Source organism: Staurois parvus, unplaced genomic scaffold (genome assembly GCF_062004578.1).
Source record: "Staurois parvus isolate SC_StPar_1 unplaced genomic scaffold, SC_StPar_1.0 ptg001137l, whole genome shotgun sequence".
Classification (NCBI taxonomy): domain Eukaryota; kingdom Metazoa; phylum Chordata; class Amphibia; order Anura; family Ranidae; genus Staurois; species Staurois parvus.
Genome location: NW_028318933.1, coordinates 938,887 through 1,187,523, shown reverse-complemented (window position 1 = coordinate 1,187,523; position 248,637 = coordinate 938,887). Strand labels below are relative to the sequence as shown.

At 43.1% G+C, this 248,637-nt stretch overlaps 1 protein-coding gene across 1 annotated transcript; it reads right to left on the bottom strand.

Annotated features, from left to right (window-relative positions):
• Positions 1-7,523: 7,523 nt before the first annotated feature.
• On the bottom strand, positions 7,524-236,702 carry LOC149439268 (teneurin-4-like; the record flags this gene model as incomplete). The annotated part of the gene is made up of 12 exons (XM_089659238.1): positions 236,458-236,702; positions 209,296-209,531; positions 165,033-165,167; positions 154,221-154,447; positions 153,355-153,565; positions 115,911-116,012; positions 112,427-112,621; positions 106,874-107,074; positions 83,515-83,700; positions 56,139-56,285; positions 36,551-36,767; positions 7,524-7,643 (listed from the first exon to the last, which is right to left on the bottom strand). Coding segments are annotated over exons 3-12 (1,739 nt in total), but the record flags the coding sequence as incomplete, so codon positions are not given.
• Positions 236,703-248,637: the final 11,935 nt, after the last annotated feature.

Below are 248,637 nucleotides of genomic sequence, written 5' to 3'. Positions count from 1 at the left end.
AGGATAAAAGAGCACCAAAAGCCTATAAAAGCATCATTTTCATGCCCGGTGTGCATGAGGCCTAAGGGAGGATTTCCCTGGCGCTGAGCTTTAAAGGATAACTTCACTAAGGTTGACCTTTAAGGAGTATGTAATGTCTTAAATGTCGATGTTAAAAAAAAAAAAAACCACCTTTATAACATTACAAAAACGAAAATCCTTCATGAGATCAGAAACCTACTTTCCATGGTATCCACCAGCTAATGGCTGTGGTTGTCGTGCATCCTTCTTCTCAGCTACTCGAATCTGACAGGTACCCGCTCCCGCGGAGTTGTCCTCCCTCCCCGTAGTCTTCCGGGACACGAGACAGGTCCCACAAGACTACGGGGCCATTCACAAAGTGCAGTGCTTCTCGCGCATGCACAGTGGGCACCCGGCTGTGAAGCCGCAAGTTGTCACAGCCGGGTGCCCACAATGAAGATGCCGGCGCCAGGGAGAGAAGACGGCCGGTGGAAGCAGGACATCGCTGGATCGAGGAACAGGTAGGACGGAGGAGTGGACCGGCCACTCCATATGACGCAGACATTTTCCCGGGGGAAAAAAGTGCATCTTATGGAGCAAAAAATACGGCATATATATATATATATATATATATATATATATATATATATATATATATATACATACACACATACACATATATATATATATACACACATACACATATATATATACACACATACACATATATATATATATATATATACATACTCATATACACACTCATATACACACACACACATATCTATATACACACAGATATAAATATACACACACACATATATATATACATATATATATATATATATATACATATATATATATATATATATATACACACACATATACACATACACACACCAACCACTTTATTAGGTACACCTTTGCTAGTACCGGGTTGGACGGCCTTTTGCCTCCAGAACTGCCTTAATTCTTCATAGCATAAATTCATCAAGGTTTTGGATACATTCCTCTGAGATTTTGGTCCATATGGACATGAGTTACTGTTGCCTTTTTTTATTGACATTGAACCAGTCTGCCCATTCTCCTCTGAACTCAACAAGGCATTTTTGTCCACACAACTGCCGCTCACTGGATATTTTCTCTTTTTCGGACCATTCTCTGTAAACTCTAGAGAAGATCAGCAGTTTTTTTTAAATACTCAGACCAGCCCGTCTGGCAGCAACTACCATGCCACGTTCAAAATCACTGAAATCCCCTTTCTTTCCCATTCTGATGCTCAGTTTGAACTTCAGCAAGTCGTCTTCACCACGCCTAGATGCCTAAATGCATTGAGTTGCTGTCATGTTAGAAATCTGTCTTACCAAGCAATTGAACATGTGTCCCTAATAAAGTGGCCGGTAATTGTATATATACAGCATATCTCCAGGTTGTACATAGAAACCAATCAGCTTCCAGGTTTTATTACTAACCTGAAGTTAGTCCACTGTTTCTCAACCTTTTTTCAGTCAAGGCACCCCATAAAATTATGGACAGTCCCCAGGCACCCTTTAAAATCATGGACATTCTTCAGGCACCCATTCTAAAATGGGGTGCCTCTAGACTGTCCATAATTTTAAAAGGCACCCAATTTTTAAAATTAGGGACAGTCTTGAGGCAACCCATTCTAAAATAGGTGCCTCAAGACTGTCCATAATTTCAAAGAGGCACCCCATTATAAAAAGTGAAAAACTATTCTAATACGTTTATATAACGCTGCAACATCCACACATGTAGAACACCCAACATTAGAGGTGATGTATTTTTCCAAAGCAAATATACTTTTGGACACTGGTACTGAGTAGTATTCCAGTGTTTCTCCTCTCCCTCAGTTTTTCTCCATCATTGAGCTAATGTGACCCACCCCTGATGGAGAGGGTCAAACTAGGATGCTGTGCAGGCAGCTGATATACAAGTTTTGGGAAATTTTTAGAAATTTTGCCAAGGTACCCCTAAAGAAACCTCAAGGCACCCCAGGGTGCCTGGGCACCCTTGTTGAGAAAGGAGTTAGAAGACAATTGGCTAGCATGCACAGCTGCACCAGATTCTGAGCACATGGACCATACGCATGAACAATTCTCGAGCAATCCAACTAGCTTTCAATCGCAAGATCATGTCGATGAAGGCTCCCCTCCAAAATCTCCATCACAAATAACTAACCTTTTGTTGGTAGGTTGCTTTGGCCCACCTGGAAGTGACCAGAATTGCTAAAAAGTGACTTTTGTATGGCCAACATAACGTGCAATGATAGGATTACCTGCATTAATCCGATTGTATTCACACATATATCTAAAAAATGACCATAAATTCCCTCTAAGACTATTATTTTATTAGGATTACCTGTATCACCGACCTCTCAGGCTACACAGTGAGCAACTGCTTGTTTTATAAATATTTAACAGCAGCTCATCTCCTGTGTGCAGGCTGCAGCCGGGAACATGTCAGATCCCAGAGGGGCTTCCTGTCAATATGAAATACTCCACCGGGGTATCAGAAGCACACGCTAGGGACTCTGCACCAGACCCGTGTTATTGGAAGGATAGGGAGGGGGAGGTTGTAGTATGATTCTCCCTCCAGACAGCTTGCCCATTGCAGGCAGACCCCCTCACCCACCAAATCTTCCACCCCCCCCCCCCCCCCCCGCCTCCTGGGTGCTGCGGAATTATCATGTTGTGCTGCTGTTAAAATTCAGGAAGGCTGTCTCAGCGATTCGCTTGTTTCCTGCTAACTGCCATTAATGATCGGCGGCTCAGCAATGCTGCATTACATTACTGCTCTAGGAACGGTGGCCTGTGCCGGAGGTCAGGAAAGCACCAAGGCTTTCCCTCTCCCCCCGAGACTTCCCTCTACTCCATCCCCATCATTTCTCGTTACCTCGGGCCTTGTGTATAGCAACTGTCTGACAGGTAAATAAGTGTTACTCACAGCACCCAGATAACTGGGGCCATTGTCTCCGTGAAAAAACAGGGAGGGAAATGAGGATTCTGGGCACTGTTGACTACATATATTTTTGTCTCTCAGCATTTTAAATAAACAAGACTCATTTATCATACATACATTAAGTATTGAAAATACCAATTGTGTTGGCAAAATAGCAAGCATGCGGATTCAAACTTGCAGAAGAAAATGTCACAATGGTAATTGTTGCAACTTTTTGTGAATGTTTTGCGATGGGCAGAAGTCCGTGTAGTTGTTAAAGGTGTTGAATTTACAGACCCATCATTTCTGAATACCTTCATGATATGTACTATTGATATGTCTGGTGACATGACCCATAGAAGCTTCTCTCCTTCTAAACGCGCCGTATCCTTACGTCTGGTGACATGACCCATAGAAGCTTCTCTCCTTCTACAAGCGCCTTATCCTTCTGTCTGGTGACATGATCCATAGAAGCTTCTCTCCTTCTAAACGCGCCGTATCCTTACGTCTGGTGACATGACCCATAGAAGCTTCTCTCCTTCTAAACGCGCCATATCCTTACATCTGGTGATATGACCCAGAGAAGATTCTCTCCGTCTACACGCGCCTTATCCTTCTGTCTGGTGACATGACCCATAGAAGCTTCTCTCCTTCTACACGCGCCTTATCCTTATGTCTGGTGACATGACCCATAGACGTTTCTCTCCTTCTACACGCGCCTTATCCTTCTGTCTGGTGACATGACCCATAGAAGCTTCTCTCCTTCTACATGCTCCTTATCCTTATGTCTGGTGACATGAATGTTTTGCGATGGGCAGAAGTCCGTGTAGTTGTTAAAGGTGTTGAATTTACAGACCCATCATTTCTGAATACCTTCATGATATGTACTATTGATATGTCTGGTGACATGATCCATAGAAGCTTCTCTCCTTCTAAACGCGCCGTATCCTTACGTCTGGTGACATGACCCATAGAAGCTTCTTTCCTTCTAAACGCGCCGTATCCTTACATCTGGTGATATGACCCAGAGAAGATTCTCTCCTTCTACACGCGCCTTATCCTTACATCTGGTGACATGACCCATAGACGTTTCTCTCCTTCTACACGCGCCTTATCCTTCTGTCTGGTGACATGACCCATAGAAGCTTCTCTCCTTCTACATGCTCTTTATCCTTATGTCTGGTGACATGACCCATAGAAGCTTCTCTCCTTCTACATGCTCCTTATCCTTATGTCTGATGACATGACCCATAGAAGCTTCTCTCCTTCTACATGCTCCTTATCCTTATGTCTGATGACATGACCCATAGAAGCTTCTCTCCTTCTACATGCTCCTTATCCTTATGTCTGATGACATGACCCATAGAAGCTTCTCTCCTTCTACATGCTCCTTATCCTTATGTCTGATGACATGACCCATAGAAGCTTCTCTCCTTCTACATGCTCCTTATCCTTATGTCTGGTGACATGAATGTTTTGCGATGGGCAGAAGTCCGTGTAGTTGTTAAAGGTGTTGAATTTACAGACCCATCATTTCTGAATACCTTCATGATATGTACTATTGATATGTCTGGTGACATGATCCATAGAAGCTTCTCTCCTTCTAAACGCGCCGTATCCTTACGTCTGGTGACATGACCCATAGAAGCTTCTTTCCTTCTAAACGCGCCGTATCCTTACATCTGGTGATATGACCCAGAGAAGATTCTCTCCTTCTACACGCGCCTTATCCTTACATCTGGTGACATGACCCATAGACGTTTCTCTCCTTCTACACGCGCCTTATCCTTCTGTCTGGTGACATGACCCATAGAAGCTTCTCTCCTTCTACATGCGCCTTATCCTTATGTCTGGTGACATGACCCATAGAAGCTTCTCTCCTTCTACATGCGCCTTATCCTTCTGTCTGGTGACATGACCCATAGAAGCTTCTCTCCTTCTACATGCGCCTTATCCTTATGTCTGGTGACATGACCCATAGAAGCTTCTCTCCTTCTACACGCGCCTTATCCTTCTGTCTGGTGACATGACCCATAGAAGCTTCTCTCCTTCTACATGCGCCTTATCCTTCTGTCTGGTGACATGACCCATAGAAGCTTCTCTCCTTCTACACGCGCCTTATCCTTCTGTCTGGTGACATGACCCATAGAAGCTTCTCTCCTTCTACATGCGCCTTATCCTTATGTCTGGTAACATGACCCTTAGAAGCTTCTCTCCTTCTACACGCGCCTTATCCTTCTGTCTGGTGACATGACCCATAGAAGCTTCTCTCCTTCTACATGCGCCTTATCCTTATGTCTGGTGACATGACCCATAGAAGCTTCTCTTCTTCTACATGCGCCTTATCCTTATGTCTGGTGACATGACCCTTAGAAGCTTCTCTCCTTCTACACGCGCCTTATCCTTATGTCTGGTGACATGACCCATAGAAGCTTCTCTCCTTCTACATGCGCCTTATCCTTATGTCTGGTGACATGACCCATAGAAGCTTCTCTCCTTCTACACGCATCTTATCCTTCTGTCTGGTGACATGACCCATAGAAGCTTCTCTCCTTCTACATGCGCCTTATCCTTCTGTCTGGTGACATGACCCATAGAAGCTTCTCTCCTTCTACACGCACCTTATCCTTATGACTGCTATGTAACTCTGCCCGCCTGTGACACGGGATTGTGGTTTTTTGACTGACTCTTACTACTAGCAAATCTTAGTAAAAACATTCGAACAGAAAATGGCACAAAGGAGGAAGAATTTGATTGGTAATACAAAGGGTCTCGAGTTGGAAGTTTGACCTCGTTTGCTTGGCAAAATTCTAATCCACCCATCTTCAACCAGGGTTCCTCCAGAGGTTGCTTGGGGTTCCTTGAGCTGTGACTGATTGACGTTCCATATGATGGTACCTACATATTTCTGGATTCAGGCAGAACGAGTGACATGATACCAATGATCTTTTAAGGTGAGCAGTCTTCCCTGACCACCAATGTAAGGGACATTCTTTCCACTGACCACCAATGTAAGACATTTTTCCCCACAGACCACCAATGCAAGCGAGGCATTCTACCCACTTATCACTAATGTAAGGAGCATTGTTCTCACTGACTATCAATGTAAACAGGGCATTCTTCCCACTCATTACCAGTGTAAAAGGGGCATTTTTCCCACTCACTTCCAATGTAAGGGAGGCATTTTTCCCCACTGACCACCAATATAAGGAAGGTGTTCTTCCCACTGACAACCAATGTAAGGAGTAATATTCTTACTGACCACCAATGTAAAGGGGATATTCATCCCACTCACTACCAATGGAAGGAAGACATTCTTTCCACTGACTACCATTGTAAAGGGGGCATTCTTCTCATCGGTCATCATTGTAACAAAGGCATTTGTTCCACTAACCACCAATGTAAGGAAGGCATTTTTCCCACTGATAACCAATTAAGGAGCATTCTTTCCACTGACCACCAATGTAAGGAGCATTCTTCCCACTGACCACAAATGGAAGGAGCATTCTTCTCAGTGACCACCAATGAAAAGGAGGTATTCTTCTCACTAACCCCCAAAGTAAGGGGTGTTCTTCTCGATGACCATCAATGTTAGGGAGGCATACTTCTTACTGACCACTAATGTCAAGGTCATTACTTTCCCAGCCCCCTGAAAATGTAAATTTATTAGGGGTTTCCAGAGACCTGAAAACTATTTCAAGGGTTTCTATAATTTAAAAAGGTTGAGAAAAGTTTCTCTCAACTGTCCTCCAAACTTGAGTCTCCCTTAACGCTTAAGCCTTCTCTCCAGTTAATTTACTTTTTTATTTCCTGCTAGCTTTTTTTTAGGTCTGCCTGGCAACATGGAGAGTTCTCAATTGGGCCCATCAGCAGGGTCCTGAAGACTCCAGTCGCAGCATGGCAATGAGGGATGGGGGAATAATGATTTTTCCTGGATTTAATTTAAATAAATTAGCACCTCTTACCCCATCTCCAGGCCCACCTCATCTCAAAAGCGATAGATCCTGCGCCTACTAGTCCTACACTCCTGAATCTATGCATGTGATGTATAACACATACATAGATAGAGATCCAGTCTGAACTATTGATTCTTCCAGCAATACCTGGCTAGAATGGATGGGGATCTCCTTAAATACAGTGTCACCAGTAGACCAGCCTTTCTCAACCTTTTTAACACAGAGGGAACCTTCAAATAACTTCCTGGTCTCAGGGAACGCCTTCTAAATCTTACTATATCTACAACTCATGATACATTAGTGTGATGGTCAGTGGGAAGAATGCGCCTTACACTTGTGGTCATTGGGAAGGATTCCCCCTTACAGATAGCTAAAAGGATCAATGGTGTGAGTGGGAACTTATCTAAGAGGCAGAAATTGCCCATTGCTAATGGAATCCCTAGCAACCTCTGGAGGAACCCTAGGATTCCATAGAACCCTGGTTGAGAAACCCTGCTGTAGACTTTTACAACTCTAAGGGGTATTGTATTTGGTATTAATCAACTTTAACGATCTAGGATAAAAAGCAAGGGTTGAACAATTCACAATATACGGTGTGTACTGCATTACCTGCCGTCCTGTCTGCTGATGGTATATCCCAGCACAGGAGTGTTGACAAAACTGATATTCACACCCACAAGTGGAGTTCCGTCTGCTGTCATCACTTGACCGCGGATGACACATGCGTGTCTGCAAAGAAATGATAAAAAGAAAAACACAAATGTAAAAAAAAATGTAGTCAGAGGTAATCTGTAAAATAAACATCACATCCTTATAATAACAACAGCCCTCCACTACCTGCCTATGGCTGGGAGCAATAGAAGGGAGTCTTCTGTGTTAAACCAGCCACAGGCGGTGCACTTTTCTTTCCTGCAACCATGGGGGGTTGGGGTGGGGTTCCGCCGAGAGAACACATATAGCTGCTATAATAGCTGCTAGCAATAATCGCATGAAAAACCTGACATGCTGATTGTGCCCAAGTTGATCGATCAACTTGGGGACATTCTGCCTGCCCACACATGGTTCGAATCTCAGCCAGTCCCTGCTGAACTGGCCAAGATTCGAACCGTCTTTGGTCAGGTTTAAGAATACATACTTATAGAGATTTTTTTTTTTTTTTTATAAACCAGAGGTTAGTATCACAACTTGGGTACATTCAGCCTTGGGTACACATGGTTCAAATCTTGGCCGGTCCCCGCTGAACCGGGCAAGATTCGAACAGTCTATGGCTGGCTTTAACCCCCGGTCACATATAAGCGGCCGTGCGGGCCGCGTTCTGCACGTGCACGAGAGCCCATTCATTTGAATGGATTTCCATGCCCCTGACACGCAGGGAAGAAGTCCCTGCACTTCTTTAGAAAACGCAGCCCGCACGGGAACCTCACTTCCCATTACGGTTGCGTTTTCCAGTGCGCGCGGCGTGCCATTAGAACAAATGGCACCCGCCTGCAGGTCTGCATTTCTCTGTGCGGGTGGTGCGGCTGCACGGATTTTCGTGTGGATCCGCAGCGGCACCACCCGCACAGATGTGAACTCAGGATACGAATACATACTTATACAGTATTTTTTTTATAAACCAGAGGTTAGTATCACAACTTGGGTACATTCAGCCTGTCCACACATGGTTCAAATCTTGCTGAACCGGGCAAGATTCGAACAGTCTATGGCTGGCTTTAAGAATACATACTTATATAGATTTTTACATTTTTTTTTATAAACCAGAGTTTGGGATCAGAACTCCTAAGCCAAGCGCCAATGGCAAAATAAGTTCTTGATCTGTCAACTCACCCCACCATGAGCTGGGAGCAGAAACCACCACTGCCACCATCTCAATCAAAATTACCAAAATTGCTTTTTTTCTTTCCTTTGGTGGAGCTACACTTTGCAAAGAATACCCAATCACATGCAAGGAAAATTAAAAAGAAAAAAAAATACATTTTTTGATTGCACATGACTGGATGATGGAAGTCATCAGAGCTTCACCACATCTACTAAGTTCTGGAGCAACTGCACTTGCAGAATGCACTATTTGCCTTTAGTAAACCCACCCTATCTCAATGGGATGTATTATATCATAGAATTTACTTGGATTGGCATGGTGCCAGCGGTGTTTGCTGCTCCCAGCTCATGGAGGGTTGAGTTGACAGGTCAAGAGTTTAGTTTGCCATTAGTGCTTGGCTTAGGAGTTGAGATACTAAACTCAGGTTTATAAATTTATACCTTAGATTGTACACCCCTTGAGGGTTAGGGACTGATGTGAATGTACAATATAGATGTAAAACGCTGCGTAAATTGACAGCGCTATATACGTACCACTAATACATAAATAAAAAAAAAATCTATATAAGTATGTATTTTTAAAGTCACCACATTTACTAAGCTCTGGAGCAACTGCATTCGCAAAGTGCACAGTCTATTTGCTTTTAGTAAACCCACACCAAAGTGTCTATTGAACTTTCCAGCAATTTTGTCCTTCTAAGCAGCACGTTATGCATCACCTTGCACAGTGGCTTAGTGGGCAACACAGAGGCTAGGTGGTTAGCAGCCTGTATTTTTCTTGTGGTTACCTATGGGTTTTCCTTTGTATCCCAAACAATTCTTCTGGCAGTTATGGCTGCAATCTTTCTTGGTCTACCTGACCTTGGCTTGATATCAAGGGATCCCCAAACGTTCCACTTCTTAATAGGTGATTTAACAGTACTGATTGGCATATTCAAGGCTTTGGACATATTTTTATGTCATTTCCATCTTTATAACGTTCCATTACCTTTTTACGCAGGACTTTTGACAGTTCTTTTCTGCTCCCCATGGCTCAGTATCTAGCCTAGTCAGTGCTTCCACATAAGAGCTAACAAACTCATTGACTATTTATACACTGACACTAATTGCAATTTAAAAAGCCACAGATGTGTAACATTAACCTCTAATTGGTATTGTAACCCGTGTGTGTCACCTTGTGTGTCTGTACCAAGGCCAAACATTCCAGGGATGGAAACTTTTGATCCGGGCCATTTGGGTGATTTCTGTTATCATTATGATTTAAAAAGGAGCCAAACCACTATGTGATAATAAATGGCTTCATATGATCATCATCCTTCAATAAAAGAACATGTTTTTGGCATGATCAGTCATATTTTCAATATCAATGCCAAAATTTCACAATGTCTGCCAGGGGATGCAAACTTTTGAGCACAATGATATGCCTAGCAGCACTGGGGTTGTTGGTTCGAATCCCAACCACGGCACTACCTATACGAAGTCTGCATTTTTGAATCCCATCCACGGCACTACCTACACAAAGTCTGCATGTTCGAATCCCAACCATGGCACTACCTGCACGAAGTCTGCATGTTCGAATCCCAACCATGGCACTACCTGCACGAAGTCTGCATTTTCAAATCCCAACCACGGCACTACCTGCACAAAGTCTGCATTTTCAAATCCCAACCACGGCACTACCTGCACAAAGTCTGCATTTTCAAATCCCAACCACGGCACTACCTGCATGAAGTCTGCATGTTCGAATCCCAACCATGGCACTACCTGCACGAAGTCTGCATTTTCAAATCCCAACCACGGCACTACCTGCACGAAGTCTGCATGTTCGAATCCCAACCATGGCACTACCTGCACGAAGTCTGCATTTTCAAATCCCAACCACGGCACTACCTACACAAAGTCTGCATGTTCGAATCCCAACCATGGCACTACCTGCACGAAGTCTGCATTTTCAAATCCCAACCACGGCACTACCTGCACGAAGTCTGCATTTTCAAATCCCAACCACGGCACTACCTGCACAAAGTCTGCATTTTCAAATCCCAACCACGGCACTACCTGCACAAAGTCTGCATTTTCAAATCCCAACCACGGCACTACCTGCACGAAGTCTGCATGTTCGAATCCCAACCATGGCACTACCTGCACGAAGTCTGCATTTTCAAATCCCAACCACGGCACTACCTGCACGAAGTCTGCATGTTCGAATCCCAACCATGGCACTACCTGCACGAAGTCTGCATTTTCAAATCCCAACCACGGCACTACCTGCACGAAGTTTGCATTTTCAAATCCCAACCACGGCACTACCTGCACAAAGTCTGCATTTTCAAATCCCAACCACGGCACTACCTACACGAAGTCTGCGTGTTCGAATCCCAACCACGGCACTACCTACACGAAGTCTGCATGTTTGAATCCCAAACACGGCACTACCTACACGAAGTCTGTGTGTCTTCGAATCCCAACCACGGCACTACCTGCACGAAGTCTTCATGTTCGAATCCCAACCACGGCACTACCTGCACGAAGTCTGCATTTTCGAATCCCAACCACGGCACTACCTGCACAAAGTCTGCATGTTCAAATCCCAACCACGGCACTACCTACACAAAGTCTACATGTTCGAATCCCAACCACGGCACTACCTGCACGAAGTCTGCATGTTCGAATCCCAACCACGGCACTACCTACACAAAGTCTGCGTGTTCGAATCCCAACCACGGCACTACCTGCACGAAGTCTGCATGTTAGAACCCCACCCACGGCACTACCTGCACGAAGTCTGCATGTTAGAACCCCAACCACGGCACTACCTGCACGAAGTCTGCATGTTAGAACCCCAACCACGGCACTACCTGCACGAAGTCTGCATTTTCGAATCCCAACCACGGCACTACCTGCACGAAGTCTGCATTTTGGAATCCCAACCACGGCACTACCTGCACGAAGTCTGCATTTTGGAATCCCAACCATGGCACTACCTGCACGAAGTCTGCATGTTAGAACCCCAACCACGGCACTACCTGCACGAAGTCTGCATTTTCGAATCCCAACCACGGCACTACCTGCACGAAGTCTGCATATTCGAATCCCAACCACGGCACTACCTGCACGAAGTCTGCATATTCGAATCCCAACCACGGCACTACCTGCACGAAGTCTGCATATTCAAATCCCAACCACGGCACTACCTGCACGAAGTCTGCATTTTCGAATCCCAACCACGGCACTACCTGCACGAAGTCTGCATATTCGAATCCCAACCACGGCACTACCTGCACGAAGTCTGCATTTTCGAATCCCAACCACGGCACTACCTGCACGAAGTCTGCGTGTTCGAATCCCAACCACGGCACTACCTGCACGAAGTGCGCATGTTCGAATCCCAACCACGGCACTACCTGCACAAAGTCTGCATGTTCAAATCCCAACAACGGCACTACCTACACAAAGTCTACATGTTCGAATCCCAACCACGGCACTACCTGCACGAAGTCTGCATGTTCGAATCCCAACCACGGCACTACCTACACAAAGTCTGCATTTTCGAATCCCAACCACGGCACTACCTGCACGAAGTCTGCATGTTAGAACCCCACCCACGGCACTACCTGCACGAAGTCTGCATGTTAGAACCCCAACCACGGCACTACCTGCACGAAGTCTGCATGTTAGAACCCCAACCACGGCACTACCTGCACGAAGTCTGCATTTTCGAATCCCAACCACGGCACTACCTGCATGAAGTCTGCATTTTGGAATCCCAACCACGGCACTACCTGCACGAAGTCTGCATTTTGGAATCCCAACCACGGCACTACCTGCACGAAGTCTGCATGTTAGAACCCCAACCACGGCACTACCTGCACGAAGTCTGCATATTCGAATCCCAACCACGGCACTACCTGCACGAAGTCTGCATATTCGAATCCCAACCACGGCACTACCTGCACGAAGTCTGCATATTCAAATCCCAACCACGGCACTACCTGCACGAAGTCTGCATTTTCGAATCCCAACCACGGCACTACCTGCACGAAGTCTGCATTTTCGAATCCCAACCACGGCACTACCTGCACGAAGTCTGCATGTTCGAATCCCAACCACGGCACTACCTGCACGAAGAGCGCATGTTCGAATCCCGACCACGGCACTACCTGCACGAAGTGTGCATGTTCTCCCTGTGCCTGCGTGGGTTTCCTCCAGGTACTCCGGTTTCCTCCCACCTCTCCAAAGACACGCTGGTTGGTTAATTGTCTCCTGTCTAAATTGGCCCTAGTATGTATGTATGGATGTCAGTTAGGGACCTTAGGTTGTACGCCCCTTGAGGGCAGGGACGGATTTGAATGTACAATAAATATGTAAAGTGCTGCATAAATTGACAGTGCTATAAAAATACCTGAAATATAATAGAACATATATAATATAATAATATAGTATAACATATAACTATATCTACAAGTAATAACCCCATGCGAGGGTGACCAGGAATACGGTTTATGACAAATATAATTGTTTTGCAAGCTGCAGACCTCCCTGTTTTCGTCTCTTCGCTATCTCCCTCACCTTATCCCGATCGGTGACAGGCTTTTATTTATTAACACGGCGAGGAATAATTCAGAATGTCATCTGGGACAGCTGAGAGAAGAAGTCTACCTGCCTGTCCCACAGGAGGGCCGAGCCTTGCATTATTTACAGCGCCTGTAAAGGAAGCTGCGGAGCGCCATTCTGAGATCACTCCGATAAGAGGAGCCTCAGATGAGAACACTTGAATACAAAACTCCACAACGGCGCAGATAACCGACTTCCAAATCGACGCATCGTTCGCAGCTGCAGTGGTGTCACCGTGGAAGGGAGAGTCATTTTGTTGTCAGAGCCAATATTCAGCCCCAGGAAAAAAGGTGACATCTCTGCGGCACGAGGCGCGTCTTTAAATCACGGGGTCGACGTGCCTTTAATAAGCAATTCCCGTTCATACGCTTGCTACTTACAGAATGAGCGATGGCTTGCGGGACCTCCGAGAGGGCAAGCTTCTGTTCCTGGACCCCTAGACAATAAAATGACCTTTCTAGAGGAAAGATGACCCTGACAGCATGCGAACGGGGATTGTAAAAATGTAGTCACCCGTATCCTTCAAGAATTCTTGGCAATGAAAAAAAAAAAAAAAGATTAATCTAAAAGGAAGCTTTTGATCACCTAGACCTCCCAGTGTTCCAGCATCAAAGTAGCACAGCGGGGAGCACAGTGGCTAAATGGTTAGCACTTCCACCTGGCAGTACTAGGGTCGTTGGTTCAAATCCCAACCACGGCACCACCTGCCTGGAGTTTGCATGTTCTCCCTGTGCCTGCGTTTGTTTCTTCCGGGTACTCAGTTTTTTTCCCGCACTCAAAGTACATACTGGTAGGCTAATTGGCTCCTGCCTAAATGGGCCCTAGTATGTGTATGTACGAATGTGGGTTAGGGACCTTACAGGAAGGTGTTTTTGCATTGAAGTCAATGGGAGGCTGTTTTGCGTTGAAGTCAATGGGAGGCTATTTTGCGTTGAAGTCAATTGGGGGCTATTTTGCAATGAAGCCAATGGGGGGCTATTTTGCATTGAAGCCAATGGGGGGCTATTTTGCATTGAAGCCAATGGGGGGCTATTTTGCATTGAAGCCAATGGGAGGCTATTTTGCGTTGAAGTCAATTGGGGGCTATTTTGCAATGAAGCCAATGGGGGGCTATTTTGCATTGAAGCCAATGGGGGGCTATTTTGCTTTGAAGCCAATGGGGGGCTATTTTGCTTTGAAGCCAATGGGAGGCTATTTTGCTTTGAAGCCAATGGGAGGCTATTTTGCTTTGAAGCCAATGGGAGGCTATTTTGCTTTGAAGCCAATGGGAGGCTATTTTGCTTTGAAGCCAATGGGAGGCTATTTTGCATTGAAGCCAATGGGAGGCTATTTTGCTTTGAAGCCAATGGGAGGCTATTTTGCTTTGAAGCCAATGGGAGGCTATTTTGCATTGAAGCCAATGGGAGGCTATTTTGCATTGAAGCCAATGGGAGGCTATTTTGCTTTGAAGCCAATGGGAGGCTATTTTGCTTTGAAGCCAATGGGAGGCTATTTTGCTTTCAAGCCAATGGGAGGCTATTTTGCTTTCAAGCCAATGGGAGGCTATTTTGCTTTGAAGCCAATGGGAGGCTATTTTGCTTTGAAGCCAATGGGAGGCTATTTTGCTTTGAAGCCAATGGGAGGCTATTTTGCATTGAAGTCAATGAGAGGCAATTTTGTTTCTCGGGTAACTGCACTTTGCAAAGTGCACAGCCTATTTGCCTTTAGTAAATCAACCCCTTATTATGCTAAAGCACTGCATATCATAAATAATAAATTTTGTAAATAAAATACTTGTTTTCATCCTTTGTTGGATGTCGGCGCTGCTGATCTCCTACAGCCTCTATGCAGCCACTTCCTTCCTACATGCACTCTAGTGATGGCTACCTGAAAGCTAATATGTGTCCGGTTTTGCCATTCAGGTCAGGAGTTATATGTCTGCAAATGTTAAGGGTCCATTCGCATGGGGCGCTTGACTATGCGTCTCGTGCAGGTCTATGTTTTCATAGCACAGGGATGCACAGCTGCTACATGCATCCCCATGCCAGCAGTCCACAGAAATCTACTGGGACACATGGCTGCGTAGAAAAAGCCGGTGTGTCCCAATACGACACGTGGGTGTGGGTCCCTGAACTCGCACTGTGGGCTTGATTTCCTAAAGGCAAATAGACTGTGCACTTTGCAAAGTGAAGTTGCACTCTGTTAGGCCAGTTGCTCCGGAGCTCAGTAAATGCGGTAAAGCTTCACTTTTCTAAGAATACCCAATCACATGCAAGGAAAATAGGAAAATATAAAAAAAAACAGCATTTTTTTCTTTCACGATTGGATGATGGAAGTCAGCAGCGCTTCCCCTCATTTACTAACCTCTGGAGCAACTACTCTTGCAGAGTGCACAGTCTATTTGCCTTTAGAAAAGCAACACCAAAGAGAAAAGATCTGCAAAAAATACCCAAAAGATACAATTTAAATAGCAATTCCACCTTTTCAGCCATATTTTGAGACCCCTGCCCTCCACTATATGTTTGTTATGCGTTCCCATTCACATAGCATACCTAAAAAAAAAAAAAAAATATCTTGCTTTGCAAAGTGCACAGTCTATTTGCCTTTAGTAAATCAACCCGTGTGCAGTCAGGGACCCGCACCCACAAATATCCACATGCCATATGGGAACACACAACTCTATGCAGCTGCGTGTCCCAATAGACTTCTATGGACTGTCGACATAGGGATGTGCACTCCCGTGCCAGGAAGACACATATTTGCAAAGTGCACAGTCTATTTGCCTTTAGTAAATCAACCCGTGTGCAGTCAGGGACCCGCACCCACAAATATCCACATGCCATATGGGAACACACAACTCTATGCAGCTGCGTGTCCCAATAGACTTCTATGGACTGTCGACATAGGGATGTGCACTCCCGTGCCAGGAAGACACGGACCAGCACGGGGCACTGTGAATGGATCCTAAAGTTTAATCTGACTATATTTTTTGGTTTATTCTTTCCCCTCTTCAACATGCTAATACAAAAAATAGAAATAAAATAAATTTTCATTACATGCTTTAGTTTAGATCCAATGATATCATCACTGGGTCTCTGTGCATCGCTATGCAATTATTATTATTATTTATTTCAGGTACTTATATAGCACTGTCAATTTACGCAGCACTTTACATATATATTGTACATTCACATCAGTCCCTAACCCTCAAGGGGTGTACAATCTAAGGTTCCTAACTCACATCCATATAGAAGGGCCAATTTAGACAGGAGCCAATTAACCTAACAGCATGTCTTTGGAGTGTGGGAGGAAACCGGAGTACCTGGAGGAAACCCACGCAAGCACATGGAGAACATGCAAACTCCAGGCAGGTGGAGTGGTGGTTGGGATTCGAACCAGCGACCCTAGTACTGCCAGGCGGAAGTTCCAACCATTTAGCCACTGTGCTGCCCATGCAATGGAGGTAGTTATTGGCTGGTGGGAGGGGCTGGCAGGAAGCTTTATATAGCTTCCCTAAAACATCACAGCTCCCTGCCTCGGTACTCCAGCCAGCCAGGAAAAAGGGCAGGCTCTGTCTGTCTCTCTTTAGTTTCTAATGCACACTGTGAGAAGCTCACAGTGTGCAGTGAAAGTCATTTTAAAACAGGGGAGGATGCTGTACAACGGTGAAACCTGGAAGGAAGGCCAGGGTCCACTTTTCACAAAATTCTCCCGCTGGATTTATTTAGGGAGCTTAAAAATGTGTTTTGCACTCAGTAGACATTCCTCTTGGTTCAGTTGATATACGGTTAGATATAACACTGCTTAAGTACATAAAGGTCTCTCGTCATATACTATATCCGCAAACCAAGGAGCATAAACTAGATTCATTCTGTCCAATGTGCAGACTTTCCAGGCTGGGAAAAAAAAAAATTAAACAGCCTACAACATAAAACTGCCTTCCGACTTCATATTCGGAATGGCGAGGACATGAAAAACGCAGTTTTATTGCTGCACTTGTTATGCTCTCATTTTATTTATAAAAAGAAAAGTACATTTCGCCCTCAGGTTAAAATAGAATATATTATTGTAGCGGAGCCATTTACCTCCTGCCACTGTTTTCTGCCGCTCGCTTCGTGCGGTGGATTTAGCAAAACAAAGCATGAAAAAAAAAAGCTGCACCCCCTCGACAAATAGCGATATTTTTATACATGCACAAAAACCAATATGTTTTATTTATTTTTTAGCTGCTCCCTGACCAGCGGATAATCCCAATTATTCCATTTTCACATCAGGGGCTGATTCCGATTAAATGGAATACGCTGGAAATCTCGCTGAGCGGGAGGCGGTCATAAGTAGGACATCGGTTGTAAAATAAAAAAAAATAATAAAAAAAAAGTCTTTTCTTTTCTTACTTTGTTTAACGGCTTAGGGGAACTTGTTTGTTCACTTAGAAGAAAAATAACCACCAAGGGCATACATTTCCTTAGCTCAAAGGTGTGTGTGCTACATTAAAGGGCTTCTCTTGTTCATTTGTAGATGTATCCAGCTTCGTTTGATAACTGCAGAGTACCCTGAACCATTCACGTCAAATCCAGATCCTGAAGAAATGTATAATCTAAGGCCCGTGCTGCACTCACAATGCTCAACTCTCATCTGCTCTTACAGTGACGGCCACTTTCTGGCTGGATAAGGAAGGTGTCGCTGGCCGAACTACAAAGGTGTCAATGGCTGGACAAAGGAGCCACTGGCCGGTCAAAGAAGGTGCTACCCGCTAACCAAAGAAGGTGCTACCCGCTAACCAAAGAAGGTGCTACCCGCTGATCAAAGAAGGTGCTACCCGCTGATCAAAGAAGGTGCTACCCGCTGGAAAAAGAAGGTGCCACCGGCTGGACAAAGAAGGTGCCAGCGGCTGGACAAAGAAGGTGCCAGCGGCTGGACAAAGAAGGTGCCACCGGCTGGACAAAGAAGGTGCCACCAGCTGGACAAAGAAGGTGCCACCGGCTGGACAAAGAAGGTGCCAGCGGCTGGAAAAAGAAGGTGCCAGCGGCTGGACAAAGAAGGTGCCAGCGGCTGGACAAAGAAGGTGCCAGCGGCTGGACAAAGAAGGTGCCAGCGGCTGGACAAAGAAGGTGCCAGCGGCTGGACAAAGAAGGTGCCACCGGCTGGACAAAGAAGGTGCCAGCGGCTGGACAAAGAAGGTGCCAGCAGCTGGACAAAGAAGGTGCCAGTGGCTGGACAAAGAAAGTGCCAGCGGCTGGACAAAGAAGGTGCCAGCGGCTGGACAAAGAAGGTGCCAGCGGCTGGACAAAGAAGGTGCCAGCGGCTGGACAAAGAAGGTGCCAGCGGCTGGACAAAGAAGGTGCCACCGGCTGGACAAAGAAGGTGCCACCGGCTGGACAAAGAAGGTGCCACCGGCTGGACAAAGAAGGTGCCACCGGCTGGACAAAGAAGGTGCCACTGGCTGTGGGGGTTGCTGTCAGGTGTCGCTGTCAGGCTGTGCATGTTGCACCTGATGCGTTTTCTAGGATGAAATCTGAAATACATTTCCTATGATTCCATGGGAATGCCATCTCTTGGAGGGCATGCATGTGGGCTGTGCTCAGAAGGGTACAAGGGACAGTGCTGTGCAAAAGAGAGCAGTTATTGGCATAGCTAACAATCAATGGTTGTTGATGGGGCACAACTGATTACTGTGGAAATAGCACCCGCCTACAAAGTCATCTTTGCTCTCCTTCTGCAAAATGTAACCGGGAGCCAATACAACACAGCCATTAACATGGTCAATGCATTAATAAAGAGGCATGGGGGCATTTTTGGGGGAGAAGTGCAAAAATGGACTCTAAAACTCAATGGACAGCTTTAGGGTAGTGCAAGGTTTGTATCTGGAGTAGCTGCGACCACATAAAGGAAATACGGGAGGGTGTCAAGGCAAAGTGTCCACCCAACACCAATCCCAGAGCCGAGTCCTGCCTGCACAGAGGACACAAGGCAGGCATTGACCTGTAATAGTGGATTCACAGTTTTCCATCAAGTTTTATTCTCCTAAACAAGGCTTACGCAAGCAAGAAGGATAAAAGTTACTTAGGAACTCTCAAACTTTTTTTCCTCAGTGGCGCAGCTCTGTGTAAAAAAGCCAATCAAAAAGTAATTGTTGTTTTCTTAGAAATGTTTCAAGGTTAAGGAAAAAAAATATTCTAAAACAAGAAAGGCGAGGGAGAGATTATATATAAAGACACTTAACACAGGGGCCACTGGCCGGACAAAGAAGGAGCCGCTGGCCGGACAAAAAAGGAGCCGCTGGCCGGACAAAAAAGGAGCCGCTGGCCGGACAAAAAAGGAGCCGCTGGCCGGACAAAGAAGGAGCCGCTGGCCACACAAAAAAGGAGCCGCTGGCCGGACAAAAAAGGAGCCGCTGGCCGGACAAAAAAGGAGCCGCTGGCCGGACAAAGAAGGAGCCGCTGGCCACACAAAAAAGGAGCCGCTGGCCGGACAAAAAAGGAGCCGCTGGCCACACAAAAAAGGAGCCGCTGGCCGGACAAAAAAGGAGCCGCTGGCCGGACAAAGAAGGAGCCGCTGGCCGGACAAAAAAGGAGCCGCTGGCCGGACAAAAAAGGAGCCGCTGGCCGGACAAAAAAGGAGCCGCTGGCCACACAAAAAAGGAGCCGCTGGCCGGACAAAAAAGGAGCCGCTGGCCGGACAAAAAAGGAGCCGCTGGCCGGACAAAAAAGGAGCCGCTGGCCGGACAAAAAAGGAGCCGCTGGCCGGACAAAAAAGGAGCCGCTGGCCGGACAAAAAAGGAGCCGCTGGCCGGACAAAAAAGGAGCCGCTGGCCGGACAAAAAAGGAGCCGCTGGCCGGACAAAAAAGGAGCCGCTGGCCGGACAAAAAAGGAGCCGCTGGCCGGACAAAAAAGGAGCCGCTGGCCGGACAAAAAAGGAGCCGATGGCCGGACAAAAAAGGAGCCGATGGCCGGACAAAGAGGGTGCCCCTGGCCAGACAAAGAGGGTGTCACTGGCCTGACGAAGAAGGAGCCGCTGGGCAGACAAAAAAGGAGCCGCTGGGCAGACAAAAAAAAGGAGCCGCTCGGTGGACAAAAAAGGAGCCGCTGGCGGGACAAAAAAGGAGCCGATGGCCGGACAAAGAGGGTGCCCCTGGCCAGACAAAGAGGGTGTCACTGGCCTGACGAAGAAGGAGCCGCTGGGCAGACAAAAAAGGAGCCGCTGGCCGGACAAAAAAGGAGCCGCTGGCCGGACAAAGAGGGTGCCCCTGGCCAGACAAAGAGGGTGCCCCTGGCCAGACAAAGAGGGTGTCACTGGCCTGACGAAGAAGGAGCCGCTGGGCAGACAAAAAAGGAGCCGCTGGCCGGACAAAAAAGGAGCCGCTGGCCGGACAAAAAAGGAGCCGCTGGCCGGACAAAAAAGGAGCAAAAAAGGAGCCGCTGGCCGGACAAAAAAGAAGCCGCTGGCCGGACAAAAAAGGAGCCGCTGGCCGGACAAAAAAGGAGCCGATGGCCGGACAAAAAAGGAGCCGATGGCCGGACAAAAAAGGAGCCGATGGCCGGACAAAAAAGGAGCCGATGGCCGGACAAAAAAGGAGCCGATGGCCGGACAAAAAAGGAGCCGATGGCCGGACAAAAAAGGAGCCGATGGCCGGACAAAAAAGGAGCCGATGGCCGGACAAAAAAGGAGCCGATGGCCGGACAAAGAGGGTGCCCCTGGCCAGACAAAGAGGGTGTCACTGGCCTGACGAAGAAGGAGCCGCTGGGCAGACAAAAAAGGAGCCGCTGGGCAGACAAAAAAAAGGAGCCGCTCGGTGGACAAAAAAGGAGCCGCTGGCGGGACAAAAAAGGAGCCGATGGCCGGACAAAGAGGGTGCCCCTGGCCAGACAAAGAGGGTGTCACTGGCCTGACGAAGAAGGAGCCGCTGGGCAGACAAAAAAAAGGAGCCGCTCGGTGGACAAAAAAGGAGCCGCTGGCGGGACAAAAAAGGAGCCGCTGGCGGGACAAAAAAGGAGCCGCTGGCCGGACAAAAAAGGAGCCGCTGGCCGGACAAAAAAGGAGCCGCTGGCCGGACAAAAAAGGAGCCGCTGGCCGGACAAAAAAGGAGCCGCTGGCCGGACAAAAAAGGAGCCGCTGGCCGGACAAAAAAGGAGCCGCTGGCCGGACAAAAAAGGAGCCGCTGGCCGGACAAAAAAGGAGCCGCTGGCCGGACAAGGAAGGAGCAAAAAAGGAGCCGCTGGCCGGACAAAAAAGGAGCCGCTGGCCGGACAAGGAAGGAGCCGCTGGCCGGACAAGGAAGGAGCCGCTGGCCGGACAAGGAAGGAGCCGCTGGCTGGACAAGGAAGGAGCCGCTTGCTGGACAAAGAAAGAGCCGCTTGCTGGACAAAGAAAGAGCCGCTTGCTGGACAAAGAAAGAGCCGCTGGCCTGACAAGGAAGGAGCCGCTGGCTGGACAAGGAAGGAGCCGCTTGCTGGACAAAGAAAGAGCCGTTGGCCTGACAAAGAAAGATAAAGGAAACACGGGAGGGTGTCAAGGCAAGGTGTCCACCCAACACCAACCCCGAGCCGAGTCCTGCCTGCACAGAGGCAGGCATTGACCTGTAATAGTGGATTCACAGTTTTTCATCAGGTTTTATTCACCTAAACAAGGTTACAGCAAGCAAGAAGGATAAAAGTTACTTAGGAACTCTCAAACTTCCACTATTTTTCCTCAGTGGCGCAGCTCTGTGCTAAAAAGCCAATTGAAAAGTAATTGTTGTTTTCTTAGAAATGTTTCAAGGATAAGGAAAAAAAAAATATTCTAAAACAAGAAAGGCGAGGGAGAGATTATACCTAAACACACTTAACGCAGCGCCATGGTAAAAATTGTGCAATAATGGGGCTGGCATGGAGAGAGAAATGGCACATTCTCCACGTCGCTTGGCCTCGTTTGGGATACGAACGCTGAAGGCTTGCAGGGCCAGATCCATTTACTCGGTTTGAAAACAGATTTAATTCAAGCTGTTCTTTCACTGAATGCATTTGCACAGGTTTTCAAAAGCAATCGCCGCCGGAGAGACATGGCTGCCTAATACCAGTTCGCATCAGCATCGAGTATGACTACCAAGTCTTCAACTCAATTCCCAGATGGAAAGTTTGACAAGGGGGATAATTAAGTCAAATTACTACACAGGGGTTTTTTTTTTCTTTTTTTTTTTAGCAAACTAACTTTCAGCGAGTTGTTTCAAGTGAACTCCATTTTGGTTTTGAAAAGCTATCCTTTTGTAGATACTGCAAGGATCTGTCAGACATTGGGGCCTATTTATATTGAAGGGGGGATATCACTGTATCCATAATACTCTGCAAGGTTACTCCATACCACAGGCCTGCAATTTACAGCCCATTCATAAAATGCAGCCAGCTGCATCCTCGGAAATCTTCATGCACAAGGGCGATTTACGCAGGATCTTGCTGGCAGCATGTCAAATGCAAAGCCTACATGACTATCTAGAAGTATTTGGCCACATTCATCTGGATTTGTTCTGTAAGAAGTTTCGTAGCTTATACAATCTACATCCACACATTCTATTGTGACTGGATTAAGGTGCCTGTGCTACCTGTATTGATAGAAATGCTGGGGTATGTTATTATTGCAGTCACTGACACCAATGCTGGAGGTTATTACTGCAGTTACTGACACCAATGCTGGGGGTTATTATTGCAGTTAATGACAACAATGCTGGGGGTTATTATTGCAGTTAATGACACCAATGCTGGGAGTTATTATTGCAGTTACTGACACCAAGGCTAGGGGTTATTATCGCAGTTACTGACACCAATGCTGGGGGTTACTATTGCAGTTACTGACACCAAGGCTAGGGGTTATTATCGCAGTTACTGACACCAATGCTGGGGGTTACTATTGCAGTTACTGACACCAATGCTGGAGGTTATAATTGCAGTCACTGACACCAATGCTGGAGGTTATAATTGCAGTCACTGACACCAAAGCTAGGGGTTATGATTGCGGTCAGTGACACAAATACTGGGGACTATTATTGTAGCCACTGACATCAATGCAGAGGGTGATTGCAGTCAATGACACCAATGCTGGAGGTTATTACAGCCACTAACACCAATGCTGGAGGTTATAATTGCAGTCACTGACACCAAAGCTAGGGGTTATAATTGCGGTCATTGACAAACGCTGGGGACTATTGTTGTAGCCACTGACACCAATGCAGAGGGTTATGATTGCAGTCAATGACACCAATGCTGGGGGTCATTATTGTAGTCACTGACACCAATGATGGGGGGTCATTATTGTGTTCACTGACATCATTGCTGGGGGTTATTACTGCAGTCAATGACATCAATGTTGGGGATTATTGAAGTCACTGACATCAATGCGGAGAAATAGGATTGTGGTCAATGACACCAATGCTGGAGGTTATTAACGCAGTCACTTACAACGCAGAGGGTTATTACTGTAGTCACTGGCACCAATGCTGGGGGTTAAAACAGGGTGACTGACACCTATGCTGGGGGTATTCTTGCAATCACTGACACCAAAGCTGAGGTTTGTTATTGCATTCACTGACACCAAGTGCTGGGGGTTATGATTGCAGTCAATGATGTCAATTCTGGGGGTTATTGGATTAATTGACACCAATGCTGGGGGATATTATTGCATTCACTGATACCAATTGCTGGGGGTTATGATTGTGGTCAATGACACCAATGCTGGAGGTTATTAACGCAGTCACTGACAACGCAGAGGGTTATTACTGTAGTCACTGGCACCAATGCTGGGGGTTAAAACAGGGTGACCGACACCTATGCTGGGGGTATTCTTGCAATCACTGACACCAAAGCTGAGGTTTGTTATTGCATTCACTGACACCAAGTGCTGGGGGTTATGATTGCAGTCAATGATGTCAATTCTGGGGGTTATTGGATTAATTGACACCAATGCTGGGGGATATTATTGCATTCACTGATACCAATTGCTGGGGGTTATGATTGTGGTCAATGACACCAATGCTGGAGGTTATTAACGCAGTCACTGACAACGCAGAGGGTTATTACTGTAGTCACTGGCACCAATGCTGGGGGTTAAAACAGGGTGACCGACACCTATGCTGGGGGTATTCTTGCAATCACTGACACCAAAGCTGAGGTTTGTTATTGCATTCACTGACACCAAGTGCTGGGGGTTATGATTGCAGTCAATGATGTCAATTCTGGGGGTTATTGGATTAATTGACACCAATGCTGGGGGATATTATTGCATTCACTGATACCAATTGCTGGGGGTTATGATTGCGGTCAATGATGCCAATGCTGGGGGTTATTATTGAAGTCACTGACACAATTGCTGGGGGTTTTGATTGCGGTCAAAGACACCAATGCTGCAGGTTATTAATGCAGTCACTGACAATGCAAAGGGTAACTACTATAGTCACTGACACCAATGCTGGGGGTCATTTCAGTAACTGACACCTGCAGTCATTAACGCTAATACTGGGCGTTATCATATTATCCACTGACAACATTGATGACTCCAACTTTCTCTTCAGCATATATTGTGGTGCACTGCAAAAAAACGAAGCAGGACAGACATTTTTGGGCATTGAGGTGCGTTACTGACCATTCATCTTGAATGCACCTCAGTGCATGTAAATATGCTGTTTTTGTGCAGCCCACTTCACAGGCTCACACTTCAGGCCCTCCATTATTTTAATGACCATCACTGAATTAGAGTAAGGTAACCCAAGTGAATATTTCTGATTTAGGCGCAGCTGCAGCATTTGCTGGATAGGATTAGTACCACAACGACTGCTTGTGCTTGCTCCTGAAGGGTCAGCTACGTCACTTGTCAATGCCATGACCGTTCCCAAGCATGTCTGGGTGGGGGCCAGACCTGACCAGCATCAGCTATGAGTGACACCTTCACCCCATCTACATACACCATCTCTGCCTGCTACTGCACTCTGCTGACTTGAAAACCCGGAACGAGGAGGCGGAACTCATTTGAATCAATTAATGTTTGGCAACTGCCTGAAATAGTTCATAAATATTCAGCCGGCCTAATTACAAAACAATAACACGCCGAAGCGGACTTCACGCTGCAAACGGCGAGCTGGGTAAACACGGATGCAATCCCATTACAATCCTCGGTGTTTGCGAATAAATATTAGCTGCGATGATGAAGCACCAATAAGCGCGGCGGTTACGAGGCCCATGCGGCCAACTTCCCACCAAAGCAATTTACTTTATTCCATACTAGACTTTAAACACCCAGAACATGTGTATGGGGAGGCAGGGCTGTCTTAATAGCATCAAGGGCCCAGGGGTCAGGTAATGCACTGGGGCCCCTGCCTGCCTGCCCCAGTTTACACACCTACTCTCAAGAAAATAAAGTATAAATAGTTGATAGACCTAAACATATATTTATTTGTACTTTCAATAAAATTGGTTTTAAACAATGAGAAACCATGCCATAAATCAAAGACTAATCAACACAAAGGGCACAGTGTAGGGGGAGGAAGAAGGGCACTGTACAAGGGGAGTCAGGAGGATACAGTACAGGTTCTGGGATGCTGTCCATGCTATCCCGGGACAGCTTAGTAAAAAGCGTGACTATCCTGGCACATCCAGGACAGTTGGCAAGCATGATGTAATACAAGATTATCATGGGGTCCCTATGCATCTGGGGCCCTTGGGCAGTGCCCATGCATTAAGACAGCCTTGCGGGGAGGGAAAGAGCAGAACACGCCACCTATCAGAATTAAAGAGAACCTGTCAGTACCTTGGAGAGGACATAATGCTGCAATGAAGAGGGGGGCTTTATTTGTTAACAGGTAACTCTAGCCAAGGGGATAAATACAGAAGAGAAATGTTTATTCTAAAAAGATTGATCAAGCATTGCACATGTTTGTGGCCTACCCAACCTTTTTCTGCAGTGACACCTGGCTGCATAGAAAAAGAAGAATTAAATAGTTCATAGTGTCACTGCCCCGCCTCCTCCCTGTTCTTTGGACCAGTAGTGCCCGCCACTACATTGCTGAGGCCCTCTCTCTACCAAGCTACCCTACGTACCTCCCCTTCTCGCTAGCGATGCACCAATACATCGGCGGCCAAAATGTATCAGCCAAAAATAGTGTTATCGTCATTTTGCCAATAGGAAAAAAGGTGGTGATCAGGGGTGGACTGACAACTCATGGGGCCCCTGGGCAATAGGGGATCAAGGGGCCCCTGTGTCCTTGCTCAAACTCAAAAAAGCCTATGAAAAAAAGTACCAGGGGCCTCTCATGGGGCCCCCTACTGACCCCGGGCCCTCGTGCAGTGCCGCGTTTCCAAATGGTCAGTCCGCCCCTGATGGTGATAACGGCCGATGAAAACACGCGATTTTACCACGTTTATGGTCAAGTGACTCAAAAAACGCAACAAAACCGTAACATTTTTTTTAATGCATTTTTTATGGGTTTTCAGTGCATTTCAGGCCTGGTTCATACTAATGCAGTTTGCGTTTTGTCCGTTTTGCATTTTTACATGCGTTTTTAATACGTTCTGCATTTTTTGGGGCCAACTTGTATTAAAAACACAAAAACGCATAAAAAATGCACTACATGCATTTTGCATTCCCTGAGCCTTTCTAAAAACACAGCAGTAGTGATGGGCTGAACACCCCCCTGGTTGGTTCGTGGTCGAACATTCGAACCTACCGAATGTTCGACCGCAATCTTCGAACGCGAACAATTTACTGAGCGGTATCTTACCGTATCGGAGTATGTGTTAAGATACTGCTCAGTTACCAAAATAGTTCTATTAAGTCATGCGGTATTTTAGTAGTGATATATTCATTCATGTTTTAGTGGTCATTGGGGTTCCCCGCCGGCAGCTGAATTTAAAAAGAATTGTTGCCATTGTCCGACAATTAAAATTATTTTTTAAAATGGCGTGGGGGCCCCCCCCAAAATTAATACCAGACCCTTATCCGAGCATGCAGCCCAGCAGGTCAGGAAAAGGAGGGGACGAGCGAGCACCCCCTCCCCCCTTCCTGAACCATACCAGGTCACATGCCCTCGACATGTAGGGCTCGCTCCCCCCGCCCCAAAGCACCTTGTCCCCATGTTAATGGGGACAGGGGCCTCTTCCCCATAACCCTGGCCAGTGGTTGTGGGGGTCTGCGGGCGGGAATCGGAACCTGGAAGCCCCCTTTAACAGAGGGGCACCCAGACCCGGCCCCCCACCTATGTGAATGAGTGTGCGGTACCCATTCACGAAAAAAGAAAAAAAGTGTAGTGTAAAAAAGACAGAGGACAGTCTTTGACAAGTCCTTTATTAAAAATAAAAAAAAAGTCCCCTGAAGTAGATCCAAAGTCAATCACGATGCTCGCCACCGCCGCTACCCGGAAAAAAAACCCTGCTCCGCTCGCGAATCTGGCTTCCACCATCTGACAGCTGCACCATGATGACAGTGCATAAATACTGTCACGATGTCACAAGGGGACAGGGTAAACAGTGCCCCCTTGTGACGTCACCCTGCGCTGTGATTGGCTTTGACCAATCACAATGCACTGTCAGGGTGCAGTGTATTGTGGGGCGTGGCGGGCAAATAGCCCTCCGAACATCCACATTGTTCGTGTCAAACTCATGTTTGACTCGCATATTCGGCCCAACACCACACAGCAGCTCAAAAAAGCATAAATTTAAAGGTGTCTTATAGGAAACCGTTTAAAATGGACTGCGTTTCTACAAAAAGCACAAAAAAAAAAAATGCATTGGTGTGAACCAGGCCTCAACAGGATCAATGGATCGACTTGGGTACAACCAGCCTACCCAACCAGTCTGCCCAGAGATGATCGAATCTCGATCCATCTATGGCCATCATGACAATGCAGGGGGACATAGCAATGGTACATTTTGTCTCATTCCTTGCAGCTGGGCTTTATCCTACAACGTATCACCCAAGCCTTGAGATCTTTATCCTTTGTTAGGACAGACAACTGATAATGAGATCTGCCAGCACAGTACAGAGAAGGTTAAACTTAATGCCCCAGCTCCCTCCTAACATTTCATAGAAGAATAGGAATATTTTTCAGCATGTAAAAAAGGCAAGCATTTTTACATTTTTTTTTTTTTAAGGTTTTCTATGTGAATGGGAACATGTGACATACATAAAGTAGGTGTTTTCCCTATATGGCTGCAAAAGTAGAAAGAATTCACATGCCACCTGGAACAATATTTGTACCTTTACCATAAATCATTTTAGGACAAGGATGTGAATTATATAAAGCGGCCCCTTAAAAAAAGAAAAAAAAAAAAGTCGCAGAATGAAAACAGGTCAGAGTGGTAGGTAAGCGGACATCATAAGGACATCTGGGAGATAAGAGCTGGAGATGTATCTGTGTGCAGCTTGCGGTGGGTTTAATATTTCAGTCTCAGGCTGTCTGAGATCACGGATGGCTGATAAAACCGTCAGGATTTATTTCATAGCCGCATATAAATCTCCTGACCCGATACAGAAAGCGGGAAACCCGAACCCTAGGGAGTGATTAACAGCGAATAAATGCTGCCTTTCCCCACTCGTCCAGCGGCGACGGGGTTAAACGTGCTTTAAATGTCAGCATTGTGTAATGTATAGGAGATTGACAGCCGATGCCTGCACAGCAGTCATGACAGCAGGGTGACTATACATGCCAGCTCCAATAATATACATTAATGGCCTGTTTACATCTCAGCTCTCCTCAGAATGCAAGCAAGATAAAAAAAAAAAAAGAAGATCTTAAAGTAGAAACATGGGTAAAAAAAAAAAAAAAAAAAAGAGAGAAAACAGTTTTATTACCCACTGATTCTGTAAATAGATCAGATATTTTTCCACTTCCTGTATCGGGGTGACAACACTGTTTGCTGTATTGTGAAAGCACTGCAGCACTGTCACCCTTGGGTGGATGTGTAGTTTTAAACCTAATGGATAAAAGCTTATTGTTGTTAACCCCCCTGCAGTGCATGCAATTTTACCAAACCCCTCTAACTGCCATTTTTTCATGGCCAGCTTGGCCTGCACGTGGAGAGAATATAAATAAAAGGCGAGTGAATTAGGTCACACAGCCTGGTCACTTCCCTTATCCCAAGCATGTGACTGGACAGCAAAGAAACAAACTGATAAGCTTCTTTCCCAACACTCTCCTCCTTTCAGCATGTTCCTCGTCAGCCCATGTGCATGCAGGGCACTTGTCTGGACAAAGGATATAAAAAGGCCATGTACACAATTTGTCACATCCACAGGAAAGCTAGGAACTGCATAAACCCAGCCACCAGAGGGGAAAATCTGACTCAAGATATACACTGTGCCATGTCTAAGACTTGTCATGTCTAAAGGAGTTGAAGGCAAGCTTAGAAGTGCAAAAAACCAGCCAACAAGGGGCTCCACCTGACTTAAGATTCTTACTGTGCCATGTATGGGATTTGACATATTCACAGAAGCAAGAGGCAAGCTAAGAACTGCATAACCTGGCCACCAGAGAGCACCATGTTTTTTTGTGTTCAAACAATTTTATTTTTTAACATGAAACAGTATAAAATAATAAGCAAAAGTATGGGTCATTGAAGGTGTACATTAATTGCACAGTAAGAAACCCAATAATACAAAGTCAGGCATCACTAATAAAGAGGACTATCAAATGGCAGTTAAGGCCTAACAAAATGGGGGGGGGGGGGGGGAAAGGATGGGAAGGGGCATACGGCTGCACAGTAGGGGGAGAAGGGGGAAACCCGCAGTATGGTTAAGGAATGGTACCATCAAACAAAAGATGCAGATTACGGATTGAGAAGGGAGTCATCAAAATTGGATGGGAGGAAATGCTCTACCCAGGGATTCCAAATCTTCTTGAACTTAGGGATGGAATCTAGGATAGTGGCTTCTATTTTTGCGTGAATCATTGCCTGAGTGACCCTATTCGAAACTGCAGTCATACTCAACGAGGGAGATTTCCATGATTTAGCGATAACCTGCTTGGCTGCGGTGGTGACTTGTAGAATAAGTTTGAAATGCGCCTTAGCGATGCCAGGTGGTCGCAGGTTAAGAAGCGCGATTAATGGATCGGGATAGAGGGTTACGGCACTGAGTGTAGATAATATTTTAAAAACCTCCACCCAAAATGTACGGACGATGGAGCAATCCCACCAAATATGGAAAAAAGTACCCAGGTCTGCGCAGCCCCTGAAACAAACTGAGGGGTAATCAGGGATATATTTCGCAATTCTAGCCGGGACTAGGCACCAGCGGGTCAAAACTTTGTAATTGGTCTCCAGGGCCACAATATTCTGTGATGACTCCTTGGTATTGGACCAAATAAGGTCCCAATCTGAGGGGTCAATTTGCCGTCCTAAATCCACTTCCCATTTATTTGTATACGAGGGGAACGCTGAGGTAGTTGAAGTTGTGAAGAGGGAATATAAATAGGAGATGAGGCCCCGTCTATGGGGGTCCCTGAGGCAAGCTCGCTCAAAAGGTGACAAAGTAGGTGTTGGGTTATGTGCCGTTGTGTACGGAGCAAAGAAATGCTTCAGCTGCAGATACCTGAATATCTCAGAGGCAGGGAGGTTATGGGATTCACATAGTGAGGCGAAGGATTTGAATTTATTCCTGCATACGAAGTGTCGGGTCTGGGTGAGACCAGCTGTAGACCAGTGAGCAAAGACGTGTGGTGCGGACCAGGCTGGGGGGAAGGCTGGATTGCGAAGGTAGGAAAGGAGGGGATTATGTGGTGATTGTAGGAGGTAACGGGACTTCAGTTTATCCCAGAGGGACAAAAAATGCGAGGTAATGGGATTCGCAATCGTGCGGCGATCAACACGTCTCAGCCAAAGAAGGTTTCCTGTACTAAAGGGGTCGCACTCAATGGATTCCAGAATAACCCACTGCGGGGTTTCATTGGTAGCATGATACTTTGGCAATTGTGCTACATGTGCCGCTTGGTAATACTTGCTAATTTCAGGGAGGCCCAGACCACCATGAATTTTTGGTCGGTATAGAGTAGAGCAAGGAACACGGGGGCGGACTTTACCCCAAACAAAGGAGGAAATACGGCGCTGCAATACGCGAAGGTAGTGAGAAGGTACTGGGATAGGGAGAACTCTGAAAAGGTAAAGGATTTTGGGGAGGATCGACATCTTCACAACAGCTATCCTGCCCAGCCAAGCCAACGGAAGGGAGGACCATTTGGTCATTAGTGCCGTTAGACGAGCTAGCATAGGAATGTAGTTAGCTGTATAGAGACCTGAAATATGCGGGGTGAATTTTATACCCAAAAAGGGAACAGAGTCTTGCGACCACGAGAATGGCAGGATCAATTTTAGATGGTTAAGTTCATTGGGTGGGAGCAAAATATTAAGTGCAAGTGACTTCTGGGGATTTATTTGTTGGCCCGAGAGCATCCCAAACCTATCAAGTAGCTGAAGAAGAGTAGGTGTGGATGTTAAGGGGGAGGTGAGAAAAAGTAAGACATCATCTGCAAATAAGCACAGTTTATGTGTGGTGCCTCCTATCTCAAGTCCGCGGATATCCGGGTCAGTCCTAATCAATAGGGCCAGCGGTTCTATAGCTAATGCGAAAAGCAGAGGGGATAGGGGACAACCTTGTCTGGTGCCACGCATAATTGGGAAATGAGCAGATCGATGCCCTAAGTATTTGATCCTGGCCGAAGGGCCCTGGTAGAGAGAAAAGATCCAGGTTAAGAAATGCGGGCCAAAACCCCATCGGCGCAATATATAGTGTAGGTATGGCCACGAGACAGTGTCGAACGCTTTCCATATGTCCAAGGACAAGAAGCAAGCAGGAATATTGCGAGTTTTGGCTAAGTGTGCTAAAAGGGATGCACGTCTGACGTTGTCCCCCGCTTGTCGGGTTGGTATGAAGCCGACCTGATCATTGTGGATTAGGGATCCAATACATGTATTGAGGCGAGTAGATAGAATTTTAGCTAGGAGTTTAACATCTACGTTAAGAAGGGAGATTGGTCTATAATTGGACCATTGCGTGTCATCTGAGTTCGGCTTGGGTATCATAGAAATGTTGGCTTGCACTGTATCTGAGTTAAAGGTATGGCCTGAAAGTATGGCATTAAACGCATTAGTTATAACAGGCGTGAGAATGGGGGCAAACTTTTTATAATACGTGGCAGAAAAGCCGTCGGGTCCTGGGCGTTTCCGGGGCTTTAGGGAATTGATAGCATTTAAGGTTTCAATTACTGAGATAGGTCGCTCCAGTGCTCCTAAGTGAGTCTCAGCCAATTTCGGGAAAGGAAGGGAAGCAAAAAGGGCTTCAGCATGGGAAGAGTCAAAGGGCGTGGAGGCAGAGTAAAGGCGCGAGAGATGCTTGTGGAAGGTGTGCAGAATCCGTTCGGGGTTGCTAGAGAGATTCTCAGTTGAGGTCCGTAACCGTATGGGTCTAACAGTTTGGTCTAGTTTACGGAGAGAGAGAGCAAGGAAAGTGCCAGGTTTATTGGCTTTAGTGTAGAATTTGTGTCGAGATCTGCGGATGGAGAGCTCGGCTTGGTCAGTGAGGAAAAGATCCAGGCTAGGCGGGAGTGCTCGAGAGCTTCTTTGTTAGCAGGGGTGGGGGAAGTTTGGAAGGCGGCATGGGATTGTTCATAAGCTTGTTCAAGGAGGAGGCGTTTCTGCCTCCTCACTCTACTCAGGAAGGAGGCTTTGCTGTTACAGAGTCCGCGAAGTACCGGTTTGTGTGCTTCCCATAGTAGAAGGGGGGAGAGATCAGGGGTTTGATTTAAGGAGAGATAGTCCTTAAGCGCAGCTGCTATCTCTGAGCAATAAACTGGGTCAGCCAGCAGGTTTTCGTTAATGATCCAGGAGGGATCGGGGGGAGCTGGGGCCAAAGAAGCAATGGTAGTGACCACCGCACAGTGATCCGACCAAGGGATCGGTAGGATATCAGAAGCTAAGATGCGGGGGGAAGAACTGGCGGTCAAAAAAATATGATCTATTCTCGAAAAAACCTTATGTGGGTGGGAGTAAAAAGTATACTGGCGTTTAGTGGGATTGAGTTCCCTCCAGGAATCGACCAATGAGTAATGTTGCAGTATGGATTGGAAGGAGTGGTTGGGGGTGCGCGGAGAAGGTGATTGTGGGGATTTATCTAAGAAGGGGTATATTATATGGTTAGAGTCTCCACAGAGTATGAGCGTGCCTCGCTTATGATGATCTATAACCGAGAAGAGGTGGGAAAGGAACGGCAGAGGACCCTGGTTCAGAGCGTAATACGTGGCTATGGTGACCTCAAAGTCCACCAACTGCCCAACCAGTATGATATAACGACCCTCAGGATCCTTAATCTCAGTTTGTAACTTAAAAGGAGTTGTACGGTGGAGGGCGACTAAAACCCCTCTACACTTAGTGGCAGCAGAGGCCGCGTAGACCTGTGGGTAACGAGGGCCAAAGAATTTGGGAATAGAGGTAGGAGTGAAGTGTGTTTCCTGAAGACAGGCTATATGCGCATTATGCGACGCAAATGAGCGGAATGCTTTGTTGCGCTTCTGCGGGACGTTAAGACCCTGAACATTCAGGGTGAGAATATTCAAGGAACCCATGGGTATAGCAAACAATGGGTAAGCGGACAGTGAGGTACCATCACGAGGAATGTTATGTCAATTTGGCGCCGGGAGGGTATGCGGTTACTCGAGCTAAGCTTTAACGTGCAGTCGTATGCGAGAGCAAGGGTGGGGATGGGGGGAGGGGAGGGTATTCTATGATAGAGACTGAAGGACATAAGAACCCCCCCAAGAAAGAGGGAAGAAAAAAAAACAAAAAAGAAAAAAACAACAAAAAAACAACGGTCCCCGGGAGCACCCAAAACCTGGTGGCCCGGGGAACAGATGTAGCCCAGGTGGTGTAAAAAAATGGAACACCAAGGGGGCTAGTGGTGAGTGCGCAGAAACACAGGCGGCTAGGAAGACAGCATGTAGACAAAGGCATATTTAAGTGATCCTGGTAGGAAGAAAGCATCAAAACCAACAAGCAAAAAGCCCGCAGAGCCCCGGCGCCGGTGGCCCCGGTCAACCTGGTCCGGCCCCAGAGAGGTCGGAGCCAAACCAACCGAAACGCCGGAACCGAGGGTCCGCCAGGCGAGGTAAAGATGCAACAGCAGTCCAAACATGGCGAACATCAAACCAAACAATAGACCAATATGATTCCCAACCCGAGCAGCATGTATCCGGTGCTGATCAGGCTTAGGTAAAAAAAACACAAAACACAAAAAACAACTGAAGCACAACAGACCAGTATAAGGATACAAAGTTGCAACGACGGCAGTCAGGTAGACAGTCAATTGACTAAACCCTGTGGGTGGCGACTGTGTGGGTGGTAACGGACCACCACATAAGGAGCAGGATTAAGGATCAAAGGTGGTCAACGGGATGCAGTCCATTGAATCTTGTGGTGAGGGAGCAGGAGAGGAAAAGCGTCCCCGCTTGTGTGCGTTTAGGTTAGGAATTCGTGACGGCTGGGATTTCTGCGGTGAGCATGATGCCGAACGCCTTCTGGAGGTCTCAATCTGTGCAGCGGGAGGGTGCAGCTGGAGGTTTCGTAGCGCGTCCTGAAGCTCGTCAGTAGTCTTGCATACGTGGTCACGGGCTTGATGGCGGAAGCGTACCGCAAAGGGAAAGCACCATTTATATGGTATACTATGCTGTTGTAGCACTAGCAAGTGCGGTTTCATAGCTCTGCGTTTGGTAATGGTAGTAGGGCAAAGGTCCTGAAACAGCTGGTAATGGTGACCTTGAAACAGGAGGGACTCCGAATTGCGGGCGGCTTGTAGTAGTTGCTCCTTTGTGCGGAAAAAATGAAGTTTAGCTATGATGTCTCGCGGCGGGCCGTCAGTGCGCTTTGGAGCTAGTGCCCTGTGAACCCTATCCACCTCGAGGCGTTCTATTGGGATAGCGGGGGCGAGCTCTTGGAATAGCGCAGTAGCTGCAGATTGGACATCAATAATTGACTCGGGGAGGCCACGAATACGCACGTTGGAGCGTCTGGCCCGGTTCTCAAAGTCCTCTAAGCGCGCCTGAAGTATAGCATTTTCGTCACGCAGCAGGTCTAGCTCATCCCCTTGCGTTTGGAGAGATGCATCAAAGTCGTCCACCCTCTGTTCTAGGTCCGCAGTGCGTTGCCCCAACTCACGGATTTCCCTGGACAGCTGGTTAGTTATGCGGTCTGAGGTCTGTTTCAGGGCCTTATGTAGCATTATTTCAAAGCGAGCTAGAATGTCAGGGGTAGTAAGGTCAGGCGTCAAGGCATGTTTGGGGGTCGCAGTGTCATCATCTGACTCACCCTCTGAAGAGCTTGGGCGGCTTGGCTGCTCCGTTTGCAGGACTGCAGGGTAGGATAAGGCTGGCTGGCTCTTGTGGTGCTCCGATGCGGCGGCCATCTTGGAGGAGGCACGAGCAAGGGCCTCCTTTATCGGCTTATGCGGCGGCGCCGCTTGATGTTTATTTGCCCCCCTGACCATATTGACAGATGGCCGGGGGGTTGCGCTGCCGATCGGTGCCGCTCGTGGAGCGGTGCGGGGCTGGATCATGCAGCGGTGAGGCTGTCTTCCCTGCGGCGTGGAGGAGCCTCAGGGAGACATGTCCTGTGCCGTCAGCCGCGCATGCGCACTCCCCGAGCACCATGTTTTTTAAGGTGCTCATTGTGCCATGTTCAAGATTTACCATGCCCATAGGAGCAGAAGGCAAGCTGAGAACTGTAAAAACCCAGCTACCATAGGGAGGAGTCTGACTCAAGATTCTCATTGTGCCATGTACAAGACTTGCAATGCCCATAGCAGCAGGTGAGAACTACATAACCTGGCCACCAAAAGGGAACCATCTGACTCTAGATTCTCATTGTGCCATGTTCAAAACTTTCCTTGACCACAGGAGCCGAAGGCAAGCTGAGAACTGTAAAAATCCAGCCACAATAGGGCCTCATCTGACTCAAGATTCTCATTGTGCCATGTACAAGACTTGCCATGTCCACTGGATCAGAAGGCAAGCGGAGAACTGTAAAAATCCAGCCGCTATAGGGCCTCATCTGACTCAAGTTACTCATTGTGCCATGTACAGGACTTGCCACGTCCACAGGAGCAGAAGCCAAGATGAGAACTCTATAAATCCAGCCAACCCTGAGGCACCATCTGACTCAATATTCACTTGCAGAATTGTCTCAGACCACATACACATTTATTATAGGCAGTCAGGCATTAAACTCACCCTCCTTCAAAAGGATTCTCCCCGGGAACGAAGTGAGTGCTGTCTTTGCCAACCAAGAACTTTATTCGGTGATAGAAGGACTGCAGGTTTTGCTGGGAGACAGGAGCTTGTGTCTCTTGGATGATGTCCAGGGGGTCTGGAGAACCCAGGCAGAGGGCGTTGGAGTGACAGAACTGTTGCAAGCAGCAGTCTGGATCCATGCAGTCTACTAAGCCATCTGCAATACAAAAATATAAAGACCAGATCATTTATAGAACATTAGTAATCAGCATCAATATAACAGGAGGAAAGGAGGGAAATGTATAGAATGATCCTTAAATGCAGCTATGGCCCCCACCACTGGGGTCACCAGTAGGATTTGAGCAGTGGTACCATCCAACTGAGGAAATGGATACAACAGCTGCCTTAGAGATAAGAGAACATATTCACCAGCAGTGGAACAAACATCCATCTAGCGGACCAGAAGACTGACCTATGGTGGGGCCTGAGTTTGAAACTGCACTACTACCAGTACTCCACCAATAATGGTTGCTTGCAGTGAATGCAACAGATGGTGCTGTGCCAAAGCCAGATAAGGAAAGACATCGCCAGCACTCCAATCAACTACGTATCACTGTGACATCACCATGCTGCCTCGAATAGGGGGCTCTGCAAGGCCCTGATATTTTGGTATTCCTGGACCTATGTAATGCTGTCTTCACGTTAAAATATGTGATATGCATTTAATTAGAGTGATGGTGACTTCTTCTCCACTGACCTATGGTGGAAGTGGTTAAAAAGGTGATCTGACCTACATTTGCTGGAGCAGGACATATATCCCGGATATTTCCACTCCATGTAAATCTTTCTACATTAAATAAATTTCTTTGTGGTAGATGGACACGCCAAGAGGTGATCACATGTACCAAGTGATGGATATATACATTAAGATTTCCAAGAAAATGGATACAACCGCTGCCTTAGAAATAAGAGAACATATTCACTAGCAGTGGAACAAACATCCATCTATCAGACCAGAAGATTGACGTATGGTGGGGCCTGAGTTTGGAACTGCAATAATAACAGTACTTTGCGGGTGCTTGCAGTAAGCGCAACAGATGGTGCTGTATAAAAAACAGAAAAGGATAAACCAGACACCTGATGAAAGGGGGACTCATATGGGGACATGATGTAAGGGGGGGGGGACTCAGATGGGGACACCTGATATAAAGAGGTCTCTGATGGGGACACCTGCTGTCAGGTGGGACCCCGACGGTGACCTTGATGTAAGGTAGGACTCTGAAGGGGACCTAGTTTGCTAAGGGGAGCTAGTTAATTATTTTTCTAGTCAGAAGGCTGAAAGCAGCCAGGAGAAATAGCCAGAGGGGTCAAGTTTGGATCAGGGCTGAGAGGCTCTACAGATGAGTTCCCTGATACCTCCCCCTGCTCTAGAGATTTGATAAAGTCTCTAGAACTCAGTGGGTGGGGGTGAGGAGGAGCTGGTCTGCACTCTTAAGGGAACCTGGCCAATCTCCAAGCAGGAGGCTTGGCATGGGGTCAGGGCAGCCATTAAGAGTGACTGAGCCTTCTCAGTAGCAGGAGAGAGTTCAGGTGGAAGATGTACTGAGCAGGATGGTGTGTGTGGAGCCTGGGAGGGGGTCCAGGAGAAGGGCCTACCCAGGGGCGGACTGACCATTTGGAAACTCTGGCACTGCCTGAGGGCCTTGGGTCAACAGGGGGCCCCATGAGATGCCCATGGTACCTTTTTCATAGGCTTTTTTGAGTTCGGGCAAGGACACAGGGGCCCCATGATCCCCTATTGCCAGGGGGCCCCATGAGTTGTCAGGCCACCCCTGGGCCTACCTACACGCAGAAGATCTTGAAGGCTGAGAAAGGACAACCTGGGAAGCAGGTAAGGAGCCAGCCCAGCATAAGACCTGAAGGCATCCACCAACTCATATGCTTGCAGGACAGAACTGAGTGAGTAATCCTGCACCCCCCATGGCCAGATAAGGGGAGAGGGCATTCTGGTGGGAAACCTGACAACTCCCCGTCTGGGACTGCTGATCTTAAGGTGGCAGCTTCTGGGTCACTTTGCCTAGGGATTCCCACAGGCAGCTGGATGAAGAGGAGATTTCATCTGGGGTCTGAGGTGGTACACCAGGAATGGCTGGATAGCTTTCCAGGAAGAGAAGATCTGTCTAAGCTTTTGTACATAGCTCCAGGAAGTTGTTCTCAGTTTAACAGTTCCTTGGGCATCCCATGTATCCCTCATCCCCATCCAAGTTCAAATCCCCTAAGAAAATTAAAAAAAAAAAACCAAGCTCAAGGACTGTTTTTGGTCTTTGTAGTGCAAGGCTGGAAGGAAATGTATCTTGCCTGGCTGTGCAGAACTAGGTGGATTAAATCTTCAGCAACTCCTAAGTGGGTAGTGCTACACAAGGAAGGATGACTCTGATGTAAGGGCCACATTGATGGGGACCCTAGTATAAGGAGAGGAACCTGATGGGGATGACTTTTTTGGCCGTCACATATTTATAAAAATGTATGGTGTGACCCTCGTACAGAAAAGTTTGCAGACTCCTGCTCCAGGACATAAAGCATGTTACTGGCAGGATCATTAAAAAAAAGGTAAATAAAAGACAACAAATGTGGTCAGCACATCTAAGGACTGGTATTCTGCAATATATTACATTTTCCGTTACATTTAATTTGGTTATAAACATTGGGGCTGACTTGGTGTCAACAGTAAACTCAGAGATGGTCTGAAGATGCAGTCATCTGTAACCGCATATAAAAACCCCAACCACATGGTTTCCTTCCACTGTGGGGTCTGGCAGATGGAATGTGTGTCTATGGGAGGGGGGGGATCATCACAGCGTATTACACAGAGGCTGAGAGCTCTGGAACCATTCAGTTACATTGGCCTATGAGGCTACAGGCTGGATGAAATTGCTTTCAAGGACGTCTGGGAGAAGGATAAAAGAAAAAGTCTTATCCTCCGATAATATAAACCGGATAAACTTCCATTCAAGAAGGCCGACTGGCTGCTGGATGCAAATACGGCTAACCAATCAAAAATATCTGATGCAGGCAAACACTTGGCTAGGCACTATTTGAAGACTTTCGAATTGAAAGACTACAGAACAGAAGATTCATAATTGTAGGAAATCTAAAATCCATTCTGTGCTTATGGTGTTCTGTGTCTCTTGATGGGTATATGGGTGGAAATGTAAAAACGGACATTTAATCTCTGTTTTACCCTCTCTAGTATCGCCTTCCTTCCCCCCCAAACATCATGCTAGTGACATTTTTTTTTTAAATAAAACCTTTCCAATTCATTATATACCTTATTTTTGGATCAGTGACATCAGCACTGGGTCTCAGTGTTTCTCTATGCAATGCAGGCAGATAAGGGCTGGTGATAGGGGCCAGCAGGGTGCTGTATATAGCTTCTTGAAAACATCACAACACCCTGCCTCACTATTCCTGATTCCAAAAGCCCTGATGTAAGCAGCGGGCTGGCTCATGGGAAGAGTTAACCCAATTCATGGGTAGGTGACAGTCTGGAGGAGTGGGCGCTCTTAGGCAGACTGTATTTACATGCAGACCACCCCCATGTGATACTGAGCCTCCACGATTAAGAACTAAAGTCCAGTGAATGAAAGGGACAGTCAGGTTGAGGAGGAAAGAGCTAGATGGTGCTGGATGTCCTTCAGCCTGGAGATGAGGAGGGCTCTATCAGGCTTGCTGCAGCTTCTAATGCACATTGTGAGAAGTTCAGTGTTCAGTGGAATCAGAGTAAGGAATTTCAGTCCAGGAGAAGAGCCGGTACAACTGTTCCAAACTGAAGGGAAGGCTGATGGTCAGTTAAAATTTTGCTCCAGTTTGAGGCTTGGGTAGGTAATACAGCGGTAGGTGTCTTCATGAGAACAGAACTCATTTGCCATCTTAAACATGAGGAGATGAAAGAATCTCATATGTGAGTAGAGGAACTAATCTCAAATGTGAGTAGAGGAACGAATCTCAAATGTGAGAAGAGGAACGAATCTCAAATGTGAGAAGAGGAACGAATCTCAAATGTGAGAAGAGGAACGAATCTCAAATGTGAGAAGAGGAAAGAATCTCAAATGTGAGAAGAGGAAAGAATCTCAAATGTGAGAAGAGGAAAGAATCTCAAATGCGAGAAGAGGAAAGAATCTCAAATGCGAGAAGAGGAAAGAATCTCAAATGCGAGAAGAGGAAAGAATCTCAAATGCGAGAAGAGGAACAAATCTCAAATGTGAGAAGAGGAACGAATCTCAAATGTGAGAAGAGGAAAGAATCTCAAATGTGAGAAGAGGAAAGAATCTCAAATGTGAGAAGAGGAAAGAATCTCAAATGTGAGAAGAGGAAAGAATCTCAAATGTGAGAAGAGGAAAGAATCTCAAATGCGAGAAGAGGAAAGAATCTCAAATGTGGGAAGAGGAACAAATCTCAAATGCGAGAAGAGGAAAGAATCTCATATGTGAGTAGAGGAAAGAATCTCATATGTGAGTAGAAGGAAGACTCTCATATGTGAGTAAAAGACTCTCATACGTGAATAGAGGAAAGACTCTCAAATGGGAGAAGAGGAAAGAATTTCATACCCGAGTAAAGAATCTCAGATGCGAGAAGAGGGAAGAGTCTCATATGCAAGAAGAAAATCTCAAATGTGAGAAGAGTAAAGAATCTCATGTGTGAGAAGAGTAAATAATCTCATGTGTGAGAAGAGGAAAGAATCTCATGTGTGAGTAGACAAAAGAGTTTCATATGAAAGAAGAGGAAGGAACTTCATGTGTGAGAAGAGGAAAGAATCTCAAAATGTGAGAAGAGGAAAGAACTTCATGTCAGTAGAGTAAAGCACCTCATATGTGAGTAAAGGAAAGGATCTCATACGTGAGTAGAGGAATGAACTTCATACGTGAGTAGAGGAAAGAACTTCATACGTGAGTAGAGGAAAGAACTTCATACGTGAGTAGAGAAATGAACTTCATACGTGAGTAGAGGAATGAACTTCATACGTGAGTAGAGGAATGAACTTCATACGTGAGTAGAGGAATGAACTTCATACGTGAGTAGAGGAATGAACTTCATACGTGAGTAGAGGAATGAACTTCATACGTGAGTAGAGGAATGAACTTCATACGTGAGTAGAGGAATGAACTTCATACGTGAGTAGAGGAATGAACTTCATACGTGAGTAGAGGAATGAACTTCATACGTGAGTAGAGGAATGAACTTCATACGTGAGTAGAGGAATGAACTTCATACGTGAGTAGAGGAATGAACTTCATACGTGAGTAGAGGAATGAACTTCATACGTGAGTAGAGGAAAGAACTTCATACGTGAGTAGAGGAAAGAACTTCATACGTGAGTAGAGGAAAGAACTTCATACGTGAGTAGAGGAAAGAACTTCATACGTGAGTAGAGGAAAGAACTTCATACGTGAGTAGAGGAAAGAACTTCATACGTGAGTAGAGGAAAGAACTTCATACGTGAGTAGAGGAAAGAACTTCATACGTGACTAGAGGAAAGAACTTCATACGTGACTAGAGGAAAGAATCTCATGTGAGAAGAAGAAAGAACTTCATACGTGAGTCGAGGAAAGAACTTCATACGTGAGTAGAGGAAAGAACTTCATACGTGAGTAGAGGAAAGAACTTCATACGTGAGTAGAGGAAAGAACTTCATACGTGAGTAGAGGAAAGAACTTCATACGTGAGTAGAGGAAAGAACTTCATACGTGAGTAGAGGAAAGAACTTCATACGTGAGTAGAGGAAAGAACTTCATACGTGAGTAGAGGAAAGAACTTCATACGTGAGTAGAGGAAAGAATCTCATGTGAGAAGAAGAAAGAACTTCATACGTGAGTAGAGGAAAGAATCTCATGTGAGAAGAGGAAAGAACTTCATATGTGAGAAGAAGAAAGAATCTCATATGCGAGAAGAAAGAATCTCATATGTGAGTAGAGGAACGGATCTCATATGTGAGTAGAGGAACGAATCTCATATGTGAGTAGAGGAACGAATCTCATATGTGAGTAGAGGAACGAATCTCATATGTGAGTAGAGGAACGAATCTCATATGTGAGTAGAGGAACGAATCTCATATGCAAGAAGAAGAAAGAATCTCATATGTGAGTAGAGGAACGAATCTCATATGTGAGTAGAGGAACGAATCTCATATGTGAGTAGAGGAACGGATCTCATATGTGAGTAGAGGAACGAATCTCATATGTGAGTAGAGGAACGAATCTCATATGTGAGTAGAGGAACGAATCTCATATGTGAGTAGAGGAACGAATCTCATATGTGAGTAGAGGAACGAATCTCATATGCAAGAAGAAGAAAGAATCTCATATGTGAGTAGAGGAACGAATCTCATATGTGAGTAGAGGAACGAATCTCATATGTGAGTAGAGGAACGAATCTCATATGCAAGAAGAAGAAAGAATCTCATATGTGAGTAGAGGAACGAATCTCACATGTGACAAGAGAGGAAGGAATCAGCACGGCTCTTCCTGGAATTTTTCCAAGGAAACTTTATGCAAATAAAAAGTAGATATTCCATTGTCAAGAGCTCTCAATTTCACCTGATACGGTATGTGTGCCTGTCATGACTGCTGTCTCGGTGGTCTGTCCTGTAATTTCAGCAGGTGGTCATTAAGGGCTTTAACTGACCTTAAATGATCAAGATCAATTAAAAAATTGAAGGCGTTGAGCGTTACCTTATTGGCCAATCAGCGATTGTATCCTATCAGATGCAGTCAGTATTCGGGTATTCAGGCAACTGCTGATGCCGTGGCTATCTGAAAACAACAGCCGTCAGGGAAGCTCACAGTGTGAATTGGTAAATTGATTGACTTTCTCTTGTTCTCAGTCCATGGTGAAAACAGGGCCACCCACAACTCGAATTTCAAAATCTGATACATCTATGGGGACCCTACTTATGACCAGTCAATGTGACTATAAACACAGTTCTCAGCAATGTCATTTTCTAGATAAGGGTATGATCTCCGGGAGACCCTTAAAACTGATGAGCATTGGTGCAGATCCTGAAATTTTAAATAAATAAATGGTCTGATAAAACTTTTTTTTTCTGCAGCTGTCAGTAAGAAACCATTATTGGGGTTAGCAACCCTGCTGACACACAGATCCCACTGTGTGTACACCAGGGAGCATCTTAAGCTGCTGGTATGTAAGGACTTAATTGAAATGCAAGTTACTTAGCAGAACATAGTTTGCTGACCTTTAGAACCATTCCCGCCTGATTTTCTCGGTTGATCCTCGTGAATAAATTAATTAGTTATATCATTCTACGGCTATACATTGGCTCAAACTGATCACCAGTTCAGAAGCTACTGTTTGCACAGATACATCTATGTGAATGTCATGAACACACCAAGGGGGCCTCAAATTAAACAGGACAAGTTGGACTTAGGGCTCGTGGTCAGTAAAAACACACAGATGAGCCATGTTTTAGACTCCTCCATTTCTCCCCTTTAAACTGAAGCAAGAATTAGAATCCCCACTGCATCCAGTGGGCACCAAAGCCCACCAAACATGAGCCATTCAAGTGCATCGCAACACACTGCAACTGTCGTGCATTTCAGTAATGCGACATTTAGAGAGTTAAAAAGCAATCAGGAAGGGGGGAGGAGGGGCAAACGCCCTTAAAAAGCAATTTGAACGTAGATTGCTTCTCAGTGGCACGTCAGCATTTGCCACAAACGTAAATTAACCTTTAACTTATATTGGGCTATACAGTATACTAAGGTAGCAAAAAGCACCTTGTTTGTTTAATCTTGGACTGCATTCACATTTGAGCCGATTGTCTTTAGGTCATTTTGCAGCCTTTTTTTTGTAAACGTTTGTACAGGCGTTTTTGCAGGCATCCAAGGCATAAGCTTTTTTTCATGAATTCACTTTAGCCAACTGAAAGGTTCATACAGAAAACAATGTTCAATATGTGTATGTTTGTGCATTTTTTTTTAGGCACACCCATTGAAATGTTTTTTTTTTTTTTTATCGGGGCCAAAGCCACTTTAAATTTCTGCAGAAAAGAAGCTCTTTTTTGAGCTACAAATTTAAAGGTTCAAGGGACAATACGCTCAGGTGTGAACAGGCACAATTGGAAACCAAAGGATTTTGGATGTTGAGCATTTTGGAGCTTTTAGCCTCGAAACCTTGGGGAACCCTTGCTTAAAGCAGAGTTCCAATCAAAAAGAGGAAGTTAAAGAGCAGTCCCCTGCACCCCATTAAGGATTGGCACCTTTGGGGAGCGGTTTGGGGATATACGGCTACCCGAATTTGACAGGTACCCGCTCCCACTTCTGCTGCGATTGCCTAGGAGATCGGAACCGGAAGCTGTCCTCCTACCCTCCCTCCCCGAAGTCTTGTGGAACATATGACAGGTCCCAGAAGCCGACGGGGCCATTCAGGAAGCGCAGCACTACTTGCGCATGCGCAGTGGGCATCCGGCTGTGAAGCCGCAAGCTGTCACAGCCGGGTGCCCACACTGAAGATGCCGGCCTCCTGGAATACAGGACGGCCGGTGAAAGGGCTGTGGCGGGTGCAACGTGGGACCGAGGGACAGGTAAGTGGCTGTTTTTTAAAAATCAGCAGCTACAGTTTTTGTAGCTGCTGACTTTTATTGGAACTCCACGTTACGTTATATCGACAACTCCCAGTACATTGGTGTGATTGGCGTGAGGGATGCACTTATGTTTTTGGTCATTGACTGAACCCTCACCCCTTCCCCTTCCTATATTGACCTCCAGTAGGAGAAGTGCCCCCTTTCATTGATCGCCAGATGTAGAATGCTGCCTTACAGACAGTAAAAAAAAAAAAAAATCAATGATGTCAGTGGTTACCTGAGAGCCAAGAATGGGCATCACTGGTCCCATATTGCTGGCACTGCAGACTGACATCATCTCTGGAATTACAGCCACAGCTAAAGGAATCTCTAGTAATCTCTGAAGGAATCCTAGGGTTCCACAGAACCTTGTTCGAGAAATGCTGCCTTACTGTATATTGTTGATACATAGAAAAGTGACCCTTTACATCGATGGTCAAGGAGAACTGACCCCTTGCATTGGTGGTCAGTGGGATGACTCCCCCCATTACAGATATCTGAAAAAGATAACTGGTGTCAGTGCTTACCTGAGAGCCAAGAACAGGCTTCATTGGTCCCACATTGCTGGCTCTACAGAGTGACAGGCACAGCTCAAGGAACCCTTAGTAACCTCTAAAGGGACCCTAAGGCTTCAAAGAAGCATGGTTGAGAAAGGCTGTCTTATATTGTTGATAGATAGAAAAGTGAAAATTACATCAATGGTCAAAGAGAATTAACCCCTTGCATTGGAGGTCAGTGGGGTGACTTCTCCATTACAGATACCTGAAAAGATCACTGGTGTCAATGGTTACCTGAGAGTCAAGAACAGGCTCCACTGCTCCCACACTGATTGCTTTACAGAATGACATCAACTCAGGAACTACAGCCACAGCTCAAGAAACCTCTGGTGACCTATGAAGGAACCCTAGGGCTCAACAGAATTATGGCTGAGAAATGCTGTCTTATATTGTTGATAGATCTAAAATTGATCCTTTACATTGATGGTCAAAGAGAAGTGAACGCTTACACTGGAGATCATTGGGATGAATCCCCCCAATTACAGATACCTGAAAAGATCACTAGTGTCAGTGGTTATCTGAGAGTCCAGAACAGAATCCACCAGTCCCACATTGCTTGCCATGCAGAGTGACATCAGCTCTAGAACTTCAGCCACAGCTTAAAGAACATCTAGTAACTTCTGAAGGAACCCTATGGCTCCACAGAACCATGGTTTGGAGAGACTGTCTTACATTGTTACATTGCTGGTCAAAGAAAAGTTACCCCTTAAACCAGAACCCGGCAGATGTTGGGATTGTATACTAGAATATTACAAGGAAAAAGTCAAAGCTGGCCATACACATGTAGATTTCTTTCATTCTGTGGGCTGAACAATAGAAATGTAATAAACAGCGCAGATGGACAAAGTGCCCCCTGCTAGGCTACTGTATTCTGACAGCCACAGCTGCCAAAACTTGCCCACATATGATTGGATTCAGAAGCTGTTCAGCCAACAATTTTGCATTAGGCTCCTTTAATGGAATAGTTGACTTTTGTTGAACAGAGTCGTGCCAGCAGGGCCATACACTGCTTCAATTTCAACCGGGCCAGTAGGTATCCACCAAAATTCAAGCAGTGTATGGCTAGATTAAGAATTATTTATTACAGAAGACACATAGGGGGATAATTACTAAACTGGAGCACACAGAATCTGGTGCAGTTGTGCATAGCAACCAATCAGCTTCTAGGTTTTATTGTCAAAGCTTAAGGGAACAAGCTGAAGTTAGAAGCTGATTGGCTACCATGCACGCTGCACCAGATTCCGGATGCACCACTTCTTTTAGTAAATCTTTCCCATAGTATGTCTCTTCTGCAAAAAAAAAAAAAGACCTTGCTTCTTCTACATTTTTAAATTTACCCTAAATTCCACGTTAGAGCCACTTTGCAAATCTTTATTGAACATCTCTGTAGTCAACAGTCACAGGTGCCACCACAAGATGAAGGGCTGCTGCACCTAACACCGGAGAAAGGCGTCCTCCCGGTCATAGGGAGAAAAGTGTATGCCTATCTTCATGGCACAGAGACTGTTCAGTGAGAAAACCAACTTTATAATTCCAATTAAGAAAGTCTCTGGCTTTATGATAGCTCCACTTACACTAATCCTGCTTTGTGAGCCAAGTAATTTCAGTGTCAGACACAGGCGGATTACTGAAGAAGTCACTTGGCATACATGATGAATGAAGGGGAGTCATGTATGATTGGTCTTCGCCACGTTACGCGGGAATGACTGCGGCGCTGCATAATAACGGGGCGGTGTGGCATTTGGGGAAGATGTCACAGGGTCAGGAGACAATTCATTTAGCTGAACGTCTTATTTCATGCAGGAATCAAATACCATACAGTCATAACGCAGGTCATTTCCAATACTGAAGGAAGAAAGTGTGACAGCCTTACTTCATCGGGAACTCGCCATTATAATAACATGGGGGAATCCTACTTCCTTTACTGTCCAGGGAAGCAAAATACCACCAGCATCCAGTTATCGGACTACAAAAAAATGTGCTTAAATTAATAAAGGAGTTGAGAATTTTCACTCAAACGGTAGCAGTGTTGATTTTAATGGCATGCAGATGGATTTTCTTATCATGAGTGGATCAATGAAGTGGTCCTTTACTCAACCCCACCTTAGTTTCCCTCTATTTCTTTTCCAGTGACAACTGGAACATTATTTCTACTCCAGTGACTATAGTCATCAGTACAAATAGCAAGAGAGAGAATCTCCCCGGTGATGATAGGAAAATAATAAAAAGCTATTCTGAACCTTTTTTTTTTTTTTTTTTTTTTAAACAAGGAACTCCTGAAACCCTTGCTTATAACTACCTTTACCTACAGCTTAAGGTACATTGGCTTGGTGGTCATTAAGCCTGTGGGAGAGTGAAATGTGTCAGATGGGTGTGGCTTGGAAGGAGAACGTACATTGGCTTGGTGGTCATTAAGCCTGTGGGAGAGTGAAATATGTCAGATGGGTGTGGCTTGGAAGGAGAACGTACATTGGCTTGGTGGTCATTAAGCCTGTGGGAGAGTGAAATATGTCAGATGGGTGTGGCTTGGAAGGAGAACGTACATTGGCTTGGTGGTCATTAAGCCTGTGGGAGAGTGAAATATGTCAGATGGGTGTGGCTTGGAAGGAGAACGTACATTGGCTTGGTGGTCATTAAGCCTGTGGGAGAGTGAAATATGTCAGATGGGTGTGGCTTGGAAGGAGATGCGCTGAAGTCGATTTCTCATACATGGCCATTAAGCTGATAACCTATGTGCGGCTCCTTACCTTCGTTGACAGTCAGTTTCAGTAGGCTAAGAAGCCCTATTGGAAGCCGGCGCCCGACAGTACTGCAAGTCACCGGGCTCTTTGGTACAAATCATTAGTAAGACCTCATCTGGAATATGCAGTTCAGTTTTGGGCATCAATTCAGAAAAAGAAAATTGGGGAACTGCAGAAAGTACAGAGAAGGGCAACCAAACTGATAAGAGGCATGGAGGAGCTCAGCTATGAGGAAAGATTAGAGGAACTGAATTTATTCTCTCTTGAGAAGAGGAGATTAAGGGGGGATATGATCTCCGTGTATAATACATAAGGGGGGATATGATCTCCATGTATAATACATAAAGGGGGATATGATCTCCATGTATAATACATAAGGGGGGGGATATGATCTCCATATATAATACATAAGGGGGATATGATCACCATGTATAATACATAAGGGGGGATATGATCAACATGCATAATACATAAGGGGGATATGATCACCATGTATAATACATAAGGGGGGATATGATCTCCATGTATAATACATAAGGGGGGATATGATCTCCATGTATAATACATAAGGGGGGATATGATCACCATGTATAATACATAAGGGGGATATGATCTCCATGTATAATACATAAGGGGGATATGATCACCATGTATAATACATAAGGGGGATATGATCTCCATGTATAATACATAAGGGGGGATATGATCACCATGTATAATACATAAGGGGGGATATGATCACCATGTATAATACATAAGGGGGGATATGATCTCCATGTATAATACATAAGGGGGGATATGATCTCCATGTATAATACATAAGGGGGGATATGATCTCCATGTATAATACATAAGGGGGATATGATCACCATGTATAATACATAAGGGGGGGATATGCTCACCATGTATAATACATAAGGGGGGATATGCTCACCATGTATAATACATAAGGGGGGATATGATCTCCATGTATAATGCATAAGGGGGGATATGATCACCATGTATAATACATAAGGGGGATATGATCTCCATGTATAATACATAAGGGGGGATATGATCTCCATGTATAATGCATAAGGGGGGATATGATCTCCATGTATAATACATAAGGGGGGATATGATCACCATGTATAATACATAAGGGGGATATGATCTCCATGTATAATACATAAGGGGGGATATGATCTCCATGTATAATACATAAGGGGGGATATGATCTCCATGTATAAATACATCAGTGGTTCATATAGTGAACTCGGTGTATAGTTATTCACCCTGAGGTCACCACAGAGGACAAGGGGGCACTCTTTACGTCTGGAGGAAAATACATTTCATCTCCAAAACACGGAAAGGTTTCTTCACAGTGAGAGCTGTGAGAATGTGGAATAGACTCCCTGAAGAGTTGGTTCTGGCCAGCTCAGTGGATTGCTTTAAAAAAGTCCTGGATTCTTTCTTAGATACACAGAATATAACTGGATATAACATTTATAGGTAAAGTTGATCCAGGGAATATCCGATTGCCTCTCGGGGGATCAGGAAGTAATTTTTTCCCAGCAGGAGCAAATTGGATCATGCTTTGCTGGTTTTTTTTGCCTTCCTCTGGATCAACTGTGGGTATAGGATTATTTAAAAAATTTTTTTCTATGGTTGAACTGGATGGACTTTTGTCTTTTTTCAGCCAGACTAACTATGTAACTATGTACTGTGCTTTGAGTGACAGTCTTTACTTTTTCAGGCTATTATATATTGTGGTCATGTAATATTTCCCAGCTTACTTTGCACCTCACTGTGCGATCAATGGGTGCAGCTAAGAGGAAGCTTTTGACATAACCTGCAGATGTCTTTTTGGTAAATTCCCTTCCTTTTCTTTGGAATTGAAACTGAAGTGCCACACCACTGCCAAGAGGTCCAGATACAACTTTTTTCCGTTAGAGGTCAGGGGTAGAATCCAAAAAAGCAGCCAACGTGTTTCGGAGGTCCAAACACCAAACAAGCTGCTGCTAAGGCCTGTGCTTGTAATTAACACTGGAAAAAATACAATTGTAGGTCCAGGTCACATGTGGTTTTTTCACATTGTTGCCAGTCAAGCCCTGATGAAGGCCCCCTTGGATCCCCTGAAATGCATCGGCTGCCTTTTTGGATCGTACCCCTGATTTTTAATGGAATAAAGTTGTATCTGGACCTCTTAGTAGTGGTGGGGTGCTTTAATTTCGATCCTCGTTATATTACACTACACACCAAGGAGACTGTGGAGATCCTCTGGTTTGTAGAAGCCACCAACCCAGGAATCAGATCATTAACCAATATCCATACAAAAACTGTAGCTGCTGACTTTTAAAAAACAGCCACTCACCCGTCCCACGATCCCGCGTTGCCCCTGCCGCAGCCCGTTTCACTGGCCGTCCTGTATTCCAGGCGCCGGCATCTCCAGTGTGGGCACCTGGCTGTGACAGCTTGCGGCTTCACAGCCGGATGCCCACTGCGCACGAGCGAGCAGCGCTGTGCTCCATGAATGGTCCAGTTGTCTTCTGGGACCTCTCATGTGACCCACAAGACTTCGGGAAGGGAGGGTAGGAGGACAACCTCCACTTCCGACCGCCTAGGCGATTGCAGCGGAAGTGGGAGCGGGCACCTGTCAAATTCGGGTACCCGCCCCCCCCCCCCCCGCTCCCCAAAGCTGCCCCTGGAAGTGCACTTTAAGTTAACAATAACAGTAAGATAAACCTATGGGCAGGGCTTTTTTTTCTCAGAGAATAGGTGCAGGAACTCCTCCTTTATGAGTCCCCCTGGTCTACACCCACACCCTCCTCTGAGCACCATCACTTGGTTCCACCCCTACCCACCACCCAGTCCTGCCACTTTTAGAGAATACAGAACCGAGTATCATTTTGTGATGTAAAATAATTTCTATGGAATTTGTTAATGATGACAAGAAAAAAAGTAAAATAGATCCCACCCTAGCAACAATAGACCTCCACCCCAGCAACAATGGACACCACCCTAGCAACAATAGATCTCCCACACAATAGACTCCCACAGCAACAATAAACCCAACTCCAGCCACAATAGATCCCCTGAAGCAATAGTAGATACCCGCATCAGCAGCAATAGATCCCCCACACCAACTACAATGGACCACCCACAACAAAACTTCACCCCCAGCAACAAAAGATCTACCCCAGCATCATTAGACACCCCAGCAGCAATAAAAAATCTCCCAGCAGCCAGCAACCTCTCCCTCAACAGTAGATGCCTACAAGCAAAATAAGACCCCCCCCTCAACAATAGACCCCACAGAAAAACAGATCCCCACCAATGACAATTTATCCCACAGCAGCCAGCATCAATAGATCCTCCAGCACACCCCACACACCTTGCCATTACATACATTCAGCTCTGGAAGTGCTGGAGCTGCGTTCCTGCACGTTCCCGATGACAAAAAGCTCTGCCTATGGGTCCAGTGATTTCTTTCCACTTTCCTCGACCCTCCTTTTCTTGGAGCTGCACAGAGTTGATTGGTGCTTTTGTCATATAATGAATAAAGCCCATTGAAGCGGCTTAGTTTCAGCTTTGCTCTGGCAGTGAGCTTCTCTGGAGGAGCCCCTGTCAATCACATTGCCAGAGCTGCCCCAAAACCCAATGAAGAGTGTTGAGCGACTAGCTGGGACAGAAAGTGGAAGTGCATGGCTTGCTTCCCGGGGAAGACTGGAGCATGCTCAGAGATAGTGGCAACGAAGAAATTTAGGGTCACATTGCAACCACGCTGCAACTGTGTGCAATACATGGAGAGTGCAAGGAGGTGAGTCGGAATTTTGAGAGTTAAAACAGATGACAAGGAGGCAATATACTGGTCTATCAAACTCCATCTGAAAAGTGGTCTGCCAAATTAATAGCTGCATGTGTGAACAAGCTCTTATAGTTCGCTATATGCTATAAACAAGAGGCAGGTTGAGCATAAAACTGGTCTGCAGGTAAGTATGCAATCTGCACTGAAAAAAAAAAAAAAGATCTGTTTTTAGATAATCTTTTATTATTTTTATTAGATTGTAAGCTCCAAGGAGCAGGGCCCTCCTAACCCTCTTGTATTGAACTGTGTTGTCTCCCATTATATTGTAAAGTGCTCAGCAAACTGTTGACGCTATATAAATTCTGTATAATAATAATATTATTTTGCAATTCATTTATCAAAAAGTGATGATGGAAACGGAGGTGTGGGGTGGGGGGGTGGGGGGCGGTAATATAAAAATCTCATCTGTGTCAGGAAATGTAGTTCTAATTATATGATGTGATTTTTACACTCCATCCTGTGCAGAACACCTTCGCACCTTAGCACCAAAAAAAAAAAAAAGTGCTTTTGAAATATATGGCATAAAATTGAAAATAATTGGATTATGAAGACTGGAGAATGGATCCTGTTTCCAGAGGGGAAAAAAAACAGTAGAATTCTTTCAGCTTGTCAGAGCTTGACTCTCGCTATGGCAAGTGACCAGTAAATTGATTTTGTCACTGTGGGTAGTATGACATGGACTGTCCCCCAATTAACAGAAGGAGAAAAAAAAAAAAAAAAAAGCTCTTTATGTCCTTTGCAGCATAGAGGTAGCATTGCTGTGCAATATGGAAGCGTGTATAAATCATGCATTTTAAGGCTTCAATCAAACTTATGCGGCTCCATAGTTGTGTGATTTCCATTGCAACTTTGGGTGGGTGAGACTTGAATGTGACTTTGGTTGTTGACTTTGGCTTTGACTGTTGCACAACTGTTGCATTGATTAATTTAACATGCGACTTTTGAGAGTTTACGCTGCAGTCTATGGCACTCACGTTGCATGAAATTCACATCAAAGTAGTGCAGGAACCTTTTTAAATTCGCTGAGACTTTGACTTTGAAGTGACACTAAAACTTTATTTTTTTCCCCCAAAATAACAAACATATCTATACTCACCTGCTCTGTGCAATGGTTTTGCACAGAGCAGCCCCGATCCTCTTGTCAGAACTCCGACGGCGCTCCTGGCTCCTCCGTGTCAAGCAGTGCCCCCAATGAAAGCTTCTTGCCCTGGGGGCTCCGCTACCAGCTTGTCCAAGAGCCACTTCTCTTTCCATCCATAAGACACATAAAGCCGCGACTCGGCCCCGCACCCCGCTCTCTCCTTATTGGCTCACTGGCGGTGACTGACAACGGGCTCCCGTTGCTGTCTGAGCCAATGAGCAGGAAGAGTACCCAAACAGCAGACGCTGTCAAGAACGTCGCTGGATTAGAGAGGGCTCAGTTAAGGATTAAAGGGGGCTGGGGGGGGGGAATGCTGTAAAAAGTAAAAGAAAAAAAAAAAGCCCAATTCGTGAGGAGGATGGGAGAGGAGATAGAGAGGGGCGAAGTTCATATAGAGGGTGAAGGTCCGCTTTAAGTGTAGGAAGACTGCGGAGTCTTGACCTGTAGAAGCTGCCCTCCTATGTTGGGTCATTCATTTTCTCTTTTGAAAGGTTGCTTTATTTCTCTAATATAAAGGTTTTGGTTCCTGACTACACTGCACATTCTTATGTTTGGTGTTGGGACTTTTGGACATACAGACTTCTGTCTCCGTGTACTGCTGGGCTTGCATGACACAGGGATGTGATTTTTGATATGTGGAAGACAGACACACTTAGTTGGGGATTTTCAGTTTGATGTTGACGGCTGCTTACATGCCTCTTGCAAACCAATTGATATGAAACCAATTAAAATGTGTACCTCACTCCCCTTGAAATATTGCCTTTTTCTTTGGGTGTAGGAAGACTGATGAGTCTTGACCTGTAGAATTTACTGTCCTTCGTTGGATTGCTTTTTTTTTTTGAAAGGTTTCGTTATCTCTTCAATGTATAGCTCTGGGTTCCTTATTACACTGTACTGCATGCACTGCAAGTTATTTGCTTGTGTTAATGGTGTTGGGTCTTTTGGACATACAAACGTCTGTCTCAGTGTATTGCTGGGCTTGCAGGACACAGGGATGCTATATATGATAGGTGGAAGACAGATGGGGGTCAAAGACCTCCACCCTTAGTCAGGGGAGACTTAGTGTATTGCTGGGCTTGCAGGTAACATGGATGAGATGTTTGATAAAGATCCTTTTGAGTTCTTTCAACACTCCAACTATGCAAGGAAGTGATTTACAAGGTGGAGGCTTCCCAGACTGGGCCCTTTCTTCCAGTTAGAAGTGGGAGGCACTCTTTGTATGAGCTGCCAGCTAAAACACATACAACACTATATAAGTGGTGGTGATTAATTAGTAATAAATTAGGGCTACATCAACTGCACCAAATGTTTGTAGTAGAGCAGGTGGTGAAGCTACAGAGGAGATCGTGTACTACATCTCCTAAATAGTCAAACCCCCCCCAAATAAACAAAATCACACCTACCTTGGCCTTGGCCTCCCACATTCGATGACCTCAGAGCAGAGTTGGGAGCACTAAATCCCACAAGAATGTACTCCAGCCTATAACAAGAGTGCATTCTAGTGGGATTTAGTGTTCCCAGCTTTGATGGGAGATATGGTGGCATCACTGGTGCCTCTTGAAAGCTTGGGGTTGAGGTATTTGCATAGTCTATATCAGTGGTTTCCAAACTGTGGCCCTTTGCTCACTTTTATCTGACCCTTGGGGTACTATTTTCATCCACTGATACCACAATGGGGTGCAATTCTTCCCAGTGACAAAATATGGGGCACAGTTCCTCCCAATGATACCAACAATGGGGCCCAATGACACCAATGATGGGGCGCAATTCTTCCCATTTATACCAAAAAAATATACCAATGATGGGGCGTTATTACTCTCATTGACACCAAAGGTGGGGCACTGTTTATTCCCCCTGGTTTTGAGACCTTTTCTACTCCTAATGGCCACAGTCCTGCCCCCCTTCAGTCTGAAGGACAGTAAACTGGGCCTTTGTTTAGAAAGTCTGCAGACTCCCTGGTCTATATTAAAAAATGGTATGGCCTTTCAAATTGTTTTTTTTCTGCGTGTATACATCACTTCTGATAAAAAAAAAAAAAAAAAATTAAAAAGTTGTAATGCTTACGATCGATACAAGTCTAATTTGCTCCATTTTAGTGAATACTTTTATTCGCATTTGAAATTCTTAGTGGATTAAAAATGAGTGAAATGACCCTAAAATTGCCACATGTATGGCCAACACAAGAGATTTAAGCAGCCAGCGTTTGATCCACCCACCAGATACCTCATATAACCCAAAATAGCACTTGTGGGTGGACTGGCTCTTTAACATTTTTGAATATCCAACTCATTTCAATGTTTTTTTCTATTTGAGGAGCATGTATATCTGCGCACATCAGATTTTTTTTTTCTATAAACAAAAACCTCAGATTCTGGCAGCTTCTGTGCCATCACCAGCTTATTTTCCCTCGCTTGATAAAACACTGAGATGACCCTGGGATTGGAGCGAAAAGACTTTGACGATAATTACAGGGGAAGCAAATGACAAACATTACCTGTACGTATCGCTCATTTACAGATATTTACGAAATAATAGCCGCGCTGTCCCAATGCATCCTGCAATTACCCCATCATGGGAAATGCGTGAGTGACAAGCACTTCATATAATTATGGTGATGGCAATGATTCCGCCGTAACGAGGAGGGAAAAAAAAAAAAGCACTACTTACCGGCGTCGTTGTCCTTCCCATCACCGCAGGACGTCTCCATGGACGTGTCGCACCCTGCTCCTCTCCATCCTAGCCGGCAGACGCAGTTCCAGCCGTTAAGGTCCAGCGTGCATGCTCCATTGCCATTGCACAGACCCGGGCATCCCTCTGGAAAATCAGATAGGTACACTGGTTAAAAAGTTATATAGGCAATATAAAAAAGATATTCTTAAGATGCTATCTAAGCATAGCTAAACCCAAAAACTAAAATACATTTTAGTTCACAGATTTCTTTATTATCCCTGCTGATCCTGCCAGTAACACACTTCCCCAACATAGGGGGAGCACCCTAGGCTGCACTCCCAATTTGGACTACAAAAACCATCACATGCCCTCATCTTCATCACATAAGGACGAGATGTTTTATAGTTCACATGAGACAGCTGGTAAAGCTGATAACATTATTGCAGATATCATTTCAGTGCACAGACACTGGAATTCTGGCAGGATCAAAATTCTGTACTTTCATAAAAAGGACTTTGCTTGAAAAAAGGCAAACATATTTATAGTCCAGCCTGGGTGGTAACAATGGCTCCCTTCACAGGTACAGTGGAGATGTGGGAGCAGCCACCCAGGGACAGGAAGAGTCCCCATGTCTAAGAACTGGAAAGCTACAGTACATTACATTTTATCTTAGGTTTAGACACGTTATGGCAAGAACAGTCCTTCACATTTGTGAACCTCCGGTTTTGCATCTTACTCTAAGGGTACATAATTATACAATTAAAGGGTCAGCCCACCCAAAACTGATGTGTAACCAGCTGAACATTTCAATTCTTAAAATGAACTCCCAAACTATGCAACTTAAAGTATGTACAGAAGAAGCAATGAATATTTTAAAACCTCATTTGCCTCTGTAGCTACAGTCAGTGTGGAGAAATTCATGTTCAAAGTTCCCAATAGGCACTGAAATCACGGCTATTACTTTTTATCGCCTCAGAATCTTGTCATTCTGTCAACCCTCTAATGTAAACAAACAGTATGTGCGGTAAGTTGTTAGGACCCTTTCACATGGTCGGTTCCATCAGATCCACCTATCAGTTTTTTAGCTCCATGTTAGTCTATGGGCAGATCTATTTATTTATTTCAGGTACTTATATAGTGCCATCAATTTATGCAGCGCTTTACATATATATTGTACATTCACATCAGTCCCTAACCCTCAAGGGGTGTACAATCTAAGGGATGGATGTAAATGGACATGCATTTGCTTACATCCAAATAACTCTAAATCCATCCAGGTCCAAAAAATTAAAACATTTAATATATCTGCACCCCTCTGATTTTCCAGACATAAATATGACGGATTGAAGGTAAATAAATGTAATGCATGTTCAGCTACATACACCTGACCACAGACCTAGCATGGGTCAGTTATGCCCTGGGAAGGCAAAACTGAATAGACACGGATGTCACAAAAGATAAATCTGTACTGTTCTGCTGTGCTTCAGCAGGGGATCTGTTCCCCGATACCCTACTAATCAGAACAGACACGACCCATGTAAATAGGTCCTTAGACTTCAGATTCTCATTTGTGATGTTTGAAGATGAATTACCCCACAGCATCTGCAGCTACAGACATCAGTGAGAACTTTTTAAAGCTCTGCTAGTTAACAATTTATAATGAGGAATGCATGTCACAATCCCCAACATACATATGACCATTAGAAGCAGCATTTACAGATCTGTATATGGAATCCATACATTTATTATGGAACAGCAAGCATTAAAATGGTGATGGTAACAGCAAATAGTAATAGTATATTTCAGATACATCATACAATATAAAAATCAAAATGTGTACTTACTGAGAACACTTTATTAGTTTCCCATACTGGACATAAATTTGCCATCGCTTGGGCAATTTCAACCACTCCCAACCAAAGACTACTGACACAGATAAAGGAAACCAACCATCCACATTTCCTACCATGGAATAATAAAAATTCTTCGTGGTAGGTCACCTTAATCCCTTTGACCATTTTTCATAATTGGTTTTAATGGGTTGCAAATACTATAGATATTGTCAAGTGTAGGCAACATAACAGACAATCTGTGCCACAAGGACAGTAATGGTGTGACCACAACTAAAAAAACAAAGAAGCAAATAGTCCATCACTGAGATTGGCCAAAAGTAAATCATGGGAGGTAAGACGGGGCAGACCAGGGCCACCATTTTCTCATCAAAATGTTTAAAGTGCACCATGTGTCTATTTAATGAGACCCTGTCACCACAGCGCTTATTTAAAAAAATCTTTCCATAAGATTATATGTGTATATTACATATTTTAGTAATGTTTTTTAACTGTAGGAGCATCCCTTCTGCAGACATCCAAAAGCCCTGAGGCTGCTGTTGGATGCCGCCCAACTGAACTAAACTAATAAGACATAAGGCAAATAGCCTTGTCTATGCATTGGGACTGCTTTGGGCAAGACTACTCAGCGCATCCCATTGCATATGGTGTAAATGAGCCCCAAGTGTGACAGTAATGTTCAATGGTAAAGACAACAGCATAGTACTGGAGTTAAAGCCACGGCAATCGGGCCCCAGCTCAAGGAATCACCTAGGATGGCTACCAGACCTTGTTAACTTTCCGATAAAAGTGTTACTTCAGAACCTACACAAGCACAGGGAGAATAGATAATCTTCATGCAGTCAATGTCCTGGCTAGGACTTGCACTGAGGACCTCAGTACTGCAAGGCAGATGTGCTAGCCACTAAGCCAGCAGTGGTTTTGCACTTCTATGAAAGCTCATTACCAAATCCACTCTCTGCAAAAAAAAAAAAAAAAAAGAAAAACTTATGGGTGGCTTTCAGAAGCCGAGGTATGAAATTTTATCAAAATTAGGTGGATACCTAAAAAGAACAGAAAGGTAGACACATGAGGTCTTATGGATCAGCATGTTGTTACTGAAAACTGGAGCTATTCCCACTACCCTCCAATGAGATTCAAACCATCAGGGCAGATGTGATGCTGATTAGTGGCTGAAAAGATGTAACTCCGGTCCTTAGTAAAAGCACATTGATACATGAGATCCATGGTTAAAAAGCAAGCAAAAAAAACACTTGTATTTGCCATATGCTTTGATGCAGTAGTAGAGTACTGTACCTCATTAGCCCTCAATTATTGCCGAAAGTTTAGAGTTTAAGTGATACCCTTTATTATCTAACTTAAGTTAAAAAAAGATGCAAGAGTTTGGGGTGCCTTAAAGCTCTTCTTCAGGCTCTAAACATCAAATGTATAAAGCTTGAATTATGGATCTCGTGTATCCCAAAAGCTTGCATCTTTAATTAGTCAATAAAGCGTATCACTTAAACTTCAAGCTTACTCCATGGGTTTAGATTTGTTTAAAAGCTATGTTAACCACACACAAACAAAAAAAAAAAAGAAAATCCCCCCCGAGTTTGTGGCTTAGCCAGGTACATCATGGAGCATCATTAGTGCAACACAAGACACAATTATTTTTAGCAGGCTTCTTGGGGCTTGGTCTTGCCACCTGGGCTTTTGACATACATGGCTCCTGACGCTGCATTGACATGAACATAACCCTACTAAGGCAGTTAAGTAGCAACATTTCAGATTTATGACAGTTTTTTGGTGCTGTCAGGCTCTCCCATAGTGGTGCAGAGAGAAGAGAATGTGGCTTACTGTTACATGTGTGAAAGAAAAAAACTGCAATTTAATGAGCTCCCTTTTCAACTAAGGGAAGAATGCAATTTCCCATACTATATGGCCAAAGGATTGTGGACACCTGACCACCATACCTTTACAAGCTCCTTGGATATCCAATTTTAAACCATGGACATTAATATAACTGTGCACAGGGTTAAATAGGAATCTTTTATTTAAATTCGTCCTCCCACCCCCTTTGCAGCTCTATTGACCTTTACTCTGCTGGGAAGGCTTTCCACAAGATTCTGGAGGGTATCTTTGGGAATTTGTACCCATTCAGCTAGAATTTGTGATGTCATGTACTGCTGTTGGATGAGAACACCTGACTCATAATCCGTGTTCCACATTTTTGCTGGGGGTTCTATTAGGGTTTAAATCGGGCTGTTTGCATGCCACTCAAGTTTCTCCACACCAAACTCAATAAACATGTCTTTATAGAGCTGATCTAAACAGAGGCAGGAAAAGAAAAGGACCGTCTCCAAACTGTTGAAAGAGCATGTCTAAAATGTACCCTTCACTGGAAATACCTAAACTTAATAATTTGTAGGGGTGTTCACATACTTTTGCCCATAGAATGTAAGTTTGATGGTCAGGGGTCAACAAAGTTTTGGCCCTAATGGTTCTTTAATAGTACATTGTTCCTAACTCTGCATGGGCATAACCGTGGCCTAATATGGCAGTGTCATAACAACATTTTATATATATGCTGCCTATGTGGTTCTGTCAAGCTCTGCATGGTTCAGTTATAGGTGCAGTCTTGTGGGGCAGCATGGTGGAGTCAGCCACTGGCTCCTTAAATCTTTTGGGGACTCCCGAAAGAATGACATATCCCTGGCATAGTTCATGGCTCTGTTTTCCACCACCTGAGAGTATTGGGTTTTCCACTCCATTGCATGGCTGTCATGGTGGTAACATGATCAGGAATCATGCTGATTGATTCCCGATTGTTAGTCTGAGAATTGTGGCCGTCAGTGACAACAGTCACAGAACTAAGAGCTCACACAATTGCATGATCTTTGTTCACAGCCGCAACATAGATCAATATTTTAATAGCACAAGGAACTGTACCCGAGAATATTATTCTATTGAATTCAGATGTAGAAAAAGGATCTCTACTCCAAAGGCCAGGTGGTTACTAATAGTGACCATATGGGCCCACTGTACCAGGATCACGTGTATGGAAATCTTACAGCCCTGTGTAAGCATTCCAGCACTGGTATCTTGGCAATGGAGGTGAAAGGAATAATTTTCTACTCTGAAGCCATATTAACAGTAGCAGGAAACATACGAGTTCAGACAGCCCTAAGCAGAAATTGTACAGTGCCATCAGAGGATCCTGATTTAAAGTTCTTGGTGGGCTGACCCTTTAACTGGTTGTCGAATTTAATTTTTTCCCAGTAAATGACAAATATGGATACCAGTTAAGCTCATCAAATGTCTGCCTGGTGTCTCTAGCCTTAAACATATTGGATATTGCTTCAAGATTCCCTGCCTTTCACCAATTTCCAGAGAACTGTTAGGCTGAATATTGGCACAGGACACAAAGTGGCTACCTGAAGAGTTAACATTATGATTTAAACTGTCCAAAAAAAAAAGTTCTCATTGCCCCAAGAAACCTGTCAGCATTTTCTTTTATTCTCCCATGCTGGACGGGAAACAACAAGGAAACATACAGACTAGCTGCCGTAGGCAACAAGGACACTTTTATCCTGATCCATTTGTGAAAATGAGCTGGAAGTTCATTGCAAATTGCCATCAATGCCTTTGTAAGTTCTGCTCATATGGAAGAAGACATCAGATAATGGCTAGAACATTTTTGTGGTAACACACAGACAGTATGAAAAGTAAAAAAAGGAAGACTGATACAATACCTTTCACTACCTTATCCAGATAGTGGGCTTGGGAAATAAAAGACAGGACATTTAAGGTAGGGTTGAATAAGTGTTGGGTGCCAGTCAGCTGTGCAGGGGATACAGAAGCACAAAGGGAAACAGAAGGAGCCATGTTACAGCGATATGTTGTGGTACAGACAGAGAAGGGATGAAGGAACACAAGTGCAGGCTTGGAAAGCAACATTCATTCCAGACATGTAAATAATATGTGACAGGTCCCCTAAGCAAAATCATTACCCCTTCTCCCATGTTGTCCAACCTCCTTCTTAAAACAAACTTAGCAGGGCCAAATTATGTGAACTGCCACTGTTGAGGAAATCAGATTGTCCTCTGAGAGCACAATATGCACTCAATATCAATTTCAGGTGACCTCCGAACCCCTTCATCTAAAATATCAGCCTCAGTCAAAAGGTGAATAAAGCTAAGTAAGGAGGAAATACAGAACCTATATATCTGTAATGTAGTCAAGATTGCTGAAAGCCCAAAAAGCAATCTTTTCAGGTACATCAATGTGCCCAAAACAACAATGCTACCACCATGAAGTGCCTATAAGTACCTTTGACAATGCATTAATCACTTTCTTAGGTACACCATATGGAGATGACCTTGACTTTTGGTTGAACTAAAGCTAAACTTAGCCCCTTTGTACAGGTAAAGCTCTCCAGAGCCATTTATCAAACTAAAACTACTGGATATGGCTCCGGCATTGGATTGTTAAAAGCTCTTTGCGCTAAGCTAAGTAGAGTGCACTAAGGGGGTGCAGTTACAACAATCAGAAAATTATCAAAGGTCCTTGTAAAGCCCATGGTTTGTCAGCACTGTTAGTTTGAAAATACTGATGTAATCTTCAAGGAGGTAGCTGTTCTGTAGATCCCTAAACCTGTGGTGGTAGACCACAGAAGGTGAAAACACTAGATGGGTTGGTTCCTGCTTCCTATCACACCAGGCTAACCTCACCCCTCAAACTCTCCTTTAAGCTGCAGTTCGGAGATTAAGTGAAGAACTCATAGACATTAGATAAAGGCAAAACAATGGATCAAATGCTGGGCATGTGAATGGAGTGTAAAGAGTATGTCTTAAGTGTCAGTCTAAGCCTGTTTAAAAGTATTAGATGTGTAATTCAGCTTCATACCATAAAAAACTGTCTTTCGAAAAACAGCACATGCACTGAAAACAGAATTTAAAAAATTATACTGATAGGAGTGGATGATGTAACAGTGGAAATGATCAGTTTATAAAATAAAGTCTTTGTGCAAACAGTCATTCCCCCTCCTAACCCTCTTTCTAACGTCTTCCCTACCCTATATATGTATATGTTATGAAGTCCCTAACACTTAGCCCTTGTCCAACTAAAACTGGCACTTACCGTAATTCCTAAAAAATAACCCCAAATAAAGCCATAATATTTTAGTTTTTCGGGGGTTCTTTTGAGGTCTGTCCCATTAGGGCGATTTACCTTTGTTTTCTGTTCTCTTTATTCCTGGGACACAAATCTCCACTTAGACATCCATGACCAGAAAAGAGGTCCTTGTTGGAAAACTTCCCCACACCTTAAATTTTACAAACATAACATTTTGGATATGCTATAATTTTCTTTCCCAGCAACTTGGGTGAATCTCCCCAGCAGGAACAAAGCCTTTGGTTGAATCCTGGCAACCACAGAATATACCTGTTGATCTTGTCAGAATTGCAGTGTCCTTGGCACTTCCTGTGAGATAACCTTGAAGCAAAAACAATCTTAAAGTGGAAGAAAAGCCTAACTCTAACTATTCTTAAAGAAGAACTTCTCGTTTTGTCCTGGGGTTTAGGGAAGAGCTATACTCACCCTGTCCTCCAATCCTCTGGAAAACCACGCTCCCCCACATCAAGCAGTGGACTGTTCCTGCCATCCTCACGCCCAGGGTCGGTCTATTGACCACTAGACAAAAGCGAGCAGTTAGCCCATGCAGTGCGGGCACAGCCCCCACAACATGGTTCAAAAACATTTTTGCCCAGATTTCTGCTTTAAAAACATTCAGTTCCCCCTCCTCCTACCTATCGTGCATAAAAAAAAAATCTGTGTACTTAGCTACTTTTATTCCAGTCTGGTCACGTGATCCAGCAGCTCCTGATCCCCTGTGTCTGTGAACAGCTGGTGGTGGTAAGAAGATGGATCGCCAACAATGGCTGGGCCATGGGAGCCTATGGATGATGTTGAGGCTCCACGAATTCACAGTCGTTGTCAAACACTCCCTTACACAGGGAAGCGGGTGCTAGTGAATCACATGACTGGACTGGATTAAAAAGAGGAAATATGCAGATTTTTTTTGTTATTCAGGGTATACAGGATAAGTAGGAGAAGGGGGCAGGAAACATTTTGAAGAATAATTAGAGTTAGGCTTTACTACCCTTCAACTTTCATATGTAAACTACTAATCAGCCCAAGCATAATGGAGATGAACAAAAGGCAGGTGTGTTTGAAAGCCAGCCTGGGTTGCAACCATGGCTTGCACTTCATCTAAGGACTAGTAAGCTGCAATAAATTAAATATTTGTTTTTTGGGTTTGGATACACTTTATAAATAATCACTGACCCATAACCTAAATGCTATTTTTTTCACCCTTTCACCCAACCCTCTAAATCCCAAACCTAACCTCCTAAACTGCATTTAATGCTATAGAAGCAAACTTACTTGAGGACTAGGTGCAAAAAGCTACCAGTCACACAGTTGCCAGTGCTGAGACGACCTGGGCTTGAGGTGCAGGTCAGCAGAAAACAGGGATGACCTCATCAGTGTCTTACTGCTTCTCAACTGATCAATCCCAGAATGGAGCAGGTCCTAGACAAGGATCTATTGTATAACTGCAGTGTAAAGTGCAGGTTGGCTGTATTATCCTTCAGGGGTACCTGGATCACAAGATTGGTTTATATATCATCAATATAGCATAATCCCAAGTTAGCAGAAACCAATTGTTCCCTTTTTTAAACCAGCAATACTGGCACTGGTAGCAACATGCCATCAAGATAATCTCTAAAAGACTACTCACCAGCTCCTATGCCTTGCAGCCCAAAAGCAGCAGAATCTCATTTGTCAGCATGGGAGCAGCAACAAAGAGACACCTCAATGATTTAGCCAGCAAGAGAACAGATTCCATCTGACCAGGTTCATGTTCTTGCTGCTCTCTTAGTGATTCTGTTGCTGGCAAATTGCCACGTGTCATCGGCCTCAGTGTACGCAGCATCTCCAATAGGTATTGGATAGATGGATTTAGTTTATGTAGGAATCACCCAAGTATAAAGATCACAGGGTTCAAATTTTGTTTAAGTTTGGTAGATGGTTGACTGTACCAAATGCAAGGTATCTGTCCACATTCCATTTAGGTGTGATTATACTTCAGAAATTCTTCAGTTGTCAATAAGAAGGGGGTATATCTCTGAAATGAGACCTCTCCACAATGGGCTGTTGTACAACGGTCAAAATATTACTGGTTTGGAGAAATTTGTGGTTTTGCTGTTTTTTTTTTTTGTTTTTTTTTTTTTGAAGGACTAAAAGGAAACTCTAGGAGGGAGTAAAAATGTATCACAAATTTCAGTAAGCGATATTTTCCTTTCTTTAATATCCACAAGATCACCGATCCGAAAAAGCCTTGCTTAAGTCCAAGGACAATTCATACTTGATGACATGCTATCTAGGAGTAATGGTGTAAGCAAGAAAGCCATCATTACTATGTCTGGTATGGTAACATTACGTTTGTCCTTACAGACATAGGATATCAAAAGGGAAGGATTTTTAAAGTAGAACTAAAGGCAAAACTTTAGGGGTTTTTTTTCTGCCATCTGTGTGCCATCTGAGAGATTTACCTTCATTTCCTGTCTTATAACCACAAAATTAGAAGAAATCACTCAAAAGTGAGGGAATCACTGGTTGTCACCGGGATCACTAGAACCTATTAAAAAAGTTCCCCTCAATTGCTGTTCTGGGGACAACCCAAAATTTTAGATTTTCCTTCACCTTCGGTGACAATGGTCATAAAGACAAATAGGGTGAATCTCCCTAATGGAGCGCAAAGACAACAATACCTGACAGGTGTTTTAATTCCTCTCTCTAGATGTCCAAAACCAGGATATATATATAGAGATATATATATATATATATATATATATATATATATATACACACACACACACACACATATATATACATATATGTACATATATACCTTTAGGTATACTTTAAGACAAAATCTGCACAAAGATCCTCCTTTTGATCAATTTTGTGAGCACTCAATCAATTTGGACTCTGCCAAAGACTTTTCGGCTGCGGCAGAATTGTTTTGCCTGCTTTTGCTAGATCAAACAACTACATGTACTTCGGGAAATTGTAATTCAGATTGATTAATGGTCATCTCTAACAGAATGTTTACATTTACAACTGATAGATCATGTTTTCTCCATTATCGATTGTAAAATGTGAAACAATACTGTGCTTGTTGCACTGTTTAATGCAGCCTCTCTCAAGCTTTTAAACAGAGGAACTTTTGAGTGATGTTCAGTGGGAAGAATGATCCTTACACTGGTCTATATTGGGAAGAATTACTGCCTTACAGACAGCTAAAAAGATCAATCGTGTTAGTGGGAACTTATCGGAAGGGCAGAAATTTCTCAAGGAATCCTAGCGCCTCTGGAGGAACCCTAGATGAGAAACCCTGGTTTAATATTTTAAATTGTTGATCTATTGACAACATAACAATCTGGTTGTTAATAGCATGGATTTTTTCCCCACAATACCCTACAAAAATTAAAAAGGAACCTTGTGGGGTAAAGAAGAAATGTTTTCCTTCCTGACTGCACCGGGGCAAGATTAGCAACAGTCACTCAAGGTAGATGTACTTTATTTTGTGTTTCTTCACAACCAAATTGAGATAGTTGCAAAATGTAGAACTTGATAGGTAGGAGTTTTTTTTTTTTTACTCAATATAGAAATTTTTATTTCAAATAAGTATCCCATTCATGTAAATTTTCAAAAGATATTGCAATTTAGAGAGAACAGACCTGTTGTTTATGGCAACTGCTCCTGTAAGGCACTGTGATTGGTGGGAGAACATTACATGGATTCCTAGAAATTTGAGGATTTCTTTTCAGTTACATTTAGAGATATGTTAATTGGGTGAGCTTCAGCCTTTTATTTATTTTAAAATGAATGATCGCCAAATTTTCTAGCAATGTGTGTGGGTTTGAGAAGAATGTACCAGAGACAAAATTAGCAGAATATGACTGTGAGTAGTGGATAGTTTAAAGGTTTCCAACCAAGTTTGATACCTTGAATATTAAAGAATGCTGTGAAGCTAAAGACTCAATTCAGAAAATAAAGAATAGCCAGGAGAAAGGGCACCCCTAGCGGGTGTTGGTGAGGATGGCAAAGGGTGATGAAGTGGCGTGAGAGAGTTTTATGGACGCAGCAGGAGATGTGTATAGTATTTGTATGGCCTGCAGAAACAGACTCTCAAATCCTATGTATCACAAGGCAGAGAACATAAAGGCTAACTTAATCTATCAAAAGCCCTTTCGACATCAAGGCTCAATAACAGGGCTGATCCTTTTTTTTTTTTTTTTGTGAATCTCCTAAAATTGGCTGTACATCTCGTGTTCCCTGCTTGGCAGTACAGCACAAAACGTACCCGATCTTTACAGAAAAGGAAGGGTAGAACCATTCAGCTGATGAGTATTTTTGTAAGTATTTTGAGATTTGGATTAAATGGAATTTATGGATAGAGCAGTCTAAACATATTGTTTATCATGTTACAAAAAGAGTTTTTACATGAGGGAATAAAACAGGAAGATATGTCTCATAGCCCAGTTGTCAGGGCCTTGGGAAAAAAACTCAAACTGGGTTTTACGTTAAATGTATGAGTAGCACACACAGAATTTAAATTAGTACCATACAGCTGCCTATATAAGCAAACATTTTGGTGCAAAATGCCATGCTTGAGACGGGGGAGTTCCTGCAAAACATCTTTTGCATCCAACCTAACCGGCGGTAGGCAGTGTTCAGTGGTTACAGTAGACCACGTTACTATTTAGGACACCAGGTTTTTCCATCTGCTCAGTCAAGAAGTTTTTTCTTAGAGCCATAGCATTGCTTGGGATACAGGCAGTGTCAAGAACTTTGGGAGCCATACCACTTGCCATCTTGTCGGACAGTGCCACTGTCTTACTCACTTACCATGGCCAATGTTATGTCTCACGCTTACTTGGGCACGTGCAATACATGTCCATTTTTATTTTATATTAAATTGCTAACTTGGTGTGTTTGTTTCTGCTTTAACTTAATCTTGAATTTCTCTCTATAAATATATAATTTTAAGCTAAACAGAGTATCTGAGGATATTGCAGTTAAATGGAATGTTAGAATCTCTTAGATTGTAAGCTCTAATGATCCCTCCTGTATTAATTTGTATTGTAATTGTACGGTCTGTTGTAAAGTGCTGTGTAAACTGTTGGAGCTATATAAATGCTGTATAATTATAAAAAATTGTGTTGAATATGTGTTGAGGTAATTTTAGGCCCCTCTTTAACATTTTCATTATGCAGTAGTAGCCAATAAAAATATGGGTCAAATGCCAAATGACGTCCCCTGGGATAACAATGTTACCTACATGTTTAAGGCAGGCCATAGATGATGTGACTTCCTTTCCTGCAACCACAATGATTTTTGCTAGCGGCTAGAGAAATCCGACATGCTGAATGCTGATTGTGCTAGTTGATCGATGGATCGACTTGGGTACAATCAGTCTGCACATAGATGGATCGAATCTTAGCTGGTCCCTGCTGAACCGGCCAAGATTTGAACCATTAATGGCCGGCTTAACATTTCTTTTCTTGCCATTGTATATCTTAGTCTGTTTCATTGTATTCACTAATAACTAGTCTATTTTTGGAAGTTTTAATAAAAGTATATAACTTTAAGGTACAGTCAACTATTTAATATGGCTTGGTCAGAAGTGCTCTGTTCTTCCACATTCCTAAGAAGGGTTTAACAATAGTTTCTGTTTCTACAAGCTGGTGTGCCTTAAAAGTATATACTTTATTACAACTGGCTATAGATGGATCAAAATGTGGTTGGTTCAGCAAAAAAATTGGCTGAATGTGGATCCACGTGTGGTTGCTCCCACTTGACAGAAGCCAGTGTAATGATTGACTTCTATCAAATGGACTTGTTTGACATTTTTGCAGCTCCTGATCAGTGTATTCTGACAGCGGAACGTCCCTGCTGTTAGAATGCAGTGGGGTTGATTTACTAAAGACAAATAGACTATGTACTCTGCAAGATGCCCCAGAGCTTAGTAAATGAGGTGAAGCTTCAATTTGTAAAAAAAAATACCCAGTCACATGCAAGGAAAAGAAAAAACAAAACACATTTTTGCTTGAACATTGGATTGGATGGTGAAAGTCATCAGAGCTTCCCCTCATTTACTAAGCTCTGAAGCACCTGCACTTGTAAAGTACACAGTTTATTTGCCTTTAGTAAATCAACCCCACTGTCCCAGTGGGGAGGATTTCTCCATCCACTAAGATTGTGTGGATGGAGGAGTCCACTCATTTTTTTTTTTTTAAAATTTAGTCTCCTGGCTGAACGAGAAAATAAAAAAAAAAAACAAAACATGACCCATCTATAGCCAGCCTTCTACCACCTCCATATTGTTGTTTTTACAGTTGTGTTCAATGTTGACATAGGGAGGTCTTTTAGTTGTCCACTTTTTGTGCTACATTTTTTAGCATGGCATTAGGTGAAGTAGAAGTCAACTGGATGTCAAGAGTTGCCAGTCCAGTGACGTTAGCTTGCAGGAAGGAAGTATGGAGGCAGGCAATCCTGATTTCTCCTTCTATAAGTATTAGCTTCCTGGGTGTCATACTTATCCAAAGGCTAAAGTACTATCAAAGTCATATTAAGGATGTCTTATGTGACTAAATCAGAAGAAACTGAATCCAGAGTCAGGCAAAAATAATTTTTCAGGAAGTCAGAAAGGCCATTCTTCATATTCTTACAATTCACAAAATCAAAAGTGAGTGTAATATTGAGCCTCCAAATAAGATCTTCCAAAAAGGTGGTGCTCTGAGACATTTATGTACGCATGTTGTGTTTTTCAATGTGTAAGGGAACACAAAATCTGTCAAAAAAAACAAAAAACTGATGGTTGCCATTGCTGATCACCTAAATAAAATGCTAGTGTCTGGCTGACAAGCTGATCTAGCAGCTTCTATATGTTCTGACTTCCCAGGCTGCTTTCTTGTCCCAGGTCAATGTCTTATACTATTGAAGCCAGCCAGCTAGCATTATCAGAACACAGTCAGCAAGGACATCCTACATTTTACATGTTCTCTCAGTAAAGGTTTCCTATAAAGTCTTAAACAGCATTTGTTATTTGGAATATACATGTTGTAATTATATGAATAAAGGGTTGCTGTATCCTTTGTGGCCAACAGATATTTATCTAATGTCTATGGTTACCGACTTTTAGAATTGATCCAAAAACACAAAACTCTAAGCACTAGCTAGTGCATAAGAAATGTCTACTGTCTATAATCAGAAAATCCAACCACAGGAAAAAAAAAAAAGAGGCAAAGTAAAATGGCAACATGGCCAACAACATAACTAACTGTGCACATTTTGTGTTCCAGGCCTTTGTCTGTCATGGGATTCCAGTGACAAGCATCTGAGACCATTAAAAAAAAAAAATTATATATACAGATTTGGGCAGTAAAAACTATAACTCACTTGATTAGCGCAAACGTGTGCAATTATTTTGTCAGTATGGCCTCAGAGGCTTGTCTCAGAAAAAGGATCCACCTTCAGATTACCTTAACATACTGGCTTGTGTTTATAGCTCTGATACCTTTATCTAAAGTTGAGGTCTCCAAACTTTCTAGGCAAAGGGCTGGTTTGCTGTCCTTCAGGCTTTAGGGGGGCCAGACTGTGACCAGTGGAAGTAAACCATGCATAATCGTTGGTTTTATTGGAAGGAAATGTGCCCCATTTTTGGCATCAGTGGGAGGAATTGTGCCCCAAAATTGGTATCAGCTGAAGGAATAGTGTCCCGTTGTTGGTATCAGTGGGAAGAAAAGTGCCCCATCTATGGTGTTTGTGAGGAGAATGATGGCCCATCATTGGTGTCAGTTGGAGGAATAGTGCCCCAAGGGCCGGATACAGGCAAGCAAAAAGGTTCACATCTGGGCTGCAACTTGGAGACCACTGATCTAAAGCATATAGCATTTATAACAAAGTATCTGAAATGAGATACTTCTGTATAGCCAACAGAACTCCAACTCAAACCTCAGTTCCATCTTTTTTGTTTCTTAACTTAAAAAATGACACACTGGTAGGTGTCGGTTCACTATTTCCGAGTCTCAACCACAGCACGGGGTGGGATCTGTTTGAACTAAGGCAGCCAATCACTGGCTTTTTTCTTCACACATATGCCAAAAATTTGCCAGTATGCAAAAGTGACTGAATCAGGCAAAAGGTATGTATTCCCTTGTTCTTAATATTTGCTTGGGCTCGGGATTTGTAAGGTGGGGTGGATAGCAAACAAATATTCTAGAGCAGTGGTCTCCAAACTGTGGTCCTGGGGCCAGATGCGGCCCTTTACCTAGCCCTTAGGACAGTATTTTCATCCACCAATACCAACAATGGGGCATCATTTTCCCCCACTGACACCAATGAAGGGACAGAATTCCTCCCAATGACACCAATGATGGGGCGCAATTCCTCCCAATGACTTCAAAGATGGGGCACAGTTCCTCCCAATGATACTAACAGTGAGGCCTAATGACACCAATGATGGGGCACAATTCCTCCCAACTATAATCAACGATGGGGCTCTTTTTCTCCCAATGACACCAAAGATGGGGCATGGTTTATTCTAGGGTTGCATGATACTGATACTAAGCATTTGCATGAGTACTTGTACTCATGCAAATGCTCCGATACCTAAAACCGATACCTTTGCAGTGCGATTTGAGCCCATACAAAATGAATGAGTGATTTGAACAGGAATGCAGTGTCAGTATGACAAGTCTGGATTCATATAGGAACAGTGAGGGAAACAGCATGCAATTTGGACAGGAATCATATCACATTCCTGTTCAAATCACATGCAATTCTTTGCAATACGATTTGAGTCCATTGGCGATCACTTGAGCACAAGTATCGGTACTCGTACCTGCTCTTCAAAAACAGGTATCAGTGCATCCCTAGTTTATTCCCGACGGGACCTTTCTACTCCCAGTGACCATAGTCCAGCTCCACTAAAGTCTAAAAGACAGTAAACTGGCCCTTTGTTTAGAAAGTTTGGAGACCCCTGTTCCAGAAACTATGTTAGTCGGGATTCTGGGATCTGCTGATGGTCCACCCATGTGGTACCTCTAATTATTTAAAGCAGATTCAAATTCAAACTCTAAGACTAAATAATTACTTAACATTCTTTCCTTCTTTTATTTGGGATCTTCCCTTTAAATATTTGAATACATTTATGAGCCTTCTTTTCATTTTTCTAGCTATAAAAAGCTCAGGCAGAGCCATTTAGATCTAATGTAAATTCTGGGTTTATATTTAGCAGCTTGGAATTCCAACCATAAATAACAAAAAAAAAAAAAAAACCTCCTTTATTCAAAAATATAAAACAAGGGCAGAAAGGAAAGAAAAAGAAAAAGAAAAAAAAAGACAGCTTTGTATCTAGAAAAGGTTGCAGGGAAGCCTGTACAAGCCAATAGATTGAAGTCCTCTGAAGATGGAAAGCCCCTTTAAATCCCATTATTTATGGATGCTTTCTAGTCCTATAAAGACATTACAAATGCATTAAAGATGAGCAGCAATGGATCATAAGCCTTTTTTTTTCCAGCAGTAAAGCAGACTAAGGCAGAGACACATAGATGCACATAAAGACTGACACACACACATACACATACGGAGGGAATGCCATGCAAGCAGAAATTACACAAGGACAAGGAAAGCGCTTACCGGCACGTTTAACATCATTCTGAGTCAATGTCCTTTCATCTGTGCCAATATTACTGATTCTTATGACTTTCCGCTCTTCTCACTGCTCCCTGCTATTCTCAGTGACGTTTATGACTTTGCCAAATTGTCTTAGATTCAATAAATTTATCGAGCCAATTCTCTAACTAATAAAATTTACAAGGTCAACGAACGTACTTTTTTTTTTGAGACTCAATGAATATGACTGTTGGAAGTCTCTATTCCCAAAAAAACAATCTGAGGAGTTAAAGGGTAACTAAAGTTTGTTTTCAAGGAGGAAATATTGTGAGACACTGTTGTATGGACTTTTTTTTTCCCCTTCCTCTAGCAACTGTCTGTATGTCAGACGAGTCAATTACTAATGACTAGATGCTGAGTCGAGAAATCACTTTCATCCAGGAGGAGAAAGGAACAATAAAAGCATAATCCTTGTGCGGCTCTACTAAGGAAGCACAATGACAAAAAATGGCGCCCTCCCACACGTACATATGAAACGTTACACAAAACAAGATTTTTAAACCACTAATGCACATTAATAAAAATATTTACATTCACAGTTTACAAGTCTTAAAAAAAAAAGAAAAAAGAAAAACGAAAAAACAATTACAGATTCCCTTTAAAGCAACCTACGTGTTCTGCCGGAACATGAATACGGCACATAATTAGAGTACTCTTGCAAGTCCATGATACTGTCATTTGCACCTAAAGTTACATTTTCAGGACAGGGTAAACCTTTGTGTGTCCTTTGCAATGCTTGGACTGAGAAGAAGGGTGAAGACCACGAACGCTTTTCCTGAAAATTTAAAGTGGTTGTAAACCCTTACATACACTCACCGACAGGGTGGATAAAAATCAATGATTTAAAAATAAATAAATAAAAAAAATCAGATTTTATTTAAATCGGATTTTTTTAATTTAAATTGGATTTTTTTTAATTTAAATTGGATTTTTTTTATTTAAATCAGATTTTTTTAAATAAAATGCTTTTTGAGGAAAATATATTACCATCCAAAGGTTATTCCGACATGAAATAAAGATTCATTTTTTAATTATGTAGAATAAGGCTGTATATGTTTAATTTTTTTGGTAAATAAATTCCATGAATCCATTCACAATGTCATGCTCTTCCAGAGGTTTTTGTAAGATTATTGGGCAGTTTCTCTGCCTACAAGATATTATCACAGATGCTTCGTTTACTTTTGCAGTTCTCAAAACTGAATTTGACTCAGCGGAGATCACATGCCTCTTCTTCACAGCAAAAATGTTATAACATGAACAGAGTTAAGAAAAAGACCTTCATCCTAACTTCTACAAACCTATGAATACAGAATCAACCCCTTCAGTGCGAAGTTTCAAGAAGTTCAGTGAATAGAATAGAAACAATATTTTTCTGATTGTTTGGAGTGGAATAGATCTGCACAAGAAGAAAGTGACACTAAGTGTGAGGAGGAAGGGGCTGACAGTCTAAGTTTCTTAAAATATATATATTTTGTTTAGCCAAATTAGTTACCAAACATGGATGTTTAAGCAAATCACATATGCTGGAATGTTATTGTTTCAGTTGAATAAATCTATTTAAATTGTTATTATTAAGGTAATGATTATTTTTCTCCTTCCTAAGTACAACAGAAAAGTTGTCCAAATATGAATGATTAACCTATTAAACTGGGGATAAAAAAACTAATATGAAAAGTTGTTATTCTAAAAATCTTCATCTACTTGTATATTAAAGTTATACCAGCAAGAATTAGTCTTTATGTACAAAACTAGGATTTAAATCAAGCCTTACTGACTAGTGATTTAAATCGTGATTTAAATCAGTTTGATTTAAATCAAATCCACCCTGATCACCGGCCTCTTTATTAGGTACACCTGTTCAATTGCTTGGTAACACAAATTGCGAATCAGCCAATCACATGGTAGCACATCAATGCATTTAGGCATCTAGATGTGGTGAAGACGACTTGCTAAAGTTCAAGCCGAGCATCAGAATGGGGAAGAAAGGGGATTTAAGTGGCTCTGAACGTGGCATGGTTGTTAGTGCCAGACAGGCTGGTCTCAGTATTTCAAAAACTGCTGATCTCCTGGGATTTTCATGCACAACCATCTCTAGGGTTTACAGAGAATGGTCAAAAAAAGAAAAAATACCCAGTCTCGTTCGAGATGATAGAAAGGCAATAGTAACTCAAATAACCACTCATTACAATCAAGGTATGCAGAATACCATCTCTGAACGCACAACACGTCAAACCTTGAAGCAGATGGGCTACAGCAGCAGAAGACTACACCGGGTAGCAAGTTGTACTTAATAAAGTGGTCGGTGAGTGAATACCCAGTAACGTGACTGGCCTCAGGTGATACACAGAATAAAAAAAATCCTTCTACATAAGTTGTACCCGTTTATTTAGTCTTCTCTACAGCCATTGAAAGCCCAAAACTTATAAAGCTTGTCTGAGCAGTCAGAAAACAGAGGGTGGAGAGCTGAAATTACAAACTGCAGCATAGCTCAGTGAGGAGAGCTCTGAGAGGGGATTGCAGGGAAGAACGCCCCCCCCCCCAATCACAAAGAACCAGAGCTGAGACTGTCAATCACAGGGTGTGTTGGAGTTCTGACCTCTGTCACCTTTTTACCTCTTGGTATCAGGAAAACTTGTCAAAAGTGATTCATGCTGATAGAGGAACAAAACAGCAGACAGAAATGACACTTAGTGCTCTTAATTGAGACAAGCGCACACTATAGAAGGATATGCTTTGTTCATATTTCATGTCTGAGGTTTACAACCACTTTAATGCAACCTATGTGTTCTGCAGGACATATGGAACATGAATACGGCAAATTAAAAGAGTGCACCTGCAACAACACAGTTCAGTGCTGTCCATGATATATATATATATATATATATATATATATATATATATATATTAATTTGAACCAAGAGTTACATTTTCAGGACAAGCTAAACCTTTGAGTGTGCTTGGTCTGAGAATAACCTGCAAAAGCTTGTCCTGAAAATGTAGAATTTAGTGCAGATTTTTAAAAAATGTCATGGATAGTACTCAACGGAGTTGTAACAGATCTAATAAAATGTGCAAAAATGTCTAAATATATATATATATTTTTTTACAAAAACAATTCATAGGAGAAACATAGAACCTGCCATTTCTGATCTCTGCTTCTGAAGAGGCTAGTTGTCTGTCATTCTGATTCTCTTGCTTAAAGCGGTATTATACTCTAAACCAAAAACATAATCTATTGCTGCTTACCAGTCATTACATGTGGTGGCTGCATTCGTTTTCTTTTTTTAGGCATACTTTCAATGTTTTCCACCTAGAAATAATGCAAATAACACACTTCTTGTCCCCAGGTGGCTACGCACACCCCTCCACTATATCTTTACATGGAGGATGGATGGAATGAGTAGTAGTCTTCTCCTCTTTTCACCTGTTGATGTGGCCAGTAACACACCTCCTGTATTAGAGAGCCCCCACTCTGGATGAAGGAGGACAGGGGGCACCTTTAAACAGCAGCATTGTCGGTCTGGGGGGGGGGGTACGGGGGTCCCCAGGTGGCTACGGACACCCCTAAACTATATCATTACATGGAGGATGGATGGAATGAGTAGCAGTCTTCCCCTCTTTTCACCTGTTGATGTGGCCAGTAACACACCGCTTGTATTAGAGAGCCCCCACTCTGGATGAAGGAGGACGGGGGCACTTTTGGACAGCAGCATTGTCGGTCGGGGGGGGGGGGGGTACGGGGGTCCCCAGGTGGCTACGGACACCCCTCCACTATATTATTACATGGAGGATGGATGGAATGAGTAGTGGTTTTCTCCTGTTTTTGCTTGTAGATCTGGCCAGTAACACCTCCTGTATTAGAGAGCCCCCACTGTGGATGGAGGATGGGGGGGGGCACCTTTGGACAGCAGCATTGTTGGTCGGGGGGGGTTACGGGGGTCCCCAGGTGGCTACTCACACCCTCCACTATATCAATACATGGAGGATGGATGGAATGAGTAGTAGTTTTCTCCTGTTTTTGCTTGTAGATCTGGCCAGTAACACACCTCCTGTATTAGAGAGCCCCCACTCTGGATGAAGGAGTACGGGGGGGGGCACCTTTGGACAGCAGCATCGTTGGTCTGGAGGGGGGGTCCCCAGGTGGCTACGCACACCCCTCCACTATATCATTACATGGAGGATGGATAGAATGAATAGTAGTTTTCTCCTGTTTTTGCTTGTGGATCTGGCCAGTAACACACCTCCTGTATTAGAGAACCCCCACTCTGGATGAAGGAGTACAGGGGGGGGGCACCTTTGGACGGCAGCATTGTCAGTCTGGGGGGGGGGGGGTTACGAGGATTGTTAGATGTACTGTATCAGAATATTTAGATACACTAACAAATTAAAGCTGAACTCCAGCCCACTCTTTAAATGCAGTTACAGCAAAACTGTATCCTTTTATAATAAAGTTTTTACGGGAAAGCTGATCATTGTAAGCACCCCAATCAGTGGTAAATGGCTTGTCGCAAGCCTGTAAACTGGTAAATCTGGAAGGGAGCTTGTTCTTTTGAAAAACAACTTACTGCCCAGATCACTAGGTGAAAAGTAAGGCCTAAAAAGAAAACAAATTGCAGCCAACACATCTAAGAATTGGTAAGCTGTCATATAATAAATCTGTACTTTTGGGTTTAATATGGCTATAAAGAGACCCTGATAAATTTAATTTTTCAACAAAAGTTTTCCAGAAAATTGAATGAGCATTTAGGGCCCGTTTAGATCTTTGCTTAAGTGTTTAGGTTCTTTTTGTTTTTAGCATTGGGCAGGTGTGCCGTTATGCACCAACATGCATTTCCTTTGTGTGTAGACATGCATTTTAACCCGTGTTGACAATGGTTTTTTTGAATGTAGTAAATTGATGGCACTACATAAGTGCCTGTAATAAATAAATGTTACCGACGCATCAAAACACATTTTGATGATTGCCATTTACTTCTAGGGGCCTCATAATGCACTAAAATGCAAAAAAAAGTAAAATGTATATTTCAAAAGCACTGCACTGCAGCCCTGGGTTTGAAACGGGCACTATTTTTAAAGGAAACTCAACAGTATAAATGGGCCCGTAACATATTTGATGAATGCTATTAAACTGTAAAAGCCTTCATGTAGATATTTAAAAAAGCCCTGAGACTGTTGTTGGGGGCCGCCATCTTGAATGTGCTATCAGCAATCCCAGCACACTCAAGCTGTCAATTTGTGTTTACCTTTATTCTTTTTAAGTTGGTGACAGGGTCTCTTTAAATACTTTGGGGCTGATTTATTAAAACTGGAGAGTGCAAAATATGGCGTAGCTGTGCATGGTAGCCAATCAGCTTCTAACTTCAGGTTTTTCAATTTGAGTCTTTAACCAAGAACAGAAGGGCCCTGACTTTTCTCCGCCTTTCTAATCAGCATATTTATTTCAGGTCAGTTACTCAGATAGCACCGAACAAAACCAAAAAAAATAAAAAATTTGGCATCTGGGATCAAATTATTACTAGCCCAGGAAAAGGCAGTACACTAAACAATACAACATTTTACCAGCAATCCAATCAGATAAACAGCACAACAATAGCTAATTCACAAAATTTAGGTTAAAACAGAGATTTTTGTTGTATACATTTGAAAATACATGGGATGCCTCTCTGTCCCAATCAAAGCATGTCTGAAAAGTGTGGTCCATAACTCTAAATGACCGGAGCTCCCAAATTTGGGACATATATATACATATATAGCAATGAATAAATTGAAAGCAGGCTTACACTGAAGTTACCACTTGTCCTCCTTAATTACCAACTCTGGATTAATTTTTTTTTTTTAAATATCCCCCAAATTAAAAAAAAAAAAAAAAATCTAGCCCTGGTTGCAATACTCACCTTGCATCCAGAGCTAACCCCTGCAGTAACTTTTTTCACCTAAAGCATGTCCTCAGTCTTCTGGATTGAATGGTGCTCAGCATATTGACCTGGAAGACTGAGGAAAGACTGTGAATGTAGAACTTCCAGTGCCTGTCCCTTGAGCGGGGTACCCTTCATTTGCAGTGTATTGATGGATATGGGTGGTAATCACATCAGTAACTCTCTTTGAGCCATCTGCTGGGAGAAGAGGACCCAGTATGTGACCATTCAGAATCAATCAGGAAAAGATAAGAAGTGTAAAAGAACAAGCAGAACATATGGCTAGAGAGAGCTTCAAGAAGGTGTGTGTGATTGTGGGGGGGTTCATCCCAGAGCTCCGAGTTGGGCTTTAAAGGTTTTGCAACACAGTAGGAGCACAGGCTAAGTTTTCTGTTGGCTGACGTCGTCTAAACTAGTTTTCCACACTGACCCTTACAAAGGAGTGATAGAGATTGATGATCATCAAATCTTCCAGGTCTTGTTCTCAATGGCTTTCAAATGCTATGCTATGTGGTTTCAGGAGGAGCTGCCTGGACACTACAGGTAATATTATTTACAACAACCTTTTTCAACCAAGGTTCCAAGGCACCCTTGGGTGTCTTCTGGGTTCTTCAAGGATGCCTTAACACAATACCTAGGAATCACCTCAAATTGCCCAAAAATGATCAACAAGCCGGCAGGTGGACCAAGCCTACCTGTTATGTTACGCAAAGCCACGTTTTAATTGCACAGCATGACAACCTTGGGTACTATGCAGGCCAGCTACCGGCATTCTAACAACCAATTTTGTCATAAGTTGATGAGGACATTGGGCGCCAGTGGACATCCTTTTCTTTTCTTCATCAGCATTGGGGTCACATTCGCAAAGTGAGGAAGAGAGAACGAGGAAGAAGAGAAATGCTGGAATACTAGTCAGTACCAGTGTAAAAAGGTGTGTTTGCTTTGTAAAAAATAAATCACCTCTAATGTTGCCTATCCTACGGGCATGGCTCTACTGCAATATGTAAAACTTCTAGTTTAGTTTTTTACATTTTAGAATGGGGTGCCTTGGAACTTTCTTAGCTTTGAGAATGTTCATAATTATAAAGGGTGACTCGACTGAAAAAAGATTGAGAAACACTGCTTTAGAACAGGGGTCTCCAAACTTTCCAAAGGGCCAGTTTACTGTCCTTCAGACTTTGAAGAGGCTGGACTGTGGCCACTGTCAGTAGAAAATGTACTAGGAGTAAACAATGCCCCATTCATTGGTAGCCGTGAGAGGAATACCATTGTTGGTATCAAGGTAAGGAATAGTACCCCATCATTGGGAGGAATGGTGCCCCAATTGCTGGTGTCAGTGGAGGGGAAGAGTGCCGTTGCATTGCAGGGAAAAAGGCTTCAAGGGCCAGATAAAGGCAAGCAAAGGGCCACATCCAGCCCGCAGGCCACAATTTGGAGATCACTGCTTAAGAATATAGTGTAAGGCAGGGGTAGGCAACCTTAAAGAGGTAAAGATCTACCTGAACAACATGAGAGAAGTCAAAGATCACCAACAACAGTGTCGGCCAGTGTCACCTCCTCACACCTGATTTAAACCTTTAATTGCTTTACTATCGTGCCACAATCCCATGCATTGCACAGCAATCATGGGTTTAAATCAGGTGCTGATGAGGCATGCATATATCGCCTCCTCACCACCTATGAAACACACAAAAAAAGTGTGTGTGTGGTGTTTAAAACCCTGTGGTTTAGTCACGGTGTTACCATCCCCAATCCCTACCCCCTTAGCTGCTGAAGCAGCAGTCAAAGGTGTACACATGCCGCAGCAGATATTGTACCCCGTTACTTTTGGTGGGTGCTACCACCTGTCAATCGAGACCCATTCAAAAAAATAGGGCCACTCAGCAGGGTCCCCGAAACTACATGCTTCTGCATGGTCCAAAGTGTGAGGGAGGGGGGCAGGTGGTGAGAAAGCAACATACCGATGGCTGTTTAACCCCTTGTTTGCTGTACTGCACAAGGTTGCAGGGCTGCCTCATTCACTTGAATGGGTCATGCTTGGAAGGTGCTACACCCTCCAACCATGACAGGGCGTAGGAGCCAGCGCTACAGAGGAGACAACTTATGTGGTGGCTCTTGCTCCTTACTACAGCTCCAATTTTACAAGTAGTCTCTCTGCATTGCACTCTAATTTATGTTGTTGGATGGTGGGTCAGCAAGCCCAGATCATGATTTACCAGTCACCTGCCCAAGATCTACAAGATGCGCCTGGTGAAAGGGATACTGGAGATAGGCAATGTAGTTGTCTTTCAGAGGCAGTCAAGTTGCATCAGTTGAGGCTTGTTCACACCAGGTGTGTTGAATTGGGTTGATGCAAGTTGATCAATGCAGGCTCAAAGCAAAGAAACAGCAAAAACAACTGCTGTCTGTACCTGGTTCATACCATATATATTAGCGTGCTCTCGCTGGAGTAAGGGGGTCTTTAGAGATACTTTTGAGATGATTCATATTTAGCTAACAGGTGCAGTTAACCTGCAGTTGACCTCCTTCTGACCTGCTTTAAACTTCTTTTGCATTCCCATAGACTTGTTTGGGGAGAAAAGCTATTCTGACACGAACAAAAGCCCATCAACACCAACCTTAATGAAAGCACTCACAAGCATTCCGATTCCATAATCCTTGCAAGGCATTTGTTAGGTAACAAGAAAGAACTCCATGCACCCTCTTTTGATGCCTTCACATACAAGGTCTTCTATAAATAAAGCCTTCTGTAGCAGTTACACCGTAAATGTACAGCAGCAATATAAGCCCTTCACCAGAGCAATGGCATATAAATGTATAATATAAATTGTGTATTTATTGCACTGTCTGGCCTTGTGTCTGCACCGTAATCAGATGCAGATTGCTGGTGCATGGAATGCTCCGTCAATACATAGCAATATACTATAAAATAAAGCTTTGGGCCACAAACAGGCCTGTTATTACAGTGGGACTCATAAATCAGGTTAACCCATGGACGTTAGGTCTTTATCAACACAAACTTAAACTGCAAAAAGAGAACGTAAAAACCGGTGCTGAAAAAAAATGTTTGTGCCTGAAGAGGGATCAAAGAGTCATCGGCAAAATGTCTAAACTATCAATAATGGAACTTTCCAGGACAACACTGTGACCTCTTCACACATGGTAAATTTGTACCCCCCCCCCCCCCCAAATCAGGAACTTTAAAGTGTGTACGTGCATGTCCAGTTTAGTCAAGAACACCTGTGATTCCCCCCCAAAATGTGTTCTTTTAAGCAAATGACAACTGCAGCTTGAATGGTCAGGCTCTGGCCTACCCCTTGTGCCTCTCAAATATCCACTAAGTGTAATAGTCAGCCTTGTTGGCCAACAGGGAGCTGCAGAAATGGTAGGAAATGGGGCAGAGTGTTTGCATTCAAGCTCTGGTCAGTATTTTCCTTCTAGTGATTCCTGAACTATTGGATATTTGGGACATTCATACAGACGCCTGGATGTGGTGATATGGTGGAGGTTAGTCCCAAAGTCTGGAAAATCAATCAATTTCAGATGAATCCACATAGGAAGGTTTTCTATCTAAGAAAGGTATTAGCATTATCTGCTCTTGGACAGTCACACCTTAAAGCCACAACATGTGATTACATGCCAAATGACTGAGTTCAGGTATTTGCAGTGAAGGGTATAGTTTATACTACAGCTTACAAAGACATTTTCAGACAACCGAGCACTTCCAACCCTATAGAAACAAAAAGCCCTCTTCTGTTCGAGCATGACTGAGCCTGTGTGCACCAAGCCAGCTCAATAAAGATATGGTTTGATGAGTATGATGTAGAGGAACTCTTGTGGCCTGCACAGAGCTCTGACCTCAACCCTACTGAACCCTTTGGGGGATAAATCAGAATGCTAACTGCAAGCCAGTCCTCTCATCCAACATCAGAACCTGTCCCCATAAATGCTCTTTTGACTTACCGGGCACATATTTCCACAGACACACACCAAAATCTTGTGGAACACCTTCACAGAAGGTTGGAGGCTGCTCTCATTGCAATAACTGCTGCTATAACTGCAACATGTAATGCCCACAGTTTTAGAATGGGATGTCAACCAATCTCATATAGGAGTGATGGTCAACTTTTGGCCATATAGTGTATAAGTAGGTAACATTGGAGTAGAGAAAAACTTGCCCAAACACGAAATGTGGGTCCAGATTCTGAGAGTCAGGCCCTCTAAAAAACCAAGCTAGTTAATGTACAACTGCTTATCCATGATCTCAACCCTGTTTTCACCCATTTTATGCACACTGAATTCAATCTTACTCCCATAACCACTCAATAAACCCAACTAAGTTATCATAATATACAAAAAGCACAATAAAGAGGGTTCATTATTTGGTGTAGTTAGCAAGCCGATTTTAAGGGAATATGAAAACTGGACAAAATCACAAATAGTGCTGCAGATCAGTATTCACAATGAATTGCAGTTCTATTCAATGCCTTAATCTTGTAAGCTGAACCCTCTGACAAAGTGTGGGAGAGATTCATACCAAATGAGGGGCCTGAATCTTTATGCATCTTAATTACATTAGGGATATTGCAATGGATAAATGCATAAATTGTAACTGGAATTTTTTTTCTACTTATTGGTCTCCTAACTTCCAAATGAAAGGACATTTTGATAAAACCCAACATGGAATATGTATGAAGCTGAAAACCTATTACGAAGCCGAACATGCCATGAGGACACTCCTTTAAATACCGAAAGCATGCCTCACTCCCTGGAGCATTTCAGTTGTGAGCATTTTAAATGTATTTTATTTTTCATCTGTCCTACCAATGGTGCAGTGCTCTCCATTCCAGCCGGGGCTGCATTCGCATTTGCCATCTCGGCACGTTCCATGCTCGTTGCATCGTGGATGACAGGCCCTCTGATCACAAGCAGTTCCCATCCAACCCTCGTCGCAGCGACAGCTGCCTCCGATACACATGCCATGACCTCCACAATCCGCTGCACAGATTTCTGTTGGAGAGCAGAAAGAATGCAAATTTAATATGAAAATAATAACCAAAGTGGGACTCAAGAAAAATAGTTTCCAACAGTTGAGAGTTTTATTGATATCTTTGATCCAGAGGAAAGGTTTTACCCTCATATTCTATCAACAGAAGTTGGAAATGTTTCCAACACCTAAAACATTTTGCAGAGATTTTAACGCTTTCAAACATAAAAAATAGTTTGTCTTGACTCAATTTAATGATGAAAAACAACAAAAAAAACATAACCATATACTAATGTAGAATCAGATCCAGGATAATTTTTGAATGCCTTTAATCTTGCAAAGACTTCAGTAACACACATGGGAAATTAATGAACAACAATTTTGAGTATCCTTGCTCTTTAGTTTGGTGTGAAGGAAACCAAGTGGCCTCCACAGAGCCCTAACCCTCAACTCTACCAAACAATTTTGTGACTAAAAACACCCATTGCAAGCCAGGTCTTCTTGTCCAACATCAGTACCTGACCTCACAAATGCTCTTTTGGCTGACTGGGCACCAATACAAGAGACACACTCCAAAAATCTTGTGGAAAGAATTCCAAGAAGAGTGTAGGCTGTTAAAGACACAAAGGAAAGGAGTCAGGAAAGGCATCAAAAAATTACTGGCCATGGTTTAGGAAAAGGATGTCCACCAAGCTCAGTTAGGCGATTTGGTAATACAGTGAAACTAGACAGCTAAAGAAGGAAAAAAGGCATTTCTTTACAACCCAATACGAAATGTACAAGATATTTAAAGGAAAAAAAAAAAAAGCAGCATGGAATGTCATCGTGAAACTCCGGACAAGAATTGTCTAGTTACTACTAGAAAAATATCAAAGAAAGGGCATTTTTCAAATAAAAGAGTGAAATTGACTGTGATTAAAACTCAGGATGTCCGCTGTGGGTTACAATAGTCCAGATATGAGAAAGGAAATTAAAAAAAAAAAAAGTTTTTTTTACAAATCCTTAATCAATAACACCACAGAGGATTACTAAAAAAAAAAAAAAACACATTATGTAGCAAAACGCACTTGATGCAGACGATCGATCAGAAGATGCTCTTTCTCCAAAACAAGTTTGGTGGGCAACACATGGGTAGTTTCCACATCAATACCTCTCCATATGTATTGTAAGAGAGAAAGAATTCCTGTAGCTCATAGCACTAATCCTCTCAGACAATAAGAATCTTATAAGACGATTACAAAGAAGAGAGAAGAGAAAGGGAGAGTGAAGTCGGGACTGAAATTGTGAAGGTCTTTCTTGATTGATTTGCCTATTTATTGCCTAATTCTGTCACACCGAAAAAGCTTTTGTGCCAGGCAAATCCGAAAGGGAGAGTTGGGAAGGGTGGGCAACAAAATCTCCTCTGCTGAATGTTACAGAAGTCATATTTAATTAAAAACTGGTTAAGTGTGAAAACAATGCGAGGAAAAATCAGTGATAATGCAGTCGAGAGCTGCAAAGTCTGTTTTGTAGCTTGTTAACCTGCCATCCTGACTGAATTTCATTTTTTTTTTCTCTAAACCCTATGTTCTCAAGAGAATATTTTGCTCATCTCAAAGGTATGCAGGCTCTGACAAGTCTACATTTGTATGCAAAAAATGAAATGCAAGAGGACCTTCCTACTGTTAACTGCTACTAGGCTTAAAATGGAAGGGGAGACAAACAGAACTGAAAAAAAAAAAATCGCTCTAAAACAAGGAACACTATAGGTGCAGCAACTATCAGCAGCTGGTATGTCTGGCCACAACCTGTACACCAAACAACATTATTGTAAAAACAGATACAAGTGTGCTGAAACCCAGGTTGAGAGGTCAAAGGTATAATTGATAGTCTTGAAATTTTCTTGAATGCAAGTAGAAAAAAAAAACATGTTTTAAAATCCATTCACAACTTCTTACAAAGATAATTAATAACAGAAAAAAAACCTGAGTCTTTTTCGACTTACCTGAATCTGCCGTCACTTGACCCCATACCCTGCCTCTTCTGGGAGTGAAGGTTGGTGAACCACCACTGCAATCCACCACTGACTCATCTTGTTCCCCCTTTGTCTTGAAGTCATCGTACTGCCATTGGGGTCTTTAGGACCTTGTGAGGACAGTGACCATGGACCAAATGAGAGGTGTCCAAGTCAACAGGCAGTAGTGTGGGCACTTGAAGGACTCTTCCACTCTGCAGTCCACACACAGAAGATTCAAGACCCAGCACATTACATAACCAGGGGCTGAAAGGAGCACTTGGGTCATTTATATTGCGTGTCCTTTACATCACTGGAGAGGTGGGTTAGGGTTCTGATTCTCCTGGGTAGGTGGTGGTGGGAAGGGTAGGTTCCTTGGCTTCAGTTATAAACACATGACAAATTATAAATGACAGGACTACCTTGTTGTTAATTGGGGTTTGCCCCCATTGTGGAGAGATAAAATTCTGCATCTGCCTCGGTTTAATGGGGAAGTAATGAAGGTGTATCTGCTCTTTGCAAACCTATGAAGTGACTTTTGTGGACTTCAGGACTACCTATATACCCCAATTAAATGCTGGTCTTTGATTCACGTTTTCAAGGTATTCTATATATAGGTGTTTTGATTACTCTCAGAGTGCATTTGCCTTTTGAACTGTGATTTTCTTTATCTGGTTAGACTATTGGTTTTAACAAGAGGGACTTTTCATATATTGAATTATGCTAAGGACATAATACAGAAGCATTATGAGTATCTGCTTTTCTAAGTAACATTGTTATAAAGAGAGGTCAACAACAGCAGCCTACAAATTTTCCTCAGCACAGGTTTCCTTGAATAAAAAAAAAAAGCAGCGTTTCCAAGACAACTAAAAATGTTTTCAATAAATAAAATTATTTTTTGCATCACAAAACAAATCTCACTGCCGCCTGGGAGCTTGGCCACCACCCTCCACCCCAGCCCTGTTGCAGGAACATCGCTGGCTCCACAAGCTGGAAAGTCAACACATTTCAAAAGCAAATGTTCACACAAAAAATTTTCCAGTTTCTACAGTATTTATTGAAGTGAAAATAAATTCTTCCACTTTTTGCATTGAAGCTTTATGACTAAGCACGCTATAGTGCGAACATGGCAAAGCATTCGATGATGACCCACTGTGATCATTTTATTTTGTACTTCAATAAATACTCCAGAACCTGTCAAGCATTGTACATAGACCCTCTTTTGTTGAAAAATTAATTTTACCATTTTGTTTTAATTTTTAGGCACTTTAGGTTTTATTTCAACTTGATAAAAAAATACAATATGCAATGTGCTTTAATATAGATGACTATTCACCTATTGACGTATTGCTAAGGTTCCACCCCCCCCCCCCCCCCCATGGGATGAATTTATGAATACTGAGAAATGTGCTACTGCACTTTCCTTTCATCTGTGCTGATAAGGGTTGAAACAATACAAGGCCATAAGAAATACCTGAGTATTACAAATTATTATGCATGCAAGGGCTGTGCATGGGGCACACTATCCGCAGTCTGGAGCACTAGGATCCTCTGATCTCCTGCTATCATCAAACATTAGTGAGAGCAGGCCCTTGAGGCTTGATCCATAGTTGGTGGAGTACAGTCCTGAATTGTTGACTGCATGCCATGAGAAAAAAGGAATGTAATCTGAGGTTTGTGCTTCACTAAAATGTCAAAACCTTCTTTAGCCTTACACCAAGAAAAAGGCTAAAACAGTCTAATCTGTTGGTAAGTACCACAAGGTATGCCCAACCAACATGAAGTCAGTGGGGAGAATGGAATATGTGGCTGTACAATGACTATACTTGTTTGAACGTGCATGACATTTTATATTGACCCGACATGATCCAAAGCTTGGTAAGTTTTTATTGCATTTGTAAACCCATTGGAGAGATGTTCCTTCATTTTCTGTGTGATCACCGGGACAGGAAAAGGACAGTTTCTAACAGCGACATAGACTGCAATAAAATCTGGGAAAGGGTTAAACCTCCTCAGTTTCCAATGTGGTCATTGAGACTGGAATGAAAAAAGATTTCCCCAGTGAGGACAGCAAAAAAGGTCCATATGTTGATTCATAATCTAGAAATAAAGCTTTACTTAAGGTGTCCTTTACATTCTTCTGTGTTGTGTTCTCCTGGAGCCCCTCTAATCCAAGCTTCACACTGAACAAAGGCCCATCCTACCGTCCATAACAGATGCCATCCATAACCAGCACCACATTTGATTAGTAATTTGCTCTCGTAGCTTATTGGATAGTTAGAGCAGAGACAAATTTAAGGTTGAATGGGGTCCCAGGCACCAGCACCACTTTTGCCTGTTTTATTTGCCCTCATTGCTTATTGGATGGTAAGAGCAAAGAATGATTTGGCGGGAGTAGGGTTCTAGGCATAGTAGCAGTTTTGCTCATCCCCCTTCTACTGACATTAATATGTACTGTAATAGCCACAAAGCAGCCACCTTATCTGCACTGGTATGGCCCTCTAAGACAAAAGTAGCCTACACATGCCAAAGACGTGACAATTAGGTATACAGCTTCACCCACTTCCTTTACCCCCTGCTTTACTGCAGGAGCAGGGGGCTGTAGCTAGGCTTTCTGGACCTGCACCAGGTCCTAGGCTCTAGGTTGTCCTGCTGACAAACTGCCTCTGGATGGGGGTGGATTGGAGGGGATTGCCAGGTGGACAAAAAAGCAGTACTCAAATGCTGCAAGCTCCAAAAGGTATGATTTATGTTTGGTTTTAGATTTGGACACACTGAGTAAAAGTAGGGTTATTAAAGCTAATGCAAAGTCAGAGCTTGGCATACAAGCCAAACTTTAGGCCAACAATCCGTGGATGACTCAAAATTTAAGATACCTGCAGACATTAGATGGCTCTCTGCCCTCTACCCTTCTTTAGAATAGACATAAACATACATGCTCAGTCTACAAGTTTAAAAAGCACTGAGCAATGCTCCAAATAAAATTTAGCCTAAAGGTTATCACATTGTTCCTGCCCATCCATCTACCGCCATCTTTAGAAGAAAGAAAAATGCACACGCACATTTCTCCTAAACTGAGTGATGCATGACTCTTTATAAGGAAGGCAGTAGCAAGCGGCTTTGCTCTAAGCCAGTTCTATTTTCTTCTATTAGAGCTGACCTGATTAGTATAGAAGCCCTCTACTGGGGTTTGGAGAGATAATGAGATAACAACACACAATAGGTCCTTAAGAGCAAAACTTAATTTGCCCAGTACAGTTTGCTTAACCCTTCGTGCATATTACAGTTTTAGAACAGGCCATCTATATAGCAGGTAATGCGAATTCAGGGTTTCCATGACAACCCACGTCTGCCTTTAGTAACTGACCGAAAAACCATGATAACCAGGAGGAAAGTCACTTCTACCCACTTGATCATTGTGTTTACCTGGCAATTCTCCGGGGACACAGTTATTAATACAGCGTATTTTCAGTAAACACTCATTTTTAGTCATTATTGCGATGTTTGCCTTAAATTAATTTCGGATGTGACTTTTATATTTTTTTCCAGCTCCTCCATAATTTGTTATGGTATTAAAGTCACCCATCAGTAAGGGTTCTAAATTATAAACTAAGCCCAGACTGTAAAAGAAGGAGATGAATATTTTTCTGTTGTCCAATGTCTTAAAACTACGTTGCAGACCTTTGAGCACTGCAAATATCTGACACCTGCTGCTAGGTCAAATACTTCCTTCCCGTCAGGAGCTTTGGTTCCTCCTGCAGGCCCCTAGGTCACTACAAGACTTAGGAGCCACCTAGAGGAATCACCATGAATGCTTGCTTGGAGCTATCATATGCTACTCTATTGACACTGCATAAATGTGGGCAGCACAGTGGCTTAGCAGTTAACACTTCTGCACACCTGCATGAAGTTTGCATGGTCACTCTGCGCTTGTGTGGGTTGCCTCCAACTGGAGTGGGTTGTACTCCAATTTCCTACCACACTCCACAGACATGCCGGTAGGGCGAAACTGATGGACGGACTCTGGGAGCAATGGGCGGACTTGATGGACCACTCAATCTTTTTCTGTTGTGACTTTTCTCTGTTTAGGTAAGTGGCTCCTGTCTAAATTGGACCTAGAATGAGGTATGTAGGGACCTTAGACTGTAAGCTCCTTGAGGGCAGGCACAGATGGAAATGTACAATAGGTAAAGCGCTGTAGAAATTGTTGGCACTACATACACTCACTGGCCACTTTATTAGGTACACCTTGCTAGTGCCAAGAAAATATCCCCAACACCATTACTACACCACCACCACCAGCCTGGACTGTTGGTACAAGGCAGGATAGATCCATGCGTTCATGTTTACACCAAATTCTGACCCCATCTGAATGTCGCAGCCACCAGTCTGCCCATTCCCCTCTGACCTCAGACATCAACAAGGAATTTTCGGCCACACAACTGCCACTCACTGGATATTTCTTTTTCGGACCATTCTCTGTTAACCCTAGAGATGGTTGTGTGTGAAAATCCCAGTAGATAAGCAGTTTCTTTTAAATACTCAGACCAGCCCGTCTGGCACCAACAAGCATGCCATGTTCAAAGTCACTTAAATGCCATTTCTTCTCCATTCTGATGCTCGGTTTGAACTTTACCTTCACCACTTTTAGATGCCTAAATGCACTGAGTTGCTGCCATGTGATTGGCTGTTTAGCAATTTCTGTTACCAAGCAATTGAAAAGGTGTACCTAATAAAGAGGCCGGTGAGTGTAAATAAATGTTATAAATAAACAATTTCTCAAACAAGCCAAAAAAAGACCACATTAGGAGAATATCATCTAAGGTCCAAATTTAGGGACAATTATATATGTAAATATGGCTGACTCCATGTGTGTGTTTAAAAATAAACTACATAGAGGATCCAAATCTTAAAAAAACTAAACATAGCACACAATAATAATATTAGGATTACTTTTATAAAAGACTGATCAGAAGATCATTTGGTATGGTTCTCATTAATCCAGGTCCTGGTACAGCTAGTGGTAGAAGGTCAACAAGTCAGTTGGACTTGTTTGTTCTTCGATTCACATGGCTGAAGGTGTGAATTGTTGTCAGCTCCCTGGGGTAAAGATGTTATAACCATATTATATGTGGGAAGTCAGATGGCCTCAATGGCAGTCGCCCCTATTCGGGGATGGTTGCTCCAGTTTGACGTAGATGGCTTGATCAAAATTACAAGTACAGCTAAAAAAAAAAGACTAAAAGATTCCATTTAAAGCCTATCTAAACCCAAGATCACAATTTTACTATATTTCAGCTTAGCAGTCCCTAGCTTTGCTGCACATTGGCTCACTTTTTTAAGGCTGGCTTTCCTTTATTTTCACCTGGTGATCCTGCAGGTAAAATTCTTCCTGTCCAAAAGGTAACAAGGCTCCCCCCACTGTATTTCATCCATGGAGGAGCAAAGTTGTCCTGTTAGGGCAGGACGTATGTTCGGAATACAGAACACCTTTCCCATCTTCTCATCTCCATAACAGAAGAAGAGGTACCATGTAGTCCACGAAGGTGAACTGGGTAAGGATAACAAAACTTGTTAAGATAACACAAGTACAGGAAGCGATCAGCATACTGGATTTTTGTAAAAATCAATGGGTAGATTTGTTTGCGCTTTCCAAACAGATAAAAGAAAAGGTTTTCAATGGTATCTTTAAAAGAATAACAGGGAGCCAATAAGAGACATTTGTTGTTGAGGTATGTGTGTGTATATATATATATATCTCAGGTGAGAATGTCAGGGGCCACAAAATTTGGCCGAAGAAAGAATCTCAAACGACAATATACAGTTCTTAAACGTGGTTTAAATGTAAACTAGTAGAACAGGGTCTAGAAAGGATTCATAGTAAGGACCAGGATGGATAGTTGGTTAAAAATTAATAGGTGAAGATGGAAAAGGGGGAGGCCTTAATTACCAGGTTTTAATGGATATTTCAAATTAAATAGAGTTTACAGAATGAATTGGAGGGTTATTAATTAGCAATCTAGTTTGATACCACTGGGTATATTGGAAACACTTCATTAAAAACTGTTCGGTACCAACCGGTAGGGTTTGAATAAAGGATTCCCAAACATCAAAAAATGTTCTGGCCTGTGATTCTTAAGGAGGCCTCCACCCAGTTCATGTGAAAAATATAAGACAGTTTAGCTATATAAGAAAGAAATAGTGGGGGTTCCGGATACATCCACTTATGGCAGATGGTTTTCTGTGCTGCAAGGGATATATTAGTGAGGAGTTGTTTGCAGCCTCTTGGGATTCCTGTACTTGTGATATCAATTAAAGCGGAGCTCGACCCAAAAGGGGAAGTTTCGCTTCAAGGACTGCTCCCCATTAAGGATCAGCACCTTTGGGGGGCGGGGGAAGTGGGTACCCAAATTTGACAGGTACCCGCTCCCACTTCCGGTCCGATCGCCTAGGCGATCAGAAGGTGTCCTCCTTCCCTCCCTCCCTGTAGTCTTTTGGGACATGTGACAGGTCCTTGAAGACTACAGGACCATTCACGAAGCGCAGCGCTACTCGCGCATGCGCAGTGGGTACCCATCTATGAAGCCGCAAGCAGTCACAGCCGGGTGCCCACACTGAAGATGCCGGCCTCCTGGAATCCAGGACGGCTGGTGAAACGGTCTGTGGGGGGGACACCGTGGGACCGAGGGGCAAGTAAGTGGCTGTTTTTTAAAAGTCAGCAGCTACAGTTTTTGTAATTGCTGACTTATTTTTTGACAGCGTGAGTGGAACTCCACTTTAAGCCAAAAAGTGTCCACCCACGGGTTAGAGGTAGGTAGTTTACTAAAGGTGTGGTGGTGTAAAGCACCACTGAGTACCAAAAAATGTTTATCCCGGATTTACATATAATTTAAAGTATATTTAAATCAAAATACACAAATGTAATATGTTACAAGCTACAAGTCCCTGGATGAGGTGGCTGCATTGCTTTTCTTATTTTTAGGCTTTAGTCTTTATTTTTACCTGGCAATAATGCGAATAACACACTTCCTGTCCCTAGTTGGCTACGCACACTCCTCTATGGTATCAATGACCGATGCCCACCTAGGATGAACTCCAAACTGCTCTTTTTTTAAGTCCATGACATGGGTGATGACAGAATGAGAATTTTTGAATAATAAAACATAACATTGTTTTATGCTTTCAGTGTCCCCCCCAATAGTAATACAAGACACTGCAGTTCTGACAAAGGCAACAGGTTTTTCTGTACTTGCTGAAAATATGTTTGCCCTAAAAAACTAATGCAGCCATCACAACTAAGGATTGGAAAATTGCAATATTTTTTTTTTTTTATCCTGGTAAGTTTGAATATATAAAAGATTATCTTTATACTTAAAAGTGATACTAAACCCCGGGAACTGCATTCACTATATCTGGTCTCCCAGGACCCTGCATTCACTATATCTGGTCTCCCATGATCCCGCATTCACTATATCTGGTCTCCCATGATCCCGCATTCACTATATCTGGTCTCCCAGGACCCTGCATTCACTATATCTGATCTCCCAGGACCCTGCATTCACTATATCTGGTCTCCCATGATCCCGCATTCACTATATCTGGTCTCCCAGGACCCTGCATTCACTATATCTGATCTCTGAGGACCCTGCATTCACTATATCTGGTCTCCCAGGACCCTGCATTCACTATATCTGGTCTCCCTGGACCCTGAATTCACTATATCTGGTCTCCCACAGTACACACAACATGGAAATGCAATTATTATAGGAAATATAAACTGCTAAATAGCTTTTCTCATCAGCACTTAGAGCAGTCTTTTGACATCAGCGGAGCACTGGGTAAAGCTTGTAGGAGGCGTTTTCTTTCTGCTCTAGGAGGATGTGAGACCTCAGTCTGGACAGTGCTGATTGGCCCTGTGCTGATCACATGCACCATCCCAAGAAAAAAAAAAAAAAACTTCTCTAGCAATACACACCAAACTGAACATGTGCATGTGAGCACGGGTTCAGTCTGTATCAGGTGGCAATTTCAACAGGAGGAGGGGCAGAGTAGAAAGGATCAAACAGCCTTTTTACACGGAGGATTAACCCCTTAGGTTCCACAAAGAGTATAACAAGCATGCTTTACTGCATCTACAGGCTGATTTTACTGTTGTGGGTTTAGAAACACTTTAAGAATGACAAAAGGAATGTATAGGATATTTTTTAATCCATTTAAACCCCCAGAAAGCCAGCACAGCAAAAAATACAACCCCTATTGATATGGCAAACAACCTGACTGTAATCTACCACTTACCAATATTCAATATTTCATTAATTATTCCTTCTGCTGCTCAGAGGGACACTGAACTTGGTCTTCCTGTGTGTTCAAACACACATCCATGTATTTAATAAATTGTAATCCCAGCCTCGTCTCACTAAATCAATAAGACAATGCTTATTGAGCGCTGTAAAGACAGGGAGGGAAAAAAACATTACAAAAAAAGGAAGCTGTGAATGGGTGTCCAAGCTTGCAGATTTCAAAGAACAGCTCTTGAGAAGGAGACTCGTTGCCAGGGGCCGTGATTGGCTTTTGACCTCCCTCTATTTCAAGATCTGAAAAAAGCACTTGTCCTTTCGCAGCTATCACAAGGGGCCAATCCAGAAAAGAGGAAAAAACGCAAGCATTGTAGAAAAAAAAAATAAAATTGGACAGCCTTTACAAGGTTTCTGAAGTTCTTTTTTCCCCCTAGATTGCACGTTTGACCTTTGACAATATTGTGAAAGCAGCTTCAATACCAGAGGATTAAGGAAAAGCTAAAATCGCATCAAGTCCCCAGAGTGACCAGGCCTGGTACAGGGCTATGTCGGAGCACTGGAAGGGTCTCTCTTGTTTCCTGATGTTAACAGTCTTTTCTTTAGTGTGGAGGACTTGGCAGGAGAAGAATTATTCAGATGTTCAGGGTTGTTTGCTTAACTCTTTAGAAAACATCCTAAAAAGCAAGAACGGGTTTGCAGGCAACTTCTGGTGGCAAGTAATATCGAGCTGCTAAGGTTTTGTAAGGAAACACCATACCTGGGCTCCATTGAAAAAATCTACGCAACTTAACTCTGAAGAAATTCACTTAGAAATATGGGGGGGGGGGAGGTGCCATGGACATGACTTGGATCTTAACCCTTTGAGGACCATAAGATTTTGGAATGCCAAAAGAATCAATTTTTTTGTTTTTAAAGTTCGTGCACTTCAGTTGCTGTAACTAAGCCATTTCATGAAATAATTGGCAAAAAGCTAGATCCATTTGTTGTTTGTTGATAAGAACTAATATTTTGACTCAAACCAAAAAAAAAAAAAAAAAAAAAAAAAAAGAGTTTTAAATTCTTAATCAGATGATACACGCAATTAAAAACATGGGACAAATACGTCCCTTGGCCCTCAAAGGGTTAAAAAAGGTCAGGCTAATGGTCTAGTTTCCTTACCCTAGGGGCAATACCTGATCTAGTTAATTGCCTAAGCTTAACTATTCTTAAAAATGCCCCCCAACCACTCCTGCTACCTATCCTGTCTATTCTGTGTAAAAAAATATCTGTACACTTACCTATTTTCAGCCCGCCCTTGCCAATCACATGATATAGCAGATTCAACTTCCCCGTTTCAGTGAGTGGCTAGCTGCCGAAGTCAGGAGAGAGCGCCGACAATGGCTGAGCCATAGGAGCATATGGGTGACATTATCACTCCCAAAATTCCCAACTGTTGAGTGCTCACTCCTCTCCTCTGCAGTCAATCGTTCTATGAGACTGGGAATCATGCAACAGGACCAGAGCGGACTGAAAAAAAAGGTAAGTTTACAGATCCTTTTTACATAGGGTAGTCAGATTATGTAGCAGAAGGGGAGAGGGGACATTTTTAAGTATAGTTCTGGTTAGGCAAGAATTCCCCTTTAAAGTGTAAAGCTCGTCATGCAGTAGTAGAATTTTGTTGAAAATCTTTTAAGGAAACTTATTCAATATTTTAAGCCTTAGTGGGGTCAAATTGGCGGTAGTTTACAACTACCGTGATGAGAAAATTTGAAAGGAGTGGCATGGAAAACAGCGTATGTGGGTTTCATTAAAAAAAAAGTCCATTAATTCCAAAACTGAATGTAAAAAGCAAACAAAATGTTTAAATATTTTTGAACGACATTCATTACGTCACTGAATGTACTGAGAATTTTAGTACAAAGCTTTGTTCAAAAATCTACTAGTGTACAGCCAGTTTAACTTAACTTTTTTTTTTAGTTTTTTAGAGTGGGGTGGGAGCCTTGGACATTCACACGATGGGACAGAAAGGAAATCCAAGACTTTGACTTGTCCCCACAACCTTTACCTTTTAAGATATCCAGAAAAGTTTTTAAAGGAAACCTTTCACTCTTCTCCTGCTGTGCTCTGAAAGCTCTTGTGGGGTCCTCAATGGTTCTGCCATTGGTTTACATACAGGTGAAACCCGAAAAATTAGAATATCGTGCAAAAGTTCATTTTTTTCAGTAATGCAACTTAAAAGGTGAACCAATATATGAGATAGACTCATTACATGCAAAGCAAGATAGTTCAAGCCGTGATTTGTCATCATTGTGATGATTATGGCTTACAGCTCATGAAAACCCCAAACCCACAATCTCAGAAAATTAGAATATTACATGCAATCAATAAAACAAGGATTGTACATAGAACAATATCGGACCTCTGAAAAGTATAAGCATGCATATGTACTCAGTACTTGGTTTGAGGCCCTTTTGCAGCAATTACTGCCTCAATGCGGTGTGGCATGGAAGCGATCAGCCTGTGGTACTGCTGAGGTGTTATGGAAGACCAGGATGCTTCAATAGCGGCCTTCAGCTCTTCTGCATTGTTTGGTCTCAGGTCTCTCATCTTTCTCTTGGCAATGCCCCATAGATTCTCTATGGGGTTCAGGTCAGGTGAGTTTGCTGGCCAATCAAGCACAGTAATCCCACGGTCATTGAACCAGGTTTTGGTGCTTTTGGCAGTGTGGGCAGGTGCCAAGTCCTGCTGGAAAATGAAGTCAGCATCCCCATAAAGCTTGTCTGCGGAAGGAAGCATGAAGTGCTCCAAAATCTCCTGGTAGACGGCTGTGTTGACCCTGGACTTAATGAAGCACAGTGGACCAACACCAGCAGATGACATGGCTCCCCAAATCAACACAGACTGTGGAATCTTCACACTGCATCTTGCAGTGTGTGCCTCTCCATTCTTCCTCCATACTCGGGGTCCTTGGTTTCCAAATGAGATGCAAAAGTTGCTCTCATCAAAAAAGAGGACTGCACCACTGAGCAACAGACCAGGTCTGTTTTTCTTTAGCTCAGGTAAGACGCTTCTGATGTTGTTTGTTGTTCAGGAGCGGCTTGATAAGAGGAATACGACATTTGAAGCCCATGTCCAGGATCCGGCTGTGTGTGGTGGCTCTTGATGCACTGACTCCAGCCTCAGTCCATTCCTTGTGAAAGTCCTCAACACGTTTGAATGGCCTTTTCCTGACAATCCTCTCCAGGCTGCTTGTGCACTTTTTTCTTCCACACTTTTCCCTTCCACATAACTTTCTATTAATGTGCTTTGATACAGCACTTTGGGAACATCCAACTTCTTTTGCAATTACCTTTTGAGGCTTTCCCTCCTTATGGATGGTTTTCTGCACAACTGTCAGGTCAGCAGTCTTCCCCAGCATTGTGATTCCTGCTGAACCAGACTGAGAGACCATTTAAAGGCTTAGGAACCCTTTGCAGGTTTTATGGCTTAATTAGCTGATTAGAGTGGGACACTTTGAGCCGAGAATATTGCACCTTTTCACAATATTCTCATTTTCTGAGATTGTGGATTTGGGGTTTTCATGAGCTGTAAGCCATAATCATCACAATTATGACAAATCACGGCTTGAACTATCTTGCTTTGCATGTAATGAGTCTATCTCATATATTATTTATTTCAGGTACTAAATATAGCGCTGTCAATTTACGCAGTGCTCTACATATATATTGTACATTCACATCAGTCCCTGACTCACATTCATACATACACATACTAGGGCCAATTTAGACAGGATCCAATTAACCTACCAGCATGTCTTTGGAGTGTAGGTAGAAACCGGAGTACCCAAAGGAAACCCACGCAGGCACAGGGAGAACATGCAAACTCCAGGCAGGTGTTGCCGTTGCTGGGATTCGAACCAACAACCCTAGTACTGCCAGGCGGAAGTGCTAACCATTTAGCCACTGTGCTGCCCCTATATTAGTTTCATCTTTTAAGTTGCATTACTGAAATAAATGAACTTTTGCACGATATTCTAATTTTTTGAGTTTCACCTGTATGCTTTGAAGCATATCTAAACCAAAAACCTAAAAATGTATCTATTACAGCTTACCAGACTCACTTTCGTCTGCATCTTTAGTAGGTGTGTTCACTTGTTTAACGGTTGTCTTAGGCCATTTTCACACAGGCGTTCCGTATGTACGTTTTTCATCTGTCCACTTTGATGAAAAAACGGACACCTATGTAGTTCTATGGACTAGCGGATGTAAAAGGATCATCTATTTACATCTGTTAATGTCTGCATAATGTCCTCATCTGCTAACATCATTTTTTTTAACTAAGAAAACCCAATTTTTCTTCCGTCAAAAAAACGGAACAGACTAAAAATGGATGTAAACAGACCAAAAAAAAGATGAAAACTGATGTAAATTGATCAAAACTGCTGAAAAACGGATGTAAACTGATGAAAAACCTTATAAAAACAGATGTGAACTGATCCGTTTTTTCTTGGAAAAAATGTGACTGAACTGGTGAAAAAAATGGAACGCCCTTGTGAAAAGGGCCTTAGTGTGCCTAGACTAGAACTGATCCAGTCAGTCACAAGCTTCCATCCCATCAGAGCACGGGATGTCTCCTCGCTCACTATCAGGCCCACTCCATGCAGATGACTATCTTTGTGTCCCAAGCTGAAAACCGTCTTTAGGTCACTGTTGCCTACCAGTCCCAGACCTCATTTCACTGATGTCCAAAATGTCGAGCTTTTAATTCTTGAGTTCGCATAAGGCATGTGCAAGTTTTCCACACTAATACATCCCAAGTTCCAATTCTGGTAACAAATGTTGCACTAAGAATACTGGATCGCATCAGACACTGGACACCCAATTGGGTTTCCTCCAATGTCATCATCAGGACTGAGCTGGTTGCAGCTGACAAAATTTAATGGAAATCACTTACTGTCTATCATGCCAAACTACATAGGAGGAACTAAGTCTAAGTTATCAGTCCTTAAAATATGGTGGCTGCATTATTTTTTTTTCAGGCTTTGTTTCCCCTTATTTTCACCAGATGATCCTGCAAGTAACATAATTCTTGTCTCTCGGAGGCTACACTCATTTCTCTACTGTATTTACACAGGAAGCCATGGGTGCCACCTAAGCAGGGCTTCAAACATGTCTTCCTTTGTCCATCTCCATTACATGGGGGATTATAGAATTGGTAGTTTACGGAATGGAATTAACATTTTTAAATAATACCTTTCACTCTGCTCCCTCTGTGCTCTAAAAGCTGAGTGAGTACAAGTACTATGCACCAGTGAGGCATTCCCTTTGGTTTTTAGGGGGCATGATATATGATCAAAATCCTTGGTTTGTATTTCCAAGCACAAGAGATGCATAAAAAGGGTATCCCTGACAACCCAATAAATGTACTTGCTAGTCTCCTGCAGGGACAAGCAACGTCAAAGCACTTCCAAAGGGCTACCTGAGATGTTCTCCTTCAAACAATAGGCTAACCGGACCTGCATCTTCTCTTCCCTCATTTGGAATTTCTTCTTTTATTGATCTGCTGCCAGCCACTGCTATTTCAAGGGATGCTCTGGACTATTAAAACAATTGATTTAGAAATGCAGGCTCCTTTAAATGGGTTAACCAAGTATGAGACACATATATCATTTTGTATTTTTAGCACAAGGGTCATAAAGGTGAAGGGCAGAGTAAAAGGAGAATGGTGTCCCCTGAATTGGTACTTTACATTTTCCGATAATATAATGCTATTTCTAGTGAGTACACTGCCTGTGCATTAAATATAATTACACAAAGGCAAAATTGAAGCCCTTATAGCTTTAGCACATCAACATCCAGCCAGGATCCACTTCTGATGCAACTCCATAGTACATACAGGTGATGTTCGTTTTTGGCACGCAATGATTCCCTTAATACCATGCCATTATGTTCCTTGCTACTACTAGGAAGTGCATTTTTCCAAACAATTCAGTGTAATTATGCTTTGTTCCATAAATGCATGTGAATGTTCTCCTACTTTTAACAGAGGGGCATTCAGAGACAGATGTAGATTTTCATTGTGTGGGTTTTAGAAGTCTTTATAGTCCTCCCACAACTCCTGCCCTGTAAGCTAATGTCAGAGACCATCTGTTATTGTTCTGTATATGTGAATTAACTGTTGGAGAATAGCCTGTTATTGTGACATTGTCAATATGGAACAGTAAAACGAGAGGGTCTTATGTAGGAGGGTACCCAAAAGAAGAAGAGTTCTTGTCGTCCATTACAAATAATCAAGCTTTGCATGCTTGTCTTCCAAAATGGAATAGGAAACATAAAAGAGAAATCTGACACAGTCTCATGAAAGGGCTGCATTTGATCAAGGAGGTTCACAGGCTGCTGCAAACATCATATATCATGAATATACTGTATATACAAGCAAACAAGCATACACACAGTATATATGTAATATATCATAAGGTGAACCTGTCATGTAAAAAAAAAAAAAAAGAAATGTGCACCTAATCTGCCCATTTATCATCAGAGTAGGGAACATCCTAACATCCTTATTATTGCAAGCTATTCTTTAAGCCCCTGGCTGAGTTTGCAGAATGAAGATAGGATTTACCTCCTGATTCAAGCCAATTTCAAGGCAGGGGTGTTCAATCTTTGGCCGAAGATAGCTACGAATATGGCCCAACACAAAATCGGAAACATTCTTTAAAAATGTTGATCATTTTGAAATATTTTTGTAAAAATCATTTGCAAACATGTGCGGCTGAAAAAATATTTGACAGGGTATCTTTACTGGACTTTTATAAATTTTATCTTCACAAAGCAAATTATAAAAATATCTCAAATTATATCCCAAATATAGGTGTTGCCAAAAACTGATGACACGAAAAAGGCGTGATTGTGAAAAGTGGGAGATTTTCAAGGATGAAACACATGAAGGGTAAAATTAGAACCAAAATATCACTCTAATTTTATGTTGCCCTCTTTTACAATAAAAGAATATATTGTAAGAGAGGGCAACATAAAATTAGAGTGATATTTTGGTTCAAATTTTGCCCTTCATGTGTTTCATCCTTGTAAATCTCCCACTTTTCACAATTGCTCCTTTTTCGTGTCATCAGTTTTCGGCAACACCTATATTCAGGGGTGGACTGACCATTCGAGCACTCGGGCATTGCCCGAGGGCCCGGGGTCAGTAGGGAGCCCCATAAGATGCCCTGGTACCTTTCATTGGCTGTTTCATAGACTTTTTTTGGGTGTGGGCGAGGACACAGGGGCCCCATGATCTCCTATTGCCCGGGGGCCTTATGAGTTGTTAGTCTGCCCCTTGGTACATTATTAGTAATAGTTAACCTGTGATCTGCTCGACTGTTTCTGTTCATCAGCTTAACATATCGTTAGTGTATCTTATGTGTGGCCCAAGACAACTCTTCTTCCAATGTGGCCCAGGAAAGTCAGAAGGTTGAACACACCTGTAAATCTAAGGCATTGCCATCCCCTCTCCAAAGACAGAAATATGCACGTTTGCCCCATGAAAAACTTAATAGTAGTCAAAAGACTGTTTGCAAAAATAATTTTCTGGCTGCCATATTGTTCATGTACAAAAGGCTACCATCTCAAGTCTGAAGACACCTTGAATTTCCTCACTATAAAAAGACAAGCACCACAAGGGAACAAAGACAAAGCGCAAAGTTAAAAGTCCAGCTGCATAGTATCCAGAATAAAATAATATAAAGTCTGTGGGTGGATGGCACTAAGGAAAAGCTGATCCAGGAGTTGTAGCAGACTCTACAACATGAATGAGAAGAAAAGTGCTTCTAAGTGCAGTATCCAAAAATAATTTATTAAACCCAATCTTGGGCCACTCACAAGCTGTCCATGGGCGTGCGTGTTGCCCTCTCCACCACCATGCTGAGAAGGGAGCGTGCATGCTTGTGGTTAGCATGCTCTGAAATGCGTTGCACTGCGGATCTGAGTGACGACACCATGCCTATGCTGCACTCTATCTACACCTAGGAAGAGATTGGCCGGCAATCTCCTCCCGCTCCAGAGGTACGATTGGCGCTACATGGTGTTCAGATGGACTTCTGGGCTTTCCAATATACAGATGAGCCTGTTTTACTCTTTTAAACATGTGAGTGGCCCAACATTGGGTTTAATAAATTATTTTTTGGATACTGCTCATAGAGTTGCTTTTCTTCTCTTTCTCAAGCACCGAAAGGTGCCTGTTGTTACTGTCTTGACTATTGAAAAGTCAAATACTGTGCACCAGTGAGGTATTCCTCACTGACCTACTAAGTGACTAAGTGACATATCAGCATGGATGTCACTCCACTTCCTCAAAACTAAATCTTTCCAAAATGGAGCTCATACTATTCCCTACAACCCGTGCCCCCTCCCCTGACATCCCCATCAAGATCAGATAATACAACCATCAGTCCCTCCCCTCATGCCAGGGTACTAGATATAATCCTAGACTCCCATCTGTCCTTTCAGCCCCAAAGCCAATCACTGTCCAAATCTTGTAGACTTCTCCTCCGCAACATCTCCAAGATTTGCCCGTTTTTAACCACCAAAACCACTAAGCAACTTATTCACTTCCTTGTTATCTCTCGCCTTGACTATTATAACTCCCTCCTCAATGGCCTACCTCATCGCAGGCTATCCCCTCTTCAGTCTATCATAAATGCTGCTGCCAGACTCATCCACCTTACTAACCGTTCCGTATCTGCCACCCCTCTCTGCCAATCCCTCCACTGGCTTCCCATTGCCCAATGAATAAAATTCAAAACATTATCATATAAAACCATTTATAACTCTGCCCCAAATTACATCACCCAAACTGTCCTCTCCACTCCTCCCACAACCTCCTGCCCCTCCTCCCATGCTTGTCTCCAGAGCCTCCTCCATCCTCTGGAACTCTCTACCCCAATCTATATGACTAACACCTACTCTGCTCACTTTTAGGCGATCTCTGAAAACCTCTCTTCAGGGAAGCCTATCCTGCCCTCAGCTAATCATGGAATCTTCTATTCCTCCCATCAGTCCATCCCCCACAGTTATTGCCTTTTGTACAACCTGCCCCTCCCTTTTAGATTGTAAGCTCCAAGGAGCAGGGCCCTCCTAAACCCTCTTGTATTGAACTGTATTGTCTCCATTTATACTGTAAAGCGTTGAGCAAACTGTTGGCACTATATACAGTCAGGTCCATAAATAGTGGGACATTGACACAATTCTAACATTTTTGGCTCTATACACCACCACAATGGATTTGAAATGAAACAAACAAGATGTGCTTTAACTGCAGACTGTCAGCTTTAATTTGAGGGTATTTACATCCAAATCAGGTGAACAGTGTAGGAATTACAACACTTTGCATATGTGTCTCCCACTTCTTAAGGGACCAAAAGTAATGGGACAGAATAATAATCATAAATCAAACTTTCACTTTTTAATACTTTGTTGCAAATCCTTTGCAGTCAATTACAGCCTGAAGTCTGGAACGCATAGACATCACCAGACGCTGGGTTTCATCTCTGGTGATGCTCTTCCAGGCCTCTACTGCAACTGTCGTTTGGCAAACTCTAATCTGGTCTTCCTGTTTTTGAGGCTCACCAATGGTTTACCATCTTGTGGTGAACCCTCTGTATTCACTCTGGTGAAGTCTTCTCTTGATTGTTGACTTTGACACACATACACCTACCTCCTGGAGAGTGTTCTTGATCTGGCCAACTGTTGTGAAGGGTGTTTTCTTCACCAGGGAAAGAATTCTTCGGTCATCCACCACAGTTGTTTTCCGTGGTCTTCCGGGTCTTTTGGTGTTGCTGAGCTCACCGGTGCGTTCCTTCTTTTTAAGAATGTTCCAACAGTTGTTTTGGCCACGCCTAATCTTTTTGCTATCTCTCTGATGGGTTTGTTTTGTTTTTTCAGCCTAATGATGGCTTGCTTCACTGATAGTGACAGCTCTTTGGATCTCATCTTGAGAGTTGACAGCAACAGATTCCAAATGCAAATAGCACACTTGAAATGAACTCTGGACCTTTTATCTGCTCATTGTAATTGGGATAATGAGGGAATAACACACACCTGGCCATGAAACAGCTGAGAAGCCAATATCCCATTACTTTTGGTCCCTTAACAAGTGGGAGGCACATATGTAAATTGTTGTAATTCCTACACCGTTCACCTGATTTGGATGTAAATACCCTCACATTAAAGCTGACAGTCTGCAGTTAAAGCACATCTTGTTCGTTTCATTTCATATCCATTGTGGTGGTGTATAGAGCCAAAAATGTTAGAATTGTGTCGATGTCCCAATATTTATGGACCTGACTGTAAATCCTGTATTATTATAATAATAATAATTCCCATTGGTGTATAGGAGAAAATGTGGACATGTAGCTCTGAGCAGAAGTTAAAACTGAAGTTACTGCTGCAGCATGCATTCAGGATTAGGGCCTTCCCAGGGGCACATTGGAGGAATTATTTAATTTTAAAAGCATCTTCAGACACCTTGTGGTCAACACTTTTATACAGCTTCGTCAATGTACCGCTCATCGACAGCTCAAGTGTTTCTAGTAAAAGGGTACTGGTAAAGTGGAACTACACTGCATCTGAACAACACAAAACAAAAAAAGCTATTAGTTCATTTTTAATATTCAAAGCAAACTCCCCCATCCAGCCAGGTCGCCATGCTTTATTTTGCTGAGAAATCACTTTGAAAATGTCCCTAGCATTTCTGGCCAAGGCTATCTTGAACAAGGACAGATTTGTGTAGCATTTACTTCCTGGAATCAATCTGCCCTAAGCTTGGGTATGCATGAGGGTGTGTCTAGTTGAGAAAAACCCTCCTCCCCTCCTGAAGACTCCTGGGATGTATGACATCATATGTTTAAGCCTGGCAACCAGGAAGTAACTGAAGAATTGTAAAAAAAAAAAAAGTTTAAAACAAGTAAATATTTCCTAACTATTTACTAGACATTTAGACAATTGTGGGATTCCATCCCTGATAACAGTTTGAGGAAGAACCTTTTCTGGTCCAGTATGACCATGTCCCTGTGCACAGCCAGCTCCATAAATAGGTGTGGAGGAACTAGGGTGACCTCAATGCAGAGGAAAACCTTTGGGATAATAAGAATGCCGATTGTGAATTACCCAATATCACAAATGCTCTTTAGCTACATATTTCCACACTCCCAGAAGAGTGGAGACTGCTAGGGCCACAAAGCGGAGGCCAACTCCATAGTGGTGCCAGTGGTTATGGAATAGGATAGTCATGCCCCATGGTATGCCCATGGTTTTGGAATACGACGGTAAAGTGTTAACAAAAGTGTATCTACAAAGATCTATACATCAAACCAAACAAAAGTAAAACAGATTTGGTTGCAAAGTATGAAATGTAGCTACAAGGGTCTATACATGAGACCAACTAAAGAAACAAGAGATTTGGCTGCAAAAGTAAGATTGTCCCACCAAATGAGAAGTAAAAGCTCTGTATCTGGCCATGCAAGTTGAAACAGTGATTCTTTTGCAGCTTCTAACTCATAAGGCCCTGTGCGACTAGCAGAGAGAATAGCATGATGATGTCATGACATCTACAATTATTTCTTCCTGCATCGAGGCCACAATGGGCAAAGTTGCACTCTTTATGCCCTTCTAGGGATCCGCAAGGCATAAAGAAGCTTTTTAGACTGCCACTTTCAAATAATGTAAACCATACCCAAACAGAGGTGTTGATCTTCATTTTCGCCTTTCTCCTGGAGAATTTTGAGACAAGACAGGCTTATGACCTTACAGAATGGGGTTACCAGCTAATTTTATTCTGCCAGAATACTGGTACATACTCCTCTCCATGGGCACCACAGGTCTCCTTGAGAGCTCTTCACACCCCCGAAATGAAAGCCTTAGAGCAAAAAGAAGTGTGAACTTCACCCGCCGAACCCTCGTGTGTGCATGCCGTGTGTGTGTGGCCTTCGGCACGGCATGAATTTAACATGAGAATTCATTTACAAAGTTTGGAGACCTCTGAGGCCCCAAGGGGGGAGCCCGTCCTCATCACAAGTGTTGTTTGATCAATGAGATATGACAATGTCTGGAAAGATACATTAGACGCTCGGCAGGAATGCCAGCACACTGTTGCTGCTAGCGGTTGGAGACGATCCATCAATGATTATATAAAAGGCTGTATCATATTTAAAATCTGTTTAGTCAACTGGAAGGAGTCTGCTAAGATGAGTGTACGGCGAGCTGCGGCTTCTGGGTCAGAGAGTGAGGCAGCTGTCAGGATGCTAATGACGATCCATGACACGGTTTAAAGCTGAACTCCAGGCCAACAGCTACATGCAGAGATGAAATACATATATGGCAGCTGTTTTATCTGCCAAGGGATTTCTATGTCTGTCCATCCAGACCTGAGATTTAGACTGCTCTGTCCCACAGAAAAGCCTTGCCTAGTAAAAAACTTAATATTTTGCCAATCCTGGCTCCTCCTTTCTACCCCTATAAACAAGCTAATAAAATTCTTAATAAAACATTTCTGTTTTCATTACAAGCCTTATTTTAGATCCAGTGATGTCAGCGAGAGGTCCCCGTTTCTCTCTATGCAATGAAGGCAGATTATGGCTAGCAATGCCTCAGTACTCCTCTCAAGAGCCCTCAGTCGTTATGCAAGCAGGGGGCTGGCTCTTGGAAGGACTTATGCAAATATTAAATAGTCTTGGTGGGTGCATGCCATGTGGTTTTCACTGAAGGTAACCGCTGCTTATGCATTTTTCTCATCATGTGCCAAGTCAGAATGTTTAAGGCTTGTTAGAGGATATTTTTAAAATACAAAATACTTTTTTTCCCTTTAATTGTTGCCCCTAAATACTTCTTAAAAACAGTTCCTGCCAAGTACGAGACTGACATTCACTCTTACCTATAGAGCAGTCATGGCCGGTCCAGTTAGGGTCGCATGTGCACACACCCGTCTCAGAGTGGTACGTTCCATGTCCAGAACACTGGTCAAGGCAAGTGGCTCGCGGGTTCTCACAGCTTGTTCCACCCCACCCAACAGCACAATGGCACACTCCTTGTACGCAGACTCCTCGGCCAGAACACGTGGGGTCTAAGCAATCCACTGAAAACAAAACCATAATGATGATATTCAGGTTAAATTCAAATAATAATAAATTATACCAAAAGGTTTAAAGGACTGATATAATGAAAAAGAATGTAGTTCCTTTCTTTATTTCACATACTTTTATTTAGATTTTTCGCCACAATGACAAGTAGGCCAAACTGGCCAGAAAAGTTGGGCTTTATTATTTTGTTGCTTCCATTTAAAACATGCTGCTACAAACCCTGAAGTGTGAACGAGTTGGACAGATATACAGTTGCAAGAAAAAGTATGTGAACCCCTTGGGATTACGTGGAGTTTTGCATGAATTGGGCATAAAATGTGCTCTGAACGTCATCTAAGTCACAACAATAGAAGAACACAGTCTGCTGAACATAATACTACACAAACATTAGATGTTGCCATGGTTTAATTGCACATAACATGTAAACATTCACAGTGCAGGGAGGAAAAAGTATGTGAGGCCCTAACTTCTCCCAGAGCTAATTGGAGCCAGGAGTGAGCCAACCTTGACTCCAATCTGTGCGATGATATTGGATGTGTTGCTGACAGCTGTCCTGCCCTTAAAAAACACACACTTGTTTTGGGTTTACTGGTTTCAAGAAGCACTGTCTGATGTGAACCATGCCTCGCAGAAAAGAGCTCTCAGAAGACCTACGATCAAGAATTGTTGACTTGCATGAAGCTGGAAAGGGTTACAAAAGTATCTCCAAAAGCCTTGATGTTCATGTGTCCACGGTAAGACAGACTGTCTACAAATGGAGAAAGTTTAGCACTGTTGCTACTCTCCCTAGGCGTGGTCGTCCTGTAAAAATGACTGCAAGAGCACAGCGCAGAATGCTGCATGAGGTAAAGAAGAATCCCAGAGTGTCAGCTAAAGACCTACAGAAATCTCTGGCACATGCTAACATTTTTGTTGACACATCTACAATAAGGAAAACATTAAACAAGAATGGAGTACATGGGAGGACACCACGGAGGAAGCCATTGCTGTCTAAAAAGAATATTGCAGCACGTTTGAAGTTTGCAAAAGAGCACCTGGATGTTCCACAGCACTACTGGCAAAATATACTGTGGACAGATGAAACCAAGATTGAGTTGTTTGGGAAGAACACACAACACTATGTGTGGAGAAAAAAGGCACAGCACACCAACATCAAAACCTCATCCCCACTGTAAAACATGGCGGAGGGAGCATCATGGTTTAGGCCTGCTTTGCTGCCTCAGGGCCTGGACGGATTGTTGTCATTGACGGGAAAATGAATTCCAGAGTTTATCAAGACATTTTGCAGGAAAACATACGACCATCTGTCCGCCAACTGAAGCTCCGCAGAGGATGGGTGATGCAACAGGACAATGACCCAAAGCATACAAGTAATTCAACAAAACAATGGCTGCAACAGCATAGAATACGCCTTCTGGAGTGGCCCAGTCAGAGTCCTGACCTCAACCCGATTGAAATGCTGTGGCATGACCTTAAGAGAGCGATTCACACCAGACATCCCAAGAATATTGCTACACTGAAACAGTTTTGTGAAGAGGAGTGGTCCAAAATTACTCCAGATCGTTGTGCAGGTCTGATCTGCAACTACAGGAAACGTTTGGTTGAGGTTATTGCTACCAAAGGAGGGTCAACCAGTTATTAAATCCAAAGGTTCACATACTTTTTCCTCCCTGCACTGTGAATGTTTACATGTTATGTGCAATTAAACCATGGCAACATCTAATGTTTGTGTATTATTATGTTCAGCAGACTGTGTTCTTCTATTGTTGTGACTTAGATGACATTCAGAGCACATTTTATGCCCAATTCATGCAAAACTCCACATAATCCCAAGGGGTTCACATACTTTTTCTTGCAACTGTATATCTGTCCAACTCGTTCACACTTCAGGGTTTGTAGCAGCATGTAAAGCTTCATCAGAAATGATACAACAGTAGACACTAGGTTTTCCAGTATATTTACATCTGAGCATAGTGTTGCTCAAGGCCCTTGCTCAAAAAAGTACATGTTTTGGCCCTAATAGACACCTGAAAAACATGCATTTTTCTTACCTAAAACAGGTCATAGATTATGATTTTTTTTTTTTCTGCACCACGGGTTGCAAGAAAGAAAATCACTTCTTGATTCCCCCATCAACACAGTCAGAGTTGATGGGGGAATCTTCCTTATGAAGCAATTATGTACTCCTGGGGGACGGGGAGAGATTACTGCTAGTGGCTATAGCCATTGGCAATAATCGCATGCCGAAAATCCGACATGGTGCTTTGAGCATAAGCATAGCTACTCAGTGCTTCCATTGGAGAGTACATGTGACAGGGTGACAATGCAGGAGAATAATTAGGACAGGAGGACAGACCACTAAAAGGAAGTGCCTAAACAAAGGCCTTCATGGTGGGAACAGGTGTTATTTTAGATTAATTCCGGGCATGGTATATTTTTACATATATACATTGACTCGGGTAGGCCCAAAGTAATTATGTATATACCATACCTGGCTGATGTGCCTGGAAACTGAAAATCTTTAAAGTAGATGTTGCTGCTCCAGTGAACCCCACTAGTTTCTGGGTCCCATGTTGAGCGACCTACCTGATGCATTGTGAACATAGGAGGTTGGCCATTCAGTATGGGACTTAGAAGCTAGTGGAGATCACTGGAGTAACGGTGTCTACATCAGTGATTTCCAGCTTCCAGGGGCAGGGCTGTCATGAGATTTTTGTGATTATATTTACATCTACTCGAAACAGCCTGTGAACTGATTTCTACTCTCATAATGAAGTATGAGGAGGTAGGTTTGGCTACCTTTCCAAACTGTTTGAACCCGTTTCCTGTTGACTTTGCTTATACCACTAAGGATTGCCTCTAGAGTACTTGATACTTGACTGTCACGTGATGGAACCCAAACTGTTCACATCCCACAAATATGTCTCCCTTTAAGGCCCAGTGCAGCTTCGACTGCAGTAGTTTTCATTTTGGCGCACTTAGCTATGCACCAGTTTTCTTACATGTCCCTAATGACTTTTTCATGAGCATTTTATGCCCATCTGTTTGACTTTTATACTGAGAAATCCATAAGATGTACTACAGCTGCACAAAAAAACAAAGTCGCTTGCTTCAATTAACCACACAAATGAGAACAGTGCTGCGGACCTCCATTTATTGTGTTTTTATGGGGGGGAACGGCATGAAATCCGGATGTAAAAGCAATATTCAAGAATAAAGCCTCTTTCTCCCGAAGATGGGGGGTGGGAAGAGTTAGCAAGCTACAGCACAGATGGGATGACCATAGCGAGTTTTGTAGCATCTAACAGATGACAAGCAACCATTGCACTGCCATTAATCATATTCTCTGAAGGTCAATGGGAAAAAGAGAGACAGGTTTTAAAAAGGGCCTCCATCACATCCACAGGCCTTTCTGCTGCCTCAGCTCACAGCCTCGGGATTAGGGGATGGGAATGTGTGTTTCAGACCTTGCCATTCATCATAATCTGAAGTCCATTTTTCATGTTGAAATGAGAACCTCTGAAAAGAGTTTGGCGACAATGGCCAATTTAACTCCCTCCCCCACCTCACTGACCCAGGTTTGGCCTGTTTTGTGTAACCAGGGCTTACACAGGATCAGAAAACACCTTCTGCTAGCGAGTCTCGATTCCTTGGTGGGTTGGGTGATCACAGAAAGATCTGGAGGGAAAGGGTCCAAGTGTGGAGGTGAAGGTTTCTGGATAGCATCTGCCCTGTGTCAACTGGTTTTACTAGTTGTGCAGAATTGCTCTTAAAGTTGCAACACCGCCAATGACAGTATAAACAGTTTAACTGAACAGAAAACGACTTGTAGCAACATATGGTGACCAATCAGAATTCGTCTTTTAGTAAAGTGTAAGCCGACTGGCTGCTTCTAATTGATGGACATCACCATTACCCTTTGCATTGCTTCACTAAAAGGCTTATATTCCATGAGCAAAGTACAGAGAGTGGGGACAAGGAGCAGCCAACCAGAATTTAGTTTCTAGCAGTGCACAGTAGTCACGACAAAGAAAAAAAAAAAGAGGTAGGGAAATAGTGAAAGGGAAAGACGGTAGAGAGAAAAGAAAGACATGGGGTAAATAAGATGGTTGGAAGAAAAAAAATGAGAAAAAAGAAAGAAATATGAAGAGAAGGTGGAAAGAAATGGGGGGGGGGGGGGGGGTGAGAGAGAGAAAGAGAGAGAAATAGAGAGCGAGAGAGAAATAAGGTAGCTGGAAGAGAAAAGAGAGAAAGAGAATATGAAAAGGGATACAAGAAATGGAAGAGAAGATAGATAGAGCTGGAGGGACAGAGAGAGGAAGATGGAGGAACAGAGAGAGAGAGAGAGAGAGAGAGAGAGAGAGAGAGAGAGAGAGAGATGACAAAAATAAGACAGTTGCAAGACAAAATGAGAGTAAGAGAGAGGTTGAGAAAAAATGGAAGGAGATAAGGGAAAGGGAGGAGAAGAGAAAGATAGAGTGAGAGATAGAGATGGAGAGACAGAAAAAGAGACAAGTGGATGGATAGAGTGAGAGAAAGACAGTGAGAGAGACAAACAGAGAAAGAGAAAGACATGGGCAAAATAAGACAGTAGGAAAACTAAAATGAGAGAGACGAAAGGGGTGGAGAGAATACAGAAAGAAAAGGCTAAAGAAGGAGAAGAGAGAGAGGGAGAGAGAGGGAGTAAGACAAAGAGAAGCGAACAAGGGAGAGAAAGAGCGAGCAAACAAGAGAGAGCGCGAGAGAGAGAAAGTGCAAGAGCAAGCGAGCGAAAGAGTGTGAGAGAAAGAGAGAGAGAGAGAGAGAAAGGGGGGGGGAGAGAGAGAGAGAGCGCGAGTGAGAGCAAGCAAGCGAGAGAGTGCGAGAGCGAGCAAGCGAGAGAGAGCGAGTGAGAGCGAGCAAGCGAGAGAGAGAGTGAGAGAACGAGAGATAGTGAGCAAGAGTGAGCGAGAGTGAGCGAGCGTGAGAGAGCGAGAGAGCGAAAGTGAGAGAGAGAATCAGCGAGCGAAAGTGAGCGAGCGAGCGAAAGTGAGCGAGCGAAAGTGAGAGATTGAGAGAGCGAAAGTGAGAGAGAGAATAAGCGAGCGAGAGAAAGTGAGCGAGCGAGAGAGCGAAAGGGAAAGAGAGCGAAAGGGAAAGAAAGGGAAAGAGAGCGAAAGGGAAAGAGAGCGAAAGGGAAAGAGAGCGAAAGGGAAAGAGAGCGAAAGGGAAAGAGAGCGACAGATACAGAAGAAATTGAAAATGAAGAAAAAACAATAAAGATGTTGAACATAAAGAGAAACAGAAGCGTGCCACCAGCATGTCACAGGGTTATCTGTAGGTAACGACCATTCTCCATTGTATTTTACCTTCTTCACAATTCTCTCCCTTGTAGCCGGGGTTGCAGATACAGGTTCCCATGATGCAAGTGCCATGGTTACTACAGGTGACATCAATGCACTGACTGGTGGGCACATCACACTCGGCTCCTTTCCACCCGCTGTGGCACAAGCACCTTCCTTTCATGTACTGGCCATTTCCGCTGCACAGTACCGGGCAGGATGCTGGCAGGAAGAGCAGGAGGGAAAGTTAATTTCAGCAGGAAAATAATTTCTCGCCCTCCACTCTGGCTCACCCTCTTACCAGGACAATGAATCAAGGACTGAATTATTCCATGGCACAAATCACTTCAATAATTCAAATGGTAACGTTTTGCTTTGAGCCCTCTGGCAGGGAAAATAGCATTGCGAATCGGGATAAAATGACTCCATGCCATTATTATGCATCACTTCAATTTTTTCCCCTTTCTTAAATTAAAGGGACGCTTATGCAGCACATAAAATATATAAGTTACATTAGAATATGCATTTTAAGGATCTCGGCATTTCACGGATTTTTACTTTCTATGGATCTAGCTTTTCAGAGAACATGTTAACTACACACAGAGACAAAGTTAGACAAAGGGTCCAACTGAACCCTTTAGCTTAAACCAGTTAAAAACATTCCAAGTGCACAACCTAAGCAGAAAAGCCTGTTCCCAACAGAAAAGGACCCTCGATAACTGTGTGAAAGCAGAGGTCTCTCTGCAGAGATTCGGCACACCCACCACTGAGTCAGAGTTAAAGCTCTCTAATCAGAAGGGAGCATGAGCTTTGCTGACTGCTCGGACTGTGTAGGGGGCCTGCTTGACCTCTGCAATGAGACCACTGCTTCCACACAGAGAGAAAGGATTCTTGAAGGGGACAGGCTTTTCTAGTCAGGTTGTGGATGCTTTATACAGAAAACAAACTGTCCACCTTTTGTTTTGATGCACCTGGAACATTTTAGGGGATTTAATCTAAAGGTTCCATTGAGTTTTAAATAAATCACAAATGAGTATAGTGATACTAGGCCAATGGTGGCTGGAAAGTGATGACGGTACATGTGCCTGGATCCTCTTCTCTGCTCCATACCAAGAGCATGGATCAGACCAGTGGACCATGAGATTTTCTGACTGCTTGCAAAACCTTCCTGTAGGAGCACAAGAGTCTGCCACCACAACAGGTGCCTGTTAGACAGTCTGCCACCACAACAGGAGCTTGTTAGGGAGCCTGCCACCACAACAGGCGCTTGTTAGGGAGCCTGCCACCACAACAGGCGCTTGTTAGGGAGCCTGCCACCACAACAGGCGCTTGTTGGAGAGTCTGCCACCACAACAGGCGCTTGTTGGAGAGTCTGCCACCACAACAGGCGCTTGTTAGGGAGCCTGCCACCACAACAGGCGCTTGTTAGGGAGCCTGCCACCACAACAGGCGCTTGTTAGAGAGTCTGCAACCACAACAGGCGCTTGTTGGAGAGTCTGCCACCACAACAGGCGCTTGTTGGAGAGTCTGCCACCACAACAGGCGCTTGTTGGAGAGTCTGCCACCACAACAGGCGCTTGTTGGAGAGTCTGCCACCACAACAGGCGCTTGCTGGAGAGTCTGCAACCACAACAGGCGCTTGTTGGAGAGTCTGCAACCACAACAGGCGCTTGTTGGAGAGTCAGCAACCACAACAGGCGCTTGTTGGAGAGGCAGCAACCACAACAGGCGCTTGTTGGAGAGGCAGCAACCACAACAGGCGCTTGTTGGAGAGTCTGCAACCACAACAGGCGCTTGTTGGAGAGTCTGCAACCACAACAGGCGCTTGTTGGAGAGTCTGCAACCACAACAGGCGCTTGTTGGAGAGTCTGCAACCACAACAGGCGCTTGTTGGAGAGTCTGCCACCACAACAGGCGCTTGTTGGAGAGTCTGCCACCACAACAGGCGCTTGTTGGAGAGTCTGCCACCACAACAGGCGCTTGTTGGAGAGTCTGCCACCACAACAGGCGCTTGTTGGAGAGTCTGCCACCACAACAGGCGCTTGTTGGAGAGTCTGCAACCACAACAGGCGCTTGTTGGAGAGTCTGCAACCACAACAGGCGCTTGTTGGAGAGTCTGCAACCACAACAGGCGCTTGTTGGAGAGTCTGCAACCACAACAGGCGCTTGTTGGAGAGTCTGCAACCACAACAGGCGCTTGTTGGAGAGTCTGCAACCACAACAGGCGCTTGTTGGAGAGTCTGCAACCACAACAGGCGCTTGTTGGAGAGTCTGCAACCACAACAGGCGCTTGTTGGAGAGTCAGCAACCACAACAGGCGCTTGTTGGAGAGGCAGCAACCACAACAGGCGCTTGTTGGAGAGGCAGCAACCACAACAGGCGCTTGTTGGAGAGGCAGCAACCACAACAGGCGCTTGTTGGAGAGGCAGCAACCACAACAGGCGCTTGTTGGAGAGTCTGCAACCACAACAGGCGCTTGTTGGAGAGTCTGCAACCACAACAGGCGCTTGTTGGAGAGTCTGCAACCACAACAGGCGCTTGTTGGAGAGTCTGCAACCACAACAGGCGCTTGTTGGAGAGTCTGCAACCACAACAGGCGCTTGTTGGAGAGTCTGCCACCACAACAGGCGCTTGTTGGAGAGTCTGCAACCACAACAGGCGCTTGTTGGAGAGTCTGCCACCACAACAGGCGCTTGTTGGAGAGTCTGCCAGCACAACAGGCGCTTGTTGGAGAGTCTGCAACCACAACAGGCGCTTGTTGGAGAGTCTGCAACCACAACAGGCGCTTGTTGGAGAGTCTGCAACCACAACAGGCGCTTGTTGGAGAGTCTGCAACCACAACAGGCGCTTGTTGGAGAGTCTGCAACCACAACAGGCGCTTGTTGGAGAGTCTGCAACCACAACAGGCGCTTGTTGGAGAGTCTGCAACCACAACAGGCGCTTGTTGGAGAGTCTGCAACCACAACAGGCGCTTGTTGGAGAGTCTGCAACCACAACAGGCGCTTGTTGGAGAGTCTGCAACCACAACAGGCGCTTGTTGGAGAGTCTGCAACCACAACAGGCGCTTGTTGGAGAGTCTGCAACCACAACATGCGCTTGTTGGAGAGTCTGCAACTACAATAGGCGCTTGTTGGAGTCTGCAACCACAACAGGCGCTTGTTGGACAATCTGCAACCACAACAGGCGCTTGTTGGAGAGTCTGCAACCACAACAGGCACGTGTTTGAGAGTCTGCAACCACAACAGACACGTGTTTGAGAGTCTGCAACCACAACAGACACGTGTTTGAGAGTCTGCAACCACAACAGGCGCTTGTTGGAGAGTTCAACAGGTGCTTTTTATAGTAACTTCTGTAGTCAGAAACAGCCTGAAAACTGCAGGCAATGCTCATAAATCAGAAGAATTGCTTGAAGCCATCACTCAATGTTTGGCTACACACAAGCCATTTTTAGATGGACTTATCCCATAGAGAGAACTGAAAAAAAAAATATTAGGCATTGGTGATTTCTTACCTCGTCCACAGTCAGGCCCAAGAAAGCCTAAAAAACAGTGGCAGTTTCCAGATATGCATTCACCATTTCCATAGCAGTTACTGGGACAGTCATCCACCGATTCTATAAGATAGAAAAATGTACAATTTAAGGATCTTGTAATCTTGTGCGGATTTTTCAATGGTTCTTACTCCAGATTAACTGAAATAGAAGCCATTGTTGATTGACCCTGGTTCAGAGAATTACACAACTCTGCCACACGGCACAGACCTCTCTGGCAAAACTGTAAACCTAATTTTTCTCTGTTGCAATTAAGCAACTCTTACAGGTCTACTCTCTCTCCCAGTGTGTGACTGGACAATGAAAGACGACACAGCAGCCTGATAAACTTACCTCCATCACTCTGCTCTCTCCCCCTATCAGCATATTTGGTGTTAGAATTTGAGCACTGCAACGCAGCCTATTTGCTCCTAGTGCTGAGCTTAGCGGTTTTTAGCTCTGAGTACTTATAGTGCTCTTATTTACAAAACTACATTTAAAGGACGTATTAATGAATGGATACATAGTTTGTAATATTTTTATGTGTTAAATTCCCCTGAATGCTTTAAATGAAGGCTAGCCATAAGTTGGCCTGGAGGTACCATTCAAAGCATGCCATTCTCAGCTAGGGTTCCTCCAGAGGTTGCTTGGGGTTTCTTGAACTGTGGCTGATAGACCTCATATCTGATGGTGCCTGCACATTTCTAGAACCAAAGACCACTGGCAGAGGCAGCGTGTGGGGAGGAGCAGCATGGTGCGGCAGCAGTGATTACAAAGATTCCAGTTGCAATAAACAAAAAACTTGTATCGAAGGTAAAGTTCAAAGGTACAAACAACCCAGCGGGAAGGAATCCAGCTGGGAACACTCACAGGTCTTAACAGGAATGTGGAATGGAGCAGGTCTCAGTGGTGCTGACAGTTTCTGTGTCAAGGGGGTGTATATGACCTGGCTGGTCTGTGTCCAAATTGGGGAATTTCCTGAGAGGACGGCATGTCCCTATCCTGTCTCTACTCATCTGTAACCTTTCTCTACTGCTATTCATTTTACCTGACAAACGGAAGACCTGTCCCTACACTATCCATTCTCAAAATGCAGGCCAATCCCTAAATAGACTCTGCATGACCCAAGATGGCCTCCAGACTCATATGGGGTGGCAGCATCCAATCGAATTGCTTCCCCAGTGACCTAGGAAACCATAGAGGAGCATGTTCCTCCGGACGACTTCTCCCTCTGCAATGCAGCTGCGGTTGAGCACTACCTGCAGTGGATTGCACCTGCCTACGAACGGCATGACACCAATGATCCTTTTAGCTGACTGTAAGGATGGAATTCTGACCACTGATGTAAAGGACATTATTTCCACTGCCCATCACTGTATGGAGTATTCTTCCCAACAACCACCATTGTAATGAACATTCTTACTGACCACCAGTGTAAGGAGCATTCTTCTCACTGACCAATCTAGGGGAGCATTTCACTGCTCAACACCACCAAATAATTTTGTTGTATTAGCCATTGGGTTTCAAATACATTAAGTATGAGAAGAATGCTCCCACTGACCCACAATGTGTTGGTTTTAGCAGGGGTTCTCCAAGATCTGAAAATTATTTTAAAAGTTCTTCTGGGGTAAAAGAGTTGAAAAAGGTTTGCCTATCTGATCAAAGGAATAATGATTAAAATTACTAATGGTATTAGCCAACAGTTTTTGGTGATTGTGTCAATATGATATTCCTATTCATGTTTTGCTACTGAAGACCTCTGCAAGCTAGCCAGCACAAGAAAGAGTTTACAAGTCCAACAAATCCTAAATATTGGCATTTTGAGGAACAATATAACTATGTCATCAGACTGCACTCTTGATAACCCTATCTGCTCTAAAGGCTTGGCCAGATAAGGAAGTCTCCTATACCACTGAATATTGTATTACTTGCTTATGGCTTGGAGAAGGTACAAAGGATGAGAGCGTCATCAAGCTAGCGTGATAGCAGTAAACTTTCACTTTGTTCATCCTTTGTACAAATGATGAGAGCTTCTCCAGTCCAGAGTGAGTTATGTACAATCTTCAGGCTACCCCAGGGACCCTCCAAAGATACTCCAGTTGACAAAGAGATGTCCTCTAAGAGTTGGGTCCTAAACTTGATTTCATCTACCCTTGGATCCAGTACCCTGCCTACACATTCTTTGCTTACAATGGCTGGTAGACTAAAGAAACACACTCTCTCTGAGGAAGAAAAATAGGCTTCACTGTGTAAGAGAAAGCCAGCAATTCCCTGAGCAGAGCATCAGAGGACGATTTTGCAGCCTATCATTTCGGAGACCATCAGAGTTAAATAGATGTCAGGCACAATTGTCAGGAAAATAGCAAAAAGAAGACGTAGGAACTTGTGTTTTCCATTAGAGCACTTCAGAAAGGCTAGGAGGTTACAACACCTATTAATTTATTGATCGGGTCTGCATTTTTCAGTCAGTTCATGTGATTGTGATCACTGGGTAGGATGACCAGGCTGACCCGTGCATTTTATCCCTTTACTATAGTCTTTATGGGCCTGCTGATACACCAGTGACGAATTCCTAAAAATGTTAATCCAGTGATCACAGGAGTACCAATCTATGTATATTATACATCTGATCTTGTGGGATTCATTGTAGCGGCAAAATCCTCTGGAAAAAAAAAAAAATCAGACCTCATCTCCAAAGCAGTAGAGTTTGGCACAGAATTGGCAGTAGACAGCTCCAGTGATTTTGCCACCAATAAGATAGGTCCAGTGATCTAGGGTTAAAGAAAAAATTCTGCTGGAAGATGCATCCTGCAATTTAGTGACGGGGTGATTTGAGTTTTGAGGATAGGGTATAAAATTTAGAATGGTGGCATACACCAAGTATAGTGCCTTGAAAAAGTATTCATACCCCTTCAAATTTTCCACATTTTGTCATGGTACACTTTAAAAACGTAAATGTAATTTATTGGGATTTTATGTGATAGACCAACACAAGTGGCACACAATTGTGAAGTGGAAGGAAAATGAGAAATGGATTTCAAATTTTTTTCAAAATAAATCTCTCAAAAGTGTGGTGTGCATTTTTATTCAGCCCCCCCAGAGTCAATACTTTGTAGAGTCACCTTTCACTGCAATTTCAGCTGCATGTCTTTTTGGGGATGTCTCTACCAGCTTTGCACATCTAGAGAGGGACATTTTTGCCCATTCTTTTTTGCAAAACAGCTCAAGCTCAGCCAGATTGGATGGAGAGCGTCTGTGAACAGCAATTTTTGAAGTCTTGCCACGGATTCTCAATTGGATTTAGGTCTGGACTTTGACTGGGCCATTCTAACACATGAATATGCTTTGATCTAAACCATTCCAATGTAGCTCTGATTGTATGTTTAGGGTCGTATTCCTGCTGGAAGGTGAACCTCCGCTCCGGTCTCAGGTCTTTTGCAGACTAACAAGTTTTCTTCTAAGATTGCCCTGTATTTGGCTCCATCCATCTTCCCATCAACTCATGATGCTGCCACCACCATGTTTCACAGTGGGGATGGTATGTTCAGGGCGATGTGCAGTGTTAGATTTCCACCACACACAGCGTTTTGCCTTTAGGCCAAAAAGTAAAATTTTGGTCTCATCTGACCAGAGCACCTTCTTCCACACGTTTGCTGTGTCCCCCACATGGCTTCTCGCAAACTGCAAACAGGACTTCTTATAGCTTTCTTCTTGCCACGCTTTCATAAAGGCCAGATTTGTGGAGAGCATGACTAATAGCTGTCCTGTGGACAGATCCTCCCACCTGAGCTATGGATCTTTGCAGCTCCTCCAGAGTTCCCATGAGCCTCTTGGCTGCTTCTCTGATTAATGCTCTCCTTGCCTGGCCTGTCAGTTTAGGTGGACAGCCATGTCTTGGTAGGTTTGCAGGTGTGCCATACTCTTTCCATTTCCAGATGATGGATTGAACAGTGCTCCGTAAGATGTTCAAAGCTCGGGATATTTTTTTTTATAACCTAACCTGCTTTAAACTTCTCCACAACTTTATCCCCGACCTGTCTGGTGTGTTCCTTGGCCTTCATGATGCTGTTTGTTCACTAATGTTCTCTAACAAACCTCTGAGGGCTTCACAGAACAGCTGTATTTATATTGAGATTAAATTACACACAGGTGGACTCTATTTACTAATTAGGTGACATCTGAAGGCAATTCGTTCCACTGAATTTTAATTAGGGGTATCAGAGTAAAGGGGCTAGCTACAAATGCATGCCACCCTTTTCAGTAATTTATTTGTAAATAAATTTGAAAACCATTTATCATTTTCCTTTCACTTCACAATTCTGTGCCACTTTGTGTTGGTCTAAAATATAAAATTCCAATAAAATACATTTATGTTTTTGGTTGTAACATGACAAAATGTGAAAGATTTCAAGGGGTATTAATACTTTTTCAAAGTACTGTATGAGTGTAATGTGGAACATGATCTAAAATCCAGATATAGCCTTTAACATGCCTAAAAATGGAGACTAACCACTCCAAAAGTTTCTATTTTATGGTTTTTAGATAGAAGCGAACAAATGGTTATCATTTTGAAAATACAAGTGCCATCTGTACTTTTTACCAACATGTTCTGTATCTCTCCAGTCCTTACTGGATAAGGATATAAGCAGCAATGACTTCAACTAAAAAGTGCTGGACAAAGCACAGCACAGAGGTGAAAAGCCATATCGGAAGCAGACAGACAGCCCTCCTAATCTCCAGTGACCCCCATATCCCATGTATGAAAGTCGCTAACTCCAAGCAGAGCCGAACAACACACATGGTACGTATTAACACTGAAATTCAAGACTTGGACTTGGCTCACTGAGCGGCGCTTTTCCTTTAAGTGACTCCTGACAAAGCAAACATGTCCGATTCATATGGCGTACAGAGAAAGCGTAACATGCTGGGAACCGAGAATAATACTCCTATTAGGGCATTTAGTACAAATCCGAAAATGTGCATGTAATATCTTGCATATGCTATTAAAAGGGGGCCTCATTGGTCAGAGTGCTGCAACGATGAAAATGGCTCAAAGAGCATTTATTAATAGTGCGGTGCCGCTCTCACTTAAAGATCTAGACTTATCACCACAGCTGGTGTTGGCACAGCAGTGCGAAACTGGGACAGGCTCTCCCTGGATTTGGCCTTTGAGTTTGATTGCTAAAGAATCACTCCACCCCAAATGGATGTTTAGTCTTTTAGGGAATACTAGCATGCTGAATAAACATCTAATGACTTCTTATGTTTTACAGGTACTTAAGCAAATCCACCCAGTACGAAAGCTGCTAGATTGCCCCATTTACATTATGGAGAATGTGGCTAAACAACTGAGAGTCCTCTTAAAAGAGGAGTGGAAAAGTTCAGAAACCAGAACTATATACTAAGCAGGACAATGAAAATGTAGTACATTAGTCTCCTAACACCGGCCCTTTGCTTGAATTTGTCCAGCCCTTGGAGCACAATTATTCTCGGTGATATCATCAATGAGCCACGATTCCTTTTAGTGACACTAACACCAATGATAGAGCACTATTCCTTCCACTAATATCAATGATGAGGCACTATTCCTCCCACTAGTACCAATGATGGGGCACTATTCCTCCTACTAGTACCAATGATGGGTCACTATTCCTCCCACTAGTACCAATGATGGGGCACTATTCCTCCTACTAGTACCAATGATGGGTCACTATTCCTCCCACTGATACCAATGACGGGGCACTATTCCTCACACTGATACCAATGACGGGGCACTATTCCTCCCACTGATACCAATGATGGGGCACTATTCCTCCCACTGATACCAATGATGGGGCACTATTCCTCCCACTGATACCAATGATGGGGCACTATTCCTCCCACTGATACCAATGATGGGGCACTATTCCTCCCACTGATACCAATGATGGGGCACTATTCCTCCCACTGATACCAATGATGGGGCACTATTCCTCCCACTGATACCAATGATGGGGCACTATTCCTCCCACTGATACCAATGATGGGGCACTATTCCTCCCACTAGTACCAATGATGGGGCACTATTCCTCCCACTAATACCAATGATGGGGCACTATTCTTCCATTATTACCAATGATGGGGCACTATCCCTCCAACTAATACCAATGATGAGGCACTATAACTCCTATTAATACAATGATGGGGCACTATTCCTCCCACTAATATCAATGATGGGGCACTATTCCTCCCACTAATATCAATGATGGGGCACTATTCCTCCCACTGACAGCAATGATGGGGTGCTGTTATCTATCCTATAAACCACAGGTGTTATATCATTTTTTTTACTCCCAATGACCACCAAGCCTGAGGCATTGCAAACTCCCACTAGTGGCAGGACATTTTCCACTCCAACTGGCAAAAATGCAGACCACTAATTTAATATAACATCAATTTAGCAATATTTTATTAAATGTAATTATTAGTGCTTTACTAAAAAAAGAAAAGTGTAATTTTGGATACAGTAGGGAAGGGTTAAATCCCTGCTGGGTTATTTCTATACTGTCTGTGTATCATTGGAGAAATTTCCTTCCACTTCCTCTCCCAGAGTCTCAAAAAGAAGTTACAGGAAATCTCCCAAAGTGAGGCTTCTTTCTTTGAAAATAACCCCCATAAAAGGAGTCTCCATTGGAAAAGTTATCCATATTGTATATCCATATCTACTGGTGACAATGGTCACCAGTGCAACTGGAGGGGAAAATCTCCCTATGGGGTCAAATCCTTCCCCACTCCAAACAAAATTGAAAAAAATTATACAACATTTGTGCCTAGAGATACTCTAACTACCAATTGGGCAAAAGTAGTAGTTATTAAATCAGAATTCTCTCCTTGGAATTCTATATATGGGCTAGATGTGTACAGGAAGATTCTACAAAGCATTTTCAAAAGATTTTTAGCAAGCTTCTAGCCGCTTTGTTGACACCTTTAAAACATCCTTCAGCATCGATTTGGGAAGAGGAGGAGTGGTTGTTGTCAGGCGGGAAGGAAGCATTGTATTGCCTTCTCACAGTCTGCTTAAACTTCTTGAACCTCATGCCACAACCATGGGCATTGCACGCAGTTGTGAGGCACTTGCAGAACAGCCCCTTTCACTTGAATAGGTTGTGCTCGATGGGTGCTACACTTGCCGAAAGCAACAGAGAATATATAGCTGTGCTCAAAAGTTTGCATACCCTGACAGAAATCGTGGCATTGATATTAAAAATATGACTGATCATGCCAAAAAACTGTCTTATTTAGATATAGTGATCATATGAACCCATTTAAGATCACAAAAGTTGTTTGGCTCCTTTTTAAATCCTAATAGCAGAAATCACCCAAATGGCCATGATCAAAAAAGTTTCCATCCCCTGGAATGTTTGGCCTTGGTACAGAAATTAAAGCTGACACACACGGGTAAAATGGCAAATAAAAGGTTCATTTCCCACATCCGTGGCCTTGCAATTAGTGTCTGTGTATAAATAGTCAATGAGTTTGTTAGCCTTTTACATGAATGCACTGAGCAGACTAGATACTGAAGCATAACTGTCAAAAGACCTGCATAACAAGGTAATGGAACTATATAAAGATGGAAAAGAATATAAAAAGATATCCAAAGCCTTGAATATGCCAGTCAGTACTGTTCAATAACTTATTAAGAAGTGGAAAATTAAGAGATCTCTTGATACCAAACCAAGTACAGGTAGAGCAAGAAAGATTGCAGCCACAACTACCAGAAGAATTGTTCAGTATAGAAAGAAAAAACCCACAATTAACATCATGAGAAATACATGCTTCTCTGGAAAAAGAATGTGATTGTTTTAAAGGGGCACAATACGATGATACTTGAACAAAAATGAGCTGCATGGTAAAGTTGCCACAAAGATGTCTTTACTGCGCCAATGCCAGAAAAAGCCTGGTTACACTATGCCCAATAACACCTTAACATGCCCCACCGTGCTTTTCTTTGTGGAATTGGCACATCGGTGCAGCTTGTTCTAAGGGTCAGTCAGTACTCCCATGTGAATCTACATTTAACATCCCCTGAGTATTCTAAGTCTTTAATAAAAGCTGCCTATAGTTGGCTGGAAGCTTGCTGTACACACCAGGCTGTCACAGCTTGTACATACCACCCCCGAGAGGGACAGTACATTCACGTTTATATAATTAAGATGCTAGTTGCAGAGTTGTGCATTGCTTCCTTATCTCACTAAAACATTGCAGTGGGTAGATCTCACTAACAGGGTCATTATATCTCATATCCAACTCTTAAAAGCGTTGGCAAGTGGGCAGACTGGGAACACAGATTTCTAAGTAGCATGTGAATCCAGGGAATAATTGAATGCACTGGCAGGCAGAACTGTGTCCTGTAATGACATAGAGGATAGAGGCAGAAGCAACACATTTGGTGGAGAACCTTGGCAAATGATACTCCCAAACGTGTTGAATGCCAAAGAGACTGTAGTGCTTAAAGCAGGGAAGGTATATGACACAGACCACCAGTGAGGCAAGTATACTGCCTTTTCTTCTGCAACAAAATGGCATTTTGATTTGTTTAGAGACCTGATAGGGTCAGTTAAGGCAGTCGTTCTCTATGACCATCATAAGGAGCCATTGGGCTGCTTCAAACGTTGACTAGTTCCCATCTCTCTCAAGATAGCCCTACCTACCTTGGTGGTAAGGAGCTGACCTACCATTCCACCTCAAATGATATCAGAGGCATCAGTGCTAGCTGAACTGAACTTTATAAACTGCAGGCCTGAACTGGTCATCCAGCAACAAAGCAGAAGCCCTCAACATTGTTTCTGAGGCTCAGAGGGGCTTACCTGATGTCAACTAATCAAACCAAGAACACACTGTTAGTCCACGTCCCAATCTGGCATATGGAGTTTTCTGTGGTCTGGCTGTCAGGAGCCTGACCACACCATTCACCAGGCAGGGAAATTGGCTTCACTGAGAGGATGATCTCATGGAGAGGGATGATCTTGAGGGTGAATGGATATTTTATTTAATTATCTCCAAAGCTTACCTAAGGTCTCTCATAAAAATAAACCTCCTTTAATAACTGAGAAAACAAAACCATTGCCTAAAATTCCATACTTCCCTCTGTAGCACAAAGCTTCTTATGAAATGACAAGTCTTCTTTACCTTAGGGCAACCTTTCTCAGTGGACATTTGGGGATCATACAAGACAGTCAAAATGACCTTGTTTATTATGTCTCATACAATATGAGTTTTCTTCAATGCCTGGCAAGCTATTGTTCCAGAAGGCTCAGCTCTTGGGGATTCGAACCATGCTGAAGATTTGCATAGCAGGTATAAGATGTATTTTCACTATTCTCTTATCTGGAATAATACAATCAGCAGCTTGCTGGGGAAGAGGCTCGATGCAATAATGGCACGTTCTTAAAATTCAGATCCTAACAACACATTGTGCCCTTGACAGATGTGACTATTTTCTGTTTTTACAGCGCGTTCTTCAGGCCTTTTTTTATATTTCACTCTACCATTGTATTTGTCTGGTATAAATGAGGATCAGCATACAATTACTTTCTTTGTATAAGGATTCCTTGGTTTCGAAGATGTAAATTCAGAAACTGTCATTTTGTGCATCTTCATTCAACAGTTTTTACCAAAAACTACCCTTAAAGTTGGCATTAGGAAATATGCCACAGGCACCTCCATTATCTTGGCTGGCCACTTCTTAGTCAAGCAAGCTTGGGGGAATGTTGGCCAAGATGGACTTTCCAGGACAAATAACTAGTGTTGCTGCCTTGAGACAGACTGGCACCTGCATTGCCCAGCCATCCCTCCTCCATGGACGCAGTCAATTCTGCCTGAACTGCAGTCCAATGTGATCTCTGGTTCATTGACTACCCCCCCTCTCTAATTTAGTACAGCCCTCTATCTATTCAAGATTGCCCTCTTTCTAATGAAAGACCGCATCTCTTATTGAAGACCGCAATTTCTCCAAGCAAAGACTGCCAGCTCTATTAGCAAAGATCGCAATTTCTCTAATCAAAGACCGGCGTCCCTCTCTAATCAAAGACCGGCGTCCCTCTCTAATCAAAGACCGGCATCCCTCTCTATGGCGTCCCTCTCTATGGCGTCTCTCTCTAATGAAAAACCAGCGTCTCTCTACAGCGTCTCTCTCTACAGCGTCTCTCTCTAAGCAAAGACTGGCATCTCTCCACTTGAAGACTGGCATCTCTCCACTTGAAGACCACTTTCTCTAATAGAGGATCACTCATTCTCTAATCAAAGACTGCCCTCTCTCTAGTCAAAGACCACCCACTCTCTAATGAAAAACTGCTCCCTCTTTCTAAATAAACAATGTCCTCCCTCCAACCCAACTAAAACCTTATTCACACATAGATGCCTAAGAGGGAGGCACCAATTGTGAGCAACAAAAACCTGCAGAATTTGGGTGCAATGGATTATAAAAGCAGAATTTAAACAGACTTATAGTCAAAACATGACCCCCTACTTACTTCAAATCATGAAAAAATAAAAGAAGCCCTCAAATATTTTGCTGTTGAAACTGCAGCATCACAGTTCCGACCTGTCATTTAAATAAATGCCCAGACATTCTGGTCACATGATCTCTGCTGAAAGAGAGGACCGGCCAGTTTAAATTAAACCTCCAACAATGCTTGAATATTTATGGAGACACTGTAAAAGCCATCAGGGTGGTTGGATCTTGCATGTATGATTGAGTGTCTACTTATATCTATGACTGACCTTATGGGGGGTGAGTCAGACTGAAATAAGCAGGAACAGTAAAACACAATCACAGATGAGCAAGCAGGAGGAAGAGCCTGAACATACAGAAGGCAAGATGGCTTTAGCTGTATACTATAATTCCAACCAACGCATTTTTAAAAACATTAACACACAACAAATTAGATAGTAGCAGTGCATCTCTGTAAACTGTTCCTTGTTTTGTAATGTTGAAGATATTTTGTAGCTTATCCAAGACATGAGTGTCAGGAGCATACCCCAGAATTTATATCCACACAGGTAGCACAGACACCTTAATCCCATCACCCTGGAACATGTCACCTTAGAGGTTGATTGTTCAAGAACATGATGGGAGGTGTGAAAGTTGTAGAACCACCCTGTTCTAATTACATAATCCCATCCTTCATGTCAAGAAGTGTGAAAGGTGTTAATCATTCAATTCACATAGCTGGAGGTGTGAATTATTGTCAGATCTCTGGAGCAAAGATGTTAAAACAGTATGTGAAAGACAGATGGTATTCAAGGCCCCCATCCCTGTTGAGAAATGATTGTTCCAGGTTAATTTTCATAGATGGACATGAAGATTTCCTGACACCAAGGGTGAGATTTTGTAACTAAAAACAGAATAGTCCCACAACATTCACTGGTCTTGGACAATCAACATCTATTCCATGGTGATAGGATCAAGATGTCTGGGCTGCCTTTGTGGATATATATGGTGGGGTATGTTCCTGACATTCATTAGAACTAAAGAAGTGGCTTGAGTGAACTTTGAAATGTCTTCAACATTACAGCCCAAGTACAGTTGAATGCGACTAATACTAGATATACCATGACCTAGATATAAAGAGAACCTTCTCCTACATAATTAGATAAGTTTAATTACACTGGTTATGTTGCAAAAGAAATAAATTAAAATAATGCTCCTAGAAAGGTATCGGCAAGCCACATTGTGATAACATTCATCATATATATAACGGCAGAAAAGAAAAATCTGTACATGTAATAATCACAGCAGAGTCGGGTCACAGAGTCAGCGCCCAATTGTTCCAACAATCCAACATTATTCCAGAGTGGTCCTCATGACTGCAGGACACGCCTCCACCATCCAGCAGTACATGTACAGATGGACGTCCAGTGACCCAGAAGCCCTGGAGCTGTTCGAAAATCTGTCCTTGGAACGCACATTCAGCTCTGGCAAACGGAGGCTAGAACTGGCTACAAACTGCTTGCTATAAAACCCCGCAACATCTTTTCTGAGATGTTAATGTTCCCGGTAAGCATAATCCAAATTAAAAACAAGAGCGCCCAACAAAACCGCTGATTAAAGTGGAATTTGGAAATGAAAAAAAAGAAAGGCAATTAACATTTTTATTGTGCTTTTGTTTTTACTGTTCTTCCGCTGTATTCTTTACAGAGGTTTCTGGCTGATTTGAGAACTTAATCAGACTTAACAATGTGGGGGAAGCTTACAGCCAACTACAGGCTGATTTTTAGATACAGGTTAGTACCCTTAACATTGTTAAAAAAAACAAAAAAAATGGCACAAATGTAACGCATGCATATAAATCCATTTAGGCCTCTTGCACACGGTACTGATGTTTGAGCATCTGAAATTTCAGGCACTTGTTTTGTGCATATTCACACGTAGTTATGTGTGCATTTGTGCGCAGAATATATTGTTAGGGAAATTTCATTAATATTTATGCCCATACACGCGCATTTGCGCATATTTGCTCACAGGCATCATACATTGCTGATCAAAAATGCAGATTTTCCTTTTTTTTTATACTGAGGAATACGCTATGCTTATTTACGCATCTGTGTGCAAAGGTGAAAATAATGGGCTACATTTTACCTCAGTAAAAAAAAAATGGCTCTTACTGAGTTTTTTGAAGCTGCAGTGTGCAAGAGGCCTTACATATACAGGGTGATTGAAAAGTAACTCCTGATTTTAAAAATCTTATAAATTTATTTTTTAATCATTTTTACAAAAAATGAATATGAGAAGAACACACATAACATGGAGTTTTATTTAACTTGTTGCCGACCGCAGATAGCCGAATGACGGCTGCACTGCGGCCGGCCAGTTCTGAGTGGACGTCATATGACGTCCCCCCAGAACGCGCTCTCCTGCGCACCCCAGGGGGCGCGCACCCGGCGATCTCCGTGATCGCTGTGTCCTACGGACACAGCTGATCACGTGATGTGGTAAAAGGCCAATCACAGCGGCCTTTTACCACCTGATCAGCGGTGTCCAATGACACGCTGATCAGAGGGAAATGCAAGTGCCGGTTCTCAGCTGCACTTTCCTCACGCTGTCAGATCGTGAGGAAAGTACTGCCGAGAACCGGCAGTTGTCAGAGCGGGGATCGGCACCCATCATCAGGGCACTGATGATCAGTGCCCTGATGATCGGTGCCCAGCAGTGCCACCCGCAAGTTCCGCCCAGCAGTGCGCCCACTAGCTCCGCCCACCTGTGCCCAGATCACCCACCTGTGCCCAGCAGTGCACCCACCTGTGCCACTCTGCAATGTCACCCACCTGTGCCCAGCAGTGCCACCCACCTGTGCCCACCCACCTGTGCCCACCAGTGCCACCCACCTGTGCCCACCCACCAGTGCTGCCCACCAGTGCCACCCACCAGTGCAGCCCAGCAGTACTGCCAGTCAGTGCCACCAGTCAGTGCCCAGCGGTTGTGCCAGTCAGTGCCGCCAGTCAGTGCCCAGCAGTGATGCCAGTCAGTGCCGTCTATCAGTACCCATCATCAGTGTCACCTATCAGTGCCGCCTATCAGTGCTGCACATTAGTGCCGCCTGTCCGTGACACCTCATTAGTGCTGTCTATCAGTGCCGCCTATCCGTGCCACCTCATTAGTACTGCCTATCAGTGCCCTTTAGTGCTGCCTATCAGTGCCGCCTATCAGTGTCCATCAGTGCTGCCTCATCAACGCACATCAGTGAAGGAGAAAAATTACCTGTTTGAAAAATTTTATAATAGAAACAAAGAAACTTTTTTTTTTTCAAATTTTTGGCAATTTGTTACTTATAGCGCAAAAAGTAAAGCGCCCAGTGGCGATTAAATACCACCAAAAGAAATCTCTATTTGTGAGAAAAAAATGATCAAAATTTCATATGGGTACAATGTTGCATGACCGCGCAATTGTCAATCAAAGTGCGGCAGCGCTGAAAGCTGAAAATTGGCCTGGTAAATAAGGGGGTATAAGTGCCCGGTAGGCAAGTGGTTAAAATTTGATATGTGCACCAGCATTTGCCTGCAGCTTCTGAAGCCGCTCGGGAATCACATCAACTGATCTTCCCAGGAACTCTTGTGGGATGGCAGAAATAACTTCTCGTAGTCGCCCTTCAAGTTCTTCTAAAGTCTTTGGTTTCATAGAGTAAACTTGTTCCTTCAACCAACCCCAAAGACAAAAGTCACAGGGTGTTAAATCAGGGCTTCTGACCGGCCACTCATGCGGACCACGTCGACCCAACCATCTCCCAGGAGTACATCATCAGAAATATAGCTTGGTTGTGGATAAATGTATATTTCAATGCAGATCAGTTCTGACCTGAACCACCTGAAAATACTTTTTAATGGAGATCCTTTTTAAATTGGTATATTAGATTTCAGTGCTGAGAACTTTGTGATGGTAGTCCTCAATGGAGGTACCAATGTTGAGATCAATGCCTTACCTAAAATGTCCTGCCTACAAGTTCCACGTTAAATGAGAAGAAAGAAGCTGTCGGGAACATGCGCACCATAGGCAGGACGCAGCCTCCATTTTGTTAAGAATCTTCATTTTCTCTCCTCATTCTTTCCCCCCTCCCTCTATAAGAGGCACAGTGACAAATGGCAGTGTGTGTGTGTGTGTGTTAAAAGTGTCACAGGCCAGAGCCCAGCAAGGGGGCTATGAGCTATAGGACTCCCAAGGGAGCTGGGGCCTCACTGTCCAAAGAACCTGTAAAATGCAGCACCTCGTAAAAGCTACAGCTAGCCTTCCCAGGAGTTCAAAGACATTCCAAGGAAGGCGGGACCAGCTAACACTTTTAAAAATCCATTTTTCCCCTATGTCTCATATCTTGGAATATGAGAGACTTACATAAAAACCAGGCATATCGTCAGATTGGCCACGAGGAGGCGAACAGTTTGATAGGTTACTCTTCGTGGTTGGAATGCATAGAAAAGCAAAAAAGTAGATCTCGTGAACCATTAAATGTAGAATTTCATAATTCATATCTAATCAATCCTCAGACATGTCTGCATAATAATCTACCCCCAGGTGGAGTGTCACTTATGCATATGGAAAGTTATGAGCCAAAATAGGAGTTAGGAGAGATTTGGCTCTAGTTGAGGTATCCGCCCAGACCACCCCTCACTAAATGAGGTATTGGCCCTTGACTTCAGAGACACCCCCTGCTGGGGAACTACAAATTGGGCTGGTAGGCCTAAGAGAGGGAATTTGAAGAATTCTCCCATTTTAACATCAATACCACCTGGGGAGACCCGTATCCTTTCGCTCTGAAACTTGATCTGCTAACCCAGGACTTTGGCAAGTACCTTAACCCTTTAACCGCTTTTATCTCTTTGCTGTGCTGTTCTCTGTAGATATATATATATATATATATATATATATATAGGTCACATCTTTGTTCTGTAAATATTTTTATTATACCCCTTTTTGAATTTTCAGTAATAAATCTTTCCTTCTGAAAGTGTTGAACAGTTTCTATAGCTCTTAATTGCAATTTACGAATTCCTGCCTCTAAAAAGAGTGCTACCGTGTTTGTTTAACCCTCTGTATAACCGGGCTGCGGTGACCGTGTTATGCAGACGATTATCTCAACCATTATAATGTTATACCTGATATCGCCGAGTTTTCTCTTTCTCTGTACAAAAAGGAGGTGGTGGCAGTGTGAAGGGTTAATTGCGTAATTAACCTGACCCAGTAACAATCGCTCAGGCTGCCAGTACATAGATTGTGGTCCAATTAGCTGGAAAATCGTTGTGCAGGGTGCAGTTGGGTGTGGCATTGTTACGCACGTGACATCACGGTTTTAGATTGGCTAGTCCTTCGGTCACGAGTTGGTCGAGGAGGGCTGGGGTCTGACGCCGCGGTCATCACATATTGGTGACAGCGAATGTGGGATTGTCGCATATTGGTGCAGCGATCCCGCATCCGTCACAGAAGCCACTCCCTATTTTAAAAGCCTTATATGTAAGTTTTATTGAAACATCCGATGGATGCTTTGCAGTGCCTCTCATTTTTAACCCAAAGGTCTAAATCCAGCTTTGAGGTTATAGGCAAGGTGCTAGCTATACTGCTCTGCTACATGCATGTATACCCAAAGACTCCACCAACAATGGGTGCTGATTTCCGGTGGTCCACTAGCAGCTGCATAACATGCACATTAAACAAGAAGGAGAAAAGCTGTTCTCCATTTTAAAAGCCTCATATGTAGGTTTTACTAAAACATCAGATACATGGACCATTCCACCTGCTCGTCCAAACACCAACGTGCTTAATCTCCTTAGGGAGCTAAATCATAGTGTCTCTATGATTTAACTACTTATTATGCTCCATAATGAGTGAAACGCATTAGAGTTGGAACGAGCAGGTGGAACAGTCCATGTAACTGATGCTTCAATAAGCAAGTGTACAATCCAAACACACACGTGCCTGCACTACAAATGGCTGTGTGAATAAGTGGGAGCTGCAGAGACTGCCGGCTGGAACCGAACAGAATCAACAGGGAGAATGTCACCAGCACACTGAGGATCACCAGCATGTGTCCAAATGTTTTAATGAACAATCACATAGTTACAGCAAGGCAACGTTTCGGAGTCTTGTAGGACCCCTTCATCAGGCATGTGACCCAACGTTTCGGAGTCTTGTAGGACCCCTTCATCAGACATGTGACCCAACGTTTCGGAGTCTCGCAGAACCCCTTCATCAGGCATGTGACCATTGCCCAATGAAGTGGTCTTGCGATACTCCAAATTGTTGCCTTGCTGTAACTATGTGATCGTTCATTAAAACGTTTGGACCCATAATGGTGATCCTCGGTGTGCTGGTGACATTCTCTCTTGCTGATGCTTCAATAGAACCCATATGAGGCTTTTAAAATGCAGAACGACTTCTTTCTCCTACTTGTTTAATAAGCAAGTTAGGCAGTGGCTAGTGAACCATTTGAAGTCAGCACCCATTGTTGGAGGAGTCTTGAGTATCCATGCCTGTAGCAGAGCAGTATAGCTGAAACCTGACCAGTAGCCTCAAAGCTGGATTTAGACATTTGTCCTAAAAATTAAACAGGTTTTACTGTAACACAAAGGTGTGAATCCAGCCTCTCACCCTATCACTCCCTTAAGAAACTTGACTTCTTGGTTGCATACTTATTTCCTCTATGGTGGGATCTTCTGTGCCACAGACCATTCTACGTATGTAAAGGAAATTTTTTAAACACATTTGGTTAGAATAAGGAAAGGCAAGAGCTTGTATTATGTTTTTTCTTGCTATGCCTCTCTTGAGACACAACTGTCACCAGAACAAGAGATGAAGTCTTTGAATAGACAGTTGTTTAGATGACAGCTATAAGGGAAACGCCCCTCACTTCCTATGGATTTTGTTTCACTTCCTGCTGTGTCTCTAAGAAAGTGATGGGAAATCTTCCAACAACATACAGACCACAAACAATACATTGGTGGAGGTTGTGACATTTCCCTACTCTATCCAAAAAGTTTTAAACACCCAGGAGGAGGTACAGAATTGTATTTCTACACAGTTACAAAAAATAATCTGCAGATATTAACCAAAAACCATTTATTGTACAAAAATGCCAATCTATACTCTATCTGTATTCTATAAAAAATTTTTTAACCATGCTTTGCTCCCTAGAATTCAACGCATACTGCAGAACTAACTGCCTGAGATCCAAACTTAGAATGAACAGACTTCATGTAAGGATTCTAGAGCAGCTCACTGCTGTCCTTCCTGTAACTCACTTTGGACAGCCTACCGCAGTGTCTCAACCTTTTTACCTCCAGAGGAACCCTTGAAATAATATTCAGATCTCAGGGAACCCCTGTAAGATTAGTCCATCTGAGAACATGGGAAAATGTCCTACATTGGTGATGGTAAGTGGGAAGAATATATATTTTGATCCTCCTGCGCTTCTAATATATTAGTGATGAACCTTATATAAGCTGCTAACACCCAAACCTAAACCTTATAGGTGCAAATGCAAAATGTATAAATAAATTGGTGTAGGGCTAATCTATATACCACGTATGAATAAACATACATAAAACATATAAATTAGAAATAATAAATATAATGATAAATCCAAAAGTGATCTGATCCAGTCGGGATCTATTTGTGACACACAAACACGTGACACAGAAACATGAAATAACAAATTGGTTCCATTAGGACACAATAAGGTGAAAAAATCCAAATGACACCAACAAAAAAACCCAAATCCCTAAATTGGGATCAATAAATCAATGTAATATTAACTAGTGCAATCAACAGTGAATCCCCAACAAAAGGGGGATAATCCACCTAATTAAAGTGATAGGTGCTTAAATACCCCAAAAACATATAAAGTGAAATATATGTCAATTATAAATAATGACAATAAATACACATAAAAAGTCCAAAAAATAGTGCAAATAGCAAAAAGTGATCCAATGAAACAAATTCATGCAGGTGATGTGGTGAATTTATTTATTTATTTCAGGTACTTATATAGCGCTGTCAATTTACACAGCACTTTACATATATATTGTACATTCACATCAGTCCCTAACCCTCAAGGGGTGTACAATCTAAGGTCCCTAACTCACATTCATATATACACATATTAGGGCCAATTTAGAAAGGATCCAATTAACCTACCAGCATTTCTTTGGAGTGTGGGAGGAAACCGGAGCACCCGGAGGAAACCCACACAAGCACAGGGAGAACATGCAAACTCCATGCAGGAGGCGCCATGGTCGGGAATCGAACCCATGACCCATTTACTGCAAGGCAGACGTGCTAACCACTAAGCCACTGTGCTGCCCAATGAATGGGCGTTCAAGCCAATGGTGAAACCCTCAAATGGCTAGATTGCCCCCTCACCTCCTTACTGCGACCCACTGGGCCAGAGCGCCTTTCTAATCACACCAGGATCCTTCACAGGCAGTAACTCGTCACTGGATGGTATCCATAGGAAATTCCCATCAATGGTGGCACTTACACATCTCAGGTTCCCTCCAGATACAGGTAGCCGCAATATAGCTCACTCTCTCATAAGGATCATAATAATAGAAAAGAAAGATCCTCCATAGTGTAATTTGGTTTATTACATCAATAAAGCACAAAAACCACCAACTGCCCACTCACTTGTTGCCAGAAAAACATTAGCTTTCAAACCACATGCTATGGGTGTACCTCTGCGTGGGTTTCAGGTGTGCCAAGATGGAGTCCACGCCGGAAATACGTCACCGCGTACCTACGCGTTGCGTCACGTGTCTTCCTCAAGGTAAACGCCATTGGTGACAAGCTCTCATCTTTATAGGAGGCCAGATGTCAATCTTAATCCAGAGGCGGACCTCCAGCGGCCATTTTCTTGAGGTCCGATGCTTCCTACACTATTAACTCTGCATCGCCATAACATAATTACTCGGCGGTTTAAAATTAATATTCTGCATCCTGTACCAATGAAAGTAAATTGATGATTCCTGGTGATACCGCCCTATTAACTGCAAGTGTTTATGTCTAAAAGACTATATACAATATTGGCTCTTATGACAATACCAAAAAAATGGGTGGCCATTAAGGTGTAGCCTAATCAATTCCAAAAGCCACCTATGCTATATAAACTAAAACATATTCAAATATTACCTTTATTAGAAATAATTAAAATAGATTTATAAAACAAAAACAAAATTAAAATGATAAAAAGTGAAAATAAATTATGAAAAACCAACAAAGGACCCTATCACTACCTAATGGGAGCCATTACTAATAATATATCTAATAATATTAATGAGGGTGAAATATTAATTCTAAGAGTAGAAATATAAAAAAATGATTTTGTAAAAAATACAATTATGTATTTTATTTATATATTTCATATGGTAAATATATCAATTTATTATTATTGTATGGAACATTACAGTATCTATTGATTTTTTTAAATATATGTTTTATGTCATGTGATTATATACACCAATGGCATGGGTGTGTCTGCATGGATAGGGGCTAATTGTATTTTTGGATTTTTTACAAAATAATTTTTTAATATTATTATTAAATTAGGGTCATTTGTTGGTTTTTCATAATTATTTTCACTTATAATTTTAATTTTATTTTTGTTTTATAAATCTATTTTTGTAGCGTATTTTAATTATTTCTAATAAAAGTGATTATTATGATCCTTATGAGAGAGTGAGCTATATTGCGGCTACCTGTATCTGGAGGGGACCTGAGATGTGTAAGTGCCACCATTGATAGGAATTTCCTATGGATACAATCCAGTGACGAGTTACTGCCCGTGAAGGATCCTGGTGTGATCCTAAAGGTGCGCTGGCCCAATGGGTCGCAGTAAGGAGGTGAGGGGGGGCAATCTAGCCATTTGAGGATTTCACCATTGTCTTGAATGCTCATTCATCACATCACCTTCATGAATTTGTTTCATTGGATCACTTTTTGCTATTTGCACAATTTTTTGGGCTTTTTGTGTATTTGTCATTATTTATAATTGACATATATTTCACTTTATTTATTCATATTGGAGCATTGTTTTTTGTATTTGTATATGACTTTGATTGAGTGATTTTATATGTTTTTGGGGTATTTAAACACCTATCACTTTAATTATGTGGATTATCCCCCTTTTGTTGGGGAGTCACTGTCAATTGCACTAGTTCATATTACATTGATTTATTGATCCCAATTTAGGGATTTGGGGTTTTTTGTTGGTGTCATTTGGATTTTTTCACCTTATTGTGTCCTAAGTGGGAAGAATGCCTCTGTTTACAGAAGTGGCAAGAATGACAACTTTGCGGTTGTGCCACTGACTCTGCCAAGTGGGGTTGGACCATGAACTATGCAGGTGCCATCAGAATGGAGGTCACTTAGCGAAAGCTTGAGGAACCCCTAGCCACCCCTGGAGGAACCCTAGTTGAGAATGGCTGATCTACTCAATTGTAAATATTTTGCCTACTCGACACCTTTAAATAGCCCTTTAGTGAGAGTTTTGTTTCCATCATTTGAGTGGTGTTTGGGAGAATGCTAAAGAGGGATGGGATTTCATTAGCAAATGCATTGCCCGGCTTTGATGTAGACCACCTTTTAATGTCAGGAAGATTATTCGGAACCAAATCAATCCCTATTAACCTGGCTAGATCAAAGGAAGGAAAACACACAGTTTCCAGGATAAACAGCCAAAGAACGTGAACGCCAGTGAATATTATAGAGATATTACCACCGTGCCTGCCATGTATTAGTGACATTACCAGCCACTGGAGTGGTTAGAAGAGAGGATCTGAACACAACTAATGTTTGCTATTTGATCTCGATTCTGCTTTTTTGGCTTTGAATATATAATACAAATGCAGATCTATCACATTAAAATTCCATAGCTAAAAGCCAGAGGCCTGATGCAAGCTGTATCAGCAGGGACCAGGCTGGAGGGTGCAGCTAGTCAGTCAATGGAAGGTAATAATAAGGGAACATATTACTGCCTACAGTGTACCTGTAAGTAGTCCACCTAATAATTAGCTGCAGCCCTAAATGGCCGATCATACAAGTTGCCTGCAATACTACTTGTAAGCACCCCGGGTGTTCCTCAAGCACAAGCATGCATTATTGGGTCTTTTTAAAACAAATTTTTTTTAGGACTTCCTTCCCCCCTGAATAAATATATACACACACATTGTATTTACGCAGATATACACACACACATTTATTGCCGGTCTCTGCTTAGCCTCTGTACGCTCCATCGCTGTCCCCCAAATTCTCCTCGGTCCAGGGCCAATGGTCCTCTTTGGGCAGAACAACACTTGCATCATTCTTCCCATTTCCTTTGAGCCCAGCCTGTTTACATGACCACCTAGGCAGAGGTGGTCAACTTTCAAGGCAAAGGGGGCCTCGAATGTCACCCCTAATGTCTCCAAAGGGCCACATTTAATTTTTATTACATGTAATGCTACAGAACACTATCATAAACTTAAGAACTACAAGAGGAAATAGTCACACATCGTTCTACATTAGTAGTTGGAGACTGAAGTCATGTTATAGCATAGCATCAGAAACTAGGGACATGTTGCATGAAACTGCTGGACTTAAGGGACCCTTTACAAATTAATGTCACCTCCACTGACTGCTGGGGCTCAAGGGACAAGGGAGTCCACTGGTGTTGGACTTAAGGGACCCTTTACTAACCAATGCCACCTCTACAGACTGCTGGGGCCCAAGGGCCTCACTACAAACACCGAATTGCCACATGTGGCCCTTAGGCTGCAGGTTGGGCATCAAGGCCCTAGGGGGTGCATTATCTTTGAATGGAGGGGATAGACCTTTCAGTCATCTGGCTGTTCATCATTCATAGATCCTGTTTCATTCACAGAAGCTGTAGTACAGCTTCTATGAATGGAAAAGCAGGGTGGACATAGTTGGGCCCACTTGAGAGCCCCTCAGCTGCACTGGAGGATTGTGGTGGCAGTAGTATTTTTTTTGAAGGGGGGGTGGAGTATAAGTAATGACCCATGCTCTACTTTTTTCTCTTAAGCTTTAAAGACACTTCACCATGTTTTAGAATTTCAACCTGTAGACTACAGAATTTTAAAGATCTGGGAAAATGGCTGCCAAAGTTTGAAAAACCTCTTTAAATGTCTTTGTAAATAGGCCCCATGGTCATTAGGTGGAAGGTAAAAGGGAGCCATGATTCTCCTCAGCTGGCAGCTTTTTGTGAACGTTCTGTCAGACTGTGTGCTTGGACAGCATGTGGGAGCCGTATATGCCGAGATCGCCAAAAGCTCCGGCTGTGAATTATTGCGGCAGCGGAGTCCAAATCTGCTTCTCTCTGTAGGGGATGGAGGTGCCGGAGGACGTGCTTTCTACATCAAAACAATGTGTTCTGGTACAAATCATTTGGTATCGGTTTACAGATATTCTCCTAGATTGTAAGCTCAAAAGAGCAGGGCCCTCGATCCCCTCATGTTTTGCATTGTATTGTTATTGTTCTGTCACATGTTCTGTCCCCCTTTGTAATGTACAGCGCTGAGCGAACTATTGGCGCTTTATAAATACTGTATAATAATAATAGATATTCATAAAAAGGCAGAACTATGCACGTGCTGCTACTGGTTTATTTCCAAAAACATACTTTCTTTTTCTTCGTTTCAAGATTGGTGATGCAACTGAATACTCATCAGGTTAAAAAAAATCCAGCACAATGGAAATGCCAAATATTTTAATGAGGCAGAGCTGAAAATCATTATCGTAGAACTAGAAGGTATTTCCCACAAGTACACATTTGTTGTAACCTTTAACTGTAATTTTTGATGAAATATTAACATTTCTATTTATTTTTAGCTTGATCAGGTGAGAAAATCATGTATGTGGCATCTTGACTGTACCTTTAAATCAAACAGCTTATGGCAAAGGGATTGCACTACTAGTGTTCCCAAGAGATATAGGAAGCCAATCAACCCAAACTATTACTTAAAGGCCAACTTCACCTTTACAGAAAAAAAAGAAAAATAGTCCAGCTTTTGCTACAATATTCATCCCCCAACCTGTGCATTCTACCCACTGACCACCAATCTAAGGGGCATTGTTCCCAATGACCACCAATCTAAGGGGCATTCTTCCCAATGACCACCAATGTAAGTGGCGTTCTTCTCACTAATCCCCAATGTAAGGGGCGTTCTTGACACTGATCCCCACTGTAAGGGTCATTCTTGCCACTGATCCCAAATGTAAGGGGCATTCTTCCCACTGATCACCAATGTAAGACGCATTCTTCTCACTGATCCCCAATGTAAGGGGCATTCTTCCCACTGATCACCAATGTAAGGGACATTCTTCCCACTGATCCTCAATGTAAGGGACATTCTTCCTACTTATCCCCAATGTAAGGGGCATTCTTGCCATTGATCCCCAATGTAAGGTGCGTTCTTGCCATTGATCCCCAATGTAAGGTGCGTTCTTGCCATTGATCCCCAATGTAAGGTGCGTTCTTGCCATTGATCCCCAATGTAAGGGGTATTCTTGCCATTGATCCCCAATGTAAGGGGAATTCTTCCCACTGATCCCCAATGTAAGGGGTATTCTTCCAACTGATCCCCAACGTAAGGGGCATTCTTCCCACTGATCACCAATGTAAGGGGCATGCTTCCCACTGATCCCCAATGTAAGAGGCATGCTTCCCACTGATCCCCAATGTAAGGGGAATGCTTCCCCACTGATCCCCAATGTAAGGGGAATGCTTCCCCACTGATCCCCAATGTAAGGGGCATGCTTCCCACTGATCCCCAATGTAAGGGGCATGCTTCCCACTGATCCCCAATGTAAGGGGCATGCTTCCCACTGATCCCCAATGTAAGGGGCATGCTTCCCACTGATCCCCAATGTAAGGGGCATGCTTCCCACTGATCCCCAATGTAAGGGGCATGCTTCCCATTGATCCCCAATGTAAGGGGCATGCTTCCCATTGATCCCCACACTGTAAGGGGCACTCTTGAATTTGATCACCAATGCAAGGGGCAATTTTCCCTGGCCTCCAATGAAAGAAGGGTATTCTCCCTTGACCATTATTGTAAGGAGGGCCACCAGTGTAAGGGAGGCATTTTTCCCTGACCACTAACATGATGTGGGTATTGTTCCCACTAAGCCCTGAAAAATTAATTTTAGCAGGGGAGCCCTAAAAATTATTTCAAGGGCTCAGTTGGGGTAAAAAGGTTAAGAAAGTACGTTATAATCCAACAAACCTGGTCAGACGCACCCCTCCCTTTTTCTTATGCCATTACTCATATATGCCAACATAAAGCATTGGTGTGGAAGTGCAGAAAGTGCAATGTTCCAATTAAAGTGAAAAAATGGTGTAAGACTTCCGTTGGCCTTTAAGGGGACGGTACGAAGCCCCGCAATTTGATGAGTTCACTAAGTGGAAAAACTAGTCGGTGCTCCGGCAATGGCTGCTGCTAGATAAGCTTTCTGCTTGATACGGATACCCCATCCTGAGCCTTTGATGTGAGTCTGGCAGGCGGGAAGAGCACAGTGGAGTTCACAGGCTGATCCAAGCACTTATCTAGCTGCTTTCCTAGCGTTTTATTTAAAGCAGAGTCAAGGCTTGAGCTCAGATTTTCTCCCTTTACTCTAAATTTCACTGGCTTTCAGAAGCTTTGACAGCATGACCTGACGATGGAAAAAAAATGTTGTGATCCAGAGTGCTGGAGGGGAATTATTTTAATGCAATGTGCAAAGTGAAAACACTCATGAACCTTTAGCTTTCATTAGCAAAGATAATGGTGAAAGGTATGCTCCCTTTTTCAGAATTGTGTGCTTAAAGTGCCCCTGTATCAAGAATACAGGCATTGAAGATGATCTACTGGTTTAGGGATGAGAAGAATCATGTAAATCCTGAGGCTTATGCAGTTTCTGGATGTGTCCACAAATATCTGACACATATCAGCCCCTGACTGCAGACTCTCACTTTCTGACTTCCTATAAAGTTACAATGTCACAGTCTGATCACTGGGAGAAGGAAGAGTGAGAAAATGCTTCCTCCTGTCTGCAGCAGACTGCCAACACCATCCCTGCTAAGGCAAAGGCATTGAACTGGCACTCAAGGACTGCGTTTTTTTTTTTTAGTTTTTGTGAAAAATGATTTCTATTTCTCTGTATTGATGTGTTAGGAATGTATTCATATAGACAAGTAAGATTACTTAAAGGTTACATTAAAGCCTGTGTTCAGGGCTGGCCACACTGCTGGGGGTTTCAGTGCAGCAGACTTACACTTTAATAATACAAGGTGTAGTCATGGCAAAGCAGAAGCTGTCCAGATACTCTCTCTAACTGGAACGCCACAAAATTATTTTCAGCAAAGGTAGGCTCCAGTTCCTATTGTCCGATTACAATGAAGCCGGCTACTCGGTAACATCCACCACAACAATTCTTTATTGGCTACATAGAAGGATACAGTAGTAACTTTCTAACGCATTTCAGACTAAGGACGAAATGCATTAGCAAGGGAATACTGGATCCTGCTATGCAGCCAATAAAGAATTGTTACATGGGGTATTACTGAGCAGCCGGCTTCATTATTTATTTATTTAAGGTACTTTTATAGCGCCGTCAATTTACACAGCACTTTACTTATATATTGTACATTCACATCAGTCCCTAACCCTCAAGGGGTGTACAATTTAAGGTCCCTAACTCACATTCATATATACGCATACTAGGGCAATTTAGACAGGAGCCAATACACCTACCAGCATGTCTTTGGAGTGTGGGAGGAAACCGGAGCACCCGGAGGAAACCCACGCAGGCACAGGAAGAACATGCAAACTCCAGGCAGGTGGTGCCATGGTGGGGATTCGAACCAACGACCCTAGTACTGCCAGGCGGAAGTGCTAACCATTTAGCCACCGTGCTGCCCATTGTATCAGAGGATTATTGTTACACTTCAAAGGCCAGAGCACAGGTTCCCGGCCTCCCAGGTAAATTGTGGTGGAGCATGCTTTCTTTGTTGGACTATGGAGTCACTATTGAGCTCTGTAAACAACAGTTGTTTTCAAAAGAGGCAAAAGTATTGACGGATAAACCTAGAGCCCCATCTGATGGCTGGAAATAAAAAATGAAATATTTTTGTGCCAACATTTCATATCCAACAGGAAAAAAAATTAAAAATATATATTTTGGAACCTTTTATGTGTTAGGACTGCAAATGTACATGAAACCAGTATACAATAGTCTTTTCTGCACTCTGAACTGCAACAGCTGCAGCACCAAAAACCAAAAAAAAAGCGACATAAACCCGAAACCCAGATTGGATTTTATCGACGCTGCAGGTCTCCAATGAGAGTAAAGATGATGGTCTTTAAAATGCCATCTGCCTTTTATTAGTGTCTATCACAGACATCTGAACCCCGGCCAGGCATCTGTTTCCTGACACTTTCTCAAAATTGTTGTAACTGGACCTGCATGAACCTGTCTTTCAGAAGGATCACAAAAGAAAAAAAAATTAATTAGGGAATTTCATGAATTAAAGGCCCAGTATAGGGAAATAATTGCATTCTTGTAATTGTATGGGGGGTAATAGTGTACATGTAATGATAGTATTCAATATATATCAAATCTTTTTTTTTTTTTTTTCACATTCCTTTATTTATATTTTTCTTCACATGTAGTTCACACTTGTTCATTGCCTAAAAAGCTTTGGTTGTAAATCCCATTTCAGAATGTCGTTAAGCAACCGCTATCAGGCATTTAGGAGCCGATCCTGTCGCCTCCTGAAAACTTTTTTTTTTTTTTTAAACTTTTCTTTGCCTCTTTTACGCATTTGGCTTGTCAATGCTGCGCAAGACCATTAACGTGAATGAAGGAGGCACTGCCTCTCAAATCGATATGTCGCAAAGCAATCTGGCTTGCAGTTGCGGTGCAACACCATGGACTTGAGTGGGCTAGTTTGAAAAGAGGTGTAGCCTCTCAACCTAATATGTTGCAAAGCGTTTGGCTCGTGGTTGTGGCCTGACCCCACTGACTAAAATGGGCAAGTTTGAATGGAGGTGCCTGTCAACACAACATGCCACAAAGCAGCTGGCTCCTGGTTTTGGCGTGACCCTATTGATTTGAATGGGCAAATTTGAAAGGAAGTGTCACCCCTCAACGCAATATGCCACAAAGCATTTGGCTTGTGGTTGCGGCGTCACCCCATTGACTTGAATGGGCTAGTTTAAAAGAGGCGTCGCCTCTCAACCTGACATGCTGCAAAGAATTTTGCTCATAGTTATGGCCTGACCACACTGACTTGAATGGGCAAGTTTGAAAGGAGGTGCCAACTGTCAACTCAACATGCTGCAAAGCATTTGGTTCGTGGTTGTGGCCCAATCCCAATGACCTGAATGGATAAGTTTGAGGTGCCGCTTGTCAACACATGCCGCAAAGCATTTGGCTTGCGGTTGTGGCGCAACCCCATTGTCTTAAATTGGCTAGTTTGAAAAAAGGTGTCGCCTCTCAACCTGACATGCTGCAAAGAATTTTGCTCATAGTTGTGGCCTGACCAGACTGACTTGAATGGGCAAGTTTGAAAGGAGGTGCCAACTGTCAACTCAACATGCCGCAAACGATTTGGCTTGCGTTGTGGCGCCACCCCATTGACTTGAATGGGCTAGTTTGAAAAGAGGTGTTGCCTCTCAACCTGACATGTCGCAAAGCATTTGGCTCATAGCTGTGGCCTGACCACACTGACTTAAATGGGCAAGTTTGAAAGGAGGTGCGAACTGTCAACTCAACATGCTGCAAAGCATTTGGCTTGAGGTTGTGGCAAAACCCTATTGACTTCAATGGGCGAGTTTGAAAAGAGGTGTCGCCTCTCAATGTGTCACATTACAAAGCATTTTGCTTGTGGTTGCAGTGTGTCCCCATAGACTTGAATGCGTGAGTTTGAGCTGATACATACACACCAACAAGCACAGGGTTTCACAAAGCTCCTCCTTTTTAACTTACATCAATATTTGTCATTTGGGGCATTGTGGCAGAAAAATACAATGAGCTGGGTAATCAAGATAGGGGAAATAAAAGTGATTTGTGTGGTAATTGGAACAGTGAGGAAGCAGCAGGCAAGGGAGATGTGATCAATAAATTAGATCATGTAATTGCTTCAGAATTAGGTTAAAACAGTGATAGGATTGTGCCTGGTATTTGGCTGCAGCTGATAGATCCACACATGCTGCAAATTAAATGGATGTCCAAATTACATCTCCTTAAAACGGACCTGTTAGGATGAGGCATAAAAACTGTCTTTGCTGAAGCAATCTGAGGTCACCTGATCATTGCCAAGGCACTTTTTGGAAAAAAAAAGGCACTTTATCCAAAACGCTGATGTTAGTCTTGGTGCCCTGATGTATATTATTATTACACAGGATTTATATAGCGCCAACAGTTTGCTCAGCTCTTTACAATATAACGGGAGACAATACAGCAAGGATAAAGTTCAATACAAGAGGTAAAAGAGGGCCTTGCTCCTTTGATAGGTCATTATGACTTTGCATGTGAATTGCTCTGTCAGATCTCAGATCCTTAAAGGGCCACACAGGAATTGCCAATGGGGCAAAGGTTGAGAAGAAGGGCATTAATGAATACAGAGAAGCATTAATCTGCACCTTTTAGATCTGCCTGGGTTCCAGCTTTAATTGAGAACAGAAATATATATTGTTTTAATGTCATATGTTCATAAATGACTTGGTTTAAACCTTTAATATCTGCAAAATTAAATTAAATAGGACATTGGATTTCTTTGAAAGCATTTTTGCAAAACAACATCTGCATGGCAACCTAATTCACTGTCGTAGCAAATCCGGTAACTGCGGAGAGACATGTTCGATCGTAAGTCTCTGAAATCACCGCCAGTAAACTTTGAAGTTATGGTGATGCAAATACCAAGCATAATCTTTTAATACTGACTGAATGATGTGTTCAGGTTATAACAGTAAAAATGGCTTGATATAACAAACATACACCTGCCACACAAAGTCTTCGGGATTTGTTTATCATATGCCTCAAAGCTCATAGTAGGCAAGTCATATTCAACTGGACTTGTTCTGTAATGTTGAATAACGCAACTCCCAGGTAAGTCTGCAAAGGTTCTCATTTATCCAAGTCATGGTTTATCTAGTAGTTGTGGGTTACATTCAACTGGACTTGTTCTGTAATGTTGAAGATGTAACTCTCGGATTAATGAGAACCTTCACAGACTTATCTGAGAGTTGCATCTTCAACATTACAGAACAAGTCCAGTTGAATGTAACCCACTACTAATAGATAAACCATGACTTGGATAAATGAGAACCTTTGCAGACTTACCTGGGAGTTGCATCTTCAACATTACAGAACAAGTCCAGTTGAATGTAACCCACTACTACATGATAAACCATGACTTGGAATAATGAGAACCTTCACAGACTTATCCAAGTCATGGCTTATCTAGTAGTAGTGGGTTACATTCAACTGGACTTGTTCTGTAATGTTGAAGATGCAACTCTCGGATTAATGAGAACCTTCACAGACTTATCTGAGAGTTGCATCTTCAACATTACAGAACAAGTCCAGTTGAATGTAACCCACTACTACTAGATAAACCATGACTTGGATAAATGAGAAGCTTTGCAGACTTACCTGGGAGTTGCATCTTCAACATTACAGAACAAGTCCAGTTGAATGTAACCCACTACTACTAGATAAACCATGACTTGGAATAATGAGAACCTTCACAGACTTATCCAAGTCATGGTTTATCTAGTAGTAGTGGGTTACATTCAACTGGACTTGTTCTGTAATGTTGAAGATGCAACTCTCGGATTAATGAGAACCTTCACAGACTTATCTGAGAGTTGCATCTTCAACATTACAGAACAAGTCCAGTTGAATGTAACCCACTACTACTAGATAAACCATGACTTAGAATAATGAGAACCTTCACAGACTTCTCTAAGTCATGGTTTATCTAGTAGTAGTGGGTTACATTCAACTGGACTTGTTCTGTAATGTTGAAGATGCAACTCTCAGGTAAGTCTGTGAAGGTTCTCATTAATCCAAGTCATGGTTTATCTAGTAGTAGTGGGTTACATTCAACTGGACTTGTTCTGTAATGTTGAAGATGCAACTCCCAGGTAAGTCTGCAAAGGTTCTCATTTATTCAGGTCATGGTTTATCTAGTAGTAGCTCATCACATTCAAGTTGGCTTGTTCTGTATTGTTTAAGGCTATACAAAGCTTATCCAAACCACTTCTTCAGTTGAAGAAACATTTTGGACAAGCTTTGACATGTCTTCAACATTACAGAACAAGTACCAGTTGAATGTGACAAACTACTACTAGATAAACCATGACCTGGATAAATGAGAAGCTTTACATATAAACTCGCTGTGCTTCAACCTGAATCCCAGGAATGTGCTGAAATGAAGCATAGACTCTGACCAGAGCCCCTGCTAAGCTACCACCAGTGGTATCATTAGCCAAAGAAAGCTATGACACCACATATGTAGCACAGCTGGAAGAAGAGGCATGGGTTGAAGTCAGAGGTCACAGTTTGATGTTAGTGTGGACTTAGGAATGGATGTTTCCTGGACATTCAAAAGGTGTAGAATTTATAGTAAAGTTGGATATAATGTTTGTTAAACATAAAAGGACCACAGTGCAGCCAATGGCTAGGTTCAACCCTGACCTCAAAAAGCAATTCCTTGCTAAATTGTTACTTGTTTATATATATATGTATATATATATTTTTTTTAATTAAGGTATTATTTTCTTTTATTGCATTAATTCCACCCTGGCATGTTGGCGTCTATACTATATATTGATCAAGGAATATACTGTAACATGGATACGTCATCAGCACAACCACAAGCTTGTCTCCCAAGTGAAAAGCTTCTTTTATTGCATGATCACATAAATAAGCACAGCACACACACAACTGTGTTCACACTTCCCTGCATTCACTGCCTCCCACCATGTCTCTCTCTGCTTTGCTAACTTGAAAGTGACAAATGCTTTTGTAAAGCCATGCAAGAACTGTAGGCCAAACTCCATGCCAGAAGCTAACATGGAGCCATATCTGTACATACCCATAAATCTTCCTCTTACACGAGAATGAATCAGACCCAACAATATATTATCTTCTAATCCTCTGGGCAAATAAAGCCCCCATGTGCCCCCCTTCAATACAGATTGTAGTGGCTGTCTGATTTATAACACAGCTGCTGGGTAATGGCCATGACCCCAAGCCACTCAAATGACTGATGGTATTATATTAGGTGCCCTAAATGGACGGGCTACACTGAAGTACAAAAATTCCAATTGGATCCACGGAACTCTTTATGTTGCTTGCAGTATGCAAAATTCAGGAAATGTCTATGGTAACTGCAGTTCTCAAATCAAAAATGTTATTTCTAGGAAGCATTGCGAGGTCTAGGAACAAGGTGAAAGTTAAGCTTTTCAAAGTTCGTTCACACCAGCCCTATTAAGTTGTGTTGGGCAATGTTGCCCAATGGCTAATGTCCATATTTGCCAGCACAGCACACCCCGGATCATCATGCAGCAACAGCCAGCTGGAGACGGGAGACATTACAGGCCAATGTACATATTACGCTTATAAAGGCTCATTCACACCAGCCCCATTAGTCTGTATTGGCCATTGGCTAATGTCCATAATTGCTAGTACACCCCAGATCATCAAACGTTGTCCGAAAGTTTTACTGAAAAATGATCACATGACAAAGGACAGAATGCAACATTTTGGAGCCCCGCAGGATCCCTTTGTGAGGCATGTGATGATTACATGCCTAACAAAGGGGTCCTGTGCGGTTCTGAAACATTGCACGTTGTCCTTTGCCATGTGATCATTTTTCAGTAAAACTTTTGGTAATACGTACATTGGCCTGTAATGTCTCCCGTCCCCAGCTGGCTGTTGCTGCAGCACCCACTACCTCTGAGCCTAATCCAGGAACGTGTGCAATGAGAATACTGACATTAATGGGCAAAGTTGCCCAATGCATAGACAAGACAAACTGCCTTATGTCCTATTGCTTCAGTTCGCACCAGCGTGCCGAAAAAAGTAGGACATTTTGCATTTCTGCACAGCACATTTCTGTACGCATAGACGTTAAATGAGGTATCAAGTTAAATAAAGTTTTAAAAAAAAGGGAAAAAAGGCAAGCACTGCCATATGTTTTGCAATGCATTGCAGTTCATGTGCACAACACACACCATTGGTTGTGTGCTTTGCGCACCATAGCACACGCCTGTTGGTATGAATGAGGCCCAACGTGTATTTAAACCCAAAAAATAAACACCTCTAATTTGATCCCTTCTGTTACAATCAGAAGTATTTTGTTATATTTGTTCGCAAAGCGCTGATCATGTCAGAAATTCAAAGCTGTCCTATAGTATATCACAACTTGACTACTGTAACTCCCTCCTCGCCGGCCTACCCCAACACAGGCTATCCCCGCTTCAGTCTATCCTGAATTCTGCGGCCAGACTCATCCACCTTACCAACCGCTCCGTATCCGCCACCCCCCTCTACCAATCCCTCCACTGGCTTCCGATTGCCCAACGCATAAAATTCAAAATACTGACGTACAAAGCTGTTCATAACACTGCCCCAAACTACATCATTGACCTGATATGCATCTACCACCCAAAACATACTCTCCGCTCACAAGACCTCCTGCTCTCTAGTTCCCTGGTCTCCTCCTCCCATGCTCACCTCCAGGACTTCTCCAGGGCTTCCCTCATTCTCTGGAACTCACTACCCCAATCCATCAGACTGTCACCTACCCTCCTCACCTTTAGGCGCACCCTGAAAACCCACCTCTTCAGAGAAGCCTACCCAGCCCTCACCTAACTGCTGATCTCCTCCACTCCCCCTTGCCACTCCATCCCCCACAGCTATTTCCTCCTGTACCACTATCCCCTCCCTCCTAGATTGTAAGCTCCAAGGAGCAGGGCCCTCGAACCCCTTGTGTATTTTATTGTATTGTTACTGTACTGTCTCATGTATTGTCTCCCATTGTAATGTACAGCACTGAGCAATCTGTTGGCGCTACATAAATACTGAATAATAATAATATTCAGTAGGGAGTTTAATTGGCCCTCCTAGTTCTTATATTGGACTACAAAAAAAGACTGTATGTTGTAAAGATGGGGAGAGTGGGAGGGTTTGGGCAGTTTAGCAGAAGTATATAAAAATGCTGCGTGTCATCAGCCCACAACAGGACTGAGTGCAATTCTGTATTTATAGGGTCTTTAGAGGTATAAAACTTTGGTAAATATGTGAATGTATTCCAGATATGTTTTTTTTTTTTTTTTTTTACGAATATTATGTTGCCCGGACATCAGGTCTGGACTAGTAGGAGGCTCTCACAGCTTGCACTGAATAGGAAAGCTGATCAAGTCTCTTTTAAAGCAAGCATGCACAGGGGTTTATTAGTAATGATGCTCGTGCATGCAGGCATTTTTTTTTCTTGGTGTGTCAATCCTACGTGCAATAAATGTGTGTGAGTATATCCATCCTGCGGATGAAGAAGCAAGCTGCGCACTGACAAGCTCTTGGTACAGAGATAGCCTCAGGCTAATTCAGCAGCTGGTCAGTCAGCTTCGAACCTCCCTTCCTCGCACCCCCCCTAATGCACAGCACGGCCACTCACATGAGCCTGCTGCTCACTGTACAAACTGTTGGCTCAGATCTTTTCCTACAAAAAGCTAAAAATACTCAGACATGAGGTCATTTGTGCTGGCGAGCATTCGACTTGAACTCATCACCTACCTGGCCGGAGATATTTTCTGTGAAGTATAAAAATAGGGTGGACTGAACCAATATGCAACTGTAACGTCCATTTCAATGGAATTCACATGGCTACAGGTCCTTTTCCGGCAACGTGCCATCAAAGCAGCTGCAGGTTCCAATCACCTATTTCTTGGAGGACTAAATCCCTCCTTTTCTTGTAAAGCTTCCTTACTTTCGGGTATGATAAAAGATTTTGTAATGTTGAAGACATTTTGTACCTTATCCAAGCAAATTCTTTGGTTCTAAATTATTAGAATTGAATTTGGATGGGCTATGAAATGTCTTCAGCATTACAGAACTAAATGAGTGGTTTCCAAACTGCAGCCCAGGGCCAGATGTGGCCTTTTGGTTGCCTGTATCCAGCCCTTGGAGCACTATTCCTCCAAATGACACTGCTGATGGGCCTTCATTCCTCCCACTAACACCATTGATGGATCACTATTCCTCTCACCAATACCAACAATGGGGCACTATTTCTCCAACTAACACCAATAATAGGGCACCATTCCTTCCACTGACACCATCAATGGGGCACTATTCCTTCCACTGATAACAAGAGGGCACAATTCCTCCCATTAAAACCAATAAGATATGGTTTACTCCCACTGGTCACAGTCCGGCCCCCTAAAGCCCGAAGGACAGTTGCTTAGAAAGACCCCTGCATTAAATAAATGAGAACCATCACAGGGAAACTGACAAATACACAGATCAAATACACATAAAAGGGCTCAATTTCCTTCCAGAGGAATCCATCTAATTATGAGATTCATACCACTCTGAAAGACCTCACAGCCAGGTAGGTGACATGACACTTTTCTGCAGATATGCAATTAAGCTTGGTCACCTACCCACCCCCAACTTGTGACAATGCACATGCAGTTCACCCCTTTGCTTATGCATTGGCTACTAATGCCCTCATCCCCCAGTCAGAGTGCTCCTGTATACGGGATTTTAAGAGGTTGATACCAAGTCTATGTTGCCTGTTTTCCAATATAAATATAAAGGAAAAAGCCATGCCATCTACAGCCACTGATCTAACGTTTCTATTTACTTTCTTAGCCTATGAACAGGACATTGATTTTATTTTAATATGCAAAAAAAGAGAAGCCCTGTATGTAACAGACTCAGCGCAGGCTCCACTAAGCTCCGGAGGTGGAGCGAAACGCATTGGAGGGTGTGGCCTGGTTGGAGTCAGTTACATAATTACGCACAGGGTCTTGCAGTGATGTGCAGCTTACTGAACTACTCTATTTCCCCATATTGACTTGTAGAGCTGGGACGAGCTCCGTCCTTGCCTGCATTCCCAGCAGTTGATCACAGAAGAAGGCTTGTTAGAGCCAAAGGGGCACCCGAAATGTTTGCATTGGTTCCCGTTGATTTTTTTTTTTTTTCTATGCTCCACAGTGTATAAGGAAGTTCTGTTTTAGTAATATCTTTTTGCTGGTGTTGACAGGTGCAATAAACAGATGAAAACGTGCCTCCAGCACAAAAAGCTCTGATAGATTGTGTCTGCATACATAACAGGGTAGAAGAAAGCAGGTAGAACCGTATGGCAGGTGCATACTATTTGCATAACTAGAAGGTGCCCATCTTTCCCAATGTTGGGTTGATGTTGATGGGTGTTTTTTGTCAAACAATATATTTTGCATTCGAATGACAAATGCTGCATTTGACAAGAAAAGGCTGTGTGTGACCAGTTTTGTCTGCAGTTTAAATGCACCATAGTAGACTTGCTGAAGCAAAAGAAACAAGAAACAAAGCTGGCCATAGACATATTGATATTCGAACCATGTATAGGTGGGCTGAATATACCCAAGTTGATTGATCGACCAACTTGGGTACAACCTGCCTGCGGGATTTTACATGCAATTATCCCTAGTGACTGGTATAGTTGCTAGCAATAATCACAGTCTTCTCCCCACGGGGACGACTCCCCCCCCCCCCCCCCCCTTGGGGACTCAATGAATTTCTTTCCGGCAACCCGTGGTTGGCCTGCCCAACACAAAGCAAGTCACAGGCAGCCTCTGGACTACCATGTGTAGTGCACAGTTGTCAGGATTTTGTTGTCCTGTGTTTGAGGTGCATTCAAAACCACTTCAAATTCTAGAAAAGAAGACCCATTGACATTAATTTATTATGGAGCTGGAAGGCGTAACGGTGTCAGTTGCTTGGATGATTGAATAAATATTCAAAATTGTCAAAGTTATAAATCCAAAGAGAAAGTGAGATGCAAAAATTAAATTGGAAAATGACAGTTGGAATATAAAAATTCAAATAGTAAAAAGATTCAAAACTGAATTTGAACATAAAAATCTGAACTAGTTTCTATGGCGGGGCACTACAAGTACACCCCAAGAAGACATATTCTGAAGGGAAAAAGTCCTCCAAAGAGATCATGTAGATGACTGTTGACTTTAAAGCACAGCACTGAACACATATACTAATACACATATAGTGAACCCAAATGATCATAAATAAATTCCAAAATAACAAAATTTATAATAAAAATAAAGTAAAATTAAATTCAAATGCAAAGAAAAACACCAAAATTTTTTTAAAAAATTCACAAATATAATCTAAAATGTAAGTCACTCATGTCCAGAAAATATATAAATTAAAGTCACTCCAAAAACTTTGTGTCCACAAATATGCAACTTATCAGATCCTTTGATGCCGAGCCCCTCCAATGGCTCCCAAAAGTAAAGAATGTACCTCAAGCGAGGAGGGGGTCAGCACCAAAGGATCTGATAAGTTGCATATTCTGTCCAAAGAACTGAAAAGCACAGCAGGCCAAACTCTGCTTCACTATGGTCATCTTCACTGTACCATTGAAGTAGATAGGAATCCACTAATTTGCAATAAATAAATTCTTCAAAAGCACATCAAATCAAACCCAACCCTACAACAGGCAATGAGCTAAATTTGATACACTATTGTTTGTGTTATTTTCTTCATATGCAAAAAAATAGGAGGAGCATAATGGTAAGTAATTCATAATCAAGAGAGAGGGAGAGAAAAAGACAGCGCCCACCTTACAGCACATACTTTTCTCAAAGACAGTGATCTTTAGGGTCTATTAATCTGCTACCAGAAAAGAGTACTTACCTATTGTTGTCGTAAGGAAAGACACAACCTCCGACTCTTTGCCATCATTGTAGAAAGCCAGGTGCCAGATTCCCGAGTCCAGGTACTGGATGAAGCCAGTCTCATGACTCGTCATAGGAATAACCCCTCTGTGCAGCCTTTGAGGACCCTCCAAACTGCGAGACTCCTGTGCCAGAAGACGTCTCCCATCCAACAGCTCAACAAAGTCAAACTGAAAAACCAAGAGAATATTTGATGAGTGTATTTCCAAATAGTAAATGCAAAAGTATGCCTATCAACTGTGAGTAAAAAAGAGAAGAACAGCCTATCCATTCACTAAACACTAGTGACATAACTGAGAAAACAGCCTATCAATTCACTAGAAAGTAGTGTCATCACTGAGAATACAGCCTGCTAATTTACCGGATACCAGTAGCATCACTGAGAACACAGCCTATCTATTCACTAAAGACCAGTTACAACACTTAAGAGTGCAGCCAATCCATTCACTAGAGACCAGTGACATCACAAGAATAAAGCCTATCCATTCACTGGAAACCAGTGATGTCACTGAGAATGCAGCCTATCAATTTACTGGAGACCAATGACATCGTTGAGAATGTAGCCTAACCATTTACTGGAGACTAGGGACATCACTGAAAATGTAGCCTATCCATTCACTGGAGACCAGTGATATCACCAAAAATGTAGCACATCCATTTCCCTAGAGGCATCATCAGCGATGTTGCCAATTAATCAGGATCCACCAACATGGTTGATGTTCTTGTACCTCAGGGATGTCCATAGTTCCCAGTAAAATGGACCATTTAGAATGATTTGCAGAATGGCCACCATGTCTAATTACTGCTTCCATCAGCTCTGGTTACCTGTGTGTGTGACGGAGGTAGACCTCTTCTGCCATAGATGCCAACAAGAGCTGCTTTTCCCAGGGACACATTGAACTTCAAATGAACAGGGTGATCTATGAACACTTGTGACCTCCAGAATATTCCAGGTGGGATCTTCTGAGTGGCCCGCCGACCGACATCCAGCTCGCCAGAGTCAATAAAACTATCATCGGGAAACGAAATGGTGGGTTTTCTTGTTGGTTTTCCTGTGTCAGTTAACAAAACAGACATTAAAAAAAAATGACATGTTTTCAATGACTGTTCATTTTGTGTTGTTACAACAAGTAATTTAGAGGTGTATGTTTGAAACTTCCCAAATGGTGTACATTCAAGTCTAACAAAATATATTCTAAAGGCAGAACAAATACAATCTAATAAAACATTGTCTCAGCTTTTAAACCTGTGTGGGCTATGATTTTGAAAATTAAATGACCTCCTAAACACCTGCAATAATTTTTTTGTCTGAGCCCACCCCTTCTTTAAATCTTTGGTAGACCTTTTGAGCCATGCTCTATCTAGTCCTGGCCCACTAATGCATAATTATGAATAGAGGCCCAAGAAGAATTACACCGATTGGTTCCCAGGAGCAAAGCAGTTTCCAAATCTTCCCAGCTAGCTAAGGAGTAGGGGCCTTTTATAAATGTTCTTTTTTTTTTTAATTTTTCAACATGTGAACAGAAGATAGAACCCTTAAAATGTATCTAAAGCCAACACTTTTTCTAGTTTTGGTTAGCGCGGTAGGAACTTAGAATCCCCCTCTCTATTTGTCCTGGTGACCACTGTCATTGAAAAAAAAAGTGCACGAAAAGCCAATACCTGCGGTTTCACTAGAACAGGAATAGGGGGCAATTTTCCAATGGGCACATTGTGACAGATGTCTAAGAGAGAATTCCCCTCACTCTCTCTTAGGTCTACAGGAAATGAGTGCCAATCTCCCCAAAGAGGACACAAGTGGCTCAAAATTCTGGCATTTTAATCATTTCCTACATTTTCCAAAATGTTTTGGGTTTAGATACGTACTGTATATTTTAAGGCCCTAGTCAAGCATAAATGCTCACCACAGAAAGGTGCCCTTTTTTGAAATTTTTTGTTTGCAATGTGATCCATTTTGACACAAATAGCAATTAGTTGGGTTCTTAAATAACAAAAGTTGATAATATATGTAATAATTAAATAGTATTTAAAAATAAAAAAAAAAGCTTCCTTTTAAATAAAAAATGAAAGGCAGCACATCCATGAAGGGATTCGGACAGGGCAAATGTTCAGAACTAGACAGAGTGACAGGTGGAGAGGTAATGCAGTTAGAACTTATTTTGCTTAAAAGAAAGAGAATGGATGGGACCCCACTGCATTGATGTAACAGATTAAATACATTGGAGGTTAAAAGATTGGGGTCAGATGAAAATTCAATTTTAGAGCTGCATATACAGCACTACAAGGTTTTTGTTTTTTTTCTTTTTTAAGATGCTTCTAAAAAGCATCTACAATTTAATTTAATTCATTACAGGTATTTATAAAGCGCCGTCCATTTATGAAGCACTTTACATATAATGTACATTCACATCAGTCTATGCTCTCAAGGAGCTTACAATCTACGGTCCTTAACTCAGTCGTACATACACACACTAGGGACAATTTAGACAGGAGCCAACTAGCCTACCTGTATGTCTTTGGAGTGGTGGGAGTAACCGGAGGAAACTTAAGCAGGCACAGGGAAAACATGCAAACTCCACAAATTCAACTCATTTACTAAATGGTATAAAATATTCTAAATTAATTGTTACTATATACAGTATATAGGGAGTGTAATGTTAAAGAAAGCTGTCAGAGACTGCAGGCATACAAAAGGAGATGGTGAAAGATTACAGGCAAAAAAAATATACCTCCCTAAGCTCTCTCTTCCTTCCAGTCCAGGGTGCCTCGTGTCCCAAAGCCCATCAAGGGGCATAGAGCAAACAGTCCGCAGTTAGAAAAAAAATTAAAGCCCAGAAAATTTAAAGTTGCACAGAATTTGGTGAAAACTTTCTGGGTGAGGAATTTTGTTTCTACTAGTTATTATTTTCATATTAAAAAAAAAAAACCCAAAAAGGAACACTTTAAAATATTTTCCATAATGAAACCCAAATTACTATTTCTGAAATTTCAAAATTATATCAAACTAATGTAAAAATTTCCATTTGTAAAATGCCTCAGTGAAAAGGTCTTTAACCGGCAAGAAAACTCTCCGGCAGCCATGGGGTGCACCGTTTTTGCAGAAGGTTCAGTGTAAATAAAGGACTTGGAGTGATGTCTGATTGAAAAGCCAAAGCAGAGATTTCTATTTAGATAATGACACAATAGCGGACCTTAATGGGGCCTTCTAATCAACATTTCTATAATAAACCTCATTTTAATCTTATTTTTAATCTAATTTAATTTGGCTCCCACGTGTTCCCGACAAAACATTTATTCCCTATGTGCGTGAGTGTTTTTTTCCCCTTTTCTTTTTAATCTCATTGAATTGGCTTTCTTCTTCATCAGCAAATGGGGGATGGAGGGGGGAATAACACAAAGGCAAATAAAACCCAGCAGCCGTTATCTGCGCTCATTTTAAACCAAAGATCTAAATATCTTTTTGAATGCCTGAAAATCAAAAAGCGGGCTTGAGCGTTGTTTTGTGTTGATCTAGCCGTCGCTAATGAGACAGCGGGAAAGCGGCGAGGTAATGTCAGATTTCAATCTGTAAAAAGCGTGTTTTGGCTCCCCGTCGATCGCTGCCCAAAGGCAAAATTATGTTTATGCAACAAGCAGAGTGTTTTTCAAAAGCACCTGTATCATAGGGTTATGCTTTTTTTCATAAATTCTTGGCTTAACTACCATAGAAGAGAAACAGTGGCCAACTGCAAAACCTGAACCGGGACTACGTGAGAGGCGGTGATGGACACTTTGTCTATGGGAATTCTACCGATCTAGTGCACCTCTTTACTTCTGCCTTCTCTAAGGGCCCATGCAATGACCATTTTTGAAGCATGCTACTACGCATTTTTTGTGTTTTGCAAATTTGCGAGAGAGGGATTCAGAACAGATGTGCACATGCATTAAAAATGCAAAACAAATTATGTACATGGGGTTTTGTACAGGTATCATACAATTCAATGGGTCTCCTAAAGAAACACAGTCACCTAGCCCATTCAGGAAAAAGCAACAGGGGATGTGTAACACCATTCCACCCACCCTCTTCTTAATCCAATATTACTTATATCTCAAGGGCTGCCCCTTACTATATTACTGTAAAGTTGTGTACAGTTTTTCTACATACTGGATATTATACGTTTCAATCGGCCTCCTAATGAGAACACATCACCGGACTCATTCACGAAAAAGTGACAGGGACCTCTGATGTAAAGCTCTGATGATCCAACGATACTCATCTCGCCAATTCTCCCACACTGCTCCTTTCTATATTATCAAAAAGTTGTGTGCATGCGTTTTGTACATATATCATATGTTTCAATCGGTCTCCTAAAGAGACACGGTCAACTGGCCCATTCACGAAAAAGCAACAGGGGATGTGTAACACCCTCCTTTCCCACCCTCTTCCCAACCCAATGATACTCCTCTATCAAGGGCACCCCCACTGCTCCTTTCCGATCAACTGGCCCATTCACGAAAAAGCAACAGGGGATGTGTAACACCCTCCTTTCCCACCCTCTTCCCAACCCAATGATACTCCTCTATCAAGGGCACCCCCACTAGTCCATTCACGAAAAAGTAACAGGATGTAAACCTCTGATGAGCCAATGATACTCGTCTTGCCAATGATCTCACACTGCTCCTTCCTCCAAAACCACAAAAATAAAACAAAAAAACTAATAGCAGTTACCCGTAATAGAAGAGGTATTATACTTACTACTCTGGCATTCCATAACCTCAACTTTTGCTCCACTAAAGCACTGCAGTCTATATTGGAGTCTTCAACATTTAACACGACTTGGAGTGTCGGATGCCTGTGTTTCCCCAGGAAGCCACAAATGGTCAATGTGAGCTTTTATTAGTCATGATACAAACTCAGTTAAATGCTATGTTTTAGAGTCATGACATGACCCCCTTTATCATGATCGCCAACATTACCATGTGCTGCCGTGACTCTGAAACATTACATCTACTGTACATGCAAATAGAGAAAGGCCAGCACTGAGCAATATTGGAGTGCTGGTAACACCGGTTTCCCGTCTGAACAGTGAGTAATTACTTCTATCCACGGCCCCATTGGGCAGATTTCACTTCCAGGCTCTTCCCTCACCAAGAGCTTTGCTAGTGACACTTCTACACTTGAGTTTCTATGTCTGTAACACTTGTTAGCAGGGCTGGGCCAATGGGTAAGGAAAAAGAAATCGCTGCCTTGCGCATTTCAGCATTAGGGGGTACAAAAAGGGCAGGACCTGCAATCTAAGCTGATAATTTCACAGCTCATGGTGGAGGCACACCTTGGCTGTTGCACCTTGAGTGCTAAAGGACATTGTTCCGGCACTGGCTTTTTAATTTATTTTCTAATATGGAGAATGCAAAGCCAGGTGGACGAGATCACAGATGAGAGATCTCACTGCCCCAAACCAAGAGATATAATTATCCTGCAAATGACTCCTCCTATACCTAAAATATCACATTTACATAGACTAACTTTTAATGCAAGCATATATGTTCACGTGGGCAGCCATATTTGGTGATTAATAAAGTTGCCTGTGCTTTCTGCTTAGCATTTCACAGTTTGCGCTTGAGGAGCCCTTTACATCTGTGCATTGCACTGCGTTACGTGTGTTGCATTAAGGCAGCCCATTCATTCTAACCTATTCCCAGTGGCAGAGCCTTGTTCACTGCTGTCCCATATATGCCTATACCAGTCTCGCTGTTTTGTGCTGAGATTGTACTCAATTGAAGGCCTTCAGCATTAAGACTACAACTCCCAACAACTCCCGGTCAGACAGTGCCGATCGGGTGCCAGTAGGAGCAGGGTCGTATTTACCACAAGGCATTTGCCTAGGGTGGCATATTTCAGGGGGGCAGCGCTACCTTCTGGAAAAAGGGACTGAAGAAAGGACACACGCGGCATGAAGATCAGATGGGACCTGAGAGAGGCTGCTGGGCGGTATATGCAAAGCCCGACTCTCATTCTCAAGGATATCCGGAGTGGTGTGTCTTTCTCTCTCGCTGGGTGGGGAAGGTGGTGTATGGGGGGCAATGGTAGTGGAAGGCTCTCTTGGGTTGGGGTGGGGCAGGGGTGTTGTTGGTCAATGTTTCAGGCTCTTTCCTCCATGGGGGTGGGGGGTGGCATTGGTCAGTGTCAGGCTCTCTTTATAGGGGGGTGCGGGGTTGGCCGATTTTTGTGGTGCCTAGGGAAGCACAAAACATACATACACCACTGGGTAGGAGCAGCTTCAATCACGTGATCACGGTGGCAGCCAATCACAGTGATCACATTATCAGGAAACCCAAGAAACGCCCCCGCAGCATTAATTTTTCTTAAAGGGTCAGCAGAAAAGGGTTAACGGGCCACCAATGAATACAAAATTAGAGACAAGACATTATTTTAAAATGCAATGCACAACGCACGGATGGTTCCCTGAAATGCCTCTGCATTGAGGTGCTTCTGTAATGTGCATTGTCATGTCTATCCAAGCGACTGACTGAACCCAAATCATTATCTTTGTTCCTAAGCTGACTATTTCAGCCATCTTCCTGTATATAACACACCCCACAGAAGAAAATAGTCTTCTAGAAAGTCTATGATATGAAATAAAAACACATGGAGCAGCAAAACACAACATTTACAAAAAGCCATACTGAAAAGGACTATGAGGAAGAAAACGATTCAATGTGTACCAACAACAAAAACACTGCAGAGTTACCTTTTAAATGGTTTACGGCCTGGGCTGCAGTTTAATAAAACAAATATTACAGAAAAAGGGCCCATTAATTTTGTCAGTCAAATTACTTTTATTTATAGGATCAGGAAATTTGGCGTCTGGTTGAAATTATAAAAGAGCGGCAGGTTAAGCCCACCTGAGTATTAAGTGTCAAAAATTACCCCGCACATTCTTTTATTAAACCAGATGCAATATATAAAACTAAAACGTTAAAAAAAAAAAAAAAAAACAGCAACCCTTACCTAACCTTTTATAGCTGCACTCCTTCCAGAGTTTCCAGGTTTGTGAATGCTTGCAGCACAGTACAGACCCAGCAGGGACGCAACGCTAAACGCAGCAACAGGGAGACCTAAAGTGGTTGTAAACCTCAGACATAAAATATGAACAAAGCATATCCCTCTATAGTGTATATTTGTCTCAGTTAAAAGCACTAAGTGTTATTTCTTTCTGCTTCCTTGTTCCTTTGCTATCAGAGTGATAGCAGAGCCCTGGTTGGCAGGACAAGAGACCTGAATTTTCTTTGCTTAAAGTGGTTGTAAACCTCAGATGTGAAATGTGAACAAAGCATATCCCTCTATAGTGTGTACTTGTCTCAATCCAGGGCACGAAGTGTCATTTCTGTGTGCTGCCACTTTCCTCTGCTATCAGAGTGAATCACTTCTGACAAGTTTTCCTGACACCAAGAGAAAAATGGTGACAGGGGAGGGAGCTGCAGCAGATTGACAGCCTCAGCTCTGCTCCAGTGTGCAGGGAAGAGTGTCCCTTCCATCCAATCAGCTCTCATGAATGAGCTCTGCAGAGTAACTTCAGCTCTCCGTCCCCTTTTTTCTGAACTCTCAGAAAAGCTTATAAATTCAGCACTTTGAACAGATGTCGAGAAAAGACAGATAAGTACAACTTATGTAGGAGGATTTGTTTCATCTCTGTGTATAACCTGAATATAGTCCCTTCACTGGGTATATGAAAGGGTTTACAACCACTTGTAATAAAGAAAATATTTCTGGTTGCAATACTATGAGTAAGGCTTTTACAGATTTTGTATCTCCTACTGTGTGCCAATAAAGATTCTTTATGAAGAAGTGACCAAGTTGTTGGCTATATTTCTACATCATCAAGAAAAGCCGACCCTAGAGAATGGCTGCAGCCCAGCAGAAGATGATGCTAGTGAGGGACATCAGACTGTTGGGAGGAAAGTACTGCAGAGTTTAGGCCTGTTTTAAAGCATATCTAAACCAAAGGACAAAAATTGTCCTTAAGTATGGTAACTTCATTTGTTTTCTTTTTTCTTTGTGTTTTTTCCCCTTTATTTTCACCTGCTGATTCTGCCAGGTAGAGCATCCTATCCTAGGGTGACAGCACTCCATACTGAATCTAGGGAGAAGCGGTGTTGTCACCGTAGGACAGAAAGCGTTTTAGGAACACAGAACCTCTCCCCTTTTCAACATCTTCATAACATAGGGAAGAGGTGCTGGTTGCTTGGCTGTTTTGCTGGCTTCCTGGCTTCAGTACTTTTCAAGTCATGCAGGTCAAAGGGAATCAGGAGTCCTTATCGGCATTCTTGGTTCCAGTAAGTGAAGACCACTGAAGTCTGAGATTTAGTATGACAGCTTGGCAACTAGAGAAGTAAGCAATGGCAGTCTCTTCTTGGGAAACCTTCCCTTTAAATAAAGTTTTTATTTAAAAATTTTTTTATATATATATATAATAAATATATATATATATATATATATATATATATATATATATATTTATTTATTTTATTCATTTATATTTTTTTTATTTTTAATTATATTTTTTTTCTGTCAGTCTACTGGGTGAGATGCATATGTGATACCTTCTGGGTGACAAAAAGACAGTTTCCACTCTGTCAAAAACCCATAACCCAAAGAAGGTTTCTTCACCCGATGAAGATCAGTAACACTCAAAATGCTGGAGTTTTATACTAGATTTTTTTACCAAGATAAAGATTTAAAAAAAATTGAAACATTTGCAGTGCAGAAACCTTTTTGGATTTTTTTTATGATTTATTTATTTTTTTAAATCTTCAAATAGTATACATTTTTTGAAAATCGATGCATGTGGTTTTCCATCTTTTGTTTCTTCTGGTAGCGTCTGACTGTTGGCCTTGCAATGTCCCTCCAACAATCACATGACTGCTAAAAGTCCAGTAGCACTCTCTGCTCACCAGTTAAAAGGTTAACAAAAACAAACCCAATAAAAGCTCCCAGGAGGTGCACCATCATGGCAGGGAATTCTGGGAAATCCCACGGATCTGCAGGCTCTGCACAATCTTCACATTGTTGGCATCTATAATGAACGTCGGCCGGGTTTAGAACTTCCTACCCAATTAACTAATTTGTAGCTTTAGAGGGCTTATATTATAATCGCGTAACTGCCGAGTAATCACAACTTGTGTTTTCCTGACTACTCAAGGCAGGACGATGAACTGAAAATTAGTTTGCCCCCACGTCAGTTTTCCTCCAGCTATTCTGCTACAGCTGGTAGACATCATAAAACACACACGGATGATATTGAACAGGGGGTCCATCATCAAAGAAAAGGTGCAATTAGCCCCAAAAGAACAAAAACAGAATAAAACTACGTCAGGAGTTCAAATTGTGGGCCCGATTCTTAAAACTTTACACGATGATATAGAGCAGACGTTTGTTAATTGTCTTTGGTCTGCAATTTCCAAGAAAGATACTCTTAATTATGACCATTTTCCAGCTGGATTAAGCTGTCACATGTTTAATATAAAGCTAAAAAGGTTATTCCTGACCCATTTACCACTTACAACTCCTGGGGTTGATTTACGATCCCAGAACAAAGGTGCAGTTATTGTGCACAGCTCACTATGTCGGGTTTAGGGTTTACTGGTGCAACAAACAGAAAAATGTGCAACTAAAATTCTCCATTTAACACAAGCACAAAGGAGATGGAAAGAACCAAGACTTCACCAGGTTTGCTCCAGTTATTGCAAGTTGGACACAAGAATTGCTAGATTAATGCTGAGTTTTCAACAGCATCAAGAGGATATAAAACAGAAACAAACAAGATGACATCTCCAGGTTTGCCCCATTTGATGAAAATGAAAACCAAAAGTTTCTACAGTATATTAAAACAACTAAAATTTATTGCACTTTGGATACATTGGGTAAGGGTTAACACGGCCATTCGTAACCAGGATTCTATAGAATTCTAGGGTTCCTCCAGAGGTTGCTAGAGGTTCTTTGAGCTGTGGCCGATTGACCTCCTAGCTGAAGTTGCCTTCGTAATTCCAGGTCAAACACAACATGGCCAATCTTTTTAGCTGTCCATAAGGGTGGCATTCCAACGAATACCGTAAAGAAGGCTGTTTTTTCCACTGACCCTTGACCATTTTATTTTAGCAGGGGTTCCTTGAGACTTAAGAGATAATATTTCAAGGGTTCCTTTGGGTTAAAACGGCAAGAAAGGCCAAGTATCTGTTAGGTTTTTAATGTTGCATGCTATAGAAAATATAAACCCTTTATATGGATGCAATTGATTTAAATAAACTACAGATTTCTGGAATTTAATGAGAGATTGCCAACCCAACCTCTTGGTTGACACTTCCTGCCAGCTCTATGGTACCTAGCTTGGCATTACATCAAGTAGCAGGGACAGCGATCAATTAGGATCCCTTCTCACCCAAGCAGTCTGAAGCAGTGTGTTAATCAATATTATGTTGTGTGTTCATGTAAATGGTATAAAAGGCAGCCCACTCATTTGAATGAGTTACCAATGTGCCTCAACGGACCTAGAAACAGACTTGCATTGTGCCAAGAGGCGAGGCATTGATTTAGTGCTTTGAGATGCCATTGAAAAATGCTGGTCTGCCTTTCTGTCATGCTAATGCTTTAATTTCACTGCTATCTGATTTATTGACCGAGAACAAATACACACATAAGGGACTTTGGCTCCTCGTGAACTTTGCTAGATGTTTGCCCTGAGTCTGAGAGTTAGCATGTGTTATAAACAAAGCCAGGCAACTAGCTTTTTCAGAAGGGGACCAATGGCCGCCCTCATACTCTAATGACATAGTCCCTCAAATATATTGAGAATTGAAGATTAGCAAAAACACAAAGTACACCTATTCTGTTGGGAACAAACAGGACTGCTCAGCCAAAAATGGTTGACATTGCAATGTCTCCTCCATTGTTTGAGGTCAGCACACCGGAATCCATTGACAACTAAGCAATGAAGTTTTGGGTGGAATAAAACTAACTTAAAGCGGAGCTTCGCCACCCAAAAGGGGAAGGATTGGCACCTCTAGAGAGTGGCGGGGAGGCGGTACCCGAATTTGACATGTACCTGCTCCCACTTCTGCTGTGCTCACCTAGGCGATCGGAACTGGAAGTTGTCCTCCCTCCCCCTCCCCGTAATCTTCTGGGACACGTGACAGGTCCCAGAAGACTACGGGGCCATTCACAAAGCGTAGCGCAGTGGGCACCCGGCTGTGAAGCCGCAAGCTGTCACAGCCGGGTGCCCACAATGAAGATGCAGGTTCAAGGGAGAGAAGATGGCCTGTGAAACCATCGGTGGTGAGGACACCGCTGGACACAGGGACAGGTAAGTGGCTGGATTTTAAAAGTCAGCAGCTACAGTATTTGTAGCTGCTGACTTTTATTTTTATTTCTTTTTCCCAGGTGGAACGCCACTTTAAATATCAAAAAATAATAGTGATAATAGATACAGAACTGAAAGAAAAAAAAATCTACAGTATAGTTGATGGGCCCTTTCCATTAAAGGCCTGTGATACCATGGCAGATGACCACAGATATATGCATTGATTACAGAGGAGTGATGGGTCATGAGTCATGTGAAATGGAACGCATGAGAAACTCACAACACTTAGAACACACCCTACCTTCGCCTGTCTTCCCCGAAGGGTACAAGGTGACGTCCGTCGGCAAAGGCCAACTGCTGGCTTTATCGTCTGAGATCTCGTACGTCTGTCTTTCCGTCGGCTGCAGGTGCCAGTTTAGGCCAAAGAGGTTCATGGCTGCGGTGGGCAATGAAGAAGAATCATTTATGTGCTCGGAGTGAATGCCAACTCATTAACTGTGCAACAGAACAAAAACCCCATACCCCAATGCAACCAATCACTTTGGTCAGTCATATACATGCCCTTGTTTTCAAAAGGCAGACTTATTTTTTTTTTTTGTGCTTGCGGTACAGGTAGCCGTTTTACAGTAGAAATCAGTTTTCGGCCTACTGGACAACTGGGACCTTGTGACATCACTAAGGAAATGAGACAAACTGCTATCCCAAGAATAAGGGTGCGCTGTACATACAAAACCAGATTGGTAAAAAAAAAAGGAAGACATTCAAATAAAAACATTTTTAATCAACATCTGTGTTACGGGACCAGCAATCTGCTTTGGTTTCTTTTTGGCTTGGTTGGTTAGTGTGGTGCCAATAACACGAAGATTGTGAGTCTGCCCCCCCCGTAAAGGCCATATGATTAATGTGTTACTAAACCCCGGACCCCGCATTCACTATGCCTGGTCTCCCAGGACCCTGCATTCACTATACCTGGTCTCCCAGGACCCCGCATTCACTATATCTGATCTCCCTGGACCCCACATTCACCATATCTGGTCTCCCCGGACCCCGCATTCACCATATCCGGTCTCCCCGGACCCCGCATTCACCATATCTGGTCTCCCTGGACCCTGCATTCACCATATCTGGTCTCCCCGGACCCCACATTCACCATATCTGGTCTCCCCGGACCCCGCATTCACCATATCTGGTCTCCCCGGACCCCGCATTCACTATATCTGATCTCCCCGGACCCCGCATTCACTATATCTGATCTCCCCGGACCCCACATTCACTATATCTGGTCTCCCAGGACCCCACATTCACTATATCTGGTCTCCCAGGACCCCACATTCACTATATCTGATCACCCCAGACCCCGCATTCACTATATCTGGTCTCCCAGGACCCCACATTCACTATATCTGGTCTCCCAGGACCCCGCATTCACTATATCTGATCACCCCAGACCCCGCATTCACTATATCTGGTCTCCCAGGACCCCACATTCACTATATCTGGTCTCCCAGGACCCCGCGTTCACTATATCTGATCTCCCTGGACCCCGCATTCACTATATCTGATCTCCCTGGACCCCGCATTCACTATATCTGATCTCCCAGGACACCGCATTCACTATATCTGATCTCCCTAGACCCCGCATTCACTATATCTGGTCTCCCCAGACCCCGCATTCACTATATCTGGTCTCCCAGGACCCCGCATTCACTATATCTGGTCTCCCAGGACCCCGCATTCACTATATCTGATCTCCCTAGACCCTGTATTCACTATATCTGATCTCCCTGGACCCTGCATTCACTATATCTGGTCTCCCAGGACCCTGCATTCACTATATCTGATCTCCCTGGACCCTGCATTCACTATATCTGATCTCCCAGGATCCTGCATTCACTATATCTGGTCTCCCTGGACCCTGCATTCACTATATCTGGTCTCCCAGGACCCTGCATTCACTATATCTGGTCTCCCAGGACCCTGCATTCACTATATCTGATCTCCCAGGACCCCGCATTCACTATATCGGATCTCACACAGTACACAGACCATGGAAATGCAATTATTTTAGTAACTATAAACTGCTAAATACCTTTTCTCATCAGCAGTATATAGACTTCTATCATTGTCCAACAGAGCACTAGTTAAAGCTTGCAGGAGGAGTTTTCATTTTGCTTTGACCTTCCTATGAGGCTACATGACCCCTGACCCTCTGGACAGCGCTAATTGGCCCTGTACTGATCACATGCAGTCTCCCAAGAAAAAAAAAAAAAACACTCTAGCAATACACACACCAAACTGCTTGCCCACAAGCCTCTGTTCTATCAGCAGATGGATTGGGGACAGCAGAAGAAGGGGAGGATCAGAGAAGACAGGATCAAATAGCCTTTTTACTAAATGCAGGGGATTAACCCCTTAGGTTCCACAGTGAGTATAACAAGCATGCTTTACTGCATATACAGACTGATATTACTGTTGTGGGTTTAGTAACACTTTAACATTCAATTTTGTAATGAATGGAATTCCCTGAAAGAAAACTACATACACTGTTAAACATTCAATCAATCAAGAAAAATATTGCATCTTCTATTGCATTGCTTCTTCAAATTCTCGTCACTGTGGTCAGAAGTGAACATTAATTGACCACTAAAGTTAAATGAATACGGCAAGATGAATATCTCCTACTCAAGTCCCCTTTTCAACATCCAAAACTGAAGAAAAAAACAAAACAAAAAAATTGGCTTGTACTTTAGGCCACAATATTTTGCTACATTCTTGAAATTATTGGAAGTCAAATTGAATGTTTGATTTTTTTTTTTCGTATTTCATAGGTAAAAAGTAAAAAAAAAAAAATCACCTTACACTTTTAGGCAACAATATTTTGCTATATTGTGGAGATTACAGAAAGTCAAACTGAATGTTTGATTTTTTTTTTTTTTTCAGATTTCATAGGTAAAAAAAAAAAAAAAAAAGGCATACTTTAGGGAACAATATTTTGCTATAGTCTGAAAATTATTGGAAGTGAAATTGAATGTTTGACCTTGTTTTTTTTTATATATATATTTCATAGGTAAAAAGTAAAAGTAAAAAAAAAAATAATAAATTGCCTTTTACTTTAGGCAACAATATTTTGCTATATTGTGGAAATTATAGAAAGTCAAATTGAATGTTTGATCTTTTTTTTTATATATATTTCATAGATAAAAAAAAAAAAAAAAACGACTTATACTTTAGGAAGCAATATTTGGCTATATTCTGGAAATTATTGGAAGTCAAATTGATTTTTTTTCTTTATATTTCATAGGTGAAAAAAAATAAACGTACAAACTTTTTAATCACTTTCTATGACATTAACTTAAAAATAGATTTTACTTGATCCAAACGCTTAAGGCGCTCGGCATTTTGTTTATTTTCCAGCACTCCGTGTTTGCAGGGTGAAATCTTTAGAAGTTAATTATTTTTTTTTTGGAATCTGTAGTTCATCCAGGGTCACTTTGTGTTCACACCAGTGTCATCTTACAACACAAGCATTGTCCTGCTGCTTGCTGGACCGAGCACTGTTATTCTAACCCAGAACTCTGCTCGGGTCGGTTAAGTCCTGGACAGACAGGGAGCCCCTGCTTGCTCCATCCATCCAGGTCACAGACAGACAGCCCCCCCCATCCCCAGAGGACGCCAGCGGTTCACACGTGTTGTTCCACCTGTGGGATGCCAGGCCACGTATGATTGATCGGACAGCTGCGATGAAGTATGCAGGTGCTGCAATCCATCACACCCAACTGTGATCTCTATTAATATTTTACTATGGATTTGTATTGATCACGGAGACAACATTCGAGTCGCTGACCTTTGTGAATCGGGTGGGAAGAGTTCGGATACTTCTGACAGCAGCAGAAATGGATGAGAAAAGGTGCACGGAAATCGCAAATCGCAAATCCCCCTTCATCAGATTTTTACAGATGATTGGAGAAAATTCTGGACAGGTAAATGCAGAACAGAAAATGACAGTAATAGCAGTGACAGTTGCTGGTGAGACTTGTGGTTCTCTCATCCTTAGCACCCCGGTCACATCAAGCCTGACTTTGAAATCGTGCAACTTCACTGTAAGTCGCACAATTTCAAAGTCGGGTGAGATGCTGATTTCAGGTGCGTTTTGCAAGACGTCTGACACAGATGTCTATGTAAATCGCGCCAAAAGTAGTGCATGTACTGCTTTGGGAACTGCACCGATATGACCGCTGTAGTTGCGGACAATAGGGTGCGACTTGGCATGCGATTTGCATCCAGTGTGACCAGGGTGTTAGAGAGTGAGTACTTACCTCTCCTATGCCCCAAAAAACAGTAACCACTCCTTGGCAGTATGCTATGGTTTGCCTGTGACTGTCATTTTTGCTGGACAACATGTGAGATATAAAAAATATAGTATAGTAACCAAAGGAGGTCCCTTGATTGGCCACTACGGTGATTCTGCGCTTGGCCACTACGGCGATTCTGCGTTTGGCCACTACGGCGATTCTGCGCTTGGCCACTACGGCGATTCTGCGCTTGGCCACTACGGCGATTCTGCGCTTGGCCACTACGGCGATTCTGCGCTTGGCCACTACGGCGATTCTGCGCTTGGCCACTACGGCGATTCTGCGCTTGGCCACTACGGCGATTCTGCGCTTGGCCACTACGGCGATTCTGCGCTTGGCCACTACGGCGATTCTGCGCTTGGCCACTACGGCGATTCTGCGCTTGGCCACTATGGTGATTCTGCGCTTGGCCACTACGGTGATTCTCTGCTTGGCCACTACGGTGATTCTGCACTTGGCCACTACAGTGATTCTGCGCTTGGCCACTACAGTGATTCTCTGCTTGGCCACTACGGTGATTCTGCACTTGGCCACTACAGTGATTCTGCGCTTGGCCACTACAGTGATTCTGCGCTTGGCCACTACAGTGATTCTGCGCTTACACAAGGACTGGCCACATATGGAATAAGTATACCTACATTGGTCCAAGGTAGACTGTTACTATACAATACAACCATATACACAAAAGATGACCATTGTAACCACTCCTTGGCAGTATGCTATGGTTTGCCTGTGACTGTCATTTTTGCTGGACAACATGTGAGATCTAAAAAAAAAAAAAAAAAAAAAAAAAAAAAAGATATATAGTTAATAATACGGTATGGAAATAACCCCATACCGTACAATAAAATGCTGATGGGGTCGAGGAAGGGGGTTACTTACCGTATTTGGGGCCTCTGTCTATGCACTGTTGTCATCTAGAACACATTGAACCTGCGCTAAGCAAACATTGCACCATTGAAGGAGTTAATGAGCTGACCTAAGTGTAAAAACAAAATCCAAAACGATGGCTAGACCAGGCAAAGCTCGCAAATACCTTTCGTTCTCGTACAGAAAGTAATTTGTAATGCAATCTCGTTTGCGGTCGGAGAACTGAGAGGTAACTGCTTTGTGTTAAATAGATAAATACATCAGTGTGAATAATATGCTCTCTGACTAACCATCAGTCTAGCAAATGAACAAAGCGCTCCCAAGAACAAACACCGGCGTTAAACGTAATTGAACGGCAAAGATCAAGTAACGGCGAAAAGACAGGTGGCGTGAACGCCGTGCGGTGCGGGCAGATAATTACAATATGGATATCAGTGGACGGCGTTGCTTTCAAGAATGAGAAATGCACTTATTGACCGATTTGCCAGTATGGGCAATATCAAATGATGCAGATACAAGACGAAGCTTTGAGTTGGGGGCTCAGACAAAGCGTTTCCTAGAAAACATCTCATTCCAGGTTTGAAGTTCATCAACAATACACATTAATATAGTAGAGCTTCCAAAAGGAGAAGAGTTGAATGATGGGAGCATTGCTACAAAACACGTATCACAGAAATAGTTAAAAGTGGGCAAGTCAGCCCCTGAATGGGCCTGCATGGTCTTCTGAAAATGGGAGTGGACATCTCCAATTTTCAAAGGGAAATGTACATCTGATCTGCATTCAGGGACCTTCCTGACCTGTGGTCAGCATCAAATAAATAGATCTGAGGTTGAAGTGCCACACCACAAGTTAATAGTCCAGAAACAATTTTATTCCAATGTAAAATCAGGTAGAAGACTATACAACAAATCCATAGCATTTTGAGGGCCAAAACCCAACCTCTTCATCAGGGCTAAAAAAAAAAGTGGAACTTAACTCCCAAAAGGGAGTTAGTTCTGCTTTAATACTCCCCCCACACAGAAAATTGTGGCAATATTTTAATCTTTTTTTTTTTTTAAACTTTTTTTTAACTTTTTACATTTTTAGCCCCAGCCCCATCTCCTTGGGCAGCATGGCATGTACCTAGTTATGCGGTCTCCTGGGATACTTGCAACACATCTCCCAGGAGGCTTCAGCATTGACACATAGAGCACCTGGGAAGTGGTCAGGAGGATGGGTCCAGCTCATCATTGGAGCTGGCTGCCTGAGCCTGGAAAAGACAGACAGCTGAACAGGGCCATAATGGTGGCGTGGGACCCACTATGAGGCACCCAAATAGAAGATTGCAATGGGACACTAGTTCTGCAGCCTCCTGGGATACTTGCATCACATCTCTCAGGAGGCTTTAGCATTGGCATAAAACGGCTGGTAAGTGGTCAGGAGGACGAGTCCAGCTCATCATTGGAACTGGATGTCTGTGCTCAGAAGAGGTAGACAGCTGAACAAGGCCAAGATGGTGGCCTGGGACCCACTGTGTGGCATTTAAATAGCAGATTGCAATGGGACAACACTAGTTCTGCAGTCTCCTGGGATACTTGCATCACATCTCTCAGGAGGCTTCAGCATTGGCACATAGAGCACCTGGGAAGTGGTCAGGAGGATGGGTCCAGCTCATCATTGGAGCTGGCTGCCTGAGCCTGGAAGAGGCAGACAGCTGAACAGGGCCAAGATGGTGGCGTGGGACCCACTGTGTGGCACCCAAATAGAAGATTGCAATGGGACACTAGTTCTGCAGCCTCCTGGGATACTTGCATCACATCTCTCAGGAGGCTTCAGCATTGGCACATAGAGCACCTGGGAAGTGGTCAGGAGGATGGGTCCAGCACATCATTGGAGCTGGCTGCCTGCACCCTGAAGAGACAGCCAGCTGAACAGGACCTAGATGGTGGCGTGGGACTCAGTGTGTGGCACCCAAATAGCAGATTGCAATGGGACAACACTAGTTCTGCAACCTGCTTACATCACATTTACCGGGAGGCTACAGCATTGACACACAGAGTGGCTGGGGAGTGGTCAAGAGGATGGGTCCAGCACATCAATGGAGCTGACTGCCTGAACCCTGAAGAAGCAGCCAGCTGAACAGGACCAAGATGACCGTGCAGGACCCTGAATATTCACTTGAATAGCAGATTGCAATGGGACAACGCTAGATTAGCTGTGAGGGAGAGTATGTGTATTGAAGAACATTACAGAACCACAGGCAAGTGGGAGAAAATTATGGAAGGGGGTACTGGAAATAGCACTTTAAAGTGGGAAGAATTAATTAATGGGGGAATGAAAGGAAGATTAGCAAAAAAAACAAAACATTGAACAGGGCCGGGATTTAAGTGAACCTATAATTCTGACATCATTAGGGCATCATTGTCACCATTGGTCAGAAATTGTCAGAACGCATCCCCCTTTCTATAGCTCATAGAGGTGAACTGAATTTCTGGCAGCACCAAGAGGTATTTCTTTTTGCACTTGTTAGACATAACCAAACACTCTCAACGGGAACAGACCAAAACGGGCGCAAAATATGAGGAACTCAAAGCTCAGGCTACATTCACAAGTTGGCATCACATTTTCAAGCGTTTTTTACCTTTTTTTGGAGCTCAATTGCACATTTTTGCAGCTTTTGTTAGGCATTTTTCAGGCATTTTACAACTAATAAACTTTGTTGCGCTTAAAATTTGTGAAAACAACTAATACAGTACTAAAAATTACTAGAAAACAAAGAAAAAAAAAGTCCAAAAGCAGTCCCATCCAGGTGTAGGATAATGAATCCCCAATTCTTGTATCAAAAGTGCAACCAACACCAACTGTAAACCCAAGGTGATATAAGGATGGTCTCTTACGGACTTCCCATGAACCTCAAACAAAATAGTTTTTTTTTTAGTTTAAGAGGATTCATGGGAAGTCGGTCGGTAAGAGACCATCCTTATATCACCTTGGGTTTTCGATTGGTGTTGGTGGTAACTTTTGATACAAGAATTGGGGTTTCATTATCCTGAACACTCTGGATGGGGTTGCTTTTAGACTTTTTTTCGTTAGTTTTCTAGCAGTTTTTAGTACTGTATTTATGAGTGTTTTTTTTTTCAAATTTGGAGCACAACACAGTTTATTATTATTTGTATGCACTAGGTGGGGTATTTTCTAGTTTGTGTTTGCAGCTGTTATTAGAGTATTTATTTGTAAAACACTAGTGCGCGGTTTCTTTAGTTTCACATTATACTTTCTGAACAAAGCATTTGGAGTACTGCTGAAAAAGGGACACACAAAAGAACACGCACAATAAAATGCCTAAACAAATGCTCAAAACCGCTCATGTTGCACTTTTCAGGCATTTTCATTGAAGACTATGGAGACACAAATGCTAAATTCTGCTGGAAAAGTAGCTCCTGTACTTTTTTTTTTTGTGGCAGGCAGCAAGTGACAGAACACTCAGATGTTAACAAGGGCTATTGAAAACAATAGGTAATTGGTTTTTGAATGTTTTTGAGCTTCGAAGTGTGAACGGAGCAATAAGGGTTTATATTTATGACCTAATACTTTCCATAGAAAACAGGGACAGCTGGAAATTGGTGAAAAGAAAAAAAAAGTAGTATTACATAAAAATAAAATATAAAACCTATGTACTAAATATGTACAATATTTCCTAAAATTCCAAGATGGTGGCCTTTTCCCTTGACTTGGAAATTGGAGTGGCCGATGTCCATCACAGGCGGTCTCTTCTATAATGCAGCCCATACTGTTTATTCATAATACAGTCTGATGTAGCGCTGAGAGAGTTGGCAGGAGTCCCCGGGAAGGAAGATGAATCTGCGGATACAGTCTCCGGTTACTGAGAGGGTGATGATATTGGCAGAGAAAGGTCATGCTGGGAGGTAACACAAGTGACAGAGACAGATGGCCCAAGCCTTGGATCACTGGTCCGCAGTGTGTGGGGTTCCCGGGATCACTTACTGCAATGATGACTTATTCTGAGTCCCTACATCTCAATGCACAATTCTCACGCAGGAATCTTTGTTCTGGTTTCAAATTTGGAACAAAGGCCATTGAAGCCATATTGGTGCCCAAGTTGAGTACTTTTATTGCACTTACAGATACATTTTAAGAACACTTTTTGGAGGTCAATCGCTTTCTTCTGATTCCAGGCAGTTCTGATACAAAAAGGCTAAACTATTGCGTATGAGTAGTGCTCGGACCTCAGAAGAAGGTGGAAGACGACCGTAAGTTTGTCCAAAATACGCAAATGTCAAAAGTATCATGGACATTAGTCAGATTTGGGAAAAAATATTGCATTCTGATTACTGTGGAAATACAAAAGGTTACAATCCATACTTTCTAGAAAACCAAAATTGGTTTCGACTTTAGACATACCGTGAATGAAATCCCTAACAGTGAGCTGCTCTAATTTGCTCCCATTTGGTCTATTAAATATACTATTGAAAGCATTCGGTTATATCCATTTGATAAGTGCAAACAAATCCTTCCTGATCCATCCAGAAACGTTATGAGCTCAAAGCTTTCTGTTCTTTCTGCTTGTGCTGCACTGTTATCCGTTACATTGTTCTCAGCAGTCTATGAGGACAACAATACACATCCCTATGTTATGGAGAAATGGTGGGGGGGGGGTGTTCTGTAGTCCTCTCTTAGGGGAACAATGCTGCTTCTCCATACATACAGTACTGTGAGTAAGCATTGCCATTCTAGCACAGGAAGTGTGTTACTGTCAGGATCACCAGGTGAACATAAAGGGGGAAAAGCCTTAAAAAAGAAAACTAATGCAACCAACAGATCTAAGGATTGGTACACTACAATACATCGCATTTTATTTTTGGGTTTAAATGTACTTTATTCATTATTAATATCCTTATGTTTCGTTACCTTTTTGTTTTATGGGGACTAAGGAGCTAACGCATGGAATGAACAGGGATATGTTGTGAAGCAGTGGTGGTCAACTTACAAAGTAGAGGGGGCTTTAATGTGGCATAATATGTAATGCTACAGAAGACTGTCAGAGACCGCAGGCATACTACAGGAGACGGTCAGAGACCGCAGGCATACTACAGGAGACGGTCAGAGACCGCAGGCATACTACAGGAGACGGTCAGAGACCGCAGGCATACTACAGGAGACGGTCAGAGACTGCAGACATACTACAGGAGATGGTCAGAGACCGCAGGCATACTACAGGAGATGGTCAGAGACCGCAGGCATACTACAGGAGATGGTCAGAGACCGCAGGCATACTACAGGAGATGGTCAGAGACTGCAGGCATACTACAGGAGATGGTCAGAGACCGCAGCCATACTACAGGAGATGGTCAGAGACTGCAGCCATACTACAGGAGATGGTTAGAGACTGCAGACATACTAAAGTAGAACCCAGATTCAGCATGTGATAAAGAAGTGGTGGTCAACTTACAAGGTAGAGGGCCTTAAAGGTGGCAAATGTGTAATGCTACAGTAGAGGAGATGCAGACATACTACAAGATATGGTCAGGGACTGCAGACATACTAAGGAAAATAGTCAAAGGCTGCAGAAACACTAGATGAGATGGACAGAGACTGCAGACATGATACAGGAGATGGTCAGAGACTGCAGACATGATACAGGAGATGGTCAGAGACTGCAGACATGATACAGGAGATGGCCAGAGACTGCAGACATGACACAGGAGATGGACAGAACCTGCAGACATGACACAGGAGATGGACAGAACCTGCAGACATGATACAGGAGATGGACAGAGACTGCAGACATACTACATGAGATGGACAGAGACTGCAGACATACTATAGGAGATGGACAGAGACTGCAGACAGGATACAGAGACTGCAGACAGGATACAGGAGATGGACAGAGACTGCAGACAGGATACAGGAGATGGACAGAGACTGCAGACAGGATACAGGAGATGGACAGAGACTGCAGACATACTACATGAGATGGACAGAGACTGCAGACAGGATACAGGAGATGGACAGAGACTGCAGACAGGATACAGGAGATGGACAGAGACTGCAGACAGGATACAGGAGATGGACAGAGACTGCAGACATGATACAGGAGATGGACAGAGACTGCAGACATGATACAGGAGATGGCCAGAGACTGCAGACATGATACAGGAGATGGCCAGAGACTGCAGACATGATACAGGAGATGGCCAGAGACTGCAGACATAGTACAGGAGATGGTCAGAGACTGCAGACATGATACAGGAGATGGCCAGAGACTGCAGACATGATACAGGAGATGGCCAGAGACTGAAGACATGATACAGGAGATGGCCAGAGACTGCAGACATACTACAGGAGATGGCCAGAGACTGCAGACACACTACAGGAGATGACCAGAGACTGCAGACACAGTACAGGAGATGGCCAGAGACTGCAGACATACTACAGGAGATGGCCAGAGACTGCAGACATACTACAGGACGTGGTCAGAGACCGCAGGCATACTACAGGAGATGGTCAGAGACTGCAGGCATACTACAGGAGATGGTCAGAGACTGCAGACACACTACAGGAGATGGCCAGAGACTGCAGACATACTACAGGAGATGGCCAGAGACTGCAGACATACTACAGGAGATGGTCAGAGACTGCAGGCATACTACAGGAGATGGTCAGAGACCGCAGGCATACTACAGGAGATGGTCAGAGACTGCAGGCATACTACAGGAGATGGTCAGAGACCGCAGCCATACTACAGGAGATGGTCAGAGACTGCAGCCATACTACAGGAGATGGTTAGAGACTGCAGACATACTAAAGTAGAACCCAGATTCAGCATGTGATAAAGAAGTGGTGGTCAACTTACAAGGTAGAGGGCCTTAAAGGTGGCAAATGTGTAATGCTACAGTAGAGGAGATGCAGACATACTACAAGATATGGTCAGGGACTGCAGACATACTAAGGAAAATAGTCAAAGGCTGCAGAAACACTAGATGAGATGGACAGAGACTGCAGACATGATACAGGAGATGGTCAGAGACTGCAGACATGATACAGGAGATGGCCAGAGACTGCAGACATGACACAGGAGATGGACAGAACCTGCAGACATGACACAGGAGATGGACAGAACCTGCAGACATGATACAGGAGATGGACAGAGACTGCAGACATACTATAGGAGATGGACAGAGACTGCAGACAGGATACAGAGACTGCAGACAGGATACAGGAGATGGACAGAGACTGCAGACAGGATACAGGAGATGGACAGAGACTGCAGACAGGATACAGGAGATGGACAGAGACTGCAGACATACTACATGAGATGGACAGAGACTGCAGACATACTATAGGAGATGGACAGAGACTGCAGACAGGATACAGGAGATGGACAGAGACTGCAGACAGGATACAGGAGATGGACAGAGACTGCAGACAGGATACAGGAGATGGACAGAGACTGCAGACAGGATACAGGAGATGGACAGAGACTGCAGACATGATACAGGAGATGGACAGAGACTGCAGACATGATACAGGAGATGGCCAGAGACTGCAGACATGATACAGGAGATGGCCAGAGACTGCAGACATGATACAGGAGATGGTCAGAGACTGCAGACATGATACAGGAGATGGCCAGAGACTGCAGACATGATACAGGAGATGGCCAGAGACTGCAGACATGATACAGGAGATGGCCAGAGACTGCAGACATACTACAGGAGATGGCCAGAGACTGCAGACACACTACAGGAGATGGTCAGAGACTGCAGACACACTACAGGAGATGGCCAGAGACTGCAGACATACTACAGGAGATGGCCAGAGACTGCAGACATACTACAGGAGATGGTCAGAGACTGCAGACATGATACAGGAGATGGACAGAACCTGCAGACATGATACAGGAGATGGACAGAACCTGAAGACATGATACAGGAGATGGACAGAACCTGCAGATATACTACAGGAGATGGACAGAGACTGCAGACATACTACAGGAGATGGACAGAGACTGCAGACATACTACAGGGGATGGACAGAGACTGCAGACATACTACAGGGGATGGACAGAGACTGCAGACATACTACAAAAGATGGACAGAGACTGCAGACATACTACAGGAGATGGACAGAGACTGCACACATACTAAAGAAGAACCCAGATGCAGCATGTGATAAAGAAGTGGTGGTCAACTTAGAAGGTATGGGTAGGCATTGATTTGGCTTTTGACAATACCCAGGGGCCACACAAAATATTCAGAATATGTTATACTACAGAAGACTGCCAGAGACTGCAGAGATACTACAGGAGATGGTCATAGACGTCAGACACACTACTGTAGAGGAGATGGCCAGAGACTGCAGATGTACTACAGGAGATGGTCATGGATAGCATATTTTTGAATTCACAACTCCATGGATGTTTAAAGCAACACCCAGCTCAGAAGTCCTTGCACAACGCTCACCACCCTGGTGCCAATTCCTCATCTGTAGAAAGTTCCATGTAAAATAATGTTCCATGAACACCAATAACCATTACTGAGAAAATTGCACCTTTGCTAAATAAATACCCAGTTTTGTACACAGAAATCTAATCCTAGATGAAGCTTTTTCTAACATTTGTCTGTTGCGGAAATGGCTTTTCTAAAAAAAAAAAGTTCCTTCAATTTGTACATAACGACCTATAGTACCGCTATATGAACTTAAACCCGAACTGAATAAACTTAACAAAAAAAAAAAAAAAAAACATCCAAAGAGAACGCTGTTATTCTTAAACCCTACATACAATCTTTAAATCAAATGTATTTTTTTAGCAAGCTTGTTCATATTTTTCCTGTGTAATTACATTACATAGAACATTGCTATAATTCAAGGTTACTGTATTCTGGAAGCGTATACCACCTATACTCATTATAACGGAGTTGTGACATACTTTTTTTTGTATTTCTTTTTGTACTGTAAGTCGCACTCTCTCATTGTGTACTTGCTGTTTTTATATTTTCAGTTGTATGAAACTCTGAAAACTAGAGGAACTTTGTTCTTCTATCATTAAGAGAGAGAAAAAAAAAAAAGCCATCAAAGTCAGGGCAGTTTAATCTTGGTCTAATAAAAAGCACAGCACATCGTGGCAACCCCTCAATTTCCTTGGCTCTATACCAGTCAGTTCCCTTTAAGGAAAAGATTTGTCACCAATTATAAACAACACCTACAGGCAGAAGAATCAAAATCAAGAGCTTAAAGGGCGCTAAAGATGACAAAGGATGTGCAGAGACAGTAATTCACAAGGTCGAGATAATGGTGGCCTCTCGGGACTCCATGATAAAATAAAAGGGGAGTTTAGCCAACGGGAGAGATGATCATGATGAATTGGCTTCAGGTAGAAACAGACAAGTCCAGAACGGTGGAGGACAAGAGACCCCCAATGAGATTTCTGACCAGTCAGCGAAAACTCTGGAAAAAAAAAAAGCCTCACTGCTGTTCTAGCATTGTCTTGCCTTTCCCAGGCCTCAAGTGAGGTTAATAAACAGCCAAACTAATTAATTACAGAGTGTGAAATTAAAGGCTTTCCAAAGAGGCTCAGATAGGGCAACATCTGCTGTGTATTATGTGCTGACTGCTTAACAAAGGGGGGCGCCGATATGGAGAACTCCATTAAAAGCAGAAAGTTTGGTTATGGATGGAGACAGGCATAGAGCACCCAGCCCAAAGGTGACCTACGTGGCACCAACCGTATAGAATTTCACAGTCTTCAAAATGGAAGGCTAAACAAAAACGTTTTTAGGTTTTGGATATCAGGAAATAAAAATGCTGCTATCACTTTGGGCTGGACTCACACTTTGCAGGAACAAGGACCTTCCCATGATGCGCATAATGTGTTGTGATTTCATTCATATGGAATGGCACCCCAAAGCACAAAGGAAATGGAGACGATCAAAGTTTGCAGAAATGGTATAGAAGATCACCAGAGTGCACAAAAATACTACAGGAGATGGCCAGAGACTGCAGACATAGTACAGGGGATGGCCAGAGACTGCAGACATAGTACAGGAGATGACCAGAGACTGCAGACATACTACAGGAGATGACCAGAGACTGCAGACATAGTACAGGAGATGACCAGAGACTGCAGACATAGTACAGGGGATGACCAGAGACTGCAGACACAGTACAGGGGATGACCAGAGACTGCCGACATACTACAGGAGATGGACAGAGACTGCAGACATACTACAGGAGATGGACAGAGACTGCAGACATACTACAGGGGATGACCAGAGACTGCGGACATACTACAGGGGATGGCCAGAGACTGCAGACATACTACAGGAGATGGTCAGAGACTGCAGACATACTACAGGAGATGGTCAGAGACTGCAGACATAGTACAGGGGATGGCCAGAGACCGCAGACGAACTACAGGGGATGGCCAGAGACCGCAGACGTACTACAGGGGATGGCCAGAGACCGCAGACGTACTACAGGGGATGGCCAGAGACCGCAGACGTACTACAGGGGATGGCCAGAGACCGCAGACGTACTACAGGGGATGGCCAGAGACCGCAGACGTACTACAGGGGATGGCCAGAGACCGCAGACGTACTACAGGGGATGGCCAGAGACCGCAGACGTACTACAGGGGATGGCCAGAGACCGCAGACGTACTACAGGGGATGGTCAGAGACCGCAGACGTACTACAGGGGATGGCCAGAGACCGCAGACGTACTACAGGGGATGGCCAGAGACCGCAGACGTACTACAGGGGATGGCCAGAGACCGCAGACGTACTACAGGGGATGGCCAGAGACCGCAGACGTACTACAGGGGATGGCCAGAGACCGCAGACGTACTACAGGGGATGGCCAGAGACCGCAGACGTACTACAGGGGATGGCCAGAGACCGCAGACGTACTACAGGGGATGGCCAGAGACCGCAGACGTACTACAGGAGATGGTCAGAGACCGCAGACATAGTACAGGAGATGGTCAGAGACTGCAGACATAGTACAGGAGATGACCAGAGACTGCAGACATACTACAGGAGATGGTCAGAGACTGCAGACATAGTACAGGGGATGGCCAGAGACTGCAGACATACTACAGGAGATGACCAGAGACTGCAGACATAGTACAGGAGATGACCAGAGACTGCAGACATAGTACAGGGGATGACCAGAGACTGCAGACATACTACAGGAGATGGACAGAGACTGCAGACATACTACAGGAGATGGACAGAGACTGCAGACATACTACAGGGGATGACCAGAGACTGCAGACATACTACAGGAGATGACCAGAGACTGCAGACATACTACAGGAGATGGTCAGAGACTGCAGACATACAGTTGTGACCAAAATTATTCAACCCCCAATGCTGTAAAGGGGTTTAGGGACTATAGTGTACATTTGGAATTGTATTCAGAATCAAATCCTACAAGGACGTTGTAACTACCCAAATGCAACTAAAATGACATCAATTGTTTATGTAATACAGTAGTAAATGGTTCTTATGTGGTTTCTTCATTGCCACAATTATTCAACCCCTTAAAGACTACCACTCTGAAGAACAGAGGTTCATACAGGTGCTTTCCATCAGGTATTGAAAACACCTGTGGATGTCACCGAGCAGCAATCAAGCATAATAAGCACCAATTAGGCAGCTTTAAAATGACTGTGATACTCAGCTCCTTCTAGACATTTACTGGTGTGGTTACAAACATGGTGAAGGCAAGAGAATGGTCCAGGAAGACAAGAGAAGAGGTGATTTCTCTTCACAGGAAGGGCAATGGCTATAAGAAGATTGCAAAGATGTTAAACATACCAAGAGACACCTTAGGAAGCATCATTCGCAAATTCAAGGCAAAGGGCACTGTTGAAACGCTACCTGGTCGTGGCAGAAAGAAGATGCTGACTTCGACTGCTGTGCGCTACCTGAAGCGTAGAGTGGAGAGAAGTCCCCGTGTGACTGCTGAGGAACTGAGAAAAGATTTGTCAGATGTGGGTACAGAAGTTTCAGCCCAGACAATAAGACGCACACTGCGTAATGAAGGCCTCCGTGCCAGAACTCCCAGGCGTACCCCCTTGCTGTCTCCAAAGAATAAGAAGAGTCGACTGCAGTATGCCAAAAGCCATGTGGACAAACCACAAAAGTTGTGGGATAGTGTTCTGTGGACTGATGAAACAAAATTAGAACTGTTTGGGCCCATGGATCAACGCTATGTTTGGAGGAGGAAGAACAAGGCCTATGATGAAAAGAACACCTTGCCTACTGTGAAGCATGGTGGAGGGTCAATCATGCTTTGGGGCTGTTTTGCTTCTGCAGGTACAGGGAAGCTTCAGCGTGTGCAAGGTACCATGAATTCTCTTCAGTACCAGGAGATATTGGATGGAAACGTGATGCAGTCCGTCACACACCTGAGGCTTGGGAGACGTTGGACCTTTCAACAGGACAATGATCCCAAGCATACCTCCAAGTCCACTAGAGCATGGTTGCAGAGGAAAGGCTGGAACATTTTGGAGTGGCCATCGCAGTCACCAGACTTAAATCCGATTGAGAACCTCTGGTGGGACTTAAAGAAAGCAGTTGCAGTGCGCAAGCCTAAGAATGTGACTGAACTGGAGGCCTTTGCCCATGAAGAATGGGCGAAGATACCCGTAGATCGCTGCAAGACACTTGTGTCAAGCTATGCTTCACGTTTAAAAGCTGTTATAACTGTAAAAGGATGCTGTACTAAGTACTAAGATTGAATGTCACTTGGGGGTTGAATAAAACTGATAATGCTGTGAGCACAGAAAAGACATTTGTGGTTATTTCATTATAACTGTTATGTTATATTTGTCTGACCTACAAGTGCCTCTTTAATGTAAATGTAAGCAAGATGACTGAATGATCAAAAGCAATGTCAAACTGGCCAAAACACTCAATTTCAGTGGGGGTTGAATAATTTTGGTCACAACTGTAGTACAGGAGATGGTCAGAGACTGCAGACATAGTACAGGGGATGGCCAGAGACCGCAGACGTACTACAGGGGATGGCCAGAGACCGCAGACGTACTACAGGGGATGGCCAGAGACCGCAGACGTACTACAGGGGATGGCCAGAGACCGCAGACGTACTACAGGGGATGGCCAGAGACCGCAGACGTACTACAGGGGATGGCCAGAGACCGCAGACGTACTACAGGGGATGGCCAGAGACCGCAGACGTACTACAGGGGATGGCCAGAGACCGCAGACGTACTACAGGGGATGGCCAGAGACCGCAGACGTACTACAGGGGATGGCCAGAGACCGCAGACGTACTACAGGGGATGGCCAGAGACCGCAGACGTACTACAGGGGATGGCCAGAGACCGCAGACGTACTACAGGGGATGGCCAGAGACCGCAGACGTACTACAGGGGATGGCCAGAGACCGCAGACGTACTACAGGGGATGGCCAGAGACCGCAGACGTACTACAGGGGATGGCCAGAGACCGCAGACGTACTACAGGGGATGGCCAGAGACCGCAGACGTACTACAGGGGATGGCCAGAGACCGCAGACGTACTACAGGAGATGGTCAGAGACCGCAGACATAGTACAGGAGATGGTCAGAGACTGCAGACATAGTACAGGAGATGACCAGAGACTGCAGACATACTACAGGAGATGGTCAGAGACTGCAGACATAGTACAGGGGATGGCCAGAGACTGCAGACATACTACAGGAGATGACCAGAGACTGCAGACATAGTACAGGAGATGACCAGAGACTGCAGACATAGTACAGGGGATGACCAGAGACTGCAGACATACTACAGGAGATGGACAGAGACTGCAGACATACTACAGGAGATGGACAGAGACTGCAGACATACTACAGGGGATGACCAGAGACTGCAGACATACTACAGGAGATGACCAGAGACTGCAGACATACTACAGGAGATGGTCAGAGACTGCAGACATAGTACAGGGGATGGCCAGAGACCGCAGACGAACTACAGGGGATGGCCAGAGACCGCAGACGTACTACAGGGGATGGCCAGAGACCGCAGACGTACTACAGGGGATGGCCAGAGACCGCAGACGTACTACAGGGGATGGCCAGAGACCGCAGACGTACTACAGGGGATGGCCAGAGACCGCAGACGTACTACAGGGGATGGCCAGAGACCGCAGACGTACTACAGGGGATGGCCAGAGACCGCAGACGTACTACAGGGGATGGCCAGAGACCGCAGACGTACTACAGGGGATGGCCAGAGACCGCAGACGTACTACAGGGGATGGCCAGAGACCGCAGACGTACTACAGGGGATGGCCAGAGACCGCAGACGTACTACAGGGGATGGCCAGAGACCGCAGACGTACTACAGGGGATGGCCAGAGACCGCAGACGTACTACAGGAGATGGTCAGAGACCGCAGACATAGTACAGGAGATGGTCAGAGACCGCAGACATAGTACAGGAGATGACCAGAGACTGCAGACATACTACAGGAGATGGTCAGAGACTGCAGACATAGTACAGGGGATGGCCAGAGACCGCAGACGAACTACAGGGGATGGCCAGAGACCGCAGACGTACTACAGGGGATGGCCAGAGACCGCAGACATAGTACAGGAGATGACCAGAGACTGCAGACATACTACAGGGGATGGACAGAGACTGCAGACATACTACAGGGGATGGTCAGAGACTGCAGACATACTACAGGGGATGGCCAGAGACTGCAGACATACTACAGGGGATGGCCAGAGACTGCAGACATACTACAGGGGATGGCCAGAGACTGCAGACATACTACAGGGGATGGCCAGAGACTGCAGACATACTACAGGGGATGGCCAGAGACTGCAGACATACTACAGGGGATGGCCAGAGACTGCAGACATACTACAGGGGATGGCCAGAGACTGCAGACATATTACAGGAGGTGGTCAGAGACTGCAGACACAAAGCAAGCTCTCCCTTTGGCACGATTGACTTCTAGGGGTTAGAGGGCCACACAACAAGTACAACCCAGAATCAGTATACATGTGCTGCATGAAGTGTCAGACAACCGAGCGTCTCTTGGCCTTCCAAGGTTTTAGTTCCAATCTCCCAGAGATTCCATACAAGAGGAGTTTGCGTTTTGTTTTTTGCCTCATTGCATTTTTCCTATTTCCATCTGTTTTTGGAGGGGAGCTCTGAGCGGCACTCGATAAACCTCCCACAGTTCAGAGGGTGGATTTCATCATCTGCGCTCCTCTCTCATTCTCATCACAAGTCCGGGAATGATCTATTGCTGGTCTCAGCTTTACCTTCAATTTACTTGTAGTTTTAGCTCTTTATTCTTTTATGGGTTTTTTTTTTAGTTTTATATTATTTTTTACATTTTTTTTTGTGTTCGTGCTGAACTTGTAATACATGCTGCCAAAAAGATGACAGACAGCGCTGATAACCTGACCTTGTGAAATTACACCAGATATGCAGACGGTGAGATAATTTCAAAAAATTAAAAAAAAAAAAAAAAAGGGGGAGAAAAGCACCGTTACTCCTAGTAACAAATCAACTTTGTGGAAGAGTAAATCAAAACTATTTATTTAATATAAAACAGATACAAAGAATATTCAAAGCTATATTCACAGCTTTTATTTGCAGAGAACCTGAGATATTTGACATTCGTAGAACGTTGCTGAACAGACTGTTTACTGCCTTGTTAAAGTATTGTATTTATTTATTTCAGATACTTATATAGCGCCGACAATTTACTCAGCGCTTTACATATATATTGTACATTTACATCAGTCCCTAACCCTCAAGGGATGTACAATCTAAGGTCCCTAACTTACATTCATACATACACATACTAGGGCCAATTTAGACAGGAGCCAATTAACCCTGCGATTTTGCAAGTTCTCCCACTTAGAAATCATGGAGGGGTCTGAAATTCACATTGTAGGCGCATTCTCACTCTGAGAGACAGAATTAAAAAAAAAATTCAGAAAATCACATTGTATGATTTTTAAAGAATGTATTTGTCTTGCACTGCTGAACAGAAGTATTTGAACACCTAAGAAACAGCAAGAATTCTGGCTCTCAAAGACTTGTTACTAAAAAGTCCACCTCTACTCCACTCAATATAACTTAGTAGCACCTGTCTGAGCTCTTTAACCACTTGCCTACCTGGCACTTATACCCCCTTCCTTACCAGGCCAATTTTCAGCTTTCAGCGCTGCCGCACTTTGATTGACAATTGCGCGGTCATGCAACATTGTACCCATATGAAATTTTGATCATTTTTTTCTCACAAATAGAGCTTTCTTTTGGTGGTATTTAATCGCCACTGGGCGCTTTACTTTTTGCGCTATAAATAAAAAAATTGCAAAAAATTTGAAAAAAAAAAAAAGTTTGTTTCTTTTATAAAATTTTTCAAACAGGTATTTTTTCTCCTTCACTGATGTGCGTTGATGAGGCAGCACTGATGGGCACTGATAGGCGGCACTGATGGGCACTGATAGGCAGCACTAAAGGGCACTGATAGGCACTACTAATGAGGTGGCACGGATAGGCGGCACTGATAGACAGCACTAATTAGGGGTCACGGATAGGCGGCACTGATATGCAGCACTGATAGGCGGCACTGATTATGGGTACTAATAGACGGCACTGACTGGCATCACTGGCGGCACTGACTGGCACAACGCCTGGGCACTGACTGGCAGCACTGCTGGGCTGCACTGGTGGGTGGCACTGGTGGGTGGGCACAGGTGGGTGGCACTGGTGGGCACAGGTGGGTGGCACTGGTGGGTGGCACGGGTGGGCACAGGTGGGTGGCACTGCTGGGCACATGTTGGTGGCACTGCAGAGTGGCACAGGTGGGTGCACTGCTGGGCACAGGTGGGTGCACTGCTGGGCACGGGTGGGCGGAGCTAGTGGGCGCACTGCTGGGCAAAACTTGTGGGTGTCACTGCTGGGCACCGATCATCAGGGCACTGATCATCAGTGCCCTGATGATCGGTGCCGATCCCCGCTCTGACAACTGCCGGTTCTCGGCAGTACTTTCCTCACGATCTGACAGCGTGAGGAAAGTGCAGCCGAGAACCGGCACTTGCATTTCCCTGTGATCAGCGTGTCATTGGACACCGCTGATCAGGTGGTAAAAGGCCGCTGTGATTGGCCTTTTACCACATCACGTGATCAGCTGTGTCCGTAGGACACAGCGATCATGGAGATCGCCGGGTGCACGCCGGCGCGTTCTGGGAGGACGTCATATGACGTCCACCCAGAACTGGCCGGCCGCGGTGAAGCCGTCATTCGGCTATGCGCGGTCGGCAAGAGGTTAAAGACACCTGTCCACCCCACAGTCCGTCAAACTACTACCATGGGCAAGATCAAAGAGCTGTCAAAAGACACCAGAGACAAAATTGTGGACCTCCACAAGGCTGGAAAGGGCTACGGGGCAATTGCCAAGCAGCTTGGTGAAAATAGATCAACTGTTGGAGCAATTGTTAGAAAATGGAAGAGGCTAAAGACGACTGTCAGTCTCCCTCGGACTGGGGCTCCATGCAAGATCTCACCTCGTGGGGTATCACTGATGATAAGAAAGGTGAGGAATCAGCCCAGAACTACAAGGGAGGAGCTGGTCAATGACATGAAGAGAGCTGGGACCACAGTTTCAAAGGTCACTGTCGGTAGAACACCGTCATGTTTTCAAATCATGCATTGCACGGAAGGTTCCCCTGCTCAAGTCATCACATGTCCAGGCCCGTCTGAAGTTTGCCAATGACCAGCTGGATGATCCAGAGGAGGCATGGGAGAAAGTCATGTGGTCAGATGAGACCAAAGTAGAACTTTTTGGTTTAAACTTCACTCGTCGTGTTTGTAAGAAAAAGAAGGATGAGTTGCATCCCAAGAACACCATCCCTACTGTGAAGCATGGGGGTGGTAACATCATGCTTTGGGGGTACTTTTCTGCGAAGGGGACAGGACGACTGCACTGTATTAAGGAGAGGATGAATGGGGCCATTTATAGTGAGATTTTGAGCAACAACCTCCTTCCCTCAGTCAGAGCATTGAAGATGGGTCGTGGCTGGGTCCTCCAACATGACAACGACCCGAAGCACACAGCCAGGATAACCAAGGAGTGGCTCCGTAAGAAGCATATCAAGGTTCTGGAGTGGCCTAGCCAGTCTCCAGACCTAAATCCAATAGAACATCTTTGGAGGGAGCTGAAACTCCGTGTTGCTCATCGACAGCCCCGAAACCTGACAGATCTAGAGGAGATCTGTGTGGAGGAGTGGGCCAAAATCCCTGTTGCAGTGCAAACCTGGTCAGGAACTACAGGAAACGTCTGACCTCTGTAATTGCAAACAAAGGCTTCTGTACCAAATATTAACACTGATTTTCTTAGGTGTTCAAATACTTCTGTTCAGCAGTGCAAGACAAATACATTCTTTACAAATCATACAATGTGATTTCCTGAATTTTATTTTTTTAATTCTGTGTGTGTGTTTTAATTTCTATTATATATACATACATATACACACATAATATATATATACAATTTAGACAGGAGCCTATTAACCTACCAGCATGTCTTTGAAGGTATGTTCTCCCTGTGCCTGTGTGGGTTTTCTCCGGTTACTCCGGTTTCCTCCCACCCTTCAAAAAGACATACTGGTGCTGCCATGGTTGAGATTCGAACTGACGACCCTATCTCTGCCAGGTGGAAGTGCTAACCACTTAGCCACTGTGCTGCCCAACATATAACTTAGTCCCCAGTCACACTGGTGTGACAGGTCATGCAATTTTATAGTATCAAGTCACATGACAAGTCGCGCCCTATTCTCCGTAATGGAAGCAGTCGTATCAGTGCGATTATGACTGTCGGAGTCACACTGATTTTTAAAGTGCTTCTTGCACTACTTCTTGCAAGTTCAGGTGCGACTTGCATAGACATGTGTGCATGAGGTCGCACAGATGCCTTCCAAGTTGCGCCTGAAGTCAGACTGACATCAGACTTTGAAATTGTGAGAATTCAAGTGAAGTCGGATTCGGTGTGACCGGGGACTTAAGGAAAATCTTTTTTTTTTTTTTGTAGTTTTAGGTGGAAGGGGAATAGAACTCTTTTTTATTGTCCGTTAGGCTCTTTTCACGCCAGGTTGTTTAGAATCACAGCGATTCTGCCCAAAATGCTTTGCAAACATGACAAATCGCACAACGCAAATTTCAGATGACATTCGCTTTAATGGCACCTAAAAATGCGGTGCAGTTCTGCCGCAATTGTCGTGCTTCAAATTGTGGCAAACCGCATCGCGTGTGAAGCTTAACGCCAAAAAAGACTTCTTTTGGGTGACAAGCTTTTCACAATGTCATTTATCGCATAGGTGGCCATACCGCGGTTTTAGGTACCATTAAAATTAACTGCATCTGAAATTTGTGTGATTTGTCATTTTAGCAAAGCGTTTTGAAATCGCGGGCAGAATCGTGGTGATTCTGCCTGTGAATCAAGACGACTAGGTTTGAACGGAGCCTTAAAGAGATTTACCTTCTCTATTTCTCCTCTTTACCTCTTGCTTGCCTTTATCCAGTCCTTGGGGTACTATGCCTTCCCCTAATAAAAGGCACTATTCCTCCCACTGACACCAACGATGCGGCACTATTCTTCCCGCTGACCCAAACAATAGTGCACTATTCCTCCCAATGACACCAGTAATGGGGTATTTTTCATCCCATTAATACCAATAATGGGGCACTATTGCTCCCACTGACACCAATGATGGGGCACTATTGCTCCCACTGACACCAATGATGGGGCACTATTGCTCCCACTGACACCAATGATGGGGCACTATTGCTCCCACTGACACCAATGATGGGGCACTATTGCTCCCACTGACACCAATGATGAGGCAGTGTTGCTCCCACTGACACCAATGATGGGGCAGTATTGCTCCCACTGACACCAGTAATGGAGCACTATTCCTCCCACTGACACCAGTAATGGAGCACTATTACTCCCACTGACACGAATGATGGGGCATGATTCCTCCCACTGACACAATGATGGGGCATGATTCCTCCCACTGACACCAACGATGGGGCACTATTCCTCCCACTGACACCAATGATGGGGCACTATTCCTTTCACTAATACCAATGATGGGGCACTATTCCTCCCACTGATACCAATGATGGAGCACTATTGCTCCCACTGACACCAATGATGGGGCACTATTCCTCCCACTGACACCCAATGATGGAGCACTATTGCTCCCACTGACACCAATGATGGGGCATGATTCCTCCCACTGACACCAATGATGGGGCATGATTCCTCCCACTGACACAATGATGGGGCATGATTCCTCCCACTGACACCCAATGATGGGGCACTATTCCTCCTACTGACACCCAATGATGGGGCACTATTCCTCCCACTGGCACCCAACGATGGGCACTATTCCTCCCACTGAGACGAATGTTGGGGCAGTATTGCTCCCACTGACACCAATTACGGGGCAGCATTGCTCCCACTGACACCAATTACGAGGCAGCATTGCTCCCACTGACACCAATTACGGGGCAGCATTGCTCCCACTGACACCAATTACGGGGCAGCATTGCTCCCACTGACACCAATTACGGGGCAGCATTGCTCCCACTGACACCAATTACGGGGCAGCATTGCTCCCACTGACACCAATTACGGGGCAGCATTGCTCCCACTGACACCAATTACAGGGCAGTATTGCTCCCACTGACACCAATTACGGGGCAGCATTGCTCCCACTCACACCAATGATAGTGCACTATTTCTCCCACTGCCACCAGTAACAGAGAACTATTCCTCCCACTGACACAAATAATGGGGCACTATTTCACTGACACCAACAGTATACGCCAGGACATTTTCTACTCCCACAAGCCACAGTCCTCAACCCCCCCCCCCCTCGAATATTTGAAGGACAATAAACTGGCCCTTTGTTTTGAAAGTTTGCAGACCCCTGGCATATATGGTATTGGTACATTATATGTAATGTATTTGGTATTTATACATTATATAGTATATATGGCCTCTGTCATGTGAGAATTTTAGTAAAAGTTGATATACTCGATCATAATGGTATGTACTTTCAGGGAAACTCGGATGATCGTTGGTCCGATTTTCTCATAGTGGCTTAAAGCCCTATCTGACAAAAGGAAGAGAATGTACAGGCGTCCCTGCCAGATTATGAGCAATTAGGGGGCCGCAGATCCACTTTAACACACAAAACCAGACAACATGTAAAATCAATCAGCGAACTTGTAATGCAATCTAGTAAAACTGCAACTATGGTAAATGCAGAAAGTCTACTTGATTTATCTTAATTGGATTAGTTAATAACCCAAGCCTTGGAGGGAAAGCTGCCACACGCAGGGACAAAAAAAAAAAACAAAATCATAAAAAAAAACCCCAGAAATATACTAAATTTATTTTATAATTTATAAAACAGCTGCTAGCAGTTTATTTCAGTTACTAGCAAAACTGTAACAGTTCAATCATATTTGGGGGTTTGCAAAATTGAGCTTTCAGTTCCCCTAAATTTCAGCGAAAATCAGGACATTTTGGAGAAATTTCGTCATCTGGCAAAATGCAATAGAGTCAATGGGGAAGGCAGGATTAACCACTTGCCTGCCGGGCACTTTTACCCCCTTCCTGCCCAGGCCAATTTTCAGATTTCAGCGCTGTTGCACTTTGAATGACAATTGCGCAGTCATGCAACACTGTACCCATATGAAATTTTTATCATTTTTTGAGACAGATAGAGCAAAAACACCAAAAATTTAAAAAAAAAAAGTTTTTCTTAGTTTCTGCTATAAAGTTTTGTAAAGTGATTTTTCCCCTTCACTGATGTGCGTGGATGAGGCTGCACTGATGGCCACTAATGAGGAGGCACGGATGAGGCTGCACTGATGAGCACTAATGAGGAGGCACGGATGAGGCTGCACTGATGGGCACTAATGAGGAGGCACGGATGAGGCTGCACTGATGGGCACTAATGAGGAGGCACGGATGAGGCTGCACTGATGGGCACTAATGAGGAGGCACGGATGAGGCTGCACTGATGGGCACTAATGAGGAGGCACTGATGGGCACTAATGAGGAGGCACGGATGAGGCTGCACTGATGGGCACTAATGAGGAGGCACGGATGAGGCTGCACTGATGGGCACTAATGAGGAGGCACGGATGAGGCTGCACTGATGGGCACTAATGAGGAGGCACTGATGAGGCTGCACTGATGGGCACTAATGAGGAGGCACTGATGAGGCTGCACTGATGGGCACTAATGAGGAGGCACGGATGAGGCTGCACCAATTTGCGGCACTGATAGGCATTGACAGGCGGCGCTGAGAGGCATCACTGATGGGCACTGACAGCCAGCAATGAGGAGGCATTGATAGCCAGCACTGAGGGGTACTAACAGCAAGCACTGATGGGCACTATTAGCTACACTGATAATCAGGGCACTGATGATCAGTGTAGATGTCCCCTCTGAGAAATGCCGCTTACTGGCTCTCCTCTCTTCCCACGCATGGTCAGCATGAGGAGAGGACTGCTGATAACCAGAATTTCCTATTTACACCTGTTGACACAGCTGATCACATGGTAAAAGGATGTTCTGATTGGCCCTTTACCTGGATCCGTGATCACCGTGTCTAAAGAATACGGCGATCACAGATCCCGCCCCAGGCGGTACATGGGGGGGCATGGTTCTAGGAGGACGTTCATGGACACCCTCCCAAAACTAGCCGACTTTTGGCTATAGCGTGGTCGGGAACTGGTTGAAGCGTATCTAAACCAAAGAAAGTATTACACTGCAGCTTACCAGTTCTTAAAGTGGAAGGCAAGTCAAAAATAAAAAAGCTTAAATTTACTCCGTCCCCCCATTCCAAGCCTATCTACTCTATAATAGAAAATATTATTATTACTATAGGTACTTATATAGCGCTTTCAATTTACGCAGCACTTTACATATATATTGTACATTCACATCAGTCCCTAACCCTCAAGGGGTGTACAATCTAAGGTCCCTAACTTACATTCATACATACACATACTAAGGACAATTTTAACCTAACAGCATGTCTTTGGAGTGTGGGAGGAAACCAGAGTACACGGAGGAAACCCACGCAGGCACAGGGAGAACATGCAAACTCCAGGCAGGTGGTGCCGTGGTTGGGATTCGAACCAACAACCCTAGCACTGCCAGGCGGAAGTTCTAACCATTCAGCCACACCTGTACTTACCTATTCTGAAGCTGCTCTGGTCTGTTGCATGATGGGGTCCCAGCACCAGCTGACAACAGATACCCCATAGCAAGACTATATCAATAAACATTACAAAAAGAGGTTTTGCTGTTGCTGCCGACAGGAAACCCGCCCTGAAAGATGCCATGTACTCATCACTGCTGACATGCGTCAAAGAATTAACCCCCCTGGCGGTATTCCCTAGTGTAGCTCGGGGTTTATTATCAGCACCACAAGCGGTAACCCCGAGCTACACTCGGGAATACACTGCAGCGTTGCTCCGGGATCCCTCCAGCACTTACCTTGTCCTGCGCTCGCGCGATGTCCCTCCTGCAACGTCCCCGGCCATCTCCTCTGGCTGATGCCGGCATCCATCTTCCGGGTTCCGTTCCCTCCGAGCGTTGGGACGTACGGGGAACGGAACCGGCGAGAATTTAAAAAAATGTAAAAATGTGACATTCACTCAATACACTAAAATCTGATCGTATTCCATTATTGTATCAAACCATTTCACATACATTTTGTCCCGAGTACTTTGTCCTGCGCCCTGCCTGCATTTTTACTGTGCTTTCTGCCTGGAAACTGAGAAACGTCCATGGCGCCCAAAAAGCGTCCCTTTAGGTCAAAAGCGGTTTTAGACCGGCTAGAGAACAGCGATAGTAAATGAGAACCACTTGCAGAATTGAGTGATAATGATTCGTGGGGAAATTCGTCATCAGACACTGAAAACGATTCTGCGACTTTGCTCAGCGATGTGCGAACTTGGCGCTATATTTCAAATTTCAGTGTTTTTGGTTTGATTACATTATTGAATTAAATTTATTAATATTATATTATTTTTTATGATCATTTATTATATTATAATTTATGATTTCGTGTTTCAAATTTTACCATACCCGGGATGTTTACTAGACTCTTGTTCGGACAGATTTCAGTGAGTTATTCCTAAGAATTACAGGCCTACAATAAAAAAAACAACATATTTCCATGCAAAAAAATGTAGCTAGTATTGGAACTCATTTTTACACAATATTTCCTGTATGTTTTTTTTCCTACGGAAAACCTGCCCTATTATCAGTCACAGTGTTTTCATTTAGCAGAGTCAATTATTATATAGCCCCACAGATCCGGTAATGAAGATTTAATTTGTGTGTATATGTATTATTAGCAAGGGGTTACTTTCAATTGGTATTCCGTTTAATTAGCTAAACAAGGGCAGACAGCTCTAGCAAGAGGCCTCCCCGCCAGGCCGTGCAACGGATAAGCGGTCGGCTCAGCATTTCATGGATGGCCGTCCGTTGGCTGATGAGGCGTGATTGCGGCACCCTGGCCTATTGATGGTGATTTGTGCTCTCAAATGAAGCTTGCTATGGGTTTTACAATTGCCTGGTAATCAGGCCGCCAGATACTTTCTACTGCCGCTTACTATTCATATTACCCGGAGCCTCTGCAATAGAAGTAATCGGGCTGTAAGGCCGGGCTACTTATGGGGAATGAGGATATGGTTTTGGCAATACTTTCACGCCTTATTTGAAAAGACACCATTACGAAAGTACAAAAAATATGGAATTCATATATTTATATGCCATTTATAAAACAGAGGTGACATCGAACGTTGACCACCTGATCCTCCCTGATATATACGTCCTGTCCTCTGATGGCAATGCTCACCTATCCTTCTACAATGGTTGGGCGGTTAGCTCTTCTGTCTTGCAGAAGTTCAGATCTTTACCAGCACACTATATGTGAGAAGTTTGCATGTTCTCCCTGTGCTTGTGAGGGCTTCTTCCCATCAGTGGCGTAGCATGAATTGTCAGCGTAAGTAATTTGCGCCTCCAAACCCGTGGACTTTTATATACCCCCACCCTGATTACACCCCCAGATATCAAGCACCCCTCCAAGCCCCTGGTGGTAGTCTATGGTGGCCTTTGCTCAGTCCTGCTTGCGGTTATGGAAGAGATCAGCCAGTAATTTGTTGAAGGCGGCTGGTCAATAAAGGCACTGATGTCTATGGACTTCTTGTTCTCACACAGCTCGGCCATGTCCCAGGCAAAGGGGGGTTCCAGCCTGTAGGCTGGCCGCTCATGGATGGCTGGGATTCAACCGCATAGAAGTTGGCTGGTTCCATGGAGCTCCTATAACCAGCCGAGCATGGGCTGATACTGTGCCATCAATTGCTGAACTCTCCAACCAGGTGACACTCTCTAGAACTGACTACTGACAGCTGGAGCACCAGTGTCACTCTATAAACAGGAGGCGTAGCGGCACTGATTGACCCTGTAGAGGCACTGCAGCCAGGCTGTGCTAACTGGAGTAAACTTCTGACTTCTGGAACTTCTCCAAGGTGGGTGGATGGAGTGGCTGTATGAGAACAGGGTGCAGAGCCGCATGGACGCTGGGATCGGGAATGGTGATGACTGGAACTCGCCATCAGAGAGAGGCTTCCCCACATGGATGCACCACCGTGAGGCTTGATAAAACTAGGAGCACGCTTCAGAAAAGTAATCTACTTCATCATCCTGTGGCGGTTTCTAGGCTTCACTGATCCTGGTTCCAGAGGCTCTACAGCATCATTGGTGGTCACAGTGTCCAAAAGGTTCTTCAGTCTGTGTTCAGCACCAGATCTGTCTGCACCCCTCTAAATGTGCCTGGGGCAACAGCACTAGCTGCCTGCCCCCTCATGCTATTCCACGGCCTCTTACACTATGGAGGTAAATTGGGTACCTTTGAGCCTTCTGTATTCTGTCCAGTTGGGCTTTAGATCAAGGGCATCCAAGAAACGTTCACATTAGCTAAGCTAATCTCTTATCATACTTCTGAATTCATTAGAGTTTGATTGTTTGCTATGGGCAATATGAACACACTTTTCTTGACGCTTTAATAAATAAGACCCAGTCATACACGAAGGTCTGCCAAGTTACAGGCAGCCCAAAATGTCTGCTGTCTTTAAAACCAGCCATAGACAGACAATCTTGGAAGGTTCAGCCAGGACCAGCCAAGATTTGCTCCATCTATGGGCAGGCTGGTTGTGACAAAGTCGATCAATTAACTTCAGTACAACCAGCCTGTCAGATTTTTTCATGCGCTCACTGCTGATGGCTATAGCCGCCAGCAGTGATCATTGTGTTCTACCTGTAAGGAGCCTTCCCTACCAGTAGGGTTTCCCTCCCCCCCATCAAACTCTGACTGTGTTGATGGGGAAATCAAGCAATTTTCGTTCTTTCATCCCACGGCGAAAGGAAAGAAAACTCCATAATCTATGGGCTGCCTAACTCTTAGCGCCGGGGTGACCCAATAGGAAACCAATCCTGATCTATAAATATGATAATGTTTCCATTTAAAAGCATCCCTGGGAATAATTCCCATAAAAAGCCCAACAAGCATGTGAACGGTCACTCAACAAATAAGCCCTCACACCGTATTGTGTTTCATTGTTCGCAGTTGTCTCACGATAAATAACTCCGGCCTCTGCGACTACGACGTTACCTGAGCCGGCAGGCAGAGCACCGTGGCACACGGACAATGAAACGGCTCGTACTTAAAGGGGATATACCATACTGCGGGATGCAGACGGCGCAGAATCCGTCTGCTAAGCCATGTAGTGCCTCACTTAGGGGATTTACAGCGCCAATAAAAACGGATTAGGAGTGCGGTCATGTAAATGTGAAAGATATGGTCAGAAGGGTTTACAGAGCTTTTGTACGAACGGTGCGAATGTGACAGACATTCAGAGTAACTCTAGTCTTCCCGAACAATCAGCCATGAAACCTAAGACTCCCCTCAGGCTGATCTTAGCTCTCTACAAGGCATCTTAAGCCCGTCATAGATCACGGTGACATGTCCTATGGAGGCGTTAAGCAGGCACGGTATTTCCGACCAGCATTGGGATTCTTCAGCTTCTACCAATGCTTTGCCGGATGAAACAAAACCGCCTTGAAAAATAACACAGCCCGAAAATTGAAACAGCTGCAACTGGGCCGGCAAAAGAAGCCGAATATTTCGTCATCAAGTGTTACTAAACACACAACAATAAAATCAGTCAGTATATGCGGTAAAGCAGGGTTAATCCTCCGCATTGTGTAAAAGGGCTGTTTGATCCTGTCTTTTCTGATCCTCTCTTTCTTCTACTGTCTACAATCCATCTGCTGATAGAACAGAGGCTTGGGGGCAAGCTGCACATGCTCAGGCCACATACCTGTAGGGTATAAACCAGATTCACTCAGTGTATTGTCAACTAGCCTACATTGAGGAAATTAATTACCCCCAGGAGCTTTCGATAGGTCATGTGATCCATCTTATTACAGATAAGTAATACGGGTAACACTCATCCATGAGCCATAAATCAAGCCTCTAATGGAGAGACCCATATTACATGTACATATATGGCGCCGTCAATTTACACAGCGCTTTACGTGTGTGTGTGTATATATATATATATATATATATATATATATATATATATATATATATATATATACATACATACATTACACACACACACATATAGACACACATACAGTTGTGTTCAAAATAATAGCAGTCAGACATCACTAACCTGATCAATCACTGTTTTTGGTAGAAATGATATTTCTACATGGCAAATAATTTACTAGCAGGTGTAGTAGAGTAATAGAAATCCAACAGACCCGACAGTCATGACATGCATGCTGCTGATTCTGTGTAATTGAATCACTAATTGAAAGGGGCATGTTCAAAATAATAGCAGTGTGGAGTTCTATTAGTGAGGTCATTCATTCTTTGAAAAACAGGTGGCAATTATTGCCCTTATTTAAGGAAGGAAGGCAGCAAATGTTGTACATGCTGGTTACAGTGCATTTCTCTCTGAAATTCTGAGGAAAATGGGGCATTCCAGACATTGTTCAGAAGAACAGCGTACCTTGATTAAAAAGTTGATTGGAGAGGGGAAAACATATAAAGAAGTTCAGAAAATGATAGGCTGCTCAGCTAAAATGATCGCAAATGCTTTAAAATGGCAACCAAAACCTGAAAGACGTGGAAGAAAGAGAAAAACTACCATTTGAATAGATAGAAGAATAGCCAAAATGGCGCGGACTCAGCCAACAATCAGCTCCAGGAAGATCAAGGAAGGTCTAAAGCTAGCTGTGAGTACTGTTACAATTAGAAGACGCCTATGTGAAGCCAAGCTATCTGCAAGAAGCCCCCAAAAAGACATGTGCTGAAGAGGTTACAATTTGCCAAAGAGCACATTGACTGGCCTAAAGAGAAATGGCGCAACATTTTGTGGACTGATGAAAGTAAGATTGTTCTTTTTGGGTCTAGTGGCCGGAGACAATTTGTCAGACGACCCCCAAACACTGAATTCAAGCCACAGTACACTGTGAAGACAGTGAAGCATGGTGGTGCAAGCATCATGATATGGGGATGTTTCTCATACTACGGTGTTGGGCCTATTTATCGCATACCAGGGATCATGGATCAGTTTGAATACATCAGAATACTTGAAGAGGTCATGCTGCCTTATGCTGAAGAGGAAATGCCCTTGAAATGGGTGTTCCAACAAGACAACGACCCCAAACACACCAGTAAACGTGCAACATCTTGGTTCCAGACCAACAAGATTGACGTTATGGAGTGGCCAGCCCAATCCCCGGATCTTAATCCAATAGAAAACTTGTGGGGTGACATCAAAAATGCCGTTTCTGAGGCAAAACCAAGAAATAGAGAAGAACTGTGGAATGTCGTCCAATCATCCTGGGCTGGAATACCTGATCACAGGGGCCAGAAGTTGGGTGACTCCATGCAACACAGATGTACAGCAGTTCTCAGAAACAGTGCTTATACAACGGAATATTCATTAAGTGATTCAAAGGAAAGCAAAATCTTCAAACATTTTTCAGTTTATATAGTGAATGTTTGAGTTTGTAAAGAAGAATACAAACACTGCTATTTTTTTGAACAGTCTAATATTCACTTTTCTTCAATTTGTTTTAGAGGAACAACACAAATTTGATCTATTTTTCTTCATGTTTTGATTTGGAATAGAATGTGTCGTGTTCCCAATGCATTTGTGTGGATGGAAATAAAAGCTATTAGAAGGATTTTGAGCTTTATACACTTTTTTCAACACACTGCTATTATTTTGAACACAACTGTATATATACACACACACACACCAGTTCCTAGCCCTCAAGGAGTGTACAATCTAAGGTCCCTAGCTCACATTCATACATACGCATACTAGGGCCAATTTAGACAGAAGCCAAATTTACCTGCCGAAATGTCTTTGGAGTGTGAGAGGAAACCCATGCAGGCACAGGGAGAACATTCCAACTCCAGGCAGGTGGTGCCGTGGCTGGGATTCAAACCAATGACCCTAGTACTGCCAGGCAGAAGTTCTAACCATGTAGCCACTGTGCTGCCATATATATATATATATATATATATATATATATATATATATATATATAAACATATCCATTCAAAAATACCTCACTATCTTGAGGAATGACAAAAAATTGCACTTATGTGCACTGTACTCGCTCCACAGAAAAGTTTTTGAGAAAGTACAATGTGTATTCAAAACTATGTAAACAGTGTTCCCAGGTGACCCAGAAAGACATAAAGCCTCTACTTGTTTCGCTCCAACACCAGAGCTTCATCAGGAGTATGTCAAAATAAGATCAAGTGAGCAAAAGTGAGTATCACACAGGGGGCAAGAAATGGCACCCATTGTTCATTCCTTCCCATTTATATATTGACATTGGTCATCAAAAATGGCCATCGTGAGCTTGACGTCATGATGTCTATGATGCTCACACACGCTCAGTCAGTCCATGGGTCACCATCTTGAAGATGAAAAGTAAAGTAGCAATGATCCAAAAGGCCGCTGATATCACTTCACTTTTCAGGAATATTTCTCAATGTCTCCAAACCAGATCATGCTACTAGAAAACAGTCCATACCAATATGTCAACCATAAGGTAAAATTCTAACAATGTCCAAAGTCCTCAATCGCACACCAACAGAATGAAAATCGCACTTCAGGCGCCTGTACGATTGTGCAAGACCAACGGGAAATCTGGAGGGCAGCTTTAGGCTTGGTGTACACTTGTGTGGGCCGTGCGGCCCGTGTTTGCACAGGCACACCTTTCATCAGAATGAATGGAACCCCTGAGCATCTCCTAAAAGCAGTGCAATTCGGCTTTGGGTGCAAGAACAGATGCTATTCCCGCAGCCACAACCGACCCGCACAGTGTGAACCTGTATTCTGTCCAAATCTTCAGCTGGTCTTTAGACCAAGGACAAGCTTTAAACTGGACTTCAGGCAAACCACTAAATACACCACATCAGGTCTTAATTACTAAAGCTGGAGCGTGCAAAGACACGAATCAGCTTCCAAGGTTTTATTATCAAAGCTTAATTGAACAAGCTGAAGTTAGAAGCTGATTGGCTACCATGCACAGCTGCACCAGATTTTGAATGGTTCAGTTTTAGTAAATCTCCCACATAGTATATACACTCACCGGCCACTTTATTAAGCACACCTGTTCAATGGCTTGGTAACGCAAAGTGCTAATCAGCCAATCACTGAGCAACTCAACGCATTTAAGCATCTAGACATGGTAAAGACGACTTGCTGAGGTTCAAACCGGCATCAGAATGGGAAAGAAAGGGGATTTAAGCGGCTTTGACCATGGCATTGATTCTCATGCACATAGGAGCTTTCAGGCATCTTACTTAAATTGAGAGTGGATTTCTGTCCCCAGGAGATGCGTGCAGTTGCCCATTGCAATGAATGGCTGTACATGGGGTTTTACCACTACTTGCATAAACATGCATATGTATAAAGCCGTAGGCACCTGGGTGCAGGATTGTATGTCTGTACACATGCAGGGGATCACACATATAGCAGCATAATCCGTGTACAGCCATTAATTACTTTGGGTGGCTGTTCGCTGCGCCTGTCTCTCCCAAGTGCAGAAAAACACTCGCAATTTATGTTAGATACCAAAAGTCACTAATGTGTACGAATCCAAAAGCAGATAGTTGTACTTTACAGGTGTTCACTTTTTATTTTCTTTTTGGCCGTGGTTAAGCCATACCACTGGGTCTTGATACTAGCAGACAAAAACAAAACAGGGCGCACTCTCCTTGTGCATTAACGCAAAAACCATACATTTATTAAAAAGATGCAAAAACATACTCACAAGCCATAAAAGGTCATTAAAACAGAGACAAGAGGTCAAAAGGTGCCAATCGTGGACAGCATGCATCCTCGGATAAAGTGCAAGGCACTGAGGAAGGGCGTTTGACTCACGAAATGCGTTAGCACTTTATCAGAGGACGCCCTCTTTTGGTTTTTTTTCGGCTATATCAAGATTCCCCGATCTATCAAGGGCGGAAACTCAGCCAGTGCACTATTACTTTTTGAGTGCAGCAAGAGAGATTTGAGTGCCGGTTTCTGGTTACTGTTGGCGATACCACTGGATCTGAACTGACCCCCCAAAAAAATGTTTAGGCCTGGTTTACACTAGTGTGACTTGAGTCGCACAGAATTCTACGACAAGGTAAATCTCATTGTTTCAATGGTGCCCATTCTAATCAATGCAACTCAGAATGGTGCAATTTTTGGAAAGGATTTCTATGATTTACAGTGCAACTTTGCCCCACAGAATATGCAAAGTCACATCAAAGTTGAACTTCCATGTAGTGTATGTAGATTCCAGATTCTTACTTTGAAATGTCACAAAATAGCAGAAGGGAAGGTAATAGAATAAATTCTTACAAATATATAAAATTGCAAGCTGGCTGCTCTGGGTAAAATCAGCATTTATAAAGATGTCACAATCTAGATTCAGACCCCTTTAGAACAATTTCTCGGCCTAAACATGCTTATTGGAGCCAATCAGTCTTGAATGGAGCACAAAAGCGAGAGCGGTGTGGAGGTGAAAATCCATCTACTGGCCTCCATAATATTTCAGCCACGGGCCCAGCACAGCAGATAATCAGAGGATGATTATTTATTGTTCACGCTGGAAGACTTTCAATTTACAGATCTGCAGAACTGTCACAGAAAGTAATCGATATTAGGCTGCTCTTTGGGAGAGGGGCCTCTTTATTCTACAACTGAAAAGTAATATCCATTCACCATGTGTGATGTGTGGGCTTACATACTATTATACTAAAGAATATCATTCCATCCAATCCTGACCTGCTCTATGTGAATTCATAACATGGAACAATATGCTAGCTCAGTAACTGATGTTTGAGCGCCACATTTTTCAATATTGCCTTCCAATATATTATTAAAACTGAAATGTTCGGATTTTTTTTTTCTTTTTAACGATAATGTACAATTGATTTTTTAGCATCAATTTCAATGGCAAATCTTATATCTCAGTGTTTTGTAAATGATGGAGGCTTAAACCATCAGAATGGTTTTTATACGCTATATGGCCAAAAGTTTATGGAAACCGGACCATCACATTCATGAGTTTGCACGACCTTCCATACCAAACCATACTAAAATCATTGTCATTAATATAGAGTTGCCCCATTCCCTATAACAGCCTCAACTCTATTGAGAAGGCCTTCCACAAAATTTTGGATTGTGTCTGTGGGAATTTGTGGTCACAGATATAAAGATAACACCTCCTGTGCTCTAGGACTCAAACCACAGGTGGAGGAATTGAGGAACCTCAAAACAATTCCACCAGTGCATGGAAGGTTGGTGAGCGCTCTCTTTTTGCTTCACTTCACGGAATTTGTGGTCATCCAGCCAAAAGAGCATTTGTGTGCAACTCTTGTTGGACTTGCAACCAGACTTTCAGCTCATTTCATAGGTGTTGTAGGGTTGAGGTCAGGGCTTTGTGCACACAACTCAAGTTCTTCCACACCAAACATATCAAACCATGTATTTATGGAGCTGGCTTCGTTCAAAGGAGCACAGGCATGCTGGAACAAAAAAAAGAGCGTTTCCTAAACTGTTGCTACAAGGTTGAAATAGTCTAAAATGTCATTGCGTTGGTGTAGAATTAACAGCAACCTTCACTGAAAACACTTAAATGTGATTATCAGGTGTCCATAGACTTGGGGTCATATAGCATACCTGAAGGGGAATCTATTGCTAAATTTCATTGTCTTTAAGAAGTTTGGGAATACAAAAAAATAGAGATGGAGAACTGAGCAATCATAGACCGCTGACTGCTCAGTTCTTGGTCTTCAATCAGCAGAGAGCCCGTGACTGTTAGTCACGGGCTCTCTGCTCTGCGCCTCAAGCATTCACTGGAGCAGTGGGATGTGGAGGGGGTGGGAGTGGCTGGCTCAGGCTCTCAGGTGGGAGTGGCTGGCTCAGCCTCCAGTCCAAGCATCTGGGTGGATCCTTACTTTGAAGTCAGAATCTCTCCAGAGTCTGGACTGGCTGAGTAACATCAGTCAATATCAGACTTCAACATGCTATCAGCAGAAAAAAGATCACAGGAGTGCAGAACAAAGTGCACTCCTGTGATCCATAGAAGTAGAGCCAAACAAGCTTTGGCCCTACTTCTCCTTTAACATCTGCCATGGATGGTCATACATTTATTAACATCTGCCATGGATGGTCATACATTTATTAACATCTGCCATGGATGGTCATACATTTATTAACATCTGCCATGGATGGTCATACATTTATTAACATCTGCCATGGATGGTCATACATTTATTAACATCTGCCATGGATGGTCATACACTTATAAATTCCTCTGTCCACACTTTACATTGAGGATGGACGAAACTCTCTCGTCCCATAGCTATTTGTCAAAATACCCAAACAGCTGCTGCACCTAACTGGATGTTATCATTGTTCAGCCAAGAATTTTCCACCAGGCTCCTTCAATTTTTCAATGAATAGATGATGAGCAGGAGGAGGCTGGCATGAATCACACAAAATTCAAACAGTGTACTGATGTTAGACAAAAGGCTTGTATTCCAACTTATTCTATAGGTGTTCAGTAGGGTTTCCACTATGCCTGCTGGATTTTTTATTATATGTCAAGGAAAATAAAACAGGAGGACCTGAAAGATACAAAAAGGTGGGCAGGAACAGAGTCAGGAATTATGGAAGGAAGATCTCACAGTTAGAGTATCCAAGACTCATGAGGTATCAAAGGCTGGCTTGCCCCTGTCAGACCTATAACGAAAACATATCTTTGACATGAACTGACTGTGACGGAAGTCACTTTGGATGGGGGGCCCATGGAACCCAGCTCACTTTGGAGAGGTGGGGAGACCCCTGTATCAGCTCCCAATATCCCTATTATGTGTAAGTCACCCTGTGCCTGTTAGGGGTACAGGGTTATCTGTTTTAATATTGTGTAGACATGTCTAGAAAATAGGTGGGTTTGTGGATTGTTTGGTGTTGTGTGGCTGCATCCCATTGTTCTATTGTTTGTCTTGCTTGGGAGCAAATTATCATGGGATGTATGCGATTATGTGTATTAGCCTAGTGGGGGGGAGGGGGGGTGTCTCCAGCAGCTCTCCCTCCTGATGGGACTGTCTGCTGGTGTGAAGTTTGAATACCTGTGTGTCTCTTGTTAGGAAATGTAGATTGCCCCACCCCTGTGTCATTATGCAGGGAGGGGGACTGTCCCCTGAGTGTATATATCTTGTATCTGTGTTCAACTAAACTAGTCTACCTCCAGGTTTACTTTAAGACTGGTGTCGTCTAGTCTTGTATGGTCGGCTGTGGTGTCTGTTGTCGGTGTCAGTGATCGGACGGGGAAGCGGTATTCTAACGGAAGTACTCAAGCGCATTCTGAGTCGGTTCCGTTACAATGACCCTTTATAATAATAAGCAATCAGAAAACGTTGGTTCATGTACAATGGGGTTTTAGTGTACCTACATTGTAAAATGTGACCAATTTCTTTAATGTAATTTTTTACAGCATGTGCAGTCAATCTTTTAAATGGTGGTATGAACATCTAATTCAAATTATTTACGATTTTTTTTTGGGCGAAATTTCAATATTATCTAAATGAAGAAAACATTTTTGGAAGACACAGTCAAACAAGAACATTTTTAATTATGTTTTTGATCACCTACTCATTAAAAACTAAAACAAACTTCAGAGTTTTTAGCAAAAAAACTTACACATATGGTTTTGTTGCCTTGCCCTTGATGGTAAAACACAGGTTTACTTTCAGAATCAGCGTGAAAACCCCATGATTTGTATATGTGAACAGCTCTTTTTTTCCCCCATGGTAGATCTTTGTTAAAGTGGATCTAAAACTAGGGAAGCTTTCCCCAAAAAGGGCAGGCAGAGGGCAATAAACTAGTGACCAGTACAAATGTAATTCCCATAACTCTATTAAAAGTTCATATCTGGTTCATATCAGGTGCTGGAGGAGCAAAAGCAGGTGCTCTAGTGTCCTGGAGTCACAAAAATAGTTTACAGTGGTTTTAGAGTGTAGTTTCTGCCTACATATACAGTCACCTGTATTGCCTGTGGTCTTTGCCCCAAAATCTACTTACTATGCATTGTTTGTGTGGAGGCAGCCATCTTGATAGAGGCAAGACTGAAAGCTGCCCATCCCCCCTACCCGATGACTGGAATAGTGTTGGAGCACTAATCAAGTAAATATATCAGGAACAGTTCACAAATCCACATATTGAATGCATTACTCAGGGAAGCAGACTCAGGAAAGTTCTTGCACTGCAGGTACCCAGATACAACCGTCTCTCCAGCAAAGAGAAAAGCAAACAACACAATAGTGAAATCACCAATTGTCACTCAGATCTTCTGACTGATGAGAGTCTTCTCTGACTGCTAGTCTCAGGAGATCTGAGTGACACTTGGTGATTTCACTATTGTGCTGTTTGCTCTTCTCTTTGCTGGAAAGATGGTTACATCTGTACCAGTACTTCAAATGATCTCACACTGGAGACATACAGCTGTGAGAATGAATGCCCAGAAGTATCTAGGCACGGGAAGTGAACTGCAATTTTTCAGGAGAAATTCAAAGCAAAAAGGTACATTTTGAGGGTATTGCTTTGCCACAATAACATTTCTAGATGTTCCCAATAATATAGCAAATCTTCACTTTTTGGGTTGGAGTCCCCTTTAAGTCTTGGGCCAACATCTTATTGAAGACAATGATTTGGGTATGGCTGCAGAAATTCAGGTAAGTGATAAGCTAACTTGGCAGTCTTCTTGATAAATGCCCTTACAAGATGTGAGAGTTTGTCTAACACAATTTGTAGCTCTTCAAGCAGAAGTGAAAGGGATCGAGTATATCAATATCGACAACTGTGTCTTTAGGAAACAGTCTCTATATCGCTTTGTGGCAGGACGTAAGAAATAATTACTCACTCAAAAGGTTATTCATAATTTTTAAATGAGTTAATTAGTAAACCCAGCCAACTCTCCTTATTGCAGTAATTAATAATTGATTATGCAATAAATTAAACACAATTTTTCATCAAAATCTAATTAAATATCTTTTTTTCCCCTCTTGTTGATGAGATCAGATAGACTCTTTTTGTTAAATATGTTTGTGCGAAGCTGAACGGATTAATTTGAATTTTAATCATTCATGGCTTCTTTAGAAGTGAGTAATTATGGTTAGTAATTATAGTGGTTAAACTTGACCAGAATTAACAGTCGTCTCAGCGGTTATCAAAGGTCACTGCGTACCTAATAACGTACCTGTTGAACACAAACAATGAATCAGCCATTTTTGTTTAGAGCAGGGGTCTCCAAACTTTCTAAGCAATGGGCCATTTTACAGTCTCTCAGGCTTGGGGGGGGGGGGGCAGACTTTGGCTAGTGGGCGTGAACCATGCCTCATCAGTGGTTTTAATGGGAGGAATTTTACTCCATTTTTGGTATCAATGGGAGGAATGGTGCACCATCATAGCTGTCAGTTGGAGGAATAATGCCCTATGGTTGGTATTGGTGTGAGGAATAGTGCCCCATCAATGGTCTTGACAGGAGGAATGGTGGCCCATCATCTGTGTCATTGTTGGTGTCAGTGGCAGTGCCCCATCATTAATGTTATTGGGGAGAAAGGTGCCCCATCATTGGTATTAGTGGGAGGAATAGTGCCCCATCATTGATATTATTGGGAGGAATAGTGCCCCATCATTGGTATCAGTGGGAGGAATAGTGCCCAATCATTGGTATCAGTGGGAGGAATAGTGCCCCATTATTGGTATCAGTGGGGAGAAAGCTGCCCCATCATTTGTATTAGTGGGAGGAATAGTGCCCCATCATTGGTATCAGTGGGAGGAATAGTGCCCCATCATTGGTATCAGTGGGAGGAATAGTGCCCCATCATTGGTATTATTGGGAGGAATAGTGCCCCATCATTGGTATTATTGGGAGGAATAGTGTCCCATTACTGGTATTAGCAGGAGGAATAGTGACCCATCATTGGTATTAATGGGAGGAATAGTGCCCCATCATTGGTATTATTGGGAGGAATAGTGCTCCATCATTGGTATTATTGGGAGGAATAGTGCTCCATCATTGGTATCAGTGGGAGGAATAGTGCCCCATCATTGGTATTAGTGGGGAGAAAGTTGCCCCATCATTTGTATTAGTGGGAGGAAAAGTGCCCCATCATTGGTATTAGTGGGAGGAATAGTGGTCCATCAATGGTATTAGTGGGAGGAATAGTGGTCCATCAATGGTGTTAGTGGGAGGAATGATGGTCTATCATTGGTGTCATTTAGAGGAAGAGTACCCAGAGGGCCGGATACAGGCAAGCAAAGGACCACATCTGGCCCCCCGGGCCGCAGTTTGGAGACCACTGGATTAAAGGATACAGCCTATCAGTTTACTAGCAAGTAGTTACTAGTCCCTGAAGCATTTTGTGTGGAAAAAGCATGGGATCTTATAGGCTGCATTTGGTGAATGGATCATCCAAGTTCTCATGGATATCCTTGGTGTAGTCCTGAGATATCACCAGTGGATAGACAGGCTGTATAGTTAATGGTATCCCCATTCTCTAGTAAATGGATAAGCTGCATTGTCAGAGATGTCACTGGTCTTTAGTGAATAGATATAGGCTGCATTGTTAGTGATGCCACTGGTCTCCAGTGAATGTTTGAGCGGCACCAACAGTTATGTCACTGGTCTCTAGTGAATGGATAGGTTGGATTCTTTGTGATATCACTGGTTTCTAGAGAATACAGCCTTACAATTCAGCAATATCACTGGTCTCTAGTGAATGGATGGGCTACATTCTTGGTGAGGTCAATGGCCTCTACTAAAAAAAAAAAAAAAAAAAAAATAGTAGAAAGTCTACATAATGCATTGATATCACTGGTTTCTAGTAAATGGATAGGCTGCATTATCATTTATGTCACTGGTCTCTAGAGCAGGTCTCTCCAAACTTTCAAAATAAAGGGCCAGTTTACTAGCCATCAAACTTTAGGGGGGGCTGGAATGTTGCCAGTGGGAGTAGAAAATGCCCTGGCCTGGTGGTAAGTGGCAGTAAAATAAAATTACCCCATCGCTGGTATCAATTGGCGGTATACTGCCCCATCACTGGTGTCCTTGGGAGGAATAGTGCCTCATCACTGGTGTCCATGAGAGGTGTAGTACCCCATTGTTGGGTGTCAGTGGGAGGAATAGTTTCCCTTAATTGGTGTCAGTGGAAAAATTAGTTTCCCATCTCTAGTTTCAGTGGAAGGAATAGTGTCCCTTCATTGGGGTAATTGGCAGGCATAATGCCTCGCATCAGTGGAAAGAATAGTGCTCCAAGGGCTGGATAAAAGCAAGCAAAGGGCCACATTTGGCCCCCGGACCACAGTTTGGAGACCCCTGCTCTAGAGAATGGATAGGCTACATTTTCAGTAACATCACTGGTCTCTAGTGGATGGACAGACTTAATTCTCAGCGATGTCACTAGTCTCTAATGGATCCATAGGCAGCATAGCTCAGTGATGTCACTGGTCTCTAGAGAAGGAAAAGGCTTCATTCTCAATAATACCATTGATCTCTGCTGATGAGAGAGACTATTTCCATTAAATAATTCAGCACACAACAAATGGTCCCTGTTTTGCAAAAAGTTTGACTTCTAGAGGAGAATAGTAAATATTAGGCACTTACCAATAAAATAGGCCAGGAGGATCACCAGTGTGACAGAGATAATGATAGCACTTAGTGCCGCACATTTCCAATTGCAATATTTATACGGCTTCTGCAGGTTAAAGGCAGGTCTGGAGAAAGTGCTTCGAGGAAGCGGCCGGGGAGGTGGGGAGTACACAGTGCTGGAGGTCAGTGGATATCCTGGAGATGTTGTACAAAACAAAGGGGATGTGCCTCCGGGTTTAAAGAGAAAGTGCCTGCGAGGAAGAAGGAAAAGCTCATCAGATACGGACATAGTTGATGGCTTGTTATTAAGGTACCGCAATGGGGTATCCCTTAACCCTCGTGCGCAATAAATAAAAATATGTTAGGCTGCTTCTCTTTTACAATTATTGAAAAACAACTCGCCAATGTTATCAGATTTTCTGTCAAATATTGTTTTAAAATAAATTAAAATGTAAACAAAGTTTTGTTGGAGTCCCCATACCCGAAGGAAGCTTCTACTCCCAAGTAGAAATCCACTGGTATTCCAAATGTAGGGCACATTAAAATGCCTCATCAACTGATGGAAGATAGGTAAAAATCTAAGGAAGTGAGCACTGAAGCAGTAACAGAAATTTTTGAGGACCAACTTCAGTGAAGTCTCCACATGGTTTATTGAAATATTTCCATTTTCTGTTTTCTCACAGCCTAGGGACTGTAGAGTCAAGACCTTCTAAGAAGAAGCTCTCCTTTGCAATATTTTAGAAAACACTTTTTTAGGGAACCCAAAAAAACTAAGAAAAAAAATAGCTCCAGGGTCCCAGGTCAATGACAAACTACCATGTGACATCCAACAGGTTCAGAACAGCGGTTTTATGCAAAAGCCCAAACAGAATGAAAAGGACACGGCCCCAATGTGTTTCTACTCCTGGGGGAGAGGACTCCAATATCTTTGAAGACAATCATTCCAACGAACTATAGTGGCAACACAGAGCATGCAACATTGTAAACTAATGTGAAAGAAGAACTACTTTTTCCAAAAAGGTGTAAATCTCAGAAAAGAAAAGTTAAAATAAACATTCAAACTGAAATGAAATTACTTCAACCAACATCAGATATAAAAAACAAAACAAAAAACAAAGAAACTGAGTGTAGCTCTCAAAACTCCTTTTCAGCCTACAGGGTTTGAAGGAAGTGTCTTGGTCTTATTGAGAAAACAAGTATATTTTGCCAATTTTGTGGTATTTGTCACTATTCCAATATTCTTTTATATTATGTTCTTTCATTTACTAAATCTTAAAAAAAAAAAAAAAAAAAAATCACCCATGTCGGCAGAAACAAAAGATGTAAATATCGAAGAAAGGACAGCTATACTCAGTAGTGATGTTAATTGAATAATTCATAGTATGGGAAGTAATTGTATAGACATTCACTAATAGAATTGAGTTTAGAACTGTTCAAAATTTGCTTGAGCCACTTAAGGGTCCTTTAAGAAGTTGAGCCTTACCGTCCAAAATGAGAACAATGAAAGAGTCTTACCAGAACATTTGCTGGCACTGCTGGGTGTTAACATTTGTGTTTTCTCTTCATGTTTTTGTTTGAAAGTTCCTTTTTTTAGTTTATTCACAATTTGCAAATAATAAAATAAAAAAATGTGCATTTATCATTTTTTGCATTTGACCCTGCAGACTATTTCACTAGCTCCATTTAGGGGGCTGGATGAAGTATCAATAAACTACAAGTGCAATGACGTCACTGCACTTGTGATCTATCAAGAACTAGGAGTCGTCCTGTTCAAGTGGTAAAAAGGTCTTTTATTCACAGATTCCTGTAAAAAAAATGACGCAGTTGTGCAAGCGGAGTCATGCACAGCTATGCCAAATTAAAAAAATTGACAGGAACCTACGAAGAGAAGAACCCTCTTGATTCTGATCATTCAGCCCTGGATGCATACTGCCCCAAACATATGTAACGCTTGGTGCACCATCCAGCCCAGTCCAGCCACAGTAACAGTCAACCTCTCAGAGTTTAACAGACTGCTGGCAGCAGGGCTGGTTAGCGTATGCCTCCCCCTGCCCACGGCTAAACTCCAGAGCCTCATGCATGGGGCTAAGTGTCCAGTGTGCACGGGGCCTTAAACTGTATGTATTGTGCAGTCATTCAATCTCAAAGATTAACAAAGACTCTAAAATTAGTTTCTAATGGATAAAAAAAAACACCTGCAGTGGCTGCAAAGATCTACTCTCTAAAAAAGGTATAAGAAAAAAAAAGTACCTATGTTGTGAGCTTTGAAGAGGAATTTCTCCACATTGTCTATATCTACAAAGGCTTGTTTTAAAGTGCTTTTACTGTTTGTTCAGAACATGTAAATCATTTAGTGTGCATAGCCTGGAGACAAGCTCACTTTAAGCTATGTGGCTCGGACATTTTATGGCCAATTGGTAGTAATGTGAAATGTCCCTTTTTTAAGGTCTAACATCTGACCATTTCCATACCTTGTAACCATACCTAGAAGAGTACCTTGTAGCTAAAATTTCTGGTTCTGCAATTTCTTCGCAGGTTGCCAATAAAAAGTAAAAAATCTAGAAGCACATGGAGAGTTATCACTATGTGTGAAATATGAATCATCTGCGTCAATCTTCAGTAACCAATCAAATTCGAACCTGTACTGGTTGAGGACAAATGAGGATTCAAATTTTGAATCTGATTGGCTACATTAAGGTGATCAAGACAATCCTTATTTACACACTTCTATAAAAAAAAAAAAAAGAGTATATGAACATTCGCCATGTACAGTCACATATACAGTCCCATATTGTTGATTTAGCAGGGCCAGCTGTGTGTGGCATCACCCGGCAGTGTCACAACCTGATAAGTGCAGTGAGTAGAGAGGAAGGATAGGTGAGCTGGTGAGGTTCATGCAAAATGGAAGACAATCAATAGGATGTGTCACATACCCATCATTGTAAGCACCGTCATGTCGGGAGGTGGGGAGGATGTCCATTTCAATAAAGTTGTCCTGCAATGTCTCTAGGAATGGCTGCTTTGCTATGTTTCTACACACAGATGGAGACATGAATGAAGGCCGTGAGTCATGCATGAAGTGACTTCTTAAATGCACCCAGTGGGCTTATAGAGTCAACATCATCAAAATACACATTTTTAAAGTTTTGTGTGTAAAACTAAATATAGGATTTTGTTTCTTCCTCCATTAATACTCGTTATAACCTCTAGGCGTCATACCGCTAAACTATTTAAAGGGAACCTTTCACTTACAAAAACATAGGAGGTTGCCATTGTTGACCTCCTTCTTAAAAGATGACTGGTCTGGCTTTCTGGCATACATACAGTACATTGTGTCACTGACCAGGAACAAGCACAGAGATAAGAACGTATGACTGTTCTCTGACCTTCCCAACCTGCACACTCATTGCAAGTCAGGGACTTAAGGTATTGGAGGCAGGCAACTAGCATTTTCAGAAGGAAGCCTGGCCCGCAAAAATTCTTCCCTTGTCATTAGGGTAGCGAGTCAGTCAACAGTAATTGAATGTCATTTTTCTTGAGAAAAACATAGATCTATACTCAGAGTAAAGGGTTAAAAAAAATTTTTTAAAAAAGGGGCAGACATGATGAACCATTTGGTCTTTTTCTGATTTTAAAAAGTGTAATTAGTTTAGGACACAGTGAGCCCTGTACCCTCTAGTGGATTCTCTACATGGACATATGAAGATACCACTTTTCCACTTAAACGAGTAACAACTGAAAAGCCAAGCATGGTCTACCATGGCTATGGTGGTGTTGGTTGATATCTCCCTGATGAGGTTTCAGGAAGGCTCAATGGATTCTCTGCATTGACACAAGAAGACATCCCTTGAACCAGTGACAACTAAAAAGCCAACCATAGTCTCCCATGGCCAAGCTGTGGTTGGGTTATATCTCCCTGTTGAGGTCCCGAAGGGCTTAAACATTTTCCCAACCCACTCAAACCACAGAAACCCAAAAGGCCCTTTTCTAAGTGTGTGAAAACATTATGATTGTTGTTACCCAAAGCAAACACTGGGAGACTGAAAGGCACACTTGGACTGTTCATCTTTCAGGCAATTTCATAAATAAAAAAGACTATCAACGTAAGGCTGATCTGCTATCCACAGCAACCAATTGCAACACTTTCAGTAAAGAAAGATGAATGTGACGCTCTCAACTGTCTTCAGCAATCGGCCATCATCTCATTTAACAAGTTCCTTATGGACATTTCTGGCACTGCGGTGGTGTTGATGCATTCATATCCCAATTTTGATCTGTTCCTCATTCAAAACCATGAAGTGACTGCAAAAAAGGGTTGCAGCAGACCATAGGTTGCTCATAATCCACTGGAGACAAAAATAAGGTAGTCTAGTCTAGGTCCACATTTTTGCCCAAGTGAGCATATTAATGAAAACTAAATCCTGACAGTTCTTCTGGATGCTGAGTTTCAAAAACAAAAAATAAAAAAAACTAGTGACTCTCAATCTTAACTGTAAGGTCTCTTAAAATAAAAATTAAAAAAAAAAAGCTGTGCTATAAAATTAAAAAAAAAAAAAAAAAAAAAAAAAAGGATAGATGAATTTATAGTAACGAGAGCAGCTTGAAACCTCACACAGCAATCAGTTCAGCTTCCTTCTTCGGCAACAGCAAGTAAAAATAATCTCCTTAGGTTACTAGAGCTAGTTTTTTTCCATGCATGATGCTCTTTGTAGTTCTGTGATATCTAAATCAAAATCTGGCGGCATTCCCAAAATATCACATTTTTAGCTAGTCTCGTGGAAGATAGTCTCTATGGTGGTGAAGCCATCGTTTGAAAGATGTGGTCTTCATGATGGCCGTCTTCTCACTGGCCCCATCTAACCTTTGACCCTGTTATATTTAATTTTACACATCATTTAAAAATATATTCTGATGATAACTGTGCTTGCTTTGTGCATGAGGTTAGAATGACATGTTCCATAATAGTGATGGAGGATTTATACACACATCAGCAGTTTCTTTTACCTGTAACACTGTTCTCAGCATTTCATGGGGAGACATAGGCAATAAAAAATAAAGCCCTGTGGAGGACCATTTTCGAAACTAGCAAAAAGACAATCGGCGTGTTGGTGGAGTGCTGGACCCAACGATGAGAAGGGTTAGATTTGGAATTAAAATTTCAGAGGCAGCTTTCTTTCAACTGGTTTAACCTTGGGGTTTTGGTTGTTAGAAGGGAAGCATTCCTCTAAGGATTCCTAAGCTCTGGTAAGGGTCCCGTGGTGGCTTGACCACCTCTCCAAAGTACACTCCCAAATGGTTCAACTTGACCATTTTCCCAGCATTTCATTAGGAGACACTGACAAAACCAATGAAAATAAAGCCCTACAGACAACAAGTTTCTAACATGGTAGAAAGACAAAGCAATTGTATGCAGAGCACTGGACTCAATAGTGGGCAAGGTAAGGGTTGGAATCCAAATTTTGGAGGCAGCTCAACCAGGGTAACCTTGGATGCTTGGAGAAGTCTAAAGAGTAAAAAAAAGAGTAAAATAAAAGGATAGAAAGTGTACTCAATTGGGTCATCACTTTATATCTTTTATTTAACATTTTGATGGCCAGTATTCTCTTGATTTAGCACCAGCATCTACTCCCTGATGAATGGGGGAGATCTAAGCCCCCCCGAAATATGTTGTCTTCTGATTTTTTCTCCTGTGAATAAATACATACTTGATTTACATTATCATCCCATTTATACTTTTTTTTTAGACTTGAAACTTTGTTGTGTGTTTTTTTTTTTTGTTTTTTTTGTTTTTTTTTTAACTGGAGGGAGAAGAAGCACTCCTATCACCCACTGAGCTACTCATTTTTTTTTGCTGGATGGAAGAATGGAATAAGCTTCACTATTGTGGCTTCCTGTGTGAATGAGCCACTCCAGGAAACAAGAAAAATTATTCTATAAACTGTTAACATTATTCTGAAAAATTCTTTAGAATTTCAATATAGGTTGTTGAATCAGCTCAGACTGTCTGAGAACAAAATAAATGTCTGAGCAAGTTCTAGTTTTTTTTTTTTCCTCTCAGCAGTTGAACAGCATGGATGTCAACTGCACTGTCGGGTCCAATGTAACTAGGTATAATATAACCATGGCTCAAATTATTCTTTATATTAAACCTGTCACAGGCCTGTGCATGTTTGGAAAAAACACAATGCAAGCCACATGTCAAGCCGATCAGTAGATCCAGATATACAGGTATAGGCAGCTGAAGAGATTTGCAAATCTTCAAGCAGTCCTTCCCACCTCTCAGCCCTACTTGTTAATCCTTTAATAGGCCAAGATCAACCAAAGTGGCCATTTGCATATAACTTTCGCTGCATGAAGGTCTGGATCTACTGATAGTTCTGTATTATCACTATGAAGGAACAAGTGCAGGCGGCGCATGTAATGTACAAATATGCATAGGCGATTCGAAGCTAAATGCAGAAATATTTCATCTAAAGCCAAAATGTTTTCAAATGTTGAATAGCGAAGCAAAAATTACCCCCCCCCCTTTTTTTGGTTTCCAATTGGGAGTTTTTTCTTTATATCCTGCCCCAAATGTATTTCCTGCACCAGGTCATGAATGGCTCTCTCTCAAAGTAAGGAGAAATTATTTTTGTACAGTTGTTACTGGAACATTTTCTTTATTTCCTGTTCTGGTGACAACCATAAGTCCTCTTGCATACGGGGCGTTTGAAAATGCTGGTAACGTTAGCTGTGTAAAGTCACGTTAAAAAATTTGAGTCTTTCAGCTTTTTTTTTTTTTTTTTTTTTTTTTAGAATTTTGCATTAGTGTTTAGCGGAGTTTTCCTGCATTTTTCCACGTTTGCGTTGTTAGCATTTTTGTTTTAGAAAAAAAAAGTCCAAAAACGCCGGTTTGCGGTGTTTTACCGCGTTTTGCAGCATTTTTCAGAGTTATAGCGTTTTTACAGCCAAAAAAACTAATCTAGAAACCACTAGTCCTGGGTTGTTTTTTTTCCAGCCAAAAACATTGATTCCAGTCTATGTGTGCATGGACACATAGGATAACATGCTGGGGTGGTTTACTGGCTATAGAAACAAAATGTCAAAAGCCAAAAACAGACGCTGTAAAAACTTCAGGTGTGCATGAGGACTTACACTTGGGATTTTCAATCCTGGTTTGTCCTGGCGATAATGGTCACCAGGACAAATAGTGAGAGTAAATCTCCCCAGAGGGGACCAGAAAAAAATAAATAAATAAATATCGGAACATTTGTAAATGAAGATTTAAATGACTGATCAGTAGTTTATGGTTTAAAGAAGTGAATCAGATTCAAATGGGGTGTAGGGGTTTCTATCCATTTGCCGCTCGCCCTATTGCCGAATGGCGGGCGGCAAATGTCATCAGCGTTCCGGGTGGACGCCATATGGCGTCCTCCCGCACATGCGCAGATTGCGCTCCTGCAGAGCAGCACAGTGGCGCGATATGTCACCGGCCGTGTACCTCGGACACGGCCGATGACAGATCTGAGTATCGGCCCCGTTGCCGGTTACTATAGTAACATTGTACTACTTTGGTCATAGTGAAATATAAAAAAAAATCTTAAAAAAATAAAAAAAAAATTATATTTTTTTTTTTTCATACAGTCACCAGTCAGTGTCCCTGATCACCTCCAGTTATATAATGACGCTGTACTGCACTGGTGACAATATGTAAAAACAAAATTGTGAAACTAATTTTTTTAATTATCTCATTTTCCAAAAAATTATGACAAAAAAAACACAACTTCAAAAAACTCGCCATGCCTCTTATGAAGTACGTCGGACTGTCTACTTTGCAAAAAGGGGTCATTTGGGGGATATCTGCACTGTTCTGACATTCTTGGACCTCAAGAAATTAGATTGGCTGTCAGTACTTCAGGATTGATCAATATTCAGATATATCCCATAGTTTGTGAACTCTATAACTTTCCTGCAAACTAAAAATACATCCTAATTTGGGTTATTTTCACCAAAGACATGTAGCAGAATACATCTCGGCCTAAATTTATGAAGAACAATTATTTGCAAACTTTTATAGCAGAAACAAATAAACTTTTTTTTCAAAATTTTTGGTCTTTTTTTGTTAATTTAGCAAAAAATAAAAACCCCGGCGGTGATTAAATACCACCAAAAGAAAGCTCTAGTTGTGTGAAGAAAATGATAAAATTTTAGTTTGGGAACAATGTTGTATGACCGCGCAATTGTCATTCAAAGTGTGAGAGCGCTGAAACCTGAAAACTGGCCTGGGCAGGAAGGTGTAAAATTGCCCGGTATTGAATTGGCTATGAAGCCACACCTGACGTATCCCTTAACCACTTCCCGACCAGCCGTTGCATATAAACGGCCGGACGGTGGCAGTGCAGGGTCGGGTGGCCATTTATAAACGGCCTCCCCGCACCCTGCTTGTGCGCACTCCCTGGGAACGCGCAGCACCGCGATCCGGTGCCCGCTGTGTCCTCCAGACACAGTGAAACACCGATCGGACGGGACCTCTGTACGAGGTCCCGATCATGTGATCACTGATTGGCCAATCAGTGATCACATGCAAAGTAGTAAGCAAGATGTCACTTGTGACATCATTGCTTACTACGTGTAAAATCTGTGAATGATCACAGAGGTCACATGGTACAAGGCTATTTATAACAGCCTTGTACCATGTGACAAGCTGTGACCAATCACAGCTCACTCAGTACTTCTCAATGAGTGCAGGAATGCACACAGAGAGAAAGAGAAATGATTGCTTTTACATCCTATATGGGTGTAAAAGCAATCAGTGTACAAAAAAAAATCTTCATCACCCCCCACAAGTAGTACAGTGTCACCATGGTGACACTGTACTGCTAGGGTGACAGTATGTAAAAAAAAAAAAGTAAATAAAAAACAATAATATAAAAAAATAAAATAAAAATGTAAAAAAAAATGTTTAAAAATTATAATTTTTGGTTATAAACTAATTTTTTGGGGTTTTTTTTTTACTAAAAAGATGACGGAATAAATTTTGGCCAAGATTTATGATGAAATATTATTTATTTGCAAAATTTTGTAAAAAAAACACTTTTGTTCAAAATTTTTGGACTTTTTCATTTACATAGCAAAACAAAAAAAAAATCCCAGCGGTGAATACCACCAAAATAAAGCTTTATCTGTCTCAAAAAAATGGTAAAAAATTAATTTGGGTACAGTGTTGCATGACCGCACAATTGTCATTCAAAGTGTGATAGCGCTGAAAGCTGAAAATTGCCCTGGTCAGGAAGGGGGTAAAAGTGTCCGGTCTGGAAGTGGTTAACTAAGGGACCCAAAATTTAAGATCTATCTGTGTAAAGGCTAATAAGAGTGCAATACTAAAGATAGAAGTCCAAATATAAGAACATTATAAAAAATAATTCTAAATTTTTACGCAATTATAATTGCTCTTATTTTTTTTTTTAATGTGATTACAAATAATTTTCATTTTATTTATATTTAAAATTTTAATATGAACTGACCAATATAGGAATTTATATTTTTTATAACCACTTCTGTATCGGTTTTGTAACCGTGAAGGAGGGAGAGATCTTTGAGCCCCTGAAAGGTGTTGTCTGTTTTATGTTTTCTTATCATGAACTAAAGCCAACATTTAAAAAGTTCATTAGAGTTTTTACACCACTAAAATATTGACAGGCGTTCTAATTTTTTATCCACGCCATCAAAAAAAACTCCAAAAAACAGTTTTGGCTTTAGAAACACTTTAAGGGTCCATGAACACTGAGCATAAAAAATGCCACTTCTAGAAGGGTTTGACTTTTTTTTCTTGCTTCCAAACGGCCCACTTTGTTAGCCTGTGTCCACACATAGGTGTTCAGAGGAGTTTAGAGACAGAAAAAAAAAAACCCAAAACAAAAATAAAAAAACTTTTCTTCTGCATTCAGAAAAGGAGCATTTCAGTATAAAAAATGCCAAAAGAGCTTAAGTGCTATATACTCTGGCCAATGAAATTAAGAAATGCCAAAGAGCTTGAAGCACATAAACGCTCCTATATGTGTCTAAAAAAACATTAAAAAGAAGTGTCTGGTCATACCGGTGCGATTTGGGAATTAACATCACACCTGAAATCGCATCTATTGAATGTGAATGCCAGTGTCCTAAGACATTGCACTGCAGCAAATGGCAAATGTTAATTAGTTCTTGCATTACTTTTCTGCAATTTTGTTGCGATTCCACATACAGAGAGTGTAAAGGAAAATTTCACTGCAAATTGCAAGGAATCGTTGAAAATCATCAGAAGTAGCAATAAAGTCTTCAGAAATCGCACCTGCAATCGCGCTGAAACTGCACGCAAAACGCACAATTTTAAACTGCAGCAGCGTGACCGGTGACTTAGCCAGGTTTTTTTCAGATGATTTCCTCCTTGTAGGAGAAAAGAATTCAGGAGAGCGCCACTGTGCATGGATCCTAACACAGTAAAGATGGCTATGTGGTTCAGCAGGATCCAACCAAATTCCAGTCCAGGTATGGGCCTTCATGTTCATGAGAAGTCCATCTATTGATCAACTTCTCAGGAACCAGCTTGTTGGTATTTTTTTGCTTGATCAGTGCATGCAGCCAATCGACTGCAGTGCTGATCATTGTATTCTGACGGCAGCAAAGTCCTTTAATCAGAATACAATGACACAGCGGGAAGAATTCTCCCATCTACCTCTAGCTGGCTGGATGAATGGAAAAAACTATATAGAATCTTAAGCTGGTTATTCATGGTACAGACAGTGCCCAAGTTACAAACATCCGAGTTACGCATGACTCGCACTTGAAGCAGAGTTCTAGTGAAAATTTAAAAAAAAAAAAAAATCTGCAGCTACAAAAACTGTAGCTGCAGACTTTTAAAAAGTCTGTCGTGTCCCAGAAGGGGGGGAATGGAACAACAAATTCTGATCGTCTAAGTGCCAATCCATCCTTAACAGGGAGCGTGGGGCCAGTCCTTAAAGAAGAGCTTCCCCTTTTGGGTGGAGCTCCTCTTTAAAGTGTTACTAAACCCAAGACTCTGCATTACCTATATCTGATCTCCCAGTACCCTGCATTCACTATATCTGGTCTCCCAGGACCTGCATTCACTATATCTGATCTCCCAGGATCTTGCATTCACTATATCTGATCTCCCAGGATCTTGCATTCACTATATCTGATCTCCCAGGATCTTGCATTCACTAAATCTGGTCTCCCAGGACCCTGCATTCACTATATCTGATCTCCCAGGATCTTGCATTCACTATATCTGATCTCCCAGGATCTTGCATTCACTATATCTGATCTCCCAGGATCTTGCATTCACTAAATCTGGTCTCCCAGGACCCTGCATTCACTATATCTGGTCTCCAAGGACCCTGCATTCAATATATCTGATCTCCCAGGACCCTGCATTCACTATATCGGGTCTACCCAGAGCCTGCATTTATTATATCTGGTCTCCCAGGACCCTGCATTCCCTATATCTGATCTCCCCGGACCCTGCATTCAATATATCTGGTCTCCCAGGACCCTGCATTCAATATATCTGGTCTCTGAGGACCCTGCATTCCCTATATCTGGTCTCCCAGGACCCTGCATTCACTATATCTGATCTCCCAGGATCCTGCATTCACTATATCTGGTCTCCCAGGACCCTGCATTCCCTATATCTGATCTCCCAGGACCCTACATTCACTATATCTGGTCTCCCAGGACCCCGCATTCACTATATCTGGTCTCCCAGGACCCCGCATTCACTATATCTGGTCTCCCAGGACCCCGCATTCACTATATCTGGTCTCCCAGGACCCCGCATTCACTATATCTGGTCTCCCAGGACCCCGCATTCACTATATCTGGTCTCCCAGGACCCCGCATTCACTATATCTGGTCTCCCAGGACCCCGCATTCACTATATCTGGTCTCCCAGGACCCCGCATTCACTATATCTGGTCTCCCAGGACCCCGCATTCACTATATCTGGTCTCCCAGGACCCCGCATTCACTATATCTGGTCTCCCAGGACCCCGCATTCACTATATCTGGTCTCCCAGGACCCCGCATTCACTATATCTGGTCTCCCCGGACCCCGCATTCACTATATCAGGTCTCCTAGGACACTGCATTCACTATATCTGGTCTCCCCGGACCCTGCATTCATTATATCTGGTCTCCCAGAACCCTGCACTCACTATATCTGGTCTCCCAGGACCCTGCACTCACTATATCTGGTCTCCCAGGACCCTGCATTCACTATATCTGGTCTCCCAGGACCCTGCATTCACTATATCTGGTCTCCCAGGACCCTGCATTCACTATATCTGGTCTCCCCGGACCCTGCATTCATTATATCTGGTCTCCCAGAACCCTGCACTCACTATATCTGGTCTCCCAGGACCCCGCATTCACTATATCTGGTCTCCCAGGACCCCGCATTCACTATATCTGGTCTCCCAGGACCCTGCATTCACTATATCTGGTCTCCCAGGACCCCGCATTCACTATATCTGGTCTCCCAGGACCCCGCATTCACTATATCTGGTCTCCCCGGACCCTGCATTCACTATATCAGGTCTCCTAGGACACTGCATTCACTATATCTGGTCTCCCCGGACCCTGCATTCATTATATCTGGTCTCCCAGAACCCTGCACTCACTATATCTGGTCTCCCAGGACCCTGCACTCACTATATCTGGTCTCCCCGGACCCTGCATTCATTATATCTGGTCTCCCAGAACCCTGCACTCACTATATCTGGTCTCCCAGGACCCTGCACTCACTATATCTGGTCTCCCAGGACCCTGCATTCACTATATCTGATCTCTCTGGACCCCGCATTCACTGTATCTGGTCTCCCAGGACCCTGCATTCACTATATCTGGTCTCCCACAGTACACAGAACATGGAAATGCAATTATTTTAGTAAATATAAACTGCTTCTAAGAGGAATTTTCATTCTGCTCTAGGAGGATGAAAAACCCCTGACCACACCAAACTGAGCATGTTCAAAATGCCTACGGTTCAGTCCGTCTTATCAGTAGATAACAGGCGGTCACTTGAAAAAGGGGAGGATCAGAGAAGACAGGATCAAAACAGCCTTTTTACAAAAGGCAGACCATTAACCTCTTAGGTTCCACAGTGAGTATAACAAGCATGCTTTACTGCACATACTGATTTAACTGTTGTGGGTTTGGTAACACTTTAAATCCCCTTTCTTCCTCATTCTGATGCTTGGTTTTAACTTCAGAAAGTCATCTTCACCATGCCTAGATGCCTAAATGCCAGTAGTGGTAAAACCCCATGTACAGCCATTCATTACAATGGCCAACTGCATGCATCTCCTGGGGACAGAAATACACTCGCAATTTAAGTAAGATGCCTGAAAGCGCCTATGTGCATGAGAATCAATGCCACGTTCAAAGTCACTTAAATCCCCTTTCTTCCCCATTCTGACGCTCGGTTTGAACTTCAGCAAGTCATCTTCACCACATCTGGATGCCTAATTGCATCGAGTCGCTGCCATGCGATTGGCTGATTAGCAATTTGCGTTACCAAGCAATGGAACAGGTGGACCTAATAAAGAGGCCGGTGAGTGTATAGGACCATCATAAAAATATGAACCGGTGAGTACATTGAAACGAACGGCAAAATTTACTTTCAGGTAAACGTTAGAACAACCCCTCCAACATGTTCTCGCTGAAAAAGTGCTTTAGTTCCCATTTGTACCACTAGCCCCTCCCTCTTAGATTGTAAGCTCCAAGGATCAGGCCCTCCTATCCCTCTTGTATTGAACTGTATTGTTGCAGTATTGTAAAGTGCTGAGCAAACTGTTGGCGCTATATAAATCCTGTATAATAATATTTAAAAAAAATAAAAAAAAAACACAAACATACAAAAAAAAAAAAAACACAAAAACAAAAAAAAAAAACCCCACAAAAAACAAACACACACACGCTGGCCAATCCATTCAGACCTCACTGCAGTTAGTTGGTGCCTGCCTGGTCGAGGTTGATTAGTTGACAGTCTAATAAGTGAAGTCTCCAATATAGTTTTTTTATTGGGTCAGCACTTTCCAACTAGAAGCCAGCTGGGAGAGAAAAAAAAATTCCCATTCCCCTCATTACATGAAAACAGATATTTTAATAAATAGTGTGGGGGCAGGGCAAGGGGGGGGGGGGGGCATGAAATCCTGGGAAATCAGTGTACATCATCCAGCATCAAAAACAGTTTTATTTTGCATGCAATGTATTATACAATCCTACTACAAATGTTATGGGGCCGCTGAAATCAATAACCAATTATAAGTGAGGCATCAGTAAACTGTATTTTAAATGCAACAATCTTACGAGCAAATAAATAGACCATTAAAGGCTGTCTGGACCAATGTTTACCCAGAATCCTTCAGAAACCAAGAAAAAAACCCAGCTCTTAGGGCTGCTGTGGACCATGGGAATTGGTGGTTTGCTTCTGACATCAGCTCGGGAAGCAGAACTGGAATTTTGAATTAGTCTTTAAAGCAGGGATCTCCAAATGTTCTAAACGAAGGGCCAGTTTACCGTCCTTCAGACTTTAGGGGGCCCAGTGCCAGTGAACAATGTCCCATCTTTTGTTCCCCATTGTTGGTGTCAGTTGGATGAATAGTGCCTCCTCATTGGTGTCAGTAGAACGAAAAGTGCCTGATTGTTGGTGTCAATAGGAATGATAGTGCCCTATGGTTGATGTCAGCGGCAGAAATTGTGCTCCATCGTTGAGGTCAGTGGAAGGAAAAATGCCTCAAGGGCCAGATATAGGCAAGCAACGGGCCACATCCGGCCCCCGAGTCGCAGTTTGGAGTCTACTGCTTTAAAGTGTTACTAAACCCAGGACCCTGCATTCTCCATATCCGGTCTCCCAGGGAACCTGCATTCACTGTATTTGGTCTCCCAGGATCATGAATTCACTATATCTGATCTCCCAGGACCCCAAATTCACTATATCTGATCTCCCAGGACCCTGAATTCACTATATCTGGTCTCCCAGAATCCTGCATTCACTATATCTGATCTCCCAGGACCCCAATTCACTATATCTGATCTCCCAGGACCCCAATTCACTATATCTGATCTCCCAGGACCCCAAATTCACTATATCTGGTCTCCCAGGACCCTGCATTCACTATATCTGGTCTCCCAGGACCCTGCATTCACAATATCTGGTCTCCCAGGACCCTGCATTCACAATATCTGGTCTCCCTGGACCCCGTATTCACTATATCTGGACCCTGCATTCACTATATCTGGTCTCCCCAGACCCTGCATTCACTATATCTGATCTCCCCGGACCCTGCATTCACTATATCTGGTCTCCCGGACCCTGCATTCACTATATCTGGTCTCCCAGAACCCTGCATTCACTATATCTGGTCTCCCTGGACCCCGCATTCACTATATCTGGTCTCCCAGGACCCCGCATTCACAATATCTGGTCTCCCAGGACCCCGCATTCACTATATTTGGTCTCCCAGGACCCCGCATTCACTATATCTGGTCTCCCAGGACCCCGCATTCACAATATCTGGTCTCCCAGGACCCCGCATTCACAATATCTGGTCTCCCAGGACCCTGCATTCACAATATCTGGTCTCCCTGGACCCCGTATTCACTATATCTGGTCTCCCTGGACCCTGCATTCACTAGATCTGCTCTCCCAGGACCCTGCATTCACTACATCTGGTCTCCCTGGACCCTACATTCACTATATCTAGTCTCCCAGAATCCTGCATTCACTATATCTGATCCCAGAGTACACAGAACAAGATAATGCAATTATTTAAAATATGGTCAAAGATTGTAGGAGTTTTCATTCTCCCCTGAATGTCCTATGAGGCTGCATAACCCTTGCCCCTCTGTCTGGACAGTGCTGATTGGCGCTGTGCTGATCACATGCACTCTACCAAGAAGGGAGAAAACCTCTCTAGCAATACACACCAAACGGAGCATGTGCAGCTTGCCCCCAAGGCTCTATTCCATCAGCAGATGGATTGGGACTGTGAAAGGAGGAGAGGATCATAGAAGTCAGGATCAAACATCCTTTTTACACAATTAACCCCTTAGGTTCCACAGTGAGTATAACAAGCATGCTTTACTGCATATACAGACTGATATTATGGTTGTGGGTACATATATATATATATATATACACACATACATACACACACACACACACACACACATACATTTATACACACACACACGTGTGCACACAGTATATACACACACACACAAAAAAAAGTATTTTTTTTTTACAAAATAAGAAAGGAATAGTTTAAAACATTCATTATTTTTATCACTCCAGGACAGGAGGTGTGTTATTGGCAGGGTCCACAGGTGAAAATAGAGGGGGGAAAAAAAAACACCTGAAAAAGAAAGCTAATGCAACCACCACATCTACAGGCTGGTATGCTGTAATATACAACATTTCTGGTTTGGGGTTAAGATGCACTTTAATTTTGAAGAACAAACTTTTGAAAGGCCTTAAAAACAGAAATGTAATTAGCATTGGAATTATATATATATATATATATATATATATATATATATATATATATATATATATAAAATTTGGAAATGCATTTTTATTTTTTAAAATATGTTTTCATTAAAAAAAAAAAATATTAATTTTGAACATTTATTTTTTTATATTTTTTGGCCAGTGGTCATTTTTGAACACCTTTCTGAGCTCGTACTTGTGTATTCAGCAGGCAGCTTGCATCGTGTATCAGCGTGTCTTGAGTCAGTTTGCTACTCTCATCGATTGGCTTCATCCCCCGCTCTGAAGCCGACACTGCTGCAGCAGACAGTCTGAAACACGGACGCGCTTTTCATTAAATAAAGAGAGACTCTAATTCATGTTAATAACTCTTCACGGGTCCCTACACTTTTAGCCGACTTCTCTCCTTGCCTAGCTTTGTTTACAGTTCACTTTGGCGACGAGTGAAGAGCTTTGGAGTGGTAAAATGAAAGGACGGATCAATGGCGGTCACACTGACTCTCTCAGTGTCTTTATATAGCTGTATGAAGTATGAAGTTCAGAAGTCTTGTGTGCATCATTGATAAACTACTGCTGCTCATTAACACTTCTGCCATTCATTAGCACAGACACGACTTGAAGGGCCCGCTGGAGGAAATTCAAAATGGGCTTTTTTAATTTAAAGGTTATGATTCACTTATATTTGGGGGGCAACGATGGCCACAAACGTTACAATGCTTTGGAATCCATCAACATCATCTTTGCCTTTCAAGTCTACTACAGAAATTCTGTCGCCAACTTAAACAATTGCAGGTAAAAGTACAGAAAAAAATCAAGTATTAAAAGTGTACTTGTGTTGTTTAACATTTCCATATATAATTTTTTAATTAGCATGCAATGTGCTTTTAAACTTGCTAGAGAATTTGACAACTCTAAAAAGAGTTAATACCCTAGCACAGCCCCTCCTTCCTTCTTAGCACATTCCGCTTCTGGGAATGTATAATTACTCTGTGCTGGCCCAGCTCCTTTACTGCTCCCCTCCCTGCAAAACCTTTAATTTAGCTGTCAGGGAAGGAACAAATAGGAATACTATAGAGTAGTGGTCTCAAAATGTGGCCCTTTACTTGCCTTTATCCAGTCCTTGCGACACTAATCATCATACTAATATGGGGCACCATTCCTTCAACTAATGCAAACAATGAGACACCATTCCTTCCACCAACAGCGGAGCACTATTCCTTTCACTGACACCAACAGTGGTGGATTATTTAGTATACTGACACCTACAATGGGGCAGTATTCCTCCAGCTGAAACAAATCAATAGAGCACTATTCCTCTAATACCAATGATGGGGCGCCATGCCTTCCACTGAAGCCATCAATGGATCACTATTCTTCTAATACCAATAATGGGGCACTATTCCTTCCATTGAAGCCATCAATGGAGCACTTTTCCTCTAATACCAATGATGGGGCGCTATCAGGGGCCGACTGCCAACCCATGGGGCCCCCGGGCAATAGGGGATCATGGGGCCCCTGTGTCCTTGCCCAAACTCAAAAAAGCCAATGAAAAATGTACCAGGGGCATCTCATGGAGCCCCCTACTGACCTCGGACAGTGCCCGAGTTTCCAAATGGTCCCCTGGGCGCTATTCCTCCCACTAAAACCAATCAATAGAACACTATTCCTCTAATACCAATGATGGGGCGCTATTCCTTCCGCTGACACTAGTGATGGGGCACTATTTCTGCCAATGACACCCTCAAGCTAGTTCTACTCATCCAACATCAGTGCATGACCTTACAAGTGCTCATTTGGCTAAAGTTCCCAGATAGCTTTCCAAATTTTGTGGAAGCCCTTCCTAGAAGAGTGGGGAATGTTATAAAGGTGGGGGGTTGCAAATCCATATTACTAACCATGCTTTTGGAACAGGATGTCCAACAAGCTGATGTAGGTGTGATGGTCGGGAGTCCACAAACTTTTGGTCATATGGTGCTTGGTGCATCTGTGTTTGCAGAGGCCAAAGGTAACTGCTGCTAAGAAAAGTGGTCTTCTGAAGTCTTCCTCTGGTCAGAAGATATACGAGACCCCATAATGATGTCATCTGTTTGCAGAGGGCAATTGTGACCCCTGTTAAGAAAAGTGGTCTTCTGAAGTCTTCCTCTGGTCAGAAGATATAGTAGACCTCATAATGGTGTCATCTGTTTGCAGAGGGCAATTGTGACCCCTACTAAGAAAAGGGGTCTTCTGAAGTCTTGGTCTGGTCAGTGGATATAGGAGACTCCATAATGATGTCATCTGTTTGCAGAGGCCTTTGGTGATCCCTGCTAAGAAAAGGGGTCTTCTGAAGTCTTGTTCTGGTTAGCGGACAAAGCAGATACCATCACAATGTCATCTTTTTGTACATGTTTAACCATTAGTGTAGTGAGAATTGTTCAACAGCATTCTCTTGAACTAGACTCCTTTTTCTGCATTGTCCATGCAACAGCCTCAGATTGTCCAACTCGACCACTTTTGCATCCCTTATACTGGTGTTGGGAGTGTTATCAGGGATGGAAGGTGCTCTTCTCCCTCTCTTCTCCATAACCTAAACTCTTGTGACTCAAGCAACCCAGCTTAGGTCATAGCTGTTGCCTGCAGACACTGCAAGATGGTTCGATTGAGTTTGGAAATCTGGCCATCCTCTCAGCTCTACATCCACCATTTCATACTTGGCTAGATGCTGATAAAGCAACGGATGTCTATATATTTCAATTATCTCTGAAGCAACATGGGGCCTGAAAAATATCGCACCGTTTCCCCCTCCACTGGCAATAAAGGTTAAAGGTCAAACTGTGAGCAAACACAACACAGCAATTTCTCTCTAGAAAGCCATCGGTCATATCGGACTGAATAATGATCTCCAGTTCTGACCTGTGGTCATTAGCCGAGTAATATGAATGCTCGGCATAATTGCCTAATTAGAGAAAATGAGCCCAGTCACTTTTTTTGATTAATGTGTTATATTAAATGTCAGCTTTAGTTAGTGGTCACCGAGCGGCTGTGCGTGTAATCCGCTGTGTGATTTGCCTGTTAATTTATACATTCTGAAGGAGAACTTGGAGACCCGAGGAGAGGTCGCATGGAACTTTCAGAAATCCATGGGGAGATCAAGGTTATTTTCCCCCCTCATCCACACTTGGACAGTCTCTATTTGCTGGAATTTACAGAACACCTCCAGTCGATGCTAAAAAAAAAAAAAAGAGTTCTTGGAATGCATATGGGGAATATGAGGAATATTTAGGAGCACTTCATAATTCATGAGTAGTCCCAAACTCACCCATAGGTGCTCACTGGTGTCACTCAGCTACGGAAACCCTAGATCAAGAACCAAGGAAATGCTACCCATCATGTTCACCCGTATCTTGAAAGTCTTAACATTTTGCAGGATGCTACAGAGAGAGACATCACAGGCTTCAGAAAGCAAACCCTTCTCCTACCTTGCAAGTGAGGTTCTCTCTGAACTCTGCTAGCAGTTCCTTTAACCAAGTCCTGCCCATAATCTGTAGACTAAAGTGACCCTGTCCCTAGAGCAGTCTTGTAAAAATCATCCATACTTGCCTTTCTAGGCAACCCATTCCTTGAAACACTGCTGCAGGTATTTGACCCTTCCAGGTGACTTCATTAACAGCTCCTTGCCCCAGCCGAATGCAGTGGTTCCCCCTACTGTTCTGTAATGACATATGCTTTAACTTGGCAAAAAAAAAAAAAAAAACCTAAATGAAAAAAAATGCACAAAAATGCACAGTAAAAATAAAATGCCTGTAAACGCTCCCATTCAGGTGTGAATGCAGCCTTTCCTTCATTGGCATTGTAATGTGTACTTCTAGTTCCAAAATTATTCTAGAACGATTCGTCTCACAATGGAATTTGGAAACCACTCTTTATTTGGTTCCTGATCTTGTGATCGCTGTGACAAGGTTTTTTTTTTTTTAATTTAATTGAACCCAACAGTTCAGCTACCATTGTGACCATTGCACAGAGAGAGAAACTTTGCCAGTGAACTGCAACTTTAAATGTGATATGCAGATTTTTATTTAAAAAAAAAAAAAAAAGTATAAAAACATGTATTATAATCTGTTAAAATGTAAATACCCCCCCCCCAAAAAAAAATATATAATTATATAATATGGTGGTAAGGAAAAAATCTATATTTATTTTACGGGAGGAAAAGGAAAGGGGAAAAATGGGAAGAAGAAAAAAAAAAAAAAAATGATGCGGGGCTCTGTGTTTCATCCAAGCAATCGATATATACATCTATATATATACATAATGTTATTAAGTAGAAATTTAATGGTCATTTATTATTTACTTTCTTAGGGGCCGTGAGCCGAGCAGGTGTGTCAGGTACAAGTGGGTGCATTGGAAATGTGTATGCCGTATTTGGCAATTAGATTGTTGGCTGCCTGGATGGTGATGTATATTTATAGTTCTTGTTTTGATTTATTGTATATAAAAGCTTATGAATGTGTGGAATTTTTAAGCTCGAGTATCATAAAAGAAAATTTTTAAACATTTTTCATTTGAGAGGTTGGAAATAAAAACATAAAACAAGGAGTTTATTAAAATAGTTTTTTTTTTTTTTTTAAAACGGAGGCTTTTAATGTATACAAATTTTTTGGTAGGAAAATTAATTTAGTCAATTTAAAGGTTGTCTAGATCCAAGAACAAAAATGTAATGTTTTGTAGCTTCTCAGTCCCAAGATGAGGTGGTTGCTTTTGTTTTCCATTTTTCTTCACCTGGTAATCCGATCAATAAAACAATTCTTGTCTTGGAGTGACAACACTCACTCATTGTACTGTATCCATGGAGGAGCAGCGTTGTCACCCAGAAAGTGTGTTGAGACTACAGAACTTAATATGTATACAATATGGTCAGGGGGTGTTCTGTTGTTCCCAGAGGAGAACAGGGCAGGGGAAATAATGTTGCTTAAGATTTCAGTGCAATAGTGGCAGAGTACATAGGGGTCACCTGAATTTTTTTTTTTTTAATGTGTTTACAGCATTTCTTGCAGTGGGACTGCCTCCGAACTACAAAGGTTAAATGCTCGTTTATAATGGTTGTAAACCTATGACATTATGACATGAAACATAAACAAAGCATATCCCTCTACAGTGTGCACTTGTCTCAATCCAGAGCACTAAATTTAATTTCTATCCTGCCTCATGCCTTTGCTATCTGCCGGAGTCATTTTGTCCAAATTTTTCTGACACCAGAGATAAAAAGGTGGGAGGAGAGGGAGCTCCAAATCACAGCATGTGATTGACAGCCTCAGCTGTGTTCCCGTGTGCTTTGTAAAGGGGTTTCCCCCCAACCCCTTCCCTCCAATCAGCTCTCGGTGCTCTCCTCACTGAGATCTGTAGATTGTAACTTCAGCTCCCTGCCAAATTTTATGAAGCTAAATTCTGCATTTGAATAGATGTAAGGCACAAACAGATGTAGAAGACAGCCCGCTATAGATAAACAGGTACAACTTATGTAGGAGGATTTGTTTCATCTCAGTGCATCACCTGAGGCCAGTCATTTCACTGGGTATATGAAAGGGCTTACAACCACTAAGTTTAGGGGACCAGAAATATGAAGTTTTATTTACCCGATCCTCCACTCCTGCAGGCTCCCTCTAGGGTGTAAACCGGTCCCCGCAGCCTCTTCCCTCCTAACCACTGGTGTTCCCAGATCCTCTAGGTCATCATGACCAATGTGGAGCCCATAGCCCTACACTGGATGAGAGAAGGCTGAGGGAAAGTCCACAACCAGAGAATAGGATAGTAGAGGAGAATGTCCGCTGCCAAGGGAGCAGAGCATTGGGTAAAAAGGGGGCTTTTTTGAGGTCCCTAGACCTATCCAAGCATTTAAAAGTTGCAGAGTGGGGGGCAGCCCCACTGCAAAGGAGGATCGTTCCTCTTCCCTGAAATGAGCTTTTAGGGTGAACTAAAGTGGGGAACTGTGAGTGTGTTTTTTTTTTAATTTCGTTTATACTATACATGCACTTTAACCAATGCATACTGATGCTAATAATGCTGGTCCGGGCATCAATGACCTCTGGTAAAGAAAGCCCAAACGGGCAAGGGTCTTTAAAAAAAAAAAAAATGAAATGCATGCGTACAGTGCAGACATTTAGATGGGCCAGCACACACCTACATACCTCCCTATAGTGTGTTTGGGAACCCCTGAAACCTGCATTGTCTGCATTATATGCCTGCCCCCTCCCGCACATTTCTTGTCAATAGAAAGGTGCGGGAGTAGGACCAGTTATCCTCCTACACTACCAGAGATGATGACTTAACGGTTGGTGGACATTAGGCCCCATTCACTCCTCAGTGTAGCGTTTTGTAAGTCTTATCGCGTGTTTGCGAACGTTTGTGTAAAATGTATTCAGGCATTTTCTGGAGTTTATGTATTAGCCAACAGAGAAAAATGTAATCTGTGACTGCCATGTCAGAAAAACGCTCTTTGTAGCACTTCCATGTATTTCTATGGGAATGAAACCATGCCAAAAAAGCGTCAATCTGCCCGAATTGAGCTACAAAAAGACTTTTTTGAGCTTCAGGCATTCTGCTTCAGGTGACTTGGAGTGGAGATGAGTTTAATTGTTTTTTTGTTTTTCTCCTAAGCGTTTTGAAGCTTTGAGCTTCGCACTACAAAATGCTCAGGTGTGAAAGGGGCCTTAGGGGTCACCAGGAGGGCCTAGCATTCATCTACCTTTGTGTTCAGTTTACCCTTTGTCCCTCATGTGAAGTCTAACTTCTACTGTAAAGAGAGAACTCCTCCACAATGAGTCTTTCTACATTCCACAGATGACCTATCAGCAGAGCATGGGGAAACCTATCAGTCAGATGTAGATTATGAAAGAAGATAAAAAGTGTTATTGGTGAAAAACAGCTCTTCTTCATGCTGCATTTATTCCAAAAAAACTTACCAAGAGGTGGAATGACATTTGAGGAGACCGGTGACCCATAAAACCATGACCTCCACTGCAAGCACTTAGTGACTGGAATTTCCTTCACTCTCAGGCTAGGTGATAGCTCACAGAATTCACCCTGCCAACTTCAAAGGGAACTTTAAATAACCAAAATAACTGCTGGATGGAAGTGATAGAAGCTCCATGACAGGCATGTCAAAACGGGGTCTCAGGAGCCAGATCATCACTAATTCTCCGGGACGACCTCTCTTTTTCAGTTTTCATTAGACCTTGCGCCTACTCAGATGCCAGAGATGCTTCTATGGAACCTTACCAAGCTCACTGCTGCTAGGCCTCGGCTCTGGGCTGTTAGCACGAAGGATGAGCTTGGATGTGTTTGGATCCAACATGAGTGAACCCACCAGGAATCTGTCACTGTCATGTCAAGGTGTTCTGAAACCAGCATTCATATGTATAGAAGGGTAGTATATACGTCCAGCTGCCGGCTGGGGAACACATTGACCATTTATGATTGCCACAGTACTGAGACAGATTCCTGGTGGATTCACTCACGTTGGTTCCAAACACACCAAAGCTCATCCCGAAAGCAAGTTAAGGTGGAGCTTCAGTCTTCCACCCCCCTTAAAAAAAAAATAAAGCAGCAGCTACAATTACTGTAGCTGCCGATTTTTATTACAAGGACACTTACCTGTCCAGAGATCGAACGCCACCCTTACCCAAGGCGGCTCTTCACCGGTCTTCGGGTCCCTGGTGTCTCGCAGCTTCATAGCCAGCTTCCCACTATGTGAGCCGCTCTGCGCTTTGTAAATGGTCCCGCAGTCTTCTGGGACATCTGATGTGTCCCAGATGGCTGAGAGGAAAGGGGACGGGTGGCAGTTGCACTTCTACTCAGAATGCCTAGGCTATCCACATGGACCTGTGAAAATGAGGTATCTGCTATCCCCCCCAAAAAAGTGGGAGAGGAAGGAGGGGGGGGGGGGGAAGAGAGGAACTTCCTTTCGGGTGAAGTTTCCCTTTAAAAGTGTTACCTAGAAGGTCCCTGACCCATAATCTCAAGGTTCCCTTAAAGTTGACCCTAATGTTCAACCCTGCCCTCTCCTGATCCCAAAAACTTAGCTCAACTGCCCCCAAAAAATAATGTGCATCTAAAGCCAATGATGTTTTTCATTTTAGAGCAGGGAAGGTTAGAACCTCTGCCAGATTTGTATTGTTATTCGTGTCCCCACTGGGAGAGTCACCCTTTCTAGCTATGTCCTGATGACCATTCTATCCAAAAATGAGGGGAAAATCAAGAATTTTAAATAGAAGTGTAAGAATAAAAAAAAAAACAAAAAACAATCACTGACTGAAATGGCTGCAGCATCAGTCCAATGTTGCAGCTATTCCCTGCCAGCTCTACATTGAGAACGGAGTGATCAAAGACCGCTGATCTCTCAGTTCTCAGTCTTCAGTGTTGGCTGAATACGGCTCACATGAGTGCAGAACTAAGTGCACTCCTGTGATCCACATGAGATGTATGGACAAAAGAGCTTTGGCTGTACTTCTTTAAAAGCAGAACTCCTATTTCAACAAAATTACTTAAATAGTATAGCCCTCACTTCCGTCAGAGCTGTCCTTTCATTTCTCATCACATCACCACCACTTCTCTGTGGAATAAACTGTGCTGTCTCCACTGCGAGTTGTTTCAATACCCTCAAAAACGTCAATTCCTGCATGTGCGATTGGCTCACCAATTTTCTCACACATCTGTCCTGAGATACAATTATAAGTTTAGGAATCATCTGCAATTAGAATTTCATTTTTAGCGTGATATTCTGTAAAAGGTTAAAGCAGAGTTCCACCCAGAAGTGGAAGCTCCACTTTTCTGTGTCCCTTTCCCCCCCACCTCCCGCTGCCACATTTGGCACTTTTTGGAGGGGAGGGGAGGGGGGGAGCAGGTACCTAGTTTTGTCAGGCACCCACTTCCAGTGAAAGCGAAATTCCAGCCATTTTTGTGTTTATTAAAAGTCAGCAGCTACGGAAACTATAATAAAAACACACTTACCTGTCCCAGGGTCCAGCAATGTACTCACCCACGCTGTCAATTCTCTCCTCCATAGCACCGACATCTCAACTGTGGGCACCAGGCTGTGACAGCTTGTGGCTTCACAGCCTGGTACCCACTACGCATGCGCGAGTCGCGCTGCAACTCCTGATTGGTCTAGCAGTCTTCTGAGACCTGTGACAGGAGGAAGGAGGGGGCCGAACTTCCGGCTCACTGCGCCATGATAAACTGAGCTGGAAGTGAGAGCGGGTACCTGTCAAAAACAAGGATATGCTCCCCCCCCGCCCCAAAAGGTGCCAAATATGGCAGTGAAGGGGGGGGGGGCATATAAGCAGAGCTCTCTATTTTGAGTGGAACTCTGCTTTAAGTTTGCCGCAGCGAACTGAGCCAGAAGTTCGGCACACCCCACAGCCCTCTGGGACACTTCCAAGTTCCCAGAGGACTGCGGCCCGATCACAAAGCGCCACGTGCTTTGCACATGCGCAGTTGGAAACTGGCGGTGAAGTTTCAAGGCTTCACTGCCCGATTCCCTTGGTCAAGATGGTGGAGTCAGCACCCGACAGCCAATTGAAGAATCAGCTTGGGGTGAGGACACTGCTGGATGCATGGACAGGTAAGTGCCCTACTATTAAAAGTCATCAGCCACAGTATTTTTAGCTGCTGACTTTTTTTTTTGGGGGGGGTAGGTGGTGTGGGCTGGAATTCCACTTCAACTGCTACCAAAGGCATGCAGACACTGCAGTTTTCCTCGTTAAACCACTGAAAGTGCACCAGGTGATTATAATGAACATATCCATTCCTATTTAGGATTCAGTCTGAAAAGGAATAAGGGCTAGTTTACACTAGAAGAGTGATGAGGTATCCACAGTGAATTGTACTTCAGAAGGTGTTTGACAAGCGGTGAAGAGGCGATTTGTCTCCTCCTCCCTGCCTGTTTTAACCCATAAAAGCCCACAACACTGTGCCACAACTACTTGCAGTGCACTTGGTTGCAGGACAGTTCAAGTGCAGCCCCATCCAGTGGCATGGGTCACGTTTGGCGATCCACTGCGGATCGCAGTTCTGAGAGGCAGCAAGGGCTTCCACCCACCTGTACAAGGCAATGGTGAAACAAGAAGCTTTTTCTTCCCTCTTTCAGAATAACTACAAAGTTTGTTAAAATTCTTGCAATGTACATTGGTCAACCAAAAGGGGGTTGTTTTTTTTCTCAACAAAATTGGAGTTGTTCTTTAATTTGTCTATTATTTTAAAAGTATTGTTTGGTTTGTTTTATTTTGACCGAAAATGAAAAAAAAAAAATGAAGGTATGATGGGATATAGTAATGGCGCAGCTTTTGCATCAAACTTTTAGGGCAAGTTGGTGTTTCTATCCTGTCTCAGAAAACATGGAGGTATGAACACATATTACTCAGTTTAGGCATGTTGAATATCACTGATAGACTCCAATTAGCACTGTTTACGCAGTTTTGTTGGTGCTCGTCAAACTCCTGAAATATCTCAGAATCTATTTCCTTGTTCACATGCCTCAAACAAAACAAAGAAGTCCCTATGACTAATCTTTCATCATCTTTTATGAATCATAAGGTTACCTTTTTCCTGTCTCTAACCTGTCAACACAACTCTCAAAGCAGCACGCAATCCTACCGGCAGCCATTGAGCCATACCTGGTCTCCAGGGGGATGTTGCTATTGAGGAGCCAGTTGTCCTGGGCATGGACAGGATCCTGGGCACTCCCTGGAGGCTCCCCTGAGAGTGAGTGGTCCGTGGGGGCAGGGCTGGGGTTGCTGCGAGGCGTGAAGTTGCCCCTGTTCAAGGAGTTTATCGAAGCTGCATGGTGGGGGATCGGCGGGTGAGACAGCGGTGGAGGCGGTGTCCTCAGTCTCAAATGATTCTGCAGACCCAACGGCTGATCTGGAAGAAAGAAGTCACAAATTAAGCTTGAAATTCTCATGACTGCACTCCAAAGTTCCCACAAACCCAAAAGGGGAAACAGCATTGCTTATCTTATCAGGTAATGTTTTTGAGTTAAAACAGTAAAGATTACTTGAAAGCAGTTGCTGACATACATACATTTAATCAGGTTTCAGATTTTACGGCTTATATCCCACATACAAATTTACAGCCCATGCCAGGGCTTGACAAATTTGCTTTGAATCTAGGAGCCATCTAAAAGAGTTTAGAGCCAGTTATTTTTATTTTTTGTGTCGCGTGGGTTGTCAGCACCTGGGACTTCATGCAATGCGATTTGTCAAGTGACAATCATGCAAAATCGAAGCACCTTTTAGGCACCATTGAAAATAATGGCACCTGAACCTGCGTTTTGAAGTGGTGCATTCCATATTTGCAAGTGATAGGAGTAGAGTTACATGCGGAGATAAGTGTTCACACAGGATTGCTACTGACAAGAGTTTTTGTATGGAAGGCCATGGGAGGCAGTTTCCCGTGGAAGGCCATGGGAGGCGGTTTCCCGTGGAAGGCCATGGGAGGCGGTTTCCCGTGGAAGGCCATGGGAGGCGGTTTCCCGTGGAAGGCCATGGGAGGCGGTTTCCCGTGGAAGGCCATGGGAGGCGGTTTCCCGTGGAAGGCCATGGGAGGCGGTTTCCCGTGGAAGGCTATGGAGTGTGATTTCCTACTGTAATCTATGGGGCATGATTTCCCATTGAAGTCAGTGGAAGACAGTGTGTGAACCCAGGCGCCCGGGTGCAATTTCTATTCGTCATGGCAAGCTGGCACCTGTGATTTGTCAATCCCTGATCTATGCCAATATAAAATTTACCAGAAAAACAGAAATGTTGGGCTGGTGATATATCTAGGCATCATAACCCTATCAGACAATAATCATACAATGAAAACCCATGCATATATATGGAACTTTCAAGATGTTAAATCAACATAGGACTACCATGGATTCTCAACCAGGATTCCATGGAAGAATAAGGTTCCTCCAAAGTTTGCTAGAGGTTCTTTCAACAAGGAGCAATTTCTGCCTCTTGGATAACTTCCCACTGACACCACTGGTCTTTTAGACCAGTGACCACAAGTGTGACCACAAGTGTAAGGACCACAATGACCACAAGTGTAAGGAACAATCTTCCCACTGACCATCACACTAATGTATCATGAGTTGTAGTTTTAGTAATTTTTAGCAGGGGCTCCCTGACACTGGTAAGTTATTTCAAGGGTTCCCCTGTGTTGAAAAGGTTGAGAAAGGCTGCTATTGACTACTTAACTGGATTTTTATCGCTAATAAATAGAAAACCTAAAAAATGTTGTTGTATGTAACCAGTGTTTCAATATGTGACAATTCTACCATCAAATAGAACCTCAAACAACCACTTCTCTGCACATTTAGATATCTCTACAATTCTATACATCTGCAGTTACTTCCATTCTTGTGGAGCTGATTCCTGCAGTGGGAAGAGAACTCTCAAGCAGTTACTTCCATTTTTGTGGAGCTCATTTCTGCAGTGGGATGAGGAGAACTCTCAACGTGTTTCCCCAAATCAGATCTGGTTCAGCAGAAGATATAGGAGGTATACTGTATATACAGTATATCAAAAGAGCCATTTAACCCATCATGCAGTGAACCAGGGACCCACTCCTATCTAAAGGAAGAATACAGGGGGCATAAAAGGGGTCAAAGAACTTTGAAATCGCATATAGGGCTTCATCAGATCTGCAAGACCTACATAGTTACCAATATTTTGATATGCCAGGTTGGTTATTACGGCTAAGTACTATATTATCTTTAATTCCAGACTGAATCAATATAACAAGATCCAGGTTGTAACATCGAAAGAAGAAACAATATCTTAGCTGCTCAAGCATTCCAGATATCCCCTACTAAGAAAAGGGAAGTATAATCCAAAGACAGTGTATTGTTCTCGGCCTTATCTGACCCATGGACAGCAACCTATAACATCAACAAAGGTTCACATTTACATAATCTCTGTTGTCCTCTATCCATCCACTAACTCTCGCTTTCTCGATCTAGAACTATAATCCATGCAGGTATTAAAAATATTCACCACCCAGCTATCCATCCATTCAGCTGTCTACCCATTCATTCAACTATTCATCTATCCATTCAGCTATCCATCCTTGCATCCAATTAGCTATTCATCCATACAGGTATTTTTTTTATGATTATTATCAATATTATTATACAGGATTTATATAGCACCAACCGTTTGCGTAGCACTTTAAAAAACGAAGGTAGTCAGTTACAATACAATTTGGTACAAGAGGAAACAGAGGGCCCGACACGTTAGAGCTTACAATCTAGGAGGAAGGGTTGAGTGATACAAAAGGTAATAGCTGTGGGGGGGGGATGAGCTGATGGAGGAAATAAATGGCGGTTTACTAGGTAGAAGCAGGATAGGCTTCTTTAAAGAGAAAGGTTTTCGGGGTCGTCTAAAGGTGGATAGGTTTTCAGGGATCGTCTAAAGGTGGATAGATTAGGAGACAACTGGACAGCTTTGGGTAGGGAGTTCCATAGGATGGGAGAAGCTCGGGAGAAGTCCTGGAGGTGAGCATGGGAGGAGGTGACACGGGAACTAGAGAGCAGGTGGTCTTGGGAGGATCGAAGAAGTTTGGTTGATATTTTGAGACCAGGTTGGTGATGTAGCTGGGGGCAGAGTTGTGCATGCCTTTGTAAGTTGTTGTTAGTATCCCATCAATCCAACTAGCCATTCAACTATCTTCCCATGCAGCTAACCATCCATCCATCAACCCATCCAGGTAACAATCCATTCAGCTATCCATCTATCCATCCATCCATTCAGCGATCCATCCATGCTTCCAGCCATCCATGCAATTAGCTATCCATCCAAGTATCCATTGATCGAGCAATCTATCGATCTGTCCATCCATCCAGGAATCTATTCATCCAACCAGGTATCCATCGATCTAACTATCCATTCAGCTATCCATGCATCCAGGTATCCATTCAACTATCCATCCTTCCATTCAGCTTTCCATTCTGAATATCTAGCCATCCATGGACTTTTGCTCTAAGTGAGATTTCCCTTTCCTGCAATGCAACGGGAAGTGAAAGGAAATCTCTGCAAAGTTGGGAAATTCCTTCTTATTCAGTCATAATACACCCTCCCCCTCCTTCCTTCTCTTCTGGTGACAACTATAAAATGTAGTATTTTCCTATCACAATCTGTCCCGGTGACAATGGTGACACAAACAGCAATACGAACTGGGGTACAAAACATAAAAAGGGGGGCTAAAAATTAAATCAAATAAAAAAATCATTGTCAATACTGTTACTGTGTCTTATTTTAGAAGCCAAATCCATATTTGTAGAACGCAGTAAGGGCATCACATCAATGGTGATTTTTCCACAGTGTTTTTTTTTATTGAAAAATCAAAGGAATTAGAGAACCAACACATTTTGGGGGTTTACGTACTCTTCCATCAGGGCTTAAGGATTATGCAACTTCAGCAATGCCTGGACTCAAAGAGATTTGGAAATATTTATAGATCTCCCATCAAATATTGATGAAAAAGAAAGTTTAAGAACAGCAGGTCAGCAGGGACCCGCTCACACCAATCTACGCTTTTTTTCGGTGCACTCAACTGCATTGCAGCGTGTTGCCTTTCCATTTTAACGTAACTGCCTTTTTGTTTTCCCCCAAAGTTTTCATTGTGATCGCTTACTATGGTGTAGTGCCCTTTGCTTTATTTGTTGCATTTTTTTTATTAAAAGTTTTTTTTTTTTGTTTTTTTTTTTTTACACAGCATGGGTGTTGGATTTTCTAAAACTGCGTTATATGGAATATAATGCATATACTACCTAATGGGGTTATTCATAACCAAGCGCGTTCCGTCTAGATAGGGCATTAAATACCGGAGGTCTCACAATATAAAAATAAACAGGAAGCCAGATCTAAGTACTCCCCTTAGTAGCTGTGTTTATCGCAGCGCCATTCCAGATTATTATGCTGGAAGCGTCTGATTCACATCAACCGCGCCCGTCATTTTAACTCCGTATTTGCATAGCGCCGCTGCTTCTTTACTTTGTACCGGCGGAATATTTGTACACCTACTGTCAATGTGATATGTTATGTGTATTATTTTACTGTTCTGTCCCTTCTTCGCTGCTTCTGACCTTTCTTTTATTCATTTTTAAATCCCCCAGAGGCCACAGAAACTTACCTCTTTTTACTGCTGCCTAGGTAATACAAGTCCGAGCAGGTGCAACCGGATGGTGCATATTCAAAGAGAACCTGTCACTCAAACATATTATAGATCTGCATTTTGTGCCTTGCTTATCAAAGAACTCCAAAATGAACAGTTTTCATTGCCCAGCTGCCATCTTACAGTCCATTTGAAGTGGATTGGTAAATGTGGGTGAACACAGGCAGTTCTATTTCAGGCACATTGATAGATAATATGTATGGAATGACAGCCTGTTGATTTTCTTGGAAATAGCATCTGAATTGCACAAGGCAGGTGTCTCCAAACTTTCTGAACAAAAAGGGCCGGTTTACTGTCCTTGAGGCTTTAGCAGGGCCAGACTGTCGCCAGTGGGATTAGAAAATACCCCACTACTGGTTTTAGAGGAAAGCGTTGCTGCATTCAAGGTAGGAATGCTGCCCCGCCACTGGTGTCCGTGGGAGGAATGCTGCCCCGCCACTGGTGTCCGTGGGAGGAATGCTGCCCCACCACTGGTGTCCGTGGGAGGAATGCTGCCCCGCCACTGGTGTCCGTGGGAGGAATGCTGCCCCGCCACTGGTGTCCGTGGGAGGACTGATGCCCCGCCACTGGTGTCCGTGGGAGGACTGATGCCCCGCCACTGGTGTCCGTGGGAGGACTGATGCCCCGCCACTGGTGTCCGTGGGAGGACTGATGCCCCGCCACTGGTGTCCGTGGGAGGACTGATGCCCCGCCACTGGTGTCCGTGGGAGGACTGATGCCCCGCCACTGGTGTCCGTGGGAGGACTGATGGCCCGCCACTGGTGTCCGTGGGAGGACTGATGGCCCACCACTGGTGTCCGTGGGAGGACTGATGCCCCGCCACTGGTGTCCGTGGGAGGACTGATGCCCCGCCACTGGTGTCTGTGGGAGGACTGATGCCCCGCCACTGGTGTCTGTGGGAGGACTGATGCCCCGCCACTGGTGTCTGTGGGAGGACTGATGCCCCGCCACTGGTGTCTGTGGGAGGACTGATGCCCCGCCACTGGTGTCTGTGGAGGGCCGGATAAAGGCAGGCAAAGGACCGCTCAACTGCTGCTCTCTCTCCTTGTGCAGGGTGACTTTTCTGATGTCAGCCACCTCCTGTAGTTTTCTGCAGTGGGTGGAGCCTGATAGGCCCCTCCCACATGCTATGTACAGCACAGTGATTATGTCACTTCTACTTTTACAAGGTAATATGTGAGTTTGTATAGATTTATGTCCTTTTTGGCTATTGGGGAATGTATTTAAATGAAAGTGTTTAAGAATGGAGTTCGGACGTATTTTTTTTTTTCATGGGTCATAAACTTGATAAATGTAAACGCCCCGCCACGCTAAGATGGTGTAACACAATATGACAATTATACCAGTATACAAATTGTACATTACTCAACAACTAGAGCCACAGATTGATTGCAACTTCTGCAAATGACGCCAACAAATTCTAGGCATTTAATGAGAGTCCCGCTGAGTGCCATCATCATCACCATTAATGGTGCAGCAACAGCTGTCATGCGTAAATTATGAACCTTCAAATTAGTATAGAAGAGGAAAAAAACACTGCAAAGTACTAAAGAGGCTTAATGCATCAAAAATGATCACACTTTACTGTACCAATGAGTTTTGCTAGGAAAGGGGATGGAGGAAACCGTATCAGAAAGAGCTTTCAAAGTATACAAAACAAAGGTAACTTTATTGTAGCCTTTGGAAATGGCAGCACATATGTTGGTCACAACATTCAGACCTAATAATGAGATGGAATGGCCGGAAAAAAAAAACACAAACAAATCTGATATCTTGTACTGTCCCAGTACTGGTGATAGATTCCTAGACATCTTTGAATGATGGAAGCCACATTATTGACTGTTTCCAAGGGCCCTCAGGCCAATCTAATGTTGACATGGGTCTTCCTCTTTTACCACTGGCAGTGGGGGGGGGGGGTCCTTGCTGATGCAGTGCTCACATGATATGATCAGTGCAGTAATTCTTAGAGCCCAAGCTGCATGATGAAGGTGGATCCACGATAGCCTGGGCTCAGAAGAATTGGGATGGTGCTGGGTGTCACTCCACCAGATGACATCTAGTGGCAGAAGTAGTGCACGGAACAGCTCTGAATCAATGGAAAACAATGAAGAAAAATCTATTTTTTTTCCATTTTACCTTTTTGTAGCACCCTCCTATATAGGTGTTAGGTTAGGTAAATTTAGCTCTTGCTTTGGTGTAATCAATGCAGTCGTACGCGATAGTTAGGTCTGTTCTGTGTTTCACTGGCTGTAGGACTGACTGTTTCCCCCTGTCTGGCTGCAAATGTTCTGGAAGATAGAGGGCTGGAAAAGTCAAATTAGCAGATGAATATTTACGCAGCCCTGACCAATCCTTGGGGAGAGTTGCCTAAATGGTGGCTGGGAGTGTGTATAACTACTCTGAGACCTGGAACAGAGGGGTCTTGTCCCTGAGGAGATCACTGCCTAGGGGTCTGTCTGCCTCATAGGCAAGTGCGCCATGTGCTTGCGGTTCATCGAGGCCTCACTCAGCTGGGCTAGCTAGAGGGCCTAGTTTGCTGAAAGTTCCTGGAGCTAACTGAGGGGCTTTTCATCTGAGGATCCACGAGGGTTCTTCAAAAAGTTTCCACACTTTTTTAAACTCTAATATATATGCATATATGTGTATATATATATATATATATATATATAAAAATGTGAAGAAACTTTTTGAAGACCCCTCCTAACCTAGTGCCACTGAGAGAAAGTGTCTAGAAGATGTTAGAAGGAGGCAACCAGCTATTTAAGGACATTAAAGAGTCCAGGCTGGTGTGCGAGATCCTACAGACCATGTGCAGTTGCCATCCCTCAGGTGCTATAAAGTCAGCTGTATTCAAAGGGGACATTGTGTCTAGTGCCCTGGAGAGCTCAGTCTATTTGATTCGTAGTGAAAGGACTTTACTCAGATTATACAAAGAGGAAGATCTACTTGTACATGGACTTTGCTCATGGTTCTAAGGAAGGAAGTTCCACGTCTTCAAATTGATCCTGAGAGTTTGTGGTGCATCCCACAGTTACCTTACTCCTATCCAAGGTCAGGTTCTGCAATAAATCATCAGAAAGCATACCCTTAGACTGTTGGCTCCTTTGAGCCAAAGGAGCACCTGTGACTGTGCCTAAGGGAACTTAAATACTGCAGGCTCCTATGGGGGGGGGGGGGTACCACTACATTTTGAGATTTTTTTTTCGTGGCTGGAGCTCTGTTTGAACCTGCCAAAGCAAATTGCCCTCTCTGTGTCCCTGTCCACCACCCAGTTCCACCACTACAAGCCCAAAATGTCTGGCTAGGGAGCAAATGTGCACACATTCTCAGCCCCCCCCCACAATTGAAAAAAGGAAAGCCCTGTGCCAGAGTGACCTATTGCCATGCCTGAACGCTGTCACATGGGAGTGGAGTTTGGTGCAGATACCATTTTTCATGATGCCAAGCACCCAGGTCCACCAGGACCTAGGCAGCTCCATTGTGAAGTCATGATTTTCACTCTCTCTCTGCAAATGAAAGGATTAACAGATAGACATATGTTCCTATATGTTCTACTTGACAGAACTAATTATGAGACCAGGAACGCGGCGTGGGAAGCAGCTCACATGTCGTACTGTTCCAGTGTTTGTGATCATAATTGTCTAAACAGAAGTTTTTTTTTCTGTAGCCACTTTCCAATTTACAGTCATTATCACTCTCATAAACTGCTAATATATGAAAATGCTGTATATGACAGAAAATAATGCAATAATTATATGTTTATATTAAATCACATCTCATTCTTAGATATAAAAAAAAAAAAATACCATAGATCAGTTAATGGAATAAAAACACTGTTCTAGTCTTAAACCTTCTCAGATCATCACAGCATATTTCGGATTTAGATAGTTTTAGATGCTTTCATGCAGAACTCCAGCCAAAAAGAAGATGATAAAAATCAATTCCCCATTTAAAATTATAATAAAACCTGTTTTTTGACTGCAATATTCATCTTCAATCCATACACTTTTACCCACAATGCTTTATTATACCATTAGATGGCCTCAGTCTGATGGTCAGCATTATAATTCAACTCATCCTGGACCCCCCCTGGCCTGTTACTGGAGAGTTTAAAAAAAAAAAAAAAAGGAGAAGCTGCACAATGATGAGCTCATGTCTATGTCACTCTACTTCCTCTTTGTAATAGCAAACGTCTGGCTAGCACATGAACTGATTAGCTCTTTGTGCCGCTTCTTCCTCTTACACTCCAGCCCTGCTGTGCAGAGACTGCAAGAGGCTGATACCAGCTCACATTTATGTTTAAACTGCTTACATTTAAAAAAAAAAAATACACATAATGATGTATCAATGATGAATTAGTGTCATTTATATCTATTGAACTATGACGGACACAAGTTCTGGTGTTGTGCCCTCCACCCCCAATGCAAAAAGCACAGTCTGTGATGACACTTACATTGAAAAATGAATGGCACCAACACATGCAAGGTGTGTTATCGCGTTTTGGCATAGCATGCATTTTATTGCACTGCAAAGGTATAAAGCTGCCCTAAAAGTATTTTCTCCAACTTGCCCAGTCGTAGGTTCCAAAGAACACAAAGCTAATTATCTGCAATCATTCTGGGCCCATTTATGGTCAATAAACACATACTTTGTTTTTTTTTGGCATTGGTACACCTTGCTTTAAGGCAGCCAATTCATATTGAATTTCTAAAAAGAGAATATATCTGAAGGAGTGTACCATCTCAGTACAAAGAAAAAAATCAATTCATGGTTTCCCTTACCTTGCATGGTGGCTGTTAGGCACTTATATGTAAAATAGTCAGTAAAGCTTGAGGTATAGAGCTTTAGCTCTCTCCTGCCGCCAGGTTCACCAGAGTGGCTTGTTAGTAACGGTCAAACAGAGATCATGCTGGAGGATATGCATTTACGGTAATTATAATGCAGAACATGGAGATTAGGGTTTTGTGGAACCTTAGGGTTCCTCCAAAAGGTTACCAGGGGTTCCTTGGGTTGTGGCTGATTGACCTCCCATCTGATTGTGCCTGAATTGCTCCAGGAACAACGCAACTTGGCAAAGCCAGCAGTAGGAAGCCAATTATCTCTTTCAGTGCTCTGTAAGGGTGACATTCTGACCACCATAGATGACTATTTTCCACCACTGGTGGAAGGAAAGAAAATCACCTGATTCCCCCATTAACACAGTCAGTGCTAATGGGGAAATGCCTCCCGCAGCACTATTTTGTTCTGCTGGGGGGGGGGGCACTGACAGTAACTGAACATGAAAAAATCCTACAGGCTGGTTAAACCCAAGTCAATCTGTTGACCAACTTGGGTAAAACCAGCCTGCCTTTACATGGCTAGCTTAAGGGTGGCAGTCTTCCTACTGACCACTAATGTAAGGGGAATTTTCCTCATTGACACACAATGAATTGATTCAAGACTTCAAAATTATTTTTTTAGGGTTTTATGGTTCCTCTGGGGTAGAAAAGCAGAAAAAGGCTTATGTACATACACTTCAGAAAGCATTATTTCAGTACATTTCGGAATGGTCTTCATTCCTTCAGGTGAAAAAAAAAATAAAATAAATATCACAACAGCATCAGATGACCAGAGGGACACCATACACAGGTTTCTTACTCTTTGTATTGAGATGGCCAAGCTGGGTATACACTTGCTGAATTTCGAATGACAATTCTTAGGAACTCATTCAAATGAGTTGAGTCAACACATGTAAAAAACGCATGTGTTTATGTACCACAGTGGATCAGGCTGGTGTGAACAGGCCTTTAATGAGCCTTTAAGAATATCTCAATACAGAAATTCATGTGAGCTTTAAGGAATGATGATGGTGGTGGTGGGGGACTTTACCTGCAATTTAGAAAGTACATATTGCTATACAGCCTCATACATTAAAGGAAAAGTTAACCCTTTAAAAAAAAATCTCACAGCCTCCTCCTTGCATCACCCTTACTCCCTGCTTACTTATCTCCTCTAATGGCTGTGGCCTCCTTCAATGTCTGCAGCCTAATTGGTAAATATCTGGTGATGGTAGGGTTGCCTGTTGACAAGTATTCCGCCAACAAAAATGAAACAAATCACCAATGTTAATAACAGGAAAAAGATTGTAAGAAAAAGTGAAAACCCTACGTGCCAGGTGATCCCATCTGCGCACTGACATCTGATAAGACTTGAATGAACCGTACCCATACTACGGGAGAATTTGCCATTTTAGTTGCTGGTAAGTTATTATGCAGACAGCACAGCAATAGATTCTCAACTCAACCACAAAGGTGGACACCATCCTTCACACCAGCCATCAGAGGAGGCAAGTAAGGACCAGTGGGCGAAGGATGCACAGTATAGTGCAGCCAATCTAAACCAGGCTCCCGTGAAACCCTGGGACTCCTTCAAAGATTGCTGGGGGTTCGTAGCAGAGTAACCTCCCATTTGATGGTGTCTGCATAGTTCCAAGATCAACACCACTTGGCAAACCCAGTAGCATGACACCAACTATCTTTTTAGTTGTCTGCAAGGGTGGCTTTCTGACCATCACTGTAAGGGGCATTCTTTCTATTGACCACCGATGTAAGGGGCATTTTTGCCACTGACCCCTAAGGAACTAGTTTTAGTAAGGGTTCCCCCAAGACCTGAAATTATTTCAAGGGTTGCTCTGAGATAGAAAGACTTGTTTAGGAGCAGAATTGGTAGCCTATATAAGTTCTCCAATGAAATGTTTCATTAGAGAAGGGACATTCTTCTACTTTCCACCAATATTGAGGCATTTTTGCCATTGACCCTCAAGGCATTGGTTTTAGTAAGTTCTCCAAGACCCCAAAAATTATTTCAAGGGTTGCTCTGGGGTAAAAAGGCTGAGAAAGGCTTACTTAGGAGGAGAATTGGTAGCCTCTATATTTATCTAATGACATGCTTTATTCTTCCTACTGTACACCAATGTAGAGGCATTTTTGCCATTGACCCCAATTAATTGGTTTTAGTAAGGACTCCTCAAGACCAGAAAATTATCTTAGGGGTTCCTCTGGTTAAAAAGGTTGAGAAAGGCTAGTTTAGTCTATTAATGAGGCTAGGGAAGTGGCTGGGGGGATTTGAAGGGGAGGTGATCTTGTTCTTTAGTTCTAAAAGAAGGACAAAAGGGATTTCATCACCTCAGAGTGAAGGGATTTTTCTTCCAAAGATTCTATGAAAGTCTATTTATCAGCAACTTGTGTCACAGCTGTATCAAACATGAAATAAAGTGGTAATCACCAAGAAACAAGAAAGAAATATCATACAAGAATAAATCATAGGTCACTATAGCCCAAAGCCTGTATGACTTTTCCCCAAATCAAAGTCTTCTTGTTCAGTGAACAAGATGGCTTCCTGACAGGTATATATTATCTGCTCGGCTTGTCCGAATAGCAGGAAGGTGGACTGGCTTTCGATGCACAAACCCATTCGTGTTTTTTCGGTGAACAGAAAGCCTCTCTGTCACGGCGAGAGCTGCCTGATTTACAGCTTTAACTCCCATGAATCATAAACAAGACATGCTAACTTTTTCCTGATGTGGCAAAGTGCCTCGGCAAAGAAAAATATTGACTTTTTCTCCACAAAATCAATAAGTATTTTTTTTCCTACAGCCA